The sequence below is a fragment of the Caretta caretta genome, chromosome 1 (genome assembly GCF_965140235.1).
Source record: "Caretta caretta isolate rCarCar2 chromosome 1, rCarCar1.hap1, whole genome shotgun sequence".
Classification (NCBI taxonomy): Eukaryota; Metazoa; Chordata; order Testudines; family Cheloniidae; genus Caretta; species Caretta caretta.
The window spans coordinates 76,077,036-76,365,393 of record NC_134206.1 but is presented as its reverse complement, the minus strand read 5'-3'; the positions used below and the strand labels follow the sequence as shown (position 1 = coordinate 76,365,393).

The 288,358-nt window shown below is 40.8% G+C and overlaps 1 protein-coding gene across 1 annotated transcript; it reads right to left on the bottom strand.

Annotated features, from left to right (window-relative positions):
- Positions 1–106,583: 106,583 nt before the first annotated feature.
- LOC125627781 (uncharacterized) lies at positions 106,584–107,228 on the bottom strand. Its single transcript, XM_048832320.1, has one exon. It carries the CDS (start codon positions 107,226–107,228, stop codon positions 106,584–106,586), a length of 645 nt encoding a protein of 214 aa, XP_048688277.1.
- Positions 107,229–288,358: the final 181,130 nt, after the last annotated feature.

The following is a 288,358-nucleotide window of genomic DNA, read 5'->3' as shown; positions in this document are numbered from 1 at the left end:
TTAATATGGAGCAGCTGATGAAAATGACTAAAATCAAAAATATCAGTCCGGTGTTCTTCAGCTTTCCTCAGTGTCTGCATTTATCATATGGAAATTAACATCAGTATAATGATGGTTTTACAGATCACAGAGGATATTATCCCCACTGACAGGCCCAAAACATGGCAGCAGCTGCTGCTATACTAGGGTGCACATCTTTCAAGTCTCCTTCAATACTGTTTATGTAATCACCCAAATATTTGACAGTTGCCGCGTACTCTGTGTCCCATCTGGACAGGTTAATACTGATCTGTTGTAATCTAGAAAAGGAGGTTGTTTGATGGTTATGTCTAGGGACTTAGTTTATCCAAATAAATAACTGGACCAAGGCCTGCTGCTTCTTGCCCAACCAGAGTGGCCATCGGCTACAGCAGTTCACCAAACTGAGCCAACAAGAGAATGTCATCAGTGTATTTAAGATCTTGCAGAATGGTGTTCAGCTGAATGTCACCAACAACTGTCTCCTCAAATTTAGCCATCAACTTATCAGTCCTGACATTGAACAATGATGGTGAGAGAATGAAGCCTCGCTGAACTCCTGTGAAGACTGGAAACCATGCCATGTATCTTCCATTGACTGGACACATCTTTCTGTTCCATTATAGAGCTGTTCTGTCAATGATGTTCTCTTACCAGGGACATGGAGTCACCTCATCAAATTTCACAGCAGTCTATAAAAAGTGCTTTACCTAGCTTATTACATTCAACCACCTAAATCTCTTCCATTTGAATAGGGGCAGGATGTTCCTTTCTTCCTTCAGACAAGAAGAGACTGAGATTGCAGCCCATTAGCTAAAGTCTGGGAAGACACTGAAAGTTTGAAACATCGCCCCTAAGTTGCAGAAGACAGGTGAGAGTATTGCTGTGCTATGTCAGCCTAGGCTCTTCCAGAACATCTGGCATCTGGAAGAAGACTGTTACTCTGCCTCTGTTCAAAAACAAAGTGAAAAGTCCAAGGTATTACTCACTGTTGTCAGTCCTGGGGACAGTTTTTGCTTCCATTTTAATTTCTCAAATCAACAATAAACTTCATGGCAAAGGCAGGAATACTCAGCAGCTTTAGACCTGATTGTTCCACTGTTGACCAGATCTTTATGTTGAGACAGCTAATTAAGCATTCAGTTCACTATGAAATCAAACTACAGGTGTTCATTGGGCCTTTCCAGATGAAAAACCCCTAAGATACATTCACATTAGTTGCAAACATACTGCATGTCACAAGAAATATTCTAACAACAGTAATTGCCCTTTCAGTGGAAGAACAGAACCCAAGTACATGTGGCCTCTGAGGAAAAGTCCACCAACAAATCACTGTAGACCAGGGGTTCCCAAACTTGGTTGGCAGCTTGTTCAGGGTAAGCCCCTGGCAGGCGGTGAGACACTTTGTTTACCTGAACATCCACGGGTATGGCCGCTCACAGCTCCCAGTGGCCGCGGTTCACCGTTCCCGGCCAATGGGAGCTGCGGGAAGCAGCGCGGGCCGGGCCACAAAATGCATGTATTTTAGAAATGCATGTTTTTAATCCAGTTTGTATAAAATGTAGAATTACATCTTCAATAGAAAGTTACTTTATTGGGGGAAAGTTCAAAGAATTCACTGCTATTTAGACTCTAACTTTCACAGTGCCTCTCTTTTCATTACAAAATCCAAATTACATAGGCTGTAGGGATGTCAGGGCAAAACCTGTCCCACTGAAGTCAGTCAGAGGTTTGACCATTGACCAAAATGGGACCAGGATTAAACCTAATCAGAGAGAGGAATTTGCAAGGCTGTTACATGGGAGTAGAGGTAGGACTAATGGGACAGAATGAAGGATAGGAAATCATTTTTAAAGGTAAGGCCCATAAAACTGATGAGTAGTATCCCAAGGGAAATCCCACTATTTCAGTCATTAAAATTCAGACTGGATGAAAAGCTATGTCTGGGTGTCTTGTTTTGTTTTCTCCCCTTGGGACCTCTGAATTAAACTGCTATGGATGTGGAGAGCTGAAAATATCCCCCTACTATCTCTCCAATTATTAGCATTTTCTGATAACAATGGGATTGAGGAAATTTTGGCTGATACCATGGCAAACCCCTACATTTACAGAGTGTAATCATAAAGTCTTGGATGTCCATCATTTTGTTTTTTTAAGAATTTCCCCCAAACTAATAAGGGGAACTGAAGGGTCTAAGAGCACAAGGGAGGGTAGGGCATGTGGCCTCTCGCAGGTTGAGCATCATACAGTTGGGGAAAAGCTAGCCAGTTCCAGTGAGCTCAGATTCCCGAGAGAGAAGGTAGAAAGTATCTGTAAGGTATGAATTCCTGGGCCTGCCACTGGAGTTGATTTTTTTTCCGAAACAATGGTAAAACAACTAGAAAAACTGTAGAATCCTGTGGCAGGTCTGGCTGCATTTTGTTTGCTGCAGAAAAAAAACACTGTTACCTATTTTAGCATCTATTGAATGCTGATCAGCAGGCCACTGTGTATGTAGGCTACCAAGAAACTGACCAGGTGATATTCTTGCCTTAGGTCCAAAGTAATCCTATATAAAAATGAGGTGGGTCTGAGGTGATGTCACAGTTGGGGTTTTACAAATGATGAGCTGGTATATGAAGCGGATTTCCTCTGGATATAACCAAGGAGAACATGCAGTATTCAGATTGCACTATTTGTAACTGCAAGCATTCACAAAACGTAAGTGCCCCCAAAGCTATGAGATTAGTTTAAAAACCATGAGATTTAAAATAGTTAATTTGAGATGGTTTGTGTACATGATTATTTCAGGTCAAAATTCCACCTTCAAAGCATCCATACAAATGGTGGCCACCCTTATGCCTGCTCAGAATGGAGCTCTGCTTTCTCTCTCGGTTGTGCCCCACATCCTCTGCCCCCCCAGTCTCTAACTGCTTCACACACTCCCTTGTCCAGCTCAGTGTGCTCCTGCTCTTTGTGTTCCTCTGTCTTTCCTTTAGTCTCCTCCTGCACCCATTTTATCAGGCTCCACCTGCTCCCCACTTTCCCCTACCCCACTAAGTCTCCCCTTTCTCCTGACCCTCACACTCTCCTATCTCCACCCAGTTTTCAATTTCCTAACCTTAGAGCACAGGTGTGCCGTCTTCCCTGACCTATCCAGACTTCAGTCTTAATGGGAACAATAGGAGATGACAGCCATAATTACAATGGGGCAGCCTCTATTCCACATGCCAAGATTATTGGGAAATGCTGGCCATCTAAACTGAGGGTGAACTACTGCATCAGGCTTGATGCCAGAAATTGGGATATCACGAGAAGCTTAAAAACAATCAAACAAAACCCTTAATATTGCTAGATTTGCAATAAAATCATGACTTTGTAACTCTGTTCACTCTCTGTGCCGCTCACAAGAGTTTGAGGGGAATCAACAGCACTTTTTCTGGTCCCTGAGGCTGGCTGACACATGAGCAGTGACACCCAAGAGCCCAAACTGAATATCACACTTTTGTAATAGTTACAGCTTTTTAAGGCTTGTCTACATAGTGCAGCAATGCACACCAGGTGGATGTAAATTATTGAGCTCTCACTGTCCTGCGTAGAACCTGCTGACGCTGTCTAAAAGGTACCCAGTGCTTGATGATGTAGTTCTGTTTGAAAAAAGTACTATGTTAACATGCTCTAAAAACTTTTTAGAGCATGTCACCAGGGTCTACATAGGGAAGTTACCTCACAACACTTTAGAGTGTGTTCTGGTTTACACGTCTCTGGCACACATTGGGGGTGTTGTTTGGATGCACTGGTCTCTTTAAAACAGGATTACAGCATTGTAATTTTCCTGCACCAAAACATTCTGAGTGTTGTAATTCCCAGGGAAACATTGCAGCAATGCATACTGGGAAATGAGCAGAAAATGTGTCTTTTTCCATAGTGCATAGGAAGCTGGGGTCTTTCTAGTTCAACAGCATGAGAAAAACCTGAGAGCAATTAAGAAGATATTCAGGAAAGGGTTTGGGAAGAAGCCTATGAGGTAGCCAGAGAGCTCAGTAAGGTTCCCTGAAGAGAGGATGTTTGTGGAAGAACAAATGGTGCAGACTTGGGAGAAAAGAAGAAGGCAGTGCTGAACATCAGACAAGACAAGTACTTAATTGTAAAGGAGTGCTAAGCCAAGGGTACAGAAAAATAGTATGAGCACCTCATTGGCTCAGAGGGACCAGAAACACTGGTGTTGCTATTTTACCTTAAGAGGGCAGAATACTTACAGAATTGTGAGGAAAAATTGTGGCTCCATACAAAAGAGTTGGTGAAGAAATGGCCTTTATTTAGTCATCTGTTTTATACTATTGTTATCCTGTACAAAGTGGAGAGTTTCATTTTAGCCAGAAAATTAAGCTACCAACAAGCATGAGGGAATGGAAGCATGGCTACATCTCCATGTTGGAGTGGTAAACAGTCTGTTGCTTAGCACTCTTTAAAACATGCACAAATTACTTAGGTGTACTTTGTGGTCACATGAGGTATATGTGCACCTATTAGACTAGAAGGACTATCAGGTGTACCAATCCCTAGTATAACAAGAAGTATAAAGCCACATCTATTATATAAATATACATCACACATGTTGAGGTAATAGCCATGTAATTACCATCCTAGAGCTATAGAGTAAGTGAATTTGTCTTTCCTTACCTGCTGTCTGTCTAGTCGTCTATTTCTTACAGTTCTAACTTTTTAACAGTTTCAAATAGGCACCATATTTATAAAAATAAATAACATCAACTTGCCTACAATCTTTGTCTCCTCCCCACAAATGTTGCCTCTTCCTCCCCTAAAACACTGTGGTTTGACGCCCAAAAGAGCAAGATTCAGTTCTAGATCTGTGACAGAATTACAAGATATAAAAAAAATCACAAATCTAAAGTTTGAGATCCTTCATCACCTAGGACTAGAAATGGGGCTTTATACCATTGGGAAGGGAAGATATTCTGATTCTCATGGAACTGAGCTGTGGAACTAAAACTATTTTAGGACATTTTAAGTGATACCTATGCCGCCATCTGAGCCCTCTTAGATTTCAGTTGGGCCAGAATTTTCCCCAAGGCAATCAAACTGCCAGTTTGTACAGGTGTAAGAATATGAAATAGAGTCCCAGTACAAGGTTTTGAAATTCTTTAAAACATTTCTAAAATATCATAGGGGTGGTGAGGGGCCCAGCAGGTTGATTGTTTGGGATTTGTTTGTAACATATGCGGTATATAGTGACTCTAGGAAGCTGTGATTAGAAATGAAGATTTTGTTGGCACTTTTCTTTGTAACTCTGTCATAACTTCGCAATTCATGAGCAATGCACTACAAACACATCACATTGTTTTATTCCATCCAGGGTATAAAAGACCATTTGGCAGAGATTACGCAGCCCTTCATTCTTTTGCAGATGATAAAGAATTCCATGTCATTCTTTGCGGAGGGGGGGTGATTCCAACACATACAAATTCCAAATCTTGTTTACTCTGCAAGGACATTGCTATACCATATTCCTGGAGGTTGGGCAGTTACCCATCATTGGCCAAAGGTTCCCCTTGCCCTTGTGCAGTATGTTGTGCATGAATTCATGTCTTTTCCATACATGCCTACATTTAATTGGTGTTATAACTTAATATTTTCTGAAGTGCCTTGGAATTCTTTTAGCTAAAAGATGCCTTTATATATACAGAATATTATTTTTAGTAAATACTGAAGAAGCAGCAATATTTTTAAAAAAGAGAAAAGGAGGACTTGTGGCACCTTAGAGACTAACCAATTTATTAGAGCATAAGATTTCATGAGCTACAGCTCACTTCATCGGATGCATGCAGTGAAAATATTTTTGTAGTTATCCTACCCAGTCTTTTGGGTCCACATTATATAGAGCCATAGGATAGGGAACAAGTATCAACTTAATTAGCCTGGTAGCAGATAGTCAGATGCAGCAGCTCAACAGCCCATCTTTAGAAATTGCAACAGGTAAGAAGTCCTTGAGCTTCATAAACCTTTTGTCCATAGCTGAGGTTCAAAGTTAAGGCATTATATTAATAGGACTATGAGATTAAATCATGGCAGTATTGTGGATTTATGTACACCCTGTGTATCATTTAACATGAGACTTATAGGCTTTAAATGGTGTGCACAGCCTTGTCATTTGCTCTAGGATAAATTTTATTTAAGAGGAGAAGATGTTCACTTGAGTAGTGTTTGCATCCATGTCAGTGCAAAGAACGGGAACACACAGTTTTCTTGTACACACCCAACTGTTCTCCCACTCCAACATTGCAAGGCCTTCTGTTTGGTCTATACCCATGCCTGACGGCTCTAATAGAAGAAAAACTGCCTACTGAGTTTATCAAAGGAAGGCCATGAATGGGTAAACATATTTTTGAAGTTCCCTGATGTTGGAAAATAAAGGGGAACAAATACTTGTAGAGCATCCTAGAAGGATACCATATTAACAGCCACTAGGAGAGTACCAAATAAAATACCGAACAATGTGACAGTGTCAAATAGGGAATGTTATCATTATGAGAGAGTCAACTAAATCTTAAGTCCAGATTTTGCTGTACTTATAATGAGCAGTGCCTTACTCCCTGAAAAATCCTATTTGAGTACATAAGAGTACATCTGAATGCATATACTATTCAGCATGAGTCAGATTGTTGGAATCTGTCTCTCTCCCTTTGGTGTTCTCCTTATTCTTTTCATTTTCCTTCCCCCACGTTTACCACGTTGGGACCCCAGATCCTTGCTCAAAAAGGAATGGCAAGCATGGGAGAATAGGTCAGATCTAAATTTTGGATCACATAATAGTGAATACTCAGTAAATGCAGGGCAAGCACAGTTGAAGAGTTCTCAAGAGTTGCTCAAAGAACTAATCTATAGAGAAGTCTCCCTGTCTTTTCACTGCCACATTCATTTTCTTCATTTTACATTTTAATTCTTTTGTCCTTCAGACTTTTGATGTGTGTAGAGAAGCACATTTTTTTAAAAAAAAATCAGGAATAGAACTTGCTAAAACAGTCACAGTAAATTCCAGCTCATCCTGGGCATAGTCCTAGATAGAAAATTCAGATTTAATGCTGTTGCAATTCACTGAACATATGAATAGGAAAGATAAATATTCCTTGTTTAGTTTAGTCCGGTGATTTTGACATTGCTGGACATTATTTTCCCCAATAGTGTCATTCACTGAAGGGACAAAAGAAGGATTAAACATTATAATTGTACTTTGACAAGAGCATATGACTTCTGGGATGGATTAATACTCCTATGGAGGATTTCATTACTAGCTCTGGCAATATTTCCTTCTGAAGGCTTATACTGAGTGCCTTTTCTTAAAGTTAGCACTAAAATGGCACATGAAGGGCTCTGAAGAATTGTCTGTCTCTGTCTTCAGGACAAAAAAAGTGTGTGAGAGAGCACCCAGTATGTTCCACCTTGGAACTATTCATTCCAATATCTCTATATTTGGTCACAGTTGACAATACCACTTTTGGACTCTCCCTTTGCTGATGGGTACAAGAGTGAAGATTCATAAATAATGCCAGTTTCCCTAATCAAATTAATAGAGAAAGGGGATTAAGAACCTACTGGTGCACCTCTTTTGGCTGTGAGGGAGGGAATTAATATCATGGGACTTGCCACTGAAGCTGGTCAAGCATTTTTTTTAAACTACTTCCTTGAAAAATGCAGATTCATCAGCAATTAAAGTTGGAGGAATGAGACTCGATATCTTAGATGACTATGACAGGAGTTGAATGTCCTGCCATATATCACTGGAAAATATTAATTTAAAGTATAATAGACAACAATGGTTCATTGATTGGAATACATGACAAACTAATGTAATAAATCTGCCACATCTCCAGTTTCTCTAATGTTTGGGACTGGGGCTTGGGACACTTGGGTTCTATCTCAGGTCATCTCTGCCACTTACCTGCTCTGTGATCTAGGGGAAAACACTGAATTTCCCTGTGTCTCTGTTTTCCCCTCTCAACTGTTATCTATGTGGATTCTGAATTCTTCTAGGCATGGACTGTCTCTTTGAGTATGAATGTGTACAGTGCATAGCAAAACAAGGTCTCAAACCCAGGTGGGGTCTCTAGATGCTACTGTAATATAAATATATAATAAAGCCAAGACTGAAACCCTGATGAGTAATGGTGAGCTTTACCATCCACTCTTTCCATCTTGCCTTTGTTTAAGAATTATACTTTCTCATCCCCTAACGCCCCTAGTCAACTTGTGCTATGTTGATGACATCATCATCTGGACCCATGGAAAAGAAGCCCTTGAAGAATTCCACCATGATTTCAACAATTTCCATCCCACCATCAACCTTAGCCTGGACCAGTCCACACAAGAGATCCACTTCCTGGACACTACAGTGTTAATAAGCGATGGTCACATAAACAACACCCTATACCAGAAACCTACTGACCGATATTCCTACCTACCTGCCTCCAGTTTTCATCCAGACCACACCACATGATCCATTGTCTACAGCCAAGCTCTATGATACAACCGCATTTGCATCAACCCCTCACACAGAGACACACACCTACAAGATCTCTATCAAGCATTCTTACAACTACAATACCACCTGATGAAGTGAAGAAACAGATTGACAGAGCCAGAAGAGTACCCAGAAATCACCTACTACAGGACAGGCCCAACAAAGAAAGTAACAGAATGCCACTAGCCATCACCTTCAGCCCCCAACTAAAACCTCTCCAGCGCATCATCAAGGATCTACAACCTATCCTGAAGGACAACCCATCACTCTCACAGATCTTGGGAGACAGGCCAGTCCTTGCTTACAGACAGCTCCCCAACCTGAAGCAAATACTCACCAGCAGCCACACACCAAAAACGCTAACCCAGGAACCTATCCTTGCAACAAAGTCCGTTGCCAACTGTGTCCACATATCTATTCAAGGGACACCATCATAAGACCTAATCACATCAGCCACACTATCAGAGGCTCGTTCACCTGCACATCTACCAATGTGATATATGCCATCATGTGCCAGCCCCTCTGCCATGTACATTGGCCAAACTGGACTGTCTCTATGCAAAAGAATAAATGGACACAAGTCAGACATCAAGGATTATAACATTAAAAAACTAGTCGGAGAACACTTCAATCTCCTTGGACACTCAATTACAGACCTAAAAGTCGCAATTATTCAACAAAAAAACCTTCAAAAACAGACTCCAACTGCAGAACTGGAATTAATTTGCAAGCTGGACACCATTAAATGAGGCTTGAATAAAGACTGGGAGTGGATGCGTCATTACACAAACTAAAAACTATTTCCCCATGCTAATTTTCTCCCTACTGTTACTCACACCTTCTTGTCAACTGTTTGAAATGGGCCATCCTGATTATCACTACAAAAGTTTTTTTTTCTCCTGCTGATAATAGCCCACGTTAGTCGATTACTCTCATTATAGTTGGTATGGCAACCCCCATTTTTTCATGTTTCATATCTATCTATCTATCTTCCTACTGTATTTTCCACTGCATGCATCCGATGAAGTGGGCTTTAGCCCATGAAAGCTTATGCTCAAATAAATTTGTTTGTCTCTAAGGTGCCACAAGTACTCCTTGTTCTTTTTGCTGATACAGACTAACACGGCTACCACTATGAAACTCTCTCTTATATCCATCTTGTAAGACAAGTCAAAAGATTGAAAAATACAATCGAACGTATATATTTTTTTAAATCACATGATTGATGATTACCTGTTCTATTCTTTCCCTCTGGAGCACCAGGCATTGGCCACTGTCGGAAGACAGGATACTGGACTAGATGGACCTTTGGTCTGACCCAGTATGGCCATTCTTATGTTCTTATGGTTATGTAAGCTTTTGTTAGATAGCTGCATTCAAATATAGTACCTCAACTAAAATGGTGTGGTATAATGCCCATGTCTAACATGACAGACAAACACAGACATTATGAGGGTGCTATTGTAGTGGACACATTTCTTTGTTCTATTTATGGAGGAACCCTCTTTTAAAAAAAACAAGCATACTATGCCTGTTCTTTTCATCCCAGATCCCAGATAGTTACTTCAGAACAATACCGTATCCTGACAGCCCTTAAATAACACATTGAGAATAAAATGAGGAGTACGTGAATGCATTTTCTACTGCATGCATCGGATGAAGTGGGTTTTAGCCCACGAAAGCTTATGCCCAAATAAATTTGTTAGTCTCTAAGGTGCCACATGTACTCCTCTTTGTTGTTTTTTGTTTTTGTTTTTGTTTTTTTTTTGCTGATACAGACTAACACAGCTACCACTCTGAAACACCGAGAATAATTCCTGTAGGGAAGTGGAAACTCTTCAGCTTTATCTCACTGTTTCAATGGAATTCTATAATGGGAGTTTGCACTCTACCTTTTCCCACACTGTGAAAAAAACTTGAGGGGGTCAAACTCTACAAAAGTACAGATGTCCCAGATATCTGCAGGAGTCAAGAAGTTAGTGCACAAGATGTCCTTTACCTCTTTGCTGCTGCCTGACCATTTCTGTTTTCTTAATTTCTTGAGTAACATGCCCAGGAGCTCCCAACCACCACCTTCAAGGACATATTCCAGGCCACCGAAAGGAAGCATAGATTACTGCAGATTCTCTTCTTTTACACTTGAGTAAATCAGGAGTAACTATTGATACTAGGTGAGTTACTCTGAAGTAAAACTACAGTTGGGGAAATCAGAATCAGGCTCTCTCTGTCTGCAGTAAGTTACTCAGGCTTTCTCTGAGAGCTTCTTGGGAGAATGTAGCATAGACTTAACTAGCTGCTGCTGCCCACTCACCTCCCAGTGCCTTCCAACACACAAACAGAGCCCTCATAGAGGGGCTTCTGTGGGGTTGAGTGGAAGGAGAGAAGCACACCACAGAGATGACACTCCCTTGTTGCATGCAGAATCAAGGGAAAAGGCCCCTCTGCAGGCAAATCTCCAGAGAATGAGCTGGCCCTTAGATTTCATGTAGAGACCATGTTGTCTTTTGTGTAATCTACAAGGTCACAAATGTTTAATTAATACAGTTTTTTCCCCTTTTTTTAAAGAGGAGAGAGAGGATCTATATCATACACACACACACACACACACGGCCAAAATGTCATAGTTAAGGGGTCCAAACCAAGCTCTTATAACTGACAGAAACATTAAGGGGGAGATTTTCAAAGACATAAAGGAAAAGTCAGTGGGAGTTCGGTGCCTAACTGCCATTTATACCTTTGAAAATAAAATAAACGGGGCTACTGCCCACCCAGTGTAGCCAACTCTCATAATTTTATCATGAGTCTCATGATAGCTGGTGTGCTTTTCTTGAAAGCCCCATGTCCTGGATTTAGGGATTGAAATGATGATCTCAGCTTTTATTTTGTAAGTTTCTAGCTCTTGTAGTTGCAGTAAAAAGTTAGAAAATAGGAGCCATAAAAACTCAAAAACCAGAAGTCAAAAGAAAACTCCACAATGTGTAATTAAATCTCATTTTTTTGAGGGGGGCAGGGAGGTATGACATTCCAGGGTGCAATCCAGACCAGTGAGGTGTCCAGTGTCAGCCCTGGTCACCCAATGATGTCAGCCCTTCCCTGCAAAAGTGGGTGCTTCTCAATGTTTTGCTGCTGTAGCTCTCACCTGGGCTGCTCACAAACAGCCTAACATCATACAGGTAACAAACGCCTGAGTATCTGTGTGTGGCTGCAGCCTGCTAGCCACACATCAGGAACACTCTGGGTTCCACCAGCACAGTTACTACTTGCAGGATGAGCCAGCACGCTCCCAGTCATTGATTATTCCCCTAAACATGTATTTTTCACCATCCAGGCCTCTCCAGGACAATTCAGAGGCAGTCGGTACATTGCCTCTCTAAGGAGATCAGTATACAACAGTTTACCACCCTAATTGGAGTTACCCACACAGTTCACAACACTGTACTAGTTTTAATTAAATTTATTTAAGTACAAGTGAGTCAGAAGTGGTTACAGGAGAAAAAAAGATAAAACAGTTCCCAGAACAAAAACTTAACAAGCTAGACTAAAACTAAAATTTAGCAAGCTAGACTTGGTTCAAGATAAAATTCTTACCACATGCTCCCAGCAACAGGGCTAACCAAAATTTCAGGTCAGGATCTTTCCCAAATCAAATAGGCTGTTTTTTTTCTGTCACCTTAGATGAAAGAGGGAGAGATGGATAGGGAGAGATAACTTTGCATGCTTTTGCACCTCATAGTTAGAGTTCAGTCACACTTTGAAATGCATTTTCTAGAGGGTTACCCCTAGATAAAGTTCATTCCTGTTTTGAGGTTGGAGTCAAGGAGTCTGCTGGTGAAAGAGGTCTGGAATAAATAGCCCAGGAATCTCCATCATGATTGGAGGTTTTTAAGAACAGGTTGACAAACACCTGTCAGGGATCTAAATAAGTCTTAGTCCTGCCTTAAGTGCTATGATTCAGTGCAAGCTACCTATGGACCTCAGAGACCAAGTACGGGTTCTTGATACCAGAGTGGCTGAACTGGAGTAGATAAGGGAGACAGAGAGGTACAGAAATGAGACTTTCAGGGACACAGTAGAGCAGTCTCACCTCCAGTCTGACAGCCTCTGTGCTGTTGAGGAATACGAAAGTCTCAGGGAAGGAGTGGAGGGGAAATAATGCCATAGTTGGGACCCTCCTTCCAGATGATATATGGTATCAATTCACACTGAGGATAGCCCTCTGAGATAAAGGATGCCAGTTATTAGGAAGAGACATGTAAGAGTAATGGAGGATTTGATTATTAGTAATATTGATAGTTGGGTTTGTGATGACCAGGAGAACTGCATGGTGAATTGCCTGCCATGTGCAAAGCTTGAGAACCTCTTGAGACATCTAGTTAAACTTATGTGCAGGTACATGTAGGTACCAATGGCATAGGGAAAGATAGGAGAGAGGTCCTGAAGGCCAAATTTAGATTGCTGGGTAAGAGATTAAAGTCCAGGACCTCACAGTAGCATTCTTGGAAATGCTTCCAGTTCCACATGCAGAACCAGTTAGATAGGCAGAACTGCATGGTCTCAGTGTGAGAATGAGATGATGGTGTTTGGAGGAGAAAATTAGGTTTATTAGGAATTGGGGAACCTTTGGGGAAAGGAGGAGCCTATACAGGTGTGAACCAAAGAACCTCTGTTATTCATACTATACACATTACTGTAATAATCTTTGTACAAAATATGTCTTGTGAGGTGTCATTTGAAAACTAATAAGTTGCTGGTCAACAATATGGTGAAACGAATGTATGTCAAGTTATGAATTTCCCCGGTATGATATTATTTGCACATGTTCAATAGCAGACAGACCTTCCTATGCAAAATTGGTTAAACAGGTGTATCCTAATCAAAGAGGTGTGTACTGCAATTTTCATATAAGTAGTACATAGGATCACCAAGATAGCAGAGGGAGAAGATGTCAGGAAACAGAACAATTTGTATTTCAGCAAACACAGGTGGAGAAGAAAGAGCTTCCTTCACCACAAGACTCCATATCAACCTCCAACATCTTAAATAAAGTGGTGACACATCGCCTCCGTGGTCTGAATTGCACCTCATAATATGACAACAGGAAACATGGACTCCACATAAATCAAAACAGATTTCTGACATGTAACACTAAAAAGATCATAGAGGAATTTTTAAACTAAGAACTGAGGGAAATGTGACAGGTATGGAGGTGCACACAGTTCAGACAGAAACATCCCTTAGGAGAGGGTTTCCTAAAGGGGATACTCTACATCCTAAAAAAAGAGGAGAAGATAGAAGTTGATAAAGTACAGGTAGGAACTGTTGACATGGGCAGTGTGTAAACCCCTATGCAGGGAGGCTAGCCCCCTGCTCCGCCCCTTCCACCCAAGGCCCTGTCCCTACTGTGCCTCTTGTGCCCGAGGCCCCACCCCTACTCCTTTACCCCACTTTTGACCACCTGAGCTAGAGGATCTCCAAGCCCCCCACTATGGCCAGAGGAGGGCGAGCTGTGCAGCTCTGTGCCCCAGACCACTTGCCCAAGCATCCCTGAGCCCCAGCCTGCCGGCTCACCCACCCAAGCCTCCCACAGTCCACCCAAACTGCCCTAGCCAACCCATCTGAGCCACACTGATCCTGGCCGGCCTGAGGTGCCCTGGGTCCCAGCCACCTAGAGGAACTATGAGCCCCATTGATGGCTGTCCCCAAAGCCATGGCAGGGAACTTTAGTAGAGGTTTGGGGAGTCTTAGCCTCCACCATCCTCCATTATGCACTGGCCAGGACTGTAGAGAAACAGTCAAATGAAAAACAGTCCGATTCAATTACATCATGTGAAGGCAGACAAGTAAATATTAACAAATTTTATAAGGGCTTACATACTATACTTGAAATGCAAATGCTAAGAAGGGTGAACTTGAGCGTATGATATTCAATCAGGATATTGATATAATAGACATCACAGAAACTTGGTGGAATAACGATAATCAATGTGATACAGTAATATCAGGGCACAAAATATAGTGAATGACCAAGCAGTCTGTGCTGGTGAGGGAGTGGCACTGTATGTGAAAGAAATCATAGAGTCAAATATGGATAGAAATTCCATGCTTGAATAGTGATCGTATACCAGTAGAAATATACTACCGACTACCTGACCAGGATGGTGATGATGATTTGTGACATACTCAGGAATATTCGAGAGGCTATGAAAACAGAAAATTCAATAATAATGGGGAATTTCAACTATGTCTATACTGACTTGGTACATGTCACCCCAGGATGGGATGCAAAGGTAAAATTTCTAGACACTATTGATGAGTGCTTCTTGGAGCAGTTAATCCAGAAATTCACAAATGGGGGTGCAATTCTTGATTTAGTCCTAAGTGGAGCATAGAATCTGCTCAAAGAGGTGGATAGAGCTGAACCACTCAGTCACAGCAACCATAATTAATTACATTTAATATCTGTGTAAGGGGCAAAATTCCAAAGAGAACCACCACAGTAGCATTTAACTCCAAATAGGGGAACTACACAAAAATTAGGACACTATTTAAACAGGAAAATTAAAAGGAACAGTCACAAGAGTGAAACAAACGCCTGCAAACTGCATGGAAATTATGTGAAACACAACAATAGAGGCCCAAACTAAATGTATAACCCAAATATAAAAGAAACGGTAAAAGGACCAAACAAAAATGCCACCATAGATAAACAACAGAGTAAAAGAGATGGTTAGGCAGAAAGACACTCTTTAAAAACTAAAAGTCAAACCCTGTTGAAAAAAAAAGAAAGGAGCATAAAGTCTGGCAGGTCAAGTGTAAAAGTATAATTTGGCAGGCCAAAAAAGAATGCGATGAGCTAGGAGCAAATGCCCCCCCCCCAAAATAAATAACAGCAATTTCTTTTAAAGCCTGCTAATCAATCAGTGGGGCCACTTAATGATTAAAAAACTAAAAGAACAGGGGTACTTTTGGCACCTTAGAGACTAACAAATTTATTTGAGCATAAGCTTTCATGAGCTACAGCTCACCTCATCGGATGCATGCAGTGGAAAATACAGTAGGGGGATTTTATATACACAGAGAACATGAAACAATGGGTGTTACCATACACACTGTAAGGAGTGTGATCAGGTAAGGAGAGCTATTACCAGCAGAAGAGAGAGAGGGGAAAAAAACAAACAAAAAAAAAAAAAAACCCTTTTGTAGTGATAATCAAGGTGGGCCATTTCCAGCAGTTGACAAGAATGTGTGAGGAACAGTAGGGGGAGAAATAAACATGGGGAAACAGTTTTACTTTGTGTAATGACACATCCACTCCCAATCTTTATTCAAGCCTCATTTAATGGTGTCCAGTTTGCAAATTAATTCCAATTCAGCAGGATCTCATTGGAGTCTGTTTTTGAAGTTTTTTTATTGAAGAATTGCAACTTTTAGGTCTGTAATCGAGTGACCAGAGAGATTGAAGTGTTCTCCAACTGGTTTTTGAATGTTATAATTCTTGATGTCTGATTTGTGTCCATTTATTCTTTTGCATAGAGACAGTCCAGTTTGGCCAATGTACATGGCAGAGGGGCTGGCACATGATGGCATATATCACATTGGTAGATGTGCAGGTGAACGAGCCTCTGATAGTGTGGGTGATGTGATTAGGTCCTATGATGGTGTCCCTTGAATAGATATGTGGACAAAGTTGGCAACGGGCTTTGTTGCAAGGATAGGTTCCTGGGTTAGTGTTTTTGTTGTGTGGTGTGTGGTTGCTGGTAAGTATTTGCTTCAGGTTGGGGGGGACTTAAGGAGCACTTAAGGAAGACAAGATCATTGTGGAGAAGCTAAATGGATTCTTTGCCTAGTTCTTTACTGCAGAAGACATTCGGGAAATTCCTGCACCTGAGCCATACTTTTTAGATGACAAATCTGAGGAACTGTCCCAAATTGAGTGGTGTGTAAAGGAAGTTTGGAACAAATTGATAAATTAAACAGTAATAAGTCACCAGGACCAGATGGTATTCACCCAAGAGGCCTGAAGGAACTCAAATATGAAATTGCAGAACTACGGTCTGTGGTATGTAGCCTCTCTCTTAAATCAACCACTGTACCCCATGAGTAGCTGGTTAAAAGATAGGAAGCAAAGGCTAGGAATAAATGGACAGTTTTCACAGTGGAGAGAAGTAAATAATGCCCCCTCACCCAAGCATCTGTTTAGGTACCAATGCTGTTCATCATATTCATAACTGATAGGAAAAGGAGGTAAACAGCAAGGTGGCAAAGTCTGCAGATGATACTAAATCACTCGGGATAGTTAAGTCCAAAGCTGACTGAGCACAGTTACAGAAGGATCTCATAAAACACGGTGACTAGGTAACAAAATGGCAGATGAAATTCAATGTTGAAAAATGCAAAGTAATTCACACTGGAAAACATAACCCCTACTGTACATACCAAATGATGGGGTCTATATTAGCTCTTAACACTCAAAAGATCTTGGAGTCGTCATGGATAATGTTCTGAAAACATCTGCTCAATGCACCATGGCAGCCAACAAGACTAACAGAACGTTAGGAACCAAAAGGAGATGGATTGATAATAAGAAAGAAAATATCATAATTCCACTATATAAATCACTGTTATGCCCACACCTTGAATACTGTGTGCAGTTCTGGTTGCCCTATCTCAGAAATGATATATTGGAATTGGAAAAAGTGAAGAGAATGGCAACAAAAATGATTAAGGGTATGGAACAGCTTCCATACAAGGAGGGATTAAAAAGAGTGGACTGTTGGGTTGAGAAAAGAGACAACTAAGGGGGGAATATCATAGAAGTCTATTAAATCATGAATGGTGTGGAGAAAGTGAATAAGGAAGTGTTATTCATCCTTTTGCATAACACAAAGACCAGGGGTCACCCAAAGAAATTACTAAGCTTTGGGTTTAAAAGGTTATAGGTTATATGTTTGTTTTAAACCTAAAGCTTATTAATTTCATTGGGATATACACAAGGACCGGGGTCACCCAATGAAATTAATAAGCTTTAGGTTTAAAACAAATCTAATCTTCTTACTATATGTTCCATTCTATGCATCCGATGAAGTGGGCTGTAGCCCACAAAGCTTATGTTCTAATAAATTTGTTAGTCTCTAAGGTGCCACAAGTACTTCTGTTCTTTTTGTGGATACAGACTAACACGGCTGCTACTCTAAACATAAGGAAGTACTTCTTCACACAACACAGAGTCAACCTGTGGAACTTGTTGCCAGGGGATGTTGTGAAGGCCAAAAGTATAACTGGGCTCAAAAAAGAATTAGATATTTTCATGTAGGATATGTCCATCAATTGCTATTAGCCAAGATAGTCAGGGATGGAACACTAGGGCCTGGGTGTCCCTAAACCTATGACTTCAAAAAGCTGGGACTGGACGTCAGGGGATAGAGCACTTGCTAACCACCCTGTTCTGTTCATTCCCTCTGAAGCCTCTGGCACCAGCCACTAACAGAAGACAAGATACTGGACTACATGAATAATTGGTCTGACTCAGTATGGTCATTCTTATGTTCTTATTTGTTCCTGTTTGGAAGGTGATATTTTGTCTCAATAGCTGAACTTTGCTGTTATTAGCTGAAATGAAGTAATAATATTTCACTTTTTAATTACCTTTGTCTTTTTAAGTAAAAATAATCATAACTGAATTCATCTTTACTTTATTAAATATATAATATGCCTAGATATCTCTGTTATGAGTGTTCAATAAGAACCTAGATAGACAATAGAAGAAGTGACAGGTGAAGCACACACAGAAACTTTATGAGTTCAGTTAATACAAACAAATATACTAAATAATAGAAAAACCAATATGCATACTTATAAGCATAAGATAAACACAGTAAAGTGGTTTTCCACATTCTTCATACTGATGATCTTACATTGTACCTACTTACTACCTTACGGAACTTATTAGATATACAGATGGGGGAAAAAACAGTCAGTGGAGCTCACCACAAGAAGAAGGTGCTGGCCTAGGTTTCCTAACCAGTTCTCCAATGTAACTCCAATCCTGGTGTCCAACTAAGAATGGGTTTGATGACCTTTTATGCTCCTTTTCCTTTCCACCCACATACATCTGGGATCATAGTCTCATCTCTTATTCATATTTGATATTCAGGGAGACCAATTTTAGGATTCTGGATGTCTGTATGTGGTATTCCAGTTGACCATAATTATATTTCAGACAGTGAACCCAACCATTCATGTCAGTTCCTTTGCCAATAGTTTTAGTACATTACTGTGACTAGCTCTTATTGCAAAAAGCCCTTAAGATGCTGGCTTCTGTTTGTTTGTGGGTTACCTGTTTATCACACAGTTTATAGTTTATTGCTAAACTATCACAAGATACATATTGCTAAATTTTATAACCTTAGGTCAAGTACATATCATTCTACAAGCTTCCGCCAAGCACATAATATTCATTCTATCTCATCCCAATTGCCACTTTTACTAGGCCTCATTATAAGTCCTTAACACTTAATGCTTATCACCTATAATCAAGCCTATTTTAATACATGAAATTGGTTCTTCTACTTCTTGTTGCAGTTTCAATAACTTCCATTATTATTTCTGTAAGCATGCTTCACAGATAGATTATAATGTACTAAAATTATAGATCCTCCAAAATCCTGTCAGTGGTCAATGGTCAATTGTCCTCTGTGAGGTTGCTTACATGTTCCTTGAATGATAAGTTAAATGCCACTGTCACAGACAGTGTACTGGACAAAATGATTAACTGTTCTGATGTGGTATGGCAATCCCTATGCTCCAAAGAGGAGCAATGTGTTTTTCATTTTCAGGCCATTATTTAGAAACATTTGAGGGTTAATTATAAATGACATAGGCAGATCTGCACTAAGGGACAAATCCTGGTTCTACTGACATTAGTGGGACTTTTGCCTTTGACTTAAATGACATCAAGATTTAGCCCTTAGGGTATTCTTCCTCATCAGTGAGGGATGCTGGATGAAAACAAACCTGTACTGCTTACACCCAATTGGAACTATATCTATGTGTTAAGATGTACAATTCTCATTGTCTTATTGTTCTTTTCTCTACTGATACGTATTAGAAAAGGAATATTTTGTTTGGTTTGTTGATTGCTTATATATTTTTTTCTTTTTTCCTTCTATATGTTTTATTCTTACAAAATGTTTCTAAGAGACAGAAAAAAAACAGACTTTGTAAAGAATAGAAGCACTAACTCTGTTTAACAAGATATATTTCTGAAATCACAACTTACCCTTCATAATGAAGGCTTTTGAAACCTGTAGCAAAACACTGCTGTATTCCAAACTGCAGATTTGCTAATTTTAGGATTTCCCAGAATATAGTACATCAAAGCCTTAAAACATAGCTACTGAAAAAGAAACTTGGATCAAAGAAGAGTACACCCACCCCCATGCTCTGGTTTGGTTCATAGAGTTGCTTAGACATCTACACACTGTCTCCCCTCCCCCCAAAAAAAATCCTTGCAACTTCAAAGTTCCCTCTAACAAAACCAGCTCATCATGTCACAAATCCTGATGTCCCAAAGGGCACAAAATATTAATTTAAAAGGTAAGCGCTCACGTCCACCTAAACAGCTGCAAACACATATAGTACACAAGGATTATCCATTAAGGAGCTATGTTATGGCTACATAGATTTAGAGATGGATAACTGTTGATATATCTGGGTATCGACTGTCATAGTAAAGCTGCGCTATCCTTTGATATAAAGTAAACTGAAACTCTTTCTTTTTTTCTTTTTTCATCTTTTGTTTCAAATCTAGGTGTTTGCTTTATTACTGCACACATATGATCAAAACTACTTCCCCTAATTACCTGGTATAAGCCTTTGAAAAATTGCAGTCTGCACATTCTCAGTAAAGACTTAGAATTTAACAGCTAAAATTTTTAAAGAGTTCATCTTCACTGAGCATGCTCAACACCCACATGCTTCCCATCAACCCAGGGCTACAGTAATGAAGTTAGATTTTTCCTGTAATGGCTGTTCCCATCTGGGTTCGGATGGGGATAGAACTGAAAGCGGGAGAGGCTGGATCTCCCATGCTCTCAAAGACCACTCTGCTGGGACCCAGGCAGCATGGAGGTGGATTTTGTCTGATTCAAATGCAGAGGGGACAAAAGCTGGACTGGGGGAAGGAAAGGAGTAGATTGGGACAATTAGTTTGATGAGACTGGGACTAGAGAGAGTGCAGAGAAACTGGGACTGTCTGTATAAGGAGGTTGGAGCTGGGAACTGTGAGGGGATGGGGGGCAAGGGAACTGGTAACCTGAGGGGAATCTGGGAGCTAGGGAGGGAAATAGTGGTGGACTGGGAGCCAGCTGTCTGGGGAGAAACACTAAGATTGGATGAAGAGTTGGGGATGGATAGGGCTGCAATTGGCTGGATGAGCCTCAGATGAGGAACCAAGATAAGTGAACAGATGCAGGGAGAGGGAAGTAAGACAGATCTGCTAATGACCTTGTGATGTGGGGGAGAACCAGAACTGACTGGGCAAAGACAGGGACAAGGACCCAGGAAGTGGGGAGTCTGGGACCAAGAGCTGGGGAAAGGGTGAGAAAGAGACTGAGATTGGATGAGAGCAAAGAAAGTAGTACTTGGGACTCACACAGTGAGTCCAAAGGGGGACAATGACTGGCTGGGTAAGGACACTGGGACTGGGATGAGAAGCCGGAGGAGTAGAGTCAGGGACTGGGTAGGCAAGGAGCATGGGACTGGGACAAAGTGGGGAAAAGATAAGACTAGGCCTGGGACAGGTTGGAGTGGATGGGGTAAAAACGGCCAAACTTGGAGAGAATGGGAGAAGAGTCTGTTATCCGTAGAGCACAATCCCTTCTGCAGCCTGGAATAGAACCCAAGATTCCTGAGTCTCACCATTCATCTGATGTCAGCAAATACACTGATGTCTAAAACACACTAGGAAAGCATGTGTCTCATCTCCCTGTAACATTGGACCACATAGAGGATGACATTCTATTGCAGCTATCCATTAGTTCAAGTTGAATAAATCTGTGTAGGTGAATCTAAAGTTTCCAGCCCTGCTTATGACCCATCTGGGTGTCAATATGATGCAACACAATGGAATTTCTGTTTCTGCAGTTTGATTTTTTTTAAACCTAGGAAATTACTTTTGTCAGCTTAATTTTACAATCCAAATCATGTGCTTTTAATGTCATTTTTGTGTGTAATGTTATTTCAGCACCCTTGTTCATGTGCCTTATGATACAGTCTTGAATTATATGATCACTTATTTTTTGGACTCCTGCCTCATTCAGTGTACAAGATGGACCTGCTCTATGGATGAATCAGGGTTGTGTAGTGAAGGAGGGTGTTGTCATTAGCATCTCTCCCTCATTTGTTGCAGAAGTGGAAAATGTATAGGGAATGAAGCAAGGGATTGAAGGAAGAGGGAAAAAGATGATGTCATTGGTAAGGTGGTTGAATGCTGTCATGGAGAATTGAATGATATGTCTGCCTCTGCCACAAAGGTCCAGTGTGATGCTGGGCAAGTCACATAAACCAAACTTTTCACAGGTGGTCTCTAATTGTGTGTTTCTTGTCTTCTGGATAACCAATTTGATAATTCTTGGGTCTGATTTGCAGAAGTGTTGAACACTCAAGGCTGGAACTGAGTTCAATGGGGGCTGTGTTTTGATCAGATAAAGTGCTATGTAATACTAAATACTCCCCCCAACCCCCTCCCATGTTCTAAGTATCTCAAATTGGGCACCCAAAATTATTGGAGACTTTTGGTCTCTCTGGGCCCCTGCTCCCCTTCTCTATAGTGGAGACGCTACCAACCCCTGAGCTTACTGGGGTGTTGTGAAGATAAAATAATCATGCTTGTGAAGGAGTCCGATATTATTGTGCGGAGCATATGGGGGGGAGGAAACGATGAGGAAATTAGTAATTCTGTGTTCAGAGCAGGGTTTCAATAGTTTGCAATTCATAAGGACTAGGGCCAATTATTGAACAATGAGGAGAAAAAAAATATTGAATAACTGCTCATTTAAGTAAGCACCATCCATTCTGTGCACTGAAAGAGGCATGGGGCAGAAGAAAAAAAATATGCAATAGTATTTAAAGACTGTATGATAATCATAGATTCACAGAATCATAGAATATCAGGGTTAGAAGGGACCTCAGGAGGTCTCTAGTCCAACCCCCTGCTCAAAGCAGGACCAATACCCAACTAAATCATCCCAGTCAGGGCTTTGTCAAGCATGACTTTAAAATCCTCTAAGGAAGGAGATTCCACCACCTCCCTAGGTAATCCATTCCAGTGCTTCACCACCCTCCTAGTGAAAAAGTTTTTCCTAATATCCAACCTAAACCTCTCCCAGTGCAACTTGAGACCATTACTCCTTGTTCTGTCATCTGCTACCACTGAGAACAGCCTATCTCCATCCTCTTTGGAACCCCCTTTCAGGTAGTTGAAAGCAGCTATCAAATCCCCCCTCATTCTTCTCTTCTGCAGACTAAACAATCCCAGTTCCCTCAGCCTCTCCTCATAAGTCATGTGCTCCAGCCCCCTAATCATTTTTGTTGCACTCTGCTGGACTCTTTCTAATTTTTCCACATCCTTCTTGTAGTGTGGGGCCCAAAACTGAGCACAGTACTCCAGATGAGGCCTCACCAATGCCGAATAGAGGGGAATGATCACATCCCTCGATCTGCTGGTAATGCTTCTACTTATACAGCCCCAAATACCATTAGTCTTCTTGGCAACAAGGGCACACTGTTGACTCATATCCAGCTTCTCGTCCACTGTAACCCCCTAGGCCCTTTTCTGCACAACTGCTGCCTAGCTGCTTGGTCCCTAGTCTGTAGCAGTGCATGGGATTCTTCCATCCTTGTTGAACCTCATCAGATTTCTTTTGGCCCAAACCTCTAATTTGTCTAGGTCCTTCTGTATCCTATCCGTACCCTCCAGCATATCTACCACTCCTCCCAGTTTCATGTCATCTGAAAACTTGCCGAGTGTGCAATTCATGCCATCCTCCAGATCGTTAATGAAGATATTGAACAAAACCGGCCGCTGGACTGACCCTTGAGGGACTCCGCTTAATACCGGCTGCCAACTAGACATGGAGCCATTGATCACTACCCACTGAGCCTGATGATCTAGCCAGCTTTCTATCCACCTTTTAGTCCATTCATCCAACCCAGGCTTCTTTAACTTGCTGGCAAGAATACTGTGGGAGACCGTATCTAAAGCTTTGCTAAAGTCAAGGAATAACACATCCACTACTGTCTCCTCATCCACAGAGCCAGTTATCTTGTCATAGAAGGCAATTAGGTTATTCAGGAATGACTTGCCCTTGGTGAATCCATGCTGACTGTTTCTGATCACTTTCCTCTCCTCTAAGTGCTTCAGAATTGATTTCTTGAGGTCCTGTTCCATGATTTTTCCAGGGACTGAGGTAAGGCTGACTAGCTGTAGTTTCCCAGGTCCTTCTTCTTCCCTACATTAGCCTTTTTCCAGTCATCCAGGACCTCCCCCGATCACCATGAGTTTTCAAAGATAATGGCCAATGGCTCTGCAATCACATCAGCCAATTCCTTTTGCACCCTCGGATGCAGCGCATCCAGCCCCATGGAACTTGTGCTCGTCCAGTTTTTCTAAATAGTCCTGAACCACTTCTTTCTCCACAGAGGGCTGGTCACCTCCTCCCGATACTGAGCAGCCCAGTGAAGTAGTCTTGGAGCTGACCTTGTCGTGAAGACCGAGGCAAAAAAAGCATGGAATACATTAGCTTTTTCCACATCCTCTGTCACTAGGTTACCTCTCTCATTCAGTAAGTGGCCCACACTTTCCTTGACCTTCTTCTTGTTGCTAACATACCTGAAGAAACCCTTCTTGTTACTCTTAACATCCCTTGCTAGTTGCAACTCCAAGTGTGATTTGGCCTTCCTGATTTCATTTTTGCATGCCTGAGAAATATTTTTATACTCCTCCCTGGTCATTTGTCCAATCTTCCACTTCTTGTAAACTTCTTTTTTTGTGTTTAAGATCAGCAAGGATTTCATTGTTAAGCCAAGCTGGTCACCTGCCATATTTACTATTCTTTCTGGTTAGTTCCTGCAGCCTCAATAAGGATTATTTAAAATAATGTATACACACAAGGGGGGCTGAATTAGAATTGCACCGGTACTCTTAATTCTATTTTTTGAGTGCTTTGCTTTGCAAAAGTAAAAAAAAAAAATGTTCTTTGAATGTAACTTTTTATGTGTAACTTACTTTATATAGCTTACAATGCACCTTTAGCAGCTTCCTAATTCCAATAGTTTCTTTGATACTAGTTTAAAAGTATTACTGCTTGGGTTTTTTTGCCAGCCTCAATGTTCAGGACTTTTTCTATTTAGGTGCACAACACGTCTTCCATATTAATCTTTACTTAGTCTCAGGATAATGTTTCACCGGTCCACCCTTCCTCATTGCATCAGCAGTCAAACTGGACATGTACACAAAGCAGCCTATTACATAGGAAATTCAATTTCTCTTTTTCCATATTTCTAACACTCATAATAATGCTCTACTTTCAAGCCTTATTGTCAGTATCCTAAATCTAATTTTGAAATCCAAAGATCGGTTTTCAGTATAAATTGTCCCCATCTGAATGACCACTGACTTCTGATCAGCCCCTCTGGCAATTTTATCTTGAGTGAATTCTACATCTGTTACTTTTCCTCCTGATAAAATAGTTATTCTTTAAAATAAATTGTAGAATAACCATAGTGGATTATATTTATATATACTTCTATATACAAATCATAGATGGGAACCCCCATTACAATATCAGATACTTCATATTCCAGCACTGCTTTTATTACAACACTGCATGCACTCTCTGTTGTGATTCTGAGTCTTAATTTCAGGTACTATGGTGGTGAGGCTCTCACCACCATTTTGGCCTTCATAAACCTGATCAAAGGGCCAGAGTGACATAAAAGTAATGTAAAAGCCCCAGTTCAGGATGGGAGATGCTTCCCCAATATAGGCACTGTGGCAGGCAAACGTAAAACTGCCTTCCAAGGACCATGTATGTTGGGGGAAAGGCTCAGGGTAGGAGGTGTGTTTGGGCAGGGACAGGGCACACATTACTGTAGAAATTCTAGGCAAACTGCAGCCTAGAAGGGTAACCCATGAAGGCAGCTGGAACTTAGGCCCCCAGGGCTGTTTCAATTACTCTGGGAAACTCTCCAGCCCTTACAGCTGCCCAGGATCAGGAGGGCACAAATATTGCTTAAACCCACGCTCTGGGCTAAGAGTTCTATCCTGAGGTGCACCACAGTATCTGACTTCAAATCTATAATAATTGTTGGTCCCTTTTTACATTGCTTATTGGATCTTGACCTACCCAGACTACCCTCCCCAGCAATTCTTTTAAAACTGTTTTTTTCCCCCAGCATCCAAGGCAAATGAGATAACTAGAATGGATTACATTCCAAAGTCTTCTATGATTTGCATTTCTCTTGTGACCTTTACTGTGCTTATTTAATATTGAAGAATTTGGAAAGTTTCCAGTACAATAAGCTTATCAGCATCAGTTTCCCCCCCACCCCGGTTTTTAGATACCTGTTGATAGAATTTATAATTTCATAAAGATTAAACAACAGTTAGGCTAGTAAGGCTCATAAAAACTCAGTGGGTTTCACTCTCTTGACTGTAATTCTATTTTTTCCCCATCAGAGCACAGCTATAAAAGCACTGAGACAGCAATGTTAACAGGATATATTACAATGCATAGCTCAGAGAGCTGAGCTTTTATCTTTTATATTGTCTGAGCTTGCCACTTCCATGCAATTCTGTATAGTAATACCAGTAAATATAGCAAAGTGCATTTCTTAGCCATGCAAGTTTTGAAATGGATATTCAAGTACTTTTTATTAAAATATGTTGATAGGTATTAAATATCATACTTCATCTGGTAGAATTAGATATGGTAGTTTTATAAGATTATTCGTGCATTAAACAAAAACAGAATAGTTTCACACACTGTATCGTCTATTAATATTATTTATAATTCCCTACTTGGATCAAATTGTTTTAATATTCACCAGGTTCAGTTTACTAGGGCATTATGGTACCATGCAAATGATGCCATAGCTCTCATTTGTAAAGCTGCCTCATAAATGTATTGTTGTGCCACACTGATGGCTGGTCAATGTGTATGGGACTTGCTGGAGTGGCAACCAGGAAGTTGCCAAAAAGAGCAAAGAAAATGCCAGTGGCAGAGAGAGGCTTTTGGAAGAGATGTTAACTGTGCTCCAAAGTACATTAAGAACTCGGTGGGACAGGTACCTTATCAGGCTCTGAAGCTAGTAAGTCACACAAGAGAGGGAGTCCCCCTACATAACTTAGGAAATCGACCAGGGTGGACCTGTCAGCCAAGACAGGCTGGCTAGAGCATGAAACATGCTGGCTTGTCTCCTTTGGGCCTTAGGGGATCTGAAGTGGTAGACATGCTTGTCTTGTCTACTTCCTACACGTTCCTAAAGTATTTCCTACTGTAATATCACCTACTTCTCCTGGAGCTGTTTTGCAGTGGCAAGCCTGGGAGGAGAAGCAGTGACACGGCGCGCTGGGAAGGAAGCAGAGGCAGAGATGAGTTGGGGAGAGGAGGGGGGCGGGGTGGGGAGCTTAGCTTCTAGTGGGTGCAGAGCACCCACCAATTTTTCTCTGTGGGTGCTCCAGCCTCAGAGCACCCACAGAGTCAGCGCCTGTGTGTGTGTGTGTCTGTGAGAGAGAGGAGAGTCTATAAAAAGATATAATATTTTTGAATGTTAAGATACTGTACAGTTTTTTAAAAATTCTTTGGAAATTTACTTCATAGGTCCTGGAACGAGGGGCACTGGGGGTGCTGCTGCACCCCCTGGCTTGAAGTAGTAATAACAACCCAAATACATGGTTTCCACCTTCCACACTCCCACTATAAAACTTGTTCCAGCACCACTCGTTTACTTCGATGAATATTCAAGATATAACTAAGTGTAATTTCCTTTCTCTGCTGATTCTCTCCTAATGTTGGAATATAAATCAATAGTATATAATGAAATCCAGCATTCTAATCCTCCATGAATGAATGCCCAAAGTGCTTGCTTAAGTATTTTGCTGAATTGAGGCCTAAAAGACCAACCTTATAAAGTGTAGTGAAGCTTCATCTCACACTGAAGTCAATGACCTCAGTGGGAGGTGAGGGCACTCAGCAGCTCACAAAATTGCTGGCACAGTGCAATGGGATTACTATAGTCTATCCTGAAGACTAGCTTTTAATTTCTGAGAGTGCAGAAAACTTTAGGTAAACATTGTTTCAAATATTGAAAACAACCTGTTGGACAATAATATACATTTCAGTCATGCTAGCGAGAAGAAAATTTCTTTTTTTAATATTGAGTACTTAAGTTCTGTGTGTATCACAAATACACACAAATGATGGGATGAAACTCAGATCAGTTGGGAAAACAATCAATAAGTTTTCTAGTATGCTTTCCAGAGCAATACATTCCCTGCTGTCATTTACTGCTATTGATTTTTCCAAATTTTGAAAAGATTTGTTTTTGAGCAAAAAGAAAATCTATAGCAATATATGATTCCATGAATTATTATTCAAGAAGCAAAATATCATCTTGTTATAAAGAAAAATGTTGCAGTGTTTCTAAAAAAGTCCATATTGAAGGAAACTATCAAGAATAAGTACATACAAAACACCGTTATGCATTTCATTACACCTCCACGCCTCTGTCTTATAATATTTATTTTAAAAAATCATGACAACTTTGGGTTAGGCAGCTAGTTGTATTAACAGGCTAGTTGATACATTTGTGCTAGTGATTTATTATATTGAAATATTCCTATCTCATAAAACAGAAAGATCATAAATAACATTTTTGTGCAAAAAGAATCCTCCTAGAAATATAAAAATAAATGCATTTGCAGGCATATATTAATATAATTAAATATGCCATGATACCTTGAATTCACCAGTGGCACACAGAATCATAGAATATCAGGATTGGAAGGGACCTCAGGAGGTCATCTAGTCCAACCCCCTGCTCAAAGCAGGACCAATCCCCAATTAAATCATCCCAGCCAGGGCTTTGTCAAGCCTCACCTTAAAAACTTCTAAGGAAGGAGATTCCACCACCTCCCTAGGTCACGCATTCCAGTGTTTCACCACCCTCCTAGTGAAAAAGTTTTTCCTCATATCCAACCTAAATCTCCCCCACTGCAACTTGAGACCATTACTCCTTGTTCTGTCATCCGCTACCAGTGAGAATAGTCTAGATCCATCCTCTTTGAAACCACCTTTCAGGTAGTTGAAAGCAGCTATCAAATCTCCCCTCCTTCTTCTCTTCTGCAGACTAAACAATCCCAGTTCCCTCAGCCTCTCCTCGTAAGTCATGTGTTCCAGTCCCCTAATAATTTTTGTTGCCATCCGCTGGACATTTTCCAATTTTTCCACATCCTTCTTGTAGTGTGGGGCCCAAAACTGGACACAATACTCCAGATGAGGCCTCATCAATGTCAAATAGAGGGGAACGATCACGTCCCTCGATCTGCTGGCAATGCCCCTACTTATACATCCCAAAATGCCATTGGCCTTCTTGGCTACAAGGGCACACTGTTGACTCATAACCAGCTTCTCGTCCACTGTAACCCCATAGAGACAAACAAACAAGATATAGTGAGAAAACATGAATATGATGTGCTTCAATAGTGAATCCAAGCAAGATTTAAAGTTATTTTGTGTGATTAAATCTTTCAACCAGGGATCATTAAATGATTACGTTTCAGCTTGATTTTCTGGTTGATATTTTAAATTGAACTAATTACACAAGCACTTTATATACACAGTAAGAATGACAAATCAGGACAAGTCATCACTGCTATGTCACATTAAATGCATGTGAAACTTTTTGAACAATTTTGTGTTAAGCAATTTATTGATGCTTTTGTGGCATTAATAACCACAAGGTAAATGTTAAGAGAATTTATCATATACCATTAAGATTTCTCATGTATGTTTTAAGACTGGCTTGCATTTCTGTTTCTTATGCCTTCTTACACCTAGAAACCCCTTCCAATCCCAATGGTCCGTTCAACCACTCCTCTTAGTCTCTCACTTCTTCCCTGAGTTCTTATTTGATCTTCCTCTTCATAGACTCAGTATAACAATATAAAAGAAAATTTGCATGCCTCCCAGGGTGTACATGTTACTAACCAAACTAACCGCATAGTCTTTATTGTAGTCACACTCATCTTTCCTCTCTGCTGCCTCACAATATTTTTGCTACCTTCACCATTTTATTATGTATTCAAGGGTGGGACTTTTCATAAAAGCAAGGGCAGCAGGGTTTGGGCCCTGTGATTGTAAGCACTTTAGGATAGAGACACTCTCTCTGTGCTTTGTTGGTAAAGCACCATACATTGTTATGGCACTGCAAAAAAAGATGTATTAATAATATTTGGCTGCTTCAATTTATGGCAAGGTATAGATAATCCAGGAGCACATACCTTCACACCGTCCTCTCATGGTCCTGAATTGTGCTGTGCACTTCTTGGCCGCAACAGAGGATCTGATTCATTGGATATGTAGAACTAATGTACAATAATAACACCTATACATTCACAAGGAAGGTTGAGGAAACTATTTATCGGATAACTATTTGGTGACAAGATAGGAAGAGAAGAAATTACCACTAAAAAGCTAGGAAAAGTATGGTTATTCAAAAATATATTGCAAAGAAGAGAATACTTGCAGATTATTACACTTCTATATTGAACTGCCCAAGGAGACTCATGAAGGACACACATCTGGTATATAAGGAGGATATTTCTAAGCTATATGTTTAGCTTCTTAGTTAACTTTGGAATTATAATATAGTTGTAACAGTTATGCATGAAAGGAATTTATATCAGCTTTGATAAAATAAAGACAATCTCTAATGAAAATTTAGTTAATGCTGTAAAGTCAGTGACTGCTAAACAACTGATCAGAGAGCAGTTTAACTACCTTCTTGTTACCCTGATTATTCATGTCTTTTTTAATTGTAAATATGTCTTTTGACAAAAGATTTAGTAAATATGATTCATATTTGTATTCAGTCAGCTGAAACTTGGTTAATCAAAATGATAACATGAGCTAAATAAATCTCCCCTTTACTGTAAATGTCAGTAATGGTGTCACATCAACAGCCTGGTAGTAATTTTCACAGTTATCTTGCACCAATAGTTCATGTGTTTTACCATGGATTCTATGAAATATGGATTTGAAGAGTTATATTTTCATATAATTCACATGATCTAAAACACAGGTTTAAATTTGTTAATCTAGCACTCACAGGGGCTGTCCTTTGGTAAGAGTCCTGTCTAGTCCTGTACAGTATAGACTAAACTTGCAGAGTCAGATTCTATCACCCTTACTTTTACTGAGTAATGCTTTACCCCAGGAGTAAGATAGAAACAAGTGTAACAACTCACAGAGTAAGATATTACTCAATGTGACTAAGGGTGATAGAATCTTCCCTTCCCTGATGGGCACAGGGAATTTACCTGCATTGATCTCAATAGGCAACACAGAGCTAAATCACTGTACACATGATTGAGAAGTTACCCTTGTATGTTCAGATTCTTTTACTATTATATCTAATAATATAATGAGAACACAAGACACCAGCCGGCACTCAGCTGACTTTTTTTTTTAAAGGGGTTAACAAAGGTCACTCATGTCAACTCAAGGAGATGAAGTAGATGATAGAATAGGATTTTGGTGTCTCTATTTTTATTCTCTCTCTCTCCGTATACATATGTATTTCAAAACAAATATTGCAGTAATCTTAAATTTTTACCAGCAGTGCAGCATGCACTAATGAACAGCTCTACAAGAACAGTTCAGTGTGCATATTGACATGTGTGTTAGGGATGAATCTGTAAAGAAGCATATTTCCATCTTCAGAGCAGCTGGTATTATATGATTTTACATAAGAATTGGCATATTGAATATCCAGTATCCTGTCTCTGGCTATGGCCAGCACCAGATGCTTCAGAGGAAGGTGGGAAGAAATGCTGTGGTGTAATCTGATGCCCAGGAGAATCTCATCCTACCCCTTCATAGTTAGGGATAGGCTTATGTCTTGACTCATGATGCTCTGTATCTCTTCTAAAACGTTTTACTGTTTAGTAAGTAGGGTATTCTTGTTATCCAGGTAAATGTGCACTCCATCTTTTAATCTTAGTCAGTTCCTGGCTTCAAAATTACAAGCAAACATTTCAAAATTTATTTTAAAAAGCCTTAATACATCAAACATATCACATGCTGTCGACTTCACAGGAGCTTCAAAATTAGCTTTGAATTAAATGAGGAGCACAGGCAGTAATGGAAAAGCTACCATAAACTATAACATTCATTATTACTATTAATAAGACAATTCTATAGGCATTCACGATGGTGGACCATATGTGAGCTACGAATGGCAACTAACTCACTGCCCCAAAAGCTTACCATATAACGGCATTAGTAGGTATAATATAGCACAGTTTTGTCCAGAACAAAAACACAGAGTGACATATAGTGATCAGAAAAAAGAAAAGGAGTACTTGTGGCACCTTAGAGATGAACAAATTTATTTGAGCATAAGCTTTTGTGAGCTACAGCTGACTTCATCAGATGCATTCAAGCTCACAAAAGCTTATGCTCAAATAAATTTGTTCGTCTCTAAGGTGCCACAAGTACTCCTTTTCTTTTTGCGAATACAGACTAACACGGCTGCTACTCTGAAACCTGTCATAGTGATCAGAGTAATGCATTATGAACCAAGTGAATTTTCGGAAGGTTTTAGAGAACAAGGAGGGAGGGAGCTTGATGTTAGGACACTTGTTATCAGTGAATAATAAAGCACTTCAGTTAATTTAAGAGACATATTCAAATCTGGGAAAATGTTGGCTTCAATTTTCAAAATTGATTAGTGATTTTGGGTTGCCTTGGTTTTGAGTACCCAACTTGTGATGCCTTAAAAAAGCTGGACTTGCACAGGGCAAGTGTTCAACACTTTCTGAAAAATCAAGCCCCTTTGTAGGTCTCACATTGTTCATTGAAAATTGAGGCATTCGAAAATAACTATCATTTTTGAAAATGTATGCTTATTTATACATATAAATTTTAATAATGTTCTAACTGTGGTTGGCACTGTACAAAACAATAACAAATCATGAGATCTGACCCAGACAGATTGCATTCTATATACCTACATACAATTATACTAAAATCTGTCACTTTGTTATTGGGCGGGGTGAGAAGAGCCCCCCAAATAATATTGTTTGTATGACATCCCCCCCACAAAAAAAATGTCTGAAGACCCAGTTGGGAGATCATCAGCAGCAACAAACTAACCTGGGAAGAAAATTTTAATTATCTGCAACTCTTTAGTTTGGAAATCAAGATAAAAATATTTCCAGGTCAAGCTCTCTCATAGGACTTCTTGTTCGCCCAATGACAGAGTTAATACTCTTTCTGTTTAAAACTTTGGCTAAATTACTTGCTTAAGGCTACAGAAAGAATCAGTGACTGGGCTACTGATACAAATGGGGGGTTCCTAGTCACTCATCCTGAACTATGACCTCTAGACCATTCCTCTATAATACATTCTTCATAGGAAAGGAAAACATTATATTAGTAAAACATTTAAAGTTCTTTGCTGACTTCAGACACTTTATTTATTTAGTGATTTTTTTCTTGATAAAGTGAATTCTGTTTCATGCAGTGCTCTCTTACACAGATTTTTGTGAATTAATAATGTAGTGGTAGCACTTTGACCTTCATGGTACATTTTATATTGGCCAATGTGAGTTTTTGTTTTAATTAAGTGAAATTATCAGAGTCTGAATGATGATAGGCTACAATGTAGAAGAAATGTTTCATGTGTTGGAATTGAATTTTCCCTCTAGTTGTCTTTGAAGCACATCCCTGTTACTTTTAAGAATACAAAATTGTGTACCATTGCTGCATATCATTTTGATGAAAAGAATGAATTCAGAAGGGAGTACTACTGTTCCTGACAGTATACCAGAGACGAGAACCTAGGCTTATTTTGAAGAGTTATCAAATAAGAACAAAAGACAATATAAGCTGCAAAAAGAGGAGAGCTGAGTTCATAAGTTTGCCTCTGGCAAACCAAATGTTCACTGCAGATTTGCTATTGATTTGCCACAGTATGGGACTATAAAAGCTGGAAAAAAGCTTTGATCATATTTTATCTCTTCGGGAACTGACTGTACCTAATGTAATAGCATCCACTATTTGAGAGGGGGAGAATGGATTCCAGAAAACATCAAACCCATTTGAACGAAAATTTTCAGAATCAAATATTTTTCAGTTGGAGTGCCACTGGAAACAAGGTTCCCTGTAGGCCCCATCTATGATATAGCTAGAACTATGTTGTATAAATAGGTTTTGACGTGGCTCAGCTGCTAGTGCAAATGGCAGAAGATCGTGGGTGTTTTTGATATGGTACATTGTGCCTTGGCATGTCCTCCCACATGGAATCGTGGGATGTAGCAGGATAGGCTTACCTGCTTACAAGAAAAAGTAAGCTGTCCCATCCACATAGCAAAAGAACATTGCTAAAACTTGGTTTCAGGCTACCCTGTTACAGCTCTGTTTACAAGCAGAGGCATAAAATAGTGAGTCTGCATAATTTGGAACTAAGTAGTGTATGAATACAAATTATTTGTACAGTCAACCATGTCACAGATTTTAACTGAGTTCCTAGTGAAGACAAAGGGAGAGGGAATCTGAATGCACATCTCTCTTTTCACCTCTCCCCCATCCATTCCACCCACCAGACCCACTGAATGTCAGAGACTGCAAGTGAAGTAGGAGGAGGAAAAAAAGGAAAGCAGCAGTGAGATATTATTAAAAGTAGCGTGTCTGAGTAGCCATGGAATAAAATCATACCTGATAGTTGAAAGAAGTTCTTGAGGAAAAAATGATCTTGGCAAAAATGGGTGTGATGGGACCACATATCACAAGGGAAAACAAAACCCAGAGTCACAAGACAAGTGTTTCATCTTGCTTTCAAACCAGAATTTAGCTGGCCAATATGGTGCATATGCCCAGAATTCATTGTATGCACCACCAGGTCCAACACTGAACATAAAGGAATATGAAAATTAAACTAAATAGCAGACTGAGACAAGCAGACAAATTTCCAGAGCCATTGAAAGCTCCAAAAGATTATATTGGCATTGGTGCGAAGTGTGGCTATCTGGATAAGAGGTGGGGAGATATGGCTGAGAGTTAGTGAGAATAGGGGCCATTTTGGGAACTCCCCACTCTCTGGGAGATGCAGGTGCCCTTTTTGAACTTTAAATATTCAGATTAAAGATGAGCAAAGATTTGAATTGGTTCTTACGTTTACTGAACTTCACCTATTTCTCGTAACAGTATAATGGCTACTGTTGCTTTGCTTTGCCACGTGGATGAATTGGCATCAGTCAAGTGGTGTAGAACAAATGAAATCTTAGTGACAGAACTCTTTCATTGAATAAATGTCCTATGGTTTGAAAATAAAATTACCCTGCTTTCCTTTGACATTTATTTTCTATATATACAAAGCAAAAGTAGAAGACCTTTATTCTCTGACTATATAATGTTCAACTGCTATTGTCTTTTTACATTATACTTTGTTAATATGATATTGTGTCAAGTGTTTTCCTTCACTTATTCAGTGGCAATTGAAGTGTGGAAATGATTTTTGGTTTTGGCTCACTACTGATAAACAGCAAGCCAAATATATTAGATGTTCTGCTTTTGTTATTAAGAAGGAGAAATTATTCCTACTTACTGGATATATCAATTGTTCCTGTTATGCCTGACTAACAAATTATTTATTTGAGAAAATTACTCCTTTCCTGTAAAAAAAAATGACACATACAAGATGAGCTCAGCTAATTTCAATTCAATAACCTCCCTATTTCACGAAGAGTCTCTCAAGTGAAAAGGCTATCATGTCTCACCAGATCCAAACCATTTGTGCTAAAAATGGATTTGAGAGCAAAATATCTTAACAGTCTAATATTCCTCCTCTAGTACAAGAGTCATCTGTCATTGCTGATAGGATTGCAAGTGCAATTGGCTTTATTTTTTCTTTTCATGTAGTAAAGATTATCCTGCAACAAGGTACATATTGAAATACACAGGGGCATATATCCAAAACTGAGAAAGAAGCACTACTGATACTGATTCAAAAAGTATTTTTTATGTCTATAAAATAGACTGTCATAAGACCATAATAACTACCAAGCTAAAGAAGATTAATGGTCCTTTCTCCGACAATGGTCAATATAGAATGCTTCACAGAAAAGCATAAACACATTGCAATATGTCTAATGCTGCACTTAACTCCTGAAGTTCTTACTAATGAACAACCATTATTGAAAAATGGAATACTTAAATAGGTAATCGATAAGCCTGCTCCAGTCTAGGTATTAATCTAAGACAGTGTGCCAGGTAAGATGAACTGCCCCTAAAATCAACTGTGCAGTGCAAACTTCTATTGCAAAATAGGTCTGTGCAAAATATTTTATTAGAACCCAAGCCTAGTCAAAATCAACATCCTTTATCTTCTTCCCTGTGTGCCCTCCTCCCACCCCGTGTGAGAATCCCTAGAGGCATTTATTGGTTCTCTATTTTCTCTTTGTTGAAGAACATGGTAAAGTGTAAAATATGCAGGTTAGATGTTTGGTTAACATGATATAGGTTAATATAAATTAACTAAGAATGGCCATACTGGATCAGACCAAAGGTCCATCTAGCCCAGTATCCTGTCTTTCAACAGTGGCCAACGCCAGGTACACCATAGGGAATGAATGGAACAGGTAATCATCAAGTGATCCTGTTGCTCATTCCCAGCTTCTGCCAAACAGAGGCTAGGGACATCACCCCTGCCCATCCCGGCTAATAGCCATTGATGGACCTATGTGTATATTTGAAATTCCCAGATCACAAAGGCCATAGGGCTGGTATGTGGATGTGTCTTTTCCCACAAAGCTAAATTGCTTAAGGCAGTATTTCCCAAACTTGGGATGCTGCTTGTGCAGGGAAAGCCCCTGGAGGGCCTGGCCAATTTGTTTACCTGCCGTGTCTGTACGTTCGGCCGATCGCGGCTCCCACTGGCTGTGGTTCGCTGTGCCTGGCCAATGGGGGCTGCGGAGAGCATACGTCCCTCAGCCCACGCCACTTCCACTCTCACAAGAGGTGGGTGCCACCCATGTATGACCAAAAACAAAAGCAGGTTCACACCCAACTGAGAAAAGGGATCTGTCCATGAGAGGTGGGTGCCACCCCATGAAAAAGAACTGGCTATGCAGGCACTATCAGCCAGAGGAAAGGGGGTGCTTCTGAGAGGCAGGTACTGACCCTGTTACAGGAAGTTTCACAGTTATTCAGAATGAAACCAAATTTCAAAATTTCACAATTCTACCCATTTCTAATGAGCATAGGTAGACCCTCTCATGTACTTGAAATAGTCATTTTCCCATCTTTCTTTCACTATCTGTAGATGTCATTGGTATCACTCTTATCCTTCACTTTGCATCCTTAATTCTTAGAATAGTAATTCTTGGAATGTATGAACTATAACTGGGGATAATTAGAGAACTCACAGAATTAAGGATGTTAAGGATATTAATGATAAGATTCCACGCAGGTTCTTCTGTTAGTCATTACCCAGGAATCCAAACATAATACAGTTGTTGAATATTGATTCTTTATTTCCAACTACTGCTATCCTGACCTAGTTATTGGTTGCTTCTTTAGCTACAGCTGGAAAGGATACAAGCACTCCTTGCTTGCCAACATTTGTCTCCCTCTAACGAACTCCCTTTCTCAAACTCCAAGGACCATCTGACTCTCATTTATACATCTGCTTAAACCCCATTTACAAGCTTCTTGGATTTTAACTTTTACCCCTACTCACCCCTCTAGCTCCCACTGGAGACAACAGAATAACTCCTTTTGTTCAGGCCTCCAATTCAACTCTCAACATCTTCCCTTTCCTCACCTTCAGCAGTCCTAGATCACTCCTAGCATCCCTTAACAGCAAACAAGCTTGCATCAAACAAGAAGGCTCTTAGTCTTGTCAAAGCCTTTAGTCAAACTCCCAGAACTCTTCACCTGCTCAGCTTCTGGCCACAAACTTCCTGGTTTACAAGTCTGTTCTAAACTCATTCATCTGGTGGCAGACACACCCCTGAGTCACAATTCCTAGGCTGCCTTATCCTTGCTCCTGGGACATGGGGATGGTGGAGTACTAATTTACTGATGGCCCTTATCAGCATTCAATTACTAACCTACCAGACCAGCTTAGCCTTCAACTGGGGGTTGGAAGAAAGGTGCTATGATCTCTTCCTCGTCACCTGCTCCAGCCCTCCTGTGCCTTGATGTAGGGATAAGAAATGGAGGGCTCTATGACCATCCAAGGGAGTAAGAGTTAATTCAGGTCAGTTTAATCCTATATGATTATTGCTCAGACTCTTTCCCGCCCCCTAAGGCAGTTCAGTTTGATTTCCTGCTTGCCCAGCACAAGTGAAGGTGCAAAGGCCCTGCAGCTTTGGCCTGAATTACTAAATGAAAAGTCACTTGCAATATTTCCACTCTGATTTCCTCATTGTCCCTTGAATATACTCATGTAATTGACTGCAGTGCTTTCAGTCAGAATGAATAACTTTTCTCATTAGTCATATCTCTGTTATTCATTATTGCGCCCCAGCTGGTCTATATCTGCTCCATTCTGCAAAGTGATGAACATTTTTAATGATCTGAAAGATTAATATGCCTCAATTTGCTATATTACAAATTTAGAGAATTTTGTGTCAACTTTTTTATTTTATTTTATTTTTATTTTTGGTCATTGAGAGTAGAAATTGGGTTGGTTTTCAAGAGTGGATCATGAAGTTCAGTCAACTTAACTTCAAGCTTCTCCTTTTGTTGTTGCCTAAGCCAATTGTGGGAAAGCATCCAGCACTCGCCTCTCACCCACACACTAGGGTGAATCTTTGAATCTATAGGCTCTTTTTGGGCTTTTCATGGGGAATGACTAACCTGTTCGAGCTTTACAGTGGTTTACTGGAGTGTTGAACACTTCTAGGCCAGTGATGTGTAGTAACATTGTGACGGATGGGGGGAATGTAAACAGGTGGCAAAATAACTCTATGCTGTATCTACTGAACTGCACTTTTAAAGGGTTGTGTCTTCATTTAGAGTAAATCAGCTCCCCTGACTCCAATGGAAGTATGTCAATTCACACTAGCTAAGGAGCTGCACTGCCCCATCATTCCACTTCAATTAAACAAACATTCATTGGTTCAGATTTCCACAAGAATCACCTGTTCATCCTCAGTATAGATGTTTCCATCTATATTTTACAATAATATTTCAGTATTTTGAAAAGTGAAGGTTGCATTTGTCTGCAACCTACCTGGACTGTTTCTAAAGTAGAGCTGGCTGAATAGTTAAAATGCATAATAAATAAAACCCCACACTGATTTACAAATAAAAGTGCCAGCTTCCATTTCCTGGAATTCATTTGGTCAGGTGTTTTCTTTTCTACAATTTTCCAACAACTTCCGGCCATTAGTGAAAAACTGCACAGATTTTTAGTCTGAAGGACCATTCAGGTTAAATTTTTTACTGGAAGAATATAATCCATTCTTGGTATTTGAACTCTCCTGTTTAAAATATTGTAGTTCAATCATAGAGTAGAAACAATACCGTCTGACTTAGATGACCATGCAGCATGAACATAAAAGAATTAATAAACAAACCATAGGTGAATTATTTTTTTGCCTAAGGTACTTGATGAATACATACAAATAATGAATATAATAAAAGGAAATTAGGATCAATTCAAGTAGAATTTTCTACTCACAGTGGGTTAAATTCTTGGGGCCAAATTCTGGTCTTAGTCATAATCACATTGAATGGAAACTTATATCCTATTAATGTCAATGGAATTACTTACAGTGTAAAGTCCTATTCAAAATGAGGAAGAGTAGCAGATCAGCCTCCCACCTTTTTTTTTTTTTTGAAGCAGAAAAGAATTTTATTTGTGTAACACTTACAAAGAATCACCGAAGAGGATAAAGCAAAACTATGCAGCAAAACAAGAGCAAACAGAAGGTATAACACAGCAGCCTTCAGGAGGGAGAAGTGTTCAGGCTAGCCTGGGCCTAGAGCGGGGGGGATTCCTCTACACTCGTGGTCTTCCACCCTCCTGAGTTACCTGGTGGCCTAGAGCGGGGAGGCTTCCTCGACACTTGTGGTCTTCCACCCCCTCGAGTTACCTAGTGCCACGCCCAGTGTCACCGATTATTCCTCTCCTGAGGGTGCCCGACAAGATGGGCAGGGCTGCGGGGTGGGCGGTTTGGGGGTGAGTGCGGGTGTACACCCACGTGTTATAGGACCCCTCCGAGGTGACAGTAATGATGGTATCTACAGCGGCAATGGCTGGGGCTGGGATCTCTCGCTCTTCCCCTCAATCAAAGGGTCAGACAGAGGGAACCGGACAGGGTCACCGAGCAGAGAACCTCAGACAGCGCCCACCGCTCCTCGAAGGCGTCAAGGGAGTCAGTGGACGCCGCCCAGAGGAACTCTGCCCGGATACGTGAATGTACTGAGGATCGGAAAACGGCCCCACAATCGCAGGACGCTTCATTAGCCAACCTCCCCTCTCTGGTTTTATAAATGGCTGTTTTAGCTAGGGCTAGGAGGAGGTTAACCAGGAGATCTCGCGATTTTGTGGGGTCACGGATAGGGAGTGTGTAGATAAAAAGGTGAGGGGAAAAGTGGAGCCAAAAGCGTAATAAAATATTCGTGAGGAGCCAAAAAAGGGGCTGCAGCCTGGCACACTCTAAATATACATGCGCCAGGGTTTCCCTCACGTTGCAAAAAGGGCAAGTATCTGGGATGGGGGTGAACTGTGTCAAAAACACGCCCGGGCTCACAGCTTCGTGAAGGAGCCGCCAACTAATGTCCCCGACGGGCCTCGGGACCAAGGGGTTGCTCACCCTCCAAAGGTGGCAGGAGGTCCTGCCACTTTGTATCGGGGCGGGACACCAGGGTGTGGGCGTGAAGGGTGTGAAGCGTGAGTGTGTATAAATATTTCCGTGGCGCGATTTGGAAGCTGACCAGCTGCAGTTCATGCAGCCGGCTCGCAGTGAAAGGATGAGGGGTTTGTTGGGATCTACGGGGTAGGGGCCCAATTGAAAGGTCTGGAGGGCCTGGGGTAGAGGGTGGGCGAGGCATGCCCTCGAGCAGGACCCGGTTGAGATAAGCCCGAGCAGCGGGCGTCAAGGCGGCCTTCACCTCCTGAAGTACGCGCCGGGGGGTACGAGGTCTGGAGAGCCGCATGCTCCGAGCGAGCGTCAGGGGATCCAGCCAGTCTCCCCGGTCGTAGTCCAGGAGGTCTCCGACTCTCATGACTTCCGCCAGGACCAAACTCTGGTGCACCGAGCGGGACTCCGCCACCTGAACACGGAGCTGGGGGTTGTGTAGCAGGGGCTCTGCGAGGAGATCTGCTCCCACGGTGACCGCCACGGACCTGGTTGTTGACAACAGTTTCCAGATCTGGAGGAGGTCCTGGTAGAAGACTGGCAGCCCAGAGAGGTCTCGCAGAAAACCTCTCGGACAGAGATAAAAGAGCTGCCGGTCGTATCGGAGCCCTTGGAGGCGGCGCAGGAAAGTGTGTGCCAGTATGCTCCACATCGAACTACCTGCACTATAAAGGAGCCTCTGCCCTCCTTCCTTCAGGGGTAGAAGAACCCCAACAGGGGCCCAGTGCATTCCTGACCAAAAGAACTCTAGAATCGATGTCCGGAGATTGGTCAGGAAACCCGGGGCTGGGACCAGGGTGTTGAGCCGGTACCAGAACGTGGACAGGACTAGTTGGTTAAGCACCAGTGCTCTCCCTCGGAGGGAGAGACATCGGGAGTAGCCTCGTCCATTTCCGGAGCCACTCTATCACCCCGCCTTCTAAATTTTGCCAGTTCTCTGGTGGAGAAGGGTGCGTGGCAGAAAGATAAACGCCTAGGTAGAGCAGTGGACCCGCACTCCACCAGATGGTCTGAAGCGCAGGTGGGAGGGAGCTCACCTGCCGCCAGACCCCCACTGCCAAGCCAGAGCTCTTGACCCAGTTGACTTGGGTGGAGGAGGCTGCCGAATAAATGGCCTGGCAAGCCTCCACCTGTGCCAAGTCACCCGGGTCCTGGACCGCAAGGAGCACGTCATCGGCATATGCCGACAGGACCAGCCGCAGCTCCGGCTCCCGCAGCACCAACCCTGTCAACCTCCTGCGGAGGAGACAGAGGAAAGTCTCGATCGCCAGAGTGTACAGCTGGCCCAAGAGGGGGCACCCCTGCCGCACTCCTCGCCCGAAGCTGACCGGTTCGGTCAGGGTCCAGTTGAGCCTGACCAGACATTCCGCGGAGGTGTACAGCACCTGGAGAAAACTCACAAAGTGAGGTCCGAATCCAAACGCCTGCAGAGTGCTCAGGAGGTACCCATGGTCCACTCTATCGAACGCCTTCTCCTGATCAAGTGACAGGAGGGCGAACAACAGGCCGTCTCTAAGCCCGAGTTCCAAAAGGTCTCGGACTAGAAATAAGTTGTTAAAAATGCTGCGACCCGGGACAGTATAGGTCTGGTCTGGGTGGATCACATCTGCCATCACGGACCCTAGCCGCAGCGAGATTGCTTTTGCTACGATTTTGTAGTCCGTGCTAAGGAGCGAGATGGGACGCCAGTTTCGTAAATTGCGGAGGTCCCTCTTCTTCAGTAACAAGGCGAGCACCACTTGCCTGCACGAAAGAGGGAGGACCCCGCCCTGCAAAGACTCGGCCCAGACAGTGGCTAGGTCTGGGCCAAGGATGTCCCAGAACGCGCGGTAGAACTCCATGGTCAGCCCGTCCATGCCCGGAGATTTATTGGTGGGCATGCAACGGAGGGCTTCCGAGAACTCGGCCAGGGTGAGAGGCAGCTTTAGTCGGTCTCGGTCACCCATGATGACCGTGGGGATTTCCTCCCAGAGCACCCTGCAAGCGCCAGGATCAGTCAGATCCGGGGAGAAAAGGCTTGTGTAGAAGTCACGGACCCTCCCACACATCTCCACCGGATCCATGAGGGGGGTGCCGTCTTCTGCTAGAAGGCAGGTGACGTGTTTCTTGGCCCCCCTTGTTTTCTCCAGGGCATAGAAGAAACAGGAGCCGCGGTCCATCTCCCGAAGGAGGTGGATGCAGGATCGAACAAAGGCACCTTGGGCCCGATGGTCCTCGAGGGCCCGGAGCTCCTCCCGCTTCTCCCGGCATGCTCCGCAGAGGAACGGGTCCTCAGGGCTGGCGGCCAGACGCCTCTCCATCTCTATCACCTCCCGTTCCAACTGCTGTATTGCTGCGTTTCTCCGTCGGCTGGTGCCCCGAGTGTAGTCACGGCAGAAGAGCTTGGCGCGCACCTTCCCTAGATCCCACCATCATCGTGCCCAGGGAAAGGCATGCCACTGCTCTCGCCAGGCCAGCCAAAACTCCCGGAAGGACGTCACAAAGCCCTCATCCTCCAACAGGCTGTTGTTAAAATGCCAGTAGGCAGGCCCCAGCCTCTCTGCACAGAGGGAGGCTGTTATGGTGGCTAGATGATGGTCGGAGAATGGGGCCGGCCGAATGTTGGAGGAGTGGGCTTGTGAAAGATGGAAACGGGATAAGTAAATATGGTCCAACCGAGAGTGGTGTGACCGATGGGCCTCCACCCAGACAAAGGTGAACGTGGAAATGTCATCTGGGTGATGGTCACACCAGACGTCCACTAGGGAGTGATGTTCGACTATTCCTTGGAGAATGTTCACGGCGGCCAGGCTCAGCTCGGCCCTGAGCGGTCCTGTTCCTCGAGGGTGGTGTTAAAGTCCCCTCCCAGGACTAGGCACTCGTGAGAATCTAGGGTGCTGAGGAAGTCGGACACCCGCTGATAGAATTGTGGCCGCTTCGGGCTCATTGTCGGGGCATAGATATTAACAAAGTTGACCACGAGCCCCTCCATACGGACTCGGAGATGCAGCAGGTGGCCAGGCACGGCCTCAGTGATCCCTAGCACCTCGGGCTGTAGGTTGCGGGAGAACAGGGTCGCCACTCCATCTTGCCGAATTGTGAAGTGGCTAAAGTAGACCCGTCCCCCCACTCCAGCCGCCAGCTGTCCTCGGCGGTCGGATCCGTATGGGTCTCCTGCAGGAAAACTACAGAGTACCCCCTTTCCCGAAGGTAAGAGAGCACCTGGGACCTGCGGAGAGCCATCCTACAGCCCCCTGGTGTTCAAAGTTGCGATAATGAGAGGCGTCATGCGGTAGGCTGGGGGTTGGGGTTTCCTTATTGGCGGGGGTGTTCGCGGCCCCTGGCGGGTCGCGCAGCCCAATGGTAGGGTTACCATACGTCCATATTTTCCCAGACATGTCCAGCTTTTTGGTTCTTAAATCACCATCCGCAAGGAATTTTTAAATATCTAAAAACATCCGGGATTTTGCCATTATTATTTTTTCTCCAAAGAAGAGTTAGTAATTCAAGAAAGAGAGTGAATGCTGATCACTCGAGAGTGCCCACTTTTCCCCCCTAGCTCCCAGAGCTTGCACCGCAAAACAGAAGTTTCATGTGGCTGGGGGAGAGGAAGAGGAATGCAGCATGCTCAGGGGAGGATGAGGGGCCGGAGCGGAGAGTTGGGGTTGGAATGAGGGGGGGGAGGGGTGGAATTGGGGTGGTGACTTTGGGGAAGCTGTTGGAATGATGGGGGGAAGGGGTGGAGTTGTGGCAGGGCTGGGGCGGGTGTGAGCAAATCTCCTCTTCCCCCCCCCAACCCTGATGGAGCGTCCTCTTTTTTTGAATGTTCAAATATGGTAACACTACCCAATGGGCTGTGGGTTACATCCTAAAATAAAGACAGTGGAACTCCCATTGGCTTTCATGGTCCAAGATAAGGCCCTAAGTTAGCAAACAGTGGGCTAGTCATTGAAGACAAGAAGGAGAAAAGAGGAAGAGAATGGTGCCAAGTCAAGAGCTGAATGGAGGACCAGGGTAGATGCTATTAAAAAGACTATCATTAGATGAACTGATAAATTAAACACATATTCCACAACCAGCCTGTAGAACTTGCAATATTAGTTTAAGTCAACCTGTATTCTGTTACTTTACAATTGTTATCATTAGAATATGGTGGTTGTATTTTTTGGTGAAAATGAGAATCCACAAAATACAATATTTAGAATATATTTCCCCCTTTATAGGTGGGATTCAGGAAATATTTCAAGCTTCTCTCTAAGAATATCTGTAGCTTTCTAACAGTAGATATTTATGAAAGATTTTCCTGTGGTTTAGTTTTAGCTCCAATAAATATTTCTGTCTTTTAATAAGATAACCTCAGCCTGATACATTTTATTCCATGTATCTTCTTTCTCATATCTGAAGGTGGCAGCTATTATTTTTATTCTCTGTTCAGTAAAACACCTGGTAATGTCCCATTTTAAAATAACTTCTTGGATTACTACTCTTTTTATGATACTTTAATATATTTTCATACTATTGCAATTTCAGTTTTCAGAATGTATTTCGTATTGCTGCTACTTGGCAATACCCTATGTACACAGCTGGGCTGATTTCTGCCCTATTTTATTATCTGCATTTGGTATTTTATAAATATTTTTTTCTTTAATGTTCCTCCATTTCCTCAGCCTTCAGACATCCTAAATGGCAATTCTAGTATTTAGATTAGGCATATACTTTAAAGTATCTTGATATGAACTTACACTATTTAAACAGAAAATGCTTTCCTCCAACTGGTATAATAAACCTATTTAAAAATAAGTGCCTATGCAATTTTCATGCATGTAGTATGAAATTCTAGCCCTGCTAAAGTCAGTGGGAGCTTTGCCAGGATTTCACGCATAATGTCTGACTTCCATGGGTGTTCAGTGCCCATAACTACCATTAATATCAGTTATAAAATATGTATATCTCTGTGTGGTACTGTTAGTTGTAAGATAATCACATTTATCAAACAATAGTAAATATATATATATAAAAAACCACTCTCATTCCATCCCTCCCTTTAGGAGGCTAGTATCAGTGCTAGCCAGGATCAGGCTTCCATTCCTCAACAGGGTTGTGCCCATCACCTGCTCACCTTCTCAGGACGACAGGAAGTTATTGTGGCATCTTTTCCCACTGTCACATCCACCTGCATGCCTATGCAAGGCCAAGAACAATACAAGTTAGCTACATAATTTTCCTTAGCTATAAATGGGAAAGAGAGGTAAGGCAAAACTATTGTCAATTGCACTAAAACAGCCTGAGGTCAAGGAATCAGGAACACCAGAGTCCGAATTTCAGCTTTTACACTACTGCATTTCCTATTCTGTTTCACAATATTTCCCAAACATTATCAACTTCACACTATCTTCAAAGATAGTTTTCTCCTTACTTGAACAGTGTATTTATCGCAGACCTCTCTACCCAATAACAATTAGCACAAGCAAATATCCTTGCTGATTTGTTTTTGTAATCTCCCCCTTTACTCCCTTGGTTACTTGGGAGCAGGCAACACTCACCTGTGTTCAAGACAAGGGCTCCTGATGTAGTTGATAGTAAAGGAGATCCTGAGTATCCTAGTGGTGATGGTGGATAGGTGGGAATCCTCTATCCACTACTCTGCTGCAGTCCTTTTACTTGCAAAGGAAGTTAATCCTCGTGGTGCCTCCCCGTGGCTGGACCCTGTAAACACTCACTGGGGTGTCTTGTGAGCCTCCAGGAATAAACCTGAACTAATCTATGCAATGGATATAACTCAAAGTACCAATTATAAACAATATACACCCAATACTCACTAAGATTTAACACCTTTATGTAACAACATAGGAAAACATGATATAACAGACTGAGACTAATTAAAGTGTCACAACCAACTTAAATCAGCAGGTGGCACTTCAATAACTCAATTAATAAATACAGTTTGCACCAGTAAATACATTTTAAAAATTTACATTTACACTGTTACCATTAACTGCACCCCTGAGTTTACTCTCCTCTGAACGTCAAAATTCTACACACTTGCTTGGATGATTCATAGATACTAAGGTCAGAAGGGACCATTATGATCATCTAGTCTGACCTCCTGCACAACGTAGGCCACAGAATCTCATGCACTCACTCCTGCGAAAAACCTCTCACCTATGCCTGCGCTATTGAAATCCTCAAATCGTGGTTTAAAGACTTCAAGGGGCAGAGAATCCTCCAGCAAGTGACCCATGCCCCATGCTACAGAGGAAGGCTGTCATAAATATAAAGGGAAGGGTAAACACCTTTAAAATAACTCCTGGCCAGAGGGAAAACCCTTTCACTTGTAAAGGGTTAAGAAGCTAGGATAACCTCGCTGGCACCTGACCAAAATGACCAATGAGGAGACAAGATACTTTCAAAAGCTGGGGGGAGGGAGAAACAAAGTCTCTCTCTCTCTCTGTCTGTGTGATGCTTTTGCCGGAGACAGAACAGGAATGGAGTCTTAGAACTTAGGAAGTAATCTAGCTAGATATGCGTTAGATTCTGATTTCTTTAAATGGCTGAGAGAATAAGCTGTGCTGAATGGAATGGATATTCCTATTTTTGTGACTTTTTGTAATTTAAGGTTTTGCCTAGAGGGATTCTCTTGTTTTGAATCTAATTACCCTGTAAGGTATTTACCATCCTGATTTTACAGAGGTGAGTCTTTTTACTTTTTTTTTCTATTAAAATTCTTCTTTTAAGAAACTGAATGCTTTTTCCTTGTTCTTAAGATCCATGGGTTTGGGTCTATGTTCACCTATGCAAATTGGTGAGGATTTTTATCAAACCTTCCCCAGGAAAGGGGGTGTAACATTTGGGAGGATTTTGGGGGGAAAGATGTTTCCAAACAGACTCGTTCCCAGTAACCGGTGTTAGACGTTTGGTGGTGGCAGCGAAAGTCCAAGGGCAAAAGGTAAAATAGTTTGTACCTTGGGGAAGTTTTAACCTAAGCTGGTAAAAATAAGCTTAGGAGGTTTTCTTGCAGGTCCCCACATCTGTACCCTAGAGTTCAGAGTGGGGAAGGAACCTCGACATCTGACCTCCTGCACAACGCAGGCCACAGAATCTCACGCACCCACTTCTGCGGAAAAACCTCTCACCTATGTCTGAGCTATTGAAGTCTTCAAATCGTGGTTTAAAGACTTCAAGGAGCAGAGAATCCTCCAGCAAGTAACCCGTGCCCCATGCTACAGAGGAAGGCAAAAAACCTCCAGGGCCTCTTCCAATCTGCCCTGGAGGAAAATTCCTTCCCGACCCCAAATATGGCGATCAGCTAAACCCTGAGCATATGGGCAAGATTCACCAGACAAATACTACAGAAAATTATTTCCTGGGTAACTCAGATCCCACCCCATCCAACATCCCATCACAGGCCATTAGGTCTATTTACCATGAATATTTAAAGATCAATTAATTACCAAAATCATGTTATCCCATCATACCATCTCCTCCATAAACTTATTTGATCCTCCTTGAAGATCTTGAAGCTGGGGACAGTACTCTGTTGGTTCAGTAAAACAGTCCAGCCCACATAGCCTAGGCAATAAGAGGCAGAGTAAGTCAAAATTGGGATCATTCCAAGCACAACTCCTCTGAAGACAGAATTTGTTTTAACCAGAGGCCAGTAACTCTGGATTCTGGTTAGACAATAAAACCATTTTGTCTCTTCTTAGAAATCAGTCCACCCCTTAAAGTCTTGTCATTACCCCTGTTCCCTTGCAAGCACTTTCCCGAACAACAAAGAAGGTGGTTACACACAGCCTGCACTGCAGGCCAACCACAGTCAGTTCTGGGCATACAAACCATCTCTTCCCTGGCTCCACTGAAGCCATCAACAGCATCTGAGACTCCTTGCTTGGTCAAAGCCCCAGCAGACTCTCAGCAACAGCTTCTGACTGGGACACAGCTCCATAAAGCAATAAAGGATCTCAGCTCCTCTCCAAGAAGGAGCCCACTACATGCTCTCCCTGCATCCCCTAGAAATGGAAGTCTCGCTTCCCCCAGGCAAACTGGGAGTTGTAGTTTCCAAGGCTGGATTACTGCACTTAGGCTCTTCCCAGCTGGCACACTTCCAATTAAGTTCAGAGGCTCCTCTAGTAGAATTTATGTACACTTAGAAGAAAAGCCAAGGGTGAATAAGCATGAAGCACATTTGCAAAGCAGTTTGAGAAACTACATGATCACTAGCAGTACCCGCTATTTATGCTGTATAGAGTACATAAGAATGGACATATTGGGTCACACCAAAAGTCCATCTAGTCTAGTATCCTATCTTCCAACAGCGGCTAGTGCCAGGTGCCCCAGAGGCAATGAACGGTACAGGCAATTACCAAGTGATCCATCACCTGCTGCCCACTCCCAGTCTCTGGCAAAAAGAGGCTGGGGACATCATCCCTGCCCATTTTGAATAATAGCCATTGATGGACCTATTCTCGGAATGTATGTAATTTTATTTTGAACCCTATTATAGTCTTGCTTTCACAACATCCTCTGGCAAGGAGTTCCACAGGTTGACTGTGTTGTGTGAAGGAATACTTTTGTTTATTTTTAAACCTGCTGCCTATTAATTTCATTTGGTGGTGACCCCTACTTCTTGTGTTATTTACTTTCTCCACACCAGTCATGATTTTATAGACCTCTGTCATATCCCTCCTTAGTCATCTCTTTTCAAGCTGAAAATTCAGTCTTATTAATTTATCCTTATATGGAAGCTGTTCCATACCCCTAATCATGTTTGTTGCCTTTTTTTAACCTTTTCCAATTCCAGTATATCTTTTTTGAGATGTGGCAACCACATCTGCATGCAGTATTCAAAATGTGGGCATACCATGGATTTATATAGAGGCAATATATTTTCTGTCTTATTATTTATCCCTTTTGTAAGATTCCCAACATTCGGTCACTTTTTTGACTGCCGCTGCACATTGAGTGGATGTTTTCAGAGAACTATCCACAATAACTCCAAGATCTCACTTGAGTGATAACAGCTCATTTAGACCCCATCATTTTATATGTATAGTTGGAATTATATTTCCAATATGCATTACTTCGCATTTATCAACATTGAACTTCAGCTGCCATTTTGTTGCCAAGTCCCACAATTTTGTAAGATCCCTTGGTACCTCTTCACAGTCTGCTTTGGACTTAACTATCTTCAGAAGAATCATAGAATCTTTGAATATTATGGTTGGAAGAGACCTCAGGAAGTCATAGAGTCTAATCCCCTACTCAAAGCAGGACCAACACCAACTAAATCATCCTGGCCAGGGCTTTGTCAAGCCAGGCTTTAAAAACCTCTAAGGATAGAAATTCCACCATCTCTCTAGGTAACCCATTCCAGTGCTTCACCACCCTCCTAATGAAATAGTGTTTCCTAATATCCAACCTAAACGTCCTGCACTGCAACTTGGGACCATTGTTTCTTGTTCTGTCATCTGCCACCACTGAGAACAGCCAAGCTCCATCCTCTTTGGAACTCCCCTTCAGGTAGTTGAAGGCTGCTATCAAATCCTGCCTCACTTCTGCAGACTAAATAACCCCAGTTCCCTCAGCCTCTCCTCATAAGTCATGTGTCCCAGCCCCCTGATCATTTTTGTTGCTTTCCAATGGACTCTCTCCAATTTGTCCACATCCCTTCTGTAGTGGGGGGACCAAAACTGGACACAATACTGCAGGTGTGGCCTCACGAGTGCGGAATAGAGGGGAATAATCACTTCCCTTGATCTGCTGGCAATGCTTCTACTAATACAGCCCAATGTGCTATTAGCCTTCTTGGCAACAAGGGCACACTCCTGACTCATGTCCAGCTTCTCATCCACTGTAATCCCCAGGTCCTTTTCTGCAGAACTGCTGCTTAGCCAGTCTGTCCCCAGCCTGTAGCGGTGCATGGGATTCTTCCATCCTAAGTGCAAGACTCTGCACTTGTCCTTGTTGAACCTCATCAGATTTCTTTTGTCCCAATCCTCCAATTTGTCTAGGTCAGTCTGGACCCTATCCCTATCCTCCAGCATATCTACCTCTCCCCCGAGCTTAGTGTCATCTGTGAACTTGCTGAGGGTGCCATTCTTCCCATCATCCAGATCATTAATAAAGATGTTGAACAAAACTGGCCCCAGGACCAACACCTTGGGCACTCCGCTTGATACTGGCTGCCAAGTAGACATCAAGCTGATCACTACCCATTGAGCCCGACAATCTAGCCAGCTTTCTATCCACCTTATAGTCCATTCATCCAATCCATACTTCTTTAACTTGCTGGCAAGAATACTGTGGGAGACAGTATCAAAAGTTTTGCTAAAGTCAAGATATATCACATACACTGCTTTTCCCAGATCCACAAAGCCAGTTATCTCATCATAGAAGGTAGTTTTGTTCCATCTGCAAATTTTGTCACCTCACTGTTAACCTCTTTTTTCCAGATCATTTATGAATATGTTGAATAGGACTGGTGCCTGAGGGACACCTCTCTCCATTCTCAAAACTGACCATTTATTCCTACCCTTTGTTTCCTATCTTTTGACCAGTCAATGATCCATGAGAGGGCATTCCCTCTTATCCCATGACAGCTTACTTTGCTTAAGAGCCTTTTGTGAGAGAACTTGTCAAAGGCGTTCTGAAAATCTAAGTACGCTATATCCACTGGATGACCCTTTTCCACATGCTTGTTGACCCCCTCAAAGAATTCTAGTAGACCTGGTGCCGCAGGAGCTTGGCAGCCTTTCATTCAGTGAATTGTAAACCCTAGGCAGATGACCTTTTGTAAGTGGATGGATCTTTTGGACAGTCATGTCTGAGATGGCCTAGGCAAGTGTGCTTCCTGTTTAAGCAAAATTCATTTCCTGAACTTGATCTGAAGTCTAAGGCAGAAATAAATTGTTTGGAAAGAATGTTCACAGATTGAAAAGATGAAATATGTATGATGCCCCTCATGCAAATTTGAAACATTTTTGTATTTTTCTCTAGGAATTACATCATAAAAAGCCCTTGAAGTATAATAGGTATTTATGATTATGTTATTTCTACCTGAAATACTATTTAGCACTGAATGAAACATCCTTTCAACATGACTGTTCAACTCATTCTAAGATACAATTATAATCATATGCAGGTAACATCCTTGGTTTCTTTTCACTGTGAAGTATCATATTTGCTATTTAAAGCCTTTATAAAATGCAGTTAGATACTTCATAACCTCAGTAGGTCTTTGATTAAGGGACAATGACCTAATTAGTTTAAAAAAAAATTCACAGGTAAAATTTTAGGTAAATGGGCAAAAATAGCTAACATAAACAACTTTCAAACTATCCTGAACTATTAAAAATGCTCAAATTCAGGAATGAAATGATGAAATAAGAACAAAATGCGCCATATTCTTGGTGTTATTCTACATTTATTTATGGTCTTTAGATTTTTCTGTTGTATCAATGTCAAAGAATTAAGTGATAGAATGTTTTTATAACATTGTTAAAGTAAATCTGGAGATTGCACATTTACTACATTTTAACATTTTCCACACATGGTACTTAAAAATAAATACAAATAAAGTAGTAAGGTCTTAAATGCATAGCTATAGACAAAGGGGCATGGATATATATTTAATCATACAATGACATTTTAGCAAGAGTTAGGCACGTAGGCTCTGATCCTGATGTTGGATTCACGTGGGCAGACCCTTACATACATGTGGAGTCCCATGAAAATGTCCAGGGACTGGTATGCACACATCCCACTGCTGCTACAGTTGCTGTAAACCTGTACCACCCCACTGACTGTAATCTGACATTAATCAGAAATTGAATTAGACTCCACATTTTTAATGCTGAGGGTGACACTCCTGCTGCAAACTCAGACTGGTCTGCCCACATTTGCTCCATAAGAACTGGGAAAATATCTCTTTGATTTCTGGAGGTGCTACTGCCACCTCAGGCTAGATTTGAAAACCTCCTTTCACCAAGCATCCTATGGCAGTGGGATTAATCTCTCCTCCCATCCCTTGCTATTACACAGAAGCCGAACACCTAGACTGAGATGATCATTTTAACCCACTGTCATCTGGATAGGATATAAAATCCCTTCTTTCTGCTGATGGAAGGCCATGTTCTCCTTCTCCCACAACTTCCGCTAATAACACATCTTTTCTCCTCTTTGTCATGTTCCTTCTTTCACATTTCTTCCATGCTGATAGATCTTGACCCAAGAAAATTAGAGAGAGAATGGGATTCTATAAGTCTGAACAGTGTTAAAATACATACATGCTAATAATGGGCAGAGAAAAATTAGTCAAAGGGTGTTTGGGGCTGTTTTCTTTTTTTCTTTTTTCTTTCTTTGGTTAATCATTTTAGCAACCTCAGGTTTTTGCTTTTTTTTTTTCCCTTTTATGGAAGTTTTGCACTTTATCTCCTTCAGCAGAAAAGAGGGAGAAGCTGAGACGGTGCATTTGTTGAGCTGGAGGTACTGGCTCTGTCTTTTGGCTATTATATTTATGTGTGAACTGTCACAATAACCTCCTTCAGTGTCTTAGAAAATGCACATGGAGTAGTTTTCATCAACTATAGTGTGCATTAGATACTCACTATGATTATTAACGAGCATTATGCACAAAACCAGGCAGGAATGGTACTTGACAAAGCACATAAACCAGAGGTTTGTCACTTAGTCTCCCCTCCCCTTGTTTCAAACCATCTTGACTATTTGGCTGGTCTCTCATTTTACTACATGAGTCTCTTGTACCACTTCCTTACCTTTCAAGTTCTGGAACTGATGCATCTGTAGCTGAGAAGCACAGCAGGAACAGTGAGAAACTGAATTTTAATGCATTGTATTGCTTCAGAAAACCCCCAGAGGATGAAAATCTTCAAAGCTGGATACCAAAGACAAAAGAACAGAAATATTCCTACTCACCAAACCAGTGTTAGACATCTGCCCAAGCAATAAAATATTGAAACAAAGATCCCATGGCAAACATAAGCAAAGGGAAAGTAAAATTGGAGAAACTCTGGATGTACATTGACAGCACTGCAGAGAAAAGGCACTACCAAAAGAAAATTCCACTCCATTCAAAAACTCCAGAGAGGAAATCAGTCAAGATTGTTAAGGAGAAAAGAGTTTCATTCCCAAAGAATGCAGAAAGACTGATGGTAAAATGACTCTGAACCAAAAAAGCTGTTTGAAAAGCAGACCCCCTGAGCACCATTTCATATAAGAGGACAAGGTAAGAATCTTTTGTACATGAGTTCAAAGAAAAGCTGCAAAAGTGCAATAGTGACAGTGTTCGTCTGAGAAGTGGGAAGGGAAAAATAAAGAGGTTTATGTTTAGTAGTCCTGGATAGGTTTGCAAAGCACTTGGTGAGCGATGTGATATGTCTCTGTAAGTCTTCCATATTGCAATCAGTGAACTCCAGCAGTGTTGGAAAAGTAAGTCTCATTCACAAGCTGTTAGGGTGCAGCACAGACTACTAGAGCTTTGCTAATAAAAAAGCTTTGTTTGCTGTATTTGTTTTTGTTCATTTGGGAGTCAATCGGGTTCTTACACTATAAGGTCTCTGGCACAGGAACTGTCTTCATATTGTGTCTCGTCTAATGCCAAGCACACTGTCACTGTTTAACTAACAAATACTAAATAATTTACAAATTCTTGTGACTTTTTTTTTAAACAGCTCTAGCACTGAAGTATTCTGGGAAGATAAAGCTGAATTGGTTGGGATGATGGCTTTTACAGAGAAGTGCCTTTGGGTGTGACAGTGAAAACTGGTTTTGATTCAACTGAGTTATGAGCCTTTAAAAAATAAAAAATAAAAAAAAATCACACTTTGTGCATGGTGACAGGTTTCAGAGTAGCAGCCGTGTTAGTCTGTATCCGCAAAAAGAACAGGAGTACTTGTGGCACCTTAGAGACTGACACATTTATTTGAGCATAAGCTTTCGTGGTCTACAGCTCACTTCATCGGATGCATAGAATGGAACATATAGTAAGAAAGATACAGAGAATATGAAAAGGTGGAGTAAGAAGCTAATTAATTAAGATGCGCTATTATCATCAGGAGAAAAAAAACTTTTGTAGTGATAATCAAGATGGCCCATTTAGACGGTTGACAAGAAGGCGTGAGGATACTTAACATGGAGAAATAGATTCAATATGTGTAATGACCCAGCCACTCCCAGTCTCTGTTCAAACCCAAGTTGATGGTATGTTGTGTGCATGGTGAGTAGCTTTTTGAAAACCATAGCAGTGTGATCTGCCAATGTTCTAAAGGGAGGTGGCTTGCTCTGTGCATGCATCTGTACTAAAAAAAATTAGACATTTGTTTAAGATTTGTGCACTGAGTGCCAGATTCCTTCACATGGGCCTGTCTGAGTTACAATCCCTGGGCTCGATGGATCACAAGGTCTGTTTTATCCCACTGCTTCCTTTGCCCAAAAGGAAGCAGGGCACAGCAGGACTGCATTCCACCAAGGGATATGACCATAAACATGCTTCTCTTGGTAACTGGAGAAAACTACAGGAATCATTCTGTTTCTCTTAGGGATTCTGCCACCCGGAGCTCCCCAAGTGGCTCTGTAGCATGAAGTCTCCATAATACAAATTGGTCCTAATGGGCACAGTTCAGTCCTGAATGATGTAGGACATACCTGTGCAGTGTATGAGCATCACTGGATTCCCCAGATAGGCACGGAGGAATAGTGCTGGGGAGGGAGTGCATATGTCACCCTGTAAGGTCTTGTCTTCACAAGATAAAAAGTGATGTGTTCTTAACTCAAATTAACTAATCTGAGGTAAAATCCTACTGAAGACAAAGCAGCTTGTAGTTTTCACATGAGTTAGCATGTCAAAGTAAAACCTGGTCTCCTCCATGGTTTTTAACTCAAGTTAAGAACACACATTTTTCCTAGTGAAGATACACCTTTAAAGGGTTTGGCAAAGGCTACTGTGACCCAAAGGCCTTGTCTACAGTACACACTTTTGTCAACAAAAGCTGCCAACAAAACAGTAGAGGTATACACATTACCAAGCTACTACTTTTGGTGGTAAAACTCTGCTGTTTTGCTGACAAAATAAAGCCACCTCGACGAGAGGCATAAAGACTTTTGCAGTAAAGTTAAAGTGACAGAGGATCAATGTAGATGCTGCCGGCAGCTAAGAAGGCTGTGGGAGAACTTGCGGGGGGGAATCAGAACCATTAATGTGGAGTGTTGCTCTCCAGGGCAAGCAGGCAGGCAGAGCAGAGCAGGCTCCTGCTGCAGGAAGGGGGTGGGAGAGAGAGAGCATTAGCTGCTATCTGAACTTAAAAAGAAAAGGAGTACTTGTGGCACCTTAGAGACTAACCAATTTATTTGAGCATGAGCTTTCATGAGCTACAGCTTGAAGTGAGCTGTAGCTCACGAAAGCTCATGCTCAAATAAATTGGTTAGTCTCTAAGGTGCCACAAGTACTCCTTTTCTTTTTGCGAATACAGACTAACACGGCTGTTACTCTGAAACCTATCTGAACTTAAAGAGACAGCGTGCTGACACACTCTTCCCCAACTCAGACTCTCTCTCTCTCTCTCATATAAACACATATACATTACCCACACACAGTCTCTCACACACATCCCCAACATGCACTCTGTTTCTGTCTCTTCCCCCCCACCCCATGCAGTCCCTGTTACACACTCTGCCCCCTTCTCCCCACACTTCAGTTGAAAAGTCACTGGCAATCTAGTAGGATGCCCATGGACTGATGGGATTGAGAAACCTGCATCATGTGACACTGTACCTGACCCAGAAGGCATTGAAAATCATTCCCAAAGCACCCTGCAGCCAGTTCCACAGTGGGATAGCTACGCACAGTGCACTGCTCTCTGTGTCGATACAAGAGCTGCTAGTATGGATGTGCTCTGCCGACACAAGGAACATAGTGTGGACATGCAACAGCGGTTTAATTAAAACTCTTTAATTAAAGCGGCATAACTTTTATCGAAAAAACTCTGTAGAGTAGACATAGCCAAACTCCTGTAAAGACACTGTAGGTGCCTCAAGTACATTTTTCCCCAAGAATGCCTGCTGGGAACATGCACTTAGATCCATAGACAATATTCAAGGGCCATCCCTTAAATCACAGCCTGCTCCAAAAATGATCATTTAGAGATGCTATCCCATTGGAAAGCTGAACGCTGATAAGCCTTGTAAAGCATTTGGGAAACTGTTGAGACAATGAAAAGGCTGAAAATATGGAGTAAGGCACAAACAAGGATTTCAGAACTGAGCCGATGAGATATAAGAGAGAATCAAAGAGACCTAACGAAAGGCATGTTTGAATGAAAAGTATAAGCAAGAAAGCCACATGAGGCAAACTGAAAAACATGAGAAAAGTGATCTCATGTATGTCTAATCTATTTCTCTTTTAGTGGATACACAGTAAGACAGAAATGAGTCAATGTGAGACCTACCACTTCATTTTCTTTATCTCAAAGACATAATTACACTAATAGACATATAATAAAACAAAAAGCCAATAGTGTAAATAGTAACGGTAATGCAACCTCTGTAACTTTAAAATCAATCACAATTTAAATTGGAGGAAAAAAAACAAGATGAGACAAAAGGGAAAGAAAAGACAAAAAAAAAAAATGGTTCCAGAAAGAATGTGCCAGCCTTGATCTGCGTTCTACAGTCCTCTCTGTGTCAGTTTTCATGGTAGATTACCCTTCTTATGCTGTTCTGGTCTACCAACTCACAACCCTCTCCTCAGTTAAGTCATGACACTCTCTCTCCAATTAATAGTCAATAGGACTATCCTCATGCTTAACATTTAAGCATATGTTGTATTGTATTGTATTGTAGGAATGGGCCCAGAGCACACCTTGGAGGATCAAGCCCAAAAATCCATTATGGAAACTCCCCTCTTCTACTGTGCCCTCAATAAGTGAATAAGAGTATTTACTATCTTACATCTTTTATTACATGTGCTCAGCTACAACAATGATGAGTGCTACGTACAAATCTAATCAGAATAGATGGAGTAGAATGGTTTAGTGACTATTTTTCCCTTTTGTTTTATGCAGATATAAAATAAAACACTTCACTGCCATAATAACTTAGTAACATGTGATTGTATTGTTGTAACCTTGACTGTTCCTTGCCTCATCCCTCCCTACTGTGAATCCACTCAAGTCACATCAAAATGTAACCTATAAACTACTTGGGGAAGGCTTATGTATTTCTTTGTTGTGACGTACGCCTTTGGTCATAGTAAAATAATGAAAATAACCATACTAGTAGATATAGTTTTATGAATTTAATTATTTGCAATGTAGAGAGAACCCTAAGAATCCTGAAACTCCTCAAGCATGTTCTGCACCTTGTTGACGAGTCTTCTCTACAATGCAACCTCCATGAGAGCCTCACTTCTTTTTATAATGTGAAGTAAATGGTAGATATGCATTTTAGTCACCTTTTACATTAAGAATAAGTTAATTTACTTTTTATTAATATGACAAAATACACCTCATAGCTGACAAGTGGTTCGCACGTGTATGTAGGCATAGGAGTCAGGATCACAACTGTATTAAATGCTGCAGTTATTTGTGAAATGGAGCACAACAAGATTTAAATGACTTCTTAGGGATATTCCAGCACAAGATCCAAGGAAAGGAAAGATAGTGTAGAGCTATCCCCTCCCCTGGTTCTCCTCATCTGAGAAGGTGGCCTGCGTGTATCTTTGAATTTAAACAATATAGTTAATTAATTTTATATAGGCATCATTCCCAAATGGTCAAATGAGGTTTCTCTTTGGTTGAATTTTCATTATATGATCTCATTCCAAGCCTTCCAAGTGTAATGAATAATCAGATTACTAGTCCTTTGGTCTATCAGAGTCTAGGTATACACATTCCTCATGTTCCTGTTCATTGAAGTTCCATTTTCACCCAAGGTACTTGATCACTTTCATGCTGCCAGCTTGAGCCAACATCAGGGAAGTTACAACAGGGATATATTTGGCCTTAATGTGTATTAAGCTAGTAATGTACTTGGAATAAATGACTCATGTACAAAGCTGTAGCCATCCGGCGCCAACCTTACCCTAGAGACTGAGGTGTAAAATGTTCCAGCATATAATTTCCCATTGACTTCAGGGGCAGTGCTACACACCATTGTTCACAAGATCGGGATCTTTATTGAGCCTTGTGGCCATGACTTAATATATAATGTATAGAGCCAGGTTGTGTCTCATCCTGTAGATATGTGAATTGTAAGGGAGAAGCAACAAAACACACAGACTTTCAAACAGCTATGGAGGGGCCGTCTAGTCACAATCCTTGTGCTCCTTGAAGCAAGGCCCAGAAAGTCTAGTTCTGCAAGGAGCACTAGAATCCCCAAAAAGGAGAGGGATCATGACCTTTTTCCGATTCCTCATTGGCCATCTGAGCTGACTTCTGCATTCTGAGGGTGCAACAACAGTCATTTCTGTGTGAATTCTCCCAGCACTCCTGGAAGCTCTATGCCTCCAGAAGGCACAGTGGGGATGCAGTGCCTCTGAACCCCCCAACTATGGGCTGTGGCTTAAAACCACTTTTGGTAAGAGGGACTAGCTGTCACACATTATAGGGTCTTTATCGTATTTCACAACAAGTGAAATTATTGGTATCTAAAATGTCTGTAAAACTCTTATTTCACTGAAGAGTTTGATTTGGTTTGAAGACAGCTTGATGCTTTTTAAATCAAACTTGCAAATAGCCTACCAGGTGATTTGCTATACTTAACAAGGATTTTTTTTAATAGCTTCACTCTCTCCACTGTTGAATTTTTGAGAGTATTTTATCCTCTTCAGAGACTTCTGACCATGTAATGATAAGGAAAATGTCAAAGCAAGTTATAACTTTAATGGAATCTAATTTATATTAAAATATTGATTTTTAGGGCCAAATTATGAGGAGAGGGGTGAGAAGAGAGAATGCAGGGAGCCCCTACCATCCTAGTGAAACACCTCAGGAAACAGCTATAATTTTGTTAGATTCGTTGAACCTTCATTTCATCGTAGTCTTAGAGCTGGAGCGCTCAAGACCTGATCCAACAGCCATTGAAGTCAATGGGAGTGACTACTATAGTTCAGATTGTTTAAGCATTTCTGTTGCAAAAGTCCTTTTTCACTTGGCCATATTACTGTAACTTTCAACATTCATATATTAAAATGTCCATCTCTCTCTGCCCAAAGGCAAATTGTTTTGGAAAAGGTAAGGTTTCACTGAGATCTGCACTTAAAGTATGGATTAAACTTAATTATATGAATAATATAAAGTACCTTTCCCAAACGTACCATTCTTACTCTTGTATTTTCTGAATATTTCACAAATATCTGTTAATTAGTGTATAAATTACAGTTATCTTTGAATGTCCCATTTTCTGCTTTTTTTCCACATTTTTCAGATCTCTCCAGGAAAAATTCTGAAATTTTGAGATTTGAAAATTAATTTACATCTAAAGTTTACCAAAATCTACAGTAAAAGGATATTTTAAAAGTTTACTAGTATGTTAATTTTTGAAGCATTAACATTTTTTGTAATAAGAGCTTCTATAAACATCAGGATAATCATTCAATATTTTCACTTTTGAATATATTTGTTATCAAATGAGTGTTCCAGAAATTACATTTTCCTTTAGCGGTGGGAGGTGAGGGGGAGGAATAATGTTTCCAGCCCTATAGGCTGCAAAATGAAACTTGAAAATGAGAAAGAAGTGTAAACAAATGCTCTGATATTCTCCTGAGCCTATAGGTAACCTCAAACAAACAAACAAACACACACAAATCTGAGTATGCACTGCTCCATTCAATTAAACTTTTCAGGGCGTCTTTCAAGATCATGAAAACAGGCAAGATGCTGAAACCCAGGATGAAATCCTGGCTGCATTGAGTCAATAGCAAAAGTCCCATTACCTTCAACTGAGTCATGATTTCATCCTCAATTTAGAAGCAAAACTCTTTGAACTCTTTTAGATGACCTGTTTGTGTTGCAGTATTGTGTGTATATATACCAGCTGCAGAGACAGAGGTTAGTAATAAAGATTTCAGTCAAATGCTGCAGCATAACAACTCATTTAAACAGTCTGATTAATACTCTGTTCCCCTCCGGGTACAGTTTCTTGTGACATAATCATTTCAGTAGTTCTCCTGCCCTAATAGAGTGATCCATGGTAGACAAGACTAAATGGCCTTCTAATACATCATAAAGAAGCCAAATAAGGGAGAAAAGATTTCTTCCCACCCCTTTCTCATTTTACCTTTAAACAGTGTTAAGCATATAAGTGGTCAATTTGCCTGAATAGTTAATGATAAGAACTTATATCTTAAAACTGAAACCATATTGTTATACTTTCTTTCCTGGCTGTCAGCTGACAAATTCTGTGTTATATCCGTGAACAGTATACTGACTTAGGTTAAATTAGTGCACCACAATTTTATATGCATCTGCAAGAAAATGCACCATGTAGAAACTGAAGTTGCTATTGCTAAACAAACACAGTATGTAAATATCAGCTCCCAAAATATAGAAATATTAATTTTGCTGAACAAATCCCATAGATTAAAAATGCTATTTTAATGCATCTAAGGATGCATTCCAAAAGAGTTTAAACAATTAAGCATTGCATCATTTTAATTTTAATGCAAGTGTGATGTGTGATTGAAACAACCATTTATATAATTAATATTGCCACTGCAATAGACAATTGCAACAAATCTTGTACAAAGTGTATCATGTAAGTGTATCAATGGAAAAGTTAGTCTATCAAATATGATTTTCCTGTTTGTATGCATGTATCATCTTTGTATCTAAAGTTATGAATACTGACTATGTACCAGTATTTCAAATGTGTTTGCTTCTGTGGTAACATCCAGGATGGCCTGCACATTGTGAATGAACTATTCAGGTTGATGGCCCATTAAGAAACAATTAACTCTTACAATGAATCATAGAAGAAGCTCCTCTCCACCTGGGGAGCCTTCCTGAGGATGCTTTAGCCAAAATATGAGTAATGAGTCATCAGAGCATGTAAACACGTGTGACTTACTCATGTGACCCTGGAATCCATCTTGTGCCTGTTCTTTTCCATAAACTGCTGGGAGTTTTGTTTGGGACTGTGAAGTTCCCTGCATATAAAAAAATGCTGGAAGCATCTCCATTTTGTCCCTATCCTGCTCTGATTGCTGGGCTTATGCTAAAAGGAGTATTCCAACCAATGGACTGAGGATCATCCAATCTTTTGGAAGTTACCAGATTCTTTACAAATCAGCAGTTTATTACATCACTGCTTCAAACCTGAAACAGTAACTTTGCATTTAGTGTATGTATTTATTTTCCTTGACCAGTTTAACTGTCTTTTCTTATAAATAAACCTTTAGATACTAGATTCTAAAGGATTGGTAACAGTGTGATCACTGGGTAAGATGTGAGTTATTTATTGACCTGGCTTTGTGGCTGATCTCTTGAGATTAGAAGAACTTTTTATTTGATTAAATTGGTTTTAAATAACCACTCATCATTAAATCTAGTGTCTGGGTGGTGAAACAAGGGCTGGGATGCCTAAGGAGACTGCATTTTTGACCTCTTGTTAACCAATGTGGTGAGAAAGAAGTTTACTTTTGGCTTGGTATATCTAATAATACAATAATCAACACTTTGCGGTGAGTTTGCCCTATTTTTCCATGCAATATTTTTACACACTTGTTTTCTGTAATGTATATCAAATATGTTCTGTGGTCCACTGCCTTGTAATAAAGAAGTTACTCTGTAAAGAGTTTTGGAAAATAGTTTGCATGTAATATAAAAAACTTTATTTTATATTACATGCTTATATTGAATGCCTTTTTAGAAGGGAACTGTGGATCATTAAAATTAAAAATATATGTTCCCTTTTAAATAAGCATTCATAGACCCTCTTTCTGCAGAAAATATGCTCAATTTACCCTCAGAGAAATACAGGTACAACATGTAGTATTCCTGCACAGTCTGCATGTTTACATATCTATAATGTTCCTTTATTTTTAATACTTCAATCTTTTTCCTACTACAGATACCACAGAAGATGAAAGGAAAGTTTTTTTAAAAGAAATATTTTAAAAATCTATTCCAAAAAGTAAAAATCAATGGTGCCTTCCATAAAAGTCATGCAAGGAAATAGAATGGAAAAATACTTTGTTTGAGTGACTGTACATCAGATGGCAAAAATCAATGTTTCTCATAAAGAAAGTATCCTTAGGGAGAGAAAGATACAGAAGCTAGTATTCTATTCATACCTTGTATCTGGCAGCTCTGGAGTTGATAATACAATATCTAATCCTTGTCCCAAAGTGGCAAAGAGCTCACTATTTCCAGAGTTTTTAATGATCCAGGGTGAATATATTACACTATATTTTCTGCTGAGCTCCTTAGGCCTTTCTTTACATGAGGGACATTTTTAAAGACTAATCAATTACATCAGAAACTATCCAGTTTATCCACATATTTTTTAAGTAGGGGTAACCCTTTTATTGTCCTATTGCTTTCTGGTTCCCCCTAAAGGAAGTTTGAAACTGAACTATATATATATATATATTTACTTCAGCTATAAGAATTTCTTTTAAATAGGCTAGCTTTAAAATAGTTCCTGAAGTATTATTCTGAGGTTGCTACGCTTACTAAATTATGTATGAAAGACAGCTGAAAGCGAGAGAGTCACTTAGTGACTATAAAATGGCTGTAATTGGTCATATACAAAATATCCAGAGAAGTGAGAACTCCATTTGCTCAACAAAGGAGTTTGAAAGACCTTGTAAATTGTCTTGTCAGGACATAGAATAACTATAGTTTAACATTATTACAGCTGAACCAGGAATCAGAAAGATCTCTGCCATGCTATGCCTCATCAGTGTATCTCACAGAGAAAAACAGAAATTCAAATGCCTGATTTCCAGAATTGTCCTCTGAACAAATAGGGTTAAAATAAGTACTTTTAGATTTCTTCTTTCACTGTGTTGTATCTCATAATATTTCTGTATGTATGTTTCATGCTAATACCTATCATGACTCCCCTCATTAGTATAACTCCTTTTCATTAGGACATCAACTTCTTTCAACTAATGTGAAAATATGGGGAAAAAATCACTGAGTTAGGTTCTATTTAAGGTGCTCTATCTCTTTAAAGTCTGGGCTTATCCATTCAGTATTTAAGGTGCTTGAATGAAGTCTTTGCCATCTATTTAACACAGCAGTTTAAAAGAAAAGGAGTACTTGTAGCACCTTAGAGACTAACCAATTTATTTGAGCATGAGCTTTCGTGAGCTACAGCTCACTGAAGTGAGCTGTAGCTCACGAAAGCTCATGCTCAAATAAATTGGTTAGTCTCTAAGGTGCTACAAGTACTCCTTTTCTTTTTGCGAATACAGACTAACATGGCTGTTACTCTGAAAACTGTCAGTTTAAAAGAGTAAACTTGGATCAGCCCCTCAGCTGCTGTAAAGCTGACCTATAATTTCGCATTTGCAACCAGTTGTAGTTGCAGATAACAGAATTTAGGTGTCTATTTACCTGACTGAATCTACAAATCAAGTTAGTTAGCTTCATATTTCTATAATTTAAGTTGCAAGTTTTGTTTCCACAACTGATTGCGGGCACAAACTTAGGTTAGTTTGGTGCATCTTTAAAAAGTTTGGCCCCATAGAGCCACACAGGATTTTCTGATGTGGGGTTCCCTTGATCTCCTGCTGAAGCTGTTCCACTGGGTATAGTAAATAACAACGACACAAAAAGTCACTGGAGTAAAAGGACTGTTTCCTGGGTTTCCCACCTCTCAGGTGAGTGCTCTAACCGCCAGACTACAGAGTCATTACCATGCTCTCTGTTTATCTCAATATTTACAAAAGTGGAAGACCTTCAACACGAGATATTGCACAAGCCCCATAACAGAATAGCCCATACCCCAGGGCACTTCCCATGAGAGGTAGCAGATCCTTGTTCAAATCCCTTTTTCTCTCCTCCTAGAGGGGGGACTTGAGCTGGGATTCTCCCACATGCCAGGTGACTACCATAGCTTTCAGCCCAACTGTTACGTGGGAGGCTGTTGTCCTCTCCCCACAGCCTCTTACCCACAGCTTCTTGGCACAGGCATCTAATGCCAGGACGGGGTTTGCATTTGAGAATCCCAAGCAGAGGGAGATGCCTATCTCTTTCCCATTCACCAGTTTAGGTGATGAGCTGCCTAGTGCGCTGCATTTTGTGACTACCATTCGAAGGTGCTGATCTCTCCCCATACATTGTGCAGGGAGCTGAGGTTCTGAACTCAGGCTTTATGAATCCCAGTGATTTTCTAAAAAGAAAAGGAGTACTTGTAGCACCTTAGAGACTAACCAATTTATTTGAGCATGAGCTTTCGTGAGCTACAGCTCACTTCATCAGATGTATACCGTGGAAACTGCAGCAGACTTTATATATACACAGAGAATATGAGACAATACCTCCTCCCACCCCACTGTCCTGCTGGTAATAGCTTATCTAAAGTGATCATCAGGTGGGCCATTTCCAGCACAAATCCAGGTTTTCTCACCCTCCACAAATTCACTCTCCTGCTGGTGCTAGCCCATCCAAAGTGACAACTCTTTACATAATCAAGTCCGGCTATTTCCTGCATAAATCCAGGTTTTCTCACATCCCCCCCACCCCCATACACACACAAACTCACTCTCCTGCTGGTAATAGCTCATCTAAACTGACCACTCTCCAAGTTTAAATCCAAGTTAAACCAGAACATCTGGGGGAGGGGGTAGGAAAAAACAAGAGGAAACTTAGCCACTCCCAGTCTCTATTTAAGCCTAAATTAATAGTATCCAATTTGCAAATGAATTCCAATTCAGCAGTTTCTCGCTGGAGTCTGGATTTGAGGTTTTTTTGTTTTAAGATAGCGACCTTCATGTCTGTGATTGTGTGACCAGAGAGATTGAAGTGTTCTCCGACTGGTTTATGAATGTTATAATTCTTGACATCTGATTTGTGTCCATTTATTCTTTTACGTAGAGACTGTCCAGTTTGACCAATGTATATGGCAGAGGGGCATTGCTGGCACATGATGGCATATATCACGTTGGTGGATGTGCAGGTGAACGAGCCTCTGATAGTGTGGCTGATGTTATTAGGCCCTGTGATGGTGTCCCCTGAATAGATATGTGGGCACAATTGGCAACGGGCTTTGTTGCAAGGATAAGTTCCTGGGTTAGTGGTTCTGTTGTGTGGTATGTGGTTGTTGGTGAGTATTTGCTTCAGGTTGCGGGGCTGTCTGTAGGCAAGGACTGGCCTGTCTCCCAAGACTTGTGAGAGTGTTGGGTCATCCTTTAGGATAGGTTGTAGATCCTTAATAATGCGTTGGAGGGGTTTTAGTTGGGGGCTGAAGGTGACGGCTAGTGGCGTTCTGTTATTTTCTTTGTTAGGCCTGTCCTGTAGTAGGTAACTTCTGGGAACTCTTCTGGCTCTATCAATCTGTTTCTTTACTTCTGCAGGTGGGTATTGTAGTTGTAAGAAAGCTTGACAGAGATCTTGTAGGTGTTTGTCTCTGTCTGAGGGGTTGGAGCAAATGCGGTTGTATCGCAGAGCTTGGCTGTAGACGATGGATCGTGTGGTGTGGTCAGGGTGAAAGCTGGAGGCATGCAGGTAGGAATAGCGGTCAGTAGGTTTCCGGTATAGGGTGGTGTTTATGTGGCCATTGTTTATTAGCACTGTAGTGTCCAGGAAGTGGATCTCTTGTGTGGACTGGACCAGGCTGAGGTTGGTGGTGGGCTCACGAAAGCTCATGCTCAAATAAATTGGTTAGTCTCTAAGGTGCTACAAGTACTCCTTTTCTTTTTGCGAATACAGACTAACACGGCTGTTACTCTGAAACCTGTCATTATGCAAGGCACTGCATTTAGCCGTATGGAGTGGAAATCTATCAACTGCATGAAAAAACTTGTACAGATACAGACAGACATCATCTTCCTTTCCAAATGCAAACAGATGGACATCGTACCAAAAGGACTGAAGGTAAAAAAATCCATTACAATCTACATACCACACAGACTATGCTGACAGCTTGTGCCACACGCTCTCAAAGAAACTGCGGAATCACCTGATCAAGATCCTCTATAGCAAACAGGGAAAGATTAAGAATGAGCTCTCAAAAATGGATACTCTCATAAAAAACCAACCTTCCACACAAACTTCCTCGTGGCTGGATTTTACTAAAACTAGACAAGCCATTTACAACGCACACTTTGCTTCTCTACAAAAGAAAAAGGACACTAAACTTTCTAAACTACTACATGCTACAAGGGGCCACAGCAATGGTTCCCTCAACCCACCTAGCAATATTGTTAACCTATCCAACTATACTCTCAGCCCAGCAGAAGCAGCTGTTCTATCTCGGGGCCTCTCCTTCTGCCCCTCCACCCCCACGAACATGATACAGTTCTGTGGTGACCTAGAATCCTATTTTCGACGTCTCCGACTCAAGGAATATTTCCAAAATACCTCTGAACAACATACTAATCCACAGAGGTCTCCCTACCAACACTACAGAAAGAGGGATTCTAGATGGACTCCTCCTGAAGGTCGAAACAGCAGACTGGACTTCTACATAGACTGCTTCCGCCGACGTGCACGGGCTGAAATTGTGGAAAAGCAGCATCACTTGCCCCATAACCTCAGCCATGCGGAACGCAATGCCATCCACAGCCTCAGAAACAACTCTGACATAATCAAAAAGGCTGACAAAGGAGGTGCTGTTGTCATCATGAATAGGTCGGAATATGAACAAGAGGCTGCTCGGCAGCTCTCCAACACGAGTTTCTACAAGCCATTACCCTATGATCCCACTGAGAGTTACCAAAAGCAACTACAGCATTTGCTCAAGAAACTTCCTGAAAAAGCACAAGATCAAATCCGCACAGACACACCCCTGGAACCCCGACCTGGGATATTCTATCTATTACCCAAGATCCATAAACCTGGAAATCCTGGGCGCCCCATCATCTCAGGCATTGGCACCCTGACAGCAGGATTGTCTGGCTATGTAGACTCCCTCCTCAGGCCCTACGCTACCAGCACTCCCAGCTACCTTCGAGACACCACTGACTTCCTGAGGAAACTTCAATCCATCGGTGATCTTCCTGATAACACCATCCTGGCTACTATGGATGTAGAAGCCCTCTACACCAACATTCCACACAAAGATGGACTACAAGCCGTCAAGAACACTATCCCCGATAATGTCACGGCTAACCTGGTGGCTGAACTTTGTGACTTTGTCCTTACCCATAACTATTTCACATTTGGGGACAATGTATACCTTCAGATCAGCGGCACTGCTATGGGTACCCGCATGGCCCCACAGTATGCCAACATTTTTATGGCTGATTTAGAACAGCGCTTCCTCAGCTCTCGTCCCCTAAAGCCCCTACTCTACTTGCGCTATACTGATGACATCTTCATCATCTGGACCCATGGAAAAGAAGCCCTTGAGGAATTCCACCATGATTTCAACAATTTCCATCCCACCACCAACCTCAGCCTGGTCCAGTCCACACAAGAGATCCACTTCCTGGACACTACAGTGCTAATAAACAATGGCCACATAAACACCACCCTATACCGGAAACCTACTGACCGCTATTCCTACCTGCATGCCTCCAGCTTTCACCCTGACCACACCACACGATCCATCGTCTACAGCCAAGCTCTGCGATACAACCGCATTTGCTCCAACCCCTCAGACAGAGACAAACACCTACAAGATCTCTGTCAAGCTTTCTTACAACTACAATACCCACCTGCAGAAGTAAAGAAACAGATTGATAGAGCCAGAAGAGTTCCCAGAAGTTACCTACTACAGGACAGGCCTAACAAAGAAAATAACAGAACGCCACTAGCCGTCACCTTCAGCCCCCAACTAAAACCCCTCCAACGCATTATTAAGGATCTACAACCTATCCTAAAGGATGACCCAACACTCTCACAAGTCTTGGGAGACAGGCCAGTCCTTGCCTACAGACAGCCCCGCAACCTGAAGCAAATACTCACCAACAACCACATACCACACAACAGAACCACTAACCCAGGAACTTATCCTTGCAACAAAGCCCGTTGCCAATTGTGCCCACATATCTATTCAGGGGACACCATCACAGGGCCTAATAACATCAGCCACACTATCAGAGGCTCGTTCACCTGCACATCCACCAATGTGATATATGCCATCATGTGCCAGCAATGCCCCTCTGCCATATACATTGGTCAAACTGGACAGTCTCTACGTAAAAGAATAAATGGACACAAATCAGATGTCAAGAATTATAACATTCATAAACCAGTCGGAGAACACTTCAATCTCTCTGGTCACACAATCACAGACATGAAGGTCGCTATCTTAAAACAAAAAAACCTCAAATCCAGACTCCAGCGAGAAACTGCTGAATTGGAATTCATTTGCAAATTGGATACTATTAATTTAGGCTTAAATAGAGACTGGGAGTGGCTAAGTTTCCTCTTGTTTTTTCCTACCCCCTCCCCCAGATGTTCTGGTTTAACTTGGATTTAAACTTGGAGAGTGGTCAGTTTAGATGAGCTATTACCAGCAGGAGAGTGAGTTTGTGTGTGTATGGGGGTGGGGGGGATGTGAGAAAACCTGGATTTATGCAGGAAATAGCCGGACTTGATTATGTAAAGAGTTGTCACTTTGGATGGGCTAGCACCAGCAGGAGAGTGAATTTGTGGAGGGTGAGAAAACCTGGATTTGTGCTGGAAATGGCCCACCTGATGATCACTTTAGATAAGCTATTACCAGCAGGACAGTGGGGTGGGAGGAGGTATTGTCTCATATTCTCTGTGTATATATAAAGTCTGCTGCAGTTTCCACGGTATACATCTGATGAAGTGAGCTGTAGCTCACGAAAGCTCATGCTCAAATAAATTGGTTAGTCTCTAAGGTGCTACAAGTACTCCTTTTCTTTTTGCGAATACAGACTAACACGGCTGTTACTCTGAAACCAGTGATTTTCTAGGCACCTAAAAGTTAAGTGTGGCTATGCTTGATGCCATCATACCTAATTCCTTTGTGACTCCTTCAAAGCACCAGGTATTTGAATCAAATAGAGTATTTAAAATTTATGGCCCCAGACCAGCAAATATCTGCACACCTCAGTGGGCCTCAATGTTGGCACAGGAGACTCACTTGTAAGATCAGGTTTCAGAATAGCAGCCGTGTTAGTCTTTATCTGCAAAAAGAAAAGGAGTACTTGTGGCACCTTAGAGACTAACCAATTTAAGGTGCCACAAGTACTCCTTTTCTTTTTGTAAAATCAGCCAACCTTAGAAATTCATCCTAATTACTATACTTCATAGGGTTAAAAATGAAACATATTAGTTATATCAGAGTTACAGCTGAAAATGTGCTATAATAGGGTGCAGCTAATAACCCAAAACAATATTACGCTTTTAAAAACAAATTTCTGCAGCTATCAAGAAAAAAACACAACACTAAAGGAGTAAGTTTCCAGTATGGATATGTGGACGTTAGCACACACTACATCTCTCACATATCCCTTGGGAGGCTGAGATGTATGTGCATGTTTGTCTCTAAGACCAGAATCAAACTAAAAATACACTATGTAAAAACTGGAGATATTTGCGTGAGCCTAAAAGAGTTAAATAGAGCTGAGAAAATAGTACTACATATAGTCCTTGTCAAGGTAACACACATTAGATTGCATCGACACAACACTTTACTATGTGTTAGGGCATACTTTAGTTGCTAATCCTGACAATAAGTCCTAGTCATGCCTAACAGTATGCACAAAAGAACTATGTAAAGAAATACAGCTATATAATTAGGATTGGAAGTCGATTTTTATTAGTAAATATCAATACATGCCAATTTCCCCAGAGACACCGACAAAAAAGTATTTCCATTGATGATAATTGAAATTTAAAGATAGGCAAAGTCAGAAAAATGGTGCTCAAGAGCTAATTAGAGTTTGTTTTAAGGATATTTAATTGTATATTTTGACATGTGGTGTTTGTTTTTAATAGTTATAAAGCTTTAACTTTTGATAACTCAAAGTCTACTGTGATTATAATAATTGTCTGACTCCCTTCCCCCCTTGTTTAACATCCCCATGATTTTCCGCAACTGTGAAAATTTAGACAGATTAAAAAAAAAGTTTCAATCCCATAATTTTGTGCAACTGAGAAAATGCAAGTTGATAAAATAGAAAATCTTAAACTCTCGTATTATCCATGAAACCATAAAAAAAAATCCCTAAAAATCAAATTCTGCCAAACCTACACATAAAGTTCTTATTCATTGTGCTATCGTTTTAAGGATCTATTATTGGCAGGTTGGTCAAAGACTTAAAAAACAAAAGGCTATATGATTTCTACATTCGTCAATTTGAAGTGAGAAGAATTCTTGCTTTATTTTGTTGGGGGAGGAAAAAATCAAATTAGGCTGAAATATAACTTCTAGTGTCATGTTCTCAGGTGCCTGTTTATCTACTCTAAATTCAGAATGCATCCAATGCTGTGGGTATCATTGTAATTGATTTAGTGACTGGAGGGCTTGTTGAATATCCCCTAAGAGGAATCTTCAAAAGTTTTCCTGCTCTGTACGTCTTGCTGGGGCAGATGATGGTTGAGCTTTGCCAGATGATAGTGATGATAAATATTGTTGAAATTCCTTATGTGTGTTGTCTAAGCAAACTGAGGAGAAAACTAAACTAAGGTTATTTAAAAGTTTAATATGGTGGTGTTAATAGTTATGGCTGACATAGAGTTGAGTCAGTAACTGCTGTTTTATGTTTAAAAATGTTCAAATATGGATTAAACTCCAAATAGCCAAAATGTAATTTTACAGTATCACAATTTATTTTGCTGTGTTTATTTAAACTGTTCAAACTGTAATTGCAATTTTGCTTCTGAGAACATTGCATCTTTATGAAAAGATTAGACCCAGAGGCTGTTGAAAGTAATGGGAGCCTCTCAGATGACTTCATTAGGTGCTGGGGGCGCGCACGCATGCACACACTCACACACACTGGTGGGAGGCACTCAGCTAATCATCTGCTCTTTTGGGAAAATCCCATAGAATATAATAGGAATTAAATATGATTCTAAAGAATTTTTTTTCAGATTCTCTTGGGATTATTGCAAATCATATACAGTTGAATAGAAATTGATTAACTTTCTATAGGTTGTTGAACAGTACCATTAAACTTTATACCAGGGATCATTTTCTATTAAATTCTATAGGACAGTTGAGAAAACCTATAGAAAATTTATATTTTTTTCTATTAAATTATTTAGAACTTTCCCATAAGGGGCCTATTAAGAGATCAAACTGTATAATGTCTATTTTCTTTTCTATGTATGGTTCTGGGACCAGCTGTAGAACTCTCAGAATAAGAAGTAGTATAATTTCATAAGGAACATCAGAGGAACACATTCACTGTTAAATGTTGAGTGGGAGTTCAATGTTGGAGGAGAAGGTATTTATAAAGGCTGGTATGGGCAGTGGTATGGGCTGGGAGAGAAGCTGAGCCCTGATTAGAGGGCGGGGCTTTTCTGACTAGGGGTCCTATAAAGATAGTCGGGCAGTGGCACAGACAGCTGTAGCGGCAGAGGAGCCAGCAAACAGAGCTGTAAACAGGGGAGTTTGAGTGGGAGTTTGTAAAGGGAGTTTGGGGGGAAGACTAAGAGAGCCAGGCAAAGTGAAGGGAGTGTGTGGTGTTTTGGTGCTCATTGGGGGTTTGTTTTGCTGTGAGTGATGGTGTTTTAGTTTGGTTTGTTTTTCTCAGACTAACAGGACTTAGGTGAGAAGGTGATGACAGATACAGAGGCAGCAGTGGTAGTGACCCAAATAGTGGAAGTCACAATGAAGATGACTGGATGTAGAAGCTGCGGCATGTACATGATCCTGGAGGGGGTACCTGAAAAGAGTTTCATCTGCATGAAGTACTGCTTGATAGAGCTGATGGAAGAAAAGATCCGAGGATTGGAGATGCAGGTGGAAACTCTGGTTGAGTTTAGAAGTGGGGGTTTGAGCGGATGATGGAGCAAAGACATGAGGAGGCTGAAGAGAAAAGCTCAGACTTGCAGATGGAAGCAGGATCAAAGAACTCTGAGGGAAGACTCTGGGTGAGGAAAGTGGACAGTGGAGGCATGTGACTAAGAACCAGGCAGAGGAAAAGATGGGGTACTAACAGAGAAACGGAGCTCAAGAACAGGTTTGTGAAGTTGGAAAATGAAGAAGGGGCACAGTAGGTGGTCACTGAAGGTGGGAGGGCAAGGAAGAAAAGAAGAGCAGCTAGTCCTATAGGAAGAGGGAAAGAGTCAATGGAGATACCACCAATTATGAGGCCTGGGAGGATAGGGGATGGGTTGCAGAGGATTGCAAGGGACAATAGGAATCAAGAGGACTTGCAGCCAGAGGGAACAGGCGATAGACTGGAGAATCGCACCATCACCAGGAAAAGGCAGGTCTACGTGGGGGACTCCTTACTGAGAAGAATAGACAGGCCTATAACAAGAGCTGATCCAGAGAACAGAAAGGTGTGCTGTATGCCAGGTGCAAAGATACAGGTTGTGGACCTGAGGCTGAAGAGGATCCTAACAGGAGCGGGAAAGAATCCACTGATTGTTCTTCATGTGGGAACAAATGATACGGATAGATTCTCACTGGAACGTATCAAGGGAGACTATGCCAGGCTGGGGAAGACACTTAAGGAAATCAAGGCTTAGTTGGTCTTCAGTGGGATTCTGCCTGTTCCCAGAGAAGGGCAACAAAGGTGTGACAAGATTATGATGCTCAACAGATGGCTCAGGCACTGGTGCTACAAGGAGAGCTTTGGGATGAATGGCCACTGGGAAACATTCATGGACAGAGGACTGTTCTCTCGGGATGGACTTCACCTGAGTAAGGAGGGAAATAGACTTCTAGGATGGAGGATGGCACGAGAGCTTTAAACTAGGAATCTGGGGGAGATGGTTGGGAGATGTCCAGGTAACCTTCACGCCGGATTTTAACATTCAGAGGGAAGAAAACAAAGTAAGAAAGGATACAGCCATGGGCAGGAGAATGGACATAAGAAGGAAGGGTACTGTACATCCTGTCCAATAGATGATACTGGCGGTAGAATGTCTGTGCCTAATCGGGTAAAGAATGTGAGCGAGGCCAAACAGGGAAGTGGATTGGACTGAAGAACTTGTGGATCTAAAGGCGGAGGAGGCCTGGAATTACTTCAAGTCAAAGTTGCAGAAGCTATCAGAAGCCTGCATCCCAAAAAAGGGGAAAAAATTCATAGGCAGGAGTTGTAGACCAAGTTGGATGAGCAAGCATCTCAGAGAGGTGATTAAGAAGAAGCAGAAAGCCTATAAGGAGTGGAAGATGGGAGGGATTAGCAAGGAAAGCTACCTTACTCAGGTCAGAACATGTAGGGATAAAGTGACAGGCCAAAAGCTATGTAGAGTTGGACCTGGCAAAGGGAATTAAAACCAATAGTAAAAGGTTTGATAGCCGTATAAATAAGAAGAAAACAAAGAAACAAGTGGGACCACTAAACACTGAGGATGGAGTGGATGTTAAGGATAATCTAGGCATGGCCCAATATCTAAACAAATACTTTGCCTCAGTCTTTAATGAGGGGCTTAGGGATAATGGCAGGACAACAAATGGGAAGGAGGATATGGAGGTAGATATTACCACATCCGAGGTAGAAGCCAAACTTGAAGAGCTTACTGGGACTAAATCGGGGGGCCCAGATAATCTTCATCCAAGAATATTAAAGGAACTGGCACATGAAATTGCAAGTCCATTATCAAAATTTTTTAATGAATCTGTAAACTCAGGGGTTGTACCATATGACTGGAGAATTGTTAACATAATTCCTATTTTTAAGAAAGGGGGGAAAAAAGTGATCTGGGTAACTACAGGCCTGTAGTATTTGGAAAATATTTTGAAAGAGAAAGTAGTTAAGGGCATTGAGGTCAATGGTAATTGGGACAAAATACAACATGGTTTTACAAAAGGTAGATTGGTGCCAAACCAACCTGATCTCCTTCTTTGAGAAAGTAACAGATTTTTTAGACAAAGGAAATGCAGTGCATCTAATTTACCTCGATTTCAGTAAGGCATTTGATATGGTTCCACATGGGAAATTATTAGCTAAATTAGAAAAGATGGGGATCAATATGAAAATTGAAAGATGGATAAGGAACTGGTTAAAGGGGAGACTACAATGAAAAGTGAACTGTCAGGCTGGAAGGAGGTTAACAGTGGAGTTCCTCAGGGATCAGTTTGGGGACCACTCTTATTTAATCTTTTTATTACTGACCTTGGCACAAAAAGAGGGAATGTGCTAATAAAGTTTGTGGATGACACAAAGCTGGGAGGTTTTGCCAATACAGAGAAGGACTGGGATATCATACAGGAAGATCTGGATGACCTTGTAAACTGGAGTAATAGTAATAGGATGAAATTTAATAGTGAAAAGTGCAAGCTCATGCATTTAGGAATTAATAACAAGAATTTTTGTTCTAAACTGGGGTCAGATCACTTGGAATTAACAGAGGAGGAGAAGGACCTCGGAGTATTGGTTGATCACAGGATGACTATGAGCCGCCAATGTGATATAGCCATGAAAAAAGCTAATGCGGTCTTGGGATGCATCAGGCGAGGTATTTACAGTAAAGATAAGGAGGTGTTAGTGCTGTTATACAAGGCATTTGGTGAGACCTCATCTGGAATATTGTGTGCGGTTCTGGTCTCCCATGTTTGAGAAAGATGAATTCAAACTGGAACAGGTCTAGAGAAGGGCTATTAGGATGATCCGAGGAATGGAAAACCCGTCTTATGAAAGGAGACTCCAAGAGCTTGGCTTGTTTAGCCTAACCAAAAGAAGGCTGAGAGGAGATATGATTGCTCTCTATAAGTATATCAGAGGGATAAATACCGTGGAGGGAGAAGAATTATTTAAGCTCAGTACTAATGTAGACACAGGAACAAATGGATATAAACTGCCATCAGGAAGCTTAGACTTCAAATTAGACGAAGGTTTCTAACCATCAGAGGAGTGAAGTTCTGGAACAGTTTTCCAAGGAAAGCAGTGGGGGCAAAAGACATATCTGGCTTCAAGACTAAGCTTGATAACTTTATGGAAGGGATGATATGATGGGATAGCCTAATTTTGGCAATTAATTGATCTTCAATTATTAGCAGTAGATAATGGACTGTGATGGGATGTTACATGGGGTGGGATCTGAATCACTACAGATAATTCTTTCCTGGGTGTCTGGCTGGTGAGTCTTGCCCATATGCTCAGGATCTAGCTGATCACCATATTTGGGGTCTGGAAGGAATTTTCCTCCAGGGCAAATTGGCAAAGGCCCTGGGGGTTTTTCATCTTCCTCTGCAGCGTGGGGAATGGGTCACTTGCTGGAGGATTCTCTGCACTTTGAAGTCTTTAAACCATGATTTGAGGACTTCAATAGCTCAGACATAGGTTAGGAGTTTGTTACAGGAGTGGGTGGGTAAGATTCTGTAGCCTACATTGTAGCCTATCATAATGGTCCCTTCTGACCTTAAAGTCTATGATTCCACCTGCTTTTATATCTTTCTCAGTTTTGTTAGCAATATATGAATGTTGGATTATACCATTGGTTCTTCTTGTCTAGGATGTTGTCCCCAGTAGCAACCAATAACTAATGTATGAAAGGTACATAGGACCTACACCCAAGCTTTAACAAAACATCTACTGTAGTCAATTGTACACTGTTGTACAGGGTAAGTAGTTTTGGACATCTTGAAGAAATAAGAACACTGGGCCAGATCCTCAGCTGGTATAAACTGAAGGGTTGTTTGTATTAAGGGTTTATCCTTGATCAATACTGCACATGAGCTGAGGATCTGGCCTTTTATTGTGACCTTCTGAGTCTATACTCAAAGTTTCAAGTGCAAAAATACTAGTCAACATATAGGTAGGGCCTTTAACTAACCAGAAGTGTCTAGATATCATTCCCATTGTCCTTTTTTCAGAGTATAGAAAGGGTACAGTGTAAAGGTATAACAACATGGTGCAAATAATAAACCATATCCTCTCATAGCATATACTTTTAGTAGAAAGCTTTTGAGAATACAGTAAAACTTCTGTTGCACCTCATCTGAACATTCAAAATCTACATGAAATGCAGGCTTTAAATCCATTTTTACCAAGATCCTTGCTGCTAGATGAAGCTATGAGGTTCATGTTCCCACGAGCGGGGATCAGCAGAAGAAGTTCAGTTGTAATCATCAATATACTTTTACACTGAAGGCTTCTATTCTTCTGCTTGATTGTTACAGTACTTTATATACCTCTGCCTTTAGCGCAAGAATGCTGGTCCATAAAACCTCTCCCCTTTCCAATCACTTCTGAAGACTCACTTCTTTGTGATGCGTACAACAAATTAGCCAATTTCTGCTTAGCCATTCTTTCCATGAATCATATTAAAAATAAATCAGTCACTCCTGTCCTCTCTCTCCCCCAGTTATCTTTTTTTTTATCTTATTCAAGGTTAGGATTAACCTTAATTACAATACAATTCTCATATGAAAAAGAATTACTCAGGTGCATAATTGTCTCCAGGTTTGGGGCTGCACAGGGCCCAGTCCAACACCCATGGAATTCAATATGCTATCACTGCTGAGTTCAATCACTGTTAGGTTAGAAACTAGCTCTTAAGCTGCTTGAATCTGGGATCTTTTGTGTTTTGGGAGGGGCCTACTACACCTTTTGGCACCATTAAAATAAAAATGAATGTCATGGATATATACTTCAGCTTAAAACTAATAAGAACAAATAGTATAGTTATCACTTGTTAGTCATAAACAATTAAAATCTGGTTATAAAACGTATTGTTCCAAAACACCATGGTCCTGTTCATGCCCTTGGTTTTTCAAACACAATTACATACACAAACAAGACATGAAGTACAAGAGAGGGGTTTTTGACCAACAATAAAACTTGCAAACAAGACTATAACTTGATGCCAACTTAAAGGAACAGTGCCACCTAAAGTTGGAAATGCAATTTGCATCAACCTTTACAATACGCTGGGTACATGCCAAGAGGCTGAAATCTTATGAGTTTTATGTATGAAAAAAGTTAAAGGAAAAGGTGCCTGGGAGCAATTAAGGAACTTCTGTACCAGACTAAGAAAAATGAAAAGAATAAAAGAGAATTCAGAAGGGGTGAAATCATCCCTGTGCAGATGGCCAGTGTAAGACTTATGCACCAGTTAAGTTCCACTGAAAACAGGACTTAGGGGGACTTGAGTAGTGCATAGTCTTTGTGCCGTCTCTCTGCACAGGGATACATTTCACCCAAAATGAATATCTTATTTTAGTCTCATATACAATGTCATTCTAAGGCACTTTGTGCATCATACTGGATTAGAGTATTTCATTACCCATCATCTGATGTAATTCATAGCCTGGGTGACATCCTTATAGTTTAGATTTACCAACCAACTGTTCTATAATAAGTCCAGTAGACCTGTTCAGAGAGTGGTAATTCCATTTCATGGAGGATTTTGAGATTTTGAATTTTGTTTTTATTCTGATTCAGAACAAAAACAAATGCAAAATGTTCCATTACATGGAGTTACTATTTTTTTTGCCCAGCTTTACTGCTCCAGAGCTGGGGAGCTGGGAGCTTGGCAGTCCTGGGAGCCCTGCCAAAGCCCTGGATAACCAAGCTGGCAGGAATTCAGGCAGGTTTCTCTTTCAAAACCTGCTTGGCAGGCAGGCTTCTGTTAGTAACCTGTGAGATAAGCTAATGTGTCCTCAGGCTGCATTAATTTCCAGGTTGATTTACAACTGGTGTCTAGGAGTGTTCTTCCCAGTCCTGTCCCTGCCCCTCTCCTGGTCCTCTGATCCCTGCCATCTCTATACAGACAGATCCCTGACCTGAGCAGGGCGTCTCAGGGGTCTGGGTCAGTGAAGGAATTGTGCTGTGGAGGACATGTCTTGTTTTGGAAGGAAGAGATCCAGCTGTTGACAGTTTCTTGCATAAGCATATCCTACAAACCACTATTTTAATGTAAATTCCTTAGCTGCTCAATAGACATTTGCAGACATTTGGCAGCCAATAAACAGGTATCGGATGAGAATTTTTTTCCAGAAGCGGACAGGAAGAGGTAATTTGCTTTCTGTGTCCTGTATTAAGGTTCATAACTTCATCTGTAACAAGCATTTCAAACAGGTCAACTTGGACTGTAATTTCAACAGCACTACTTTGAAGTGAATGGCTTTTCTTCCAGTGGACATGCTGGAGCCTCTACTTCTCACAGTAATGAAAGGTCAAGCTAATATTTCCATTCTGAGCTCTGTGTTCTTAGTCTTACATGCCTTCAATCTACAATATTGCCACAGTTCTAACTTTGTTACTGCTATCTACTAAATCTGATTTGCTTTTCTTTCTCATTTTTACCTTTTGACTTTTTTGCCTGTATCAGCACTTTCTTTTTCAATCTTTACTCCATCTATGATCTCTCTCTCTCTCTCTCTCTCTCATTTTTCCTGTGATAATGCATCCTGACATCCATTCATGACTCTTTTACAAAAGAGACTTATTCACGCTTCTGCTGTATAAGTTCCTGCCCCACAACCATGTCCACCTGTGAGCAGTAATTTGCTGCAGAAAGATCACTTTTTTTTTTTTCACTGAGAGGTCCTTCAGGTTAACTAAAAGCTGCTATCTCAGAATATTTCACAAGTTATTTTCAGTAGTCTTTTATATGTGTGTAACAAAGCTATATTTTAAACAGCTATAAATCCTGTTTTATGCATTTTCTCTTCCTTGTGATTTGCTGTGATGAGTTTTTATCATAGTGGTTTTTATCACAGAAGTGACTTGTAATAAAAAAAGAATTAATTGAGTGTCCTCTATTGGTAAGAGTTGACTTTTTATTCTTGTGTTTTGGCTAATAAAATATTTGTGTTCCAAACCTACAGGATAATTCATGCATGTAAGTAAACTGCTTATAATTAATGTACATGTTTTCAACATATTGGTACTCTGATTAATGTAAGTCCTTATAAATAGGGATAGGCATTGTTCTTTCTTGTTTACATCCATGCATCGCCACTGAAGTTTGTGGAGATTCACAGGTATAAATGAAAACAGAATTCAGCTGTTGATTACTATATCATGATGTACAATGGTGATTAATATGGAATTTGACACATTTAGCTATTGAATTCTCTTTCTCTCTTATACCTCGTTATTCCATTGAAAACATAGGGCCTTCACTACTGCCTTCTATCTTTGCCAATCTCCTGCTGCACTCTTAGCCTCTTCCAATGTAATTTTGACAGCTTTCAATCCTGTTTCTATTGTGCATTTTCATGTTATCCTTGGTCTAGCTCATTTCCTTTTACACTGGGGGCTCCAGTCAAACGCTTGTCTTGTTATGTTATTTGGGTCTTTCCTCCCTGTGTGTCCTAGCCATGTCCATTTTCATTCTGTAATTTCCTGTTCTAGCCATTCCTGTTTCATCCTCCTCCAGAGTTCTTTGTTTGTGATTATTCTGATACTGAGAATTTGTCTAAGGCAGCTGTTTATGAAAACTTGGAGTTTTGATAGTAAGGTCTTGATAAGTCTCCAAGTTTTAGTACCATGTAGTAAGTCTGACTTTACAATTCACAGGGGACAGAATTCTTCCCTGTGCAGAGGGCACGTTCAAGGCCATTGCACCACTTGAGTCCCACTTGAGCCCTTTGCGCTGGGGTGAATTTTACCACAGTGATTTAAAAAGCTAAAAATAACATATACCATATTAATTTTGCTGGTACATCATGATAAGGAACCCCGAGAGCTTAAGCAGGACTTAAGTGGTACAGAGGCTTGTGTGGATTCTCTGTATATATGTTTGAATTTGGGGAACTAAACACATACATAAATGATATAATATCTATTTCCTTCTGCCTGGGTATTTTGATTTTCTACTCAACGATCCCCCAAACCTCAGCACTCCAGACTCCAGCACATTCTTTTCATGCTTGCAAAGTAGCATAATTACAGCACTGCTATCTTCAGCCATCTCCACGGGTTCCCTATTCACTTCAGCAGTGGTTTCATAACTAACATTCTTCTTGTTTGCTTATAGACTATTTTTAGTGAAGTTATTAAGAAAAGGAGATGCACTTTTTACTGTGGGATAATTAACATGCCTTAGTTATATCACAGTCAAAACATAGTGGAGACAAGGCACTTTAGTTTTACTGTGAGGTAAACTAGGCGAGATCAAGCAGAGGCCTGGCTGCAGTGCTCACCTCACCTAGCTGGATCATGATAAACACTGCAAGTTTCTTGTCTCCACTTCAAATTTTACAGCAGATAACTATCACACCTTGGTTATCTCTCTCAGTTCCCACTGTGGCCTTCACCCAATGTTTGCTGAAACCTGGTTTGCTGATAAGCTACTCGGACTGCAACCACAGTTAAGGCACCACCCATGGGAGCCCTGATTGGAGGATCACCCAGGCTCCACCAATTTGTCCAACCATGCTGTTTAAACCAGGAGGCACAGGAAGGTGTCTGAGCAATAAGGTGATTTCCTGGTGTGGCTCCATTTGTGCCTGCTTCCTGCTCTGCTCCTGGCTCCTGCCTTGCTCCTGTTCCACTGAGTTCCTGCTCCATGCTTGATCCTTTCGTCTCCTCCAGTTCCCGTCCTTACCTCACGTCCACCATTAGTTACCAGTCCTGTCTCTGAACTCAGCCTCTGATTTCTGATTCTGACTCCGGTTTGACCCTTTGTTCTGATAATTAGTAGTTCACTGCGATGCTGACCCTCGGTCCCCAATGCCCTCTAACTTTCTGTCAGTGAACAAAAAGTCTAAGTGTGTGAGAGAGTCACAGATACAATACAACATATTCGTAGTGTTATGGAACAACATATTTAGGCTGAGATTTTCAAAGCTACCTTGGTATTTAAACACGTAATTTCCATTAGAAATTAAGAGGAGCTAGGTTCTCATATCCCCTTAACTCTTTTAAAATGTCCACCCTTAATAGAGCTGGCCAAAAAATTTCAAATTTTGACAAAAAGAAGCAATTTTCCCACAATATTTTTTTCACAGAATTTTTCTTTCTTTCTTTCTTTCTTTCTTTCTTTTCTTTCACCAGCACAGTATGTAACCCTTTCAAAACATTTTCGAAGTGGTACAGTATTGTTATGATCTATGTTAAACCTTGTTATGGGTTAAATTAAAACCTCATTACAACTGATGTGTGAATACACCCTTTACTTAAGATAGCTGTGAGACAGTTAAGGGCCCACACCTAGAACAAGACCTAATACAGTTTCCCCGGAAAGTCACACCATGGGAGCAGAGGGTCTAGTTTCGGTTTTGTTCAATATTTTCATTAATGATCTGGAGGATGGTGTGGATTGCACCCTCAGCAAGTTTGCGGATGACACTAAACTGAGAGGTAGATACGCTGGAGGGTAGGGATAGGATACAGAGGGCCCTAGACAAATTAGAGGATTGGGCCAAAAGAAATCTGATGAGGTTCAACAAGGACAACTGCAGAGTCCTGCACTTAGGACAGAAGAATCCCATGCACCGCTACAGACTAGGGACCAAATGGCTCGGCAGCAGTTCGGCAGAATAGGACCTAGGGGTTACAGTGGACGAGAAGCTGGATATGAGTCAACAGTGTGCCCTTGTTGCCAAGAAGGCCAATGGCATTTTGGGATGTATATGTAGGGGCATTGCCAACAGATCGAGGGACGTGATCGTTCCCCTCTATTTGACATTGGTGAGGCCTCATCTGGAGTACTGTGTCTAGTTTTGGGCCCCACACTACAAGAAGGATGTGGAAAAAATTAGAAAGAGTCCAGCGGAGGGCAATAAAAATGATTAGGGGACTGGAACACATGACTTATGAGGAGAGGCTGAGGGAACTGGGATTGTTTAGTCTGCAGAAGAGAAGAATGAGGGGGGATTTGATAGCTGCTTTCAACTGTCTGAAAGGGGGGTTCAAAGAGGATGGATCTAGACTGTTCTCAGTGGTAGCTGATGACAGAACAAGGAGTAATGGTCTCAAGTTGCAGTGGGGGAGCTTTAGATTGGATATTAGGAAAAACTTTTTCACTAGGAGGGTGGTGAAACACTGGAATGCGTTACCTAGGGAGGTGGTGGAATCTCCTTTCTTAGATATTTTTAAGGTCAGGCTTGACAAAGCCCTGGCTGGGATGATTTAGTTGGGGATTGGTCCTGCTTTGAGCAGGGGGTTGGACTAGATGACCTCCTGAGGTCCCTTCCAACCCTGATATTCCATGATTCTATGATTCTATTAAATGTCTAGTTTTCAGATGTGTATAGAGATCTTTGTTGGGGGTAAGCAATTGTTAGTGCAAATGTAAGCAAAGGTACTTTAGGGTTTGTCCTGTAAGATAAAATGTTAACACCAATCTGAAAACATGCTAGATGAAGACAATCCTTTTGTCTGAGTATATAATGCTAGGATGTCATTTGTGTGGCTTTTTATAAAGATTTTTGATGGGTATCGGCAAAAGAGCTATGGCATTATAAAAAATTACTTCAGAAGGAACAATTAATTGCAATAAATCTGTGAAGAAGTGCAGTTTTGTGTGTGTTTAAATGTGGCATATCCCTCAGTGCTCTGGTAATCTAATGTACATCATAATGAGTGTACCTGGGAATAAAAACATGGAGATAAGAGGTATAGTAAGCAAAGAAGAAATAAAGTCCCAATTTAAATGTTAGTATTGAATAGAAACAGCAGGGAATTAACAACTGAAGGTCTCACGAAGTTGAGGAGACTGACAAATTATAATACAATATGCTTTACTTTCCTTAGCGAAAGGAAACATTCCTGATAAGAATTACTTTGGCCATTTGTAAGTCCTGAAGAAAACTGCTGGTTTTGTTTCCTAGAAGAACTCATTTTGGGTATTGTTTTGGGGATGAAGGGATATTGCGGATGTGCCAGGAAACCTCTTCTAGAGGTTCAATTATAGTAGAAGTAAATCAGAACAGATGGTGAACTGAGAGTTATCACGAATGTATTTGAATTGCAACAACCTTCAAAGCTCAATCGTACCTGCCATTTTGCTCACTGTAGGTGACACACACACACACACACACACAGCATTGTGGTCAGCTCATCTAAACACACAATAGCATATCTTCAGCATATGGATAATACTATATTATTATTTATTCAGTGTTGACAGGTTTCAGAGTAACAGCCGTGTTAGTCTGTATTCGCAAAAAGAAAAGGAGTACTTGTGGCACCTTAGAGACTAACCAATTTATTTGAGCATAAGCTTTTGTGAGCTACAGCTCACTTCATCTGATGCATAGTGTATCATTCTGTAGCAAACACAGAGTTGATGTGGTCCCTACCTCAAGAAGCACATAATCTTAAACACTAGCAACTATATATTTCTTGCCCTGTGAAACCTGAACATTTGTGTCTTGCCCTGGAGGACAGCTTGAATGATATGGCCAAACAGACATGCTAGAGCTCCATCATCCTCTAATTTGGGACATTGCAGGACTTGCTTTGGGGAGATGTTATTAACAAATACTTGATGCTGCATCATCGGAGTCTTGCCACTGACTTAAGTGGTGCTGGATCAGAGACAGTGAAGATGATCACCCTTTCATATTGTTGATGGGATTCATCAACCTACTTGTTGATGGGATTCATCTGGAGATAATGCTGTTTTGTTCAAAAATGCCTTTTCCATTGACATATGTTGGATGTGGTAAAAAAAAATGTGTTTTCTAGTGAATAGCACACTGAATTACAATTCGGGAGGCCTGGTTTCTATTTCATTCTGCCACAGGTCTGCTGGGTAATGATGGGCAAGTCACCTCCCCTCTCTGCATCAGTTTCCCTCAGTAAAATGGGGAATATGATACTGACCTCCTTTGAAAAGCACCTTCAGACCTACTGATGAAAAGTAGCATGTAAAAGCTAAGTATTATTATTATTGTTTTATTGATGCTGTGACTACCTTGCAATTCTTTGCAACCAATCACAGCTATCCAGCATAATTTCGAGCACAAAGAATAACAAGAAAAGATGTCACAGTATTTTTGCTGTCATCTTTTTCAAATGACAATTTGTGAAAAAAATTCAAAGTGTCACTAAATTACATTTTTTGAATGGTTTGATAACTTGAAAACAGTTGAATTTTTAGGGGAGAAGAAAGCTAGTTAAGAATATATATTTGTTGTCCAGCTTTAATGTCCACTGTTAGATCCATATATATTCCTTTCTTTCTCATTTCTTTCCCCTTTCTCCATTCTCCAATTTTTAATCAATTGGACTCCATGAATGTTCTACTTTTAAAATAAGGCAGCTGCATATTAAAACATTTTCCCTTTATGTATCCAACTGTGGTGCCTAATTTAAATACAGGTAGTTTAACAAGAACCCTACTAGAAATATACTGCTGGTAAAGAGCTGGTGTGTGCCTTGACATCGCCCCACACAGAGGGTTGAAGTGGTGAGTGTTGCAAATCAGTGGATTAGAAAGGATACAGTTACTGTTAAAAAGCTTTACTCAATAAAGGATTACTGCAATATCAAGATAGGTTTCAGAATAACAGCCGTGTTAGAATGTCTTCTGCAGTTTCCACAGTATGCATCCAATTAAGTGAGCTGTAGCTCACGAAAGCTTATGCTCAAATAAATTGGTTAGTCTCTAAGGTGCCACAAGTACTCCTTTTCTTTTTGCAATATCAAGAAGCCTGCATGCATTAAAAAACTGGCCATACATGATACTGGGTCACATTCCCAGTATGTGTAAACTGATTTACCAGCTGGAGTTCTGGTCCATTTATATGTAACTTAGACTCAGTGAATTTTGAAAAAAATCTATTTTTTCCCATGTAGTTAGAAGTCTCAAGCATGAAATTTTCTGTTTCAGTGCTAACTCAAGAATACAAGATTTTACAATTCAAACAAGCATCAATAGCGGTAAAACAGAAGCCTTTACCCTTGAGACTGTTGACTACAGGATTAATTATTTTTTTTCCAAAACCTCTCTCAAACTTCTGAAAAAAAGAGCTAACAATGACAAAAGTTTAAATTATTTACAGCATCATACTATCTGGGTTTGGTTTGGTTTGGTTTCTCAATGCCGGTGCTTCACAATAAAAAGATTTGTAACTACGCCCAACAGTAGAATACAGTGGAAACACTTGAAAGTTAATTCCAGATATTACCAGTTCCAGTGACATTCTCCATTCTAATTATAGCCAATATCGCTCAAACAGTTAAAATCTTTCAAAATGAAATAACTCTTTTAAATGTAACCATGGAGGCCAAGAGGCTCAAGTAGAAGATTGGGAGTCGACAGCCCTCACTACCATTCAATCTCCTCACCTGACTTTCAGTGAGGATTAGTTTGGACTAGTTACTTACGACCTGATAGTACTAACCTTTTGAATTGAATTTTGATAAGGATATAGTCTTCAGGACTCAGAGGTGTGTTTCACTGTCCCCATGAAAACCTGCCAAATTAGTTCAATTTTGGAACCATGGAAAAATCCCCATTCAAACTGTTTGGTAGAACTTGATAGATGTTTGTACTAAATTCTCTGAATGTTCCACTTCCTTCACTTGATCCTAATCCCTACTAAGCCTCCTGCATCTTTTTCAAATTATAGTACACAGTCAGAGCTCCTCATGGGACACAGGCAAAATTCTTTCCACTACTTTGTCTGCTTTCCGACACCAAAATATCTTTTGTCTTAGGGGAAGATGCCAGGACCCCATGTATTTATCTCACCTGTACATTGACTAGTGTTCATTTCACAGCCCTTATTAATGAACAATGACTCATACCCAGTTTACAGAAGAGATAACTGAGAGATTGTATAAGGTCACTCTGGCAGACCTGCTGATAGAATCTAGATCATTAATATGGTATATTCATGTCTCATCCACTTAGCCATACTGCCTCTTTGTGACATCCTGTACCCAGTATTCACCACTTTTAAATGGTTATGATATATTTTGTACAAAATATGTCTTATGAAGTATCATTTGAAAACTTGTAATCTAATGAATCCTAGAGAGGGGGTTCTGCTGTAAGCTTTAGGGTGAGAAATTAAACTTTTTTTGTTTGTTTTCAAGATCATGTAGCTTGGTAAAGTTTAGGAATTAGCTTGCATTCTTATCTTTTTTTTTCTTTTGTAACCAATTCTGACATATATCACTTATAATCATTTAAAATCTTTATCTAATTAATAAATTTGTTTTATTGTTTTATCTAAATGAGTGTGGGTGATTGAAGTGTTTGGGAAACCTCTACTGAGGTCAACAAGGCTGGTGCATATTCATTACCCATTCTTGGAATGATGGACAAATTACGAGCTTGTACTGTCCAGTGGGCTACAGAACAGTAGAAGACACACATTTCTGGGGAGCAAGGTTGGGTCTAGGAACTATGCAGGTATTGTCCTGTATCTATTCATGGATGGCTGGGAGAGCATTCATGTATTCAGCTGGGAATGATTTTATATGCTAGTGGCTGGGAGTGAGCAGAGCCTGGAGGGGGTGGCTGTTCTGACAGTAAAACAGTGTAAAAGGCATCCCAGGCTGGAGAGCTAAGGGGACACAGCAGTCCAGTAGTTCCGGTTGCACCATGGGGAATGCCACACTCTCAGAATGAAAATATTATATCTTAGTGTTTAGACTTTGCTTTCTATTCAATTGGATCTAATTCTGCATATTCATTTGCACAAATGCTTCAAGGCCCACAGATGAATAAGCACTATGTAAACTCCGAGTGTTTAGAAGGTGCATAGCTCCTAGGGCAGGAAGGTGTTCAGATAGCTAAAGACTACATTGCAATGCATACAAACAAGGAGGAAGAGCTGATGTAATTTCCTAACTTTTGAGTGTTGGTGTTTACAACCTTAATAATGGCTTTTTAATGTAGAATTTTTTGTAGGGGATAAATAGAATCTATGTAGAAAGACGTTCATAAAATAAGGAAAGGAAATATAAAGCTGCATTGTTGCGTGGCACAATGCTTTTGGAAAATATAAAGACAAACTGTATTGAAGTAAAAGATAGTTTCATACAAAAAACTGCAAAATGAGAAGACAGACTAGGAATTGTTTATGCAGATAAATGAAGACAGTAAAATGGCTAGAACACTGATCACATGAGATTTCAGTTACATGATGCTGAAAAGAATGAGGGTTGTGGTGTAACCAAGAATAACAGCTTGTTTCTTTTGACTGCTTGTAGAAAATTCATCAGAGTCAGAGGCTATTTGGTATACTAAGAAACAAAACAATATGATACATTAGATAAAATGGCTGTCAGTTTTCACTAGACTATGCTCATCAGACTATATTTGTTCCCTGTACAGTCCCCTAAGTCAGTGAGGAACCCATCCAAAAGGGAGAACAGACTGAATTTTTGCCAAGACCCTACCCGAGCAGTTTCCATTTGTGCCTAGGGCTGGTCAGTGGAGGCTGTTTGAGAGACACTGAATCAATGCACCCAGGACTACTGTTGGACATAGTTCATTCTCAGCCAGCACTCTGGCAGCTCTGCTGACTAGTTCAGGCCTCCCAGAACAAAAAGCATTATGGGCACCCCTGCAACACCTGCAAGGCAGATTTTCTGTGGTGGGGGCCCTAGGATTCAACATCATAAACTGACATATCCTGTGACTGAACCAAATATCACATATATGGGACTCATATCTAAAATTGTAACTGAATCTTTATTCAGGTTTCAATAGGCAGTTTTCTTGATTAATGGTATGTCTAAGGTATGGAGACTATACCAGCATAGCTAGGTTTCCATTGGTGCGGTAACATAATTAATGTATAGCCTACATTGACAGAAGGTTTTTTTTCCCCATTGGTGTAGGAACATCACCTCCTCGATTGACAGAAGCATTATTTTATTTATATTTATATTTATAGCTGCATCTATTACTGAGGGATAGATTGGCATAGGCAAGGAGCTCAGGAATACCTGTGTATATACAAAGCAACTGCATATGCTTAGGCTACATTCAAAGTCAGTGTCCTAACTGACATATTTTAGGAAATGAGAGATAGAAGCAAAGGTGTCAGCTTTGCATCAAAACAAAAACAAAGTGGTCTTGTTCTAAACCTTAGAAAACTGTCATTAAGACAGTGGTTTATGTATGATGCGATATGTAATGCAGAGAAATACAGATGATCAGTGGAGCATCTCAGTGCAGCTGCTAGCAGCCTAGAGGAGTGAAGTACCTTGCTGCAATAAGCAGCAAATTTGTTTGTGTAGTTGTAGCCATGTTGGTCCCAGGATATTAGAGATACAAGATTGGTGAGGTAATATCTTTTATTGGACCAATTTCTATTGGTGAGAGACACAAGCTTTTGAGCCACATACAGCTGTTCTTCAGGACAGTCACTGTCCTAAAGAACATACTGTCTTAAAAAAAACCCCATCCCTTATGGAATTGATCAAATGCCCCTTACATTCAACAGTGCTTGGTACACTTTCACTGTACAGTAGCTGTAGCTGAGTAACATTTGGAAAGAGACTTCACAGCTTGACTGTGTCAAGCTGACTCTGCATATATTTACTAAAGCTGTATTTCAATTCTTATGAAAATTTAGGTGAAAAAACTGGCATGCACGTGCAGTAAACCCATTCTTCTCAATGAAATAGTTTTTAATTTCCTATCTGAAAACCTATTACAGACTAATAGCCTGCAAAATTTCATTTTAAACCATAAAGCATATGGGAATTATTGGAATTCCAAAAAGCATCGTAGGGCCTGATTTTCCTCTTACTTCACTTAGGCATTGCACTGGTGTAACTCCATTGACTTCAGTGGAATTACTTTTGATTTATACCACTGTAAGTGGTCCTAGACTCTGATTCTTCTTTTCCCTGCACTTTCTGTAGTCATCTACGCTAGTTCAAAGGGTGTGTAAAGAGCTACAAATGGAGCAAACTGGTAGTGCAAAACATTACTTTGTACTGGGGTAGACAACTACATAAGGTGAGGAACAATTTAGAACCAGAGCCCTTTATTTTTAAAAATCTATAATTAAGAAAGGCCAAAGAATGTCTTACTCTGATGTGGATTTGCACACTGTTCTTTTAGCATCAGCGTTAGCTGTATACTGACATTTTGTACTTCAAAAGTATATTAGGAATAGACAAGATTTGTACTTGAAACAGACAATCTTTAGAACTCTTAAGCCATTTTGCAAGCGTGCACTGACATCTGGTGGATGTTTACAATAGCAACCAAAGTAAGAAAATGTTTACCTCCCTCCCCCCCATACTAGCATCTAATGATAAAGTACTTGCTTTATTTATTCATAGCCAGATCTTGCCCTCCTGAGGGAAGACTAATGGGAAGAGGCCTGAGAGGCAGAAAATTAGGCAAGGTTTCCTTACAGAGATTTTTTGTTGTGTTGAGTTTTGGACCTCCAAACCTGTAGTTCTTCTGAGATCTTGTGAATTGTGCTGGAAGACTATGATCATATGCACAAAGTTCAGTGCCTCTACACCAGCCCCTGGGGCCTGTCTCCAGCTCCGGGCAATTTGGTTCCATGACTGCGGCCGCTGAAGGCATCCTTTGAGTGTTCAGACTGGCATGGAGGGGGCTCTGCTCAGGACTATATACAGTCTCTCCCAATGCACCATATAGAATAAGAAGGCCCCTAATGAAGTTCTACAGCAATCATTTTCATTTTGACTATTCCTGTCGAATTCCTGTTCTTTTGTTCCATTTCATACTGTTTCTCATTTTCCACTCATGTTTGATTCTGTATTATTTTCCTTTTATTCTTCCTTCCTCCCACCCCACTGCCCAGTCCCCATTCCTGCCTACTTACCCTTTACATTCTTGCTGTTCTTGAATAACACACTTTTCTGGCACAACTGGCTTATCTACCTTTGTGTGAGCACTGAAACTTTATTTCCCTTCTGTATGTTTTATGGACTATATTGTATTCTAGGCCAGAAGGGTGGGCAACTGATGGAAAAAGTCCCCACAGGTTGCTGTTTCTCAGCTCAGTGCAGTCAAAGAGCAGCAGCATTCACTGTTTATTTATTCCAAACTTTGTGCCAGTTGGAAGAAACAGCTATTGGAAATAATTGCTTATTGAATGCTTTGTGGAAAATAGCTTGTTAGCACCATGTGGAAGGAAATGGACTGCAAGATGGTGCAGGGAAAGTTTTCATTATAGTATTTGCATTTTGGTTGGATTTGACGTCTGACTTTTTTTTTCTTTTTTAAAAAAGGCTCCTGAAAACTCCAGCAGCTGAAAGAATTTCAGATCTATGAGACCAGCATGTGTTTTTTTTCCCTTCAAAGGAATATGAAGGAAGACAGGAACTTTTGTATTCTTTGTATTTTTCTAGGTTTAAGAAACAAAATTTTGAAAATTATTTTGACCTGTCTGAAGCAACTCCTGGAAAGATTAGAAAATATTATCCACGCTATTTCCCTGCTTTAGTTAGAAAAGGAAGGACTTAATAGGACTTGAAAAGCATATGAAAAGATTAATCCAAATCAGTACCTTAATCATTAAAATAATCTTCTCTCTTATGTTGATACTTGGGAGATTCTCAAAAGCACAAATGACAATTAGGTTCTTAACTCCCGTTGACTCTCAAATTGAAAATCTCTCCTTCTAGGTTTAATTCTTGTATTTCCATTCTAGATATGTAAGTGGAGCCTTTGGGGAAAATGAACACTCCGTTCTGCTTCACTATGATGCTCCCTCTGGCCAGTTGAGGTGCAGAGTTAATGGGTCATTCAAAGTCCTCATTTGTTGAAAGTATAGTGGCTATGACATGCCAGTTTGAGGTAGCATAGAGGAGAAGAATGTAGTTTATTTACTTTCTTCAGATCATGAAAAAAACAGAAATATGGTTCTAGCTAGAGCTGGTGGAAACTTTGGAATTCTGTTCCATGGGAATTTCTGACATTTTAAAATTTCCATTCATCCCAAATCAGAATGAAATTCTCAAATTTCTAACAAAAATTGTTTCAGAAATATCAACATGACCTAATTGAAGCAGTTTGTTTCTATATTATATTATATATTTAGGGATGTCAAGCGATTAAAAATTAATCATGATTAATCACACAATTAAAAAAATTGTGATTAATCGTGTGATTAATTGCACTGTTAAACAATAATAGAATAGAATACCATTTATTTAAATAATATTGGATGTTTTCTGCATTTTCAAATATACTGATTTCAATTACAACACAGCGGACAAAGTGTACAGTGCTCACTTAATATTTATTTTTAATTACAAGTACTTGAACTGTAAAAAAACAAAAGAAATAGTATTTTTCAATTCACCTAATATAAGTACTGTAGTGCAATCTCTTTATCATGAAAGTTGAACTTATAAATGTGGAATTATGTACAAAAAAACTTGCATTCAAAAATAAAACAATGTAAAATTTTAGCGCCTGGAAGTCCATTCAGCCCTACCTTTTGTTCAGCCAATCACTCAGATAAACAAGTTTGTTTACATTTGCAGGAGATAATGCTACCCGCTTCTTGTTTACAATGTTACCTGAAAGTGAGAATAGGTGTTCACATGGCACTGTTGTAGCTGGCGTTGCAAGATATGTACGTGCCAGATGTGCTAAAGATTCACATGTCCCTTCATGTTCAATCACCATTCCAGAAGACATGCGTCTGTGCTGATGATAGGTTCTGCTCAATAACAATCCAAAGCAGTGCAGACCGACGCATGTTCATTTTCATCATCTGAGTCAGATGCCACCAGCAGAAGTTTGATTTTCTTATCTGGTGGTCCAGGTTCTGTAGTTTCCGCATCGGAGTTTTGCTCTTTTAAGACTTCTGAAAGCAAACTCCACACCTCATCCCTCTCAGATTTTGGAAGGCACTTCAGAGTCGTAAGCCTTGAGTCAAGTGCTGTAACTATCTTTAGAAATCTCACTTTGATACTTTCTTTGCATTTTGTGTAATCTGCAGTGAAAGTGTTCTTAAAATAAACAACATGTGCTGGGTCATCATCTGAGACTGCTGTAACAGGAGATATATGGCAGAATGCGGGTGAAACAGAGCAGGGGATATACAATTCTCCCCCCAAGGCGTTCAGTCAGAAATTTAATTAATGCTTATTTTTTTAATGAGCATCATCAGCATGGAAGCATGTCCTCTGGAATGGTGGCCAAAGTATGAAGGGGCAGATGCATGTTTAGCATATCTGGCACATAAATACCTTGCAATGCTGGCTACAAAGGTGCCATGAGAAGGTCTGTTCTCACTTTCTGGTGACGTAAATAAGAAGAAGGCAGCATTATCTCCCTTAAATATAAACAAACTTGTTTGTCTTAGCGATTGGCTGAACAAGAAGTAGGCCTGAGTGGACTTGTAGGCTCTGAAGTTTTACATTGTTTTGTTTTTGAGTGCAGTCATGTAGGAAAAAAAAAAAAATTTGTAAGCAATCTCTTTCACGACAAAGAGATTGCACTACAGTACTTGTATGAGATGAATTGAATAATACTATTTCTTTTGTTTATCATTTTACAGTGCATATTTATAAGCAAAAATAATATACACTTTTATTTCAATTACAACACAGAATACAATATATATGAAAATGGAGAAAAACATCCAAAACATTTCAATTTGTATTCCATTATTTAACACTGCAATTAAAACTGCGATTAATTTTTTTATCACTGTAAATTTTTGTGAGTTAATTGCATGAGTTAACTGCGATTAATCAACAGCCCTAATTATATTATATTTATTAAAACTAAGTTTTTCAATCTTATCAAAATGAAAGTTTTGATTTTTTTTGTTTAAAATGTTAACAAAATGGATATCTCCTCCCCACACACACCAAACTGATTTCATTGAATCAGCATTTTCTAATGGAAAACTTCCATCAGAAATTTTTCAACCAACTATAGTTATATACCCTTCACTTCACAGCTAAGTTTAGAGTGCACCTTGGTTATTTTTCTCTCTTGAGAATCATCATCAAGTTAATGAATGAGACAGCTGAAACTGAGTTGCAAGTATGCTAGCCAGGGTAATGAATCATGATGTGGTTCTTTACTCCATGATGCTGTATTCAGGGTTGAACTGAGGAGGAAAAGTAGTAGGACTCTTAAAACAAGTGTCAGTTGCCAAGTTGGCATGTGGCACAACTGCCAGCACTCCTATACTAAGCCTGCTTTTTCCATGTCACTTTCTTGTAGAAACAACAAAGCCAATTCACAGTAAACAAAACATCAATGATATCTTGATTAAAATTGTATGTGTTACATGAACAAATTAGATTCAACCACCCAATGCCATTTCACACCACCAGTGACACTCAGTGTGATTGTCCAAGAGAAGGCTTAAAAATGAGGTCAGTTGGTGTTAAAATTATTTCCCTCGGTGGCGGTGCATAGTAAAGGCACTGTTATTAAAGAGGGAGTTAATTATGGATTTCAGCTTCCATGTGAGATAGATTGTTCTATTTTTTGGTTCCTATAAATCAGTGTTTCTCAAACTTTTTCTTTGAACCCCACCCCCCCCATATGAGGAAAAACTCCATGGCCCAGATGTGCCACAACAACTGGTTTTTTGCCAGTTATGAAAGCCAGGGCCAGCGTTACAGGGCAGCAAGCAGGGCCATTGCCTGTGGCCCCACGACACAGCAAAGCCTGTGAAGCTAAATGGTGTGGGCTTCAGCCCTGGTGGGGCTCCAGTTTGGGCTTTCTGCTGTCGGCTGCCCCAGCGACTGTAATGCCAGCCTTGTTTGGCAGCCCGCCTGAAACCTGCTCTCGGCCCCCAGAGGGTCACAAGCTACTGGCTGAGAACTGCTGCTCTCAAGGGACAATTATTTGACAAGTATGGGAAACAGATCTTTAGGTATTGTACCAAATATGCTTGTACTGCTGCAGTGTTGGCTTTTATAGCAACTACGAGTATATTTTGAATTAAGTGAAACTTTGACAAAATATTGGACAGATTTGACCACAATTGATCTCTGAATGTAAAATACTTTTTTTTTTTTTTGGCCAGGTTTGACAAGCTTGGATGCTACAAAATGTATAGTTTTGAGATACAAGAAGAAATCTGTGGGGGATAAATAATATTTCAGAAACAGTCATTGGGCCAGAGAGAGAGTGAGGATGATTCTGTAGCTTGATGGTTACAGCGGGTGGGGCACCCACCTGGGTCCAGTTCCCTTATTCCAATGACTATTTAAGTATTTAGCCACAGTGACACAGCTTCAACAGGAGAGAATGAGGAAGCCCCACATTGCTGTGACCTATAGCCCAGTGGTTAGGACAGTCACTGCAAAGATACCGTTCAAATCTTTTCACCCCAGCAAGCAAAGAGAGAATTAAACCTGGGTCTCCCAAATCTCAGGTGAGTGCTTTAACCACTTGGCTAACCATTATAAGGGTGGCAACATCGCCACCACCACTGGCAAGAACTGCTTAGGCACCATAGAATCATAGAATATAAGGGTTGGAAGGGACCCCAGAAGGTCATCTAGTCCAACCCCCTGCTCGAAGCAGGACCAATTCCCAGTTAAATCACCAAAGCCATCGGTCACAATTCAGAGCAGCTGCACTTGTGTTCCTCCTCTCTTGTCCAATAAGGGCACCCACTTAAAGATTTCCGGCTCATAACCATCAGCTTTCTTGGGTAAAGACCTGCATTTCTCTCCCTCCTGACCAGAGCTTTTTCCAGGCTGCACAATTCCCTGCTTCTCCTGTGATATTCCCAGCAAGCCAAATTGCCTAAATGGACGAGCCTCTGCTCTTTGCTTTCTCTCCAGAGGTTATCAACTGTGTAATTGCCTTCAGTTGCACGTTACCACCCAGCTCTTTATAAACAAACACACGTACTCTTAAGATGAAAGAATTACAGTAAAAACATATTAAAGACAAATAACCTATACTCATGGTAAAAAGCTTACCTCAACTCCAACATTGGGCTCTTATAGGTGTCCTTCCTTCAAAACCCACAAATGGATTTCCCCTGTATTTACAAGTTAATAACTGTTTCAGATTCAGAATCAGAGCAACCATGAATAGTTCAGACTTTCCTTTATATAACTTGTGCCTTTAACTTTGGCCTCATGTAACAGTTGATCAGCAGACAATAGACCACTTTTTAGAGTGTAGCTTCAAAAATCTGGGGTTCCTGGCTTTTCATAAGCTATCCTCTTAGCTCCCCTTTTCTTCATTAACATTTACATCAACAAAACCCCAGGGTAACTTATGGTCATTTCAGAATTTGCTATGATGTTACAATCCAGCATCTTGCAGCAGTGATGGGCACATTGTGGCATGTTTTCCTGAAAATCACCAATTAGTACATCTTTTACAATAATCTTACAATTTTACTGGTACAGGGTTAATCCTGATTCAATTAGTCATGTCAACTTTATTCAGACCTGTCATAAATATAAAGGGAAGGGTAAACCCCTTTAAAATCCCTCCTGGCCAGAGGAAAACTCCTCTCACCTGTAAAGGGTTAAGAAGCTAAAGGTAACCTCGCTGGCACCTGACCAAAATGACCAATGAGGAGACAAGATACTTTCAAAAGCTGGGAGGAGAGAGAGAAACAAAGGGTTTGTCTTTATTCTGCCTTTGCCGGGGATAGACCAGGAATGGAGTTTTAGAACTTTTAGTAAGTAATATAGCTAGGTACATGTTAGATTATGATTTCTTTAAATGGCTGAGAAAAGAATTGTGCTGAATAGAATAACTATTTCTGTCTGTGTATCTTTTTTGTAACTTAAGGTTTTGCCTAGAGGGATTCTCTATGTTTTGAATCTAATTACCCTGTAAGGTATCTACTATCCTGATTTTACAGAGGGGATTTCTTTACTTCTATTTACTCCTATTTGTATTAAAAGTCTTCTTGTAAGAAAACTGAATGCTTTTTCATTGTTCTCAGATCCAAGGGTTTGGGTCTGTGGTCACCTCTGCAAATTGGTGAGGCTTTTTATCCAACATTTCCCAGGAAAGGGGGGGGGGTGCAGGTGTTGGGAGGATTGTTCATTGTTCTTAAGATCCAAGGGTCTGGGTCTGTAGTCACCTAGGCAAATTGGTGAGGCTTTTTACCAAACCTTGTCCAGGAAGTGGGGTGCAAGGTTTTGGGAAGTATTTGGGGGGAAAGACATTTCCAAACAGCTCTTCCCCAGTAACCAGTATTTGTTTGGTGGTGGTAGCGGCCAATCCAAGGACAAAGGGTGGAATATTTTGTACCTTGGGGTACTTTTTGACCTAAGCTGGTAAAGATAAGCTTAGGAGGTTTTCATGCAGGTCCCCACATCTGTACCCTAGCATTCAGAGTGGGGGAGGAACCTTGACAAGACCTAAGGTCCATTATGGCTATGTTGAAATTTGACAGGCCTCAGTCCTGTGGGCCTTGTTTTACAACCGTATCTTACTTATATACCTAACATACTCTTACCAATAATGTATGCTGATCAATCATATACTAGCCTACATATTCTTACATTTATACCTACAGTTTAAATCTATTAATCCTTATGTAATGAATGTATATGTAACCACAACAACAGATAACATAATTAACTGATTATATAAAATAATTAGCTACTGGTGTGGATGGTGGCTCTGGGTCTAGTGTGGATCCCATTCTTAGGTGCCTACCTCTCCCCATTCATTGCAAAAGGATCCTTTGTGCCTAACTACGGCTTTATGGTCCCATTGGTGTTTCAGTGATTTTCTCAGCACCTAAAAATTAGACATGGCAACAATGCCTAAGCCTTTTGTGGTGCTGGGCCTGAGTCTGATCTGTACTGAAGGTGAGAAGTTTGATCCCCAGGAATAATCATGGTCCCTGTATGCATTTGAAGCTGGGTTTTGAAGAAATTTTCTAAAGGTGAAGAGTTACAAATTAGTTCCCTTGCGGTCAGTTGCAGCAGATAGGCTTGTTCGTTAAAGAAACTGAGCTATAGTCTCACCCGATCAGTTGTATCACCATATACGAGGTGGATATGGATCAGCATTCACATCACACTCCCCGTCAGTAGCCAGCCCGGGCCAGGGAAGCTAATTATTCAACCAGCAGTGAGGATTGGTGAGGAATCCTGGTCACATGCCACCTGAGCCATGTTGTGCATATGCAGTTCTCACAAAACATCAGTTTCCAGTGCTCACAAATCTAACCCTCTATCCAAGTATTGCATTAATTTGGTTAACTTATTCCCTGTCTTTGCATCTGGATGCACTAGTTATTCCCTGGTTCCTTTCATCTTTTTCAAAGTGTATAGGACCTACGAGACTTGATTTCAGTGAATCTAGGACTGTACTTATAAAAGGGCCTGCATTCCTTGTTTAACAAACAGATTGGTAGATAATCCATTGTGGCTTCAGTGATATTATGATTATTAACTACTGCCTATTTGGACTGTGTATGATTATTATTTTTCTCTGCATTAGCAGGATCTAAACTTATATTAACAAGTCCTGTGAATACTATAACTGGTTGCAATGCAGAAACTTTTATGTCCACAAGAGAGAGCTCTTGTAAAATTATATAGTGTAGCTTTAAAAAAGGAGCACAGTTTTCATATAGATAATGAAAAAAAAAAAGTTTCAGTAATTAGTGTTAAGTTTAGTTATAGTATTTCACCTTTAAACCTCTTTATGTAGAATTGATACATTATTTTTGTATTGATTGAATTCAATAACAAGTAAATAACTTGCACACATCTAATTTCTTAAATAGGTCAAAGTTTTGGCATCTGATTTTATTTCTTTTTAATAGTTCCTAAATCATTCATATCAATAGAGAAGTGACCCTTGCAAATAACTACTGTGTCAATCCAATATGAGATGGGGTGAACAGGGTCCATCAATCTTCATTAAACATATCTGCATCATCCAATTTATGCTTACAGAGTTCAAAACCTCATTGACCGAGATAATCTAGCCTTCTATATTTACATACAGTTCTCTTTACTTCTGATGCATGTGCTATATTCATTTTGATTCTGCTCCCAATGAATCAAAGACAAGACTTCAGTGATTTAAAGAGGTGTAGGATTCTGCCTGTTCTGTGTTAATTTCTAATCTTTAATTGAAAAGTCTACCACCTGCTTCATTTTGTATTGATTTTAAAAATCTGCTTTTACAAACATTTTCATTTTTAATATCATTACTTTCCCAATGCACTTGTCTTGAACTGAACTTTCCAGACGGTACCTAATATCTAAGCATCTTTTCTGTAAATTCCAAATTTTAAAGTTTCTACAGTATGATAAATATTGAATTAAAATAACAACCTTTCATAGTCACAAAAATAGCTCACCTTTCTGATCTCATTATTTTGTCCCATGCTTCCTCTAAATATAATAGCTTTCCATCTTTGGGTTGCATTTCATAAAATATCTATGACTCATTAGTTCAAAAAACAGCAAAGCCCCCTCCCCCCTTTGATTAGTTATAATTGGTGCCTTTCATCGACTGTTCCAGCAGTGGCCCAAGAGAAGTTAGATAAAAAGCATTCCTGCTTCTGTCTAGACGGGTGATTCTGAGGTATTGGTGTCATCTGGGGTATTGCTCTGTCTCTCTGGATTGACACAGAATGTGGTCTGCATTCTGTTCACATTTGATGTAATTCAGAGAATGATGTAATACAGAGAATATACTTTTATGCTGTAGATTCAGTGCTGCAGATCATTGTACATCTATAGCCACAGCATCCCCAATCCAGCAAGGTACTTAATTGGGTGCCTTACTTTAAGGGTGTGAGCAATCCGATTGATTTCAGTGTAAATACTCATGTACTTAGACTTATGCATGTGCTGAATCTGGGCCTTAACTCTTGGGAACATATACAAGTAGAACAAAGTCTTTACCTCTGTTTTGTTCTTGAAAATGAAGATTCATCAGGCACATTCTTTACAACAAAGGATAAAACACTGTACGTAGAACACTAAATCCTGAGTGTAGGTATTGTATCCCCCAGCTTATAACTAACATGATTATTTTTGTATCTCAGACACATATATCAAAAATTTCAGTCTCAGCTTAGGTGACTCCTCTAATGCTAATTAGCTGGCAAGTAAGGGGAATGTGATAAAAAGGAAATTAAGGAGAATCTATAATGATTAAGAAGAGGAAAGACAGAATACATAATATATCTAGGCCAAAAATTCCAAATGTGTGTAGATACATTTAGGTACCTAAATACATGTTTATTCAATTAAACAGTGGGCTGGTTTTCAAAAGTGCTGAAAACCTGCAGCTCTTAGTGAAATCAAGAGGAGCTCTGTGTGCTTAGCATCTCTGTAAAAGAGGTTGCTTTTTAAAGTGATTAGCTACAGATTTAGGCACCATAGTTTTGCACTCCATTTGGCTATTTTGAACACATAGGCCTGCTCCTGCTTCTTTTGACTTCAGTGGTAAAAGCTCCCATTGCTCTTCCAAGTTTGTTCTTCATGATGATATTAATTTTGAAATACTACTCTTCTGTTAAAATGTACCACCTAACAGTCTCACTTTACTGTTGTGTCAGGAAACATCGATTTTTCAATTTGTAAAGGCACATTTGATAATGCAACCGGTTAATGATGCATCAGTATTAAATATTGAAATGTATATAAATGTTGTTGTTCAATATGCATTTCATGAACATTTGAAAATAGATATCATCTTGTGAGATTTCCCCTGAACATCTGCCAGCTTGTGCATATTATTGTTTCATCCAGTTTATTATCTGGAATTCAGATTAAACTATAGAATTTTGAACGTACAGGAAATTACATATAGAATTTGCAATATCTTTGGAAACTATGCAAATAACAAAACCAGAGATACACATGCAGCAAAAGCCTGGCACCATCACTCTAAAATTTAGGGCAAGATCAATCCTAGTTTTCTGACTTGCTTCTTTCCTGAGAATGAACCAAAATCAAATCCTGGCTCTGAACAGCAAGAAATTTGAGAAAGTTTGGTTCCAGATTCAGTTTTAAGCTGTATGACATGGGCACATCTCTAATAAAAACACTCTCTTTAAATGTAATCACTATTTATTAACAGTCCAGAACAATTCATTATTCGCCTCACCTCTTCTCAATGGTTGGATATCAACTCCTCCCTACAATTAGAGCTAGTAATTTGAGTTAGACACCACCTTGCAGAAAAGATCGGTTACTAGGTTATTTTGTATGTACCCTTGTAAATTGAGGATTATCTCTTGTTTAGTCTCATTTTAAATGACTCAAGTTATAGTACTTCCACTACTTCCATTAAGATAGCTCTATCTAATTAATACACTCTCACACTTTGGAAAGTTCTCCTATAGTTTCAATCTATATTGCCCAGTTTTATGCCCATCCTCCTAGTTTTTCCCTTTGAATCACCCTCAACAATTCAAGAATAAGAAACTCTAAGTACCGTGTGTCATTTGCCTGCTATATACAGATACTGTGATACTATTGGAGACTACACTGTTAGTAGCACAGTGTTATAATACATTGCAAACATGACCTTCAGCAAGTGGTAAATACGTATGGTGCAAAGGAAGTCCACAATGTCAGAAGCAGAGTTGAAACTGAGACCCACTGTGGCTTCTGTAATCTTGGGACTCATGTAAATTTGTAGCTGCTGCACTCCCCTCTCCCAGTCAGAGGGGAGTTAGATGATGGATTTAAGTGATTAGCTACAGCCTTTCATCACTTGCCTACCTCATTCCAAAAGGACTCCTCCACAGAGTGCAAATGCTATGGATTCTCTGTGAGATGTCCTTAGATCATGTTCCCTCATACCCCACCCATCTTCCTGTTTTGTGGCAGAACTTCAGCAGTTTAATTTACGCAGTGAAATGGGGTATCTGAGGGAAGAATTTTCCTGAGGAGCTTCCTTCCTATAGACTACCTCAAACTCAATCATCCAGGATCCATTTCTCCTAGACTATAAAACCTGCTAAGTGCTGTTTCAGTGTTTGGCATTTCTTTGGTTTACTGTCTAAACAGCATGAAAACAACATGCCAAGGTGGTGTGAATGGGTGTTTAAGTTACACATCAGGCATAAATTTGTCAGTAAGTGGGAAAGCAGTGTAAATTACACCAATCTGCTGTTATAGGGAAATGAAATTCTGTTCTAGTCTAAGGGTATTGCATGAACTCAGCTTGTATTTGCCGACTCCAGGATACATTTGGCTGAACCTCATTCAAAGTCTGTAACTGCAGGGAGGAAACAGTAAAGCCCAAGTCTCTGATTCAGAGCATTTTGAACCTATAATATTATGCCAGCGCTTAACATGTGCATTCTCCAGTACAAAAACTTTGTATATTAGATTTATATATCAATGGTCTTGATTTTACTGACTGTGTATAATTTTGGCCATTTTAATAAGCATCAAAACTTTATTTGAACTCTACTTCCTACACATCCTGTTGATTTTACATTCTGATGTGAGTACTACAAGTCAATGCCCATGAGAAAGTTTGAGTAAGATAACTACTTAGTGAGAAGTAATTCCTTGGAGCAACACAAAATGTAGTAGTTTCAAAGGCCAGGCATATTTTTTCCACACAATTAACACAAAAATCATATTTTAATGGATATGCCTTAAGCAGGTGTGCACATTATTTAAAGATTCTTTTGGTGAATGCATAGCTAAGCAAACTTCCTGATGCGGTTTACTTTTATCTTCCCTAGCAGCTCGCATAAGAACAGGGAGTTTTTGTACTGCAGGGAACGGCATATCGGCATGAGCCAGAATGAAATGTATCTGATTATCTGCCAGAATTACCTGAAAAATGTTCTATTAGTCAGGTTTCACTTTTTGCAGATTCTTACTGCTGTTAGAGGCAGCATTTTATGGTGAGCACTGGGCATAGCTGAGGAGCGAGATACATACAAGATGAGGGTTAAGTTGAGGTTACTGCTCTGTGTGTGCCTGTTCTTGCATTGTACTGATACTGAATGAGGTGGCATGAAACTATACTTGCTATCATGCTGTCCCCTGCCAGAGTGTCCAAATAACTAATCTCCATGATGGTTCTCATAGGAGTGCCTTGGAGGAGTGCTTTATCCTAGGCCCTGAGTACAGGGGCACCTTCCCATTAGCTTGGTGTTCCTTGAAGGGGTGATCAGTGCTGGGATACTGTCAATGTAGCTCTGAGCCACAGGTCTTTGCAGTGTATTTAATATCCTGCTTGCTACTTAATATGCTGTCTGCTATTCCCTCAAATGTATTGTCTTTTTGAGGATCCAACCCCAAAGCCACTGGTTTTGGTGCTGCAGAGGTGCTCCAGGCCTGGAAACCCAGAAGCTCTTTATGATGGAGTGGGTGGTGAGGTAAATACCTTGAGGGTGAGGACATATACATTTTGTCAGCTGAACTTCCGATTTTCATTTTGGTCTATTTATTTGCCTCTTATCCCCACTGTTTACATTCAACCCTGACCCTGCTCTGTGGCCTGCACCTGGCCCTAGTCTTTGTTCTACCTTGCTTCTTGCCCATGCATTTTCTACAGCCAGGCACTCAGCTTGTAATTGCTAATTTCCTTCTTGCATGTTGAGTGTCTGTATGCATGTAGATCTCATGGTCACATGCAAATGAATCTTTAAATAAGTACAAACAGATTAGACAGATTGGACCGGCATAGGCATCAGAAGTATTTGCATATTTGGTTATCAAAATTACACATTACTGAACACCCTCTCTCCATTAAGCCCCTTGCTGAACTGAATGGCCAAGACACAGTAGCACTGATAGGGTATGTGCAATGATGATTGTGCTGTGGTCACGTTGATCTGTGCTGCTTGCTATTGGCTGAGGCCTGAGGAACAATTGTATATTGGCTTTACAGGACTATCATACAGATTTCTGACAAGGGAGATGTGTGCAATTCCTGTGCTGTGAGTAACAAATGACTTCTTTGTGGGAATGGAGGGAGAGAGACAAAGAAACTGAGGATATGTGATGGTATTGCCCAGTGGACTGATTGAATCTTTAGAGGTAAATTGGAGACCTCATGCATTTTACGCTAAGACAATGAATAATACATGATGTTTGATTTCTGGTTCCCATAGCCATTATACCTTCCTCCCCCGCAAAAAAAACAAAACAAAACAAAACAAAACAAAACAAAACAACAACAACAACAAAAAACAGGGACCCTCTTTTGGCCTTATTTCTTTCCTATTGTTCACATACTCTCAACCCTTGAACAATGTACCCAGCTTCTCCTTCAAAGGCATCCAGCAGACAGCAGATTTGTAAAAGGATCAATTCTGCTGACAATTTATTTAACAGCATTTTTGTAAGTGGGTATAACTGGATTTTCAACAAAGTCCCCTGTGCAGCGTGGCTGTTTGCAAGCAGATGCTATGCTTGGGTGTTTGGCAGTGCTTGACTTGGGGGTCATTAGTTGGCAAGTGTCAGATATCTCAAAGAAATATTCACTTTTCTACCTAATTTTAGCTCAGTTCTTTCTGGTCAGGTATACAATTTCTTATATCGCCAGGGGGTCAGTAGGTTTTCTAGAGCCCTCCTTTCTCTTTACCTAAGGAAGCTAATGCTCTGCTTGAATTCTGCCATGATATAAACTAGCATAATAATTTTAAACAGATCCGGGCATTGAATTGATTTATTATGAACTGCGGAATGTGGAATAGAGATCTCTGCAGGTGTCATCCCTGCATATTGTCTCTGTGACTGCAAAATACAAGCATGTAAGTCTGGATTGCACATCTTCAGCTTTGAAAGTTTCCTTGATTTTAGAAGTACACACTAAGCACTCCAATCTCTGCTTTTCATCCCTGGAGATCTTTGGATTGCAAAGAGCTTTTAATGCTGAGCACTCTACTTATCACCAGTTACCTTTTTCATCTAAGTAAATTCACAAGATTTCAAACTTTTTCTCTATCATTTTAAAAGTCCAGTTAGGTGAGATGGGTGGCATGTGACAATGAAAAAAAAATGCTATTTTCTAACATTGATCAAGGCACTTAATTAAAATGAGGAAAAAAAAACAGTATTTTCCCTCGAGCCAGCCTCTCTCTCTCTCTCCCTCCCTCCTGCCTAGCTTCCTGCTACAGATTTAAAGAAACATTATAGATCTCATTATAATAAGAGTCAATGTGAGGTTTGAAGCAGAAGGTGCTCAGTACCCAACAAGAGCTCCTCAGTGTCTGGCAGGATCAGACATTTCAATCAGCAATACATTTTGTTCAATATACAGCTCTTAGTATACACTAGCCTGAAGCTTCATCATCACCACTAGTGCCACAATGGTATTTAATTTTTCACAAGAAATAAACAGCCTGCTTAAAATACTTTTAAATGCTGTTAATCATACTTGAAGTTCCCAATTACACATGATAGTTTACTAATGTTTTAAACATCATGTATTTATGGAAGGTAATTAATTTCTCTGCATGTAAGTAAATTTAATCTTATTAATATTATACGGACAAATTAGAATGCCATATTTCTTCATTATTTAAACACATAACCTCAGAATGGAAATAACCCCTCAAGCAATTACAACCAAACGTTTTCTAAATAGAAAACCATCATCACTGGTACACTGTCTTGTAGGGTTATTATCATGCTCTCTCATCCTGATTAAGTGTGACTATTAATTCTGAAAAGGCTAGTTACTGATCCCTGTGTTCTGAGTAACCCTAGCTCACTGTCATTTTTTCTCCATTCCATTGTATGTTTTCCTTTAAAAAATAATGATGATGTTGATGATAGGACCAACCTGTTGCCACTTCAGTCTTTGAGAGGACTTTCACCTCATTTCCTTACTTATGTGTTTGTTTTTCATCTCGCCCCGTGGGATATCAACTGTAAAGTAGTGAAATGAATGGTGTCATTGTCCTGTGACATAATGTCATTAACATGTTTGACTGAAAATTCCCATGACTCTTCACCACTGTTCCATTCCTATGCAAACAGTAATGGATAGGAACTGGGACCATTGTGAAAACTGGAAACAACAGAGATAACTTGTAGGATAACACATTGGCTGGAAGTTAACACAAGTCACTATCTTTATCTTCCTGTGTTTCACATTATCACTTGTAGCTTGTGCTCTATGCCCTGAGGAAAGGAATTTGGAAATTTTAAAAGGGATATAAAACCTTATGCTTTGGGGGATAAGCCAAACCTAACTGTGGAAGTTATGAAGGAATTTTCGCTATGTGCAAGTTGTTCTGCAACTGTCCATTGTAGGATTTCTTACTCTTCCTATAAATTATCTGGTATTGACTCTTCTCAGAAACAGATTACTATATTAAATGACTCTGGATTGGAAGAATGGAAAGGTAGCAAAGAGTGACCTGTTCCGTTCCTTTACCTCAGAATTCACAAAATCAAAATTCACTTTCCATGAGCATTTACCAACTTTTCACTAACAATCAATCTTTTGGCCATCAATGATAGAGTATATTTGTGGAAAGCAAGTATCAATAGAACGTAAGCCTGCTAAAAGCACATTCACCTAAATATTCATATTGGATTCATCCAGTTGTAAATAGAATTGAGCCAATTCAATTATACCAATTTTATAAATAAAGCAGCAGTCTGATGCTGCATATTCTGCACCTCTAGCAGGACTTTATTAGTTTCTGGGATCAAGAATGTAGACACACAACTTATTTCAGCATATGTGAACTTTCTAGGTCTTGGGACTGAGCCCAACAGACTTATCTACATTCAGTTCATCTCCCTTTGTCCATGCTGTTCTTCTACTATGCAAACTGGACCATGATCTAATTACAGTTTCAGGTTAGTGTTCTCCTGCATAAAGTTCTTATTTCTCCTGCTGGAGAACCTTCTCTTCCTAGATGGCCTTATTCCTCTCCATGAAGGACCTTGTTCCATTCTTGGAGGGCTTTCTGCTCCTCATCAAGGGCTTTCTTCTCCTTTTGAAGGGCCTTTTTCTCCTCATGGAGGGCCCTGTTCTCCTCACAAAGGGCAATTTTTTCCTCCTGTAGGGCTTTTCCCTGATTCTGAAGGGCCTTTTCCTCTTCCTGAAGGGCTACCTCATCCTTCTGGAGAGCCTGAATTTGCACTTGGAAGGCCTTGTTCTCCTCCCACAGGGCCACTGTCTCTTCCTGAAGTGCTTTTTCCTCCATTTGGAAGGCTATTTCCTGTTCTTGGAGAGCCTTGATTTCTTCCCAAAGGGCTTTGTTCTGTTTTCGAAGGGCCTTTTCCTGCTTCTCAAGAACCTTTTTCTCTTCAAAGTAATCCATTTTCCTCTCCTGGAGGATCTTGTTGTCCTCAGAAAGGGCTTTGTTCTCTGCTTGAAGGGCTTGATTCTCTTTGTGGAAGACCTTGTTCTCCACACGGAAAGCCTTGTTCTCTTCCCGGAGGACCTGATTCTCCTCTCGAAGGAATTGGTTCTCCTTCCGGAGAGCTTGATTAAGTTGCATCTGGTGGGAAGAAGGGTGCAGCAGAGGGGAACAGCTGCTCATGCCATCCTTGAGTTCAAGCATTTTGTCACTTAGCTACACCCTTCAGAGTGTAGGCTGTAGTCTGAGCTTTGTTTAGTTTGTTTTATCATCAGATTGAAAATGGAGGTGAAGACTCAGTAAGCATCTCTGCATCATGGAACACAGAATTAAACATGTAGCATTTAGTTATGGAGTCCAAAGCACAGTAATGGTAAACCTGATTTTCATGCATGACAAATATGGTATATTCTCTTTCAATAAATCTATTAGGAGACTAAATTAATTAATTATCCATTTATTGGGAGTGGGGGAGCTGCCTCTGTTTGTATAGTGTTTTGATCATTTAAGACCAGATTTTGCTCTCAGTGACACCAGTGTAAATCCAGACTAATTCCACTGAAGTGACAGATTTACACAGATCTAGCTTTAATTTCTGAAATTTGAAGAAACTGATTTTATATTTAGCTAACCTTTGTTTTTTTATGCACAAGTTCATATTCCAGTTTTTGAATGACATATAAACTTTTGTCTATTAGAGCAACAATTATACAATAATTAAGTGAATAAACTTCCTGTCCTATTGCATAAATAAGTTCTGCATTATGCACTTGGAAATACCATTGTTTGTAACTCACTAATAAATGGCATTGTCTTTAAGCACTGACAACACAGAATTTCAAATACATTAAATTATTAACTTTCCTAATTAAAAAATATGATGTCTCATTCTGATTTCACTTTAGTTTTAAATTTGTATTAGTCTCCTGGGTTAAACACAGTCACTTTCAGTTCACTGCAGTGTATGTAAAATAAAACTCAGGCCACATTTTAAACACCAGTGATAAATATATGACACCGATAACAGTAGGCTTGCTGCATTAGTTATGAATGTAAAAAAAGAAATAGCTTAAGTCCCAGTACCTAATTGCTTGAGCTTTAGCTCCTCCTTCCTTCTAAATTAAGCACTGTCCAATAACACTTGATAATAGCAATTCAAATATAAAGAATAATCATTTGAACTCATGAGATTAATTTCAGTTTTGTCCATTTGAAAATATCTAAAATTTGAAGAAACTTGTTTTGTTACTGAACTTCTCATTTCAGAGTAGCAGCCGTGTTAGTCTGTATCCACAAAAAGAACAGGAATACTTGTGGCTCCTCAGAGACTAACAAATTTATTAGAGCATAACCTTTCATGGGCTACAGCCCACTTCATCGGATGCATAAAATATATAAAATATATATACAGATAAGTTGGAAGTTACCATACAAACTGTGAGAGGCTAATTAGACACCACTGACTTCCTGAGGAAACTACAATCCATCAGTGATCTTCCAGAAAACACCCTCCTGGCCACATTGGATGTAGAAGCCCTCTACACCAACATTCCACACAAAGATGGACTACAAGCTGTCAGGAACAGTATCCCCGATAATGTCACAGCAAACCTAGTGGCTGAACTTTGTGACTTTGTCCTCCCCCAGAACTATTTCACATTTGGGGACAATATATACCTTCAAGTCAGTGGCACTGCTATGGGTACCCGCATGGCCCCACAGTATGCTAACATTTTTATGGCTGACTTAGAACAACGCTTCCTTAGCTCGCATCCCCTAACATCCCTACTCTACTTCTGCTACATTGATGACATCTTCATCATCTGGACCCATGGAAAAGAAGCCCTTGATGAATTCCACCATGATTTCAACAATTTCCATCCCACCATCAACCTCAGCCTAGACCAATCCACACAAGCGGTCAATTTCCTGGATACTACTGTGCTAATAAGTGATGGTCACATAAACACCACCCTATACCGGAAACCTAAGGACCGCTATACTTACCTACATGCCTCCAGCTTCCATCCAGGACACGCCACAAGATCCATTGTCTACAGTCAAGCTCTAAGATACAACCGCATTTTGCTCCAATCCCTCAGACAGAGACAAACACCTACAAGATCTCTATCAAGCATTCTTAAAACTACAATACCCACCTGCTGAAGTGAAAAAAAACAGACAGAGCCAGAAGAGTACTCAGAAGTCACCTACTACAGGACATGCCCAACAAAGAAAATAACAGAACTCCACTAGCTGTCACCTTCAGCCCCCAGCTAAAACCTCTTCAGCACATCATCATCAAAGGTTTACAACCTATCCTGAAAAATTATCTCCCACTCTCACAGATCTTGGGAGACAGACCAGTCCTCATTTACAGACAGCCCCCCAACCTGAAGCAAATACTCACCAGCCACCACACACCACACAACAAAAACACTTAACCCAGGAACCTATCCTTGCAACAAAGCCTATTGCCAACTGTGTCCACATATCTATTCAGGGGACACCATGATAGGGCCTAATCACATCAGCCACACTATCAGAGGCTCGTTCACCTGCGCATCTACCAATGTGATGTATGCCATCATGTGCCAGCAATGCCCCTCTGCCATGTACATTGGTCAAACTGGACAGACTCTACGTAAAGGAATAAATGGACACAAATCAGACGTCAAGAATTATAAAATTCAAAAACCAGTCGGAGAACACTTCAATCTCTTTGGTCACTCGATTACAGACCTAAAAGTGGCAATTCTTCAACAAAAAAACTTCAAAAACAGACTCCAACGAGAGACTGCTGAATTGGAATTAATTTGCAAACTGGATACAATTAACTTAGGCTTGAATAAAGACTGGGAGTGGATGTGTCATTACACAAAGTAAAACTATTTTCCCCTTGTTTATTCCTCCCCACCCCTACTTTTCTTGTCAACTGCTGGAAATGGTCCATCTTGATTATCACGACAAAAGGTTCTTCCCCCAGCCCCACTCTCCTGCTGGTAATAGCTCACCTTTCCTGATCACTCTTGTTACAGTCTGTAAGGTAACACCCATTGTTCCATGTTCTCTGTGTATATAAAATCTCCCCGCTGTATTTTCCACTGTATGCATCCGATGAAGTGGGCTGTAGCCCACGAAAGCTTATGCTCTAATAAATTTGTTAGTCTCTAAGGTGCCACAAGTACTCCTGTTCTTTCTGTGAATTTCTCATGTTCACCATTTAAACTAACCACAGAAACTCAAGAGAACCAAAGGAAATGTATATCTAATCTCTGCCAGAGATTGGCCTGTGATGTTTGGATTGGAATCTTAATGTCCCCACATATCAAGGCTATTCTGACTGAGAGATTTGGTCAGGACACCTAATCTCTACCCATGTGACAAGTAGGGTCCACAATGTAATCTCAAAAGGACAGAAGGAAAGGCTGTTTCCATCAATGTCCCAGAACTGTGGCATGTTCTCCCTAGAAGTATACCCCAGTAGAACCGTGGCATGCTTTCAAGTGAAATTCAAGACTTTTTTGTTTCCATACTAGCTGTACTTTTTTTAAAGAGTTACATATGTTTATTTCACATATGTTTGCTTATAAGTGTTTTATGCATTCCCTATACCTTTTTCTTGGTTACCATCAGGCCATGTTGCTTTTTTCTTGATATTACTATATTTATTTATTATATCATGTTGGCCCTTTGGGTATGGGACACCTAACCAGAATATGTATTAACTAATAAATCCAATTATTATTATTTAATTTGTAAAGATATCACCAAAAACATAAAATAACAGATTCTCAGCTGGTAAATTAAATCAATGGATCCACACCAGTTCACACCCACTGAATATCTGGGCCAAAATTTGTAACAAATTTTAGACATTGTATATTTTAACCAGCTTACCAATGTGCTGTTCTGGATTCAACTGCCATCTGATGTCTTCTGGTGACAAGCAGTCATGGTGGGTTATCGATAGCGGTGTCATTTCATAAAGGATAACATTAGTGACACAATAATAAGTGACCTTGGCAATCACTGACACTGGTGGTCTTTAGGGTAGGGATGAAAATGTGTATAGGTTAGGAATCTGAAGTAGGGAGCCAGATCACTTGTATTCCTCAGCCATTCTTCGTGTTTATTTTTTTATTAAATTGACCTTAAATGTTTTGGCTGGCTGCTTGTGTGGCTGCAGAGCTGAAATATAGAGTGGTATGACAACAGTTCCTGCAAAGACCCTGAAGATTGGATTTTTCTCTGTCATTCCATAGGTATCCATTGATACCTATGGAGTTATTCCAGATTTATACCAGTGTTACAGAAAATAATTTAGTTCTTTATACTTTAATTATTAGTCTAATATTAATATTTTCAGGTTTACAGATGTGAATAAAATAAAGCAAATACGTATGTTGAACAGGTATTGAAGAATAAAAGATGTCGTAGTGTACTTGCCATCTTCACTGTTCATACCTGCAACCTCCTCGCCTTTCACGATCACTACGTGCACCCTCCCAGCATTCCATGATAATCATTCTTGTCCTATTTACATAGCAGTATGAACTTTTAGTAACTCCACTGCTTTAACAGAGCTCAGTCAGATTCACACTGGTATTAGCTGACAACAGAATCCAGCCCATTGCCTGCAAACTTCTGGTGGCAAATGAACGTTATACAGCAACTGCAGAATAAACCAGTTCCTAATATCTGTCATCTGACTGAGGCAATCAGTATTTTTTCAGTCATGATGCATTTGATAGGAATATCTGTCTCTGTTGATATAGATTCCCCAGCAAATCATCATGACTGAAAAAATACTGGTATCCGTATATATTTATATATCTATATTTATATCTCTCTATACAAAGAGGGGTGGTACGACACTTTCAAGTCCAGTGCGTTTAAAATGAGATCTGGGATTCTGTTTTGAATCAGCAACAAACACATCACATCATCTCTTTGTGCTGTCATTCAGCTCCATTCTTCATATTACCCAGGTAGGGGACTGAAATATGCCACATAAAATGACAATCCCTGGAACTTGATATATACAATGCTCATTGAAGTTTTCCAGGACGATCAGCCTGCTCAATCCTTGAATCCCCAGCCTGCTCATGCAAAGGAAACAGGTAGGGAGAGCAGATGGGCAATGTTCAAAACCAAAATATCAAACAAGCTGAACTTTAAGGTTCACTTCTCTCTTCCCACTCCTTCCCTAGCTTTTTTTCTCTAATTGATCAGGCATAATTAATCTTTCCATCATTATCTGTAAAATAAGTCTGAATATTTACAGCCCAAATGATTTGCTGCTTCTTCCCTCTGCTATTGGCTCCTTTATTGCAGATGCAGCTCCTAAAGCAAACTCGTATTCTAAAGGTAAATAAGTACAAAACAATGAACAGTTCTAAATATTCCATTTCAGAATGTCTGGCTTAAAGAAACACATATCTATCTTGAAATCCTGGCCCTGTCCTTCCCTAACCCCAGAGCATCTACGTCAGGAAGAGGCTGGCAGCTTCTATGTGTGACAAAAAAAGAAAATGTCTGTGCTCTGGAACCTCTTTTCCGGGAGACAATGAGATGAGGATTAATCTGACCTTGGAAAAGAAAGAACTCTAAGGGCCAGATCCTCTGCTGGGATACAGTAATGTAGCATCACTGAATTCCATACCAGTTTCTAGAGCACTATGTTCCCTAAGTCCAGTCAAAAAGTTTGGAGATGGCTAAACTAGACTTCAGAAAGAAGGACATTCTGAGTTAGATTTGCCATCATTTTTAACATCCAAACTTGAAATCAGTGGGAAATTCTCCTTAAAAATTGATGGTATGATGTGAGTCACTCAGGCTTCCAGTGCCCACCCTCGAGCATATTAGAAATGGGTCTGATGAAGGAAAGAACTAAAGCCCCAACCCTGCAAACATGCACATGCTTAATTTTACTACTGTGAGTGATCCCATCAGTGGACACAATGTGTGAAATCAATGGGACTACTCGGTAGCAAGTTAAGTATGTTTGCGCTTGCAGGATTGAGGCTTTAGGAATAGAGTTCCTATTGGCGGTTGCGTGGAACATTCTGGCTGGGTCTGATTCACTGAGATCTAGGCTTAGGGTGGGACATATATGTAAATTCAATGTAATTGTGAACATATTGCTATAGTAAGTAAATGAAGGCTTCTAATGTTAACTTGACCAGAAAAGGGGAGTTGAACATGCTTAAAGAAATGTACTTTATTATTTTGGTTCTCATTCAGGGGTCCGAGGCTCCTATGGGGTCTCCGAGCAGGTGTCAGGAGTCCGCCAAAATAAACTAGAGAGTAGAGATGGTTTTATAGTTTCTGGGGCCCCAGGCAGAAAGCCCAAGCACTGCTGTGCAGGGCTGAAGCCAAAGCCTGGGCCTCTTAGCTTCGCGGGGCCTTTTGTGGCATTGTGCCCAGGCAATTGCCCTGCTTGCTACCCCCTAATGCCAGCCCTGACTTTTAATCTACTGGATATGCAGAAAAACAGTTGTTGTAGCACAGGTGGGCTGTGGAGTTTTTATAGCATGTTGGGTGGGCCTCAGAAAGAAAAAGGTTGAGAATTTCTGCTATATTACAAAAGTGTTATACTAAGTTTGGAATCGTACAAGTTCCAGAACTTTTTTTATGCACACTGACTGATTTTTAGGTAAATCTGAGTTCAGTCTGAAGCCTAAAATCCTCACTAGCATATTTGGCCCATCTGGTGTTTTTACTGTTTTGATGATTTTCTGCTTATGTGGCTTGTTTTTTAGGTCAGTCAAACGCACCATTTTCTCTTCCCAGTGGTTAAGAAATTTATGTTGTTGTTTCCAAGAGACTGAAAACCTGGACTAAGACAGATCTTTACTCTACTTGCCATAGATTAGCTGGGTACCACAGAGAGCAAAAGTTGATGGTACTGTACATCTGTGCATTCAACGTTTTGTGGCACTCAGCCACGAGTCTGTTTTCTGCATGATCAACTGACTAATTACCGTACTTGGCCTTTTCCAGTCTCTTCAATTAATGCAATGCACAATTGCACAGAGCAGCAGAGTCACCCATACAGAACAGAATCTGGGCCAGAATTAGGCTCTAAGTCCCAAAAGCACCTGTTACAAATACAAAGAGTCCAGATGGTCTGGTCTTTGTGGGAAAGTGTCAAGGATTGACTTATCCGTCTCCCTTACTTTTAGTTTAAGGTCATAAACATGATCCTTTAGAAGCAGAAAGGCAAACAAATTCAGAGAAAAAACCCACCAACTAGGATACATGGAGAAAACCCTCAATTTGTTTATCTAAATCTTTATAGTCCAGTGGAGCTCATTGTTATCACTTTGTAAGTGTTCAAATAGGAACTGCCTATGATAAGGGAGGCTTCTGTATAATTTAGGTGGATTTATTTAAACACAGATGTAAATCATAAAACTGTGAACTATTTAGTGATTTTAAATTCCAAATTTTATAAATTCAAACTTAAGGCTCCAATAAACTATTTTGTTCTGGTTTTGTTAGAAACACTAGAAAATACAAAATATTACTCTGCTTTAGATCTGCTTTGTATGATTATCATTTATTTCAAGTTACAACAGTGGTATTGTTCAATGTTGATTTCCTTTCCAGTAAAGAACTGCTGCGTGTCATTTTGTTTTCTGTAAGAACAGAAAAAAATATAGCCAGAAAAACCCTTTTGAGCTTAGTGCATTCATAATAAATATGATTTTCAGTGATATCATTTCATATTAATTGAGGCTGTTCATCCCTTATTATCTACAGAGCCGCATCAGTTGGAGGAAGCAATACTAGACCTAATGATGTGGAGCCAGTCCCTGGAAGCCATAGGAACAGCCCCAGCAACAGACAATAGCTGTGGCACAGACCTATTTGCATCCTGGGAGTGCGGACGTAAGCCCACCTACAATGAAAGGCCCACCCCCAGAGACCAGAAAACAACTGATTCCAGGGGAGAAAAAAAAAGAGAATACAGTGACAGGAGCAAAGGTCATGGTTTCAAAATAAGCGGACTAGATGCAAACAGTGAGCAGAGAACCCTGGACAGTGCCCATCTGTCGATGAAGGAGATCTGCCCAGAGGAACTCTGTCCAGATACTGGAGATGAGTAAGGGATAGAACTAGGCCCCACAGTAACTGAGAAACTGCCCATCGACCTTCTTTCTCCTGGTCTGGTGGATGGTTATCTTTGTCAGTGCTAGGAGGAGACTGATGATGAGGTCTCGCAACTTTGTGGGTCCACAAATAAGGTGTGCATAAAAATGAGGAAGTGTGGGGAAAAGTGCAGCCGGGACCTCAGCAGAAGATTCAGAAGTAGCCAGAAGAGAGTCTGCAACCAGTCACAATCCAGGTAATGTGTGCCAATGTCTCTCTCTAGCCACAGAAGTGGCAAGTACAAGGGGAGGAATTCTGTGAACTGCACCAACGTATCTGGGGTCACAGCTCCATGGCCAACTAATATCCCTGGCAGGCTGTGCAACCAGAGTGAAGTAAAACATTGGTCCACTGGGAATAGCTGTGGAACAGGAGTGACACCATAAGCAGACTGTTTCTATAGGGTAAACTATGCACATTTTTTATTTTTTCTGGTTGGTGGTGTGTCCAAATTCCTCTTCTCTCCTCTCGTATCAGCCTCTTTTTCTCACTGCTCCTGTTCATCTTTCCCTTCTTTTCCCTTTCCTCTCTCTTCCCTCTCAGCATCTCTCTTCCCTTTTCTTCCTTTTCCCTGCCGCCTACCCTATACAAAGTAATAAAAATAAATGAATAAATAATATTAATTAGAAAAAGCAATGGAATTAACAAAACACACATTCATCCCCTCAGTTATCTTGTTTGCATGGTACGGGTCTTTTCCCCACACATATGTCCATTTTTGTCTTTCTCTAGAATTTAAGGTTTTTCAGAGTACAGAGTTTCTCTGGGCATGTCTATACTTACTGGGGATTGACACTGTGGTGATTGATGCACTGGTGGTCGATTTAGCAGTTCGACCTGCTAAAGCAACCGCAGATCATTCTTCTGTAGACTCCAGTATTCCACTAGAAAGAGAAGCTTAAAGTAAGTCAACGTGAGAGTGTCTCCCATCAACCCAGACCGCAGAAAGTCAATCTAAGCTTTGTCAACTCCAGCTACATTAGTTGCATAGCTGGAGTTACGTAACTTAGGTTGACTTACCCCCATAGAATAAACAAGGCTTCTGTGTGTGTTCAGTGCCTAACACTATGCAGCTCCCATCATGATTCATGTCCTTGGGTCCTAACACAATGCAAATAAATAGGAATAATAATTCCTATTTTATGCATCATTGTGAACTGAACTCACATCAGTCATATTGGACTCATGCCTCAGCTACATAATATCTATTGATGTATGTCAAGCTAACATTGGCTACCATAAAATGCTTAACTGTTAAGCAAATTTTTGAAGTATAATTAAAATTCACTGAGTTATTTCTAACTTCACTAATTACAGTACATACATATTGCATAGCGAATGCTTCAGATTGTTTGTGGGGTGGGTTGGTTGGAAGCTACAGTATATTTTGAATTAATAAATTTATTCTGTTTGAAATTGTCTAAGTGCCATATGCTATTGGAAATGTAATCCTTTATGGCTCGGAACCACAAAGGCGTCTAAACCCCAACTTTAGGCAATACTGCAATCTACAATAACCCCACTCGGCTACTGTCTAACCCTTTAGGCATCTAAACTCACTTGGTGTCTAAATTTTTCTGCTGTAAAAGTCCTCTATGCACCTAAGTTTCTGCCTCTTGGCATGCACACTTCTGCCTCAGGTAAGTGTCCAATGCCAATCGCACACCAAAGCCTGATTTTAAACCAGGTAAAGATAGGTGGGGTTATGCCAATTTTGCTTGCAGGGCCAATCTGGTAGTCATGCTTATAGCACACCTTACTCCATGCAAAATGGCCCAGCTGGTGGGGAGGAGGCAATGGTGGCCTCCCTTTAAAACTTTATCCTAGTGTTTAGGGTACTCCTAGGTTCAGTTCTATGGAAGAGGCATGGAATATTCTGTTATGGGTCTTTTTCAATATCTCCTGTTGAAGCTGTTCCAATTTGTATTAAACAGTTGAATAATAATTGGCCCAGCAAAAAAGCGAGAATGACGCTGGAGTGCAGTGGTTAAAGCACTCACCTGAAAGATGGGGAACGCCTGTTCAAATCCGTTCTCATGGTGGGGAGAAGAGAGTTGAATTGATGCCTCCCACATTCCATGTCAGTCCCCTAGCCACTGAACTTACGGTTATAAGGGAGGCTGCTGTCTCCCCATTATTACAGTCTCTTTTATAGAACATTCCGGGCAGAGGTGAAAGTAAGCCGGTATGCTCCGCCACACCATACTGGCAAAGAGAGACTTCCCCAGGCGGCAATTTAAAGGGTCCCGGGGCTCCTGCCGCAGCTACCGACCTGAGCCCTTAAATAGCCACCAGAGCGGCAGCAGGGCTCCGGGGCCGATTTAAAGAGTCTGGGGCTCCAGTTGCCGCTACCGCCCCGGGTGCTTTGAATCGTCCCCGGAGTCTGCCAGAGTCCTGGGGTAGCCTCCGGCAGGCTCCGGGAACGATTTAAAGGACCCGGGGCGGTAGCGGCAACTGGAGCCCCAGACCTTTAAATCGCTGCCTGAGCCCTGCTGCTGGAGCCCTAGGGGTCACGGTGGCAATTTAAAGGGCCCGGGGCTCCGCTGCGGTTGCGGCGGCTGGGAGCCCCAGGCCCTTTAAATCGCCGTTGGAGCACCCAGCTGCCACTGCTACCCCAGGGCTCTGGCAGCAGGTCTCGGGTGGCAATTTAAAGGGCCCGAAGCTCCCACTGCCTCTACCTTCCGGAGCCCTTTAAATTGCCACGCAAGGCCTGCTGCTGGAGCCCTGGGGTAGCGGCAGCAGGGCTCCGGCGGTGATTTAAAGGGCCAGGGGTTCCCATCTGCCACTACCACAGTCCCATCTTGATTTAAAGGGTCCGGGGATGTAAAGGTCCCGCCTCTTCCGGTTGAGGCCACGCCCCCTCCCAAGGACTCCGGAGTACTGGTAAGTCCTTTAAGTTACTTTCACCCCTGATTCCAGGTTAAGTATAAAGGAGGATTTGACATTGAAAGTGGAACACAGCTATCCCTGCACCCTCTCTCAGTTGTATAGTCAGAAGTATCCTATTACTGTATCTTGCCTCAGGATCAATCCTTAATAAGAGAGTGGGACCCCTTGCTCAAAGAGACACTTGCAATAATGCTTTCTGAAAAATACACATAACACTCCCAGGAATAAAAAAGCAGTTTATTGTACTTAAAGCAGATGGAAAGTCCTTGAGTTGGTTCCTACTGTGCCAAATCAACACAACATGTCACGAAATATTTTCCTCTACATACTCAAAGTCAAGGGGACCAGCATCAGGACAAGTGTATACACAGATCACTGCACACTTTGCAAATAAATCTCTAGATCATATTCAGTCTTCGGGCTTGCTGAATATAGATTTGGTTGTATAACAGTACAATAAGCCTTTAACATTATTGACTGAGGAGCTTTTATGAAAGATAGGTTAACAATTTTTTAAATGAGGTTTCAAGTTTTGATAAGATGAAATAGGGTTGCCAACTTCCTAATCGCACAGAACCAAACACCCCTGACCTACCCTGCCCCTTCTCTGAAGCCCCACCACCACTCACTCCATAATCCCTTCCTCCGTCGCTTGCTCTCCCCAACCCTCACTCACTTTCACTAGCTCTGAATGACTCCTGGAAATGGCCAGAATATCCAGTTCCTAGGTGCAGGGACCTGGGGGCTCTGCATGCTGCCTGTGCCCTCAGGTGCCACCCCCAGAGCTCTCATTGGTCGTGGTTCCTGGAGCTTCCCTGATTGCCCCTCTGCCTAAAAGATGCAGGGATATGCCAGTGGCCTGCCTCAGACCACTGTACTGCCAACTGGACTTTTAATGGCCTGGTCAGCAGTGCTGACCAGAGCCGCTAGGGTTCCTTTTCAACCTGGCATTCTGTTAGAAGACCGGACACCCGGCAATCCTAAAAGCTTTATTTAAGAAGCACATTTAGCCAGCTCCTGTAACCCAAGATCATTCCAGGCTGCATTTTAGTGAAACATGATACTAGTTTGATTTGTGAAAGAGTTACATATTTTCAAGTTGTCTCTCTCTATTTCCTGTACCATGCTGATTGTATGATAAAGAACTAGATCCAGGATAACTGGTTTCAAATACTGGCTCTACTACTGTATTTCTCTGGGTCCTTGCCCCAGTTATGATTTCTCTGTTTTATTTTCCTCCACAACTAACTATTGGTAAATAATACTTAGAAAACTTTGCACAGCATTATAAAAGTAATAGACGTAAATTCCTGTATCTATTATCTTTTCAATTATCAAATTTTTCCCCATGTAACTTTAGAAACACTTAAAGTAGCCACTTCCAGTATTAAAGAAGCACATGTGAGCGGTTGTCAAAAGTAGACACTGAGAAAAATTTTCAACAGTACCTAAGAAGCCTAAGTCTTATTACTGACTGTCAAAGAAACATAGGCACTTAAACATGTTATTCATTAATATCTACTTCCCCCGCCCTGCACTGTTTCCCACTTAAAAGAATACTCTACTTTATTGAAACTGTTCTTTTCTTCCTTCCTTAACAATTTCCTAGGTCCTCACAAGTAAGTACTGTGAAGAGTTGACATTTTATAGGAACTTTCTTCCCAGCATGCCTTTCTGGGACTGGCCCTTTAAATTCAGCAGAGTCAAACAACTGTAGCCTTTGCATGGTCATTTTGTACCTGAGTATTGAATCGTTATGTCTTCTTGCTGGTAAGTACCTGATGTATTTTTCAACAGTTTTCACTTTCCTGTTGCTGAGAAGATGATAACTGTTAACAAGTGTGCTGCTGGGTGCACTTATTTAGCTCTCCTAGTAGATTAGGAGCTGCAGGATCAAATCTCTGGGCAAATAGGAGTATATCATATACAATACTGTGTTACTAGCAAATCTTGTTTAATATAGTGGCTGACTTCTAATGAAGGTTTGTGAATAACCCGTAATACAAGATCCTTTCTTGCAATGGAGTCCATAGATTACAATGTCAATTTCAGACTTATATGGACATAGTATGTAAACTAAAGGTGCTGAAGTGTGGTGGGAGGTTAGTATAAGTCATTGTCCTAAAGTGTTGATTTAGGTGTGTTTAAAGACTCAGGAGAAATGCCTGTTGGCTTGTTTAGATAGTTTAAGTTCCAGTATATTTGTTATTGTTGAAGGTGGTGTGAATAAGACTATGAAGCCTTGTTGAAGAATAAACACATTCATACTGTGTTTCTTTGTTAGGCCCAGATCCTGCAATGGCACTTTGTGTGAGCAAATCCCTTCACCCCTGAGGAGCCTTATTAAAATCAATGGGCAGGGTATGGATGCAAGGGTCAGCCTACAACTATGAGGAACTCATTGCAGAACCCAGGCTTTCATCATAAATTATTTATAAGATGACTTATAAACTGTGTGAGTCATAAATTACTGTGTAGTATATTAATTATGCTCCTTAAACATAGGTTGTTTTCACCCTCTTGGTTGGGTTGGCATGCTTTTCCTAGGTGTATTATTTAATTTGCAAAGTTAACTCACTTTATCTGATATCTTTGGTAGTTTTTGCAGTTGCTTTCCCCAGAGGTGTAAGTCAGTCTGTAACTTTGACAGCGTGCTGAGGAGTGTCTTTGTTTGCTGTAGAGTTACCTATATGTAGCAACAGATGCAGGAAGACAACTGTAAGAAAACTGAGTTTTGGAGAGGGAAGCTAGAGGTGAGATTTGGCTTTGCTGACTTGCAGAGCAGGTGTACATAACAATTACTTAGGTGCTAATTTGAGCTGCTGTATGTCCTTTGTTCTGTTAGGTTTAGCACGAACAGCAGACTAATACCGCAGGATTGTAATAATAGTCCTTAGAATTGGAATTTTTCCATTATGTCTGTGAGGAGCTGTTTAAAATACATTTCTATCAAACCATTATTCTTAAAGGGGACATTATATAAGCAGACTTATTTGTGAAGTGTTTTAGGAAGATTGATATCAATGACTCTACTAAATAGGGTTACTTTACAGGTTATAATTCATAGCCCAGCCATGACAGCCGAAAGTGGAGTAAGCGAATCAGCTATGTATCTGAGCCATAAGTTATTAAATATACTGAATAAGTCAGTGTATACTGAGCACACCTGTGTAACTAAGTGGATTACATTTAGAGCAGCTCAGCTGAGGGATCCTGATCAGGTTATTCTGTATTGTAGTGTAATGTGCACCAACCTTCAGTGGGGATGTATCTCCTTTCTCCAGTTCCTTTTCACAATGTACAACTTCTGCCTGTTCAGAATATTTACACAATGCTCTTATTTATAGTGTCTATTGCATTCAGATTTTGAAACTGGGCACCTTTCTGGAAATACTGTTGTTGTGTTGTCATCATACCTTATTCCTACAGTCTTCCCTCTTTTGTTCCCCAGCTGCTCAGGTTTTTGACTCTTGACCTTTTTGTTCAACCTCATTGCACTGAAATGTCAAATCTCATATTCCCACTGATATTTTCTGGAGGTGGCTGAAATTCTTGACAGTTTTAGACTCCTTCTTCTGCTCTGGAGTTAGTCCTGATTGCATTTGGTTTATCTTTCATGATGTAATTGCTGGTGAAATTGACTTGGGGTAGAATTTTCAAAAGCACTTAAATGACTTGGTAACCTAAATCTGAATTTCAGAAGTTACATAGGCACTTAACATGAAGAGTATGAGACTTGGGCTCCCAAGTGCCTAATTCTCTCTCAAAAAAATATTAGACATAGGCTCCTAAGTCACTGAGACATTTTGAATCCCCCCCACCCCTTACTAATCACTCTTATTGAAAAATTTAAATGCAATATAAAACTGCCAAAAATGGCCTATCCATTTGGGCTGTTCTGATTGTCTATATAAACACTTTTCTTTTCATTTGAAAATTTGTGTTTGATTTCTAGATAATCAAAAATCACATTTTTTATTTGTTCTTTAGTTTCTCATTAAAAAACATGAAAAAGTTCTGTGGATTTTTTTTGAAGACTACTCCCCACCGAAAAAAAATTGTCTAAATGTTTCATACTTGCCAACAGTACTTGTGAATGTTCAACTGTACAGAACAGTTAAATGAATGAAATATTTAACTGTGTCATCTTGTGAATTAATAGTTTTCAAAGTTATGCGTGGGCTACCACTAGCTCCTAGGCAGATGACAATTAATTATAATCAAATCTGCTAGTTGCATGTGTGTGTAAGGATTTATGGATGTTAGGTTTCATTTAAACTTTCTCAAAGTTATACTCAAATACATAAGGTTTGATTCACAAGAGCATTATTCCAATTTTACACTGGTGTAACTCCACTGAAAAACTGAGATTTCACAGGCATGTAGACAAGTTGTATACACATTGAATCTTAGCAAGTTGAGGGTGGAAAAGGTATGTAGAGGGAAAAGTATCCCAATGAAGAACTACTGCTTACCTTATACAGAATAACCAAGTCTTGCTGCTGTGGACATTATTTCTAGGAGTTATTACAGGGAGGTAATTGAAGTAATTGTGGGCCTGATACTGACCAGCTACTCAGCACCTTTCAAGAGACAGCAACTAATCTGTACACTTCAGAGGATGGTGTCGGGGTGCGGGGGGGGGGGAAGAGATGTACTCCATTTATGTTTCTACTTCGAAGCTCCAAAATAATATTATCATTAATATCAACACCTTTGACCTCTCACCAAGGACTGTTGGAAAACATTTTGGCACACTCAGTAGGTTTCATGGCTTTTTCTATTCTATGATATACTTTCCAAGCAACCTCCCTCTCCAAAGGCATTACTCTGTCTTTCCTTGGAAACCTAGTATTTTAAGAGGAGATATACTGATGGCAGTAATAGCTGGTCCAGAATAGGCTACATCTGATTATCAAGATTGATCGATAGTATTATCTAGATGCCATGAAGTGATTAGACCAAAAATAGATCTATTACCAGTTGAAAATGGTATACACATTGCTGATATGTCATATTTTTCAGGAAGAATATTAATCACCAGGATGACACCATATATGGCTAATTAGTTATTTTGAGGTCATTTTTCCTCCTTATATATAACCTACTTAATATAGCCCTGAACATGAAAAATAGGTTATCTAGTAATACATTCATTACCTATTTTCTTAAGGGAATACTTGAGAATGCATCTCAAAATCTTATAGAAATCTTTAACATATAATTTGTTGAGAGATTATTTAACATACTTAATTTAGGAAGCAGGGCAACAGTAGTCTGCAATAAATCTTTATTTTACTTGTTGGGCCTGATTTTTGCTCATTAAGAATGGTTTTACACCATTGTAACTTAAATCATTTCAGTGAAGATATTCTTGATCCTCATCAGCATCAGGCCTGTAAAATCCAAGAGCTGGAGCTACTGGGCCAGATTTTTGTCTCGCTTATATCCGTGTAAATATAAAGGGTTGGCCTTTGCAGATAATAGAGCTGCACCAGTGTAACTGAGGCCAGAATCTGGTTCTTAAGCATGTTATGACTGAGAGTGGAATTTGTCCCATTTAAAATATAGTGTACCTATTTTCACCCCTAGAAGCAGTGATGTAAAAATACAGTGAAAAAATTAAAATGGTTCACCAGAGGAAGAGAATAAAAACTGTGTGTGATCCTCTATAGGTTTTCAGGTTCTGTTCAATTTTGATATGGACACAAAAACTTGAACATATTGCCAAACCTTGTCTGAACCACTTGAGACAGCAAAACAAAATGGCAATCTCATGAACAGAGTCTCCTTTGAAGTGGTCTACCAAGGCACATGCATAGAAGGAGGGAAGCTCAGGATAATATGGTTACTGCCAGATTATCTTTTATTTATTTTAAATGAGCAATTGCTGTCATTCCCTGTCTGCAGGAGTTAATGATTCTGGCAGCACCAGACAGGAGCTAGGAGTGCTGTTAACTACTCCCAAGTCTGCCCAGAAGCTGGCTCTTCAGGAGCTGCTACCTTTGCATCCCTTTCTTCTGTACTTCCAGTGGCTTCCTTCCCCACACACTTTTGGTGAAAGGAAGGAACCCTAACAGAACAACAGAGACACACCTGGTCTGGATGGAAAGAACCCATGTGTGGCAGGGAAGTTCTCTTATGTAGTATTTTAGGCTTTTCCTGCTGATCTCAGTCCTAGCATCAATTGTAGCATCTGGACCCTCCCTTTGCTACTACTTCTTAGAGCCTGAAGGTTCATTGTACCTTTCCCATGGGATGGATGGCCTAGTAAGTATCTCGAGCTGTGTAAGACCATAAGACCTGAACCTGTTTTTTTTTATATACACTTAAGCTAATTATAAATAGTACAAAGGCATATCTAGCCTTAATTAGAAAAGAACTAGATATGGCACAACTGTGTGATCACAGATAACAAAGGTGTCTCTTGGCTTCAGTTTTTCAATTGCTCAGTCTGCCAGGCATCTTGACAGTCTGTCAAGAATGATTCAGCTCAGCATATGAAACCCAGCCCATGAATTCCTAGCCTCAATGTGTCAATTTCCCCCTTTTTGTACCCTGGAAAGTATTTGATGTTAGATGCATGACTGTACTCATTATCATATCAGCCAGGAAAGCAGCCAAGACATTAGCATCTTCAACAGAAAGTTGCACAGGTGTATACAGCATTGTATGGCTCAGTAGCTCTGGTCAAACCCTGTCTGGAAAGAAACTATAACATACGTTGTGTATCTGCTTTCCTAGTCAAACCATTTCAGTTCTTGTCTCATACAGCTTAGCATTTCAAAATTTTGTTTAAGGTATCAACTAATAATGCATATCCTTTATTTTTAGTAATAGCTCTCCCCTCACATCCCATTGTTCTTCATTCCCTCGCTTAAAAATTCAACCAAGGTCAGTTTCTCTCTTTGTAGTGATTTTAGAAGGATTTCACTTTGATTCCATATCTCTCTAACTTGCAGTCTAATAACTATGAATTCTTGACAGCTGGAGCCCACTCTCATGCATAGATGTTGTGGATGTCATTGTAAGTGTCCACATACCGACAGAGAGCTGGCTAATTTAACAGTATTTTCACACCTAGTACATGCCAAATAGCAAAAATCCTATAATATGGACCTGTTCTTGATACGTTACGATGCAGATATTACCCAAGCACTAACCAGTAATTGAGAACAGATCTTATTGCACAGTAGTATTCATATTGAATTAGAGGCTATTTAGACATCTTTGAATGAATAACATTACAAATGTACTGAAAAATGTACATTATAAGCATAAAGAAAAAGATGGTCTCGCTGCCATTGTTTTCAGAAACAGCACACAACATTCTTTGTAATACTTGTATTTCCTTCTGAACAACTATTTCACCTCAGTACAAGGATAATCATTGTGTAGTTCTGTATATGTAATGAGCTGATTATTCTTGGCTAGCCTTGTACAACAGATGCCTTATTTTCCAGATATACAATGAAAAAAAAAAAGGAAGTTATCTGAATAATGATGAAGAGCAGTAATTACAGGGTTATATAAATACTGGGGATGCTTTAATGTTTACAAGTTCCCCCCCTTCCCCCTTTTACATTATCACACAATATATGAAGTGGGCTTGGATGCTGGAGCTTTTAAATATTGCTACCATTACAAAGGGTCACTACACCATTTGTACGCAAGGTTTCCACTTATTTCTCTCTGGCCTTTACAGCAGACATAAAATCCTGTTGCAAAATTATGTATACCGGGAAATATGGCTCTCATGAAGTGATAGAAACTTCTAAGTTCTAATATTATTTATGCATGATATAACACATTTATTTCTCTTTTCTAAGAGAGTGAGTTAGGCATAAGAACTTTGGTGAAGATTTCAAAAGTGGCTTTTCAAAAGTTATTTTAGATACCTTAAAAGGGCAGATATTCAGCGGTTGAATGTTGAAACACTCTGAAAATCAATTTTTTAAAAATTATCTCATGTTGGGCACCCAAATCTTGGCCTTTGTTTTCAAGCTCTAGTGAACAAAAAAACCACACAAAAATGCAAGAGTCTAATTCTCATGTGCTTTGCACCTTGGGTATTCATTTACTTCTGTACAAAGTGCATGTGAATAGTTAGCAGATCAGAATGGTAGAATTTTACAGTCAATGACTATCTAATGTGCCAGCAGTAGAGAATCATGACTTATAAAATGCCATTGAAATAAATGAGAGCTTTGGGGGCTCAGTGCCTCTGAAATTTGAGTCACTAGCATTTTAACGGTTACTAAGACTCTTTTACAGCACCTAAGTGAACATTTGTTTTCAGTGACCTGTCATGTGAAGCAAAGTTTATACTGGAGATGGGGAAAAAATGAGGAACAGAATGATTACTGCAGAGTCTTGGCAATTTCTTGACCTGAATTAAAGTGGAATGAAAAGATATCATGGTTTGAACAGAATGAAGAATGTGTTGCATTGTTTATCTATTTATTTCTTTACTGTCCTTCACGACTTCACCTGAGTAATCATTTAGGATTTGTGCTATAGTGATTCAGATGTTTTTATAGATGGGAAGATTGTGTCAAACCTAGGTTTCTACAAACATGTGAACATTAATATTCAAAGTTATTACAAGTATCTTTAAGACCCTAATCCATAATATAGAATTAGCTGATCTACTGTCACATGGAATTTGCAAGTCTTGAAGTGCAGTTTATCAAAGCTCTTGCACTTGCAATTAACTTACTTTAGAGCCATTTCCGTTGAAGCAGTCTTTGTTACAATATGGCCTTGGTGGCTTTCAGTTTAAGTGGTATGATCTTCCCCTGGTTTGAATCTTGTGTAGTCATTTATACCTTTGCAAAGTGGATGTTAAACAATCACTGGAGTAGTATACATTCACTTTGCACATTTGTAAATCACTATCCAAAGGTACAAGGCAGTGGAGAACCAGGCCCCAAAGGCCAAATTTAACCCTGGTATGACTCCATTGAAGTCAATGAAATTATTGTAAGGATGAGTTTGCATTCTTATCACTGGAAAAAGACAGTTTTATGAGGTCTAGATTGACTTTGTCTCAGCTCCTATTGATTCTCTCTCAAGTGCATTCACTAGGTCTTTCTTATATATACATAGAGAAGATTAAAATCAATATTTTAACCCTTTGTACTGCTACCTGAAATGCACCTGTCGCTAGCAGTTTTGAGTGGAACATTTTCTACTAAAGGATATATCTGATTAATTAGTTCATGTTCATCCAGGATTTTGAGAGGCTGGGCCAAACTTTGGTTTCACTTATGCAGTTTAATTCCAGACTAGCTCTTTTGAAAATATCAATGAGGAAACGGAAGGCACAAACAAACACATATGCTGGAAGCCAGGCCAGATACCAGGCATGGGGGGAGAGAAGAAATTCTCTCCTATAGCCACCCTACAGAGGTCACTTCAGTCGAATGGCTCCACAAGTGCTTACATGCCATGCCTGAGAGCAGGACAGGGAAGGACAGAGGATCCATGCAGCAGCCTTCCCCTAGCTCAGCCCATGCCTCCTTCCCACCTGCTTTCTGAACAATGCAATACAGGGAGCTCATGTGTAGCTCCCCCTGCCTATCTCAGTAAAACTGGATTATTGCCAGCCACAGGAGTGTCACGGCTGGATTTTCCCTAAGTAAACTGATTTTAAATGTTTTATACCTAGTCAGTGTGTCTTTCCCTCTTTCTCTCCCATGCCTGATAGTACTCAGTCTGATATATTACTACTTACAAATGAGTATTTTGTACTAATTGAGCAATATAAAAATACTTGATTTCTTTGTGTACCTAATGATATGACTATCTAGCTGAAGAGATTTGATTTTTGGTTATTTTAAGAATAGTGATCTAAGAAAAATGGGATACATAAGAGGGCATACTAAATGCTTATCAATACTTTGTTGCTCTCTTCCAGTTCAAAACATTATATAAAACAGTAGAAATTACTAATATACACATCATTGGGAAATAAAAAGAGATCATAGAATCATAGAACTGGAAGGGACCTCAAGAGGTCATCTAGTCCAGTCCCCTGCACTCAAGGCAGGACTAAGTATTATCTAGACCAGAGTGGGCAAACTATGGCCTAGGGACCACATCCAGCCCTTCAGAAGTTTTAATCTGGCCCTCGAGCTCCCACCAGAGAGCAGGGTTGCGGGCTCACCCCGCTCCACATGTGCTGTGGCTCCCGGAAGCAGCAGCATGTCCCCACTCCATCTCCTATGCGTAGGGGAAGCCAGGGGCCTCCGCATGCTACCCCCACCCCAAGTGCCACTCCCACAGCTCCCATTGGCCGGGAACCACAGCCAACAGGAGCTGCAGGGATGGCACCTGCAGACAGGGCAACATGCAGAGCCATCTGATTGTGCATCCATATAGGAGCTGGAGGGGGGGACATGCTGTGCTTCCAGGAGCTGCTTGAGGTAAGCACCCCCCAGATCCTGACCCCCTTCTGTGCCCCAACCCCCTGCCCCAGCCCTGATTCCCCCTCCCAACCTCCAAACCCCTCGGTCCCAGCCTGGAGCATTTTCCTGCACTCCAAACCCTCACTCCCAGCCCCACCCCAGAGCCCGCACCCCCAGCCGGAGCCCTCATCCCGCCTCCACACCAACCCCTAATTTTGTGAGCATTCATGGCCCGCCATACAATTTCAATACTCAGATGTGGCCCTTGGGCCAAAAAGTTTGCCCACTCCTGATATAGACCATCCCTGACAGGTGTTTGTCCAACCTGCTCTTAAAAATCCCCAATGATGGAGATTCCACAACCTCTCTAGGCAATTTATTCCAGTGCTTAACCACTCTGACAGTTAGGAAGTTTTTCCTGATGTCCAACCAAAACCACCCTTGCTGCAATTTAAGCCCACTGCTTCTTGTCCTATCCTCAGAAGTTAAGAAGAACATTTTTTCTCCCTCCTCCTTGTAACAACCTTTTATGTACTTGAAAACTGTTATCATGTCCCCTCTCAGTCTTCTCTTCTCCAGACTAAACAAACCCATTTTTTTCAATCTTTAGATCATTTTTGTTGCAATTCTCCGGACTTTCTCCAATTTGTCCACATCTTTTCTGAAATGTGGTGCCTAGAACTGGACACAATACTCCAGTTAAGGCCTAATCAGCGCAGAGTAGAGCGGAAGAATTACTTTTTGTGTCTTGCTAACAGTACTCCTGCTAATACATCCCAGAATGATGTTTGCTTTTTTTGCAACAGTGTTACACTGTTGACTCAGTTAGCTTGTGATCCACTATGACCCCCAGATCCCTTTCTGCAGTACTCCTTCCTAGGCAGTCATTTCTCATTTTGTATGTGTGCAACTGATTGTTCCTTCCTAAGTGGAATACTTTGCATTTGTCCTTACTGAATTTCATCCTATCTATTTCAGACCATTTCTCCAGATCATTTTGAATTTTAATTCTATCTTCCAAAGCTCTTGCAACCCCTCCCAGCTTTTTATCATTTGCAAACTTTATACGTGTACTCTCTATGCCATTTTCTAACTCATTGATACCATAATGCCAAAATGTTCAGGAAGAAATAAAATCTGAAAAAATCTTCTTAAAGAAGAAAAGCAAATGCATAAAATGTGAGTTATTTCCAAATAAATCTGTGAAACACAGTGGAATACAAAGCCAAATTGTATGTACAATTATTTTATATGGGCAGTCGAGCAAGTTTTAAAGGTTTATTGGCAATTGCTTGTTTAATGAGGCATGGAACTCTGGACACACACAAAAAATTCCCTGTAGCTAATATCCACTTGCACTAGTAACTTGAATTGCTTGTACGAAAGTATTTGCATTTATGCAATCACACCCTAGTTCAAAATCCATTATGTGAAAATGTATCTCACTATGACCTCAAGCCAGCACTCAGCCAAGAAGACAAGAAAGACAGCTTATTTCCTGTTATGGAGTGCAAAGATAATTTGAGAGGAAATATAGGAACTAATACAAAATAGCACATGTAAACTAAAAAATAATCTGATTTATCTAAAGCTTATGCAATGGAGTATCTTTAAAACATATTCCTATAGCATACCATCATCTCTAGAATATCCTGTTCTGAGGAAGGACTTTCCTGTCAGCCACCTGGCTTCCTCCTCCTAGGCCAGTTATTCCGGTCTCCTTCCTCTTTAGCCAGTTATTACCACAGCCACAGCTTTCCACTTTTGTGGCAGATGCGAATGTGCTTTGCCTGTGTCCCTCAGACTACTGGATGCTTTAGGATGAAAGGGGAACAGAACCCTGTCTGCTAGTTGTCTGTTTCCCTGACAACTCACCAGGCAAGCCACTGGAAAGCCTGGGTTTCCATGGCTCAGGCTACATTCCTGCTATGTGGACTGTCCCAGAACAGGGGATTGCAGGTCCAAGGCAGTCCTTCAGTGTCACGGTTTTCATGCTTCCTGCTGTGCAGCTGAGAGCCTGAAAGACCTGAGAGCCCAAAATGTAACCTGGACTTGGCTCTTGCCTGAGCAGTAGGGAGTCTGGAAGTCCTGGGAATTCCAAAATGAAAATTTGCTGGGATTTCCAGTTCACAAGACAGTCTGGAAAAAAAAAAGTTTTGTTTTGTTCCAACTTGAAATGAAAACAAATTTCAAAATACTGAAATGCCATTTTACCATTTTGGCCAGTTCTAGTCATAAGAATAATCTGTGGTCTATATATGGTTGGATGGATGGTGATTAGGTCCATAACTACTTCTGCTAGAATCATGGCTTCAGACTTAAAAATGAGACGCTTAAGCGGCTGGAGATCCCTCTAGTCTAGGAAGAGACTCTATACAGACTTTAGTCCAAACTTGCACCCTTCTTGGAGTTTGGCTTTATTGGCAACTCAGATTACAATAAGAAAACCTAAATCTCAACGCATGATTCCTCTTTCAGCTTACTTGTCTAATATTTCCCTCTGCAAAGACTTCTGCCCCAGACACCAGTTTGTTCTGCCTAGAGTAAGACACTTATTTGTTGGATGTAGTTAATGCTAATTCCCACCTTTTTTGTGCCAGGTTTAGCTATGTCCAAGCAAGATTCCAGCATCCACTAAGAAGTGGATGTCACAGTTGGATGTCACAATTCACTCATTTTATTGGACTGATTAATTTTGTACAAAGTATGCCTTGTGAATTATCATTTGAAACGTCATACAGTTTGCTGATCATCTTTGTCCTTGTAAAATATGTGTGGCAACATGGCATGTAAAATTATAGGCGTCCTCCGTATGGTATCACTAGATATATTCTAAATGTGTGTGTGGGGGGGGATCAACTACAAACCAGCTCCCCACAGACAAATGCCTCAGCCAGGTGTCAGCAAAATCAAATGGACCATCACCTGGTTAAGTAGCCATTCTGTGGCAGAAGAGAGGATGTGGGTGGAAATCTATATCTTGACAAATAAAACAGGTGGGAGTTCCTGTCCACACAGACTTTGTCTCCTGAACCTCAGCTGGAGATGATTCTTGAGGAGAAAGAACTATAAAAGGAGAGAGAGGCACTCCAAAGCGTTCCTCCCTTTCTCTCTATCCATTGAATCCACAACACCTGAAGAGCAAAGGAAACAGCTTTGGTCTGGGGAAGGGTTCCTGACTGAAAGGAATTCACCCAGTAAGACTGCTGTAACATGTGGTGAGAGAAACGTTTGCTTTGAATTCACTTAGCTTGTTAAGTTAGGTATGAGTTGCATTTTATTTTTATATTCTTGTAACCAATTCTGACATTTATACCTCATTACCTGTAGTCACTTAAAATGTATCTTTCTGTAATTAAAAAAAACCCCTTGTTTTATTATTTTATCTAAACCAATGTGTTTGGATTGAAGTGTGTGGGGAAACTCCATTTGAGACAACAAGATTGGTGCATATCATTTTCTATTAATAAAATGATGGACTTCATATGAGCTGGCATCGTCCAGGAGAGGGCAAGGTAGTACAAGATGTACACTTCCTGGGGAAAGTCTGGAACTGGGAATGTGCTGGTGTTATCCTGCTGTGTAATTCATGAGTGGCTGGCTATTGCACTCATACTATAACTGAAGGTAACTTACATGCTGGAGGCTCAGTGTGAGCTGACCAGGAGTGGTAGCTTACACAATGAAGCAGGGCAAGGAGCACCCCAAGTTGGAGAACTGAGAAGACACAGCTGTTCGTTACCTGGGGCAATGTAACAGTGCATCAGAAGAAGAATTCACCACCCTATTACTTACAGGGAAAGAGAGAATTAGAGTGGGGAGAATTAGTTGGGGGCTAGAATGGTGAGGACAGAATAAGCTAAACTGCCACGCCATTTTTTTTAAACCTCGCCAGAAAAAGTGACCCCATAAAGAGCGTGCAAATATCCACATTAACAACATTGTTTCTATTAGATCTGATCAGTTTTTTTCCCATGGAAAATTATGACTTTATAGCAAATATTCAAATACAAAATATAAATCCAAAAAATGAAATATTCCATTTTGGAAATACTGCAGTGGTGCATCATAGAATTGTTGTAAGGGGTCTCACACTCTCATTTTCCTTTAAAGGCCAGGTCCCTGGTCAGACTACATCCCCCATCATGCACCATACTCTCTCTCTTGGCAAGGGGAAGATGTGCCTACATGGGCCACCTGAGAATGCCACACTCAGGCCAGATGGCAAGAAATAGGGCAGACAATCCCCAAAACTCTTGGTTTATTCTATCATTAGATTCACCAAGCCAGTAACAAAATAACTTCTGTAATACCATCCTGGAAACAAGAAGCCAAATACACTCTCCTTTAATCATTCCAGCCCTTGGCTCCCATCTAGACAGCCAAGTCTTATGTAGTGAGCAGTTACTGAAAACCTGATTCACCATATGTGAGGTTCACAAATCCCAAAAGACTGGATGCTTATCCCCAGATCAACATGAGTCTCAGATATTACCAAATAATCATGCTAATGCTAATCCGTTAGTAACTAAAAATGAAAAAAGAAAGGAGAGTTGCAAATAGTTAAAAGTTCAGTATACATACAAATATGTGTAAGGTCCTTAGGTCAGTTTCACAGCAGAGATGGTGAGGCTGTAGGGCTAAATGTCTTTCTGGAATCAATTTAAGGGGTTATAGTCCAATACGCAGGCCACATGCAGGGGCTGTTTAAGTCCTTCCATGCATTTTCCACGGTATTCCAAATATTTATTTGGAAGATCTCCATCTTACAACTTATACTTTTCCTATTTAAAGTTTAAGCAGACTAGAGATGAAAGGATCAGGCCAGAAGCTTCCTTTATAATGGAAGCAGGCTGGGTGCTGACAGGCAACTCCACTACAGTGGCTTTGATAAAAGCAAGCCATTAGTTTGTGATCTCTGTTCAATGGGTCCTTTCTCAGATAATACCTTTAGTCATTCAAACTATCAAGATAGTTCACAGGTGGCTTACTATGTGGAATTACAGGTTTCAAAGAGAGTTGTGCACAATAATGTTATTGCACCACAAGTCCCATCTAAATGATAATATTTCCTTTTGATCTCTGAGTCAATAGGCTACAATAATGAAGCATAATAAGATATGAACTGGATTTAGCACAGGGGCGGGCAAACTTTTTGGCCTGAGGGCCGAATTGGGTTTCTGAAATTGTGTGGAGGGCTGGTTATGGCCCGGCCCCTGCCTCCTATCTGACCCCCCACTTCTCACCCCCTGATGCCCCTCCCGGGAGTCCTGACCCATCCAACCCCCCCTGTTCCCTTACGGCCCCCCAGGGACCCTTTCCCCATCCCCCCCCGCTCTTGGTCCCCTGACTGCCCCCGGACCCCCTGCCCCTCCCAGCCCCCCACCACCCCATTCAACTCCCCCTTCCTGACTGCCCCCTGGGACTCCTGCCCCATCCAACCACCCCTTCTCCCTATCTGCTTCCGGACCCCTCACCTCTAACTGGCCCCCCACCCCTAACTGCCCCCCCACACCCCATTCAACCCCCCCTCTCCTTTCTGACTGCCCCCTGGGACTCCTGCCCCCATTCAAACACCTGTTCCCCGCCCCCTGATCGCCGCGACCCCTATCCACCCCCCAAACTCTCCTGCCCTCTATCCAATCTCCCCTGCTCTCTGCCCCCTTACCGCGCTGCCTGGAGCACAGGTGGCTGGCAGCGCGGCTGCACCAGGATAGGCAGCCGTGCCACGCAGCACATAGCACCGGGTCAGGCCGGGCTCTGCAGCCCTGTTGCCCAGAGCATCGCGCTGCGCGGTGGCATGTCTGCGGAGGGAGGGGGGACAGCAGCGGAGGGGCCGGGGGCTAGCCTCCTGGGCCAGGAGCTCAGGGGCCGGGCAGGACGGTCCTCAGGCCAGAAGTGGCCCGTGGACCATAGTTTGCCCACCTCTGATTTAGCATCTAGAAGTTAGAAATCTAATGATGTGATTTTAATTAATAGAATGCTGGTAAACATATACATATTTTGCACTTACTCTTTGATTCTCTAAAAATACAGGCAAACAGGTTAAAGAGTCTACTCTATTTAAGATGGCTTTGATAGCCATCTACAAGGAACGGCCCTGTTTACCGTTGAAATTTGATATGTTCTTAAGGGTTGCTTACAGGTTACCCAGCTTGCTGATTGTTAACCTTCACCGGCCCAGCATTACAATTAGTGGAAGTGAAGATATGAAAATGAAGACTACATATGAAAAAAATGTTTATTATCTGGTGGTACTTTCAAAATCCGTGTCTACACTTAAAAGCTACACCGACAAATCCTCCTAGAATAGATATAGGATCTACCAATAGTAGAGTGCTTTGACCAGTATAGCTTATACCAGTTCTCCAAATGAAATAAGCTGTACAGGCAAAAGCAGTTTTTTGCTGATCTACACCACAGCATTTGGGGATGTAAAAGTCTCATTAAAAATCATAGCATTAACTGACATCACTATACTGGCAAAAGTTTCTCGTGTAGACTGGCCTAATTTATAGAGTGAGTGGGAAACTGGTTTATAGTCCCTGGATTAAAAACACCAAGAAAAGTCTTTCATAAAACCTCTTCAATTCTAGACAAAAGTTAAGAGAACCAGATGGAGCAATATTACTGTATAACAATTTAAGCTGTAAATTATTTTGATTATGACATTAAGAGAGATTTCTAACTCTACCAATTTATATAAATTTAGAGGAAGAGTAAATAGAGGTTTAATTCAGTCAGTTAATTTTAGTCTCTCATAAATGGAAACTGCATTTCAGTGTACAGAAGTAGAAAGTTACGAGGACTACTGTTACCATATTTCAGTCCCCCTCCCCGCAAAAAGGACACTGCCAGAGGGGGAGGGAGGGGAAGGAGGAGCTGGAAGAGAGAAAAATTGGGAGATTACTAGAGGGAGTACTTGGGGGGTGATGGAGGAGTGTGTGTGTGTACTGTGGGGGGATATCTGTGGGTCCTGGAGCGGGGTATTTGGGAGGTGCTGGGGTACCTGTAGCCTCACTCTCGAGGAGGGGGCAGTGTCACTCCCTGTCACAGGGCTGGCACAGGCCTGGGAAGCAGCACCAGCCCTTCAGTCAGCACCTCCATGCAGCCTTTCCTCCTCCCCAGGGCTGGATTCCATGGCAGGGTGGCGAGAGCTGGCAGCTGCAGGGGAGGGACCAATCAGGGCTCAGAGACAGCTCTTTCTGAGCTGCAATATTTGCTCCACAAAAGTCCCAGACATTGCCTCTTACTTGAAAAATTTATCTGGGCAGAGGATCAAAAAAGGGGTCATGTTTGGGGAAAACCAGACCTATAGTAACCCTTAACAAGGACTGAAGTGAGTAATAAAGAGAGACATGGTAGTTAGTGAAAAGTTCCTGCAGTTTGCTCACCAGGGGAGAATTCATAAATCACTAATCTAGAATCCCTACATTTGAATATAATTTGAAGTTACAGAGGGAAAATAAAGACAGATATTTCTAGATTTACAAATATTTATTTGGATCTTCCCAGACCATGGAGCTGCTCTGTAGCTGCTAATCCAACCTAAATAGCCACTTCATGCAGGTACTATTAAAATCCTTGCAGAATGATGTAGACTACCTATGTGGGTCAAGGCACAACAAAACCCCAGCTGCTCAACTGTGTTGGGGGCTGTTTGTACCTGCAGAAGAGGGTAGGGATTGCCCCTAATCTAATGCTTGTGATAGAGGCAGGGTGACAGCAGTAGAGACTTGAATGCTTCAGTTACCTCCAGGAGAAGTGCAGGTTTGAAAGCAGAGATGAAAACTTCTCTGCCAAATTGCACAATTATATTCTGGAAGGGGCGGGGCGCATCTTTTTGCTTGAAAGGGCTGTTCAGTATCCTGCTTAGTCCATATCTGGGTTTTCTGGTAACAAGGGTTCCAAGTGTTACCATGTTGTGACGGGTTCCCCCCAGGATGCCACCTGGAACTGAGGTACCACTAAGTCTGCCTGACTCACCAGCCTGGGCTCCCTTTACACTGTACTGCTGTGACAGGCCCTCAAGCCCCTTCCAGCACACATAGCGGTAGGGACACACCCAGCTGCAGCTACACACACATGCTGAGATCAGTTCTGCATGGGAAGGCTCAGCTAAGGCACCTCACAGTTCCAAAGGCATACACACCCCTTTGGAGGGTAAACCCAAAATTATACCATCTTGCACTGCACAGGGAACTGTACAGCATAAGCTCATAAATTCACCCCCTCCCTCAGTGTGGAAGAAGATAAGATATGCAACAGCTTTCTGCCCCAGTTATGATTTCCACACACTGGTTTTAAACAAAATAAAAACAAGTATTAACTACAAAACATAGATTTTAAATTATTATAAGAGATAAACAGATCAAAGCAAATTACCTAGCAAATAAACAAAAATGCAATCTAAGCTTAATATACTAAAGAGATTGGATATGAGTAGCAAATACTCACCCTGTTGTTTTAGGCAGTTTGCAGAGATTCTTGAGGGCAAGGTGCACTTGCTTGCATCTTAAAGTCCCAGGTATTGCTTTCACTGGCTAGAAATCCCTCTAGCCTGGGTTCAGCCCTTCTCCCCTACTCCAGTCTTTGTTCCTCGGGTGTTTCCAGCAATCTTCTTGGGCGGGGAGTCAGTGAAGACCCATGATGATGTCACTCCCATGCCTTAAACAGCTTTTGCATATGGCAGGAACCCTTTGTCTCTCCTCTTGGTTCCCACACCCGGTCAGTGGAAAAACACTGGTATTCCAAGATGGAGTCCAGTACCAGGTGACTTGGTCACATATCCCTGTAGGGACACAGCAGCCATGACTCAGAGGCTGTTTGTAGCATCCTCAGGAAGGCTCCCGATTGGGAGATTAACATCTTCCAAGATCTATTGTTCTCCCTAGTGGCTCTTCCCAGCCAGCCATCTAGACTGATTGTATTCTGCCTAGTGGGCGTTCCCCAGGTGTAAACACATTTGTAATAGATGCATAAACAATATTCCTAACTTCAGATACCAAAACGATATATGCATACAAATCATATTCAGTGAATCATAATATTTAAGGATATCTTGCATGGCCTATCTTGCATAAAATACATCATAGTTATGCCATAATCATATCATAACATTACTGTGAAGAATATGGGGCTGAATGCCACACATGTAAGGATGGCTTTTGTGATATGATATGCTAAAAACTGGCATGACATCAGTCAACACACAGATTTCTGCTCAGGGCCCAATTCTGCAAAGCACTGAGGACATGCTTAACTTGAAATATAGGAGCAGTGCCATTGAATTCAATGGTGCTCATGTGCCTAAATGATTTGCTGAATCAGACCTCAGCTGGTAACATATTGTCTCTTATCACATTTCCCCCTCTCAGCCTCCCAATGATGATTAATCATAACAATTGCCTGCTCCTCCCATAAATGAATTTGCATTTATTTCACATCATATCAGCATGGCCTTTCCTTGAATAAATAGCCCCATTTTAAGTCCCTCCCCTGCCATGAGAGCTACAAATAGTACAACAGTGTGTAAATAGCCAGGCTACAGGCACACCACAGTCAGGCAGTGGAGGAAAGCTGATATTTAATTATTGATGCAATTGCAAAAAGAGAGCTTTATAATTTGTATAGAGTCTCCCTCTCCCGCACGCTTACATTGCAACATATGATATTACAAAAAACAGGTTTCAGCCCCTCCCCCCCCCATCCAATTAATTATACTTGACCAAATTATAACAAACCCAGCAGCCTCTCTAAAGCCAGGAAATAAGAGAATAACGGACCAATAGAACCAATCAAGTGAAACTCCACAACATCAATAAAAACTAGCCCTTATTGCATCAAACTCTGTAAAAGCATGGGGAAAGAGAGGTCTTATAGCATGCTCTTATGGTCAGTAAATTCAGGCTGAAATAGATCAGCATGGAGTGAATTCCAAAGTTGAGGGTGCCTTGCAGTTAACACCCTGCCGAAAGCCACCTCCTTTTCAGATTGATCGGACTCCAGTTTGGCAGCCTGCACTGACTACAACTACTTCTGCAATAGTTGCCATCTTTGAATGGTCTCCAGAGAGGTAGCAGTGGAACCAGGTTTTAAGCAATTGTGGAGGTGGGAGGGGAGATGGGTTATTGATGTCACCTTCAGTTATACTTACTTTTAAAAGCTGCAGGGGGGTAGGGGTAATCACTCCTGAACCCACCTCCCTTTTAGCTCTGCCATTGTCTAGAGGACTTTTGCCTAACTAAGCACACTACAGGGATAGAACACTTCCAGCAACTGTGGCCTGGGTAATTCATCTCTGTTCCTCAGCCCTCCAAACCACAGCTTTGGCTGCAAATTAACTTAAAATAACTCTCTATCGGACTCCTTTTTATAATTGATAAAACAATATCCAACTGTGCACTGTAAATCAAAACAAATTCAGGTTTAAGAAACGTTTGTTATTTTATTTAACTCTGTAAATAAGTAGGAAAGTGTTAACTACTGAAATAATTCTGACTTAGTTATCTGTCAGCTACAATTGTTAATTTATGAGCTGAGGGGATAATCAAAGCTAATTTATATTGCAATTATGCATTACAAAAACTCAGACTAGATATTCATTTTCAAAGAGGTTATATTGTCAGAGGATATTTCTCAATATCCTGTGTGTTTATTCCGCCTAATAACTGAAACACACATCATTTTGTACTATGAGCTCTATATAAAATGGATAACAAGTGTCTGGTTGAATAAAATGTGTTCTCATTAATGGGGAGACAGGACAAAAGAGAGGCTAAGGCTCTGGACTGGGAATCAGGAGACCTGTATTCTATTCTTGACTCTGCTACTGACCTGCTATGTGATCTCAGGCACTTACTTCATTCCTCTGTGGCTACGTCTAAGCTGCACACCATTGGTATGAGTAACTACACACTACTTGTGTCAGTGAAAAGCTCTGGCAGAAGGGAGGTGGCAGGGACAGGCTCCAGCAGTGGGAGCTTCCAGAGCTTTTCCCAGCAGCCTCCCACTGCTGGAGCCTTTCCCTGCAGTGAGGAAAGACTCAAGCAGCAGGAAGGCAACTGGACAGTATACAGCTAAAAATAGCCATGTAGATGTGGGAGGCACTGCTTGGGCATGAGGAGAGCCCTGTAAAGTATATACCCACAGGGTTCAGGCATGTCTTTACTCCACTCACCTAAGCAGTGCCCCACTCTCTACAGTAGTGTTTATGTGTGTGCTAAGGGAGCAGCAATGTATGCCCGGTGTATGCTGCCCATAAGGAGTATGCAGTAGAAATATACCCTCATAGGTGCGGGGGGTGCTACAGCATCCCCAGTTTTTGTGCAGGATCCTGCCCGCCACCCTGTGCCCAAGGTTCCAGAGCTGCCGGCCTTGCGCCCGAGGCTCCGCTCCTGGCCTGCACCTGAGGTCCGACTCCCAGCTGCAGGACCCGCACCCCGGCCTCTACTTAGGGCCCCGTACGTGGAGTGCTGGCTGCCGCTGGACCTGCATCCAGAGCTCTGCTCCCGGTCCTGAACGCAGGGCCCTGGCTGCTGCTGGACCCACACCCGGGGCTCTGTTCCTGGCCCCGAACGTGGGGTCCAGTTGCCGCTGGATCTGCACCCAGGGCTCTGTTCTTGGCCCCCAGGTGGGGTCCCAGCTGCTGCTGAACTCACACCCAGGGCTCTGTTCCCTGCCCCTCATTCGGGGTCCCAGCTGCCGCCAGCCCTGCTCCTGGGAGCTCTGTTCATGGCCCCCACCTGGAGTCTGTTTACAGAGTCCCGACTGCCACTGGCCCCACACTGGGGGCTCTGCTCCTGGCCCTGAATGCGGGGTCCCAGCCCTGGCCCCCTTACCCCTGTCTGCATCTGCCCCCCAGGCCACGGTCCCACTCCTGGCCCCAGATCTGGGGGCGGGAGGCACAGACAGGACTAATGGGAGTGGGTGAGGTACAAAGTTTGGGGTGGGGACCATGGGCTTTCAGCACCCCCACTGTAAAAAATTGTTCCAGCACCACTGCATACTCTGTGTCTATTTTTCCATCTGTAATGGGTTAAATGAAAAAGTACGTGAACAAAGAAGGTTAAGAATTTTGGATGTAAAGCACTATATGGCTTCATAGGAAATCTCAGTGTTGTTTTTATTTTTAAATAGGTCTCAAGCTGTAAGTTAAACAGATGTTTCTGAGAGCTCATTCTTGGTTTGGATTCTGAGTATTTCTTGAGTTCTCTGTAGGAACATGATTATAGTAGTAATGATTATTCCAATGTTAGTATGTGAACTCATCTAGCTGGGCATGTCAGAGTATTTAAAACAGGTAGCTCTCATTGTTAATACTAAACACATCAGTTGTGATTATTTATAGACTCAGTACAAGCTAAATTCTATGAAACAAATCTTTTGCAACATCATTTATATATAAGGTTGTTTTTTTTTTTCAATTCTCTTTTTTGAAAATATGTTGGGTTTTTTTGAACAGTAGAGGAAAAAATACATCCAAAACATGTTTTTCCATTTAGTTTTAGATGAAGTTTTGAGTAAATGCGGTCATTTTGTTTGAATTTCAACAGCTGTAATGGGATTGACACCCAGTGAAAAAAAAACATTTTAAAAAAAGCATAAGTGACTTAACAATCTTTCACTCACAGAGACTTTCATACTCTCTAATAGTGTGTGTGTTGAATAAGTCAAATTTTCAAGCTGTTTTCACAGAGATTCAGTGCTTACAGAATGAATTCATTGATGAACAGCAAAGCTATTGTATCAATCCATGCTCAATTCAGGCAACATAGGGCCCCATAAAAGGAGGAGGTAGGAAAGAATGGAGAGAATGTAGTCACTACCCTATGACCTAACTTGTATATTCAAGGTATGAGTAGGGCATACACGGACTCAGAAGAAAGGGGAAAGCAAGAAAAAATATTTTATTTTAACAGATTTGTTTGTATTTTCCTTGTAATCATATTCTTTGTAAATATGGGAAAATAGGAGAAATATTTGAAGAAATTATCACCAGTATTATTTATTATTGGTGTCATGCTGTCTGGAACGGTTCATGACTGTGAGTGCCAAACTCAGGGCAGACTGTCAAAAAACCAGGAAGACACCCCAAACTGATGGTATGTTCTATAATTAGATTTCGCCAACTCAATAACAATAGAACTCCTGAAGTATTATAACAGTCTAACCATGGAGTCACTGACAGTCCTGTTGGGCATTCCAGGCTATCCTGCCACCTAAGCAAGATGGACTTAGTGATAAATGGTCACTTACACCAATGATCACAAAATATTAAGCTTGCTCCCAGTCCCAAGAAACTAGTTTCTTACCCCAGGTCAATTTGTACCTTAGATATCACATCAAAGACAACACTGGTAGCCAATGTTAGAATAAATTAATTTAGGATTTATTAACTAGGAAACAGAAATGAGAGTTATTTACAGGTTAAACCAGGCAACTTATATGGACAAATGAGAGTCTATGGTATCTGTCCACGAATTGTAATCTGACCACTGATTGTCATGTGGGGCTAACGCAGGTTGACCTGAGGGAATCTCTGCTTTTGTTTCTAAGCTCCAGCCCTCGTGAGAGTCCAAACAGCAAAGAGATGAAAAATCTTCATGTCTCTTATCTTTATTTCCCTCTTCCAGAATTCAAACTGATTTGATGAGACCTTCTTCACGTAGCCTGCATAGGGGCAATTAACAAAGACTTTGTATCATGTTTGACAATGGCACACTAAGTCTTGATGGTCCTCCTTGACGTGCAGGGGGAACCACTCCTCCTGTCTCATTTGACAAGCTCAGAGCAGGCATTTCTACAATTATAAAGCATAACTTACATATTACCTTATTTGATAGGATGTAGCCATTACAAAAGATTAATTCATGCAGCAATTTACAAGCATTTTATAGAGTCTAAACATATCCTTACAAGTTTAACACCTATCTTGAACAATACTAACATACAGGTGAGCTGGTCTGGTTTCCAGCTATTAATTTGTCAGCGCTCAACTGATACCTACAGCATTGGCAAGAGCTGTCTCCAGATCAATCAGCGTCACAATTGGTATTGCCAATATTAGCAGCATTATTTATTTTATAGTAGCACCAGCAATGTGCTCGGTGATGTCCAAAGACATAAAATGGAGTCCTTTCTCCAAATGTTTCTCCTGCTGGTTATTATGGGTTATATAATTAAATAATTGGAGAAGAAGGCAGAGTAAATACATTTATATTCACCTATATGTTAATATCAGTTCTGTATGATGAGGACCTACCACCTCATTGGCAACTGTATGTAGGCCATAGGACAATTAGCTTGGCTCCGGTGCTGCACCAAAAATTTCTGGTGGCACTCCAAAGATTCTTGCAATTTCTTAAGGAGCCTGACTCTCTGTATTTCAATTGAGTCAAATTAAATATGAGTGAGGCAGAAAAGTGGCATCTCCTTGTTCCTTCCATAAAATCCCAAAGCTAATTCTCATTGGCTCTTGTGTTGGGATTGTGCTTTTTGAGTCCTTTAATGACAGTCCCACTGCCAAATACAACCCTAGTATCAATGAGCACAACTCCATAAAAGTCAATGGAGTTGCATCAACTTAAACCCAGCCTGTTTGTTGCCCAGTGAATGTGGGGTAGTTAATGCTGCTGCAATTTACCTTAACTTACTTTAATTTACTTTACCTTAATCATCAATTTCCTCAACTGGCCCTTTGTAGTAGAGGAAATATGTTCTTTATGGAGGCTGTTATATTGTAATACTGTGCTTTTACTTGTGCATCAGTTGTACTGCATGGATTTTCTGAGGAGAGGAAAGGAGCAGCATCTTCAGCAGTAGTTAGTAGTCATTATGGCACAGCACAGAGGAAGCTGGCTAGTGCTTGCTTGCAAATGCAATAATGTCATTGTCTTAGCAGATGTATCAAGTAGTCTGAAAAGAGAATCTATAATATGGTCAATAGAAAATACTATTCTCACTGGATTCATAGAAGAGGAGCAATATGATGTATGTAGAAAATACCCCAATGGATATTCTAACAAACTACTTGAAAACTAATTACATAACAGTGCATATAAAGCATCCATGTAACTTATAACAAATATATTCATAGTATCCTAATAACCAATATATTCATAAGTGAGGTAGGTAGAGTTTGAAGTGTAAAATTGACTGTATGAGGGCAGAGCCCACTTCAAAATTTGAATGATGCAATACCTAATACTTTCACTAGGATCTATAGTATCTTTGTCATTCCTATAAATGTAGTGCCCACTATGTACTAGGTGCTTCTCACACACAAAAGAAAACAGTCTTTGCCTTGAAGCAGTTACAAGCAATGAGTTGTGATGGAAAATAAGAGATCTTCAGACTTCACTTAGAAGTATAGTAAATGGACTATATTTCATACATGGCATGGAGGGATTTAGTTGCACTACTTCCATTTTCTGGAATAACAGTCACATGGCTACCCTCCCTATTCAGCTCTTGAAAAATATATACCTATGTGTCTAGCATTCTATGAATGACCATCCCAAGTATTTTATGTAGTGTTGTAGCTGTGTTGGTCCCAGATATGAGATAGATAAGGTGGGCGAGGTAATCACTTTTACTGGACCAATTTCTGTTGTCTCTCTCACCAACAGAAGTTGGTCCAAGAAAAGAGATGACCTCACCCACCTTGTCTCTCTAACATCCCAAGTAGTGTATATTAACCCCCTGTAGTGAGCGCTGTAAGAAATAGTAGGTTTAATATTTGCCTTTTAATACAGTATAAAAGTAATAAAACAAGTAGAAGAAGAATTAAGAATACTCAAATACATTGGAGAGGGCTCCTCCTTTCCAAACCTGACAACATCATTCTCCATTAACCAGTTCTTTTGGTCAAGTGAATACACATCAGATCAGTTCCTTACATCCCCCTTTCTGAAGGGTTCAAGATGCCATTCAACCTAAGGTCAAATTCTGACTTTATTGAGTAGTATCTTAATCTGAGTGGTTTCAAAAGGGACTATGTAAGGGTGGCAGAATTTGATCCTTAAGTGTGTATTTTGTTTTTAATACCTACTAGGATCTGATAAAGACTTAATTATTTGTGGAGAGGCTCTTACATTTTAAAAGACTAACTCAGGTTTCTCCAGTTCAATCCTATAATACTTTTCTTCTTCCCTACCCCCACCCACTTTCCTACCCTTTCTGTTTTTTTCCACTCACAATGACATACACTGCATCATCTGCTGGTATGAAAATTGGAACAAATAGCCTCTGATAGAAGAGCCAGAGCATAAGTGAAAGTTTTTGTAATCTTTTAGGCTATTCTTCACTTTTTACATTTCTGTCATGACAGCTTCATTTAAGCCTTATGCAATCTTTGGGGAAAATGGAAATAGGTTATCTTTATTTTTTAAATGATGTGACAGGACTAAAATCAGGGAAATGCATTCCCTGACTGCAAAATCATATTTTCAAGAAAACTTTTTATTTGAGCAATATCAGACATACATAAAAAGTTGAAGATGTCATTTCAATTAGATAAATGAAAAATTAAATACAAGACATTCCCTAGCTGTCGGTATTTACTTGAAATTCAAGTCTTTCTCTGCAGACCCTCTGCATATTCAACTTTGTATTTTAAAATGTACAGAATAGCTACAATATTTTTAATCCCATGAATGAACAAAGGTATAGAAATAATAGTATTATACCTATGGGAATAATAGAAAATATGAGAAGATAAATTAATTCTCTCTCACTCTCCAGATTAATAGGTTTCATGGTGTAGCTCAGAATGTATAATTCACTATGCTTGGAGTCATATGAAAAGTACATATTTCCTACTAGTCTGTTTCCAGGAAAGAAAATAGTGCAAATGAGTTCCATTTAATTTAAATTTCATAGTACTCTTGGAAATTGGTGTAAATTCAGTGTGGAATATTGCTGACAAATTAAAGTTTGGGGATTTAAATAACTTTGAAGCTATTCAACATGAGATACTGCATCTCTAGTATTTCTATAGGAAGTGGAAATATACTGGTGAGGCGGGACAGTGAATGCCTTCTGCATTGTGACTCAGAAGTCTGCCCATGAGTGGGATTTCTTCTTGGATAATGGGAGTAGCTTGTTTTATTGTTTGACACACAAGTGGTGTATATTTACAAAAAAGTGCATTCATAAAGTGGCAAATGCTTTAGGAAGTAACCTAGATAAAATAAACTTTGGAATCCCATTTTAGAAAATGTATCTCAAGTATTAAAGAACAGTCTTCCCCCCACCAATTTCATTCATACAGTATATTCTATGATTGCCCGATTTCCAGACCTATGAATAGAGTGCTCTATCTCCTGTCCGCCTCCAACCCCTTTATTCCCATTCAACCTCCTGCTCTCAGTCCCATTGTATCTATATTACCTCCCACTCCCTCTACTTCTCCATGAGCTCTGGACCCTGCAAGAGTCTCTCCTATTCTCTACACATCTACCCTTGCTTTCAGTCTGTATTTGGGCCACTGTGCTTCTTCTTCCATGCTGCCTGGGCAACAGCAAGGGAACAGTGAGAACAGGAGAGATGGTCTCAATTTCAGCGCCTAGTGCTGCAGCAGTTCCGAGAAGCAGATGCAAGAAAAGTCTTGTTCAGCCTCTGAAGCCCTGGGTATAGCAGGCTCATTTTGCTCTGTGAGAATGGCACAGATATTGTCCAGTCAGCAGCTGTGAGGGAGTGGGGCATACTCAATGCAGATGGAATCGCCATAAAATTTGCCTGACACACTAACAAGTCTAAGGACTGTGATCCTCTTGAGCTGCTGCTTACAAATAGGGAAGAATTGGTAGGGGAAGTAGAAGTGGGTGGAAATCTAAGCAACAGTGACCATAAGATGATTGAGTTAAGGATTCTCACAAAAGGAAGAAAGAAGAATAGCAAAATATGGACCCTGGACTTCAGAAAAGCAGACTTAAACTCCCTTAGGTAACTGATGGGCAGGATCCCTTGGTAAGCTAATATGAGGGGGAAAGGAGTCCAGGAGAGCTGGCTGTATTTTAAAGAAGCCTTATTGAGGGCACAGGAACAAACCATCCTGAAGCACAGAAAGAATACCAAATATGGCAGGCAACCAGCTTGGCTTAAAAGTGAATTCTTCAGTGAGCTTAAACTCAAAAAGGAAGCTTACAAGAAGTGGAAAATTGGACAGATGACTAGGGAGGAATATAAAAATATTGCTAGAGCATGCAGAGGTGTAATCAGGAAGGCCAAGGCACATTTGGAGTTGCAGCTAGCAAGGGATGTGAAGGGTAACAAGAAGGGTTTCTACAGGTATGTTAGCAACAAGAAGGTCAGGGAAAGTGTAGGACCCTTACTGAATGGGGGAGGCAACATAGTGACAGATGATGTAGAAAAAGCTTAAGTACTCAATGCTTTTTTTTGCCTCGGTCTTCACAGACAAGGTCAGCTCCCAGACTGCTGCACTGTGCAACACAGTATGTGGAGGAGGTGAGCAGCCCTCAGTGGTGAAAGAACAGGTTAAAGACTATTTAGAAGAGCTGGATATGTAGAAGTCCATGGGTCCAGATCTAATGCATCCAAGGTGCTGAGGGAGTTGGTTGATATGATTGGAGAGTCATTGGCCATTATCTTTGAAAATCTGTGGTGATCAGGGGAGGTCCCAGATGATTGGAAAAAGGCAAATATAGTGCCCATCTTTAAAAAAGGGAAGAAAGAGAACCCGGGAAATTATAGACCAGTCAGCCTCACTTCAGTTCCCGGCAAAATCATGGAGCAGGTGCTCAAGGGATCCATTTTGAAGCACTTGGAGGAGAGGAAGATGATCAGGAACAGTCAACATGGATTCACCAAGGGGCAAGTCATGAATGACCAACCTGAATGCCTTCTATTATGAGATAACTGGCTCTGTGGATATGGGGAAAGCGATGGATGTGATATACTTTGACTTTAGCAAAGCTTTTGATATGGTTTCCCACAGTATTCTTGCCAGCAAGTTTAAAAAGTATGGATTGGATGGATGGACTATAAGGTGGATAGAAAGCTGGCTAGACTTTCGGGCTCAACGGGTAGTGATCGGCTTGATGTCTACTTGGCAGAGGGTATCAAGCGCAGTGCCCCAGGGGTTGGTTCTGGGGCCGGTTTTGTTCAATATTTGTATTGATGATCTGGATGATGGGATTAATTGCACCCTCAGCAAGTACTCAGATGACACTAAGCTCGGGGGAGAGGTAGATATGCTGGAGGGTAGGGATAAGGTCCAGACTGACCTAGACAAATTGGAGGATTGGGACACAAGAAATCTGATGAGGTTCAACAAGGACAAGTGCAGAGTCCTGCACTTAGGATGGAAGAATCCCATGCACTGCTACAGGCTGGGGACAGACTGGCTAAGCAGCAGTTCTGCAGAAAAGGACCTGGGGATTACAGTGGATGAGAAGCTGGACATGAGTCAGGAGTGTGCCCTTGTTGCCAAGAAGGCTAATAGCACATTGGGCTGTATTAGTAGAAGCATTGCCAGCAGATCAAGGGAAGTGATTATTGCCCTCTATTCCGCACTCGTGAGGCCACACCTGGAGTACTGTGTCCAGTTTTGGTCCCCCCACTACAGAAGGGATGTGGACAAATTGGAGAGAGTCTGTCAGAAGGCAACAAAAATGATTAGGGGGTTGGGACACATGACTTATGAGGAGAGGCTGAGGCAACTGGGGTTATTTAGTCTGCAGAAGAGAAGAGTGAGGGGGGATTTGATAGCAGCCTTCAACTACCTGAAGGGGAGTTCCAAAGAGGATGGAGCTTGGCTGTTCTCAGTGGTGGCAGATGACAGAACAAGGCGTGGTCTCAAGTTGCAGTAGGGCAGGGTGGTGAAGCACTGGAATGGGTTACCGAGGGAGCTGGTGGAATCTCCAGCCTTAGACGTTTTTAAGGCCCAGCTTGACAAAGCCTTGGATGGGATGATTTAGTTGGTGTTGGTCCTGCTTTGAGCAGGGGATTGGACTAGATGACTTCCTGAGGTCTCTTTCAACCCTAATATTCTATGATTCTATGAAGTCTCTACTGCTCATATGCCAACTGAAATTTTCCAAAGGCCTGGCCAATCTTGGACAGGTTTTTACTGTGACAACAAAAGGTACATCATAGGCCCCAGGATGACTCCCCTGCCAAATGTCAAGTTCCTGCTTCAAACCATGGGGGTGCAAGAGATTTAGGGAAACAGTTGCAATGTCTTTTTTTTTAACACAGACAATGTAACTAATCCCATTTTCAACAATGGCTAAATGAATTTTGATAAATCTTTCCAAACAAATCCAGCCTGAGGCTGAAACCTGGTATGGTCATTTTCATCCTGAATGGTTTCAGTTTGGTAACAGCATCAACTGAAAGCAGGGTGTTTATTATAGGAAGTAGGTGGCAGCTTCATCTATAGAGGGGCACTACCTGCTCCAGTGATTGACACTTCCAAATGTCTCTTCACAATGAAGAAATAGCTTGACTATCTTATTTTAGAACCACCAATGAGCCCCTTAATTTCAGCCACTAAGAACTATTTGCTACTAAATATAACACATATACAGTAGGTGGTGTTTTGCAAAAAACATAATAAGATGTGATGAAAGTTACAGCTGGAAATAGCATTTTAGATAATGGGTCCAAGTACATTTTTAACTTGAAAAAATGTATGGCTCTGAAAATAAAATTAAGCAAGTTGATATATACATACATATATATATATATATATATATAATTACTCTTGTTTTATTACGATGCACAAAACCCTGTTTTTTTTTTTTATAGATCCATGGCAATTTAAACTACTCATTTGTAGTTTTCAGTCATTTTGGCTCATGGGAAATAAATATATATCAGAGGATCAACACTCCGCAGTCAGCTCCTTTAATTATTTCTGCTATAGTTCTCAAATTAATAAGGTTAGCAGCCATTATCACAGGAGTCCAATGCCAACTTCAGAATTGAGGCTGTTAGTGGGTTTTTTTTTTATATGGATTTCAGCTTTGAAACCATTGATCACAAAATTTTATTAGTGATGGGAATCTTTTGTTACCACAAATAGCAATAGATTGGTTTGGGATTTATTTTGAGATTTGTAGTTTATACAATACATTAATCTAGTTTATTGTAAGCTAATACACTTATCTACAGGACTGACTCTTGAGATCCTGCTGCCTAGTCAGAGCAGGCAATGTTAGTTACCATCAGACTGTTGTCACCTACATAAACAACTATGGGGTATTTTGCAGTTCCAAATATCTAGCTTGCAGACCTGCTGTGCTTGTGAACTACTGTAAATGTGACGATAGAGATTGTTAATTCTGGTTCCATGTAAAGTAATTCAAAAGTACAATTGTGCATATGTTAGATTATAGATTTACCCTTTATTCTCTGGTTCTAATAGCTGTAGAGATATTGAAGGAGGTACAAAGCTACACCTAGAGCCAAATACATCCCTGGTGACCACTATGTAAGTTAAAGAATTTGAGTGTCAGTTTTTTAGAGGTTAGCACATCTAGTTTCTCTTCCTTTTCATTGTTAGCAGATGGGAATTTTCATTTTGCAGTAGCAACTACCTATTGCAGCCTTATCTGTGGTTATGGGTTACTTTAACCAATTACCCACCCCAGAGTGAGGGTTTACACCTGCTTTAATCTGTGAGAGTTCAGCTTCCAAGATTGACTACAGTAGGGAGGTTATCAATAGAAAGGGGACCTCATGGTGCAAACAAAGACTGCATAGTGCTCTTTCTACAATTATTACTTTGATTAATACCTACACTGCAATCTGGTAAAAGAGTAAGAGACCAAAACAGAATGTATATATTTGCGTTACTCACACCATGCCTTGTGGAAAAACCCCAAATTAGTCCTCATCACTATCATCATCACCACCACCAGAGGTCTTCATCCTGTCATCTCCCTCCCCCACCCCCAACCAAAGCACACAGGTCAGGATACAGCTTTCATAATGTGTTAGGCTGATGCCACAGGGGTTCATACATATTTATGAAGGTTTTAACCCCTTTTTTGTATTTGAACCTCCACACTCCACTACTTTGGGGGTCCTCATTTTTCATAGGCAAACTTGTTAATTTTCCCTAGTAACATTTATCATTTTATCAGCATAGTAAAAGGCAGTTACCTCAAGGAAGTCTCTCTAACATTTCACCCCCACTACCAATGGTCATTGTATGGTGTCTACTGATCTTTTAGAGACATTATCCAAAATCAGTAGTTATTTTCAAAACACCAATATATCACAAACATAAACGCAAGCTCAGCAGGTTTGTTACTAACTTACTTATCCTAAGTCCTAAATCTTAATTTTGCTAAACTAAATATTTTACAGGCCTGAGGTCTATAGGCTTTGCATTAAAACACTAATTAATCCTTATATTTCACCTCTATATCCTAAAGATAACTAATATATTTCATCTTTGGATACAATATCATGCAATACAGAACATTAAGTAAAAACAAAGTACTATAAATTGAATAAGTATGGTATATAAGTAAATTGGAATATGCCTATAATTAGAATTCTGACTTTAGTGTTGCTGCTGCTCAGTTAAGCCATGTCAGAATGGCAAAGGTTGGTTACATCTTTGTACAGCCACATTTGTATATTGCATGGGAGCATGCACACTTGGCTATTTGTGTTGTAATACTCATGTGCACACTCATCAGAGTGGTTGCATCAGTATAAAATGTGGTGCACCATGGGTAGATATCCTGGTGTGCCCCATGCTGTGATCTGACTCAGTGCCTTTGCAGGACCCTTTCTCAGTGCTTTGTGAGATACCACCAATTCACCCAACGATTTCTGTGAGCTAGAATAAGGATCCAGGGGCTTGGAACCCAGTTCTCCTGGCTCCTGGGAGGCTGCTGTATCCAAATGGCCACCCAACAGCTCTGGCAATGTGGGGAACAGCAACCTATGAGCCCTACGGGTTTAAGTACCACTGGATGGCTCACCCACAGAAGTCCTGACTCTCAGAGCCTACTGCATTCCTTGACTGGGCCAGGCATTCTATTTGAGGCCTAGGGGAAATACCTGGAGGCTGTTTGGGCAGATCCCTGGCTTGCGGCTGCAGGCAGACCCTGTCTGAACTCACGATACCTTGCCTTGTTCCTGGTCCCAGCCCTGCTCCTGATACCTGACCTCACTCCTGGTTCCTGGTCCGCTGCTCTGCTCATGACTCCTCACCCTGCCTCTATGCCACTAACCTGACTCCAGTTGATTCATCTGATTCTGACACAATGTGGCTCATCAACCTCAACTCTGAGCTGATCCTACAGTGTGACCCTGGTATGGACTGCTGCTTCTGGCCTTGACACTCTGGCCTGAACTTGGACCTCGTGCCTTCCAACCAAAGCCCCAGCCTCAATCCACACCCTCTAACTGGGGTCCTGGCAGCAAGGGGTTAAGTTCTCACAATGCTATTGTCTCCATCCCATAATACTTTCCACATCCCATTATTATAACTGATATCATATGGTTATAATATCAGTGGCCTGGTCAGGGAAGGTGCACGACACTCACATCTTTAAGTGCACAGGAATTTTCAAAAAAGCTGCAAACAGAAACATTCATCCCTGAATGGTGGATTTCCACTAGCAGTGTTGAAAGGCCAGTAATGATTCTGGGGAAACCAGCCAACCCCTTGCTCCATTGGCTCATGAAGCCATACACTGACACCTCGACATCACCAAGGAGAGATTAAGCAGGTGAAGAATTACTGCTGAATGTGCTTTTGGTAGAGTGAAGGGACACTTGCTCTGCATACTCACTAGACTGGACTTCTGCAAAGCAAAGATCTCCATGATTATAGCTGCATGTTGTCTATTGCATAATATCTGTCAGGTGAAGGGGGGAAAAGCTGCAACCAGGTTGGATGGGTGAGGTGGACCCTCTTGGAATGGACATAGGGAAAGTGCAGCAAGTACTGGGACTATTTTCACAGCAGTGGTGATTTTGACTGATATCTCACCCCTGAGGGTGATAAAGGCACAGATAACTCAGCTGCTTTTGGTGTTCTGAAGCCACTTGGGCTAGTATGCCACTAGCATGTTTACCGCAATGATGGCAGCCAAACTCATTGCAGAATTGTATGGAAAGTTTTCTGTCATGGTAAAAGAAACAAGGTTGCCAGCCCTAGAAATCTCCAGGAGAGGATTGAAGAGTATCTCCATGAAAGCTTCACTGAGATCTCACAAGAGGATAAAAAGGACATCCCTATTCAGATAAACAAAGTAGTTTGTATGCCCTCCGCCTAGCTCAACAAGCCAAAGAAATAAAAAGTGGATCCAACTACCTCTGTTTGTTCTGCCGCTGATCTGATGTGGATTTTGTGTTACAAATATTACAATATTTGAATTTTATTCCCTAACATTTTATTTTCTTATATTATATGAGTAAAGCAATCAAAGGCCAATGTTCTGTAAACTGGCTGATGGATTGGGCACCATTTTTTTTAAATGGGCTGGAAGTGCAGTGTTGGAGGGAGATAAAAAAAGATATTGTAAGGAATACTCCATGTGCACACTTACTTGAGCTCCATTTCCCTTTCATCAACAGACTTATCTGCATTCACTGCCAGGACTGACATGACACTGGCAGAGTTTCAAACAGTTCCTGGATTGTGGCATGGTTTGAGTCCTCCGCTGCATCTTCTCCACCCACCCTCCTCACTGTTCATAGCAGGGGGTCTCTGCCTTGGGATTCTGTGAAGTGTTCATAGCCCTCTATGGGATGCTGGTGGTGTCTTTGTCAGTTGTGGCATGCGGTTTGTAAAAGCAACAGGTCTGCAGGTCAACATCAGATTTCTTGTTTACCTCCTTCAACTTGTGGCATGCCTGGCAAAGTTCCTTCACTTTCACCTGGCACTGCCATTCATCCCTCTTATGCTCCTGTTGTGGCATCTTCTGCACAATCTGCATGTAGATGCCAGTATTTCTACAGCTCTATTTCTACAGCTGTTCAGGGTGAGGAGATCCATGACTTCTTGCCTGCTACAGCCTGGAATGTGTCTAGTATCTGTCTGTGTGCATGGAGCCGTTTTGGTTGGATGCACACAAAATGAGCTGAAAGGTGTGCTCACCAAGGTGGGCAATCAAAAAAAGGCATTTCAAAAACATGCATAGGATTTTAAAAGGGAGGATGGGCTTCTAGTCTCTGTGCCCCCTAGGCAGTGGAGTTCCAAATTGTGATTGGAGTAGTCACTGTCATAGGGAAAGAGCATTATGGGACAACTGCTGGAGGACTGTTAGGGTTAACACAACTACACTCATTGCATTGAGTTAAGTAGGTCAACCATAGCACTCTGGGAGGTGGCATTATTGTGTGACTATAAAAAAAACCCACATATCAATGGGAGACAAATTGTGGTGTAGACATATGACAACTATGTTCACACAAGTCAACTTACTTCACCTAATTTGGTAGTGAAGACCAGGCCAAAGTTTTCCCACCTATTTCTTTGCAGTAACAGATACAATGGACGTTGACACCAGCAACATACATTAGATAACCAGAAGATGCAGATACCATATGTCAAGGTTCCCAAGGTAACTGCATCCCTGACTTTGCAGCTTCCTTGAGTACACATAAGGACTCTAGATACCACCTTTCTCAGGGCCAAATCCCTACTACTCTGTCCCTCTAAACTGGGAAGTTGGGCTGCAATTCACTGTGATCACCCTAGCAGGTCTGAGGGTCCATCCACACTTTGAGCTGGAAGTGTAATTTTCAGGCTGGGTAGACATACATGTGTTAGCTCTGATGAAGCTAGCATGCTAAAAATAGCAACATACCAGCAGTGGCACAGGCTAGTTGACTGAGTAACTCCTAGGCAGGATTGAATTGGGGCAGGTAGCCCGTCTCACCACAGTGATATTTTTAGCATGTTAGCCCAGTTAAAATTAGCATGGCTATGTCTATCCAACCTGGAAATTACATCTCCAGCTCAAACTGTAAAGGTATCCTCAGTTCAGTTCAGCATCTGCAGCCCTTTTCTCTCAGGAGCAATGACAGGGTTAACCAGTGACCAACTAGCCTTAATAAAGCAAAACATTATTTATTAGGAACAAAAGCATTACAAGGAAAACATATATTAAAATAAATAGTTTGTATGTATGTCTAGCTTACCCATCTTCCACATGGAGACCCTGGCAGGTTTCAAAGTACTTCAGGTCCTCCACAGGACCTGTCCCTCTTGGTCATTGTCGCGTGTCAGTTCATGAACTGGGTGAGAGTTACCCTACTCCTCTGGCAGGTTAGTCACTTAATACAGTTTTTAGTTCTTTGTTTATGAAACCTCTTGAATTTGCCCCAGGGGGTGAGATTTTTTTAGACTTGTAACCTGCTTAAAGATTTACAGTAATTACCGCTCCATCTCCCCCAGTGACTTTAGCTCCTTCAGGAAACCCTGTAACTCTTCCATTGGGCCAAAATACAACCATGAGCCTATAAAAATACATACAATATTTATAAAACCAATATAATGGTCTTTTGATCCTCCAGGTGACCATAATATATGTCACATCATGAATCAAGAAAATACATTTTCCATATATCATATTTGTAGTTGGTTCCACCACATAATTATTCTTGAAAGTTTTAAGTATGTTCAGGCTGAATCCCCCTATATTGATGAATGCTCCATGAATGTCTTAATGTTTTTTTTATCTCAGTGGAATGTTAGGGGCTGTCTACATTACCGAGTGAAGTCGACATAAGGCAGCTTAGGTCTACCTAACTATAGAGGTGTATACCCTGCAGTGTTTCTCCCACCAATTTAACTCTCCTGCTACACAGACATAATAAAATGACCATTACAAGATGCGTAGCACTTAGGGCAATGTAGTTAGAGCATTGCTTATGTCACCCTAAGTGGCCTCCAGGAGGTGTCCCACAATGCCCACCATGACTGCTCTTCCGTTTTGAACTCCGCTGTCCTGCAGCCAGGTACACAGGCATGTGCCCTTCCCCTTTTCAAGACCCAGGAAGTTTTGAAATGGTTCTTCCTGTTTTTTCAGCATGGAAAGCTCACATCGAAGCTGTGCACGCTGGCTCCTCACAGCAAATAGTCTCCTGCCTGGCGTACATGGGAGGTGGGTCTCCTGGGTCTGTGGGGAGAGGAGGCTATGCAGGCAGAGCTCTGCTCCAGCTGTAGGAACTTGCTCAGGGCATGGAGGAGAAGGGCTAGGAAAGGGACACATAGCAGTGCTGTGTAAAAAATCAAAGAGCTGAAACAGGGATAGCAGAAGGCAAGGGAGGCAAATAGTTACTCTGGTGTGGAACTCCAGACATGCCGCTTCTACAAGGAGGGGGCTGGGGTCAGGGTGGTAGTATATGGGTGTGGGACTGGTGGAAGGAACAGTCAGGCTGGAGGTCAGATTGCTTAGCGTCAGGCTGTAGGAAAAGAGGGCATGATTTCAAGGAAGAATGAAAAGAAACAGAATTAAAACATTCCCTGGGCAAGTAAAAACAGAAACAACTGGCATTCACTTTTCCATATATATGTAATCTGTGCAGGGTTAAATTATTGATGGAGGCTGGGAAATTGGCACAGTTTGTGTACCCCTACTGTAGATTATTCATTAAAGAAGAGAGATTTACTTCTCCTGAGGAAGGGTTTTGTGTTAAAACAAAACCCAGTTTTCAAGATATCTTTACTTTAGTAAACATATTACGTTAAAATGAATTGCAGTGTTACATGGCTCTGTACAGCATTATGAAAAGTGAGTCAGTGCCATGGGGACAGATACTGTATTTCCATTACATTGCACATATTCAGAATTGGAATGAACTTTTGTTATCTGCACAATATCACTTGGGTCTCTACCTCCACAATGGTCACAGATGCACAGTGGTATCCTTTGGACTCTCACCTCTGCCAAAGGAAGGAGGGAGGATATCTCAAAAGCAATCAGGTTTCAGACAAAAACTGTACCAGTGTCTCCAATTTCAAGAATTTCTGTCTTTCCACTGTACCTGGAGTTATTTTTGCTCCAATATGCTCTTTTGCTTCAATTCTGTATTGGAGTGATAGTTCTGAAATGTATTCACAACAGAATTCATAAGAGCTAGTAGCAGAAGAGCCATCATAAACAAAGAGGATCAAATCCTTTCCTCTTTGATATAAAGAGAAATTACTGTGGGGAGGCAGCGGAGAGAATCCACAAGGGAGTTCTCTGTACACCTCATACTGCAGTGTGCTTCATGTGAGTTACAACACTCTGCAACGAATCGTTAGAAAAAAAACCCCTTAAATAATCTCTATCTGAAACAAATTCACATGTTTGAGGTTTGTTTTAATTCTGGCTGAAACCTTCTCCAATCATGCAAAGCTTAATGAGAAAAGAAACAGCATTCCAAGGCCTCCCTACACTCTCCTCTACCCCCCATTCCATGTACAGACGCTCCCCGGGTTATGTAAGACCCGACTTATGCAAATCCGCACTTATAGAGAAAGCTCCGTAAACTAGAAATAGGAGGGTTGGGTTTTTTTTTTTTGCGTAATGGTCGGGTTTCCGACTTACGCAAAACTCGAGTTATGCAAGGCGTTCTGGAACGGAATGATTGCGTAAATCGGCGAGCGTCTGTATCTTCTGGGGCTACAGCAATACCCAAGGCACTCCATCCTATGGACAGCAACACATACACAATGACAGCAGCACATACACCCAGGTGTGATTGCCTCTGTGTATGTGCTTATGAATTCCCTGTTCTGTCTCCTTTAAAGATACTTTACCCTGCATGTATGAAGTTTACCTCAGCATTACATGTTTGCATGGGTGTGGAATAAAAATCTACTTATGGAAATTGAATTTATCTTTATTATTCTCCATCATATGGTGGCTGCTGCTAAGATTCACCCACAGTAGCAGTAGGTACACGTACATTGTTATAGTCGGTCACACAGAGCAGTCCTTACAAGTTTCATCGCATGATGCAAACAAACAATGCCAGGCTGAGCACACTACAGGAACACAGATTACTGTGGCTTATTATTAAAATGCTCCTTCAAGGCCTCCCTCAGCAGATATACCCTCCCACACCCAGCTGAGTTCATAATGCACAGCACAATACTAAAGAGCAATGCAGGATCCATGCTTTCTGACAGAGATGGCTGGCTTGCAGGTTACAAGGGCAGTTGAAAAGTGGCTGGAAACCTAATAGGATGCCCATGGAGTTATGGAATTGAGAAACCTGCATCATGTGACACTGAACCTGCCCCCATGAGGCATTGCAAACCCTTCCCAAAACACCCTGCAGCCAGTTGCACAGTGGGATAGCTACCCATAGTGCACTGTTTTCTGTGTTGATTCAAGAGCTGCTACTTTGGATGTGATACAAGGAGTGTAGCGTAGACATGGAATAGCAGTTTAATTAGAGTGGTGGTTGTATGTCGATGTAACTTAAGTCAACTTAACTTTGTAATTTAGACATAACCTTGATAGACAATTAGAGCAAAGTAAGTATGGTGACAGAGCGCTAATTCACTGATGATCAAATTTATTGTTGTAGTCTGTGTTTTGGATTCAGGGTGTTATAGGTAAAATACAGTTCTTGGGTATGGTTTCATTCTCATTTACCTCTGATGCTCAAGCATTTATCCCTTCTTAAAGATTAAAATACAGTATTCTCTTAAATTACTCACTATTTTGTTTATTTTAGCAAATATAATTCCTATTGCCATGTATATGTTGTATGTAATACAAGTATGTAATTATGCACAGAACTACTTCCAACTGACATTTTAAAATAATGAGGCAGTTATGCATCTGAAACCCTAATCTGGTTTCTGTATCACATCCATCACTGTGGCATATGAGCACTTGTGTGCAATTATTTATTAAAATGTATTAAAATTTTATGAAAAGTGAATGAAGTTAGAAGTTAGAAGGATTGTCCATTTGTGTTGATAAAATCCATACATAATATAAATGACTTTATCAAAGCAATTATTTTCTGTATATCTTAGTGGTTCTATATGGTTTGTGCTAATTCCTATTAGATGTTGGACATTTAAAACTGGTTTGCTTTCACTGTTTAGAAAACTGAGATCAGGTTTAAGTAGAACCAATCTAGGTGAACTATGCTTATGTGTCATAAGTAGAGCTCTAGCAGTTTAATTTTTTTATGGGTTGTGAAAAATTTTTAATCAGTTTCAATGCATGTGATCTTGTCCCCTCTAGAGTCAAATTCAGACCTGGTATAAGTGGAATTCATTCCATTGGCTGGAGGTTGCCTACACTGAGTCTGAAACTGGCCATTTGAGTTGTCCTTTATTTTGAGTTCATTTAGACTCTAAATAGAGAAAATAAAATGAACTATTGAGTTTTGTGAAACTCTGTACATTGCTCAGGCATTTTTAAGGATTGATTCAACCCCAAAAACTTTCCATGTGGACAGTTCTGGTGAGTTTAGTTATAAAACCAAAATAAAACGATGAAAATAAGTTTCCAAAATATCATGCAGATACGTTGTTGTTGTTTTGTTTTTGCTTTGAGTTTTTATTAATTTAGGGACCTCCAAAAGTGTGTGTTACACCAAATTTTCCTGGCTTTCTTTCATTTTTGTGTGTGTGTTTGAACAAGCTTTGCATGGATTTTGGGATTTGTTGCAAAAGCTTCACAACATTCCATTAAGCATAGAAACTACACAGTTTAACATTCTCCTGTTGTTTTTGAAATTGACTTCATATTATTGCTTCAGAAAAGATACCATATATAATTTTCCTGTAATTTATGAGCTTCTTTTAAGATCTGAAGAGTAGGTAGTGCCTGTTGCCATGGAAGCAATTGAGAAACTGACTGAGAAGTCAGTTATATTTAAACTTGAGTTTGTTTTGTCCTTTTCTTTAGCAGATAAGTGGTTATTTTGAAGAATGAAATTACTACCAGATGAGCTCATGTTTAGGAACTGAAGTGTTCCCAGCAGAATTTTTTATAGCTTGCTGTTCTTTAGCATATACAAACATTAATATCTTGTTTTCTATGATAAACAAATGCAGTCCATTCTCCAAATCATGGTCCTCTACCCTGTTTTAGGCCTCATTGTGTCTGGATCATCTGCCATATAAGATCTCACTCTGCCAGACGGTTAATTAACAAACTCAAGTTTTATTGAGTTATAGCATGGCTTCTTCGACAGTACCCTAGGAGGTGTCCCTTCCAAACAGTTCCCCCCAGGAAGCAGTATGCTTCCTGAAAGTGTATGCGAGAACTTTCATTTTGTTACACTTCTCTTTTAAAGAAACTGTGTAACAACTCAACAATAATTGATTAAATAATACAACATATTTCTTACAGATACTGACCATTTTTATGGTTACTGCATTCATAACCTTGTAAGTTTGTCTGTCTATATACCTGTACAACCTTGAAGTAGGGTTGCTAGGTGTCCAGTTTTCAATCAAACACACAGTTGAAAACGGACCCTTCCCAGCCCAGTGAAAATGAGGTAGTGAGTGAGGTGGGGGAGAACGAGTAATGGGGGGGGGGGAGAGAAGATGGAGTGAGCGGGGCGGGACCTTGGAGAAGGGGTGGGGCAAGTGTGTTCAGTTTTGTTGGGTCAGAAAGTCGGCAATCCTACCTTGAAGTCCATCACACGAAGTCCCTCAGATGAGCAGGTTTTAACAATCTTGCCTCCTCTAGTATGGTTAGGTGCTTTCCTGGTGCTGACTTCCTACCATCTGGTCAACCACAGTCTCAAGTCTTGGTGTTGCTGGAGTCTCTGAAACACTCTTTCCCCTCCTGTCATTCTTCTCACATGCCCCTGACATTGTCCTCTTCTTGCACCCCTGGCTTGGGATTCTCTTGTTGTAGAAGCCTGAGATGCGTGTCTGTACTGTTCTTAGAAGTTTCTTTTTGGTTTCCTGAAGTGCCTCTGGTTTTGCCTCACTATCTATCCATTGACCATTGGCATCTGATGTGATCTTCGGTTTCTTGGTTGCACCACTGTAGCTTTTGTCCAGAACTTATCCTGTTTTAGTAATGATGTATACTCACTTTGTCACTTGGCTTCAGATCTCCCGTGGATCTATTGTAGCAAAAACACTTGTCTCTTTTTGTTACTGGTTCCTCTGTAGCTTGCCAAGCGAAACTCCAGAATACCCAGTCTGTAACAACCTTCTGATTGTCTTTATTCTCCAGCGTATCGATCTTTGTTCTGGACTAAAATTTAGGCCTTGTGAAGGAATATTCCTGTGGTCTAGTAGTGCTATGTGTCAGCAGTTGTAGTTTTCACTTTTTGTCAACAGTTTTAGTTATCTTTATGGCTGATTCCACTCTGGTGTTGCTTTGAGGATACCCCGATTAAAATGTTATATGATTAAAATCCCAGTCCTTACTGAACTTTCAGAAGTCTCCTGAAATAAACTGTGGTCCATTATTGGAACACACGACATCCAGTATCCTGCACTGTGCAAACTGCTTTATCTTCTGTAGGACAGTTCTGGATCATGTGTCTGGTAAATAGTCTATCTCCCAGAAATTGGAAAAATAGTCTACAGTGATCATGTATCTTTTGTCTCCAAAGGTAAACAAATCCACACTCATCTTTGCCTATGGTCTTTCTGGAACTTCATGTTGCCACAGGGTTTCCTTCAGTTGATGGATCTGCATCTTCCCAGGATCTGCATACATCATACTTCTCCACAAATGTCCATAATTGCTAATTGATTCCTGGCAACCTTCAATTCCCAGATGGGAGGAGATAGCTTTGTGCATAATTTCATTCCTAAGAATTGCTGGAATAACCATTTTTCTGCCTACTATTCTGTACACAAGTCCTTTCTTATGTGAAAGAATTGTGTTATCTCTTTAGGTACTTGGCCTTTAGTTGCTGGCCTTCCTTGTAGGATCATGAGTGTCAGTGTCTGAAGCATTCTGTCTTGCTCTTTACTTTTCTATATCTCTCACAGCCTTTCTTCCAAGATAAGAAAATAGTATACCATATTTATTGTTTCCACCTCAGCCTCTATGGATCTCTTCTTGCTGGGTTCTCACAGTTAAGCATGGCTCAAAATGTCCACCGACATGAAGTCTCTGCCTAGGCAATAATTGGTCTGTGTATCATACCTCTGCAATTGCATCACCATCTGCTGTAAGGGCTTTGGTGCACTGAGTAATGGCTTTGTCCAAATGATTTGGAGATGTTTGTCATCAGATTGTATGTCCACAGTGCAACTGTAAATATGTTGATGTAATTTTTCCATCTCAAAGAGTATTGCTAACAGCTCTTACAATTTGATTAGAGCTCTTCTCTGTCATGGAGAATTATCTGCTTATCAATGCAACAGGTTGGTCGCCTTTCAGTATGGCAGCTCCAGAGGTTTTAAGGCCTGACTTGACAAAGCCCTTTGTCAAGGTTCCTCCCCCACTCTGAACTCTAGGGTACAGATGTGGGGACCTGCATGAAAAACCTCCTAAGCTTATCTTTACCAGCTTAGGTCAAAACTTCCCCAAGGTACAAAATATTACACCCGTTATCCTTGGAATGGCCGCTACCACCACCAAACAATTACTGGTTACTGGGGAAGAGCTGTTTGGACGCGTCTGTCCCCCCAAAATACTTCCCAAAACCTTGCACCCCACTTCCTGGACAAGGTTTGGTAAAAAGCCTCACCAATTTGCCTAGGTGACTACAGACCCAGACCCTTGGATCATAAGAACAATGAACAATCCTCCCAACACTTGCACCCCCCCCTTTCCTGGGAAATGTTGGATAAAAAGCCTCACCAATTTGCATAGGTGACCACAGACCCAAACCCTTGGATCTGAGAACAATGAAAAAGCATTCAGTTTTTACAAGAAGACTTTTAATAAAAAATAGAAGTAAATAGAAATAAAGAAATCCCCCCTGTAAAATCAGGATGGTAGATATCTTACAGGGTAATTAGATTCAAAAACATAGAGAACCCCTCTAGGCAAAACCTTAAGTTACAAAAAAAGTACACAGACAGAAATAGTTATTCTATTCAGCACAATGCTTTTCTCAGCCATTAAAAGAAATCATAATCTAACACATACCTAGCTAGATTACTTACTAAAAGTTCTAAGACTCCATTCCTGTTCTGTCCCTGGCAAGAAGCACACAGACAGACCCTTTGTTCCTCTCCCTCCTCCCAGCTTTTGAAAGTATCTTGTCTCCTCATTGGTCATTTTGGTCAGGTGCCAGCGAGGTTACCTTTAGCTTCTTAACCCTTTACAGGTGAGAGGAGCTTTCCCCTGGCCAGGAGGGATTTCAAAGGGGTTTACCCTTCCCTTTATATTTATGACACCCTTGCTGGGATGATTTAGTTGGTGTTGGTCCTGCTTTGAGCAGAGGGTTGAACTAGATGACCTCCTGAGGTCTCTTCCAACCCACTACAGCTGGGTTAGGTGGCAGAGCCTCAGGACTGGACTAGGGAGTAATTCCCCTAGGAGCTAGAGATCAGCTTGGCTGAGGGCACTTCCAGACTCTGGAGCCATGCTACCTACTGATACCAAGCCATGAGTAAGGTGCAGTGGAGGGAGGATGTATTAAAATGCCAGTGTGTGCTAAAGAGCTGCTTGTTGGGCACTCACACCAGTGGGTGGGGGACCGAGTTAAAGGACTGCTGCCAAAGATACCATGGGGTGTGTGTTTTACTTATTATTCATTTAAGTATATTATTGCTATGTTTTCCTGTGCCGATGCTGTGTGCTTTGTCCCCTAATGTTTTCCCTTGATTTGTATGCAGACTCAGTGCTTACAAGTGGGGAAGTTTTACCTATTAAAGGCACCCAGGGGAGGTATTTAGCTTTTCTCAGGTTTCTGGGTAGGAGCAGGAGCCAGTAATGGTTTGTCAATTTCAAGAAAAATTCCTTAAATATTTGTACCCAGCTCTTGTTGCCACTGACAACTCCTGGGAATGCCTCAGACTGTACACAAGGGAAGACCAAGAGGGTAAATTTGATTTTCCTAGTGGAACATCATGGCTCTGCACTTGGACAATGCCTTACATCCTTAAAAGAATGTCTGTCTCTCAGAGAAAAAGGAAACCCAGAATGAAGACAATGGGACTTAAAGGCTAACAGCTTAGACCTTTATTTCTGTTCACCAGTTATCCACCGATAGTGATTTCAATGGATTTGTTACACATAATTATTGACGAATGTATTTGAGTATGTAGATTGTAAGCGAGCAGTCCTTTGAGTATGAGAATTTGCAATTCGAGCTGTGTGACTGGGTATGATTTCTGTTTCTATTATTTGTTTTCAGAGATTTTATTTATGACTGGTTCACACTGCTTTTTTCCCCTTTCCTTTTTTCCCCTGAAACATTGGAGAAAATACAATTAGCAAACAGCAGCATGAATATAACATTATTTTATAAAATGCCATATATTCTGTGGTCTTCTTCAAGGCTTCTTATTCTTGTGCCCTAATAGAGCAATACCAAGTGAAACTGCCCTTCTTGGCATGAACCAGCATTCTGGGTGATGGTCTATTCTTTTAGATGAAAAGGGGAAGAAGGAGTCAAATGTGTTAACATTAGTGCTGTTGATTATTCACAGTTAACTCTCACGCGATTAACTCAAAAAAAGTAATTGCGATTAAAAAAATTAATCACAATTAATCACAGTTTTAATCACACTGTTAAACAATAGACTACCAATTGAAATTTATAAAATAATTTGGATGTTTTTCTATATTTTCATAAATATTGTATTCTCTGTTGTAACAGAAATCAAAGTGTATATTTTTGATTATAAGTATTTTTACTGTAAAAATACCTCATACAAGTACTGTAGTGCAAGCTCTGTTGTGAAAATGCAACTTACAAATGTAGATTTTTTGTGTTACATAACTGCACTCAAAAACAAAACAATGTAAAACTTCAGAGACTACAGGTCCACTCAGTCCTACTTCTTTTTCAGCCAATCACTAAAAGACAAACAAATTTGTTTACATTTATAGGAGATAATGCTGTCCTTTTCTTATTTACAATGTTACCAGAAGGTGAGAACAGGCATTTGCTTGACACTTTTGTAGCCGGCATTGCAAGGTATTTACGTGCCAGATATGCTAAATAGAAGTCTTAAAAGAGCAACACTCCAATACAGAAACTACAGAACCCGAACCACCAAAAAAGAAAAACAACCTTCTGCTGGTGGCATCTGACTCAGATAATGAAAAAGAACATGCATCAGTCCATACTACTTTGGATTGTTATCGAGCAGATCCATCAAGAGCATGGACCCATGTCTCCTGGAATGGTGGTTGAAGCATGAAGGAACATATGAATCTTTAGTGCATCTGGCATGTAAATATCTTGCGATGACAGCTACAACAGTGCCATGTGAATGCCTGTTCTTGCTTTCAGGTGACATTGTAAACAAGAAGCGGGCAGCATTATCTCCTGCAAATGTAAACAAACTTGCTCGTCTGAGCAATTGGCTGTACAAGATGTAGGACTGAGTGGACTCGCAGCCTCTAAAATTTTACATTGTTTTATTTTCGAAAGCAGTTTTTTGTACATAATTCTATATTTGTAAGTTCAACTTTCATGATAAAGCAATTGCATTACAGTACTTGTATTAGGTGAGTTGAAAAATAGTTTCTTTTTATACAGTGCAAATACTTGTAATCAAAAACAAATATAAAGTGATCACTGTACACTTTGTATTCTGTGTTGTAATTGAAATCAATATATTTGAAAATGTAGAAAATATTAAAAAAATATTTAAATAAACAATATTCTATTAATGTTTAACAGTGCAATTAAATTTGTTAGTCTCTAAGGTGCCACAAGAACTCCTTTTATTTTTGCGAATACAGACTAACACGGCTGCTACTCTGAAACCTGTCATTAATTGAGATGAATTTTTTAAATCGCTTGACAGCCCTAGTTAACATTACCATGCAATTGTCCAACATTAAACAGTTTTAAATAATACTCAGGGTTTGATATGCAGAGACCTTAACCTGTTCAGTATCGTGTCAAACACATTATAAATCCTTTGAAACTTTTTATTAAAGATACAGAGAAGGAAAACGGTTACAACATTTGAAATGTAAAGTATTAAATAAGGCTTTCATTTTTAACATTCTTTGTTTCCTTTCACTTTAGCTGTAAAAAGTCTTTAGAAGGACAAAAAATACAAACCCCTTATTTTTGACAGTTACTTAGATTGTAATAATTGTCTGGGGAAAAAGGAAAAAGTTAGTTTAAATGGGTTGGAACTGATGATATTGCTGTTGTTGAAGTCCAACCCTGTTTCCTAGAAGGCCAAACAAGACATGCACAAAAGGAGAAAGCAAAGAACAGCAAATATAGAAAATGCAGCTTCTCTCTCAAGTGTTAACTCTCACTTGCAACTTCACTGTTGGAAAAACTCAGGCACTGCACATAGTCATATTAACCATTCCAAGACCTATCGAACTTATACTAGCACTGGGCCATTAAGGGCATTGCATTTAGCTGCCTTTCGGCTCACAGGAGTGTTGCAAAATGTTGGCTAAGCCAGACTGTTATTAAACAGAAGGCAAGAGAAGAAGGAAGATATAAGGTGGGGAAGGAAAAGGACATATGGGGAGGAGTGACCCCCAGGAAGTGTTTGGGATTCAGCTGGAGGCAGTGGAGGTGGCAATGTCATCTGGATCCCTCTCTTGGTGTGGTCTTGTCAGGACATCTCTTGGGCTAATGCCCCATGATGATACAGTGGATCCCAGGTTCCCAGCACATAAGGAGTCATTGGGTGGGAGGCAGCCATGATGGGGAAGCTTGTGTCTTTCCTGTCTTTCAATCAGCAATTGTCCCTGTTTCCTTCCTCTCCTAATTTCTCCCTCAAAGTCTTTTCTTTTAAAGCCCCCAAAATGGAGTGCTGGTGGACTAGTCCATCCCTTTGTTATTTGTTCAACAGTAAGCCCTCATTTCTGGTACAACAGTTTTGCTTCACTGATTTCTTGTTCACCAGGCATGATCTTAACACAGGCCTTGAATTATATCAGTAAGCCTTTTTGTTTAAACTAATTTAGTCTGTCTGTCTCCCTTTTATACCTTTTCCCATCAATATTTGTTGTGATAGGTTACTGTGACATTTTATGAACTTTCACTCACTTTTTACAACTGAGCAGACATTAGGGTAAATCTGTGTACCCAATTATTACATCAGTGGACCAGATGTAGAAAATAGGTGACAGATGTTGCATCCCTGCTCCATCTTTCCAATTACTCTCTCATTTGAATTTAGTGCATTTCACAGCATCTGCACTACAGGGCCTGCTTTTCAGCAAAGACGACAATAATTTCATATTCTACAACCTTGGCAGAAACTGCTTTCCTACTTTGTTGCACAACAACAGAGTGAGACTCAGCTGCTTTGCTTTGTATTCTCTTCATTTTCTTAACTACAAGATGCTTTCACAGTGCCACTGTCCTAGATAGTGAGTTCAGCTGCTCTTACTGCATATTAAATGTAGTGACAAGGGGGTAAAATAATCCCCTTTCTTGGGGCAAGTGTGCAGAAAGGGGGAAAACATTACTTCTTGACTCATCATTACAAGGAAAGTTGTGACAGATCTTATGGATTGGATGTGTCTTTCTAACTGCACCGATTATATAAAATCTGGGATGACATCTTGTGGATTTGGGAACATCCATAGGAAGTGTTGAGCCTTTCTGGGCCCTTGTCAGCATGTTTCACAAAAGAACACTACTGCTGTTAGCTCATTGCCTGTGCTTACACACTTTCTCCAATCCCTCAAACTGCAGAGTGGGAGCTGGTGGGGAAACGCTGCAGTTGCCATGGCATCTAACCTCCCCCTTCAAGGTTAGTGAAAGAGAAAAAAATAAGGACAGACACATTCAAAATGTATCCTAGTCTCAAGTATTTATAATATTAAATTTTAGAACATCAGGTAAAAGCAAGTTGCAAAGTCAAGAATGCATGTACGTTGTTAATTACCTGTGCTCCCTTCATTCTGTCCTGTTCATTAAATGAAGCAGGGGTCTTGTGCAAAAAATAGTATGTGACCTTGTAACTATTGGGTATACATAGGGGAGGAGGGGAGAACCTCTTTTATAAGCTTTATACTAGTGGCTAGGGCATTCAGCTGGAATGTGGGAGACTCAGCTTGGATGGGGGTTTAATTATTCTCTCTGCCTGAGGTGAAAAAGGGAATGCACTTCCATCTCCCACATTGCAGGACAATGCCTTAACCTTTGAGCTATTGGACATTCTGATATGGGTCTCTCTTCTGTTGAAGCTGTTCCATTTGGAATAAATAAATTGTCAATGGGCCAGAGAAAGTATGAGAGTGACTCCTCTAGTCTGGAGGTACAAGACCAAAGTTCAAGTCCCTGCTCCAATGGCTATTTAATCTGTACACTGTGAAACAGCTTGAACAAGAAGTTTCCCACATTCTAGCCAAGTGCTCTAGCCATTGGACTAAAGTTTATAAGGATGCTACTACTGCCACCACCTTCTACCCTACTGCTTCCAGCTGTTTTGTTAATCTAGCCCAGTGGTGGGCAACCTGTAGAGCACGGGCCCCATGCGGATCATCAGGGTAATCCACTGGCGAGCCGTGGGACAGTTTCTTGACATTGACCGTCCGCAGGCATGGACTTCCTGCAGCTCCCAGTGGCTGCGGTTCGCTGTTCCCGGCCAATGGGAGCTGCGGGAGCGGCATCCAGCATGTCCCTGCGGCCCGCACCGCTTCCCACAGCTCCCATTGGCCAGGAACAGCAAACCGCAGCCACGGGGAGCTGCAGGAGGTCCATGCCTGTCGACGGTCAATGGAAACAAACTGTCCCACGGCCTGCCAGTGGATTACCTTGACGGGTCACAGGTTGTCCACCGCTGATCTAGCCCCTTAAACACCCAGGAATGTGTTTGGTTGGAAAAAAAAATTGTTCAGTTCAAAATGGACTTTTTTTAAAATTCACTTAATGTTTTTGGAATTTTCATCTCATTTCAACCTGCACTGAATTTTTGGTTTTGTTTTTTTTGGAACTGCTAGCAAACTGAAAAATCTATTATTCACCTAGCTGTAGTTTTAACTGCCTGTAAAGGGGCTAGGCCAGGGCTCGACCCTCTCCGGGGCAGTGGGGATCCTGGCTTGCTCACACAGTTGACTTTGGGAGAATTTGTCTGACCACCAGAGTCTCCCTCGGCACCCCTTGCAGTAACTGGAACGAGCACTGTGGGCCCTGGCCCTGAGTCAGGGTGGGGCACCAAATAGTCCGTAGCTCAAGCCCTCAGGCGGGGGCTGAGCAACACAGCATGTGTGAATTAGCCCAGGCCTCCAAGGACCTGGAAGACGGGGGGACTGCCACCTATGAGTTGGGTGGCAGGAGGAATGCAGGCCCACCTACTCCACTGCGTCCCAGCCCGGGGCCCTAGGAGTGGCAAACGACCCACTGCTGGGTCAGTGGGGATCCTGACCGCAACACACTGACATGGGCTCTGGCAGAGTTACAGCCAGACTAGTGTCAGCTGTCCCCGGGCTGCTTCCTAACTCCCCTCCTTCTGGTACCTGGGTCACGGCGGTGTCCTCTGGGGAGTCCAGCACCATGGGTTCCTCGGGGCAGTGGACAAGTGGCAGGCCGGGTAACTACCCTGGATAGCTGGCGCAGGGCAGGGCAGGGCAGTCTTAGCATGGACCTGGGGCTGCGGGGTTTTCCCAGTCACGGGCTAGGCTGGCTACGTCTGGCCTCCCCAGCAGCTGGTCCTCTAGTGAGCTCTGAGGGCCCGCCTTTATACTTCCAGGTTGCACATTTCTACTTGCGGGTCGCAGCCTGTCCCTCTGAGGGGCGGGCTCAGAGCTTCCTGGCTCCACCCACTTTGGTGTCTGGAGGGGCTCGACCCTTTCCAGGGCAACGGTGATCCACACCGCCTCACTACACTGCCCTTTCATGATCTTACCACATTTGCATTCATTTTACCCCAGTACAACTGCAATATTGCAGAGCAGTGAAGTTACTCTTGAATTAACCAATAAAATTCAGAGGAGAATCAGATACCTATGTTTAAAATTGTACAATTTTGACATATAAGTTCTCTTTGATGAAACTTTTATTTCTGACTCTCAGTTTTGTAGGGCTTTTCTTTTGTTTTCAAAAAAGGAGAAACTGGGCAAGCTAGACCCAATTTAGATTATTTTTTACTTAAACACAATGAGTGTATATCCTTTTTAACATATGCCAATATCTGATCTTAAATATGTTCAAATTGTTTTTATTGGTGGCTTCACAAGGAAAATATACTTTTACTAAAATAGCTAATACAACCAGAACACTAAAGAATATTGTAGAACTGAGAAGGTGAGAATTGGAAACCGCTCACTACACATCAGTCTCTTCCTCTCCCCCCCCAACTTTTGTGAGTTAAGCTTTCAAATGTAATGAGTGGGATCTCCATAAATAAATGTCTTCTTATAGGTTTAGTCTAGAATCAAATGTCATCCATCCAAGGGAATTGAATTTTGGATCAAAATTCATTGTCCATCTTAATTTAATTGGCTGATGAAAAATAATTTTCAGTTCCTTTAAAAAAAATCAAGTACACAATTACAATTCAATTTTATTTCTACATAATGAAACAATTTCAAACTAGCCATCTCAGAAAGAAATACTGGTGAGGGAGAGCTTCATTCTTTTATATCAGTCATCTTCAGCCCCGGGTAATGCTTTCTTTGCTAAGTATCTTGCTGTATAAAGTTCCCCTTAGAGAAATCTGAGGGCTTGTGAATTCAATAACAGTGACTGAGGTTACAGATGCAAATATTCTCATGTGTTTATAATTTATTGCCTATCAGATACTATAACCTACTTTGGAAGAAATTTTGGAAGGGTAATCAATTATTGCAGACACCATCCTATGATCTGCATACAAAATGCAAAATGGTTAAAATACTATTACAAGACCTGAAGCTATTTCTGTTTGTAGATGCCATAAGCTTACAGAGACTGAAAGAATATACAGTTCCAAAACACTGTAGAAAAGTTGCAAAGAAGAAAACCATTCTGTTAAAATGAAGTTTCAGAACTGCAATTAACTGATGAGCCATATCCTGCTCCTTTGGTTTAAGATTACTGGGGAGGTGGGTAAAAATGTAAGAGCAGTTGTAACTTCCATACTATAGGGATTTCTGTGTCACTCATAACAGTAGTCAAGGGAAATGGTGGATGCTACCCATGGCCGTTGTAACAATCGTATTAACATTTTAACCCTGACCCATGCCATGTGATTCAACCGGGAAATAGATTATACTCTTATTAGAATTCTGAAACATCACATGTTTATTTCATAACCATATTGTCTGAACACTTCATAATAAGATCCATCACATTACCTCTAGAAGATAGATGACCTTCCTCTTCTATTATTCAGCTAGTTCCATATGGGGATAGAATATAAGAAATTGATTCCATAAGTGCTATGTCATTACTACACCAATGTTTAGGGAAATTCTTTTTAAATCAAATGTCTGATAATGTGCTCTGAAGGCCCAGCCCAATTTTCTTGTTCACTTTGTTCAATATTTATGGGTCCTTCACTGATATTAGTCTTCTATCTACCATCACAAAGTAGACGTTTAAAGCAGGGCTCGAGTACCTACAGTCTCCCATTTGAGCACAACCCAAGTATGGTGGGGAGAATAAAGAGGTCACTAGGGCTACAGCACATACAAGCTTTTGAAGATTAACTTAAAATTGATGCCACATAATTTAGTGACAATCTCTTAGAAACTGAGAAAGGGAATATGTATAATGACTGAAATTGGTCATAACAACACATCATTGCATTTTAGATTTTCTCATTCAAATACCTCATGCTTACTCTACTCTCCAAGAGTGACATGAATCTAGAAAAAAAAAAGAAAGCTTATGCTCAAATAAATTGGTTAGTCTCTAAAAGGTGCCACAAGTCCTCCTGTTCTTTTTGCGAATACAGACTAACACGGCTGCTACTCTGAAATGAATCTAGAAGACTATAATACAGGTTATGTCTTCCTGAAACAGATGGGGATGTACTTGGCCCGGCTCAGCTGTGCCTCCGTTGCTGCTGCCCAGGCCACTGCAGCTACTCTGGTATATATACGAGCACTAGCTCAATGAGTGATATATACACAACTGGGAGTCACACCCTAGTCTGTAGTGTAGACGTAGCCATAGGCAGCAGAGCTAGTTGATAACAAACATGAAACTTTGTTCACTTTTTTTCTTTTCTTCACCAAAATTGGCAGATTCTTGTTGATTGGTGAATCTGCCTCAAGCACTTTTAGAGATGGTGCGAAAGTACTCCTTTATCACTAATGAGGAGAAATTGATGCTTATAAAAATGAAGACACATACATTGCCAACAGTCTTCAGGGTTCCCAACTCTTATTTTATTGTCTCTTGATACTTTTTTTTCCCCCAAGAAAGCTGAGATTCTCACGTTATCACTTAATTTTAGGAGCTGGGGCTTTAAGAAAGAAATAAAACACCAACAAAAATCCAAAACAAACAAACAAAAAACACAACTATGCTTCTAGAAAAGGAGTACTTGTGACACCTTAGAGACTAACCAATTTATTTGAGCATAAGCTTTTGTGAGCTACAGCTCACTTCATTGGATGCATACTGTGGAAAATACAGAAGATGTTTTTGTACACACAGACCATGAAAAAATGGGTGTTTATCACTGCAAAAGTATGTATGCATCCGATGAAGTGAGCTGTAGCTCACGAAAGCTTATGCTCAAATAAATTGGTTAGTCTCTAAGGTGCCACAAGTACTCCTTTTCTTTTTGCGAATACAGACTAACACGGCTGTTACTCTGAAACCTGTCACTATGCTTCTAGTACTTACGGTTGCGGAGAAAAGGTTTGAAAAACTCAAACCACCAGGCAAGTGAAAGAACAGAGAATGTATTTTTAAAATATCAGGATTTTAAGCCAAACTCATGTGTCGGCAGGGACTGGCTCATGATTTTTTTTAAATGCTCCACCTTAAAACCCCATATGTCTTGCAGGGCAGTTCCACCACAAATAGAGTTCCAGTGAAAAAATCTTTTCTGTGAGACGAGAGGGATTTTTTTGAGGCTCCAGGAAAGCACAAACTCCAGCTTGCAGTAGATCCTTAGGGCAGGACTGTTTCTTTCTGTTGCATGATGTTGACATTCAGGAAACTATAAACCTGAACCATACAGCAAGAATAATGCAGATGGATCATTTAGTCTGAATCTAATGCATGCTGAAAAAAGGTGATCTGTAGCATTTCATAAGTGAAAGTTGTTGTTTAGTTTTGTATAGCACACGTGACTAAATCTGCAAAATGTTTTCTAACAGCCAACCCTGTAAACTCAGGCTAAGATCAGCATATTGTTCTTTCCCTCATATATCTAGAGATGCATCTACACTGCATGCTTCTTTCGGTGGTGGGTAGTGTACATACCCCATAGACCCCGACGTGTATAAATAGCAATGGTGAAGTGAGGACTGGCTTAGTGGAGTACAGAAAAGACACACTAAAGGGTGTGGGTATTGCCTGAGTATATTCCCTACACACACTCTACTGTGACTCCCTGTCTACACCTCTATTTTTAGCAGTGCAATGTAGTTGCTGGACCCTTTATAGCAGGGAAGCATAGCAAGCTGCCAGAGTCTTTCCTTGCAGCTGCAGTCTTTCACTATGGTGGGAAAAAACTCCAGCAGTGGAGAGGCAACGGGACATAGACAGGGAGGGATGGCTTGGGCAAATAGAAAGCATGTAGTACTTATGTACATACCCACACCCTTCAGCATGTCTTTACTGTACTCACCTAAGCCATGCTTCGCTGTTACACTGCTATTTTATACCGCTGCTAGGGGGAGCCACACGGTTGTGTACTCTACAGGCTGCTGAAAGATGTCCAATATATGTATGAGGAAGAAAGAACAATATGCTGATATTAGGCTGAGTTTATAGAGCTAGTACAGTAAAAGCTGTGTTATCCAGCACTTTACCAAGTGGAAAGCTCTAGAAACCTGCATTTCTGATATCTCCCAATACAAATCATCAATCTAGTAACAGGGACTGATGCCGAAGCTAACTGGAATCAATGCCAAAGCTATTTGGGACTCAAGCATTTCCGAGAGCAGTCAGACAATCCTCGAGTTAGCTGAGAAGAGCCGAATGCTGTTCTTTCTGTTTGTATCCACCATTGTGATCGGTCGGTTTATTACTCAGTGTATTGTCCTGTGTTTATCGTAAAATATCAACACCACCCTGCTATTATAAGATCTAAAATACGAGTGAAAAGCAGAGAGAAGTATAAGAGAGTTGTGTTGACATTAAAAAAAATAGATATTTGTACACGTCTTGAAAAGGGAGAGAATAGGAATGTGTTCCATTGGTAAGTATAACTCTTAGTTAACCAGAATTTTTGACTAACTGGCACACCCCATTCCCCCAACATGCCGGATAACAAAGCTTTTACTGTTGTTAGAAAACCACATTTGGGGGGGGGGGGTGCACGGATTAAATGTGAGTAATATAAACTGAATGATTCCTTTAGAGCTAGAATATGAAAAGAACTGAATTAGGCTATTGATTTCACTGCAATCCCTATGGTCTGGATGGCCTCAGGATCCACCAGCACAAATTCTCATTAAAGTCAATGAGATCCTGCACAGATTCAGGGGTCTGAACTAGTAGATTCCAATGTGAGACATGGCCTTGTATTTGTGAAATCGCTCTGACAGATGTAGCAGGGAAGGTATGAAACACTCATTTGGATATGTAAATATTTGTTTTTAAAGTGATCATTCATCAGTACAATGTTAAGAAACTGAATACTCCGTTTTTGACAGAAAATGCAACATTGAGGTTGAAAATCAACCACAACACTCTGTGTCCTGGGCTTTATGCTCGCTTTATAATATACATTATAAGTAACGTGTAAAATAATAAACTGATTGCTTATATAGCTACAGGTATTGCTTTACTTACAGTGTACATATTCTGTACAATGTTCAGACTTGGCTTGACTTTAAAGTGCCACTAAGAACAGAACTAGCCAAATTTAAAGAAATCCTTTAAGTTGATCCTAAGTGAGAGAGTTCTCATCTGAGTCAGAACCAATTCAGACCACATTATCTTTCAAATATGTAGAAAAAAAATTAACATTTTAAATTTGCAATTTTAAAACATTCATATCCTTAAAGTTACTGAGCAATTTATTTCAAACTGTCTTATCTTGCAACTGTCACTGAAAGTTAAAAATCAAACAAGTTAGTGGATTTAACTTACTTGGCATGATATTTAGGGGGATTCAAAAATAATTACTGTTGATTTGGGAAATATCATTTTTCTTTTCACTTAAGATGTGAGGCCAAGTTTGAGCACGGCTTCTTTTCTAACTTGCTGAGATACATTTCTTAAATTTTATGTCGCAATTTTGCACATACCAACTAGAAATAGCTGAGTCTATTTCATTAACATTGGCTTATTTTTTGTAGTTTGAGCTCTCTATATACTCATATGTATTCTACAAATAAATTTGGCTCTTCATTCACACAGATATAATAAACAGGCAGTGTCTGAAAGAAATCAGTTTAGTATTGTCAAGGCTTGATCCTGAAAAGGATGTGCCTACAACTTTATGGAACCAGTTGATCCCATTTAGATGTTTGCCAGATTTATGGATGCAATAAAGTATTTAATCAAATTAAACAGTTTGTCCTCACATATTCATTCATGCAAAATTGTGTCCCAAATTATTTGATGCTGCAAAATTGATCCCTATGGGACTAATCAGATGTGTAAAGTTACATGCGTAAGTGCTTGGCAGGGTGAATTTGGGGTGGAATAATAAGAGGGCTCGGTGTTCCCTTCTGGACTATTTAATCTCGATTCTGTAACCCACATGCTAATGCTGAAGCATTTTTTATCTTATTTTATTTAAAGAATGGGAGAGAAGGAATGGGGACGTCTTGAATTTTTGTTGAATCCACTTTGTCTCTGTGCATGTGGAAACCAAGGAAGACAACTCAGTTAGAAGGGCCCAGAGACATCTAGAAGACCAGTGTAGTAGTTACTAGATATGCTCAGGAGTTGTTTGGAATCTGTACAGAAAGTGTCTACTAAGGGCAAGCAGTCTTGCAGGTCATCTGAGAGCTGAGCCAATCAGAGCTCAGTGGGAAAAGGTTAATAATATGGAAGCTAGAAACAGCCCTGTGGACTCAGTGGCTGATCGACGTAGGACCAAGAAATGTCTGCGACAGCTGCATTTTGAGGCCACACTGTAGAGACTGAGAAATCATCTCTAAGAAGATTAGGGCGGAATGTTTATGTATGTGTGTACTAACGTATAAAAATTTTTATGCTGTGTTGAAACCTTGCACTGAAATACATGGAACTGTAACAAAGTTAGGGTTGCCAGGCTTCCAGTTTTCGTCTGGAATGCCCGGTTGAAAAGGGACCTTGACGGGTCGGGTCAGTACCTCTGACCAGGCTGCTAAAAGTCCAGTTGCCGGCGCCTGCGGGCGTGGTCAGTGTGCACCACACAGAGCTGCCTGGCTGTCCCTGAGCCTAGGAGCCGGACATAGTGGCCACTTCCAGAAGCCCCAAGGAGCCAGGGCAGGCAGGGAGCCTGCCTTAGCCCCGCTGCACTGCTGACCAGGAGCCGCCTGAGGTAAGCACCGGCCGGCTGGAGCCCACACACTGAACCACTTCCCTCACCCCAACCCCTTCCCCAGCCCTGAGACCCCTCCTAGAGCGTGCACCCCAACCCTCTGTCCTAGCCCAGAGCAACTCCTGCACCCCAAACCCCACATCCCAGACCCCAGACCAGAGCCCTCACCCCATCCCGCACTCCAACCCCCTCCCCCATACCAGATCCCACACCCCCAGCCAGAGCCCTCACCCCCTCGTGCACCCCAACCCCCTGCCCCAGCCCAGTGAAAGTGAGTGAGGGTGGGGGAGAGCGAGCAACAGAGGGAGGCGGGATGGAGTGAGTGAGGGGCGGGACCTCAGGGAAAGGGCAGGGCAGAGGACAGGGCAAGGGTGTTCAGTTTTATGTGATTAAGAAATCGGCAACCCTAAACAAAGTGGGGTAGTTTTCCTAAAGAATAACAATAGATTTTCTGCCTAACAGTTTTAAGTTAGGCAGAAGTATTCCTAATGCTGTCTGCAAATGTTTGTGGATGTATTAAATATTTATTCACTAAGGAATTGTGTGGTAATATCTCTCTAAGCATCTCATTGGCAGAAATTAATACCTACCTTCAGTGATTTGTCTACCATAGCTCTGAGATTTTACTTTGTGTTTTCTCTTTTTGTCTGAAAAGTCCAGAAATAGTTGGTCTCTGCTTCACCAGAGTGTTACGCTGAGGTGCAGGAAAAATGGGAATTGTAATAGTTATACATAATATTACTATGGTACAATATTAGTGACTTCTCAGAGGCATATTCCATTTTGTATTATTTGTTTACGCAAATGAACACACTAACTGGATGATCTTTGTCTTTTGACTGCCCGATTTTACTTTACAAGGCAAAGAAGTTCAGAAAATAATCCAATTCTGGGCCTGCTTCATGCTGAAACTGGATCTGGAATGATTGCTGGAATGGCATTGTACTTCACTACTTGAGAGAATATACATCTTTATAGGCCTTGTAGCTCTGCATGTATATCCTTTGTGCTGGTGGTCAGCTGAATGGATCTTGTATAGCACTGAATGTAGAGTCATTTTGCCAAAATAATCATACAGAAAATAGTATTTATTGTTAAAATTAAAATATTCTGAGCTGAAGTGTTTTGTAATTAATCTGTAGCTTTTTTTTTAATTGGACTGTTTAATAAGGACTGTTGTAGTGATGCTTTTTTAATACAGCTCTCTAGGTCTGTAGAGGTAACTAAAAAAATCTAAAGTTAAACCCAGGGTATGTAAGGAATAATTGCCACCACTCCTTTTTCAGATTAACAAAAGGTAACTATGAAGAGTAAACAAGAAAGGGAACAAAACAGTAGACCAAATAGTTCGAGACAACATTCTTAACATAAACAGCTGGAAATGAAATATGTGAATCTGTTGACACGGAATACACAGGAAAACTGGATTGCTTAGGTTTCGTTTCACTCAGAAACATTTTATTTATTTCCCTGAATGACACAGTAAGAACACTGGGGAGTTCGTTTTCCAATGAGTTGAAAAATCAAAGATTCTGCTACACTTCTACAAGTGTCCTGACTAGTGCTTTGCAGAGATTAATTTTCTATGCTGCGATAAACAAACCAGGCTTTCCTTTTATTTTCTGTAGGCATAATTTAGATCCATTGAAACTGATTGGATTCTTAACTACCTCTCACAGAATTTGCACACATACTGCTTATATGCTTTTGCTAGGATTTATGTACCTGTGACTCAGATGTGCCTGCATTTTTATTAACAGAATTTTTCCCCTTATCCAAAGTTTTATGTTCATACCAAACAGAACTGAAAGACAGAACTTTTTTCTAGTAGTGGCATAATGTGCACTTAGGGGTTTTCCTAGTGTTCGAATCTGGCAATTTTCAAGAGCATTTAAAGCAATACACTATATGACTCCATTACATATATCAATGCTACTCCCATAGAGAACTGAATGCTTTCTTTTCGTATATGTATACCTAACTATATATTTAGTGCCATTTTTGTCTGTCTATATTTGAAAAGCATTAACTAGAAATTCCTATTTTCTTTTCTGCTTTGTTTGCTAAAACATAACTGAGTATTGTACTTAGGCACTTTTCCAAGTCTCTGTTAATAGTAAGAGCTTTGAGTGAATTTGGTGGACACATTTACTGTTTCTCAGTGTTGTGAGGAAAAAATCATGCCAATAATTACTCTGCGTGTAGCACATGTGTAACTAAGAGCAGAGTTTGGTCCCTATTCCTGGTTATACTGCAATTTTACAGTATACGAACTAAGTGATTCCCCCACAGCTGGAAAACTAAGACAATGTGAGACTTTTTCAAAAGCTGCATACAATTATTCTAAAATTAATGTATTAGCTGTTGTTTAAATGGTGATTCTCTCATATCCCTCTTGTAAAACAACATTGCACTCTCTATTTCTAGAGGAACTAGTCTCTTGTGCTTTAATGATAGCATCTGTTGGAATACTGCTTCAGTCCTGGTGGATTTCAGTATTTCTTTGCATTAAAATTGACTCACTAGATTTCTTAATTATTCCCAAAAAGAAAAGGAGTACTTGTGGCACCTTAGAGACTTACAAATTTATTTGAGCATAAGCTTTCGTGAGCTACAGCTACTTCATCGGATGCGTTTGCCCGTGGTCTGCAGCTCTCTGGAGGTCCTCAGACTATGTCTAAGATTTTCAAAGGGACACCTCCATTTGAAATTTTGTAGGAGCCAGCAACTGAAAAAAAGGTTGAGAACTACGGGCTTAGAGTACACTGAAACTTGTTCCAGCAATGTTTCTTTCCTACCTTTCCCCCTGTCCTAGTACTTTGATGTAAGGCCAGATTTATAAAAGGTATTTAGGTGCCTAAAGATGCAGAGGGATGCCAACTGGAACTTTCAAAATTTACTTACCACCAAATTCCTATTTGGGAGTTTGGCACCCAGGTACTCTTGAAAATTCCACGGGGCACCTAAATACATTTTAAAATCTGTCCTTAGGTATCCAATATCTTCTCCTTTGTTTTCTTTCCTTGTCATTCTAGCCGTAGAATTTCTTCACAATTCTTTATCAAATCGCATTTCCATACCATTGTAAACACTTTGGACATATACAACTGTGCTACTCACCTTGCTTATTTAAGTGAAGTGTATCAAAATGTTCCTCTCTATTGATGATCTTGGGATGTGAAGCATCAAACCAAGTTTCTGTTGTGCTAACTAGATCAAAATCTTCAGCACTGGTTCTTCTTGCATTATTCTCATGTTTTGTTTGCTTTTGTATGCATATATTGTAGTCTAATACTAATCTTATGCTTCATTTTTAGGTCCCAGAACTCCCTGTCTGCTTTAGCCTGTTATAATTATCATTAGATAGCTTGACTTAAACAAAAGTTCCTCTTTTTTTCCCTTTCCCATCTAGTATAAAATCCATCTAAATAACTGTGCCTATTTTGAGCCAGGTTTCAGAGGAACAGCCGTGTTAGTCTGTATTCGCAAAAAGAAATGGAGTACTTGTGGCACCTTAGAGACTAACCAATTTATTTGAGCATGAGCTTTCGTGAGCTACAGCTCACAGCTGTAGCTCACGAAAGCTCATGCTCAAATAAATTGGTTAGTCTCTAAGGTGCCACAAGTACTCCATTTCTTATTTTGAGCCAGCAGCTCAAGTACCACTTCTGCTCATTCAAATAGTCTGTCACCACAGAATAGCATGCAAGTGCTCTGCAGGTATCGAATGCAATCACATATGGAAATATTTGAAAGAAATTACAATCCAAGGGTACATTACAAGACCCTTACTCAAACTGAATAGTGTTTTGCATGCTGAGTTATCCCATTGAAGCCAATGTCACTCTTTGCAGAGTTGCGGTACTATTCAACCTGGGTAAGAGTATCTGAATCTGGTCTCAAAGATGAAAAACACAAGACCCAGGGTAACAATTCAGGCTAGGTAGGTTTAATAAAAATGAGGGGAAAGGAGGAAGTATGATGTGTTATGAGGGGGAAGAGAATGATTGATATGGACAAGAATGTTTGTTCCAGGCATAGGGGGCATCATGATATAAGGTGGAAAGTGGAGACTGGGAGAAGGCGGTTAAGGGTAAAATAAAGGCAGAAGAACTAGTGACAAGCACAAGGCATGGGCAAATAGGAGAGAGAGGGGAGATTTGTAGAAGGGCAGAGCTATGTATGGGCTTATAGGTGAGGACAAAGAACTTGAATTCAGAGCTGGGAAGTGAATGGAACGATTTTTCAGCAATAAAAGGATTCTGAGGCATGAGAAAATAGGGAGGAAGAGAATATCATTATTTTATTCTTTGACATCTCTATCCTCCTTTAAATAAAGCTGTTTTGTATAATAACAATATACTTTTCTGCAAATGGAATAAAGTATTAACAATATAGGGCCACATTTTTTCCAAACAACTGGAATTAAGACACAAAGCCAACTTTACCACCATGCACATTACCATGACAATAAACAATACTTCGGTGCAATCTTCTGTTCTTCTTATCAAGTCATGCTGGGAACTGCGTATTTTGAAGACTTACAACTGTTAATGAATTGAAACGTGTTTATTATGGTTTTTTGAATGCAATACAGAGATTACTGTGATGTGAATGCTAGTATTTTCATGTTGAATTAATTCTGATCATGTATAATATGGAAATATAAGAGGTGAGCGGGAGAAAGATTCCATTTTGTGTGTCTGATGTGTAGCGTCATCCACTGTGGGCAGCACAATAATATTTAACAAAGATAAATTGGGCAGCAGCATGAGCTAATGGATAGTATATTAGACTGGGATTTATGAGGTCCTGGGTTCTATTCCCAGCTCTGACCCTGGAGGCAAGTCACTTCACTTATCTGTGCCTCAGTTTCACCATTTATAAAATTGGGATAATGGTGCTCACCTCCCTTGTAAAGTGCTTTGAGATCTACAGATGAAATATGCTACATAAGAGCTAGGGATTGTTGTTTTCTTCTTTTACTCCCCCCCTCCAAAAAAAAAAAACAATTGTACCCAGATGGTGATAATTCAATCTTGTGTGAGGTGAAAAAGATCTTGTCAGTACTGAATGCCTGGTACCACTTGTAGCGTAGAGGACATAAATACAAAGAGCCATGCCTTAAGCAGCCACTAGAGAACTTCCCTCACTTCCTGTCAGAGGACTTGCAGATCCCAGATTCTCTCTTTGTCATGTTGAGGAGTACTGAAGATGAACCCAATTTCTCTGAAGAATTCCTTTTGGAGTTTCCAATAAGTAGCATCTGGGAATTTCTGCTAAGTTCCAAGCGGTTCAGATGTCTGTGAGGTTTCAATCCAAATTTTGTTTCCTGGTGTCAGTTCAGGTATTTTTTTTTGTTCTGTGATGAACACTGACATTTTGCTACTGAATTTTTATTTCAGCATCCTATTTTCAAAATTCCTTCAGGTCAGACCTCTTAGATTGGAGCTGTATCACTGGCACCATGTTTTTAGTCTTCATCCCATCAAAAGTTTTCCTGGAGATAGTCCACATGCAAGTGATGTAGACAGATATGCCAAGAATGTTTTACAGAGGTCCACTGATTTCTGCTGAAGGTTTTGGGTTTTTTTTTTAAATATGTATTGTTCTTTCCACCTTCCTGTTACTCTGAGGGTAATATGGACTACTACTATGCTATTCAAAATCAAAATCCTGTGCAAATGCTAGGAATGTTTCAGATGAAATTGAGGCCCATTATCTGATATAAGGACTTTAAGAACTCCATGTCCTGCAAATACTGACGTTAGTTTCTGGATGACCTTTGTTGATGAGGTCTGTCTAAATATAGCCAAGTCAATATATCTGGAGAAGTAATCGACTCCAATAATATATATGTGTCCTTTCCAGAAAAATTAAGCTGTTGCTATCTGCTGCCAAGATCTGTGAGATACCTTTGTGGAGAATAAAGTTTTTTTTCCCCTCACTTTTTACATATCTTGCAGCCCTCTGCTAAGGTCTGAATGTGCTTGCTCAGACCTGGCCACCATATGGATTGTTGTGCTCATGCCCTGCACTTTGGATACCATCTCTTTCTGAAGTACTATAAACATGCCATCAGCCTTGTGAACATCATTTCAATCCTGTCACTATGGTAATAGTTTTGCTGGAAGTTGACTCCTTCTATACCAACCTGTTAGCTACAGTTGAAGTCTCATCTTTAGTTGTTCATTTCTAAATTGCTGAAGTCAGCTGGCAGTTGCTGGAATTGCTGCCAAAAAAAAAATCAATGTAGACTTTGACATTTTTCTCTAAAACCTTTTTTCCTGTTGATAGCTACTTCACCTGGGCTCTAGATGGTGTCTGCTGTTATGAGTGTTTTCCCGGGTACGTGAATGACAAGGTGTGTGAGATAATATCTTGCATGGACCTTCTGTTGGTGACAGAGACAAGCTTTCAATCTTTCACAGCTCTTCTTCAGATTATTTTGTCTCTCTAATATTATGGACCAACATGGTTACCACACTGCATTCCCAGTTATTTGTTCAACATTTAAAGAAAATCACAACAGCTGTTGTCAAAATCTTTGAATCCTAGGTAGAAGGTCATTCAATGGTTTTGACGAGCCCAATAATGCCACTCAGGGCTTGCGGTCTATTTCTATTTTAAAATCCAAGCTAAAAAGAGATATGCAGCGAGCCATTCACAAGCCCCGGTGACTGCTAGAGCTTCCTTTTCCATTTGTGCGTACAACTGCTTTGTTTTTGTGAGTCTTCTTGACAGGAATGCAGAAGGTCTCTAGTCTCCTTCTGTGTGAGCACTGCTTCCAAACCAGATGAAGATGCATTTGCTGCTACTATTGTTGGATAGTATACAGAGTATTATGCCAAAACAGGTGAAGATGTCAAGAATTCTTTTATTTTATTAAATGTGTTTTGTTATGTGCTCCCCCAGATCTACATATTGTGACCATTATAGAGATCTCTAAGGGTTTTGTTAAATGAGATAAATTTGGTAAGAATTCAAAATAGCATTCAAAACCCAGTCAGTTTCAACCTCCCTGGTCTCTCAATTTCAGACCTAAAAGTCGCAATTCTCCAACAAAAACACTTCAAAAACAAACTCTAATGAGAAACTGCAGAATTGGAATTAATTTGAAAACTGGACACCATTAAATTAGGCTTGAATAAAGACTGGGAATAGATGGGTCATTACACAAAGTAAAAACTAATTCCCCATGCTAATTTTCCCCCTACTGTTACTCACACCTTCTTGTCAACTGTGTGAAATGAGTCATCCTGATTATCACTACAAAAGTTTTTTTTTCTCCTGCTGATAATAGCCCACCTTAACTGATTAGTCTCCTTACAGTTGGTATGGCAACACCCATTTTTTCATGTTCTCTGTGTATATATATTTTCCACTGCATGCATCCAGTGAAGTGGGTTTTAGCCCACAAAAGCTTATACCCAAATACATTTGTTAGTCTCTAAGGTGCCACAAAGTGGGTTTTAGCCCACAAAAGCTTATACCCAAATACATTTGTTAGTCTCTAAGGTGCCACAAGTATTCCTTGGGTTTTTTTTGCTGATACAGACTAACACGGCTACCACTCTGAAACCTAAAATGATTTGTCATGTCCAGGAATCCTCTTTCAGCAAAACTATCTTGGGGTTTGGGGTAAGGCAAGTAATGCCTTCAATTTGTCTGAATCCAGATGAATTACCTGTATCCTAATTGTTGTCCTATACATTTTATTTCCCACTTTCTAAATTCATATTTCTTATTCAGCATGAGGCTAGATTTTTGAAACCGTCTCAAACTGGAGGTAGTTGCTCATCGTGTTTATTTTTATCTCTGCCTTTACCAACAACGTCTGCACAGTAAGGATACCAGGAAAAACTGACACAATCTGAGAGATTTTCCTTTTGGAAATATTCTGGTACTGCAGATTTGCCAAATGGAAGCCAGTTGAAACTGTACTTTCCAAATGGGGTAATGAAAGTTGTTAATGGTAGAGATTTTTTTAGAAAGGGGGATTTGCCAGCACCTTGCTGTAGCATCTAACTTTGAGAATACTTTGGCTTCTGATAACTGAGCTAATATCTGGTCTATTGTGGGAAGCATTTCTTTCACCGCACACATTTTTATTAAGTTTTGTATGGTCCACATAAAACCAGCTTTTGCCATTTCGCCTTTAATGCTACACCCATTCCTGCATACCAGGCAGTGCATTCTTCTATCTAGAAAATAACCCCCATATTTTCCATTATCTTTGATTCTTCTTTGTCTGTCTTTCCCAGCAAGGGTGTAGGGATGTGGCGTGGGACTGTGAGAGGAAAAAGGGTTTGTTGATGGCACCAGTTTTAGTTTGTGCTTTCCTAGATCTGTGAAGTTGTGTGGGTACATCTCTTGTATAGCTTGCTTTTTGTCATTGTTACATTCCAGTTTCTCTACTAAATGTAGTCCTTCTGTTGCTGGCAACCCTACAAGAGAGTTGTTAGTCCTTGTATTTCATATATTATATGTTGAAGAACTTTCTGCCCTTTCTCCAGTTTCCCAAGGAACTGGCCACATACATTCAGTGAATTGTTATTTCCCTCACAGGGAATCTTATTTGGTGCTTGCAGGTCACCATCCTGGTATCACTTACAACTTTTTATGAAATTGTAATGACTGCTGACCCAGAATCAATTTTAAATGTAAGGTTTCAACCATTTAGATAATTGGTTTTCAACCTTCTTTTCATTTGCAGACCCCTAAAACATTTCAAATGGAGGTGCAGACCCCTTTGGAAATCTTAGACATAGTCTGCAGACCCTCAGGGGTCCACGGATCACAGGTTGAAAACCACTAATTTAGATGCATGTTTGTGTACCAAGGTGTTGTCATTTCTATTGATGATATAGTCCCTACAAATATGTATTCATTGTCATCTGATGATAACACTGCCTCTTGGATCATTTCCACTACTCTTGGTGACTTGAATATTATTGCAAGATGTCCCATTTTGTGGAATCTCCTAATTTCTGCCTCTTTTGCTGGACATTGTTGCATGCTGAGGCTTGGTGTTTTGCCACATCTTTCACAATCTTCCCCCCAGTTAAGGTTCTTTGATCTCCCACTTTGTAGTACTGCACTGTTCTTATGTTGTCACTTTTGCATATTCTTTCTTTTCCTCACCCTTCAGGGGTAGGATATCAGCAGCAGCATCACCGATGGCAAATGTTAGGACATTTACCTGATTTTCTTGTGCTTTCTTTATTAAACCAGAAACTATCTGGAATCCCTTAAAACTCTGGAGCCAAGAAGGCCAATAACCTGATTTGTCAAAATCAAACTTCTCTAACAAAGTCATTTGCACTGTGGACTCTGTTGCTACACTAAGATATGGCTGTGCCTCATTCCTGCTGCAGCTTTCACAGGTCTCCTCCCTGATTTTTCATTTTCCCCACTTGCTCACTCTTTTGGCAGTCTGAAAGTCTCTTTTTTCCTTCTTTAGAGAGAGGGATTCACTCACTTCTCACATCATGTAGTATGAGGACATATGTAAGCGAGGGAATAGTCCCGCTATTGTGGGGAACTTTCCTGGCTTCTGCACTACCCCGGTGAAGTGGGCTAACGAAAGGATCTGAGTCCTCGCTCCCACTTCCTTTACCCAGTGGCCTTCCTGCCCTTGAGGACTCCCCTTCCACTCTCCTGTCTGGCAGAGTCCTCGTAACTCCAACAAGGCTGGGCCCAGGATTCCTGGGGGGCTCGACCCCCAACACTGCTGTGGTCACCTAGGACAGGGGCTAAGGTGTCCCCACTCCAGGGTACTCTCTCTGCACTGGGCACTTCTCTGACCCACTGACCATTACATACAAGTTAAAGCAAATGCAAGTTATTTAATCAACAATTAATTTTTAAAAGAATAAGGAAAAACAGGAAAGGTAAAAGGAAACACATCAACCCACTCTGTGGCAGGGAACATCACAAACAGTGTCTCTGGAATGTCAGAGCAGTTCACAGTCTGTTCCTTGTAAGTCCCAGGCCTTCTTCTCAGGCCCTGGCTGTGCTGCAGGAATGCTGTGGCTTGGACACTTGCTCTGGTGGTGGCCAGACACTCTCAGGCTCTAAGTGGTAGGACCCTTCTTCCCAGTATCGCCCCTGCCCTGTCGGGGTTATGATCCAAGCCTGGCCTGTAGAGCCTGGGTCCCCTCCCCTCTCCCCAGCTGCTCGCCGCACCAGCTCCAGCCCCAGCTCCACTGCTCTGTCTCTGCACTGCTGCTGCTGCTGCTCTGCCTCCAGCTCCCTGGGCTGCTTCTTTGGCCCCTCTGCCTCTGGTTGCTACAGCTCTGCTCCCAGGGCAAGTCTGCTCTCTCTGGGCTGTGCCTCTAGCTTTGGAGCTGCAGCTCTGCTCCCAGGACGGGGTCTGCTCTCTCTGGGCTGCTTTTCTCGTCCCTCTGGATCTGGCACAGCTCTGCTCCCCAGCTCAGCTTGGGCCCCTGCTTTCTCCTTAGCTCGGCCCCACTCTGTCTGACCCAGGCAATTCCAGCTCACATGGAGGATGGGACCTCACTGGCCTCCTGACTCCCTGATTAGCCTGCTCGCCCTGTATTTCAGGCTGACCTGGAGCATTGGCCTCTCCCCATTGTACGTGGGGGCTGTCAGTCTCAGGGTCTTGATTCCCCATTGACCCTTCCCCCTTTTAGTACTGGGAGCTAGCAACTAAAACACCCCCACTGAATATTAGTAAGGGGGCAACAGTCCCCTTACACATAAACACAGAGCCAGGTCATAAGCTGCAACTAGATAACTTCCTGACCAGCAAGTTCCAACACTTCAGCTCCCCTCTGCAACACACCCTAGTTATCCCTCATAACTGTGGAGGACCAAGAATTTTGTAACCACTCTGCGGTATTGGCCAGATTTTCACTACCACATTAAAGTTCTATGGAAATTGACAAGCTAACATTGCAAAGTCTGCTTCACTTTCTCATGTGTATAATCCTATGGACATAAATAAGGCTGGCCATATAAAGGAAAACAGCCTTTATATTTAAACTTTTACCTTGTATATTTAAACTTTAACTGTCATTAAAGTTATTTTTGTGACAAAGCCTACCTTTGTCTACACACATTTTTTGTACTGGTATAAGTGTTGTGTGTGGGTGTTTTTTGTTTTTGTTTTCACAAGTATAGTTAAGCAATAAAACCCTCCTATGTTGCCACAGTCACACCAATATAGCTGTGTCCACACTGGGGACAGTTTACCTTTTTAACTCTACCAGCATAATTAGTGGCACAACTTTTTTTTTATAGAGAAGGACTAAGACTCCAGTCCTACAAACACTTAAGCATGTGCTTAGCTTTCCGCCCTGTGAGCAGTACCATGGGAGTTAAATAATTCAGTGAGAATAAAAACGGTTATGACTGTCACAATTTTTTTTAAAAGCACTTTAAGTCCATAACTAGATTTTTAGCATACTCTCAGTCAATTTTCACATCTCACATTTCAGAGGTTTCTTTGTTTGAGGCATCCTAAAAAGGGTAGACTCACACAAAAAGGAAATAGATTGTTATAAACAGAGATATTTTAAAATGCGTACAACTAACAGACTTACCTGGAAATTTATTCTGTGAATTCAATAAGAGCAATATGTTTTGGGAGAATCCATTAAATTATTCATGCATATATGCATAAGGTTTAATACCTGTTCAACTCAAGCCTTGAGGCTCTAGTTTCATCTCAGCCTGGACTATGGAGATACAATTATAGCATCTTCATAGTATTACAGTTAAAATCTTATTACAGGAAAAAATCTCTACCATTGACACAACCACTTAAATAAAAATAAAAATGCATAATAAAAATACATGAATAAAATGTTTCTATTGGGGGGGAACATAGTTCAATGGATAACGCACTGGGCTGGGACTAAGGAGACATAGGTGTCTGAGAGGACACTGGCCTACTGGGTGACCTTTATCTTATCTATTTGGACTGCAAGCTCTTTGGGGAAGGGTCTGTCTTCTATTACAGTTGTGTAGCACCTTGCACAATGGGGCCCCAATCTCTGTAGGTGGGAACAGTAATAAAATAATATATGTTGAGAAAAATCCTTTACTAAACCTACATGTGGAGCCTAAACTTTCTGACGGTGTCCCATTAAAAAAATAAAATTATTTCATCTGTTCATAATTGTAACATGATTCTTTTTATTATTACATAAATAAAGGGGATTGCAGCTTCTGCATGCTGGCTGCTAATGCAAGGAGTGAAGGGGATATCTTAACTATGCTTTGAAAATGGAAATTAAAGTTTACTGTGATATTATGGGCCCAGAACCTTTAGGATAAAATTGTAAAGGAAAATCTTAACTATATATTTTTTTCTGCTCTTCACTTCAAATCCATGGAGGAACAAAAAATAATATGTCATTGTTAATTTTATTTTAAATGTCCAGTCTATTTCAGAACAACCTTTGCTTTAACTTTTATTAGTATGAGTATCACTATCCATTTTGCCTTATGTAGAATAGCTTTTATGATGAATGTACCCAAGATAAAAAGAAAAGGAGTACTTCTAAGGTGCCACAAGTACTCCTTTTCATTTTGCGAATACAGACTAACACGGCTGCTACTCCGTACCCAAGATAGCTTCAGCAGACTATCAGAAAGATCATTTCAGGCAATAATAGCAATAGTGCTTTGGAAAGCCAAGTAGACTAGCAACAATAATACAAATAATCAGGCTTCTTTTTTTTATCCTGCCCTCTTTATTAAATAAACAGGTTTGTCTGGTGTTTTTGTTTTTATTTTGAGGGGTTGGTGCCAATATTATGTGTATTGTGTGTATTGCTAGGGAGAAAGCCCATTCAAGTGATTCGGGCTAGTGATGGGTGATGTAAGGGACTGCAGAAGACTCTGTTATGGCCTAGCTAGGGAAGAATGCTTTCTTGCGCCGACGGTCAATGTAGGACATAGAGAACCGTCTGTAACCAGCCCTTGGCCGGTTTCAGCCGCCGCACATGGCCCTTTGCCAGTTAGAGGAAAACCCCTTAGGAAAGCACCTAATCATATATTCATGATATGTTCATGTGTAGTGCTTTTTACTGCTTGTTGTCCGCCCCTTCATCGGACTCTGTCCCAGGCATTGCTCCAGTGCGCTGGGTTCTCCGCCTCCGTGACAGTAATGCTTGGAGTCCCCATTGCGGGTGTGTCACTTACCTTCAATAAAGCCAATAATTCACCACTTTGCCGCGTTTGAGCCTCGCTTTCTCGGAGCACCCCTGCCAGGCCTTCCGGGCCTAGAACAGAACAGGTGAACGTGAATGAGTTCAAATAAGTGCCCCAAAGTGTGTGTTTGTTTTATATGAATTTTATTTAGTTCATCCCTAGGAAACTAGCTAATTCTCTAATTGGAAAAGGCATGTCTGAGTAGCTCCCTCTTCCTTTCCCCTCCATGATTTGCCCACTTGACATGACCAGTCTTTCACTTCTCCTCGTTCCCATTTTGGTCCTCATGCTGGGCATAGGGGAAAGCAAGGTTTTTTTTAGAGAGTAGGCTGGCCCCGAGAATAACCAGCCATGAAATGGAAGCAGTGGAACGAGAGGGCTGGTAGTCATCTGTGTGAAGCCAGACAGTGAGTATCATGTTTCCATCTGGTCAGGGTGCTTTTCTTGGAGGATATCCCAGCATGATTCAATGAACAGACAGAATGATCCTGTCCCAGATATCGCTGTATATGATGTATTCAGTGCCTGCTACTTTCTGACTCTGAGCATATTGTCTCAGAACATGGAATTCTATCTCTTCTTATGTACCATCATGATTGCTAAGATTAGCTAATACACTTCTGTCTATAGTCACTACGTTTTAATGCTTGGAGCTAGAGACTGGACATTTTCAGTGGTGGGCACTGGAATTTCTTTGTTTCCTAGGTCAGACATTGCTTGTGCTCTTTGACCTTCGGAGTTGAGTTTAAAGCCTATTTATAGAAATGTGTGAAGGGCCGATTGTGTGCTATGTCTATTCACTTATAGATTAACACTGGTATTACAATTACACACCGTTTAAATTTAATATATGTATAACTATTAATTATTATTATTTTATTATAGTGTGTGTGTGTGTGTGTGTGTGTGTGTGTGTGTGTGTAGTAACTTTGTTCATGAATCCAAGGACAAATGTGAAGGGCACGTTTTAGAAAATCAATCTGGTTATGGGTGTCTGTTACTGCTGCATTTGTTGGGAGATCTAGCCATATGTTTACTACAGAGGAGAAGAGGAGATTTTGTGCTGATCAGCTGAGGGAAATATCCTGACAAGCGTGTTCATAGCTGGCTATTGTTTGGTCTCCGGTTTCTGAGTTCAAGTCAATTTTACGAAGATCTTGGGTTAAATCTGCAGAAGGCAAAGAAAATTGTAGAGAAAATGTATGATCAAAGCTGCACCTTATCTTTCACACAATGATGGTAATTGCACATGAAATAAATTAAATGCACATGCAAAAGGATTACTGGACATCCAACTAGTATCTTCTGGATGAATTCACCTAATTTGCACTTGAATCTCTACCCATCATTTTTGAAGTTTGGGCCTACTGTTTCTCATTTAAAATATTAGGAAAGTGCCCATTTGTATTTTTGATCACTTCTTTTATCTGCTTGTGACACTGGTCTGGCTATGTTGGGAATGCATCTAATGTTAGGAAATTACAGCTCTTTATGCAATATGTTTTAATTTTATACTTAGAAGGTATGAATAACACTTTTAGTCTGGTCCCTGGGTTGTATTCATATTTCATTTCCTATCTTCCTATATCCAGGCTTAATCAAAAGAAAACTTACTTTGAATACCAATGAGTCAAAATAGGAAATTTTAAATGTTGTTTTGATATTACTTTTAAGGCTTACATGGCCGTCCACAAAATAGAAAACTAGCACATCATTCTGTTTTAGAGGAAAAAAATATTTCTAATTCTCACATCTCTAAATCCTACCTATAGGAAAGGTCCCCACACATTGTAGTTATCCAAAGTTTAGATTACAAACAAATATTCATTTACTAGATATTTTTGCTCTCATGTGCGTATTGCCTATTTTCAGCAATAGTCTTCTCTTCTGTTTTTGTATGATCTGTGTGGGAGAGAACCTTGGGGAAATGACATCACAGATCACCATGATTCATTCCAAGGCTGTAGTTTCCTTGGACATGCATTAAAAAAGCAGATTTGACAAAATCATCCAGAGCTGAAATTTGAAGTGAAAAGGTGATTTTTTTTTAAACCTAGAATAACAGAAATTGTTACACAGACTCTAAGGTAGAGTTTCTATGTAGTGTTTCTATTGCTAATACCTGTGATAAAATTTTGATTCAGGAAGAAACACAGGGATTACATGGGCCTAAGGGAATTCAACATCCCCTCAATGGCTCCATGTCTAGTTGGCAGCCGGTATCAAGTGGAGTGCCCCAAGGGTCGGTCCTGGGGCCAGTTTTGTTCAATATCTTCATAAATGATCTGGAGGATGGTGTGGATTGCACTCTCAGCAAATTTGCGGATGATACTAAACTGGGAGGAGTGGTAGATACGCTGGAGGGGAGGGATAGGATACAGAAGGACCTAGACAAATTGGAGGATTGGGCCAAAAGAAATCTGATGAGGTTCAATAAGGATAAGTGCAGGGTCCTGCACTTAGGACGGAAGAACCCAATGCCCAGCTACAGACTAGGGACCGAATGGCTAGGCAGCAGTTCTGCGGAAAAGGACCTAGGGGTGACAGTGGACGAGAAGCTGGATATGAGTCAGCAGTGTGCCCTTGTTGCCAAGAAGGCCAATGGCATTTTGGGATGTATAAGTAGGGGCATAGCGAGCAGATCGAGGGACGTGATCGTTCCCCTCTATTCGACATTGGTGAGGCCTCATCTGGAGTACTGTGTCCAGTTTTGGGCCCCACACTTCAAGAAGGATGTGGATAAATTGGAGAGAGTCCAGCGAAGGGCAACAAAAATGATTAGGGGTCTGGAACACATGAGTTATGAGGAGAGGCTGAGGGAGCTGGGATTGTTTAGCCTGCAGAAGAGAAGAATGAGGGGGGATTTGATAGCTGCTTTCAACTACCTGAAAGGGGGTTCCAAAGAGGATGGCTCTAGACTGTTCTCAATGGTAGCAGATGACAGAACGAGGAGTAATGGTCTCAAGTTGCAGTGGGGGAGGTTTAGATTGGATATTAGGAAAAACTTTTTCACTAAGAGGGTGGTGAAACACTGGAATGCGTTACCTAGGGAGGTGGTAGAATCTCCTTCCTTAGAGGTTTTTAAGGTCAGGCTTGACAAAGCCCTGGCTGGGATGATTTAACTGGGAATTGGTCCTGCTTCGAGCAGGGGGTTGGACTAGATGACCTTCTGGGGTCCCTTCCAACCCTTATATTCTATGATTCTATGATTCTCATTGTTCTTTTGTGTTGCTCCGGCCAGCTGACATTATTTAAGGTTGTTTCTATGTTGTTCTAATATAATCTAGGGCCAGTGCAATTGGCCCACAGGAGGATGGACCGATATTTGGCTGCTCGACAATCAGTTGATTCTCTTGTGCCAAATGAAGAACAACAGGGAAAAAAGTGCATATAATATATATTATAGAAAAAAGAAAAGTAGTACTTGTGGCACCTTAGAGACTAACCAATTTATTTGAGCATGAGCTTTCATGCTCATGCTCAAATAAATTGGTTAGTCTCTAAGGTGCCACAAGTACTCCTTTTCTTTTTGCGAATACAGACTAACACGGCTGTTCCTCTGAAACCTATATATTATAGGTGGATCTGATAGCCTCCCCTATGATTTGGGTAGCCTGACATTTCCCATAAGACCAGTTTTTGAGTTTATAATTTTGCCAAAATAATAGCAACCAGGCTGAAATTTTCTATGCCAGGTGTTCGCCTCAGTCTGAATTTTTTTTAAAGTTTTAGCTAAAATAATTCAGCCATTTCCGACCTCAGTATGTTAAAAATAAATATACAACATTTCATTGAGAAGCTGTAGGACCTCAATGTTTTAGAGCAAAGGCTTGAAAATTGGCAGGAAGGAGACTCATGCTAATATGAGGGATGTGCTTTTTGCTGTCCTGTGGAAATTTTGCCCAAACTTGTCCAAATTATAAACCTTTGGAAAATCTTAGATCACTCAAATTCAGTAGAGACTTTAAAGTTAGGCAGCTTAATTTTCCAAAAATTCTGTCTGCAATGAGCGTGCTCCAATGAACATGCTCCAACCTGGAGTTGTGGGGGCTGTGAAAGTCTTTCCCTGCATTTGTTTCTGCTGGCTGCTAGCAGGGTCTATACATTCTTCTGCAAATTGTGTCTAATCCTCCTCTAGTTGCTGATCCATAGAGAAAAACAGCCTACTACTGCTACCAGTTTCTCTTAGCTCAAGTGGTAGAGATCTGTTGCATGGATCTACAGGTCCAAATTACACAGATGACCCAAACTCCTGATCAATATGATGCCACATCATTAATTTTTTTCAGTTTTTTAAAAAACATTAGGTATTTACATTAAAAAAAACATTAAGGTTGCAATGTCAAGAACCCAGAAGTTAAGAAAAAAATAAAGATGCTCACGCAAATGTAAGTCATGCTCTTATCCATGTACATTATTATACAGTCTCTAATTACATGATCACATGCTGTATTTTTTATTTTTCCACAAGATCCCTTTTTCTGAGTGCACAGAATGGATGATGCTTAGTGAGCAAATATTCAATTATTTTTTATCCTCAGTATGTGGCTGAAGGTCTTATTTACTGCACACTAGTTAAACACTGCTCTGAACACAGAATTATCAGTTTCCTTGTGGGCATTTCTATGGTGTGTAGTATCTGAGTGTTACACAAATATTAATTAATTAATCTTCACAACACCTCTGTGATGTGAAGGGCTGGTATTATTTTACAGATGGGGAATTGAGGCACAGAGAGATTAAAATAAAAATATCCACCAATTTTGGATGCCCAATTTGAGAAGCCTACGGCTGGATTATTCAGAGTCCTTAGAATTATACTGCCCTTTATATTTTCGAAGCACATCTCCCATTGACTTCATGGTGTCCCATTGAAAACCTAGAAAATGAGGAAGACACAATTAGTGACCACCCGAGAAAAGCTTAGTTTAAGTGACTTGCCCAGCATCACACAAGAACTTTGTCTCAGAGAGTGGGACAGAATCCAATTCTCCAGGGTGGCATTCAACTACCTCCACCATGCAACCATCCTTTGTCTCCTGCATTCCCCGGCTCCATTCACTATACACCTCCAAACTTCTGCAACAACTGAAGCAGAAGTCTTGCAGACAACAGCCTCCTCCTTTCACAATCCTAATTCATCCTCAGAGAAGATTCAATCTATGTGATGAATGAGGCAGGGGTACTCCAGAAAAAATATGATCATGGAATTAAATGTTGGATTCCAGGAATGTTGGGTTCTATTCCAGAGGGTAAAGGAGAGTGTTCCTCTTGTGGGCACAGACTCTTCTGGCACCTTGCCAAGTTTGACCCCTTCGGTCATCCCTTTCCACCCTTAGCTCCTCATCCCAACCATCATCTCCTCTTCTTTCAGACTTCTCATTCCAATCCCAATCTCTTTGCCCAGTCAGTCCCAGTTTCACTAACTCAGCTCCTTGTCCAGTCTGTCTCTTCAGCCATTCCCTTCCTCCCTGTCTCCCCTTCCATGCCCCACCACTGGCTCCCCATCTCTCTTTCTGGGCTCTTCAACCAATATTTCTCCCCCCCTCCACCTCCCTCCTGCCCAAGTTTTTTACATTTTTATCTTTCATGACCAAATTGTAACTTAGTTGTGACCGTCTCTGTTTATGCAGATGGTCAGCTGGTCAGAGCTTATTTTACCATTTATTGAGTCTCTTTCTGTCTCCTCCCTAATTTCCCAGCACCTGGGTGTCTCTACTTTACAACCTTGGTGGTTATAACTCTCGTTAGGGACATTCCTGGGGTGGGGTGCTTTATCAGCAGCGGAACATTCTTTTTTTTCAATTTTAGTGGTGAACTTCCTCAGTTTCACCCAATGCTATTTTTATATGGGGCTGGGGAAGGGGGGAGAGAGAGGTGATCAGGTCTCAGGTCTACAATATGTTCCAGAAAGGCATCTGCTCTTGATTTTCTGTCTTTCTGGGTCTTCAGATCCATCATTCCCCGTAGTAGTTTGTTCCAATAGTTACAGTTCCATACCGCTTTATTAAAAATGTGTGCCTTATTTCTGTTTCAACTTGTTTGGCTTTAACTTCCACCTATTGATTCTTGTCATGTCTTTCTCCACTAGACTAAGTGCCCCTTTGGGACATGGTATTTTCTCCCCGTGAAAGAACTTATACATATTATCAAATTTCCTCTTGATGTTTTTTGACAATCTTAGACCAGTCAGGCTCTTGAAGTCTCACTGTAAAGCATTTTTTCTTGCCTTTGGATTATTTTTGTGGCTCTTCTCTACAGCCTCTCCAATTTCTTAAATGCTTCTTATAGAAACTTTAATTTAGTGAAGCATAGCACCTTATGAAAAACTGAATATTTATTTCTTACTCCAACACATTTTCTGGTGGATTGTTATTTTCCCCTGCATCAGGGATGCTTGAAAGTCTTAATAAGAGAGGAGAGCGCACACATGTGTGCATACACAGAAAGAGGCTGCTTGTGGCAATTTGAGTGCTTATTCAAGCGTCAATTGTCTCTCAATTATAAAAATAAAATTAGTTCTATTTAAGTAATGGTAGCATTCCAAACCATCTTGTGATTATGTCAAGGTGAGCCTACATCGTTCTATGTAACAAATGAGGAAAAAGACTTGGTTACTGTAGTCTTAATGAAAAGGAGTACTTGTGGCACCTTAGAGACTAACCAATTTATTTGAGCATAAGCTTTCGTGAGCTACAGCTCACTTCATCGGATGCATACTGTGGAAAGTGTAGAAGATCTTTTTATATACACACAAAGCATGAAAAAATACCTCCTTCCACCCCACTCTCCTGCTGGTAATAGCTTATCTAAAGTGATCACTCTCTTTACAATGTGTATGATAATCAAGTTGGGCCATTTCCAGCACAAATCCAGGTTTTCTCACACACCCCCCCCACCACACACACAAACCCACTCTCCTGCTGGTAAGAGTGGGTTTGTGTGTGTGTGTGGGGGGGGGGGGATGAGAAAACCTGGATTTGTGCTGGAAATGGCCCACCTTGATTATCATACACATTGTAAGGAGAGTGATCACTTTAGATAAGCTATTACCAGCAGGAGAGTGGGGTGGGAGGAGGTATTTTTTCATGCTTTGTGTGTATATAAAAAGATCTTCTACACTTTCCACAGTATGCATCCGATGAAGTAAGCTGTAGCTCATGAAAGCTTATGCTCAAATAAATTGGTTAGTCTCTAAGGTGCCACAAGTACTCCTTTTCTTTTTGCGAATACAGACTAACATGGCTGTTACTCTGAAACCTGTAGTCTTAACGAGAGATCATGAGGGCATGGAAGAGCTTTTGGGAGTGGGAATAGAGAAGAATGGAAGAAAATATCTGTATTATCCTGGCAACTTCTATAAAATCCATCCTTTCTTACTGGTAATTATAGCTCAAAATTTTTTAGAAGTGTGCCTGTTAAAGTGCACTACATTCTGTATGTGGTCAACTTGTTGTCGAAGCATGTGCAAGTTGGGAATTTGCACATGATTATACCTAGTTAGGTAACCCTCATTTATATGTGTGCCTCAGGCACTGAGTTGGCAGTTAACATATTTATAATTTGAATCAATCAGCTCATAGATAACAACCAAGCCATTTTATTCAACCTATCAAAAAACAGAACTAGAAGGTTCAGATAATCAGATTATCTAAATAGCTCAACACCTGTGGGTTTGTAAAGAGAAGCCCCTGTGTGCAAAGCAACGTCTAACAGTTTAATTTAAAAAAAAATAGATATCTTCAAAAAGTCAAGATGCTTCATAAAATATTTAGAAATTCTCCCATCTGTATTTTTCCCTGTTAGTGTCATTGCATTTTCAATTGTGAAGCTGTCCCCAGCTGTTTTTGCCTTGATTGAATTGCTCATCTGACAATTTGCTAAAAGGAGAGAATCTGTTATGTAGATCTATTTACATATGCACACAATAATGACTCCTTTATTATTTTAGAGTATTACCATATGTGTATCTTAACAAGACAATGCCACATGTTTCCTTGCTGTCTTCTTTAGATATGGAACAGAACCTGTAATGATTCAAATTCCCAAATCAGAAATTGTCTCTATTTTGGCTACAGGCAGATCCCAAAACAGTAAGTGTTTTTCTAGTTCACATGTGGGCAAAATGTAATTGCTCAGTATTCCAACATCCCTTAAATCCAAATCTTAGCCCTAAATGAGTCCTTGAATCCTCGTTTAAAATCTGAGCTGGATTTTAGCATCGCTTCCTCATTCCATCTCTACTCATTTAGACTCATCCAAACTGCTCCTGTGACAATCTGCTTATATGAAAAGACAATATATTATTATTTATCATTGGCTAAGCAATGTGTTAAAAATTTTGGGTGTGTATATTGACATGAATAAAAGTATAAAGAGAAAATTTTGAAGGGCACTGTATCCTTTAATCAAGCTTTTTCAATCCTTAAAAAATATAGTTTGTTGCACAGATATGCAGAGAGTCCTGTTGCTTCTTAAGCTAGATTTTACCCATTATCACGTAATAAACCATGAAATAGTTTTCAGAATGTAATCAGTTAAGCAACTCAGATTTAAAATTTGGAGTTAAACCTATAGGAAATCAGAGGCCATTCTGTAATATGTAGAAATATTCTATTCCTTTGGCCTAATTTAGTTTGACATGCAGTTAAATCAGGTCAAACTGTAAAAGTAAAATTCTTTAAAAAGCCTGTAACATGACATCTGGACAGTAGGTTAGTTGTAGCTGATGGGCCTTCCTTGTCCACTATAATTTTGTGGCTTGTCTTTTAAATATGCAATATTGCTTAATCAAATTTAATTTTTCTCTTGTTTGTGCCCCAGAAATGTGTAGAGGTGGGATTTTTGGCAGAATTTTAAAACCTGAAATAAATTTTAAATGTCATGTTGTTTTTTTTTAATCTAGCACCTATAAAATGTAGTGTGCCAATTAAAATGCATATGTTTTGCATGGGATTTTTAAAATCACTGAACACTGCTCTAATTGCTTTCACTTACATCAATGGCAAAGTTTCCACTGACTTCAGTGGGAGCAGCGATGTTGCCAACTCTCACAATTTTATCATGAGTCACTCAATATTTAGTGTTTTTTTTTTTTCCCTAAAGCCACAGCTCCTGGACGTATGCAACTCTGTTTTCAGATTTAAACACTGATGTTTTTCTAAATATAAGCTTCTAGTCCTCATGGCTCTAGAGAAAAGCTGAAAAAAATTGAAAGCTAATGGCTCAAAGACACAAGGCAAGTAAAATGACCAGAAGTGTATAATAGTTCAAAAATCTTGTCATTTTTCGAGTTTGACTCGTGATTTTGAATGCTGGGGTTAGACAACATTGCAGACTAATGCTAAGTATTTTACTCTTACTGTTAAATGGTGAAAATTGTCTTCACTGATCTAAAACAAGCATGTTTTCAAAAGCTGCACTTCATTGGTTAACAATAATCTTGAAATAGATATAAAGGAATTTCCTCCCTTGAGCTCACAATAATTACATCAATACTTTTAAAATATTGCTTTAACTCACAGAGAGTACCACAGAAAGAAAAAAAAATTAAAATAAATATAAAAAATGTAAATGAAATATTTCAACTCTGATGTCACAAAATAACATGCATGGCATATATCATGAAGTAAAATAAATTAAATTTAAAAACTAAAATTTCATTTCAAATTTTTTTTTCTAACCAATTTTTTTTTCTAATTCATTTTTAAGGGAGATTTTTTTTTTCAAAAATACATTTTCATTGAAATAGACACGATTTCACAAAATGTTTTTGTTTTGACTAAACTACATTTTCTGATGGAAAACTGTTCAGTCAAAATTTTTTTGCCCAGCTATATTCTCTATCTCTTTAAACAGCAGAGGCCTTAAAGATTTTAAAAGTGCTGTACACAGGGAATAAATGCATAAGAGTTCTACAGCTAAATATAGCAAATTTGAGTTAGTATAAACCAGAGCTGGATGAGAAATGGAATTTTAGTTCTGCCAAAATAAAAAAGTGAGTTTTCAGAAAACTTCTTGTCCTGATCCTGAGCTGTGAGAGGGGCCCATGAGGTGGAGGATGGAGAGAGACTTTAGGAGACCTCTTGAATGAAGGAGGTTGAACTTGAGAGCTGGAAGGGAGACTCTGAGATTAAGATATTGGCTAGCTAGGTGGAAAAGAGTCTGGTGTCACGGGTGGCATCATAGAAATAAAAGCACTGTGAGACAAATTGACTTTTAGCAAAGGGAGACTGGGGAGATGGGAAGAAAGGATATTTTGTTTGGAGGGAGAGGTGAAAAGGAAAGAAGAGGAGGGACTTCAGGAAGGAAGAGCAAGAGGATGGCTGCAGTATTGCAAGCAAGAATAAGTCAGCGGGAAATAAAGGGCAATATTTTATTTTTTATTATTGGTAACAACGTGAATGAAAACAAAAGGAAGCATTAGTGACAGAAAAAAATCCGTAAAATAAATATGTACAGAAAAATCCCAGATGAAATACAGTAGGTATGAGTTTCTAGTTTATTGTTTTTTACAAAGCAAGGAGGAACGACTGGATATTGCGCAATCCCATGGCCAAAGCTTTAGTTTTGCTACCACACATGGCAAGGGCCATCCATGCTGTAAGCTGTAACTGTGTTGTAAAAGGGCTCGTGGATAAGTGCGCAATAACCTGATTCCCTACTTTGGCTGTATTTGTAGACAAGTCTTTAGATTTAAATACAGTTAAAACAAACCATGTTGCATTAATTTTCATTAAAAATTGAAAGGGGCCTCTGGAGAATCATTTGTTCCAGGCTTCCCTGTCCCCTGCCAGTTGGAACATGTCCATCCAAGCTTAGATATCACCAGCTTCCACTGGAGAGGGGCCTGCAAGCCTGGTAGGAGAAACATCGTTACTGGCTGCAGCTGGTGACTGGCAACAGTCTAAAAAATCCTGTCAGAAAATGGTGCTCTAAGGAGAAAGAACCAGTCACAGTGTGTGGCGGAGGAAAGGATCATTGGACTGAATGTGGAACTGGGAGGACAAAACTATCTTTCTAGTTTGAGCACTGGTCATAGTCATAATAGAGATCCATATTGTGGCTAACAGGAATTGTATGTATGCACTGGTGTCTAAATATCCCAGTGAGCAAAATATTCCTGCAAGGTATACATCCCATTTTTATAGTGGTAAAAAACAGAGTGGGTAAATTAGCCGAACCTTAACTCCATATTCCCCAAATGAGAACTGGATAAATTTAATCCACCTGATCTTACCCTGAACTACGCTATTGCATCTTTGTGACTATTCCAGAGGAGCAGTGCTCATTCACTCTTACACTGGCATTCTTTAGTACAACACAAACAATAAAATGTTGAGTGCTCAATCTAAAGTTGTAGACAGTAATGAGCAGTGACAGTCACGGTTAGATTTTGCATTGTGACGAGTTTTCTTGAAGGTAAGTATTCTTAAAACAAGACAATGTCGGTGCTTGTTTTAATAGAGCAGATTGCTTGTTCAGACTGATTTTAAATCTGAAATTCTGAGTTCCAGAATAAGTTCTGAATTTTGAAGTCAAACTATCTAAAAGCTCCTCATAAGAGAAACTTAAAATGAAGTAATTTCCACAGACAATACTAACTTTAAAACCGACACATACAAATGAAAAAGAAAACACAGGTCAAACAAACAAGTAAACATCATTAATCTTTAACTAATATTTTCTTCTCTAGTGAGCCAAGAACTTTAGCAAAGGGACCAGAAGTGCAAGAAATAGTGAATCCAGTAGATGGCAGCCTTGCACTGTGAATTGTCTGGGTAAAGTTTTTTGTTATCACTATCTGTATCCATATACTTGTCTTCCTATTTGTTCAATATTTATCTGCACATGGCAAAAAATGGAGTAAAATGTGATATCCAGTCAGTTTGATACAGCATTTACATGGAGAAACAACTTATAAGGGATATATCATGGAGAGTGTTGGATTATTGTCTTTAAACTGACAGGTTTCAGAGTAACAGCCGTGTTAGTCTGTATTTGCAAAAAGAAAAGGAGTACTTGTGGCACCTTAGAGACTAACCAATTTATTTGAGCATGAGCTTTCGTGAAGTGAGCTGTAGCTCACGAAAGCTCATGCTCAAATAAATTGGTTAGTCTCTAAGGTGCCACAAGTACTCCTTTTCTTTTTGTCTTTAAACTGGCACTCAAACATTACACTTGGTGCTCAATCAGTATGTTGTGATTTAAAAATAAAATTTGAATATAATGTTGCACAACAAAGATTTATTTTTTCTCTATTGGAGGTGTTCTGTATTGCACAACAGAAATTAATGGTGCAAATGATGTAGGTGAAAGGAGAACCGTGTGTTGTATAATACACCTTTAATAACTGCTGGAGATATCGTAATAATTAGATTTTTAAAACAGTGGGGGGGGGAGAGGATTTTTTTTAAAGCACAATAATACATATCCACTTGAAGTCAGGTCTCCCTTGTTCAAAATGTAACAAGGCAGTGAAAAGAATAGATACAGCCCTCCAAATTTTTAACCACTATTCTGGCAATTCTGTGATCACAGTTTGTATGAAAGGCAGTAGACTGAAATGCTGTATATTTTTGATCTATTAATAAAGTTCACAATCAGTAGCCTACAGGCAGTGTGAACCTTTTCATAGCCAATTAACATGCTAACAGATTGTGACCAAAGTGATTTCTACAGATCATAAGATTCAGCTTTAGGACATCTATTCCATCACCCTCTGAAATTTGTAATCCAGGAGTGGAGAAATGCAATGACTGCTATCACTATACAACAATAATTGCAATCTTTGAACATGTTATGACTGAAGTAGCTAGGAGGAAAGATGGTGCCCACAATGAAACAAACGAATCTGATGACCCACAAATATCAGCCCCCAACCTATGTTTGCTCTCACTCAAGACTTTAATCCTAATATGATTTTTTTTCTTTAAGCTATAAAATCTTCTGAAACGTTTAGCTATGTATCTCTTTATATCATTATTTTGAGTGATATTATTATACAGTGCATCAAATCCTAGGATTGCAATGTTTGTGTATACTTTCAAGCAGTGATGAGCTGCCAAAATCTTAACAACGGGTTCCCTCCTCACCCCACGAGGGGGTCTTTGCCCACCCCCGCCCCCCTGGGACTCCTGCCCCATCCAACCCCCCCGTGTTCCTTGACGCCCCCCCAGGACCCCTACTCCATCCACCTCCCTCTCCTGTCCCCTGACTGCCCTCAGAACCGGGCAGGAGGGTCTCGTGGGCCACCATAGTGGGTGCCCAACCCACCCCGCCCTAAGAACCAGAGAGACCTGCCGGGGGGCGAGGTGGGGAGTCCTGGAGGTGCTTACCTGGGGCAGCTCCCAGGAAGCATCCGGCAGGTCCCTCTGGCTCCTAGGGGCGGGGGAGCGTAGCTGGGGGGGAGCAGGGGGAGCGGTTGCTCCCCCACTGATCACATCAAAAGTGGTGCCTTTGGCGCCGACTCCCTGGGTGCTCCAGGGCTGGAGCACCCATGCGGAAAATTTGGTGGGTGCAGAGCACCCATCGACAGCTCCCCGCCCCACGCCCGGCCCCAGCTCACCTCACCTCTGCTCCGCCTCCTCTGCTGAATGCGCCGCCCCACTCTGCTTCTCCGCCCCCTCCCCTGGCTTCCCGCAAATCGGCTGTTCGGCGGGAAGCTGGGGAGGGCTGAGAAGCAGGCGGCGGCTTCACACTCAGGTCGAAGGTGGTGGAGGTGAGCTGGGGCAGGGAGCAGTTCCCCTGCGTGCCCCCCCCCCCCGGGTTACCTGCTGCAGTGCGGGTGGCCCTCCTCGCCCCCCCCCCATCCCCAGCTCACCTCCGGTTGTCCCTCATGGAACAACCAGTTCTAAAAGGGCTTCTAAATTTAACAACCAGTTCTAGCGAATCAGTGTGAACCGGCTCCAGCTCATCACTGCTTTCAAGTATCCAGTATAACCCCACTTAGCCCTGGTCTACACTAGGACTTTAGGTCGAATTTAGCAGCATTAAATCGATGTAAACCTGCACCCGTCCACACGATGAAGCCCTTCATTTCGAATTAAAGGGCTCTTAAAATCAATTTCCTTACTCCACCCCTGACAAGTGGATTAGCGCTTAAATCGGCCTTGCCGGCTCGAATTTGGGGTACTGTGGACACAATTTGACGGTATTGGCCTCCGGGAGCTATCCCAGAGTGCTCCATTGTGACCGCTCTGGACAGCATTCTCAACTCAGATGCACTGGCCAGGTAGACAGGAAAAGAACCGCGAACTTTTGAATCTCATTTCCTGTTTGGCCAGCGTGTCAAGCTGCAGGTGACCATGCAAAGCTCATCAGCAGAGGTGACCATGATGGAGTCCCAGAATCGCAAAAGAGCTCCAGCATGGACCGAACGGGAGGTACGGGATCTGATCGCTGTATGGGGAGAGGAATCCGTGCTATCAGAACTCCGTTCCAGTTTTCAAAATGCCAAAACCTTTGTCCAAATCTCCCAGGGCATGAAGGACAGAGGCCATAACAGGGATCTGAAGCAGTGCCGCGTGAAACTGAAGGAGCTGAGGCAAACCTACCAGAAAACCGAATGGCCGCTCCGAGTCAGAGCCCCAAACATGCCGCTTCTATGATGAGCTGCATGCCATTTTAGGGGGTTCAGCCACCACTACCCCAGCTGTGTTGTTTGACTCCTTCAATGGAGATGGAGGCAATACAGAAGCAGGTTTTGGGGACGAAGAAGATGATGATGATGATGAGGTTGTAGATAGCTCACAGCAAGCAAGCGGAGAAACCGGTTTTCCCGACAGCCAGGAACTGTTTCTCACCCTGGACCTGGAGCCAGTACCCCCCAAACCCACCCAAGGCGGCCTCCTGGACCCAGCAGGCAGAGAAGGGACCTCCGGTGAGTGTACCTTTTAAAATACTATACATGGTTTAAAAGCAAGCATGTGAAAGGATTACTTTGCCCTGGCATTCGCGGGTCTCCTGGATGTACTCCCAAAGCCTTTGCAAAAGGTTTCTGGGGAGGGCAGCCTTATTGCGTACTGCATGGTAGGACACTTTACCACTCCAGGCCAGTAACACGTACTCGAGAATGATTGTACAACAAAGCATTGCAGTGTATGTTTGCTGGCGTTCAAACAACATCCGTTCTTTATCTCTCTGTGTTATCCTCAGGAGAGTGAGATATAATTCATGGTCACCTGGTTGAAATAGAGTGCTTTTCTTCAGGGGACACTCAGAGGAGCCCATTCCTGCTGGGCTGTTTGCCTGTGGCTAAACAGAAATGTTCCCCGCTGTTAGCCACAGGGAGGGGGGAAGGTTGAGGGGGTAGCCACGCGGTGGGGGGGGAGGCAAAATGTGACCTTGTAACGAAAGCACATGTGCTATGTATGTAATGTTAACAGCAAGGTTTACCCTGAAAGAGTGTAGCCACTGTTTTATAAAATGTGTCTTTTTAAATACTGCTGTCCCTTTTTTTTCTCCACCAGCTGCATGTGTTTCAATGATCACAGGATCTTCTCCTTCCCAGAGGCTAGTGAAGCTTAGAAAGAAAAAAAAAACGCACTCGAGATGAAACATTCTCCGAGCTCATCCTGTCCTCCCACACTGACAGAGCACAGACGAATGCGTGGAGGCAAATAATGTCAGAGTGCAGGAAAGCACAAAATGACCGGGAGGAGAGTGGCGGGCTGAAGAGAGTAAGTGGCGGGCTGAAGACAGGGCTGAAGCTCAAATGTGGCGGCAGCATGATGAGAGGAGGCAGGATTCAATGCTGAGGCTGCTGGAGGACCAAACCAGTATGCTCCAGTGTATGGTTGAGCTGCAGCAAAGGCAGCTGGAGCACAGACTGCCACTACAGCCCCTGTGTAACCAACCGCCCTCCTCCCCAAGTTCCATAGCCTCCACACCCAGACGCCCAAGGACACGGTGGGGGGGCCACCGGACAACCAGCCACTCCGCCACAGAGGATTGCCCAAAAAAAAGAAGGCTGGCATTCAATAAATTTTAAAGTTGTAAACTTTTAAAATGCTGTGTGGCATTTTCCTTCCCTCCTCCACCACCCCTCCTGGGCTACCTTGGTAGTCATTCCCCTATTTGTGTGATGAATGAATAAAGAATGCATGAATGTGAAGCAACAATGACTTTATTGCCTCTGCAAGCGGTGATTGAAGGGAGGAGGGGAGGGTGGTTAGCTTACAGGGAAGTAGAGTGAACCAAGGGGCGGGGGGTTTCATCAAGGAGAAACAAACAGAACTTTCACACCGTAGCCTGGCCAGTCATGAAACTGGTTTTCAAAGCTTCTCTGATGCGTACCGCGCCCTCCTGTGCTCTTCTAACCGCCCTGGTGTCTGGCTGCGCGTAACGAGCAGCCAGGCGATTTGCCTCAACCTCCCACCCCACCATAAACGTCTCCCCCTTACTCTCACAGATATTGCGGAGCACACAGCAAGCAGTAATAACAGTGGGAATATTGATTTCACTGAGGTCTAAGCGAGTCAGTAAACTGCGCCAGCGCGCCTTTAAACGTCCAAATGCACATTCTACCACCATTCTGCATTTGCTCAGCCTGTAGTTGAACAGCTCCTGACTACTGTCCAGGCTGCCTGTGTACGGCTTCATGAGCCATGGCATTAAGGGTTAGGCTGGAATACATATAGTAGTGCCAAGAATACATATAGGCATACTACATATATAGTATATATATATATACATATATATATACATATATATATACTACATATATACATACTATATATATACTACATATAGTAGTGCCAAGAATACATATAGGCATTTCAACATCCCCAACAGTTATTTTCTGGTCTGGGAATAAAGTCCCTTCCTGCAGCTTTTGAAACAGACCAGAGTTCCTGAAGATGCGAGCATCATGCACCTTTCCCGGCCATCCCACGTTGATGTTGGTGAAACGTCCCTTGTGATCCACCAGAGCTTGCAGCACTATCGAAAAGTACCCCTTGCGGTTTATGTACTCGGCAGCTTGGTGCTCCGGTGCCAAGATAGGGATATGGGTTCCGTCTATGGCCCCACCACAGTTAGGGAATCCCATTGCAGCAAAGCCATCCACTATGACCTGCACATTTCCCAGGGTCACTACCCTTGATATCAGCAGATCTTTGATTGTGTGGGCTACTTGCATCACAGCAGCCCCAACAGTAGATTTGCCCACTCCAAATTGATTCCCAACTGACCGGTAGCTGTCTGGCGTTGCAAGCTTCCACAGGGCTATCACCACTCGCTTCTCAACTGTGAGGGCTGCTCTCATCTTGGTATTCATGTGCCTCAGGGCAGGGGAAAGCAAGTCACAAAGTTCCATGAAAGTGCCCTTACGCATGCGAAAGTTTTGCCGCCACTGGGAATCGTCCCAGACCTGCAACACTATGCGGTCCCACCAGTCTGTGCTTGTTTCCCGAGCCCAGAATCGGCGTTCCACAGCATGAACCTGCCCCATTAGCACCATGATGCATGCATTGGCAGGGCCCATGCTTTCAGAGAAATCTGTGTCCATGTCCTGATCACTCACGTGACCGCGCTGACGTCGCCTCCTCGCCCAGTATCGCTTTGCCAGGTTCTGGTGCTGCATATACTGCTGGATAATGCGTGTGGTGTTTAATGTGCTCCTAATTGCCAAAGTGAGCTGAGCGGCCTCCATGCTTGCCTTGGTATGGCGTCCGCACAGAAAAAAGGCGCGGAATGATTGTCTGCCGTTGCTCTGACGGAGGGAGGGGCGACTGAGGACACGGCTTACAGGGTTGGCTTCAGGGAGCTAAAATCAACAAAGGGGGTGGCTTTACATCAAGGAGTATTTCAGGCAGGACTTCACGGAGGGTTCCAATAAGAAATGGTGCACCTAAGTTATTGTTCTTATTGGAACAAGGAGGTTAGCCTGGCCTCTGATTGATACATGGCTAGATTTACCTCGCTGCACCTTCTCTGTGAGTGACTGCAGTGTGACCTAGAGGAATGAGTCCCCTAGACAGGGGAGGAGGCAAATGAATACAAAACAAATCTGGTCTATTTCTTGTTTTGATCCACTCCATCTATCTTTTACATCTTTGGCTGGCAGCAGACAGTGCAGAAGGACTGCATGCCATCCACATCTCATGGCTGCTCAGCAGAAGATGGTGCAGTACGACTGCTAGCGATCCTCATCTCTTGCCTGCCCGGCAGAAGATGATGCAATAGGACTGCTAGCAATCCGTATCGCCTGCCTGCTCACCATAAGACAGTTCAATAGGACTGACTGCAGGACTAAAGAGAATGACCTGGTCAAGTCACTCCAAATTTAGTCCCTGCGCCCATGTCTGCCCAGGCGCTCCCAGTCGACATGGCCAGGAGCACCTCGGACATGACGAGGATGGCTACCAGTCGTACTGTACCGTCTGCTGCCAGAAGGCAATGGGTTGCTGCTACTGTGTAGCAATGCCGTACCGCATCTGCCAGCACCCAGGAGACATATGGTGACGGTTACCTGAGTGGGCTCCATGTTTGCCGTGGTATGGCGTCTGCACAGGTAACTCAGGAAAAAAGGCGTGAAACGATTGTCTGCCCTTGCTTTCACGGAGGGAGGGAGGGAAGGGGGGCTTGACGATATGTACCCAGAACCACCCGCGACAATGTTTTAGCCCCATCAGACATTGAGATCTCAACCCAGAATTCCAATGGGCAGCAGAGACTGCGGGAACTGTGGGATAGCTATCCACAGTGCAACGCTCCAGAAGTCGACTCTATCCTCGGTACTGTGGAAGCACTCTGCCGAGTTAATGCACTTAATGCACTTAGAGCATTTTCTGTGGGGACACACACACTTGAATATATAAAACCGATTTCTAAAAAAACGACTTCTATAAATTCGACCTTATTCTGTAGTGTAGACGTACCCTTAGAGTTAACCAGCAGAGCCTCTAGCGAGGCCTACCCTATGGACTACAACAGTAATGGCTGCCAGAGCCCTCTGACACCATTTCTCATCATGTTTGGAGTCCAGAGTAGGGACAACATTGACTAAAGACTGCTCCTGAGGTCAATAAGGAGGTATCTGCATGAGGTGATTTGGACAAGCAATTTGCTGTGTCAGTGATGCATCAGGGCTGCACAGGGAAGGGCCAGCCTGATACAGACAAATAGTCCAGTTTTAGTTTCAGGATTTTTTTTTAGCTTGGGAGGTGAGGGAGTTGCAGAACAGCTCAGGGTGTCTCTGATTAACTCCTCCTTTCCAGATGAAACCATCACAGGACTACAGACGAGGGAGCCTGGAAAGGAGGCTGCCACATTCATGGGTGAAGACATTGTAAGGAGACCCTTTTTATTTTAATTGGCCAACATTCACAGCCTTGATCTCAGGAAGGTGCCAGGGAGGGAGTTGGGAAGAGATGTGAGTGTTCGGAGGTAGGGAATCTGTTTTTGTTAATGTTGGTACTTGTTAGTTACCCATAACTCTTTCCTTCCCCACATCCTATTTTCATCCTACTCAGTAATGTCCCCTTTGTTATATCATTATTTTGGGATAAGTAATTTTTTTGTTGGAGTGTGTTAATATAATTCATTTTCTTGTGTACTGTTTTTTGCTACTCCTTGCCCAATAGTAGCATTATTCATTTTTCCAAGGGCAGCATTACTTGTGTCTTGGACACAGTAAGGAGTCACCTTGGGTGGAGACACTACGCATCAGAAATGAACCCAGGATGCAAGTGAGGAGAGGGTACAAGCCATTCGAAGTAGCAAGCCAGTGAAAGGAAATTTGAGCCACTCCTTGGGGGAATGGCTACAACAACAAGCAGTAACCCCTCTTTCTCCTTTCCAGCAACAGAAGATACATATTCACCCTTTGGTCATTAGTAACTAAACAACTATACATAACAAACATATAAGGAGCTAGTCAATGGTAAGGAATCTAACAATATGTATCAAGAGTCTAACATTGGGTGTTGCAATCAGAATACAACTGTGAGGCAGTAACACAAAAATTCTTTATTCAGCTGTGTATTTAAGCATCAAGTTTGAATGAAAGAAATGTATGGTCTTTAAACATTGGTTAATTTGCCAGGTGAATACACAGCACTGTGTAAATTAACATGATTTATTTACAAAGAAGTGGCATATTAGATAATCAATGTATTTAGCTGTTTTTTTTTTCCCTCTTGAACTCCAGAGCCACCCCTGCTCACAACCTGACCCTCATGGACTGTATCAGAAACCCATCATTACTGATGATGCCCATGTCAAAACAAAACATAGCTGTTTGTTACCACAGTGTTGTAAAATCAGTGCCTAACTCTTATGATGAATGCAACTATGTGACAAATCTATTCCTCCCACACCATTTTGGCTATTAGAGACAATTAGATCTTATACATGGCTTCTGAGGTCTTTAAATAGAAATTATTAATGCATGACCCCGACTGCTTTTTCATGGCATCTTGCAACAGAGCTTATATTTTTAAAAATACCCATAGTTTACCTAAAACTTTTTGATCTGGGAATCATGCTGTGAAATATAGCTCTCGTCATTATTTCTGGGACTTTCTTATTTCATGTGTGAAGAAAGATAGCAAAACGGTCTCTTGTGGTATTGTAATACTTCTGTTTCCAAAAGAAATCTAAGTGCAGAGGAGGCCAAAAATTTTAAGTTAACCAAACATTTTATATGAAATAATTCCATTAAATGTAACAAACCGGGAAGTAACAGCATCTAGTGCATAGTGCATCAGACTGGCAGCTGGAAAGCCCCTGAAGTTTTATTCACATTTCTGCAATTGATGTGTTCCCTCTGAGTCTCACTTTTATCATCATCATGTGGGGAAACTAAATAACATAGTGTCAAGGTTCCTCCCCCACTCTGCACTCTAGGGTACAGATGTGGGGACCTGCATGAAAACCTCCTAAGCTTACTTTTACCAGCTTAGGTTAAAACTTCCCCAAGGTACAAATTAATTTTATCCTTTGTCCTTGGAATATCCACTGCCACCACCAAACTCTAACTGGGTTTACTGGGAAACGTAGTTTGGACACGTCTTTCCCCCCAAAATCCTCCCAACCCTTGCACACCACTTCCTGGGAAAGGTTTGGTAAAAATCCTCACCAATTTGCATAGGTGACCACAGACCCAAACCTTTGGATCTGAGAACAATGAAAAACCATTCAGTTTTCTTACAAGAAGACTTTTAATAGAAATAGAAGTAAATAGAAGTAAAGGAATCACCTCTGTAAAATCAGGATGGTAGATACCTTACAGGGTAATTAGATTCAAAACAGAGAGAATCCCTCTAGGCAAAACCTTAAGTTACAAAAAAGACACACAGATAGAAATAGTCATTCTATTCAGCACAGTTCTTTTCTCAGCCATTTAAAGAAATCATAATCTAACATGTACCTAGCTAGATTACTTACTAAAAGTTCTAAGACTCCATTCCTGTTCTATCCCCAGCAAAAGCAGCATATAGACAGACACAGACCCTTTGTTTCTCTCCCTCCTCCCAGCTTTTGAAAGTATCTTATCTCCTCATTGGTCATTTTGGTTAGGTGCCAGCGAGGTTGCCTTTAGCTTCTTAACCCTTTAGAGGTGAGAGGATTTTTCCTCTGGCCAGGAGGGATTTTAAAGGGGTTTACTCTTCCCTTTATATTTATGACACATAGGTATCATTAACCCACCCTTGTAAAGTGCTTTGAAGGCTGTAGATAATAGGAACATAGGAATTGCCAGACTGGATCAGATCAAAAGTCCATCTAGTCTAGTATCCTGTCTTTGACCACGGCTTCAGAGGAAGGTGTAAAAACCCGTCAGTAGGCAAATGTGGCATACTCTGCCCCTGCCACTGTGTGGTCTTCCTGGTCTCTGAGATCAGTTAAAGTCCTGAAGTTGGAGGTTTAATTTTCCTTCCAAAATTTCTATTGTTACTTAGACAACTTCTGGCTATTGTTATCTATATAAATATCCAGTTCCTTTTGCACCTTGCTAAGTTCTTGGCCTCTGTGAATTCCAGTTCTAGCAAGTTTGGAGTCTAATTACGCACTCTATGCAAAAGTATCTCCTTTTACCAGTTCCAACATTTACATCTTTTCATTTAATTGAATGTTCTCTTGTTCTTTTGTTCTGAGACTGGGAACTACTTTTCTTCCAGTCCACCTTCTCTGTACTATTCATTTTATATACTTTTCTCATGCCCCTCTTATTTGTCTCCTTTTTAAAGTAAACAATCCCATTCTTCTCCTAAGAGAGTTTTTCCATGCCCTTCATCATTGTCAGCATGTGCCTCTGATCCCCATCTAATTAATAAATTCCAGGGCCTAAAGGTACAGTTGTGATTATCTAATCTGATCTCCTATATAACACAGGCCATAGAACTTCCCCAAAATGATTCCGAGTGCATATCTCTTAGAAGAACATCCAGCCTTGATTTAAAAATTGTCAGTGATGGTGAATCCACCATGACTCTTAGTAAATTGTTCCAGTGGTTAATTACCCACCCTGTCAAACATTTATGCCTTATTTTCTGTCAGAATTTTTCTACTTTAAACTTCCAGCCATTGGATTGTGTTATACCTTTCTGTGCTAGATTGAAGAGACCACTTTTAAATAGTTTTTCCCCATGTAGATTATTGTAGATCAAGTCACCCCTTAACTTTCTGTTTGTCATTCTGGCTGTCCATTACTATAGATTTTTATAATATTTAGCACTTTTCAAATATTGGGAGCTGGTTGAAACATATCAAAATTACAATATTTGATAAAATATTTAATTGAAATTTTGATTTTGTGCAAAAAAGCTCAGAATGTTTGTGCAAATTTCATCCCATTTTTTACATCCACAGTAGAGTGGTGTCAACAAATGTTGATAAGAACATAAGAATGGCCATACTGGTCAGACCAAAGGTTCATCCAGCCCAGTATCCTGTCTACCGACAGTGGCCTATGCCAGGTGCCCCAGAGGGAATGAACCTAACAGGTAATGATCAAGTGATCTCTCTCCTGCCATCCATCTCCACCCTCTGACAAACAAAGGCTAGGGACACCATTCCTTACCCATCCTGGCTAATAGCCATTAATGGTCTTAACCTCCATGAATTTACCCAGTTCTCTTTTAAACCCTGTTATAGTCCTAGCCTTCACAACCTCCTTAGGCAAGGAGTTCCACAGGTTGACTGTGTGCTGAGTGAAAAAGAACTTCTTTTTATTTGTTTTAAATCTGCTACCCATTAATTGCTGTTTTATTCTCTATCCCTTTTTTAATGATTCCTAACATCCCGTTTGCTTTTTTGACTGCCGCTGCACACTGCATAGTCGTCTTCAGAGAACTATCCAAGATGACTCCAAGATCTTTCTCCTGATTAGTTGTAGCTAAATTAGCCCCCATTGTATTGTATTTATAGTTGGGGTTATTTTTTCCAATGTGCATTACTTTACATATATCCATATTACATTTCTTTTGCCATTTTGTTGCCCAATCACTTAGTTTTGTGAGATATTTTTGAAGTTCTTCACAGTCTGCTTTGGTCTTAAGTATCTTGTGCAGTTTAGTATCATCTGCAAACTTTGCCACCTCACTGTTTACCCCTGTCTCAAGCTCATTTATGAATAAGTTGAATAGGATTGGTCCTAGGACTGACCCTGGGGGAACACCAGTATTTACCCCTCTCCATTCTGAAAATTTACCATTTATTCCTACCCTTTGTTCCCTGTCTTTTAACCAATTCTCAATCCATGAAAGGGTCTTCCCTCTTATCCCATGACAACTTAATTTATGTAAGAGCCTTTGGTGAGGGACCTTGTCAAAGGTTTTCTGGAAATCTAAGTACACTATGTCTAATGGATCCCCCTTGTCCACATGTTTGTTGACCCCCTCAAGGAACTCAAATAGATTCATAAGACACGATCTCCCTTTACAGAAACCATGTTGACTTTTGCGCGACAATTTATGTTCTTCTATGTGTCTGATAATTTTATTCTTTACTATTGTTTCAACTAATTTGCCTGGTACTGACGTTAGACTTATCGGTCTGTAATTGCCAGGATCACCTCTAGAGCCATTCTTAAATATTGGTGTTACGTTAGCTATCTTCCAGTCATTGGGTACAGTAGCTGATTTAAAGGACAGGTTACAAACCATAGTTAATAGTCCACAGTTTCACATTTGAGTTCTTTCAGAACTCTTGGATGAATGCCATCTGGTCCCAGTGACTTGTTACTGTTTAGTTTCTCAATTAATTCCAAAACCTCCTCTAGTGACACTTCAATCTGTGACAATTCCTCAGATTTATCACCTACAAAAGATGGTTCAAGTTTGGGAATCTCTCTAACAGCCTCAGCTGTGAAGACTGAAGCAAAGAATCAATTTCTCTGTGATGACTTTATCGTCTTTAAGTGCTCCTTTTGTATCTTGATCGTCCAGGGGCCCCACTGGTTGTTTAGAAGGCTTCCGGCTTCTGATGTACCTAAAAAACATTTTGTTATTACCTTTTGAGTTTTTGGCTAGCGGTTCTTCAAACTCCTTTTTGGCATTTTTTACATTTAATTTGGCAGTGTTTTTGCCCCTTTCTATTTACCTCACTAGGATTTGACTTCCACTTCTTAAAAGATGCCTTTTTATCTCTCTCTGCTTCTTTTACATGGTTGTTAAGCCACGGTGGCTCTTTTTGAGTTCTTTTACTGTGTTTTTAGTTTGGGGTATACATTTAAATTGAGCCTCTATTATGGTGTCTTTGAAAAGTGTCCATGCAGCTTACAGGGATTTCACTCTAGTCATTGTACCTTTTAATTTCTGTTTAACTAACCTCCTCATTTTTGCATAGTTCCCCTTTCTGAAATTAAATGCCACAGTGTTGGGCTGTTGAGGTGTTCTTCCCACCACAGGCATGTTAAATGCTATTACATTATGGTCACTATTTCCAAGCGGTCCTGTTATAGTTACCTCTTGGACCAGATCCTGCGTTCCACTCAGGACTAGATCGAGAGTTGCCTCTCCCCTTGTGGGTTCCTGTACCAGCTGCTCCATGAAGCAGTCATTTAAAGTATTGAGAAATTTTGTCTGCATTTCATCCTGAGGTGACATGTACCCAGTCAATATGGGGATAATTGAAATCCCCCACTATTATTGAGTTCTTTATTTTGATAGCCTCTCTAATCTCCATTAGCATTTCATCGTCACTATCACTGTCCTGGTCAGGTGGTCAATAATAGATCCCTACTGTTATATTCTTATCAGAGCACGGAATTACTATCCATATAGATTCTATGGAACATGTGGATTCATTTAAGATTTTTACTTCATTTGATTCTACATTTTCTTTCACATATAGTGCCACTCCCCCCATGACCTTTTCTGTCCTTCCGATATATTTTGTACCCCAGAATGATTGTGTTCCATTGATTGTCCTCACTCCACCAGTTTTCCGTGATACCTATTATATCAATATCCTCCTTTAACACGAGGCACTCTAGTTCACTCATCTTATTATTTAGTCTTCTAGCATTTGTGTACAAGCACTTTAAAAACTTGTCACTGTTTATTTGTCTGCCCTTTTCTGATGTGTCAGATTCTTTATGTGAATGTTTCTCGTCTGATCTGGCCCATACTTTATCCTCTTCCATCCTCTCCTCCTGACTAAAACCTAGAGAATCTCTATCAATAGACTCTCCTCTAAGAGAAGTCTCTGTCCGATCCACGTGCGCCTCTGCAGCAATCGGCTTTCCCCCATCTCTTAGTTTAAAAACTGCTCTGCAACCTTTTTAATGTTAAGTGCCAGCAGTCTGAATCCACTTTGGTTTAGGTGGAGCCCATCCTTCCTGTATGAAAATAAAAGAATGAAATTTGAATGAAAATCTCAACTTGTTCTTCAGCCTGCACTAATGGAGATTTATCCTGCAAACCTGAGGGGGCCTTACATGTGTAGGCCCAGTAAGATCAATGGGACTGCTTGAGTAGTGTAGCCCTGTCAAAAACTCAGATACCATTATTACACTTTATTGCACAGGAACTTCAGACAGAAGATAAATGACTGTCTGTTTCAAAGCCAAGATTGGAATTCCAGAAGATCCTTGCACCAAGCGCAAACTGCTAGTCCACGCTTCTTGTTACAGTGAGATATAACTAACACTTAATCTGAGATAGCTTGTATCTATCTACAATACTGTTCATGTTATTTAGAGGGGAACTGGACTCATTTTCCCCTTAGCAGCTCTGAAATGTCAATTGGTTTCATGATGTCCAGGCTATATTATTCCAATACACTTCATTTGGAATTATCCTTGCAAACAAGAGTTTGTCTACAGGTATTGCAAAATGTGGCAGTATGGCTGCTCCAGGGCTTTCTCTGTATTGGCTGCATGTTTTCCAGGGAATTTGCCCCCTCTTGCTATTTACAGCAAGAAATAATACAGAATTGGATTTATATAGATTCTGTGTCTCTTAAGTACGTATTGGTCCCCATTACCAAAATATCTGAGTGCCTACAATTTTTAATGCATTAGATTGCAACACTCCTGTGAGGTGTTACAGATAGTAAGCTGAGGCACAGAAACTAAGTGACTTGTCCAAGATCACATAGGAGGTCTGTGGTGAAGCAGGGAATTGAATCCACGTGCCCTGGTTTCTAGGCTAGCATCCTAACCACTGAACCACTGAGTTTATCTGGATACAACATTATTTGGCTCCCTAAAAATATTTACAAAGAGAAAAATGGGGGCCTAGGTGTCACCCTATGTTCTTCTGTAGTAAAATGAAATTGGTGTATTAAAGTATCTGAGCAGCTGCACTGAATGTGCTTGAGGATGGGAAGTAGAGCATTGTAATTTTGGCATTCTCTTAACTTTTATATAGGTATACATGAGGCATTTTTTTCTTTGCATCTCAGTGGTGTTTGGCGTTTTTAAAATTATTGTCTTTAGGATTGTGTTATTTATTGTGTACGTTCATGTGAGAGGTAGTTGTGGATTCTAGTTTTTTCAACTCTGCACCTGTTTTAGGTATTTTGTTTCCTGGATCATCTTGTGGTTGCCTTAGTGTTTGCTTTTTTTTCTTAAAAGATGCTTTTCATGTGTCCTTTGTTGAACATGTGAGCATAGTCTGCCATGGAGCATTATATAAAAAAGAATATTAGTAAAAACAAGGACAATAAATTAAGTTTTCACTAAAAACTTTCAGTGATCAGAATTAAAACCTGCCGCTTTCTTTAAGCTTGGTGAGCCTGCCGTGTAAAACTTGTACCTGTGTTCACTTCCAAAGCTCACCAGGCTCTCAGCTCATTCTGAATCTGAAACTCAGCAGTTTCACTGGAAACTTTTGAAAGTCTAGATGATCTGAAAGGCTCTAGTGTCTTATTTTAAAATAACTAACTAACCCTTTTTCTAATGGTTTCAGAGTAGCAGCCATGTTCGTCTGTATTCGCAAAAAGAAAAGGAGTACTTGTGGCACCTTGGAGGCTAACAAATTTATTTGAGCATAAGCTTTCATGAGCTACAGCTCACTTCATCAGAGGCAATGAATGCATCCAATGAACTGAGCTGTAGCTCATGAAAGCTTATGCTCAAATAAATTTGTTAGTCTCTAAGGTGCCACAAGTCCTCCTTTCCCTTTTCTAATGAAATTTTTATTTTTTTGAAAAAAAAATCACTTGGGGAAGAAATATTTGAATGGACATTTTTAACTGAATATGTTTATCTTCCAGTTTAATTTTAAAACTGTTCAGTGATCTCAATTTAAACCACTACAAAGTGTTGATCCTCTCACAGCTTATCAGTTAAGCACGGTTGGGCAGAGTCAATACTTTTATGATGTTTTAGAAAGTAGTGCGAGTAATTCAGCAAGTCATAGTAGTCCCACTCTTTCAATCGGTACTAAACAATTTCTGCAACATATTTTTAGGAGCAATGACATTGTCGTTGTGGTAAAATGTAAAAATCCCCAAATCTGGACACTTACAGATGTTTTAGAAAGAAATTAAAAGAATCCTGGTATTTTTTTTATGGGCTGTGTGTGTTAATTCTGCTGTCCTCCCCAATTCCAGATTGGGTGGTCTTACATTGTCCATGTGATAGCCACTCCACTTCCTTTGTTCATCTATATTATGTAATGTAGCTCTTTTACCACAGTGATAGGGAAAGTGATTTTATAGTTGTGTGATATAAAAAACATTATCAGCATGGGTTTGGGATTGGCTGCATTATTCATTAGTGGCAAAGCTATTTTAGGCATATATTTGAGAATTTATATATATATATATATATATATATATATATATACAGTTAATATGTGTGTGTGTATATATATGTGTGTGTATACATGTGTATGTGTGTGTGTATATATATATACACATATTACTGTTTGCTATCCATGCACCTGTAAGGACAGATGCCAGAGATACGCTGAGTTCAGCTATGCAGAGCTCAGAGGCAGCCATAAAAAAGCTGTTCAGATGACCAACAGTAACTTTGGCATATCTAATGTTGCAATGGTACGGACTTACCCTAGGTCCCTCCAGGGCAATGCATGTGGGACTTCAGGTGGAATCTCAGTCTCCTCTTCCCAAAGGGATGGAGGTCCCATTTTGTAGCCTGGCAGGGCTGTGAGAATTTGAACTGAAAATCATGATACTTCTATGTATGGAAAAACTTAAATGGACCCAAACTGTATATTACCTGTCTTGGTACTTTTGCTGATTTTTTTTATTATTTCAATTCTGGTAGTGCTCAGATATCTCAGTCAGTCCCATTGTGCTAACACTGCACAAACATGCTTGCAATCTGCAGTCTAAGCCATGTAACCTATTTTTCCCAGATGGACCCCTGCAACCATGCAGAACCTCTCTGATGTCAGTGAGATTCCATGCTGGTTCAGGCATCTGGCACCTTGAAGGATGGAGGCCTAAGACAATGATTGACATACAAATGGTTGGAGAGAGAAATATAACCAAAATAATTATAATTTTATATGCAATATATGTTTGTAAACAAAACAATATCAATATATAAATGTCCATCAAATATATCTGATTGCCTGCAGCATATTCCTAATTAGTTGACTAATTACTTGTAGGGATAATGAAAAAGAAGTGGGTCCAGAAGAGAGCTGTATCCAAGGTCAAGCTCTTGAGGCAGGGTTTGAGGACATTTGTGATCTGCTCCATATTATGATCTATCAGTGTTCAGATTTTATCTTCCAAGTAATACTGTTTTGATTATGATAATATTTCAGTGGACCTGTATGTTTGAGTATTCCAGTACACAAAGTCCATTCCTGCAGTAGTCTGAAGGATGGTGTGGAGATGGTTGGGAAAGAAAGATATAAGTGGGAGGATAAGGTTAGCTCAGCAGTAGAAAGGAGAGGGGATAAGGAATGACTTATTTTTATGGGAAGGGAAGAATGAGCATAAAAAGCTTACTTGTTTGAAGCTGCCCAGGTTGATGTATGTAAGACCCAGGGGAATGAATTAGTGGTCAGATGTGATTTGCTCCATTTGGCTGAAAAGTGCAACACTGTATAAATCGGAGAAGAAATCTGAAATATATTTACATGATTCTTCATCCAGAAGGTCTCAATGTGGATGGAACACTTCACATACACCCCAAATGCAGCCACCTCTACAGGAAAACAGTACAGTTGTATGACAACAAATAACAACAACACATAAAACTTGGGAGCAGGAAGTGAAGAATGCTATATTTTATTAAAACTAAGGAGGGAATGTTTAGTAGGCTCCATATAACTGCCAGAATTGGAATTTGGCCTGGACAAGTGACAAGTATCAGAGGATCTTTAATTACCACAAGTGGTCAGAACATATGTCTCAGCTAAAAGACAGCAACTTCCACAGCTCAGTGTTTACTAAGAGCATGCTGAAGTGCTGATTCAAAAGCAATCACCTACTGAATAAGTTTCAGAGTAGCAGCCGTGTTAGTCTGTATTCACAAAAAGAAAAGGAGTATTTGTGGCACCTTAGAGACTAACAAATTTATTTGAGCATAAGCTTTCGTGAGCTACAGCTCACTTCATTGGATGCATTCAGTGGAAAATACAGTGGAGAGATTTATACACATAGAGAACATGAAACAATGGGTGTTACCGTACACACTGTAATGAGAGTGATCACTTAAGATGAGCTATTACCAGCAGGAGAGCGGGGAGGGGGATGATCTTTTGTAGTGATAATCAAGGTGGGCCATTTCCAGCAGTTGACAAGAACGTCTGAGGAACAGTAGGGGATGTGTGTGGGGGGGGATAAACATGGGGAAATCGTTTCACTTTGTCACCTACTACAGGACAGGCCCAACAAAGAAAATAACAGAACGCCACTAGCCATCACCTTCAGCCCCCAACTAAAACCTCTCCAATGCATAATCAAGGATCTACAACCTTTCCTGAAGGACGACCCATCACTCTCACAGATCTTGGGAGACAGGCCAGTCCTTGCCTACAGACAGCCCCCCAACCTGAAACAAATACTCACCAGCAACCACACCACACAACAGAACTGCTAACCCAGGAACCTATCCTTGCAACAAAGCCCGTTGCCAACTGTGTCCACATATCTATTCAGGGGATACCATCATAGGGCCTAATCACATCAGCCACACTATCAAAGGCTCGTTCACCTGCACATCTACCAGTGTGATATTTGCCATCATGTGCCAACAATGCCCCTCTGCCATGTACATTGGTCAAACTGGACATTCTCTACGTAAAAGAATAAATGGACACAAATCGGATGTCAAGAATTATAACACTCAAAAACCAGTCGAAGAACACTTCAATCTCTCTGGTCACTCGATTAGAGACCTAAAAGTTGCAATTCTCCAACAAAAAAACTTCAAAAACAGACTCCAACAAGACACTGCTGAATTGGAATTAATTTGCAAACTGGATACAATTAACTTAGGCTTGAATAGAGACTGGGAGTGGATAGGTCATTACACAAAGTAAAACTATTTCCCCATGTTTATTTCCCCACCACCACCCCCTACTGTTCCTCAGACATTCTTGTCAACTGGAAATGGCCCACCTTGATTATCACTACAAAAGATCCCCCCCCCCCGGCCTCGCTCTCCTGCTGGTAATAGCTCATCTTAAGTGATCACTCTCGTTACAGTGTGTATGGTAACACCCATTGTTTCATGTTCTCTATGTATATAAATCTCCCCACTGTATTTTCCACTGAATGCATCCAATGAAGTGAGCTGTAGCTCACGAAAGCTTATGCTCAAATAAATTTGTTGGTCTCTAAGATGCCACAAGTACTCCTTTTCTTTCTACTGAATAAGCAATACCATTTCTATCAGCCCCTGGATTTTTCCTTGGTCTCCCATCCAACTACTTACAAAGCCTGAATATGGTTAGTATATTTCTTGTGACCATTTCCTCTTATATTTTCTACCAATATGTGTAGATATTGCAAACTGCAGCTAAAAGATTCCTGTGGTTCCTCTAGCAAGGTTATATTAGATAGAAATTATCCAAGGCCTTTTGCTGTATGGAAGGCACAGCAGGCTATGGCTCTTGGTTTCAGATTGGACAGCCATTTCTAAATTTCACTCTGTTATGTCTGCAGTTATCTGCAGCAGGAGGAAAACTCATAGTAATCAGATCTTCACCTCCTGATTATCTACAATTTTCACACTGCTATGATGATTATACAGTTGTTGTGTCCTAGAGTCACCTGGTTTTGGTTGGCTCAGCTGGATATCTGTCATTTTTATGTAAAAGCCAAATGAAGCTAAAGCTTCATTTCTTAAAGTACAATTAAATGACTTGATTATACTTTTATATCAGGACCTGAATAAGACATGGCATATTTCTGCACCATCTCACATGTAGCCCTTGGAGGAACTGTAACTCAGAGTTAATTAGCTAACCTGGTTGAAAGCATCATCAATTTTCCTAGTGTAGACAGGACCAAAATCTGAGATTCTGCTAACTCTGAAAAATACCCTACATATTTTGACATCAAGAGTGCTAATTAAATTCAACTTCAGTAGTTTCATAAAACTTAAATAAGTTACCATTTGTCTGTCAGATGTATTTCCATCTCCTCTGAAACTCAAAGAGGCTGTCTGAGTCTCATAATTTTGATGTCACGAAGCAATTCCTGTTTCCAAAGGAACGAATGAAGTTGACCCTTTTTTCCCCCTCTTATGTCCGGTATTTTCTCCTCTTGTCTGTGGATGCCTACAGCTGCAGGCGATTCAAAAGGTTTCTCATATTTCACTAAGAGAGGGAAATACAAAGTAGGTATGATCTCAGAAGCTCTAAATAGCTACTAGTTAAAACCAACACACATTTGAACCAATAGTAAATGAGATGACACTTGAGCTTTGAGGATCCAGAATAACATTTTCAAAAGCACCTAAGATCTAGGAACTTAAATCCCATTGACTTGCACTGGAACCGAGGCTCCTGTGTGTTTTAGTCCTTTTTGAAAGTGGGTCTTGAGCTCCTAAGTACTTCTGAAAAAATTTCCCCTGCATTTAATTCTTGTTAAAATTAATTACTTCAATGACATTGCATCAGGTCCACAAGCAGACTGTAGCCTTTTATTTTATTTAAAGTTAATTTAGTAACGTTGTATTACACCATTGTGGTAATAAACTAAACTATAATAAACTACAATTATTAGCTACAAGATATATGTGAAAAAGTTTTGAAGATTCAATGTAAACAGATTTTAAATCTGCATGTTCCTCAGGTATAGTGCAAACAAGGAGAGAACCATAGTAGTAAAAGACTCTGCTGGTCTGCATTTATCAGACAACAAGCACAGATCATAGAAATATGGAAACACTAGGAGGACTCTGAGCATGCCCAGTTAAGTCTCCCATGATGTAATTTGCTATTTCAGCATAAATCAAGGCATATCACAGGGCTTAAAGGATGGTCTTGTTCTTAAGGACCAAGACTGGTACTTGGGAGATCTGGATTCAGTTCAGTTCTCGCTTGGCTGCACACTTTTGGGCAAGTCACTTAATCACTCTCTACCTCAGTTCCCCATCAGAAAAACGGGGATATTTCCTTTATCCCATGCTTAGCTTGTCTTGTCTGTTTAGAGTATAATGCATATGGCTAGAACCTTGGTTGGGCCCTCAGTGTGCTATTATATTAACAGTAGTATACACCAGATTTATGTAGCAACCCAAATCATTTAACTGATGAAGTATTAAGTTCTGTGGGGTGGAGGGGAGAAGGGAGGTGTGTGGGGAGGGTGCTTCTGTTCAAAAATAGACCCCTACCCGGTTGGAGAATTTGTCAATATTTTGCTGTCCTATTTAGCAAACATTTCTGATATCCTGTATTTCACTTCTGGGTTCTCCTATGACATCAAGCTAGATGGCAGCAGAATAAACTAACTCAGCTAAATCAGCTCTTTCAGACTTCAGAAAAGGAATTACTTTGAACACCTCTTTCAGTAACACAAATCTGGTATATATTTATGGATATGTCCAAATGAAGCACCACAAAACACCACAAGAGGCTAGGCAGACAGGAGGCAATCTAATTTTGAAACATACAGCATAAATAGACATCTGAAAAGGTCAAATAGCCATTTTTTGTGCAGCTCTCAGTAATGCTGAACTATATGAAATCTTCTAATCACCCATGTCTCACATCTGGGCACCTTCTTTGACTTGTTTCTCTCCCTTGATCCACATGTCCAAGCTGTGTTCAAATCTTGCTGCTTCTGTTTTTTACATTTTAAAAATTCAACCGTCTCTTGTTGTCCAGACTGCCCTGGCTCTTATTCAGGCCCTCACCACCTTGTGTCTTGACTTCTGCAACCTTTTCCTCTTTGGCCTTGATGCCGGTCATGTTGCTCCAATCACGTCCATTCAAAGCACTGCATCTTCCTGGCTTGTAAATGCTGAGCACATCAACTCCCTTTGTGTCCCTCCTTTCCTGATGCATCAACCAAAAGCTCCTTGTTTAATGCCTTTAAGACTCCTCATTATTTAGCCCTCCCCATTCTGAAATTTAGTAGTTTACCAATCCATTGACTATTGCACTTCCAATGTTGCCAGCTTTGATCCCCACCTTGTCTTTTCTTCCTTGAGCATCTTCAGACTTTCTCCTATGCTGCCCCTATGCTTGGGAGGATAAACTCCCTAACAAAATTTGTAAAGCTGCCACTTTATCTTCTTTTTAATCCCTCCTTAATGCCCACTTCTGCTATGATGCCTACAAATCACTCCCTTCCAGCATTGGTTAGGCAAAGGGCGAGCTAAGAGTCCTGCTTTTTTATTTACCTCTATTAATTTTATTATTACTTCCTACCCCATAACCCATTTTCTGTTTCATTCACCTGTTGCATGCTTTATGATACCTACACTGTAAGCTCTTTGTGAGGCAGGAGCTAACTTATTTATTGTTTTGCCTTCACAGTGCATTGCTCAGTATGTCCCTGATCCTTCACTGGGTAGCATATAAACAAAGAATTGAACAGAAAATCAGGGATCCTGAGTAAACATTCTACAAAATCTACAAACTACCACTGAAATCAATGGGACTTTGTAGAGCAAGTCCCTAAATCTACAAGGGATGGCCAAGTCTGCTCCTATTAAATAGGTGCCTGTAAATTCCCCTGTATACCACAAATAAATAAAGTGAGTCCTACAACAGTAAAAAGTGAGTCCTACAACATTTCACTTCCCACCACATTTTGGAAGAAATCAGCTGATTAAATGAAATAATCCTTGGCAAGTAATTTTGCTCCAGCACTCAGTCATGAGTAATTTTGCATATCAGTACATCAACATTTGTTACCTGTAACAATAACAATAGTTAATTGCAAATGTACTGAATTATATAGCATTGCAGGCAGCACTGAGATTTTTTTTTTCAGTAGCTTGTCCTGAATTTCTGGGTTTTATATCATTTGTTTCATCCTATAGTGACTTTGATCTGACTGAAAAAAGCATTATAAACATTTATTTAATAATTCTCAAAACACTGCTGTGAAGCAGGGGAGTTTTAGTATAACCAATTTACAGGTGGGTAAAATGAACATAAGTGAAGTGTCTGTTCTAAATTCACATAGTAAGCAAGTGGCAGAATGAGGAATAAAACAAAGGAGTCTTGACTTCCAATTCTATGCATTAATCATGAGGCAACACTCACCCTGTTCAAATCATATTGGGAAAACTGACAGTTTGATTGCAAACTCTTTTTTTAAACATGATTTTTATCAATATTAAGACACTTTTTAACTCTGTCATGACAAAAACATAGTCTGCTCTAGATTTTTTGTAATCTATAAACATAAATCCGTAAACAGGGCTTGGAAATATTAAGTAGATCATTCTTAAAACAGACTAAACTTTATAGAATTTAAAAATAAAAAGCTTCTTTAAAACGTAGCAGTATTTAAGATAGTTAAATAACTCCTGTGCATGAAAGGCAGATACATTTCTGTGGTGTTGCTATTTCACCATTTGCTTCTTTGCGGTCTAGTGCCATCACACAAATCCCCAGAAGATGTCAATGCAAGTCTACGTCAGACCACATTACAATGTCAAAACTTTAGTAAGTCAGACTGTGGAGATGCCAAGGGTATGGTTATGAAATCAAGACAAAATGAGATGATGTCAATGCAAGTCTGTGGAGACCACATTATCATATCAAAACAAAAGGCAATGATATCTAAGTTACATTGCTACTAATAAAGGAAATAATTTAAAATGCAGAGGCTCTAGGGATGGAAAATGCCCCATCACTTAAATGGTGGGGACCCTGGGTGTGGGTGCATGCACAAAACAACTGTACTGCGTGTGTATTTCAGGTTATCTGTCTCAGAGGATTGAAGAGAACTGCTAGTTGAGAGCCTAACTCTGCCACCTTTACACAGAGAGTAGTCCCATTAATTCCCTTGGGCCTACTTGTGGAGTAAGGTACTACTCAGTGTATGAATGACAGAATCTGGCCCTTAATGAGCAGAAATCCAATTTATACTGTTCCCACCCCACTAAAGAAATCTTTTGGGGGGTTGGGGGTGGATATTAAGAACAGCTCCACAGTAGAGGGCAAGGGACACCATGATACTTGGTAATTAATTTCAGCTGGTTTAATCAGTTCAGGTGACCTCAGTTCTTTCATGTTATGAGATGTCTCTAATTGTCATGCAAGATATCAAAGAAAAGGTCATAACTCAGTAATTAGTAATACCATTGCCTAATGTAAGTGCAAACAACTGATATGAATTTATGGATATAAACTGAAATTACAATTCTTAAAATGTGTTTGCCGGCCACGTAGAAGTTACCCCACTGACGTGAAAGGAATGTGGTTTCCCCACCTAAGAGTTACTTCCACAGTACTTTGGAAGAAAATCAGAATGTATTTACCTAACACATATACAGACCCGTCAAGCTAATAAGGGGTGAAGGCAAACTTTTTACTATCATGGTGGGCAGGAGATTGACAATAACATGTCTAATGTTCATTCAATTGCACTGGAGGGGGAAGGAACTAAAATATAATTTGCATTTGAGCAGACAGACCCAGTGGCAGAAGAAGCAGCAGAACACTCCCTTCAAGACAGACTCCATGTTGCCTTCTTCACGACTGGGAATGGTCTTTTATCTGAAGGTGTTCTTCAGAAGTATCCATTTCAAAGATTCAATGGACTGTAAAAGAGAAGGATACAGAATCCCTAGTGAACTATCTTTCACTGAAGAAGACTAAGGCACCAGCCCTTTGATTTTGAGGGGGATAGATCCTGACCCAGGAGTTCAGTCAACCATCTTGATGGAAACACGTAGAGAGGATTTTACCTTGAACCAAGTCTAGCATGTAAAATGCTTTCTAATGAAAAAAAATTATCTTTATTTCTGTTGTAATCATTTCTGACTTTAATCCTTATATTTGTACTCACCTAAAACCTATTGCTTTGGAATTAAATTACCTTGTTTTCTTTTTTTAATCTCAACCATTTCAGTGCTGTGTTTGAACTGAACTGTTCGATAATCTCAGCTAAAGTAACAAACTGTTGGATATTGACTTTTTAAAGGAGAAATAGACCTTAACATTCTTTTGATTGTTCTAGGACAGGGATGAACTTTCCAGAACACATGCTTTTTGGGGCTGTGAAGAATATGGAATCACCTTATCAGTTGTTAACCAAGGCTGATGGAGACCAGTGGAAGTCTGTGGTATTGCATGCAGGCTCCTGGATCCAAAATGTTGGAGCCAGGCTACTCAATACACAGACAAAGTGTGCATACTTGTTGCTGACTGTGAGAATCCCAGGCACAGAGCTGCAGTAGCAAAGCTTTTAAGGCATTACGGGGGTAAGAGGTGACACAACTCTACACTGGTCTGAATTGCACCTCAGAACATGACGGGGCATTGTTAAAGTGTAAATTCAGACACAACCACCAGACCTATCTGGAACTTGGAAAGCTCTAAAGACACAAATTGAGAGTTAATTTTAAGTGTCAGAGTTTGGCTGACTGCTGCAGCATTCAAAGGCAGGCTACCACAAGCATAACAGATGGGTATTCTACCTGGCTTTCCAAGCACAGTGCAAGTGTAGCTTGAATGTCCTGCAGGCATCACAATTAAATTGAATGCAACACCAATAAATTATTCCTTGTGCAGTCTTTAAATGCACACTCACAAACATATATCTGGGGACAAAAAATGTAGGCCACACTTACATGATGGTGATGCAGTGATGCTAAAAACAATTTGAGGGTCATGGTGGACAATCATCTGAACATGAGCTTGCAGTGTGATGCTGTGGCCAAAAAAACCAATGTGATCCTGAAATGCATAAACAGGAGAATCTTGAGTAGGAGTTGACAGTATTTTACCTCTGTATTTGGCACTGGTACAACAACCGCTGGAATACTGTGTCCAGTCCTGGTTTCCCCAATTCAAGAAGGATGTTGTAAATTGGAGAGGGTTCAGAGAACCAAGAGAATGATGAAGGGATTAGAAAAAATGCTGTAGAAACTCAAGGAACTTAATGTGTTTAGTTTAACAAAGAAAAGGTTAAGGGGTGACTTGATTAGTCTATAAGTAGCTACATGGGGGAGCAAATATTTAATAATGCAGAGAGAGGTATAATCAATAGCTGGAATCTGAAGCTAGACAAATTCAGAGCAGAAATAATGTGTACATTTTTAATGGTGAGAGTAATTAAACTTTGAAACAATTTACCAAGGGTTGTGGTGGATTGTCTATCACTGACTATTTTTGAATAAAGATTAGATTTTTCCCCCTAAAATATATGCTTTAAGAATTATTTTGCTGAAGTTCTATGGCCTTTGTTATACAGGAGGTGGCATTATGATATTTTCTATTTTATTATGTATCCCTTTCCTTATGGTTACTAACTCTCTTTTAGCTATTTTGACAGCTGCTTCACATTCAGCAGTTGTTTTCAGAGAATCATCCATCATGGTTCCAAGATCTTTGAGTGGTAACTGTTAATTTAGACCCCATTAGTTGGTATGAATAGCTGGGATTATGTTTTCCAATGTACATTACTTTGCAATTATCATAATTGAATTTGATCTGCCATTTTCTTGTTTGGTCACCCAGTTTTGTGAGATCCCTTTGTAACTGTTCAGTCAGCTTTGGACTTAATTATCTTGAGTAATTTTGTATTATCTATAGATTTTTCCGCCTCACTGCTCACCTCCTTTCCCAGATTATTTATGAACATATTGAACAGCACAGATGCCAGCACAGTTCCTCGGGGCACCATGCCTTTCTCCACTGTGAAAACTGACCATTTATTCCTACCTTTTGTTTCCTGTCTTTTAACCAGTTACTGATCCATGAGAGGACCTTCCCTCTTATCTGGTGACTGCCAATTTTGCTTATTCAAAGGCATTCTGAAAGTCCAAGTGCACTGTATCCACTGGATCACCCTGGTCCACATGGTTTTTGCCACCTCAAAGAATTCTAATAGATTTGTGAAGCATTATTTCCCTTTACAAAAGCTGCTTTAATTCTTCCCCCACATGTCATGTCCATCTCTGTGTCTGATATTTCTGTTCTTTACTATAGTTTAAACCAGTTTGCCTGGTAGACAAGTTAGGTTTAGCAGCCTGTACATGCCAGGATCATCTCTGGTACCTTTTTAAAGAAATCGACATTATATTAGCTACTCCCCAGGCATCTAGTACAAAGGCTAATTAAAGTGATAGATTACATACCACAGTTAGTAGTTCTACAGTGTCATATCAGAGATCCTTCAGAACCCTTGGGTGAATACCATTTGATGCTGGTGACGTATTACTGCTTAATTTACCAATTTGTTCCCAAACCAACTTTGTTGACATCTTAATCAGGGACAGTACCTCAGACATATCACCTAAAAAGAATGGCTCCAATGTAGGAATCTCCCTCAGATCCTGTGGGGTGAAGACTGATGCAAAGAATTCATTTAGCTTCTTTACAGAGGCCTTGTCTTCCTTAAGTGCTCCTGTAGCACCTTGATCTTCCAGTGGCCCAACTAATTGTTTGGCAGGCTTCCTGCTTCTGAGGTAGTTTTAAAAAAAATGCTGTTAATTTTTGTATTTTGCTCGTTTTTCTTCAATTTTTTTTGGCCTGCCTTATTATACTTTTATACTCAACCCACCAGAGTTTGTTCCTATCTGTTTTCCTCAATAGGATTTGACTTCCAATATTTAAAGAATGCCTTTTTGCCTCATTACCAACTGTTTTACTCTGCTGTTTAGACATGGTGGCATTTTTTTGGTCCTCTTACTTTTTTTTATTTTTTTATTTTTATTTTTTTTAGTATTTATTTGGGGTATACATTTAGTGTGAGCCTCTACTGTGGTTTTAAAATAGTTTCCATGCGGCTTGCATGTATTTCACTACTGTTACTGTGTTCCCTTTAATTCCCATTTTAACTAGCTTCCTCATTTTTGTGTAGTTCCCTTTTTGGAAACTAAAACATTTCAGAATGGCTGGTTGCCAGCCAATGGGAGCGCGGAGCCAGTGTTTGGGGCGGGGGCAGTTCATGGAGCCCCGTGGCCCCTCTGCCTAGAAGCTGGACCCGTTGCTGGCTGCTTCCGGGGCATAGCATGGTGTTGGAAAAGGTAGGCACTAGCCTGCCTTAGCTGGGCAGCACCGCCGATGGGACTTTTAATGGCCCAGTTGGCAGTGTTAACCAGAGCTGCCTTGACCCGCTGTCTTACATGCCACGACCAGTAGTGGGTTGCGACCCAGGGTTTGAAAAACACTGTTCTAACATACCTAGTCTAGACCAGGCCTCCATCGTTAATCAGCACATTACCTTACATGCTTTCTAAAATACTCCTAATTTTCCCAATTTAAACCAACAGCATATTCCACACACAGTGAGGGTGTAATGTGGAGAAAGCATGAAATGAGCTCAGAAACCACTGAATAATAATAATTAATAATAAACTGTTTATTCTTAAATGAGAACTCAAGCGATAGGTTTGGTGATTAATTTTCCCCTGAGAATAATGTTTTAAAGATGTTTTCTCCCATTGAAGTTACCCCATTTCTAGGACAAATGATTTGGATGGTTTTCACATTTTAGCATACAAGACTGATAGATACATTCTTTGTAGGGTTGATGCCTTAAAGAGATTGAAATGAGTTGACTCTCTCCACTATGAGGGCAGGATCATGCCCTATTACACTTGTGTTTTATAAGCCGTTGTCACAAATATAGTTTTTCATCTGCAATATTTATGCCCCCTAATGTATTCATAATTATTTTCTTTGGCAAGCCATATTTTACAACACATTGGCTTGTTTATTTTATAAAGTTCTATAATTTGGATAGAGGGTCTACAACTTTTCAGGGTTCATGAATCCCTCGTTTGAAAGACATAACTGTAGAATTGCCATATTTTGGCTAAAATGTAGACTTTTAAAAGGACAGATGTACTGAACTGACTGGCCTGTTCCTGAAATTCTTATATCCTCTGAGCTCTTTGCTTGAAATTTTAAGCTGCTAAAGAAAAAAGCTCCTTGAGTCAACCTTGGAAATACCTCACAAACAAAAGGCTGTTGAAAGAGAGGGACTTAAAGGAAATCAAACCGATTTTTAACCTTACAGAATCTTACCACTTTAACGCTTGGTGAGCATACCACATCATACTTGCTGTGTCACTTTGTAGCCCTCTTGTTAACTTTCCCCTTTTCAGGCCTTCTAAAGCGATTTTTTTTAAACTGCTTAGACATCAATAAAGCTGTTTCTTAAAGTACTGAGATGTATAACAAATGTATTTAATTGCACCTTGGGTCAACTGTGTACAGGGCACAGAAATGTAGTGACAACTTAGCCTTCATGATCACATTTCCTCTTGATTGTACTGTGAATGCTTGTGGCTTGTGGGAACATACTTGATTGTTATATTAGAGGGCCAGCCTTAAATCTTGGCTACGTGGGCTACTTGAGACCCATGCCACCTGCCAACCCACACACACATTTCATAGCAGTGTTCTATTTCTGTACGTACTTTACTATCATAATATAAATCCCATTTCATCTTGGGTTATTTAACAGGCTACATTTATAAAACAGAAACAAAAGATAATAGCTAGATAAAAAACTCTCATGTGCCTCACAGGTGCAATTATAAAATGTTTTCAAAGGGTATTGAATTAATTAATCTATCTGTTTTTCTGAAGCTTAATATGCGACCATTAAAGAGTCTCCACACAGGTAAAACACCAGACAACTTGAAGGTTTTGAGCACTCAATTTTCACAGTGGGACAGAACAAAGTACTATGGCATGATGCTTCTAAATTATGATTCACTAGGAAGATCCAGAGTATTCAATAACTCTCAACTTACAAACCTGCATAGGTGGAAGTATTTTAAGGTGAAACTTTCAGTCTACATGGAGATTTTACCAGAAGACTCCCATTATGAATAATGGGAGTTGCTAGCAATGGATAGAAAGCTCTAGAGACTGATTAAGTAAAACACTGAAAGTAGGGACACAAATTCTGTGACTTTATGTGATCTTCGTGACTTCTGCAGTGGCTAGTGTGGCTGACCCCAAGGCTGCCCAAGCAGCTGGCTCGGGGGTCAACCCTGCTCAGGTGGCCCCAGGGCCAACCACACTGGCTGCTGCTGGAGTGCCACTTGGGCAGCCCCGCAGTCAGCCACACCGGCCACTGCAGAAGCGGCCCAAGGCCAGCCGCACCAGCTGCTTCTTGGGTGGTCCCCAGGGTGGCCGGAGCAGCTGCTGCTCTGGTGGCTCCCAGCAGTGATTCCTAGGGCGGTCGCAGTTGCCACTGCTCTGGCGGCAGTTCCCGGGGTGGACGGAACTGGCACTGGCCCTGGCACTGGACTGGCCCTGGCACTGGACTGGCCCTGGCACCTTCCCCAGGAGTAGCCTCCTGGGGTACTCCCCCCAGCAGCACCCCGCCTCCAGCAGCAGCCGCCCCAAGATTTAGTCAGGGGTATTTATAGTATAAGTCAAGGACAGGCCACGGGCTGTGAATTTTTGTTTATTGCCTATGACCTGTCCATGACTTTTACTAAAAATACCCATGACTAAATCATAGCCTTACTTATAATTCATTATACAGTTTTCAGAAAGAAAGTTTATAAATGAAATCTCAGAAGAATAACTGCACAGAAGTAAAATTATGGTAACGTCCTAGATCCTGTATAGTCCTTTGCACATACTTAACTTGAGGCACCTTTATACACTTTTGCAGACAGTGGGATAAATGTGAGAAGTTAGCCTGTGTTGTCTCACAGGATCAAGGACAAAGACTGTATTTGAAGAACAGCTAGCCAAAGACTGAGAAAGTAACAGCAAAAAAAATCATTACATCAGAAGCAGGAAGCCTACTAAACAGCCAGTGAGGTCACTGGACGATCAAGATATTAAAGGAGCACTCATTGAAGATAAGGCCATTGCAGAGAAACTGAATGAGTTTTTTGCATCAGTCTTCACAGCTGAGGATATGAGGGAGATTCCCAAACCTGAGCCATTCTTTTTAGGTGACAAATCTGAGGAACTGTCCCAGATTGAGGTGTCATTAGAAGCTGTTTTGGAACAAACTGATAAATTAAACAGTAATGAGTCACCAGGACCAGATGGTATTCACCCAATAGTTCTGAAGGAACTCAAATGTGAAGTTGCAGAACTCCTAACTGTGGAATATACTATCATTTAAATCTGTTTCTTCACCAGATGACTGGAGGATAGCTAATGTGATGCCAATTTAAAAAAAAAAAATCCAAAGGTGTTCCCGGCAATTACAGGCTGGTAAGCCTAACTTCAGTGCTGGGCATATTGGTTGAAACTGTCGTAAAGAAGAGAATTATCAGACACATAGATGAACATGATTTGTTGGGGAAGAATCAACATGTTTTTTGTAAAGAGAATCACCAATCTACTAGAGTTCTTTGAGGAGTCAACAAATATGTGGACAAAAGTAATCCAGTGGATACAGTGTATTTACATTTTCAGAAAGCCTTTGACAAGGTCCCTCACCAAAGGCTCTTAAGCAAAGTAAGCTGTCATGGAATAAGAGAGAAGGTCCTCTCTCTTAGTAACTGGTTAAAAGATAGGAAACAAAGGACAGGAATAAATGGTCAGTTTTCAAAGGGGAGAGAAGTAAATAGTGGTATCCCCCAGTGATCTGTACTGGGACCTGGGCTGTTTGACATGTTCATGAATGATCTGCAAAACGGAGTAAATAGTGAAGTGGCAAAATTTGCAGATGATACAAAGCTACTCAAGATACTTAAGTCTAAAGCAGACTGCAAAGAGTTACAAAGGGATCTCACAAAATTGGGTAAGTGGACAACAAAATGGCAGATGAAATTCAGTGCTGATAAATACAAAGTCATGCACATTGCAAAACATAATCCCAATTATACATATAAAATGGTGGGGTCTAAATTAGCTGTTACACCTCAAGAAAGAGATCTTGGAGTCATTGTGGATAGTTCTCTGGAAACATCCACTCAATATGCAGCAGCAGTCAAAAAAGCGAACAGAATGTTGGGAATCATTAAGACAGGGATAGATAGTAAGTCAGAAAATGTCATAGTGCCTCTATATAAATCCATGGTACGCCCACATCTTGAATACTGCATGCAGATGTGGTTGCCCCATCTCAAGAATGATATATTGGAATTGAAGAAGGTGCAGAAAAGGGCAACACATTTTTTTAGGAGTGTGGAACAGGGTCCATATGAGGAAAGATTAATAAGACTGGGACTTTTCATCTTTGAAAGAGATGATTAAGGGGAGATCCGATAGAGGTCTATAAAATCATGACTGGTGTGGAGAAAGTAAATAATGAAGTGTTATTTACTCCTTCTCATAACAGAAGAACTAGGAGTCACCAAATAGATTTAATAGGCAGAATGTTTAAAACAACCAAAAGGAAGTATTTCTTCACATAATGCACAGTTAACCTGTGGAACTCTTTTCTAGGGGATGTTGTGAAGGCCAAGACTATAACAGGGTTCAAAAAAGAGCTAGATAAATTCATGGAGGATAGGTCCATCAATGGCTATTAGCCAGGATGGGCAGGGCTGGTGTCCCTTTCTTCTGTTTGTCAGAAGCTGGGAATGAGCGACGGGATGGATCACTTGATTACCTGCTTCGTGCATTCCCTCTGAAACATCTGGCCTTGGCCACTGTTGGAAGACAGTTTCCTTTGGTCTGATCAAATATGGCAATTATGTTCTTATGAGGATGCCAAAGAAGATGATGTGGTCAGATGGAACTAGGAAGACAATATTGGCAGCTGTATTTTTTGTGGTTTGGAGTGGAGTGAGAGCACTGTGGATGTCAAGGACGCCAGAGGAGAGGAAGCAACAGGGAGGATACTGGGATGTTCCAAGAGCACCAGAGAAGGGGGTGTGGTTGGAGAGGGAAGAGTGTTTTGAAGGAAAGAAAAGGAGGAAGAAATTAGAGGAATAACTAACTATTCCATCAGTTTTGACTGTGTTGCATTTAAATTGATGACAAGACATCAGGAGGAGATGTTGGAGAAGAGGCTGACATGCAGGATTGGATGGAGGGAAGACAGGTCAAGAATGGAAAAGTCTATTTGAGTCATCAGCATAATGATTGGAAGTCAAAGCCATACGCATAGAGGAGCTTGCCTCACACAGAAAGTGTGTAAAAGGGAAAAAGAAGGGACTGAAGGACATGACTTTTGTCTTCTTTCATCAACTGGTTATTTGTTTCAAATGTAAATCATTTAGACTACAACTGTTAAGTGAAAACATATTTTTCTCTGTAGTGTAATTAGTTTCATAATTCAGTCCTGTTCCTTCTCAGTAAACTCTAGCATCCAACAGATAGCTGTCTTATGAAAATGTACACATGATTATTCATGTTCTAGCTACAACATATGTAATTACAAATTTTACGTTTGTGACCTCCCAACAATGCCACTACTCAGTACGACATAATTTTCTTTCTAATTACCAGAGTATATTACTATGCTCACCTACCCTGATTTTCAGTTCAGTTTTGCTCATTGTCTGCCCTTAAACCTGACAAAAAACATCTTTAAAAAGTGTTGACTAAATTAGGACATTTCATTTTTGCTGATGGATATATATCACTTTTTGGTGTGGTTTTTAAAACAAGCAATATAATAGCAACCCACCATAATGTTTTGTGGGCAGCTGTTCCTTTTTTCAAAGCCTTCCAAACCTTCAACACTAAATAGAACATGCATTTCTTTCCTTCTTACTCTTCAATTTATCATTTTAAAATGTCTCTGGTTTATTTCTGGTGCCATTTTGGCTGCAAGGACTATATCATTCTTGTTACCACTGCACAGCAACCCATCTCTTCGCTGCTACAATAACATTGCAGGGTAAGAGATGTAGCACAATATTGCTTTTGATGTATTAATGGTGAAATCCTGTCCTCCTTATTCAGTGAAAACTTCAATGGGAGTTTTGACTGAGTAAGGAGGACAGGATTTTTGCCATAAACAAGGAATCAAATTTAACACCAGCTTTCAGAAATTTCTCAAAAGAAGGATTTTTCTTTTCCTCAGATGAGTTTACTGCTGGTTTAACAAATGACATGAAATCTCTGAGATTTCTTTAGCCATTGCTAAATATAACTCTTTGGCTGACTTTCTGAATAGAAACCACCTACAGAACATTATATATAAAGGACTTTATTTTCCTCTCACACTTGATTTACGCCAGTTTAACTCTACTGACCTCAACTGATTTACTTTTGATTTACATCAATGTGAGAGGAGAATCAGGCTGGGACGTCAGTTGGTGAAGGAAATATAAAATGTTACACAATCCTGAAGACTGGTCACTACCTGAATGTCAAGAATAATAACAAATGTATATGGTGGCTTCCTTTCAGAAGGCACCACTCAAGACCTTAGGGGATGTATATGTTCTGCTCCGGTCTCTATCCTATCAGTGTTACGAAGCTGGTATGTGGCCTCTACAGAGAACTGACAAACAGGAATGATGCATAATAAATAGAAAAATGATTATGTACTAGGGATGAAAGAAAAAGATCAAAACCCTTCCCCCAAACTGTATAATTTGTCTCTAATCAATAAATAGTAAATCTCCCAAATTAACAGTAATACACCATGAAAACACAGTACATTGTTTGTTCAATCTCATTGTCTTAATAAGTTTAGGCAACTTAATGCTTTTTTTATTGGCTAGTTCTTTTAATGATTGACCTATATTCATTCATATGAAGTGGTTTACATGATACAGCTATTCCCGAGCCTGATTCTGATCTCACTTAGTTCGGTATACACCATAAGGGTCTTCACGATAGACCATGGACATGTGGTATTCTACAGTCGACATGGAATCAGAATCAGGTCACCTGCTATAATTGTTCCCATTGTCCCCAGACACAGCAAATTCTAAAGGTCTTCTGATATTTCCCCTACTTACACAGGGCTAGATTAATTTCTTCTTGTATGTGGCCATGCAACAGGGGTGAGAGAAAGAAAGAAACACTCTCCCTTGCATAGCTGCTACCCACTTGCTCCCACAGTGAGGGAGAAACCTATTGAAAAGGGGACAGGGATTATATGGAATCATGACTCTAATCTCTATGCACTAGTCAACTCATAGTCTTTTTTTTTTTTTTAATTCTCATTGCTTCTTAATTTCTCGAATTTCAGGGAGTAAATGAGTAAAATAGTCTGAGTAAATGAGTTCAGCTTCCTTTGAATTAGTGGGAAATATGTAGCAGATAGTCACATTTTAAAAGAACTGGAGGCCTCTAAAGAGTACCTCTACATAATGTTCTTGAGATATGCTATTTACATTGGTATCACTGCATGGTTAACATATTACATTTGGTAAGTTGTACATAAAAAAAAGTGTGTGTGTGAAAGCACATATTTCCATCTATACCCCAGTGCCTTTATCTATGATGAGACTTCTGCATATCAGCTATTTTGTGTAATGACTGGAATAACTTTATCACCTGAAAAAAGCCAATTGAGTGGTGCTTTCTTTGGACAATTCAGTTGGGAGCCTGTTAGCCTCATTGCAGAAGAGAAACAGTTCCATCTTAATTAAAGTGGTATTTGGAGTTGTTGGTAACACATGGATTCCCAGGGAAATTGCCCAAAACACTTTAGTTAAGCTACATGAGGTCCATGCTGCAGATCAGACTGAAGAATGTAGCCTTAACCTATAGAGGTGCAATAAATCAGTTCAGGAAGAGAATTCCAGAAAGTGGATGGACTCAATAGTAAGCCATAGGTTCTGTGGGTACAAGCATCTGCAAACATTAGAGACGCATATTGTTATCCAAGTCAAGCCCCAGGGATATAAAAAAATCCAGCCAAGTTTTGCTTTGTTATGTAGGTGAAACCCCACTAATGTCAATGGAACCACAGCTGTGCAACAGAGTATAAAGTGAGTTTAAACTTACAGAACGTGTGCCTGATTTAGGGTGACCAGACAGCAAGTGTGAAAAATCAGGACGGGGTGGGGGGTAATAGGAGCTTATATAAGAAAAAGACCCCAAAATCAGGACTGTCCCTATAAAATCGGGACATCTGGCCACCCTAGCCTGATTATACATCCCCCCACTGCCTCAACTTTGAAAAGACTAGGGGCTCAGCCTGAAAACCTGAGATATGCCACAGATTCATAACAAATGCAGAGGACAAGCATGTGGATCCTGGCCATACCTCCAGGGTGTTTGTCCCTTATAACTACTTGCATGACCCTCCTGGCACACTTAGAAGCATGATTCCCTTACAACACATGCCAGCAATGGTTAGCCCCTGACATTCTTCTGCATGCCTGCATCACACATCCTCTGAAGGGGACAGAATGCATGAAACATATAAAGGGAATTACAACTGTATTAGGAAGTTGTAACAACTAAGCAGAGGGCCACGTGGAAATCCTCTGATAAATTGCTGGAGCATGCTTCAGAGAGTGGGTGTTACTTGCATGTACCCCTCTACTTCACATTGAAGTGTCCTTTCTCCCCAAAGATGAAAAGCCCTGACCCCACAATTGGAGCAATGAAGGCTCCATGACTTCAAGAAACAGGAAGGCCCATGCCCTCTCCCTTCTGTCCATCTGTTTTTTATCTGCCACACTTTATACACAGCATGCAGCAGAAGGTAGCATTGTGGCCAATAACACTCACTGGTGTCTGGCTTTATTTAAAAAGTTAAGTTACTGTAACTTACATGAACAGCACTTACACAGACAGTTACCCAAACTGAAACTTACCTTGGCGACATTAAACAGGGCAATATTTCCATAAGAATGAACAGTTCTTGAACAATTTCTCCAATCTATTAGGTACAAACAGACTTTTTGTCAACATCAGGCATACATGTTTCTCTTCCTGTTTTTTTCCTTGCAGAAATATTTATTGAGGACAATGCTGATGAAATCCCACTCTCTATTTCTGTATGAATTCTCTCGTATCTCTCTCCTACAATATTTGTACTTGGTCAGGCAGTACCAGATCTTGTTCCAAATCCATATCTCTGTCAATTCCTGCTCAAAGCTCCTAGTGCCATAGAGAAACTATTAGCATTTATTGACCTTCAGAACCAGTAATTTAATCAGTGGGGCACCAAAATCGATTATTCTCAGCTTGGCATATGATGAACTAGAGTGAGTTCTTTCCCCAAGAGTGTGCACTTGGCAATAGCAGCACTTAGGTCATCCAAAGCATCTGAATCAGGTGAGCAGGATGCATTTAGGCAACTCCTATACTGAACTGTAGCTTCAGCTCTCATGTACTTCACATGGCTGATGTCTGGTGATGTTGCTGAATACTGTGTAAAGTGTTTCTTTAGCCATTAGGCCAAAACCTGTTCTCAACCACACACGCACAGCTCTCACTGAAGCATAACTGAGAACAGATTTTTTTCCCCTCTGTGATCATAAGAAGACTATCAATATTTTAAATTGGTTAAAAAGAACATGTACTTGGTAGAAACAGAGATTAAAAAAAAAACAAAAAAAAACAAGACAGATTGGGAGAGGGTTTGAAGTTTAAGGGTTTTAACACTTTCTTCCTATGTCCTCTATGGCAAAACACACAGAAGGCATCGTTAAAAAATATATGCATCCCATGCTACCAAATCCCATGCTTCCTTGTAAAACTGGTGTTCCATTGTTTTCAGTGGAATTCCACTCTAAAGGTGAACTGCAAAGGGTAGCTCAAAATTCAGTTAACCCAGATATAGGACAGGGATGGTGTCCCTAGCTTCTGTTTGCCAGAAGCTGGGAATGGGCGACAGGGGATGGATCACCTGATGATTACCTGTTCTGTTCATTCCCTGTGTGGCACCTGGCATTGGCCACTATCAGAAGACAGGGTACTGGGCTGGAAAGGGACCTTTGGTCTGAACCTGTATGGCCGTTCTTATGTTCTTATGTTCTTCGGTGTCGAATATCCCCAACAATGAGCTGTGGAAGGTTTTCTGCTTAAAAATACATTTTTAGAATCATCTTTAAAAACAAATGTTTCCTCCATGAAAGACAATTGCTTCTCTGGGTTTGTCAGACATGTCTGCAATGTTTTTGATGACTTTCTGTTCAACTCTTCCCAGGGTGAGTACAGCAATTTGCGCTCACTTACTCATGTGTCCAAAGGCCCCTGTCGGGATCCCGACCCTACTTGGGCTATAGGAATCCTGCTATGAAGAGCTTGCACTCAAAGATTGAGCAACTATTTCGGTTGATGTGTGATTTTCGCTAATGTGAGTAGTAAGCATGTGTATAAATGTCTGCAGAAATGGGACATAAAGAAATATAACAAACAGTACCAGGGAATACTGACATTATAATTCTCAACCTCATAGGGGTGTTGTGAAGATAAATAGAGTAAAGATTGTGAGGGATTCAGATATTATCCTAATGGGGACCATATAAGTATAATAGGCAGGAGGTAAAAATAAAATTGCACTGTTAAGATAACTATTGCATGGTTTGATAGTTCAGCTAAAAGCCTATAACCAAGCGCAGGAATGGGACACAGAAATGTGCACGATGAGACCAGTTCTCTTCTCCCTCCTCACTCAGCTACAAGAGAAAACAACTATTTTTAGCCAAGTAGTACTTAAAAAGAAACTGGGGGAAAATAATTTCAGCAGACATCAGCACATTTTTGAGCACTTTCTTCATATTTCTTTAATGAGACCCAGGTTAACTCTTTACCCAACTGAAGTTTCAGCACAGTGAGCACTGCTCATGTGGTAAAAGATTCAAATGAAAATCACAGTTCTCTCCCCTTATATACCTCCATCCCGTTTACCCTAAGCTTCCCTCTCTAATATGAGCTCCAGTATTTTTTCCCCTTTGCAAACAACTGTTTTGCAGAACAAAAATTACTTTTCACACATGGCAAAATCTGACACTACATCAAACAAAATATTTGCTTTGCCTTTTCCTAAATCTATCAAAAGACAACATTTTGAAAGCTATTAATAAAATATATATATATTTAAGTAGGGTTGTTTTATAAGTAAAACATTATTAAAGGTGAAATTCAAGCTCTCAAAAGTTAGGAAATGCCAGCATTAAGGTTGCCTGTGCAACTTTAATTTGCCTCCTTGAGCGCATGCAAAATGATAGTCTTGTATTACATGACCACATAGTATTTCTTCCACTCCTGCATGAAATCAATGTGAGATTAGATATAAACCATATCATCTTTTACTATCCTCGGACTGATTTTCTCTCACTTATACCAATTGTTGACCAGTCTACCCCATTGGCTTCAGTGGAGGTCCATTTTTATTTATGTGAAACTGAAAGCAGAATAAGTCCTATGATTCTTTCACTGAAGCTGGTAAGAATGTTTTGATCTTGGGGGGGGGGGGGGGGAGACAACAAAAGTGTTTAGATTAGTAGAAATTATTGAATGTTTTGTCAATAGAAAGGACATACCGACATTATTTATTAAGTCAACTTGGCCATGAGGGCCAGTTCTTTGCCCCTTTCCTCATGCCTACTTCAATTTTAAAGGCATCAAGCACTGGCTATATTAAATATTCGCAGCTTAATTTCCAAATATAGCTAAAACAAGCTAAAAGGCCCTGGTGGGAATTTTCCATTGAGAGCATTGGGAAGAGCAGGCTCAATATGTGCATACAAATGTAGAGCTCAGAATCTGTATCAGCTGTGGATTAAAACAGGCACACCAATACTTTGACATATGAACAGAAAAGCCAGAATATGTGGACACAATGGTGCAAGAGCAGTTTTGCAACTGGCATTTAAAAGAAAATAAATTGAAGGTGGTATCAATTAGCGTTTCCCATTGAATAGATACTATGGGTGATTTTACCCTAAAAGCAAAAAGGCAAGCAGCCTGCTTGGATGTACTTAACACATGGGTTGATCTTGTCCTAATCTTGACAGATTCTGTGTAGAAACTGTAGGATCAGAACAGTGGGAAGAAGAATGTGATTAGAATGGGTTAAATTTAAATGATCAGCAAGCGAGGTATAAAATATTACATTTTCTCGCCTATTTAATTAGCATAAGTACATTTTAATGTCTAATGAAGAGCTCATGTATGTTAGTGGCAAGAAATAACTCTAGTTATATCAAATGCAATACATGCACTTAAAGCATAAAATTGTCACCCTAATAACTTGCAAAATTCAAATAGAAAGAGACAGTTTGGGAGAAACAGAAAACAGAGCCTGTGACAGATGGCAGAATTTGGCCTTCTCTCCATAAAGAGGGTTGAAAACAGCAGCCAGGATAGCAGAGACTGAAAACCTAGTGTGTTCAGTGGATTTAGTGGGATATTGGCAGAGGTATAGGGAGTTTGTGGGGACTGAAGAGACTAGCTACCAGATAGCGGCATATATCTGCATTCTAAACCTTTTAAAAATGAGGTTCATTGACTATTTCTTTGGACCTTATATTCTCCAAATCATTTTCCTCATCCCCATTGCTGTAAGTTTCAGGGACTGCCTCGCAGATTTCAGGTTTGATAGATGGATATCTAACAGTAATCATTTCCATATGATTGATATTAAAATTAGCTTATAACACGTATCTTTTCAGTCTGTCAGAGAAAGTGTTCCTAGGATTTCTATAATACTGTCAGAACTTGATATGGCTAATAAACATGGAATAGAGGCTATTGTAATGCAGTCTGCTACCCAATAAACCTACACGTATTGAGCCTGATTCTCCTCTCCCTTACCAGTGTAGAGTGGATATAAAATGTTACTATCTGTTTTGGTAGTGTTTTACTCCCACTTTGCCCAAGTGTAATCAGCTACACCAGGTGCAAGATGATAGAAACAATAGATGTGCATGTCGTAGTCTTACACTGGGCTTGATGGTGACATATCATTAGCCTCAGTACATATCTATATATTTAAAATTAGAAGATGCCATGCTTGGTAAATTCACTAATTTTGGTTTTTTTTAAGGAGAAAGTCCCATTAAATTACTATGGCTTCCCTATGTGTTTGTTAAAATTTGTTACCAGTGCTAATATTCTTGGTTTTGAGTAGTAAGTAATAGACATGTTTCCCCTTGCTATTTAACAATGCTATTTAACTTTATTCTTCACAATGTTGATCCCATCAAGTTCTAAGTTTCTGTAGAGAGATGACAGCCAAGGTAGTTTATCTTCTCCCCCTTTCCTCATGACTTGCATGTGTGCATGTGCACATGCACACAGAGAACTTGTTTGTAATTAAATTTCTCTGATGCTCATTTCATGGCTATTCTGTGCAATAAAAAAACTTGCACCATAGGGAAATCTTTATTGATGGGAAGTGAAGTCCGTAAAGAAATAACCAATAATTTTTTTGTTCTAAGTTTTACAAAGTTATCTTCTAAACCAGGTACCTGAGCTAAGCCAAGTACTCTATGTAATTGTCATTCTTGTGAATAATGGACATTTCAAACAGTGCTACCAGAAAAACTGGATGCTCCTAGTGGTAGCCGTGTTAGTCTGTATCAGCAAAAACAACTAGGAGTCCTTGTGGCATCTTAGCCCTGGTCTACACTACAAGTTTAGGTCGAATTTAGCAGCATTAGGTCGATTTAACCCTGCACCCTCCACATGATGAAGTTATTTTTGTCAACTTAAAGGGCTCTTAAAATCGATTTTGGTACTCCTCCCCAACAAGGGGATTAGCACTAAAATCAACATCACTGTGTCGAATTTGGGGTATTGTGGACGCAATTCACCGGTATTGGCCTCCAGGAGCTATCCCAGAGTGCTCCATTGTGACCACTCTGGACAGCACTTTCAACTCAGATGCACTAGTCAGGTACACGAAAAGCCCCGGGAGCTTTTGAATTGCATTTACTGTTTGGCCAGCATGGCGAGCTCATCAGCACAGGTGACCATGCAGTCCCCTGAAAGCTGGGGGAACTGGATCTGATTGCTGTATGGGGAGATGAATCCATGCTATCAGAACTCCGTTCCAAAAGACATAATTGCAATATATATGCCAAAATCTCCAAGGGCAAATGTGAGGTGTTTACAATGCTCACAACTGCAGTGGTGAGCGGAGCGGGCTCCCGCTTGCAGTGCTATGGCGTATGCACGGGCAATCCAAGAAAAAGGGTGAGAAATGATTGTCTGCCATTGCTTTCATGGAGGGAGGGAGCGAGGGAATGGTCACTGACAACATGTACCCAAAACCACTGGTGGTTTCCTTGTCCGTTATCTCAATTTTTTTAATTAATAAAGAATGCATGGTTTCAAAACAATAGTTACTTGATTTTGAAGGTGGGAGGGTGTTTGGCTTACAGGGAATTAAAATCAACAAAGGGGGTGGGTTTGCATCAAGGAGAAACATGCACAACTGTCACACCGTAGCCTGGCCAGTCATGAAACTAGTTTTCAAAGTCTTTTGTGATAAGCAGTGTGCCTTGCTGTGCTCTTTTAATCAGTGTCTGGCTGCTCAAAATCTGATTCAAGGCAATTTGCCTCAACCTCCCACCCTGCCATAAACGTCCCCCCCTTACTCTCACAGATATTATGGAGCACACAGCAAGCAGCAATAACAATGGGAATGTTGGTTGCGCTGAGGTCTGACCAACAACGCCAGCGAGCTTTTAAACGTCCAAAGGCACATTCTACCACCATTCTGCACTTGCTCAGCCTATAGTTGAACTGCTCCTTACTACTGTCCAGGCTTCATGAGCCATGGGAGCAAGGGATAGGCTGAGGTAGGTGAAACTGCACGGTGCTGCCAGCTGGGAGAGCAGTCTGAGGCAGAAGCCTCCAGCTCGCAGGAGATCAGGATAGCAGAGTTGCAGCGGAAGTGGTGGAGCGAGCAAAACACCATTGATGAGGACGGCTAGCAGTCCTACTGCACCATCTGCTGCAGAGTTGCAGCGGAAGCAGTGGAGCTGTTCACCATTGATGCGAAGGCACCCAGGAGCTGCTGCTGTGTGGCCAAGGCAAAAGAGCAGGAGCCCTGGAGCTGTTTTATGTGGAATGTGTGCTTGCAAGACTTCTTCACCAGTGACAAAAGACAGGAATATGGCACCTAAAATCTAAAAAGGCCTGCACATTTCCCAGAGTCACTACCCTTGATAACAGAATGTCAATGATTGCATTGGCTACTTGGATCACAGCAGCCCTCACAGTAGACTTGCCCACAACAGCAGTGGTGACGGTGAGCTGAGTGGGCTCCCGCTTGCAGTGCTATGGCGTCTGTGCGGTTAACCCAGGAAAAAAGCCGTGAAACGATTGTCTGCCGTTGCTTTCATGGAGGGATGGAGAGAGGGAGGGGCAACTGACAACATGTACCCAAAACCACCCGTGACAATGTTTTTGCCCCATTAGGCATTGGGAGCTCAACCCAGAATTCCAATGGGCAATGGAGACTGCAGGAACTGTGGGATAGCTACCCACAGTGCACCGCTCTGAAAGTCTATGCTAGCCATGGTAGTGTGGATGCACTCCGACGACTTAATGCACTTAGTGGGGACGCACGCAATCGACTGTATAAAAGCACTTCCGAAAAAAATGACTTCTATAAAATCGACCTAATTTCATAGTGTAGACATACCCTTAGAGACTACTCCTCGTTGTTTTTCTGGATACTGGCATTATCTATAAACTATTGGAGCAAGGCACCTTGTTCGCCTTGCCAAGTTCAGAGTTTCCCCCTCGTTGGTGGGGAGGGTCCTGGAGTAAATCAGTCCCAATCCAGAGAGGTTTTTGTTCCTCAAGTGGGTTTTATTTTTCAATATTTACAAGATGGGCCTCAGGGTAGGTCCAAAGAGTATTCTTCAGCCAAACCAAAGAAACAAATTCATAACACAAAAAGGGAATATCTTTCCCTGTTCTTTCCCTGGGGTGTTTTCCTTGCAGGGTGCCAGTCATTCCCCAAACTGTGTGCTAGCATGGTTGCTTCCCCTGTAGGGAGGAGAGAAGCCTTCCACCAGGAGAAGCCTTTTCTCCCTGCTGCCACTAGGTGTGTTGCAGGTTGTCTCTCCTCCCTCTCTCTCACTAGAAAAGTGTTTGTTTGTTTGCTTATTTGTTTGTTTGTTTAAAGAACTCAAGTATCCCTTCTGGACTCAGGTGTCCCAAGGCGACTTGAGGTAACGTCTTTTCCGCTCATGGGGAAAAGGGCTTCTGAGTTTCTAAATCTGATGTCCCTACCTTCCACCACCCTCGTACAACTGTCCGGTCTGACGTTGTCACAATGTTTAGGCACCAATGTGTTCAGTGCTCTACAAGACAGAAAAAGAGATGGTTCCTGCCCCTGCTGTCAGTGAAAATACCTATCAAAATAATGAGTATGCCCACTGTAAATAATTTACATATTGGAAATTAATGTGTTTTTTACTAATTTAATTTATTTTTAATGAATAAATTCTAGGAAATCTACAAAAGTGCATTTACTGGCTTGCTTGTTACCTTTACGGGTATAATGAATACATTTTAACATTGAGGTAATATGTTAAATCCAAGACCTGTTACAGCTTGAGAAAAAGCTACCTTCCAAATTTCACTATAAATTTCAGCTTCTAATAATAATATTTAGCTCTTTTCATTCATAGATCTGAAGTACTTTAGAAAGTATCATTATCCCCTGTTTTCAGGTGGGGAAACTGAGGCACAGAAAGGTGAAGTGAATCAGGCTCATTCACACAAGACGTCAATGAGGAACAGAACTTCAGGTCTTTTGACCTTGACTCCCAGACCAGTGTTCTAACTTCTGGACCACATTGCCGTGCTAATAATATATGATAGGGTATTGAAGTCCAACCATTCCTACGTTCAGCACACTCACAATTTATGTCTGTGATGTGGTCGGAGTCTTATTCTTGAGCTTACATCTTAAGTTAGATGGGGCATTCCAAATAAGTGCTGCTTAAAATCTTCACAACCACATGAACATGTACTCTGCGTAACCCACTTTTTACTTTAACAATTATTGTGAGAATGTTGTACAGAGCTTTTAGAAATAGTATTGGGACTATTTCCTGATCTCTCTGCATATCTAGTTGGATGCCTTAGTTGTCACTGGTTTAAATATGCAGATCTGGAGACAGCAGGAAATTAAAACCAATGAGCAAGATCTTAAGCTGGCACAAAGGCCCTACGCTACCAGCACTCCCAGCTACCTTCGAGACACCACTGACTTCCTGAGGAAACTACAATCCATCGGTGATCTTCCTGATAACACCATCCTGGCCACTATGGATGTAGAAGCCCTCTACACCAACATTCCACACAAAGATGGACTACAAGCCGTCAAGAACACTATCCCCGATAATGTCACGGCTAACCTGGTGGCTGAACTTTGTGACTTTGTCCTTACCCATAGCTATTTTACATTTGGGGACAATGTATACCTTCAGATCAGCGGCACTGCTATGGGTACCCGCATGGCCTCACAGTATGCCAACATTTTTATGGCTGATTTACAACAACGCTTCCTCAGCTCTCATCCCCGAATGCCCCTACTCTACTTGCGCTATATTGATGACATCTTCATCATCTGGACCCATGGAAAAGAAGCCCTTGAGGAATTCCACCATGATTTCAACAATTTTCATCCCACCATCAACCTCAGCCTGGTCCAGTCCACACAAGAGATCCACTTCCTGGACACTACAGTGCTAATAAACGATGGTCACATAAACACCACCCTATTCCGGAAACCAAGTGATCGCTATTCCTACCTACATGCCTCCAGCTTTCACCCTGACCACACCACACGATCCATCATCTACAGCCAAGCTCTGTGATACAACCGCATTTGCTCCAACCCCTCAGACAGAGACAGACACCTATAAGATCTCTATCAAGCATTCTTACAACTACAATACCCACCTGCGGAAGTGAAGAAACAGATTGATAGAGCCAGAAGAGTTCCCAGAGGTCACCTACTACAGGACAGGCCTAACAAAGAAAATAACAGAACGCCACTAGCCGTCACCTTCAGCCCCCAACTAAAACCCCTCCAATGCATTATTAAGGATCTACAACCTATCCTGAAGGATGACCGAACACTCTCACAAATCTTGGGAGACAGGCCAGTCCTTGCCTACGGACAGCCTCCCAACCTGAAGCAAATACTCACCAGCAACCACATACCACACAACAGAACCACTAATCCAGGAACCTATCCTTGCAACAAAGCCCGTTGCCAATTGTGCCCACATATCTATTCAGGGGATACCATCACAGGGCCTAATAACATCAGCCACACTATCAGAGGCTCATTCACCTGCACATCCACCAATGTGATATATGCCATCATGTGCCAGCAATGCCCCTCTTCCATGTACATTGGTCAAACTGGACAGTCTCTACGTAAAAGATTAAATGGACACAAATCAGATGTCAAGAATTATAACATTCATAAACCAGTCGGAGAACACATCAATCTCTCTGGTCACGTGATTACAGACATGAACGTCACTATTTTACAACAAAAAAAATTCAAATCCAGACTCCAGCGAGAAACTGCTAAATTGGAATTCATTTGCAAATTGGATACAATTAACTTAGGCTTGAATAGAGACTGGGAGTGGCTTAGTCATTATGCAAGGTAGCCTATTTCCCCTTGTTTTTTCCTACCCTCTCCCCCCCCAGATGTTCTTGTTAAACCCTGGATTTGTGCTGGAAATGGCCCACCTTGATTATCATACACAATGTAAGGAGAGTGATCACTTTAGATAAGCTATTACCAGCAGGAGAGTGGGGTGGGAGGAGGTATTTTTTCATGCTTTTTGTGTGTATATAATAAGATCTTCTACACTTTCCACAGTATGCATCCGATGAAGTGAGCTGTAGCTCACGAAAGCTTATGCTCAAATAAATTGGTTAGTCTCTAAGGTGCCACAAGTACTCCTTTTCTTTTTGTATCTCCATTGACTTCTATTTACCACTGCAGAGGATCCAACGTAATAAGTTTCAGACATCTATAAAGATGCTATAAATAGCTTTTAAATACATAAATAATAGTTAATATTATGAATTTTGAGTTTAATAGACTATCTTGGTACCTTCCAAAACTCAAAGCAAGTGCTTTGCCAGTGGGAAGGTAGGTATCTCCTCCTTCTAGTGCTATAAATCTCTGGTTTGTAGCCCTCAAGAGAAACGGATTTCTGTCTATAAACCTATCATTGGTAAAGTACTTAATATCGTCAATCCTGCAACTTGGGCTAGTGTAAATCAGGAGTGAAATTCCATATATGAAGAAAGAGGAAATCATTTTTTGCTTCTTAAATCCATCTGCCACAAAAGTGTCCTTTTGGAAGCTGGGATGTTAGAATAAGTGTGTTGGAGAAGGGTAAGTCAGTAGAGTGCAGTCAAGGAGGTAAAAATACATGATTAATGTCATGTATTATATGGCTCTGAAAATTTATCCCACAACTATCACATCACATATTTCAGCTTTCTAGTGCCACCTTTCTGGTGTCACAGCTTTTCAAACAAGATTGCAAGGTACTATTATTTATGAGGAGGAACATGTATTTTTCCCACTATTCTCAACAAACTTCCCAAACATTTCATATTCAGGCAGATACTAAACTCTGAAATATTCAGCTCAAACATTTTTAGAAAATAGAGTTATGGAAAAGAGAATAGAATGGAAGCATCCATAACATTTGGGATCAATACCTCTTCTTCCACCTCCACCCCTTAAAAAAGTGTGTCTCTTTAAATTATAAATCATGCACAGAATAATACTCCTTAGCACTACATCATGTATGGCTCATCTAGTCAGAAATCAAATGGGGAAAAATGGACATTACCTTGAACTTTCAAATAATTCTGAATCTTATTTCTTTTAATAATGCAGGGTTAGTCATAAATGTTGCATCATCCATGAGCACATATAGGCATGTCATGAAAATCTCATGAGACAATCTCATGATCCTGTTACCCCATTTTTGAAAATGGGCCTAACCAGAGGAATTATATAAATATTATATTAAGACATGACATCATGCTTCTAAAAGACTAGAAAAAGAATAAAGTAGCATTAGATGCAAAATTGTAATGGAAGAAAATTGGCCAGGAAGTGTTCAAATATCTATATATTAATATCAAAATCCCAGGGTTCGGTGCGGGAAAAGGGAGGGAATCAAAGGGCCTGATTCTCAGCTGGTATAAATTTGTATCACTTTATTAATTTTCAAGAGAGCAACTTCAATTTACAGCAGATGAGAATCTGACCCTAAGCATGTATTTAGATACAGAACTTACCTCAAAGTTGTTTTTAGGACTAGGAGTACTTGTGACACCTTAGAGACTAACAAATTTATTTGAGCATAAGCTTTCGTGGGCTAAAGCCCACTTCCTCAGATGCATGCAGTGAAAGTACAGTATATATATATTTATATATATATATATATATACAGAGAACATGAAAAAATTGGGGTTGACATAGAGTTGTTATGTCAACCCCCAGTTTGTCATGTTCTCTCTCCCTCTCTCTATATATATCTTCTTACTGTATTTTCCACTGCATGCATCTGAGGAAGTGGGCTTTAGCCCATGAAAGCTTATGTTCAAATAAATTTGTTAGTCTCTAAGGTGCCACCAGTACTCCTCGCTCTTTCTGCTCATACAGACTAACACGGCTACCACTCTGAAACCTGTTTTTAGGACTGTTCTTCAAAGATAAAAACCTAAGATGTGGCCTAGTTGTTTGAATATGAGACTAAGAACCAGAACTCCTTATTAGGTCTGACTTTGAATGCCTCTGTAGCCTGTGGCAAGTCATTTTAACCACTCTTTCTCTATTTCCCCATCTGTAAAATGGACAAAAATGGATTTTGTGAGAATTAATTAGTTGATGTTTGTTAAAAAAAAAAAACGCACCCAAAACTTTTCAGTTGAAAATCACTATTTAATTGGTACGATTAAATAAATAGTAAACAGCTAATGTATGACAAAATATTGATGAAGAGATAATTAAAAAGATCCCCTGTTTGTACACATATAATAGCAAATGATGAAGGCTCAATTAAACCCTGCAATGTATTAAATTTACCAGCCAGATGTGATCATTCCAGGCACAATGTAGCATCTGCATGAAATTGGCACAACTGATATAATTCTGTGGAAAGCCAGCAGTGATTCCACAATTCTAAACTTTGCCCTAGGACAAAGTTCTATAGTGAAGAATCAAACTCTACTGAATTCCTAAGGATGGTAATTTTAAGTTGAATATAATGTTGACACCCTGAATGACAGGAGAGAAATAATTGCTTTCCCTGCTGGGATCTATGAAGTGGATGCCCAGACAGTAGCATCAGCCAGAGGGAGAGGAAAGAAAGCTTAATTTCTTCCTAACATAGTGCCTCCTCAAAGCCTGCTCCAGGTGGTGGAGAGAAGACACCAGCCAACACATTTCCCTTCCAACCTTGGGGGAAGAAATGTATTTTGCGGGGAAGAGGATAGGAAAGACGCACAGAGCCCCTGGCCTAGTGGGCAAAATGGGGAACCCTACTGTGGGGGAGGGGAGAATGGCCTGTGTGTGTGACAGATTTGAGGACCATTGTATACATTTATGAATGGCTTATGGATGATTGTGTTCTACTCCACAGGGGAAGGTTACCACAACTCCTCCAGGAACTAAAAAAAACCCCATATATGTGGCGGTAAATAGGGTAAATCCCTGAAACTGTTTTACCCCCACCTGAGGTGGTTTGCATGTACTGATTCAGGCTGTTTTTTCCAGAGACTAGGAAACACTGGATAGAACACCTTACATTGAAGGGAGGGGCAACCCTGGTGGAAGGGTTGGAAAGTCTTTGGCCTACTGGGGTCCCCCATAAAACTGTTGGATGAACTCTGGTAAGCTTTTAGCATGCATATAGGATATTTTGTTGTTTTTTTATGTTTTCTCTGCAATGCTTTTTCCTTAAGAATATGTATAGTTTGCTTTGTGAAGTTGCTTTGCTGGTTGATAATATACGCACTGTTTAACCCCTGGAGAAAGGTTACCCACAGTTGCAGGACCTTTGCCAGATCTGCTGCAGAAATCACTGCAAAGTACAGAGGGACTGCAAGCCTAAACCCATGTTCTGGAGAAAGAGACATGACTTTGCCCAAGAGATGTGATGGCTACAAAGACTGAAACCTTTAAATAGGTGCTCTCCAGGAGAACCAGCAGCGTGCGGGCGTCAAAGGTGCAATTAACCTTGAAACTGTGACCTATATGGTGGTAGTGAGTGTGATCTATGATGGTGGGGAATTGTCAGTAAAGTGTCAAGAGCTGTGAAAGCAAAGATTGTAGAAGAGAAAGCTGTGCACAGGCCCTGGCCATGAGGCAGACTGGCTTTCTGGGAATATCACAGTGTTTGGTGGGAACTGTGCACCCTTAAAATTCCCCCGGTCAGAAAGGAATGGGAAAAGGGTCCCTACCCAGAGACACATGATAGCTGGAGGCCTGAGGCTTGACTGGGCACTCCTGGAGTGAACCATGGAGGGGGAAATACAGGTGCAGTTCCCGTGAAACTGTGTGACAGGGGCACACAGAGCCCCTGGCATAGGGAAAAGGAGGAAATGGAGGGTATGCGCGGAAGTGAACATGAGGTTTACTGAGAGCTGCTGGCATGGGGAAGATTATGGGAACTTTCATAGGAAGGAGGGGAAATGGGGGCACAAACCCCTTCCAGTAATTTTTTTTCCATTCCTTCTTGACCCTTGAGTCACTATGGGTCCCTGGTCACAAGTTTTAAGAGGAGCTTTCATGGGCTTAGGGGAATAAGCCCCCGTGGTTTCAGGGACCTCTTAACTTTTATGCCCTTTTTTGTTTTCCTCCATGCCACACAGTCAACAGCCTGTGATTTTGAAATGTGGTTGTATTAGAATTCTTTGAAGCATACTGGGTGCTTTTACACATTTTTATAGAGCCAATAATAAAAAAAAATGCATTTAAACAATCTGTTTTCTTTCCTGGAGTATTAGAGAAAAAGGAACTGTCAACCCAGATCACCATTTAATCTTGAATACTGCTTAAAGGTATTTTTAAAGAGAGTTTTCCTTCCCTCCTATTCAAATATATTAGACCATTTTATAAGACCTGGTGGCAATAGATACAGTACTTGCACAATGGGGGAGAAAGGAAGCCATGCAGGTGGCCAACAGCAAATAGAAACCATTTGTATGAATTGTTACCGGTATGGTTTTAAAGCACTTAAATCTAATGAAAACATAGAAGCATTTAACAACGTGCTAGGGGGATAACTTGTGCTTCTAATGCAGTTTAATTTGAATCTGTAATAATCACACCACCAGAGTTAAGGTACAGAACTCCAATGGAACAGGAATGTTTAAATTAAAACCTGTGACCAACAGCACAAAATACCATATTTTGTCGGGGAGCAGCCAGCCATTCTGGCTTTGGTTCTAGTCCTGCTGTTGTCTGAAAAGTTCTTAGTCTATATTTCTCAACTATCACAGACTACTTGTTGAACTCAAGATTTGTTTTAACTAAAAAGAGGCCTTGTTTGCAAAAGTCTATGTGCACCAAACAAAGCCTCCCTATAAACTTCAATGAGTAATTTAGATGTGTAAAGACAGGTTTCAGAGTAGCAGCCATGTTGGTCTGTATTTGCAAAACGAAAAGGAGTACTTGTGGCACCTTAGAGACTAACAAATTTATTTGAGCATAAGCTTTCGTGAGCTACAGCTCACTTCATCGGATGCATTCAGTGGAAAGTACAGTGGGGAGATTTATATACATAGAGAACATGAAACAATGGGTGTTACCATACACACTGTAACAAGTGACCACTTAAGGTGAGCTATTGCCAGCAGGAGAGCGGGGGGTGGGGGGGACCTTTTGAAGTGATAATCAAGGTGGGCCATTTCCAGCAGTTGACAAGAATGTCTGAGGAACAACATTCAAAAACCAGTCGGAGAACACTTCAATCTCTTTGGTCACTCGATTACAGACCTAAAAGTTGCAATTCTTCAACAAAAAAACTTCAAAAACAGACTCCAACAAGAGATTGCTGAATTGGAATTAATTTGCAAACTGGATACAATTAACTTAGGCTTGAATAGAGACTGGGAGTGGATGGGTCATTACACAAAGTATAATTATTTCCCCATGTTTATTCCCCACCTTTACCCCACACTGTTCCTCAGACATTCTTGTCAACTGCTGGAAATGGCCCACCTTGATTATCACTACAAAAGGTTTTTCTCCCCCCCTCCCCCGCTCTCCTGCTGGCAATAGCTCACATTAAGTGATCACTCTCTTGTTACAGTGTGTATGGTAACACCCATTGTTTCATGTTCTCTATGTATATAAATCTCCCCACTGTATTTTCCACTGAATGCATCGATGAAGTGAGCTGTAGCTCACGAAAGCTTATGCTCAAATAAATTTGTTAGTCTCTAAGGTGCCACAAGTACTCCTTTTCTTTTTAGATGTGTAAAGTAACTTCTCTGTGTTTCTAGAGGATAGGGAGAGGGAGAGAAGGAAATTGTTCGGGAAAAATAACTCAGTTTAAACAATCTAACCCCTCCAAATCATTGTAATGATTAAGTTCCTACTCTTCTTCCTTTTAAAGTCAATGGAAAATTTGCTTAGAAATGTCCCGTGTGTTCTAGACTAATTGTAAACCCTGTGGCCTGAAGCTCTAGGTAAAGAGCTCTCTGTTCCCATCTGTTGGTGATGAGGCTGAAGAATGGCTGCACAGTTACTTCATCTGCATAAGCTATTTACCCAAACTCCAGATGACCTGAAGTTCTAAAGGGGAAGGAAGTCTCTGACACCATCTGTTTTTTAAATATGGGAATGTGGAGTTACAGGGAGAGCTTCATTTGCATAAACATTCTATCCAGAATTCTTCCAGTGCCACAATTGTACACACACTCAGGACTGACTGGGAGTGGAACTGAGAGAAGGGAAACTGGATCCTACATTGCGGCAAGGAGTGCGTCCCTAGTGTCACGGACTCGGCTCAACGGTCCAATATGGTACTGGTTCCTCATCATTGAGGATCCTGTGCTGCTGGAAGAACTTTGCAGAGAAATGATGCAGTCTGAAGACTTCACTGCAAGAGCTGTCATGGAGGACTTTGTGATGGGAGATGACACAAAAGCAGCTCCTGAGCAGAGGACAACTCAGAGGGAGAGCTTTGCTGATGCTGAACTCTGGTGACTCTGGTGACTCCCCTCCTTCCCAGCTGTCACAGTTTAAGGGAACTACACCTGTATTTCCTCTCAGTGGTCCAGGAAAGGCAACTACTTGCAGGCTTCTAGCTCCTTAGCTTATGCCTTTCTGGGTTAAGATCTTCATCCTCTCCCTTCTGATGAGGGTATTTCCAGATTGCACAGTTCCCTGCCTTCATTGTGTTATTCCCAGCCAGCACAGAGGACAAGGACACCTGCTTGCTTTCTCTTCAGAGACAATTGACAAATATAATTGCTACTGTTAGATGGTACCACACAGCACTTCCTATGCAAGCGTACTTTATTTTTAAGGTAAAAAGCATTATAGAGAAAACATTAAAAACAGTAAATGATCCTACACACATGCTAATAAGCTTATCAGAATTCATCCCACCCTTAAACATGGGTTCTGGCATGAGGAGTTTTTCAAATCCCCACCCAAGGAGATTCCTTGTGGTTACAAGTTATTCACAGCTTCATCTCAGAACACATATTGAGTTTTATAGGGCCTCAGTAGGCTCAGACTTTGTAACTCTTTCAAAAGGACTGGGGCCCCCTGGGGACCAGGGCTCATGTCCATTTGCTGGATCAGGAAGACGGCCCTGTGTCAGTTTAAAACCAGGCTATTTATTCAAAAAGACTTTCTGGATTTGTCCTTGGAAAATCCAGTTCGAACTAGTGCATATATGCACTTTTCCAGGGATGTGGCTTCTCTGGAGTTGTTACAACCCAAGTGAATTAGATAATTATATATATATATATACACAAATTTTGAAAAGATAGAACAATTATAAAGGTCAAAACAAGACTAAAACATTTTGCTCTATACAAATTTCTTTTCTAGAAATTTCAAAATTTGTTTTCATTCTGTTTTGGGGGCAGAAAAAAAATCACTGAAGTTCCTTTGACATTGAAAAGCTGTTTCCTGCCCACCTGTAGTAGAAATTACTCAAACTGGGTTAGGTAGTGGAGCCTCAAGACAGGGTCAGGCAGAGCTACCCTTGGGCATGGACTCAGGCCAGTCTGAGTGTAGTCCCGGGCTTTGGGTCTACTCTATCCACTGACACCAAGCTGTGACTGGGCGTGGGGGAAGTGACTTAGTAAAGTGATATTTGCCTGTTGAATGTATACACTGGTAGGAGAGTTAATGGCCTACTGCCAAAGATACTGTGGGGATGGGTATTTTATCATTCATTTATGTATATTGTTGCTGTGTTCTCTCCACCTTCCACATGATTTCCTCAGTGCTTGTGAATGGAGAAGTATTGCCTGTTTAGGGCACCTAGGGAAGGTGTTTAGTGATTCCAAAAATTCTAGGGGGAGGTTCAAGCCACTGGTTTATGTTAGTTTTAAGAGGGATCCCTACCTATCTGAAACCTGCCCTTGTTGCTTTCAATGCCACCTGGCAGAAGGGTTACATAAATGTAAGAAGTAGCTTCTGTTAGAGAGCTTATTCCTTCACTCTCCCACTTCCCTGGTCCTTCTCACATGAACAGAGAGCAGCAATACCCGAAGTCCGAAGGTGCAAACAATTTGATGTTTATTGGGGTGAACTTCCAGCAAGCTTAAATGCAAGTTCCTTTTTCCTTATTTTTGAAGCCCAACTTACTTCCTGTTTGCCCCTAATTTATATAGTAATATTCTTAGCTATACCTTAACCAATCATTCTACTGAAATTTACTTAACCAATCCTAACATATTGTAACATGATTAGCTAACCAATTATATCCCACCACCTTAATTAGTTTACATCCATCAAAATTAATTATACAGCAGACAGAAACAATCACAGAACCAGACAGAGACCATGCCAATAAACAATAGCAAAGTGGGAACTATAATGACAAAACAATACAGAAGTGAGGATTTCACAACTCCATCTATAAAGACATAAGGGTTTCCCAGCTGTCTCTATTGATAAGTGAGTTCTTACCAGACAGAAAACTATCAACCTAAATTTCCTTTTACATCTTCTAGGCTCTTCTCTTTCTCTGGAGGTGATAGATCGGATCACCTTCCTAACAGCCCCATATTGGCTAGTTTGGAATGTGAGGAGGTGACTGTACGCTTCCCAGCTTATGGCTGCCTCTGCTGCTTAGTCAAAGGCATTGGCCTAAGAACAGGGCCTCAGACTGTCACAGTGAGAGAAGGCCCTTACACAGATTTTTTCTTGTATACTTCTATTACTAGCTAAATGATAAGCATATACCTAAATTCTTAGAGTATAGGCCTTTATAGACAGGCCTGAATATCTATATTTATGTTAGTTTTAAGAGGGATCCCTACCTATCTGAAACCTGCCCTTGTTGCTTTCAATGCCACCTGGCAGAAGGGTTACATAAATGTAAGAAGAAGCTTCTGTCCCACACCCTCAGGTAGCCCCTCATCGCTGAGAAGTGTATAGTGCAACTGGACTGCTCTCTTGGCATAAATCACAGCAATCCGAGGGCTAGACTAGTTTCCTAGCTGGCAGCCAGAAGGGTGTGTTATCGGAGCTGTTGTGCTGGCTCTATGCCACCAAAAGATGCCCTTACATGAAGATAATCCTCCCATAGCTGATGAAAATAGCTTTTGGGTTTGCAGTGGCGGTTTTATACGAAGCAGCTACAGTACACTTGGGGATTTGAGCCATTGTTCCCTGGTTATTATATTCTGACTTGATGATAATCTTTTCTACTATGTTCACTCCTGGTGAAACACAGGAAAGCAAAAGCAAATGGGAGTGGTGAATAACAGATTAAAAAACTCATACATCAAAATGTCTACTTGGTTTCTTAGAAACACCTAGAGTATGTGCTCTCCAGTTACACCACTTGGTATGTAACTAATATAAAAGAACCTTCTTTAACCCATTTCTCTTGTCCTTCCCTAGTCCATGTTTAAACAAACTAAATTGCTTCAGAAAAAGTAACAGCCAGATATAAAGCAAATGTTAAACTATGAATTACCTTACCCTTCCTAACCTCACTTCAGCCAAAAACTTAAGGCTTGTTGTACTTTTTTTCCCTTTCAGCCACATTGCTAATTTGTCAAAGATATCTGTTTGATGCAGTGCAAGGGAAAGCATAATTCAAAAGCAAACTTGGGGATATGTCTGTCTCATTTTAAGAATCAAAATGGATTTTCCCCAAGGTGTCTGACATCTGGAAATTAATTCTGAGGCTCTGCAGGTGGATTAGTTTTAAATGTATTGTTTCCATGCTCCAGTTCAAATCAAGGTCCCAGTGTAATATAATGTTTCGGAGCACTATGCCTGCAATAAAAGTAGTCTTGCATATTTCATTTTCTTACAGATGAGACCATGCTAAATAGGCAGGGTATCACCCAGTATAAATGTGGCATTTTGTACAATGTGCATGGAAGCTGCACAGAAACAAAAACTTTTAACACAAGAGACCATGACAATCAGAAAAGAAGGGGTTCAGAGATGGGTGATGACAATGCTTAGGGTTATGGAAAAACTGTCAATGAAAAAGGATTGAAAACACTGGGATTGTATACCTTAGAAATGAGATGAATAACTGGGGACATAAGAAACATATACAAACTGATGTATAGTACAGGGAGGGTAGATCAAGAGTTTCTTTCTCCTTGTCCCACAACACAAGAAAAGGGGGACAAAAATATCTTGGAGTTCTAATAGTTCATGCTAAAAAATGTGTTGGAAAGAATATACAACATCATGTTTCAGGGCTGAAGCCAATTTCTAAAAAAATAGGGGTCAGAATATTGGCTTTATGGGAAAACATATGGCTTTAGGAAAACATAAGGAATGTCCAAGTCAGCAGATCTGCTCCACCCACTTGGGCATTCCTTATGTTTTCCTAAACAGAATAGACAGGATACTGGACATGGGTGGGATCCAGTGAGGAGGGTGTGACATTATTGACTTGAACTGGGACCATATAGAACATTGTTGCAACCAAGATCCTGTAGTGGCACTAAATCTTGTATAAAGGGGGGTCAAATAAGGTGTCTAAGACAAGGTTATGGTTTGCTGCCTATGCTTATGCTATCTGTTTGCATGTATCATTTTTGTATTTAAAGATAGAAGTATTGGCTCTATACTGTCTGTATTTCAAACTTGTGCTATGCTTCTGGGTGACACCCCAGACAAGTTGGTGTCAGCTCTGCCTAGCCTGCTTGATGGCCCATTAAGGACCATCAGCTATACAACTGACCCATTGAGAGAAGGCAGATACGGCTTGTGACTTAGCAAGGTATGCAGGGACATGCCTTTGGACAGAACTCTGAGGTTTTTTCCATGACATGTGATGGAATGCTTGTCTTTGGAACAAAGAAAGAAAGGCCACATGACAAAAGAATATAAAAAGCTGATGCCTCATCTCCATCTTGTCTTCAATCCTGCTTCATACCTCTGGAGGAACTTTGCTACACTAAAGCTTTGAACCAAGGACAGAAAGACCCATCCCAGCTGTGGATGTTCTCCAGAGACTTGATTTGAACCTGCAGTCTATTCCATCACTGCTACAAGCCTGAACCAAGAACTTTGGCACTGGTGGAGATACTGGGAAACTGGAGTGTCTAAGGGAATTGCTTGTGTGACTTGTGGTTAGCCAGTGGGGTGAGACCAAAGTCTGCTCTGTTTGGCTGGTTTGGTTTGCCTTAGAGGTGGAAAAACCCTAGCCTTGGGCTGTAACTGCCCTGATTGAAGCAATTTGTCCTGAATTGACACTCTCAGTTGGGTCTCACCAGAACCAGCATCGTTACAGAGGGCTACTAGCAATTCAGTCCTGTGGAATTAGCTGGAATATTGAAAGAGACTCACCATTTTAGGGCAGCCCCAGGTATTCCTGAAACGCTCTCTTAATCTTATATCAGTTCTACGTGGACAACTTCGGTGTACATGGGATGTGGCCCTTCTATGGGTAGGGACTACATACTGACTTAAGTGGCCTCCTTAATACCTTAGGAACCTATGGACTTGTTCATCTCACTTATATTCAATTAATTAAGTATAGACATTTTCCAGTTTTCCAGGATGGTCAGTATTTGCCTGTTCCTCCAAACGTTATCAAATCCATATTAGATAAATTTAAACAGAGTATTACTTAGGTGACAGAAGACACACTAAAATAGTCTTGTTTCTGTGGGAAATGAAAAAAAGCTTTCGTAATATCAGTTATAAATCATAATTTCAAAGGATATACATTGGTAAAGTTTAACACTTACATGTTTAACACTTACATCATACCTCTTTTTAGTCCATAATTTTCTCCAAAAGGGGATATTTTGGGTTCCTTTTGTCCCTCACTTATGTCACAGGTTTTACAACAGTACCCTTTTCTCAACAATATAAAATGTGAGACAAAGAAATAAAGGAAGAATGTGACCTAAGCCTATAATTAACATATAATATGTGTCAGATACATCATACTTTAGACGCTGCAGGTGCCTGACTACCATTTTCCCCTTTAATTTGAGGAAGACAAATTAAACACATTTTTACTGTGTGCTAGAAAAATACTACAATTTTCATGTATGTATCAAACAACTTTTTTTTAAGACTAGTGAAAATTAAATACGTTATAAGGTTTCTTTAACTGTGATCTTTATTTGATTAATTTTCTGTGTTTATTTCACATCTTGAATATCAATAAATAAAAAAAATGTAATTGAAGTTTCATAAACAGCTTGTGAATTGACACTCCTGACTGAAAACAAAAAAAGAAACACATTACGTAGCATAAGTGTCTTAAAATAAATTAAATGAAATTGGATTTACCTGATTGAATTTATTTAAAGTCGTTAAATTTACCTAAATCTTGGTAGTTACAATATGGCACATTTTGCGCAGCAGAAATTTAATCTGCTCCCCAGATGCCATTTATTTTAGATTTTGCATATTTCCTTATCTGCTAATCTTCTCTTTTGAACTACTGTGTTTCACAGAGTTGATTACATGCAGTTTGGAACCAGTTCATGAAAAATAAATTCCCATACAAGTGAGGTGATTTTTTTCTACAGAATTTTCAGTGGAGAGCCATGCTGTACATTGTGCTCTTGACACTAAAATAAAACAAGCAAATAATTCAACGAGATAGCAGCATGATGATACCATTTGATAGAGGGTCCAGATTGTACATAAAAGCCAAACCACTTATACCGATTATCGGTATTGTAATGAAAAAATATTTGCCTTTAGAGTCCCAAGATTTGGTACAACTCACAAGGAGACAAAGTTAAAACTCATGTATTATAAGTTATTGTGAATAATATACTGGTCTCTGCAAATGTTAGAAATATGACAGTAGAGTAGATTAAAAGTGTTGAACCTGTGATCCATAGAGAAGAAACTTGGCTTATATATTATAGGCATGTCCCAAAATGTATATTCACTGGGCCAAAGGATTGTATACAATTTAATTTGATTTGGAATTTTGATTTGCCTAGGAATGCATTGTTAATCCTTCTGTATGCATGTTTCTTTATGGCACCTACTGCACTGAGACTTGAAAAGTAGTTATTGACAAAACTGTCTTGTGCAAGGAGCTTACTGCTATGCAAATGGAAACATAATACCATGCCAAAAATTCAGGATGGGCATAGTTCAAGGATTTAGCTAATGCTGAAGGTTTAGAAAGAGCATTTCTAAAATAAAAAGTGAGCTACACCTTATAACATATCTGGGGGAATTTCTTGGCTAATATTAAAAGGGTTTGTTTACCTTCTGCGTCCACAGGTTTGGCTGATTGCAGCTCCCACTGGCCACGGTTCGCTGCTCCAGGCCGATGGGGGCTGTGGGAAGCAGCGGCCAGCACATCCCTCGGCCTGCATTGCTTCCCGCAACCCCCACTGGCCTGGAGCGGCAAACCGTGGGGCCAGTGGGAGCTGCGATTGGCTGAACCTGTGGACGCGACAGGTAAACAAACTGGTCCAGCCCGCCAGGGGGCTTATGCTGGCAGGCCACATGCGAAAGGTTGCCAATCCCTGGACTGTGGCTAAATTCCAAATACCACCTAGGATGTGAGTGTCTCTCACACACTCACAATCACACACTCTCTTGTGTGTTCTTTTCCTTCCCCGCTTTATTTCTTCTTTCCTACCCGTCTCCATTTTCCTTATGTCTAATAAGACTCTGGCTTCTCTGGTCAAGAGTGTGTATTTTGCAACAGAGCTGTAAGCCTGTGACCAGAAAGAGGCAACTAAAAGTAGTGCCCTAAACATCCCAATGCTGGTACAAGTTGCTAGGTCTTTGAGTAGCTCATAAGAACATGTACTGTGACTGTGTTTCTTCAGGAGTGAGGTTGCAAGTGAGAGTTAGCACCAGAGATAGAAGCCATATTTTCCATCTTTGCTATTCTTTTCTCTCCCCTTTTGTGTGTCTTGTTTTGTCTTTCAGAAAACAAGATCAGACTTCAACAAGAGCTCCAGCCTGTCACAACTGACTCTTTCTCTTTTTCCCCCAAAAGCAAAGTTACTGCCATCTTTAATACCATCTAAATGATTGTCAAACAAGGGTATTTTTTTTTTCCAGATAAAGGGAATACGGCTAAAATGAAAGCCTTATTTAATACTTCACATTTCAAATTCTTTAACTGTTTTTCCTTTTCTGTATCTTTAATAAAAGATTAAACAGTTTTTTTTATGGTGTGTTTGCCATGGTACTAAGCTGGCTGAGGTCTCTGTATACCCAACCCTGAACCTTGTTTAACACTGTTTAATGTTGGATGGTGACAGGGTTGTGGTAACATCTTTGACGCTTTGGGCCCATTTATTCCATCTTAATTAATATACGTTTTCCACATCCCAGGGGAGCGCTCTGTTCACCGGGCTGAAGGGTAGAAGGGACTCCTTCTTTGCTTTTGTTTCGTTTGATCTGAAATGGATTTTTAATTTAGTTGCTGACATTTTTACACATTTATTGGATTGTTTCGACCGAAACTCACTTTTTCTTTTCCAATGGCTAGTGAACCCAGTGAAAATTATTTATTTGCCCAGTTCTGCATGGAAAGAGAAAGGAGCCTCTCTGCCTTGCGCAGCATAAAAAATACTAGCAGACTTGAAATTCTGTGCTTAAGGGAGAGCAATGATGCTACTAAAATGCTTCCCATGAGGACTGACGTGTTTGCTGAGGGAGGGGGAAAATAGGTGGAGCTATCTGTTTGCCCCCTACATGCTATGACAGAGTAGAGCAGGCCAACTACATAGAAAAGGGATCATGCTGAACCCATTAAGGGGATGTTCAGATTTCATTGTGCTGAAGGTCTGTCTTAAGATCCTGGTGAACATATAAGCGCTTCAGGACAAGACTATCTATAGAAAGATGATCTGCATATTTCCATATACGTAGTATAAGGAATATCCACTAAAATTATTATAAATCTGGCTAAGATATAAATAAACCTGGCACAATCTATTTTACAATCATTTTGTGTCACACGTTATCCTTTAAATGTATCCAGAATAAAATGTATTCAATATTACTATATCTTTGTTTTGAAGAACGTTTAAAAATCCTCAGGTCAAATTAATTTCTAGTGTTGTTCCATACATTTAATCAGAGGGGAATTTGGCACATTTTGTATACAATGTACCTATGGCACCTACATATTGTAAATAACATGAAAAATGGCCTAGTTTGCAATTTTTAAAATAAATAATGGAAAGTCATATTTGTGTCACACACATGTGATTTGATCATATATCTATAAACGTATATTTTGGTATAGAATTTTAGAGATCAAGACCATCCTAAATACTTAGTCAAGGAAACAACATGAAAGTTAGGCACAAAGCTTAAGACATAATTTAGTGCACAACAAAGAAAATTGGGCAGCATCAAAATTGTGCTTGTACATAGAGTCATAGATTTCAAAGCCAGAAGGAACTACTGTTATAATCAACTCTGACTTCCTGTATAATAAAGGTCATAGAACTTCCACAAAATAATTCCTAAAGTATATCTTATAGAAAAACATCCACTCTCAATTTAAAAATTGTCTGTGATAGAGAATCCATCACAACCCTTGGTAAACAGCTCTAATGATTAATTACCCTCACCATTAAAAATTTATATCTTATTTCCAGTCAAAATGTGTCTAGTTTCAGTTTCCAGCCACTGGATCTTGTTATACCTTTCTCTGCTAGACTGAAGAGCTGACTATTAAATGTTTGTTCCCCATGTCTGTAATTAACACTGTGATCAAGTCAACCTTCATCTTCTCTTTGTTAAGATAAATAAATTTAGCTCCTGGAGTCTGTCACTATAATTAATTAGACATATTTTCTACTCTTTAATTATTCTTGTAGCTCTTCTCAGAACGTCTCTAAATTATGAATATCCTTCTTGAATTGTGGACTCCAAAACTTTACTAAGTATTCCAGTACCAAATGCACAGGTAAAATAACCTCTCTACTCCTACTTGAGATTTCTCTGTTTATGCATCCCAGGACTGTATGAGCCCTCTTGGCTACAGTGTTGCACTGGAAACCTGTGTTCAACTGATTATCCACCATGATCCCTAAATCATTGTCATCACTGCTTTGCAGGATATAGTCCCCCATTATGTAAGTATGGCCTCAATCCTTTGTTCCTAGATGTATACATTTACATTTAGCCATATTAAAATACATATTGTTTGTGTGTACCTAGTTTACCAAGCAATCCAATTCACTCTGTATCAGTGACCTGTCTTCTTCAGTTTTTACCTTTCCCCTAATTTTTGTGTCATCTGCAAACTTTACTGGTGACAATTTTGTTTTCTTCCAAGTCATTGATGAAAATGTTAAATAGCAAAGGACGAAGAATCAATCCCGTGAGGCCCCACTAGAAACATTTCCATGTAATGTGTGCCATGTTACTTTTATATCCTCATGTTTTTTCTTAATCAAAATGTCATGCAGTACCAAGTCAAATGCCTTACAGTAGTCTAAGTATATTACATAAACACTATTATCTTTATTAACTAAATTTCTAATCTCATTAAGAAATCAAGTCAGTTTGACAGGATCTTTTTCCATAAACCCATGTTTATTGACATTAATTATTTTACCCTTCTTTAATTCTTTATTAATTGAGTCCCATATCAGCCACTACATTATCTTGCCCTGGATCAATGTCAGACTGACAGGCCTATAATTACCAAGGTCATCCCATTTACCCTTTTTGAGTACTTGCACAACATTAGGGTTTTTTCCAGTCTTTTGGAATATTCCCTGGTGTTCCAAGACTTATTAAAAATAAACATTAACAGCCCAGATAGTGCCTCAGCCAGCTCTTTTTAAATTCTTGGATGCAAGTTATCTGTTTAGATCAGTTATCTGATTTTAAAAAATCTAATTTTAGTAGCTGCTGTTTAACTTCCTCTTGAGATTCTAGTGCAATAGAAAAAGTGTTGTCACATGATATTATTACATCTATTATTTCCCAAATACAGAACAGAAGTATCTATTGAACACTTCTGCATTTTCTGCATTATTATTGATAATTATACCATTTCCATCTAGTAATAGAGTAATAATATTGTTAGGATTCCTTTTGTTCCTGATAAACTTTAAAAAAACCCTCCTTCTTATTGTCCTTAACTTTGCTGGCCCATAGATTTCTCCTTGTGTCCCCTAGCTTCCCTTATACATTTTTCTGAGTTATATTCATTGCTCTCAACTTCCTCTTTCTTCCATTCATTTTATTTTTACAACTATCTTCACTTCCCCTGTAAACCACACCATTTTTAACCAATAAGGTCATCTTCCTCAGTTGTAACTGTATGGGCATCCAGTAACATAAGAACATAAGAATTTCTCTACTGGGTCAGACCAATGGTCGTCCATCTAGCCCCGTATCCTGTCTTCCGACAGTGGCCAGTGCCAGATGCCCCAGAGGGAATGAACAGAACAGGTAATCATCAAGTGATCCATCCCTTGTTGCTCATTCCTAGCCATTCCAGCCGGAGCCTAGAAAGATACCAGTGAGCTTGTTCTGATATAATTAAATTTAAGACATACCTTTAAATTTGTGCCTCTAGGTAATGATTCTCAAGCCAGACCTAGGGAAGGATACTGAATTCCAGCTGGAATGTGGAACACAAGTGTCATATTGGAAGCCCCCAGCCTTAGTCCTTGAGATGCATAGATAAATTGTATGATCTGTTCATTAATATATGAGATTATATAGCATCACTAAAATACAAGTAAATCTATAAGAATAAAGACATATTTTGCATAAAACAGATTTTGCTATTCTTCAGTTTAGTCAATGCATATTTCTTCCATTTTGTGATCATTTATATAAGTGCTCACATCCCATTGTACATGATGAAACTGACAGATAATGAATATCTATCATTTATAGTACATTATCTTTTTTCATGTGTGTATCTCCTGGAGGAGGTCAATGTGAAACAAATACACATGCAACAGAGTTACATGAAAAACTGGCTGTTTCCCTGGAAGTTTTAGGAGGTTGTGGTGTTGAAGACTTAATAGCTGTGGCAACTGGTTTTTTGAACTGCGGGGGAGGGGAGATGGGGCAGGATTCACAAATGTGGCATTAAAATAATCTCTTCTACATAACTCCAGGTCTGACAACCTTTTCATTATGAATCCTATTTCAGACATTTGAAAATCTGATTTTAAAATACTATGCAGTGTCCACTGTCCCCTGGTATGTATATGTGTAAGGATGAGAGAGAGAGAGAGAGAGAGAGAGAGAGAGAGAGAGAGACGGGGCAAGGCCAGCTGGCTATAAAAAAGTAGTGGGAGATAGATATATTAGCTCCAGGCTAAACAAATCCCTGGTACCAGGATAAGTGAAATGGAAGCTGCTCCAGGTCAATTAAGACACCTGGGGCCAATTAAGAACTTTCCAGAAGGCAGGGAGAATGCTAGGTTGATTGGGACACCTGAAGCCAATCAAGGGCTGGCTGAAATTAGTTAAAAGCCTCCCGGCCAGTCAGGTGGGTATGCATGTCAGGAGCTGTGGAAGGAAGTTGTGCTGTTGGAGAGGCTGACTGATACACACCATATGAGGCAGAAGGAAGGAGGCCCTGAGGTAAGGGTGAAGTGGAGCTTGAGGAAGTGAGGGCTGCTGTGGGGGAAGTATCCCCAGGAATTGTACATGTCATGTTTCTAAAAGGTCAGCTACCATAGCTGATACTATTAGGGTCCCTGGCCTGGAGCCTGGAGTAGAGGGTTCTGATACTATTAGGGTCCCCCGACCTTTGCCCCCTGATTAATCACTGAGACTGGGAGACAACAGAGACTGTGCAAGGAAGGATAACTTCTCCTCACCTCCCTTGCTGGCTTATGATGAAAATGGCTCAGTAGACTGGGACCCTTGTCTCTGGAGAAAAAAGGGTTACGTGGATGGTCACAGTGAGCCTCTGAGGCTAGCGAAATCCACCAGGAAATGCGGGACCCATGGAGGCAAGGACAGAGCTTTGTCACTATATATATATATTTTATCCTTATCCAAAGAGAAGAAATTTGTCCCCTAAATAAATTGGGATTAAGTATTTTAAAAAAGTGTTCTACTTCTGTTTGTTTATGTCTATATTAAAAACACCTGGTTGAACTGTTAGGGGAGTCATGTTCAATCCAGCACTGGGAGGAAAAAAATCTACTTTGAACTTCTCTCAGGGTATTTCTACACAGCAACAAAAATCCATGTGGTAGTGAGCTCAGAATCCAGGCCAACTGACTTGGGCTCTAAGGGCTTAAGCTATGGGGCTATAACATGTAGCATTATAGATGTTCATGCTTGGGCTGGAGCTCAGGGTCTGAGACCACTGGGCTCCAGCCCGACTGGAAAACTCTGCACTGCTATTTTTAGCCTCATAACATGAGTCCCATGAGTCTGAATCAGTTGACTTGGGCTATGAGACTAGCTGTTGTGGGGATTTTTCTAGTGTGTATACCAACAGTTTCCAACTGGTTTGAATAAATACCCCTCCATCTCCAGATTTCCTTGTGGCCATTTGTATCTCTTTCCTCTCCCAAAATTCTGTTTCTTCCTTTCTTTAACCTTTTTTTTAAACACTCAAACCACTTGGTGCTAAAAAGCTTGAAGATCAAAGAAAAAAGAAGAGAGCAGGCATTTAAATGTACATTGCAGCAAAGGTTACAATTTTGCTTGTTCTCTTAGTAGAGAGTGTAACTTCAACAGAGGACCTCATGTATCCTCTACCAGTTAATAGCAACAATTATTTCTTCTGAACTCTCTAGGTTGGCCAGCTGTGGCAGGGGACCTTCTGCATTCAGTGAACTTTTACAGAATTTATCCTTTGTAGAGGAGGTTAGACTAGATGATCAGATGGTCCCTTCAGGCCTTAAAATATATGAATTGATTTCAAGATCTTTCATAGAAATTGTAGTATGAGAGTTGTATCATTTTGGTATGAGTGGTCAAAAACTACAAAAGAGAACAAATTTTCCAAGACCTCGAATTCAAAGATACAGTCAAACTCCCACTCTTCCAAAAAATCTGCTTTGTTCTAAATGCAAGAACACAGCACAGAGTTTTATTTCAAAAGTTAAAGGACTTGGCAGTAGGTGGAGTCAGAATAGGGTTCACAGCAGAAACTCTCTCATTTTCTTAACTCTGGAGTCACTAATATTGGCAAGAGAAATTAAATATTTTATTCCCAAATTTATTGCTGTGATAGATGCAATGCTATGAAAACATGCAATATTTGAAGACACTTATATTAACTTTATAAATGGTATATTATATGTATCTTTATGGGCTGACTACTGACTGTACTGGGTGAGTTCAATGGGTGAGCTAAAGAGGTAATTAATGCAAATCCCCCAGTTCAGGTAACAAATCAGTTGATATTTCTACCTCCCTCTCTCCTGGGGAAATGACCCACAGATTGAGGTGACCTTGTTCAAAGGTCTTAACACACAAAGGACTTTAAACTGTGTAAAATGTCAGCCTTGGCCAGGGAAGATGGTCTTTCACACTTGATCCAAGGATTGATATGAGACTGTGACCAGAGATGGGCCTTGTGGAGGACCTGAAGTACTTTAAAAGCTGTCAGAGTCTCTGTGTGGAAGAAGGGTAACCATGTGGAAAACCTGGCATGCATATAGTTTCTAAGGTATATTTTCTGTGAAATGCTTTTATTCTCAGTAAATACTTTTTCATAGGAGAGCTGGCTGGTTAACTCATTGCCCCCGAGAAAACAGAAATGCAAGGGGTTAGAGGTGCAATTCACTGAGGAACAGTGACAATCACATCCCAATTTGAACAAATATTGCAGCACTGTATGATCTTATTCTTCTGTCTTTTTTAATGTCAATACCTGTGTAATAGGCACCAATTTCTGGAGTTCCCGGTGGGTACTCGACCCCTGCTGTGCCCCAGGCCATGTCCCCACTCCATCCCTTCTCCCCAGTCCCCCCTGTCTCTTCCCACCCCCGTTCCATCCACACCCCTCCTCTTCCTGCCCCCCACTCCACCCCTTTCCCCCCAGCGCCTCCTACATGCCACTGAACAGCTGATAGCGGCTGGCCGGAGGCATTGAGAGGGAGGGGGAGAAGATGATCTGCAGGACCACTGGGAGGAAGGGAGTGGAGCTGATCTTCGGGGCTGCCAGTGGGTGCTGAGCACCCACTACTTTTTTCCAATGGGTGCTCCAGCCCTGGAGCACCCACTGAGTCATAGAATCATAGAATCATAGAATATAAGGGTTGGAAGGGACCCCAGAAGGTCATCTAGTCCAACCCCCTGCTCAAAGCAGGACCAATTCCCAGTTAAATCATCCCAGCCAGGGCTTTGTCAAGCCTGACCTTAAAAACCTCTAAGGAAGGAGATTCTACCACCTCCCTAGGTAACGCATTCCAGTGTTTCACCACCCTCTTAGTGAAAAAGTTTTTCCTAATATCCAATCTAAACCTCCCCCACTGTAACTTGAGACCATTACTCCTCGTTCTGTCATCTGATACCATTGAGAACAGTCTAGAGCCATCCTCTTTGGAACCCCCTTTCAGGTAGTTGAAAACAGCTATCAAATCCCCCCTCATTCTTCTCTTCTGCAGGCTAAACAATCCCAGCTCCCTCAGCCTCTCCTCATAAGTCATGTGTTCCAGACCCCTAATCATTTTTGTTGCCCTTCGCTGGACTCTCTCCAATTTATCCACATCCTTCTTGAAGTGTGGGGCCCAAAACTGGACACAGTACTCCAGATGAGGCCTCACCAATGTCGAATAGAGGGGAACGATCACGTCCCTCGATCTGCTCGCTATGCCCCTACTTATACATCCCAAAATGCCATTGGCCTTCTTGGCAACAAGGGCACACTGCTGACTCATATCCAGCTTCTCGTCCACTGTCACCCCTAGGTCCTTTTCCGCAGAACTGCTGCCTAGCCATTCGGTCCCTAGTCTGTAGCTGTGCATTGGGTTCTTCCGTCCTAAGTGCAGGACCCTGCACTTATCCTTATTGAACCTCATCAGATTTCTTTTGGCCCAATCCTCCAATTTGTCTAGGTCCTTCTGTATCCTATCCCTCCCCTCCAGCGTATCTACCACTCCTCCCAGTTTAGTATCATCCGCAAATTTGCTGAGAGTGCAATCCACACCATCCTCCAGATCATTTATGAAGATATTGAACAAAACCGGCCCCAGGACCGACCCTTGGGGCACTCCACTTGATACCGGCTGCCAACTAGACATGGAGCCATTGATCACTACCCGTTGAGCCCGACAATCTAGCCAGCTTTCTACCCACCTTGTAGTGCATTCATCCAGCCCATACTTCCTTAACTTGCTGACAAGAATACTGGGGGAGACCGTGTCAAAAGCTTTGCTAAAGTCAAGAAACAATACATCCATTGCTTTCCCTTCATCCACAGAACCAGTAATCTCATCATAGAAGGCGATTAGATTAGTCAGGCATGACCTTCCCTTGGTGAATCCATGCTGGCTGTTCCTGATCACTTTCCTCTCATGCAAGTGCTTCAGGATTGATTCTTTGAGGACCTGCTCCATGATTTTTCCAGGGACTGAAGTGAGGCTGACTGGCCTGTAGTTCCCAGGATCCTCCTTCTTCCCTTTTTTAAAGATTGGCACTACATTAGCCTTTTTCCAGTCATCCGGGACTTCCCCGGTTCGCCACGAGTTTTCAAAGATAATGGCCAATGGCTCTGCAATCACAGCCGCCAGTTCCTTCAGCACTCTCGGATGCAACTCGTCCGGCCCCATGGACTTGTGCACGTCCAGCTTTTCTAAAAAGTCCCTAACCACCTCTATCTCCACAGAGGGCTGGCCATCTCTTCCCCATTTTGTGATGCCCAGCGTAGCAGTCTGGGAGCTGACCTTGTTAGTGAAAACAGAGGCAAAAAAAGCATTGAGTACATTAGCTTTTTCCACATCCTCTGTCACTAGTTTGCCTCCCTCATTCAGTAAGGGGCCCACACATTCCTTGGCTTTCTTCTTGTTGCCAACATACCTGAAGAAACCCTTCTTGTTACTCTTGACATCTCTGGCTAGCTGCAGCTCCAGGTGCGATTTGGCCCTCCTGATAACATTCCTACATGCCCTAGCAATATTTTTATACTCTTCCCTGGTCATATGTCCAACCTTCCACTTCTTGTAAGCTTCTTTTTTCTGTTTAAGATCCGCTAAGATTTCACCATTAAGCCAAGCTGGTCGCCTGCCATATTTACTATTCTTTCGACTCATCGGGATGGTTTGTCCCTGTAACCTCAACAGGGATTCCTTGAAATACAGCCAGCTCTCCTGGACTCCTTTCCCCTTCAAGTTAGTCCCCCAGGGGATCCTGGCCATCCGTTCCCTGAGGGAGTCGAAGTCTGCTTTCCTGAAGTCCAGGGTCCGTATCGTGCTGCTTACCTTTCTTCCCTGTGTCAGGATCCTGAACTCAACCAACTCATGGTCACTGCCCCCCAGATTCCCATCCACTTTTGCTTCCCCCACTAATTCTACCCGGTTTGTGAGCAGCAGGTCAAGAAAAGCGCCCCCCCTAGTTGGCTCCTCGAGCACTTGCGCCAGGAAATTGTCCCCTACGCTTTCCAAAAACTTCCTGGATTGTCTATGCACCGCTGTATTGCTCTCCCAGCAGATATCAGGAAAATTAAAGTCACCCATGAGAATCAGGGCATGCGATCCAGTAGCTTCCGTGAGCTGCCGGAAGAAAGCCTCATCTACCTCATCCCCCTGGTCCGGCGGTCTATAGCAGACTCCCACCACTACATCACTCTTGTTGCACACACTTCTAAACTTAATCCAGAGACACTCAGGTTTTTCTGCAGTTTCGTACCGGAGCTCTGAGCAGTCATACTGCTCCCTTACATACAGTGCTACTCCCCCACCTTTTCTGCCCTGCCTGTCCTTCCTGAACAGTTTATAACCATCCATGACAGTACTCCAGTCATGTGAGTTATCCCACCAAGTCTCTGTTATTCCAATCACGTCATAGTTCCTTGACATCACCAGGACCTCCAGTTCTCCCTGCTTGTTTCCAAGGCTTTGTGCATTTGTGCTTTGAGTCAGCACCTATGTGTCCTCCATTCTCCCACCTTGCACGACTCCCCACAACTACCAGTTTCTAATTGTTGCTTTTGACTTATGTCTTACATAATAACCTGCTTGAAAGATGCTGAGTACCACCAATTCTGATTGCAGTCAATATGAGTGGAATATACTGAGCACCTCCTTCTTTGAATCATGACCTTAGGCTGTAAACTTTTAGGATCCGGGAGCACATCTTTCCTTTTTACAAAGATGTGCATTTATGGAACTATATAAATTAAACAGAAATAAGAAGATACAGTACAGTCCATTATGCTGTGATCTCAAACATCTGCAATACATAAATACAATGAAATAAATTAAGAGCAGAGACTGTAGCTCAAAATATTCTTCCTCTTTGTTTTCTGACTTAGTACTTTTTGGAGTGTTGATTTGGAGTATATTATGGGGAAACAAAGGGATTCTTGTGATTAGAAAGTCCTTCTCTCTCACATCAGACATTAACCTTGGGCCTTGTCTACACTGGGTTTTCTGGCCAATGATGTAACTGTACATGTGCAGCTGCACAGCTGCACAGCCCTAGATTAGACACACTGCAGTGGTCTAAACCATGACTTATATAATACAAAGTGGAATGTCTTCAACAGAAAAGATTGGGATATTCTGATGCGGGGATCTCTCATAGTCTAGTGGTTAAAAGACTCTCCTGAGGGGTGGGTAACACCTATTCAAATAACTTCTCCTCATTAGGGAAAGGTGGGAAATTGAACTGGGGTCTTCCATATCCTCGCTTAGTTCCCTAAAGTTTAGTGGAGAAGCTACTACTAGTCCTCTCCCCTGCCAGGTATTGGTTGTGGAAGTAGGCATTTTCTCAGGGCAATGCCTCTCTTCAGCTGGTTTGAGGCTTATGCTGGGGGTTAGGCATCCAGAGACCTACCTGGGGCAGCAGTGTATATTCTCAGAGGCAGAAAATTGAACTTTTATAGTGCAAATTTAGTTCTTGAATAAGTTTAAGTGCAGCTGAAGGAGAGTTTTGTGGATCTCAGTGGCTCCTAAAATCTAGTATGTCTGTGCATAAATCTGGACTTTAGGTACCTAAATCCATTTTTTTAGATCCCAGCCTAAGTCACCCATTTCAAAGATGAACCTCAAAAGGTTTGAAAGTTCATAAAGGTTCAGGCAACATCCTTAATCTTCTATTTGCAAATCTGACAATCGTTTCCCAAGTAACTTCCCTGACTCAGTTCCTCTCCTTAGAACTTTGTGAATCAGGTTGCCACTGATTTGGAAAGATTTCCACCTACTAATCAAATGTCCCTATATCTTACTATTACAACCATATTCTCTCTTGCTCGTTTTAGAGTAGTGTCTTTCTGGCATAAATGCTTAGCTTTAATTGTACAGGTTTAATTTATTTTCTGGAAACAACCAAACAAAACATGAGAACGGGGCAACATGGGAGAAAAAGCATAATGAAAGTGTAACAGGACAGCAAATTTCAGTCTTTATTCTTTTTTCAAGTGAAAGTTTCAAGTCTTAAATGAATATTTCTTATTAAGAGATTTTTAATTTATTCTCAGTAATAAGAAAAAAAATTAAGATTTAGCTACAGATGAACCTTTGAACTTAACACAGTATGAGGTGTTCAAAAATGGAATAATTATATTGTAACTGAGATTTTTTTGAAAGCTATATGCTTTCAAATCCCACAAGTGATATCTCATTTACAAGCTGGTATCTACTAATTAAAGCATCTCTTCTCTTAAGGAACTTAACCTTCTTGACACAAGGAAACCTGGGCTTCAAAGAAAGGGGAAAATACCAAGTCTTTAGACATGAAAAACCAATAGCAAAGTGTTGTAGTAGCCAGGCAAGGTACTAACAAACTTCAACAGGGCTTTATTTTTTAAAGTCAAAACCTCTTTTCCAAGCAGCTGCTGCACCCTCAGTAGCTCTCCCTCAGCCTCTTCAACTCCTCCCCCCTCCTTCCTGTTTCCTGTCCTTTCAGACTCCCAACAGCCAGTGCTCCCAATTCTAATAATTACAAGCAACATCTAAACACCACATTCCTTCCTCTCTTAAGAAACTCTCCCAATTACAATAAACATTGTTGTTCTAACCATAGGAACAAATAGGAAACAAAGCACTGTACTGTTGACAGAATTACTACATGAAAAACACTATAGATACTACATAACATAGTCTCTAGTCCAGACAGGTAGTCGCCTGGATCTGATAGGCTGTCTCTCAAGCCCCGGTTTCAGTGCAATGTCTTGTTGTGTTGATACTACGGTGAAGTCATCCAATGCAGACTGGGTGTTGGCATAATCTCCTCTTGGTGCATATGCAGGTGCAAGATAAGAAGCATTCCATACCTACCCATCAGAAAGTCGATAGGTGTAAGGTCCCATCTTCTCTATGATTTTAAGAGGAGCCATGAATTTATGGTCCTCTTTGTGTAAAATTCCAGGTTTTCGTATTCTAACAAAGGAACCACACCCAAACTTTGGTTCCTTAGCACTCCGCCGCTTGTCTGTGAAAGCCTTAGACTTTGCTTGGTTCTGTTCAACAGTTTTTCTTACATCATCCTCGGTTGGGGCATCAGGTCGTGCCTTTAGCAATCCAGCAATGTTCAGTTTAGTATTCATGTGTTTCCCATGCAGTAACTCTGTGGGTGATCTTTGCATTGTGGCATGTCATGTAGCCCGGTATGCTTGCAAGAAATCAGTAGTGAAGGTTATCCACAATCGCCCTTCCAGTTTAGCCATTTGCAAACTCTCTTTCAAACTTCTGTTAAACTGTTCAATTTCCCCATTGGCTTGAGGGTAATATAGGAATGACCTTCTGTGTAAAATGTTCCTCTGTGCTAGAAAATTTTCAAACTCCAGGGAAGTAAACTGACTACCATTATCTGAAACCAGTTCTTTGGGGTTACCTTCCCTGCTAAAAACTGAAGAAAGGAACTTAATTACTGTAGCAGAAGAGATTTGCGATGTAAACGCTACCTCAGGCCATTTACTAAAATAGTCTATTAAGGTGATGGCATAACAATGTCAACTGGAGCAGTATCAAAGGGTCCTACAATGTCAATCACCACTTTTTCCCATGCAGATTCAGGAAGAGGAACAGGTTGTAATGGAGGGGTACATGTCACTGCTGTCTTATCATGCATTTGGAAAATGACACAGGATTTTATGAGTGCTTCAGTTTGAGAGTCCATCCCTGGCCACCAATACAGATCCCATAGTCGCTGTTTGGTTCTGACAATTCCTTGATGAGTATTGTGTGCCAGGTGTATGAGTTTTGACTGTAATTCTTCTTGCACAAGGAGCCGGTGTGTACCTCGTAGCACGCAGCCATCGAGCAAAGAAAGTTCATCCCGAACTCTAAAATAAGGCAGCAATAATTTAGGTCTAAAATAAGACCTAAAACTGGGTCAAGGTTTTTAGGGTTACTGGGCCATCTCTTTGTCAGAAATTCCCATAGTTTTTGTTGAACTAGACACGCTGAACAAGCAGCTTGAAATTGTTCTCTTGTAACTGCGGTAAGAGTGCTTGTAATAAGTGCAACTACTACATCCTCATCCTCCAGTGACCATCTGGTGAAGGCAAAGGCAGTCGAGAAATGCAATCAGCTACCACATTTTGGTTTCCAGGCTTATATTCCAGTTCATAATTGAAAGAGAGTAGTCTTGCAGACCATCTAGCCATACAATATCCTGCTCTTCCCAGTCCTTTTGTGGTAAGCAATATCATCAAAGGGCTGTGGTCTGTGCACAACTTGAACGTGGTAAGTTCTCCATTTTTCAGTAGCCCAGACACAAGCAAGTGCTTCTTTTTCAACCGTAGAATATTTCCTCCCAGCATTACTTAGTGTCCTTGAAGGAAATGCAACAGTCCTCTCTGTGTTGTCTTCATGCAGTTGTGTGAGAACAGCCCCAAGTCCATAATCAGAAGCATCAGCAGTTACAATTGTGGGCAATGCAGGACTGAATAGTGCAAGTACTGGACTATGTACAATCAAGACTTTCACTGTTTTGAAACTAGCTTGTGCATCTGTTGTCCACACTAAGGTTGAACTTCCCCATAGTAATTCTCATAATGGTTCAATGACAGAAGCATAATTAGGAATGAATTTTGCATGCCAGGAGGTAAGACCCAAGAAGGAATGTAAGGTTTGCAAATCTGTTGGGGGACGAGCATTTGAAATTGACAGGATATGGGCCGGATCAGGTTTTAGTACAGCCTGTGAAATTGTATGCCCCAGAAAGGAGAGTTCAGTTTGTCTAAATTTGCATTTGAACCTATTGAGCTGGAGGCCTGCTTTGCTGATGCAGTTTAGTGCAGACTGAAGATTATTGTCATACTACTCAGAAGTATTTTCAAACACGATAATATCATCCAAATAGCACTGAACTCCATGTTGATTCTTCAAAATCAATGACATCATTTTTTGGAAGGCACTTGGGGCTGATTCAAGACTGTATGGAACACATTTAAAATGAAATAGTCCCTCATAGGTAATAAATGCAGTGAGGTCTCTGCTATCTTCATGCAACATAACCTGGTGGTATGCGCTCTGCAAATCAAGAGTAGAAAACATCTTTGCTCCACAGAGTTCTGCAAATACTTCTTCTATGTGAGGAAGAAGATCGCTGTCAATCACAATAGGTTTATTTCGCTCCCTTAAGTCCACACAAAGGCGAATGCCTCCATCCTTCTTCTGCTTCACTACTATACGTAAAACCAATTCTGAGGAGTTAATCTCTTCAATAATGTCCTCTTGAAGAAGTTTTCTAAGTTCCTCTCAAACAGCTTCCCTGACTGAAAATGGTAAGTGCCGTAATTTCTGTTGTACAGACATCATATTATTCCACATTTTAACATTATGCAGAAACCCATAAGCACAGCCAAGTTTCTCCTCAACCTGGTGTTGGGTCCCAGCTGAAATGGGTGTGTGTACTGCAAGAGTGCTTTGCTGAGGAAGATCAATTTGTCCATTAACTACCCTGAGATTTAAAGCAGCCAACAAATCTCTTCTAAGGATAGGAGTGCCTTTGTGGACAATGTAGAACTCTGCAGTTACAAAGCAATCACCAAAAGTAACTATTGCTTGCAGGCAGCCACATACTGGAATCTGGTTTTTCAAATAGCACACCAAGTGAAGCTTGGGTTCAGTAAAAGGCACATCTTTAAAGTAAAGCAAAGAGATGGGATCAGGTAGTATAGATACTGATGAGCCAATGTCCCACATTAGCTGAATAGAGTGTGGTTTGCCTGAGAGTATGGCGGAAACATTTACCGTGCACTTTATTTGTTCTGGAATATGTGCTGTAGTGATTTTGTCCATGCTCAGCACAGTAACATCTGGTATTGTAACTGCATGCACCTGTTGATTGAATTGGCTGCTGCAACATACTTTATCAAAATGCCCAATCTTTTTGAAATGATTGCACTGAGCTACTTTTGCCGGACATCCAGTGTAGCTTGCAAGGTGTTGTGGGGATCCGCATGCTTTTACTGTATTTTGAATTTGCTGATTTGGTGGTCTTTCATTAGTTTTCCTCTTGTAATTGTTTGTCTGCAGTGATAGTGAACTTTTCTGCAAAGGAGTCACAGTCTGGACTGTGCAGCCTCCTGTATCCATGCTCATTATTTTGGCTTCAGCTGTAGCTGACTCTATCTGGGTAGCAATGGTTATTGCTTTTTCTAGTGTAAGGTGTGGTTCTAGAAGTAAACGTTCTCTTACAAGAAGCATCGTTGTTTTCTCAATGAGCCGGTCTCTAATAATCTCATCTGCCATATTCCCAAAGTCACAAGTTACAATCAGACTCCTCAGGGAAGCAATATACTGCAATATAGTCTCCCCTGGTTTCTGCTCATGCTGAGGAAATCTGTAGCAATTAGCTACTACATTCACTTTTGGTACAGAAAAGTTCTTTAATGCAGTGAGTGCAGTCTCATATTTATCGTCTGCAAGGGAGAAAGTGTAAAATATATGCTGCCCTTCTGCTCCAAGGCAGTGGATTAGCAAAGCAAGCTTTCTTACTTCAGAAATCTCTATAGCACTGATTGCAAGCAGATAAGTCTCAACCATATGGATCCAGGTAGTAAAAGCAATTGGAGGCTCACCTGGGCTTTGCAGAAACGGTGCAGGTGGGTTCAGAGGCAGAAGATCCATCCTCTTCACCAAAATGTTGTATCAACCAGGCAAGGTACTAACAAGCTTCAACAGGACTTTATTTTCAAAGTTGAAACCTCTTTAGCAGGCTGCTGTTGCATCCTCAGTAGCTCTCTCTCAGTCTCTTCAACTCCTCCCCTCTCCTTCCTGTTTCCTGTCCTTTCAGACCCCAACAGCCAGTGCTCCCAATTCTAATAATTACAAGCAACACCTAAACACCACACAAAGTCTTTTTAAAACAAATAATTAGGTGAAGGAAGTAAAAATACAGTGATTCTGCTACAGTTCCAGAATATTATTGCTCCTCCTTAAACCAATGTCTCCCTCTGCCAAATGGTAGCAGCTGTGTAGGTGTTCAGGGCCTTGTAGTTCAGTTTCCTTGTGGCGAAGATATCAGTGATGTGTGTCACTGTTCAGGGCAACTGCGCTTGTATTTCCCCTCATGGCCCACCAAGGGCATCCATAGTTAGGCTCCAGATATCCCTTCTCTTGGGCAGAGATCCATGTCTTTCTCCCTCCTGACTGGGTTTTTTCCAGGCTGCCCAGTTCTGTACCTGTACTGTTTTATTTCCAGAAAGCCAGACAAGCTAACCAGGCAAGCCTCTGTGCTCTGAGCTTTATAGCCTCTTCAGAGCCTATAAACAGGGTAATTGCCCACAGTTACCGCAGAACTCTTTGTAAGCAAGCACATTTATTCTCAAGATGCAAGAATTATAGACAAAATAAAACATATTAAAAACAATAAAAGAAGCTACATGCGGCTAATAAGCTTACCAAAGATCACCCCCAACTACAACAAGGACTCTGGTAGGTCATCAGTCCTTCAGATCCCACACAGATTTCTGTAGTTACAAGTTCATAACAACTTTTGCTCAGAACAAGCACAGTCACAAAGAGGTCATTTTTTCCCTTTATACATCCTTTGCCTTTGATTTTCTCCCCATGTAACAGGGCATAGCTTCAAAAGGCTATGTTTTTACATATCTGGAGGTGGTACATTTGTTTTCACCTCCTCCTAGAGATTTCCTGGGAAACCCATTTGCCATTTCCTAGAGATTTCCTGGGAAACCCATTTGCCATTGTTTGTCCCATTAGTTCTTTCTTGTCTGGTACATTGCTTCTGACAGCCTAGTCTCTGGTAGAGTGTAATACTTTTCTCTAATTTTGGTTGTTAGGATTAGTGTGTGGCTGCTGGGTGGTGTTGGTGCATACTTACTCAATGACAGTAGTTCAGAAGATGTTTGTATTCTTATATATAATGATATTTTTTAAAAGGTGCAGCCTTTTTGTAATCAGCTCATTGCCGTGTGCCTTAACTATCAGTGATACTCCACTAGTTTGGACGATGGATAGAAGATTATTCCATGCTAATGCTCCATCTGACAAAACACCCTGCTGCACAGTCCATCTCTATTAAAGTGATGACTTTTCTTTTCTTCCATAATTATTTCCTCTAGTACTGTGATTCATGATGCTACTGGATGCTGGATGGAGGAAGAATATGAGGGATGAACTGACCTAATATTTGAATATGATTTGATTAATTTTGCAGAATTTCTGCAGACTTATAAATATTATATTTGCTAATAATTTATGTTCACAATTTGCCAAAGTCTAGATAATTTTAAGAGTGACAGAATAATTGTGTAATGTGAAAATAGCACTAAGATAAATTCTTTAAAAGATGTGTAGAAATTTGTGAACCATTTTCCACAATAGGGAAGTGAAAAATAAAAGGCTAAAAAAGCAAGGGGAGAAGGTGAAAGAGCCTAGATTTAGAAGAAACAGCTTGAGTGATCCCTTTAATTTAGCATTCTTAAATGTTTTATGATACTAACAAAATGTATGCAGCAATAGAATAATTAAATAGATCTACAACACATGAATGAATATAAATCAGAAATTGTTCACTCCAATGGAATTTATACACCATGAGCATTCATTTAAGCATTACAGAAATTGACCATTTGTAGTGCAGGCTTTCTGTTCCAAAATATGCAATATATGTGTTAATCTACATATCTAACTTACCATAAATAATGCCACAGTTTAGTTAGTAGAGCAGTGCAGTCATATAGTGTAAAATGAAGTCATGTTACCTTAAATTTAATGAGTTTTTTTAAATTGCTTAATTTTTTAAATATACAGGATGTTAATCACACATCCAATTGCTTAAAATAAGCCAGGTATCAGTCTGATCATTAATTGGACAAGAAATCTCCAGCGAGAACACAGGTGCTGCAGAAGGTAATATTGTTGATTCAGAAGGTAATACTCTTTCCTCTGAGTTAATAGGAACTGTGCTACCTGCACGTGTATCCAAAAATAAAATTTTGATTCTAGTAGTCAAATTTTCAAGACTGGCCTTAAAATCTATGAAAGATGGGTAACTGTGTGACCAGTGAAACAATTTTCACATTCCGTTATCTGATTTGCACTTACAAATGTCAATGCCTTATAAACGTGGTATAAGTCTGGGCAACTGCTACACATGACAACTTGTGGGCACAACTTGGGGCCAGACTGCAAAAATGAGTCCCCTGAGTTTCCATTCTGAATTTATTGTGGGTTTTAACATACTGTGTCTCAATATAACTAGTAATATTATGTGTAGATTTTCTGTCTACACATGCCATAATTCATTTTACATCAACTTTTTCCATAGTGTACAATTTTGATAATTGCTCGAAGAAATATTTATTCAATTGAAACTAGCAAATGGGTCTTCTGCTATACCACAATTTTTATATTGTGTCAGTTATATATATTTATATATCATCTTTCATTGACTCCCAGTCTCAAGGAGCACTCAATCTCCTTTTATGACTCTTTAATATTTATTTATATAGCTGTGAAACACATAAGAAAAGAGGATGGGGAGTGTGACAGATGTGAGATCTTGAAAGCGAGGAAACTTCTAAAGACTCGTATATATTGGGACATACCGGATGCTATATGCTCAAGAATTAGTCATAAATATTTGTGTCTATGAATATTATATGTTTCTTTGTGAACTAGAGATTATACTCTAGCTCCTTGAGTCTAAAATCAAGGGGGGCGGTAATTACTGCAGATCCCAGGACAAATATGACACTCCAGAGAAGTACCACCCCCTGGGTATGAATTGCATATTCTGGTTCTGACCAGGTTCAAGAGGCACAGAAGAAGAACAAAGAGTTTTTGGTATGAAAGGTCAGCCTGAACTAGCCCAATTCCCTGATTTTTGATCCTAAAATCAATATGATATTGTGACCAAGAAGGCAAAGCCCTTCTGGAAGGGTTTGAAGGACTGGGACCTACCAGGATCTCTATATGGAGGATGGGTGACGCCTGGTAAGCTTAGCATGTGTGAAGGCAGTTTATTATTTTATGTTTTCTCTGTGATTCTTTTGTTCTAAAATAAAATGTACTGTGCATTGTGAAAGGTGGCTGGTCACTGCTAACCATGGCCATTGTTGGTTGAGAGAGAGTGAACTGCAGGTGCTGGACTCAGGTCAGTCCTGCTGGGATAGTCAAAGTGAATTACAGGGGGACTGCAATCCTAAATCCTAGCCTCTTGATATTGTTCAGGCTTGCACTCTGCTGGGTTGTGTATCCAAGGCACCTGGGACAGCTAGAGTGCATGTCGCTATGGGCAAAAGACCTGTGGCAGGTCTGGCAGGCATAAACTCTGGGATCTTAGGCATAACCCAGGGAAATGCTAAGGCATGAAATAAAATATTGGACGGGGGGACTCCTCTTCAAAGCACAGGGTAGTGCTAAGACCATAGAAAACAATAACTAAAATCAAAACTTAACTAAATAAAAGAATAAATGAATGTAGACCCCTCCCATAACTGGGTCCTCTGAACCTTGCCAGGAGTGTTTTGACTAGGCCTCTGTCTGCTCTGTAATGGCTGTAAAGGCCTACAATTACTTCCAATTACATTTTAGGGGCTAGACACTGTGGGGACTACCCATACTATGGTGAAGTGTTTGGCTCCCTGGGGGGACACATGGAACTTGACTCTGTGATCCTATTTCTGGACAGAAATGGAAAGACAAAAGATCCTACAGGGATTGCATTGAAAGCGTTCTTCCGCCCTTCAATCTCCCAGCCTGAGAGAAGCTGGAGAGGACAGACGGCTGAGGGAAAAAAAAGTAAGCACCTGAAAGGGAGGGTCCAGAATTTCATGAGACAGCGAAGCTAGGCCTGAAGCCATGTGTCCATCCAGGGGATAGGAACTAGTAGAGTTGCCTGTGCTTAGATCTAGAGATCTAGGAGATTCTGCTGTCAAGCTGTCCCTGCTGAGACAATGCAACCAATATTAAGGCCATATTGTAACTGCATGCCTGCTAGCACCAAGCTCCTGCTCCTTCTCAGCAACCAGCCACTGAAAACTGCAGCCAGAAAATGCTGATTGTTCTGGCAGATTCAATCCTGGAAAGTGTGAGTATCCCAGAGACTATCCTCCTGTTGGTCCCCTGAGTGATCTGGTGTAAAAGGTCTTGTGCTAGGGACATGTTTTATCGCATGTTGCCCTTGAACTCCTGTTTGCCAAATGAGCCATCGCAAGAAAGTGTCTGGGATTTTAAAACTACAGATAGAACCCTGTGTGGATACAAATTTATATTTGTCAATGCGGATATCCGCGGATATAAATTGGTATCCATGGAACTGCAGGGTCCTTCCGGGAACTGCAGCGGTGAAAGGAGCCAGCACTCAACACTAGCAGCTCCTCCAGCACAGCTTTACTACCCGCAGCCCCACCCACCAGTCCTTCCTCCATCCCTTCCATGCAGCTGTCTGCACCTCCTCTCTGGGGGTGTGCACACAGCTTGAACACAAGAGCACAACCAGGGACAGCTGCTGGTGAGCCTGGTGACCGCCCCACTGGGTGGGGCTAGGAGCAGTACAGCCATGGCAGAAATGCTGCCAGAGTGGGGCGCTGGCTTCTGGGAGCAGTGACCCCACATTCTGCTCCTTTCACTGCTGTGGTTCCCGGGAGAGCCCTGCGTTTCTGTGGATGCCGATTTATAATTGTAGATGGCGATTTATAACCACAGATATCTGCATCCATGAATATAAATTTGTATCTGTGTAGGGCTCTAACTACCGGACACCTTCCCTAGGAAATAACTTCCCTGCTGTCTTGTGACCTTCATGGTTTCTCTAACAGACTTTTAATACTTCTTTATTTTTAAATTAAATAATCTAGTTTCAGTAACTAATGAAGTGTGAATTAGCCCTCCTTTTTGAGATTGTATTTAGTGATTGACCTGTTTTTGCTCACATAACGTATACCACAGAAACATTTGTATGTATGCATGCTATGCTACTTCCTACATTATTTTAATTTGAAGGTCCTTAAAATGCTCTCAGATGTAAAACAAAACCAAAACCAAAAAGGCAGGGAACCCAGGATAGTAAAACCCATCACTATTGTAGAAGGTTTGAAGACTAATATCATTGCCAACACCCTGTTTTTGATCCTTTGTTTGGAATATATATATATATATATATATATATATATATGTGTGTGTGTATAACAAGCTAGTTGGAGGCAATGGCACAACTTGAAAAACTAATTTGCAATAAGTCATCAAGAGCAGATGGCATTTGTCCAAGAGTTCCGAAGGAGCCAATGAGCTGTGCTACTAACGAAATGATGCAATTAAGACCAGTTTCTGCTTCTGTTGAATTTAATTGGAATTTTGCCATTGACAAGAGAAGCAGGATTAGACCCTTCATCATTAAAAAGCTATTATACCAGAGGCCTGAGTGTGACCAAACTTGTACTTCCTTTTAAAAAGGTGCCAAGGATGAGCCAAGGAATTATAGTCTGATGAGCTTTACCTTGGTATTATGAGAAAGTTATAAAACAAAACAAAAAATCCATTAATGTTAGAGTCATAAAGTATCTAGATTAACCTAATGCATCAGGGACAAACTAGTAATCATTTTGTAAAGGTGAATTATTCTTAGTAGAATTCTTTAAGGGTGTTTACAAAATAATGGATAATGAGAAACCAATGGATATAATTTACGTAGACTTGAAATGGTCCCTCATAACAGACCTTTAAGACCTTGATCCTCTATAAATTCCAGTCTGCCAGAAAGGACCTTTATGGATATTGGTATCAGGGAAAAAATTAAAGCAGCACTAGGACTGGAGGGATTTGAGATCGAAAATGGCTACAGAAAGTCCTCAGAACTTCTTTCAGAGGAACAGCCGTGTTAGTCTGTATTCGCAAAAAGAAAAGGAGTACTTGTGGCACCTTAGAGACTAACCAATTTATTTGAGCATGAGCTTTCGTGAGCCACAGCTCACTTCATTCTGTAGTTCCAGTTCTGCGCTAGCATAAATAAGTACCTAAGATTCCAAGGCTAGATGGGATGATCGTGATCATCTAAACTTACCTATTGTATAACACAGATCATAGAACTTCTCCAAAATAATTCCTAGAGCACCTCTTTTAGAAAAAAATATCCAATCTTGATTTAAAAATTATGAGTGATGGAATATGCACCATGTTCCTTGGTAAATTGTTCCAATGGTTAATTACGCTCACTGTTAAAAATTTACACTTTATTTCCAGTCTGAATTTGTCTAGCTTCAAATTCCAGTCATTGTTCCTGTTATTCCTTTCTCTGCTAGATTTAAGAGCCCATTATTAAATATACCTTTCTCTGCAAGATTGAAGAGCCCATTATTAAATATTAGTTCCCCATGTTGATACTTATAGACTGTAAACAAGTCACTCCTTAACCTTCTCAGACCAAGGAAGTGTAAGGTCATATACAAGTAGGCATAGGCACCATGACTGGCATAAGTAAGGTTATCATTAGGTATACTCCTTTGCATTGAGCCACAGAATGTTTCTAGGCCCTGCATGCTTACACATTACTATTTTGGGCACATCATGCAAAGAGAAACAGTGCTCAAGCAAAGAATGCATATACCCACTGAAACATGGATGTAGATGTATGGTCAGATTTACAAATGTATTTAGGTGCGTAAAGATGCAGTCACCTAGTGGGATTTTCAAAAGCATGTAAATAGATTAGGCACCAACTCTTATTAAATGTCTATGGAATTTAGGTAACTAACTCACCAATTTTGTCATATTGTTCTTTTGTGTTCCCCCATCTGTATGAATACATCTGTTATCTCTTATCGTGTATTTAGGTTATAAGCTCTTTGGGGCAGGGACCATTTTTTTGTTTTGTGTTTGTAGAGCACCTAGCACAATTGGTATCTGGTTCATGATTGGAGCTCCTAAGTGCCAGTGCTATATAAATAATAAAAAAGTGTATCATCAGCACTCATAAATGCAGGATTGAGATTCTCCCATATTTCCTGCCCTGCTCATAACTTTTACCTGAGAGCCAGGGTAATATATTTTATTGCACCAACATCTGTTAGTGAGAGAGACAAGCTTTTGACTACACAGAGTTGAAGAAGTGTTAACAGGCCACTTCAACTTGAATGGTCCCTTAGAATATGTAACTATTTACTCTAAACAATCTGTTTTACCTTGTATTTAGCTGTGACACTCTAAGTACCTTTTCCAGACCTGAAAAAGAGCTCTGTGTAAGTTCAAAAGCTTGTTTTTCTCACCAATCTCAATCATCTTGTCTCTCCAATAAGCTGAGATCAACATGGCTACAACAACACAACATAACTTTTACCTTACATTTTTGTATTCTACACCGCAATGCTGTACAGAATTAAGCCCTGGGAAAAATAGCCAACTGGTACAACCCTCTTCCATTTATCAGTTGATTAGCACATTACTCATAAGAGATAACTACCTGACACTGTGAAAAGGAGACAATAGACTTTTTCTTCAAAAAAAGACAGAAAAGTGATCCTGGTCATTATCAGGTAGTAAAATCAACTTCAAAACCGTAGTAAAATAATGGAACAAATACTAAGAGGGGAAATAACAAACATCCAGAGAAGAATAAGAGAATTATCAATGATAGGCAGCATGGCTTTATAAAAAAAAACCCATGACACATATTTGTCTTTTTTGAGAGTATGATCAAATTCTAGCATGAAGAGACTACAATGGATGTTTTAAAAATATGGGATGAATGGGACTGACTCCTGTTAAGTTAATGGGAGATTTGCTATTGACTTCAGTGGAGACAGGATTTCATGAATGGAGTTTAACACAGCATTTGGTGTTGAGTATCAGTTGTGAAGCTCAATAAAAACACACTGTAGCTTTTAAAATATCCATTAAATTATCACTTCTTTAAATGGAAAACCTTTAGGAATATCAAGCTTATTTTCTTTTGATTATTTGGAATTCAAGGCTTGTTTACAAACACTGATCCTCAGCTCTTCTTTATTTATGATCCAGTTATGGCTTAACTATAAAGAACAAATTTGTTTTATCCTGTCATGCTTTCATGTCAAATCAATATGTTTAAGGTGCATTGATCAGAAAGTGATACACTTAGTAACTATGCCAAGCAAATGAGAAATTGAATTCATGGACTCATTTAAAGAAACACATTAATTCCCAGAATGCTTGGGGAATCTTCAAAGACATCAGTGTTCCCTCTCACTGTTCTAACTGCACCTCTGTCCTCTCTATGGTCTGCTCAAGGGTACTTCTTTAGGTCTCAGACCTCCAGTCATCATGTTTCTGTGTTTGAGGGACCCATGTCTCTCTCCCTCTTGACTCGAGATTTAGAGCTTCTCTTGATGGAACACTCTCTAGCTCCTACTGGTCCACTTCTCTCATGCATTGGTACCACAGTACCAGATCTAGGATGAAGATCTTTAAAAAGAAGATCCCTCTCCCTTTCCAGGGACTCTAAGAAAAATAGTTGGTCACTTCATAAATCTGGCTCGACCTTGTGTCCCACAAAGGGTACTTCTGAGGCTCCAGCTTAAGTCAATATTGAGATACCAGTACAACCTAAGAAGCCCCTATCAGAGAGGTCTTTAGCTCAGCAGAATAAAGCACCCACCTTGATACCATCCAACACTTCTCAGCATCAATATGCACCTACATCTCCCTAAGGTCCTCTGGTACCATCATCTATGGGCCATAGGGACTTCCTGGATGGTATAAGGCTTTCTCCCTGCTACTGCCTTCCCAATATCAGTGTTCTGAGTTCAGAGACATCATCCCACCAGTCTCTCTGGTACTGAGTCACCATCTCCACCTCGGCACCCATCCCCATTCCAAACTTCAGTAACAACTCAGGCTATGACTACCAGCTACCATAGCGCTCCTGTTTTTTTTCCCCCCTGAAGAACCTCATCATGTCAAAGGAACTGGAATTACCCTCCTGAGAAGGGCTCTTTCCCATGGTACTGCTTTGGTAGATGCAGACTGAACCCTCCTAGATTGCAGGAGCAGGTCTTGTACCTCCAATACCAGCATCCATGTCTGAGCCCCTTCTGTTTAGCTAGGGGAATGAGATATCGTCAGACTTTGGAGTCTATACAGGGCTCAGTTTCAGCACTCCTCTAGACTTCTACCCTGAGGAGAACCTCCTGGAGCCTAGTATGTGTCCCTTGGGCACCTTCCCCTGTCTACCTCCTCAATGGGCTTTTTAGAACCTTTGGGCAAATTATGGCAACGACTTTGTGGGGTACCAGTCTGGAAGAAACACTAGCACCCATTAATAACTGAAGAGATCCAAGAAGAGCAGACCCTCAGAGTGAAGCAACCTCGGCTCCTTCAGCTAAGTCCTCCTGCCCTGATGGGGTGGTAATGCCACCACCGCCTGTCCATGCTGATGACTTAAGGGCCCTCCAGGACTTAATGAAACGTTTGTCAGAGTCCCTCCAGATTCCATTAGAGGAGGTCCAGGAGTCTCAACCTTCCCTAGTGGACATTTTAAATATTGTCCCTCAGTGTAAGGTTACCCTTCTTATTAACAAGGCAGTGTTATTGGCTGATAGTAGCATGGTGAATACCTGCTATTTTTCTACCCTCTTGCAAAAGGGCTGATTCCAGCCAAGGGAATCCCACCCCCAGCTCTCTGATGGTAGATGTAGTCAACAAAAGTAATCATCAATAACTTTCCAGACCTTCTCCTTCCACCAAGGAGTCCAAAGGTCTAGACCACATGGGAAGGAAGAGCTATTTGTCATCAGCTCTTCAATTTTGGGTGACAAGTTATCAGGCTTTGATGGAAAAATAGGATTTCAACAACTACGCAAAGTCTACACATTTTATGGAAAACCGGCCAAAAGACCAAAATGACCAATTTCAGGCCTCACCTTGGAGGATCATTTGATCATCAAAGCTTCCTTGCAGGTCACCCTCAGTATCGCTGACACAGCAGTGGTTTTGAGGTGAGTGCCCTAGCCCCAGTCTTCTGGACTCCCAATGGAGGTGCAAAACACCATGAAAAACCTCCTCTTTAAAGGGACCAGGTTC

Excerpts from the sequence above, each read along its gene's own strand:
- LOC125627781 (XM_048832320.1), bottom strand. The coding sequence starts at position 107,228 with ATGCTTGAACTCAAGGATGGCATGAGCAGCTGTTCCCCTCTGCTGCAC.